Source organism: Tiliqua scincoides, chromosome 1 (assembly GCF_035046505.1).
Source record: "Tiliqua scincoides isolate rTilSci1 chromosome 1, rTilSci1.hap2, whole genome shotgun sequence".
NCBI classification, from domain to species: Eukaryota; Metazoa; Chordata; class Lepidosauria; order Squamata; family Scincidae; genus Tiliqua; species Tiliqua scincoides.
In genome coordinates, this window is record NC_089821.1 from 100,329,994 (window position 1) to 100,577,361 (window position 247,368).

The 247,368-nt window shown below is 43.8% G+C and overlaps 2 protein-coding genes across 4 annotated transcripts; one reads left to right on the plus strand and one right to left on the minus strand.

The window, feature by feature from the left end:
* The first annotated feature begins 7,649 nt into the window (after window positions 1-7,649).
* Window positions 7,650-147,485, plus strand: SLC4A10 (solute carrier family 4 member 10). 3 transcript variants are annotated; one of them, XM_066634347.1, is made up of 26 exons: window positions 7,650-7,721; window positions 29,134-29,215; window positions 40,878-41,024; window positions 56,363-56,501; window positions 65,902-66,062; window positions 75,582-75,770; window positions 80,246-80,337; window positions 81,943-82,041; window positions 86,198-86,355; window positions 88,780-88,867; window positions 89,204-89,350; window positions 91,164-91,264; window positions 92,443-92,617; window positions 92,833-92,966; window positions 94,451-94,696; window positions 113,629-113,734; window positions 121,839-122,000; window positions 123,597-123,710; window positions 124,420-124,581; window positions 129,060-129,311; window positions 130,337-130,405; window positions 131,871-132,044; window positions 132,680-132,802; window positions 136,917-136,984; window positions 137,824-137,940; window positions 147,419-147,485. In XM_066634347.1, the coding sequence occupies exons 1-26, from the start codon at window positions 7,677-7,679 to the stop codon at window positions 147,483-147,485; spliced, it is 3,417 nt and encodes a 1,138-aa protein (XP_066490444.1). In that variant the 5' UTR covers window positions 7,650-7,676. The 3 variants fall into 3 exon arrangements, with proteins under 3 accessions (XP_066490444.1, XP_066490460.1, XP_066490453.1); XM_066634363.1 differs by lacking the exon at window positions 81,943-82,041; XM_066634356.1 differs by lacking the exon at window positions 7,650-7,721 and having other exon boundaries at window positions 29,140-29,215; window positions 80,249-80,337.
* A 10,213-nt stretch (window positions 147,486-157,698) lies between these two features.
* Window positions 157,699-236,637, minus strand: DPP4 (dipeptidyl peptidase 4). The gene is made up of 26 exons (XM_066612093.1): window positions 236,455-236,637; window positions 234,253-234,340; window positions 224,731-224,820; window positions 222,647-222,738; window positions 222,459-222,533; window positions 217,688-217,740; window positions 217,523-217,595; window positions 216,343-216,463; window positions 214,996-215,156; window positions 212,712-212,815; window positions 212,024-212,159; window positions 211,849-211,893; window positions 208,003-208,107; window positions 207,846-207,913; window positions 206,310-206,363; window positions 205,279-205,400; window positions 202,137-202,184; window positions 199,385-199,483; window positions 195,310-195,379; window positions 182,222-182,416; window positions 180,752-180,806; window positions 178,403-178,502; window positions 176,126-176,190; window positions 163,992-164,064; window positions 163,014-163,087; window positions 157,699-161,491 (listed from the first exon to the last, which is right to left on the minus strand). Exons 1-26 carry the CDS (start codon window positions 236,569-236,571, stop codon window positions 161,393-161,395), a joined length of 2,382 nt encoding a protein of 793 aa, XP_066468190.1. The 5' UTR covers window positions 236,572-236,637; the 3' UTR covers window positions 157,699-161,392.
* Window positions 236,638-247,368: the final 10,731 nt, after the last annotated feature.

Here is a 247,368-nt window from a genome sequence, read left to right on the forward strand (position 1 = left end):
ATGTTGGGCCCAGTAGGCCATCTCTGAGTAAAACTCGAACTTCAGGACCTTCCACTTGTTCTGACTACTGGCCTACTGTGCAGTTGGCACCATACAGGCCCATGGCATGCCCAGTCTCCTGCCACACAGCTCTGTTGGGGACTGTGGTGCTGACCATCAGGGTAGGGAGATGGGGGCTCCTGGAGACAGTGTGGACAAGTACTCCAGCAGCCTCCGGGGGCCAGGCCCTGTGGTCTGTCAAGCACCCAGCCATTTTCTGCCAGGGTATCCCTTTGGCGTGCGATGACGACGTCATTGTGCACCAAGGGGCAAAGGGCGTGCCATGGTCACTCCATGGTCGCCCGTCATCGCTGGCACACCAGTGGAGTGTCGCAACCCAGCATGATGGGGCAGTGCAACAGCCCTTGCCCGGGCATGTGACTAGCGTTCCCAGCCCCCCCCCCCAGCCAGGGCACTTGATTGGTGGGTGGAGCTAGCCTCCCTTGACCTTAGGGGGCTCATATATGGCCAGGCCTTGCAGCTCCCATCCATGGCACCTCCTTGTGACCGGTGTTGGAGTGGGCAGACATGGGGCTGGGCTTGTGGGGCTGTGTTGTTCACTTTATTTCAAGTGGGACTGTGTGCTTCTGGAGACTGTGTGTGGTGTGCTTGTCCAAACTAGACTGGACCTGTGGCCACAGGGTTCAATGGGAACCTGGACCTGGAAGTCTCTGGCAACCTGGCAGCATCCTTCCCAGTGGGACAGCAGCCTGCAGGGAGAATGAGACAGAGACAGCAGGCAGCAACAGCAACAGAGGAGCCTGCAGCTGGGGCAGCCTGAGCAGCCACGGTAGCAGCCCCCTCCAGACCTGGAGGCCTCCAGCCTGGCAGCATCCTTCCTGGTGGGACAGCAGCCTGCAGGGAGACAGAGACAGCAGCAGCAGAGGAGCCTGCAGCCAGGGCAGCCAGCACTCTACTCTGTTAAGGTTATAAGTTTTGTATAAATTATGAGAGGATTGGTGTAGGTTGCCAGTCTTTTCCCAATGTGATCAGGTTGCAAGAAAACACATCAAATACAGCAGAGTACTTTCAGCAGTTGTATTGAGCAAGGGATATCACATTCAGAGTAGTCATTAAACAGTCCAAGAGTCAGCACGGAGAGCAGTCAGTTCCAATATAACAAGTCCAAATCAGTTTCCAATAATACACAGTCAAAGGTTCAGTCCATAAGTCAGTAATAACATATACATACAGTATCCAGCCTCCTTAGTCACTGGCAGTAGTTCAACAGTTATCTCCATCAACTCCCCTACTGCTGCACTGGAAGCTCCAGCAAGCTAACCTTACATAGTTAGCTCAGCCAATCAGTACTGGCTTGGTCACACCCAGGGTGTGTCTGTCCCAGGTGCTTGCTGATTCTGCTGAATCATCCCTCTACACCTGCTCCCCTGAACCAACTTGTAAGCTGTGGTTCTGCTTCACTCAGAATCAAGCTGACATACTCATCTGTCAGCCCCTGTAGACTGCCCTCCAGAGCAGGTCCCATCGGGCTTACTCTGGGGTAGGTGTGCAGCAGCAAGGCTCCCTTGGCTAGCCCTGATGGGGAATGGGAGGCAGCTGCTCACAGCCAGCAGTTGCTGGACTGGGTTTGGCACACTGTGGGGGTGGGGGATTGGAAATAGGGCCAGCTGCAAATCCACCTGCCTGCTGTCCATGGGGGACAGCAGCAGCCAGGCCTGGATCCCCCCCCCCATTGCTGCTGTGTGGCGCAGGGTTGCAGTACCCCCCACCCACCCCTCCGCTTACCTGGGCTGGAGGGTCTGTTGGAGCAAACCTGCTAAGAGAGAAGAACTAGACAGACATGGTGAGTAGCCTCAGTCAGCATCTGGTCAGTCAGCATCTGATGTGTTTGCAAGCCCAGTGCCTGGGTGATGTATTTGTGTGCAAGGAGTGCTCCTCACCACCTAAATCCCCCCCTGAGAGGAGAGAGTGACAAAGCCCCAGGCCATGCACCCTGTTCTCTGAAGGAGTGTAGGCCATGGTGTGGGGCTTTTATGGGGAGGCAGGTGCATTGGGATTGGTTGCTGTAGTTGGGCCGTATCCTAACCTTGGCTGGCTGGGGCAGTGACTGAGCTGGTCTGTGGCTGCTGAGTGTTTTCCCCACTGTAGGCCCTTGCATGGACCCCTATGGGTCTCCTCAAATCTGCGCCACCTCCTTCGTTGGCGCAGCGACCATTGGCATCTGGGGGGCATGTCTGCCTGAGGAACGGGGGGTTTGGATAAAGCTCTGCTGCTCTGTTCTGTGGCAAACCTGCAGCACGCCCCTGGCACACCCTTGGAATGGCCCTTGCGCCGGGCTTCCTGTGTCGGTGCAGTGCTTCTCCCAAGTTGCGTCGGCCCAGCGCCCAGGAGGGTGTTTGTGCCAGAGCCCGTGGTGTGCCAGGTGGTTATACTGCCGCTCCGCTGGCATACCTACAGTTGTGCCAGCGCTTCTGTTGTTCTGCCAGCGCAACTGCAGGTTAGGATTGCGCCCTTCATGTGTTGGGCTGCAGCTTGTTGAGGGGGAACTTTGCCTCCAGATGTTTCCATGTTTGATCCCTGGCATCTCCAGGTAGGACTAGGAAAGATCCCTGCGTCTGGAAACTGCTTCTAGTCACTGTAGACCAGTGGTTCCCAACCTTTTTTCACTTGGCATCTCATTTCCATAAGTTGTACGAGCAAAATATTATTATTTTCATATTATATTATGCAAAATATTTCTCATATTTCTCTCATATTAGCAAAATATTTGTAATTAATATTTTGAAAATATTCAAAAGAATATTCAAAATTCAAAAGAATATTCAAAAGAATATTCAAAAGAAAATATGAGAGAAAAAATTTCTCTCATATTAGCAAAATACTTGTAATTAATATTAATAATATAAGCCCTCATCACCTCTGTAAGTAAACTCATACTTCATGTATTCATCACAGAATTTTCTCTGTTCACCTGTTTGGAGAACTGAAAACTATGCCTTTTCACTGTTTTGCACCAGACGTGTCTCGGGAAATTCTTGGTGATTGACTGCTTTCCATATTATGTTTCAGCATTTTTACTGTGCTGGTTTTCAATCACTGATTCATACATAAATTGATGACCAGCTATTGGTGGGGCTTTTGTAGCCAGCCAACTACCTCCCTTCCTGCCTTACTGGCCTTGCAAGGCATTCTGGGGTACTACCTGCCTTTTCCTGCCATTATTCAATTTTTCAAGTACCCCTAAAGGTCCTGTTGAGTACCCCTGGGGGTACATGTACTTCAGGTTGGGGGTTGGGAACCACTGCTGTAGACAATACCGAGCTAAATGGTCTATCTTGGTATAAGGCAGCTTCATGTAGAGTTGCCACCTTTATTCCAGACTGAGGCTTTGCGCTCTTAGCAGTTGTGTGACAGAAATTTGAACTGATAGAGTGTTTCTGATTATTCCTGTGCTGCACCTGTTTCTTCATGTCATGCATGCTACATCAGGAGTCAAGCAACAAAATATTTAAAGCTTCAAGATCTAGTGAATAAATGACTTCAGTGTAACAGCTGTTTAACACATTGTGGGCTGTGGGAGTGAGCTTTGCACCTGTGTGCGTTTCCCTGTGTACAGTCTTCATTATGAGCCAGGGCCTATGCATCTGCCAAGAACAAAGCTTTAACAAGCTTGCAGTCACTACCACAGAATGGTACACAAGCAGTTTCTATTAGTTCAAAAAAAAAAAGCAGCAGCGAGTGGGGAGAGAGCAGAAGTAGGCATTTCATAGTGACCTCTAAGGACCATTTCCAGAATGTTTCAGGGTTGTCTCTGGATGATAATCATATTCACACATATAAGTAAAATGGAGGGGGTCACACTTCCTATACTCATGCATCTCATTAATGTTTGCAGTTGGTTCTTGCACCTTCTCAGTGGATCAGGGAGAATGTTTTCATAAGATGTAGATCTTGCGCCCGCCTATTGGTTCTGCTAGACCACTCAGTGCATAATCCAGAGTGCCCCTTGGGCCGACTTTTACAACATAAGGTTGTACCAGTTATACAAAGAAGCACCTCATACAAAGTATATTTATCCCCACTTTATGTTAATAGTGACAAACATGGATACTTACAATAAAACATAAGAGAAAGTTAGTTACTACGAAAGTGAGATGTTTGAGCAAAGCTGTTGGAGTAACCAGAAGGGATAAAATCAGGAACGAGATAATAAGGGAAAGAACTGGAAAAGAGCCAGTTCTATATTATATACAAAGACACACAAAAAGTGGTTTGCTCACCTAGAGAGAATGTCTTGGGATTCTATACTGTATAAGGCATGTATTAAGAGAGAAGAAGGGCAAAGAGCGTGAGGCAGACCCAGAGGAAGAGAAAACATCAAAGATATATTGCAACAACATCAAATAACATTGGAAGAGGATGCTAAAAGTGCAAGAATCAGAACTTTGTATCTCTCTCAACCCCCAAAATGGTAAAAGAGGAAGTAAAGAAAAAGAAGACGATAGCTTGCTGTTCTAACCTAGAATTTTGCAAACTGAAGCAAACCAAATTGGCATAAAATAATTTTAAATGCATTTGCTCTTCCCCCAACATTTTCCCCCAGTGCCTCAGTGTTAAAAGTAAATTACAGCACAATCCTATCTTGCGCTGGAACAGGCAGGTCAGGAGGCCTGCGCTGTATGTAGTGCATGATAGAGCCCCACAGTGGCTCAGCCAGAGGTAAGGGGAAACTCTGTGTAAACCACTGCAGCCCCAATGGTCTCCTTGTACTTGTGCCACCTATGGAGCTCTGCGCTGCTGAGGAACAGGGCCTAGGATCTGGCATATCTGCTGGGTCCCAGCTCCGCCTCCCGCTCCCTGCCAGAGAGTGAGGGAAGTTCAAAGAGGCATGAAAGAAACCAAGAGTAGATTTTTTTTTTGGTGGGGAAAAAAATTTATGGCCCTTCCAATATGCTGAAAAATCCTGCTTTAGTATGTGCTCAGAGGCTATGTGTGTGGAGAGCCAGGAGATTGCATTTGTTCAGTGGGCATAGAAAGGTTCCCTGTATTTGCTCGAAGGTACAGGTGGTGCCTCGGTATCCACTGGTATGGTATCCACTGATTGGACTCACCATTACTGATACGAGGGTTCACATTTAAATACCTTGCACCAAGGAAAAAAAGCACCAAAATCCAATTTTCTACCTTTGCACTCTTAAACCACACCGGTTACAAGCTTCTTGGGTTAATGATAACTTTAAAGACTCACTTCCAGGTTTCTTGCTCCTCCATTGTCACCACAGAATGTATTGGTATAGACCATTGGTTCTCACACATTTAGCACCGCAACGCACTTTTTAGAATGAGAATCTGTCAGGACCCACTGGAAGTGATGTCATGACCAGAAGTGACATCATCAAGCAGGACAATTTTTCAAAATCCTACACTGCAGTCCTACCCACGCTTACCCAGGAGTAAGTCCCATTGACCATCATTGTTAAAAGAATATACATAGTAGCTTGTTAAAAGTACAGATCTGTAACATTTCCCTAAATGCAGCCACATACCATGGTAGCATCTAGTCTAATATATTAAAAACACATAGAAATGAATGGGAACCCACCTGAAATTGGCTTGCAACCCACCTAGTGGGTGGGGGAACCCTGTTTTAGGAACAATTGCTGGAGGACAGAAAACAAGGAGTGGATTATATGGATGTGAGCACAATGTATGTGTTCTCTAGTTATAAACTGTTAGTAATAAAGTGCATCTGAGTATCTACCAAGGGAAAATAATTACAATTATTACTAAAATATTTATATACCACTTTTCCACAAAAGAGAAGTTCCCCAGGTGTTTACCTAGCAAAAATCAATGAGTCAATGGTCCTCTGTCCCATAAAGTCTCACATTCTAAACAGATGCAGAAGAAATACCAGAAACAACCACTGGAAGAGAAGCACTCTTATTCATTGGTGCTTAAGAATTCTGTGTTGACTGACTGACCCTGGTCTCGTTATGTATTGCTTTGCCTTGGCTGTAAATGATTGTCCTCTTTAAATTATATAATATAGTATAGCGCTTATACGTGTATTGTATCTGTTGAACTAGCAGTGTAATGTGCGACTTTGGCATTGTCACTTTCATGCAGTTTAGTTCAAAATGTGCTTGTGGCACATATGAATGCAAATTGTGTTGGCCCCATCATTGACCACCAGGCCACGCAGTAGGGCTGTCAGGCCCCACCATTAGGCATGGAAGTGCATCTGATTGCATGTGTGGAATGTTGGAAGGTACAAAGCCAATATCATGTACCCAGTTAATGCCCTTGTCTTTTTCAAAATTGGAGTGCCGATCTAACAGGATTTTTTCTCTTCCATTAAAATTATTATTTTCTGGAAATTGCTGATAGACAATTTTTTCGAGCAGCACCTGCTCTTTGGAATCCTGGAAAACAAACACCCCCCCCCAAAACAACAACAACAACAACAACTCACATTATTTTGGCTGTCTCCTCAGGCCATTGACTCAGTAAGCACATTGAAAACTGTGGGATCATTCTGAAGTTATTGCTCTGAGGATCAGAGCCTGTCCATGGAATATTATTCTTAGCCTTGAAATATATTTCTGTTTTAGCCTGAGAGCAATGGAATTACTTTCTGTTCATAATATTGAAAGTCATAGAGTGGTATTTATTAAAATATTACAATATATAACTGGGTTACTCTTGTGCATTGTTAATGAATTATTCACAGTTCTTTAAAAGAAAACTCCAGTTTAAATGGATGGAGTAAGGACGGGCTGCTAGATCTAGCAGGATGGGCTGCTAGAACAGAAATACAGATGTGGGGTTATTTTGTTTGCTACCCAGATATATTTGCCCTGTGATAATACTGACATATTCTGGGCTTTCCCAGGGAACAGTGCAAACAATGAAATGATGATATGGCTTCTTGAAAATGAGCACAGCACATCTATACCTGTGTTTATGTCTATACATTAAACAAAACCGTGTTTTCCATTGAATAGATTTGACTTGTAAAACAGTGATGATCACTATCCCAGGGTTTTGGAGACACTGAAATAATCTTCCTGCTTTTGAATTGCATGTGATTTCTTCCTGGTAATTGTCTTTGACATCACATTGTGAGGTCTTCGTACAGAATGGCAGCATTGCATGTTAAGTATTCATGCAAGCAAGATTTGATAGCCTGGATATGTCATTTTGCCTGCCGTTTCTCTCTCTCTCTCTCTCTCTCTCTCCAATGCATTCTGTGCTGCATAATGGCTATTTTCACTTTTCATTGTTTAGAGATTAAACCAAAAAAAAACCCATCACCATCATCTGCAATGGCAACCCAAGGGTTTATAGTAACGCAAGCGAGGAACTGAAGGATGTGGCTTGCTCTGTTTGGATGCTGCAGAATTGCTTTAAGCAGTAAGCTGAGTGTTTTCAGATAGCATTAGCAGCTTCACTGAGGTAGCTCTGCCAGCCTCTTTTGCTACTAGATGACTATATGACTGCACAGGGGGGGCAATATTTGAGATCGTGAGCAAAGTCCGCTCATCACTTACTGATGAAGAGACCTGATGTTTTCCTTGCCAGCCCAGAAGATGCCTGAGAGATAGATGGCTGAGTGATGCATTGTTATCAGGCAGGGTACACAAGCTGTGGGGCTTTCTGGAAATAGAAAGGTCATGCAGCTTGGAAGCGGCGAGCCTTTCCAGTCTCTAAGTCAGCAGGTATTGATTTATATTTCTATTAATATAATATTAATAGATTGATAAATTCTAATGCATATACTATTTATGTTAGTCTTTACAACACTGCCTTGTGGTTGTCATTCTTGATTCACTGAAAATGGGAACAAGTTAGTGGATGTCTGTTGCTGAATTTGAGACAAGCAGGACTGCTTGTCTCAAATGCAAGAAGAATGAATGAAAATTGTGTGTGTACGTGTTTGTGTGCATCGTGCATATGTACATGCACTAACAGCATGTGAAAAGCCTATTTTATTCATGAGAGCAAGTGTTTTGAGGTGCAGGCTGTTGTGTTTATGTCTGATAAACCATGTGTGTGCCAGTAACATGTTACAGAATATCAGAAACATGGATTCACCGGGACGGAAGTCATGGCATGGTGTACTGTCACAAGTTCATTTGACACAGTATCCTGTTAATTTGTACTGCACATCACTTCCATGAAAGCATGTTGCATGCCATCCATTTCACGCAGAAGGGCACATTGCTGACAACAGTCTATCATGCTAAATAACAGGGATATGTTATCACACAGAAGACAGACCTTTCTCTTAATTTACAATTGTAGATGAAGATTTTGTGTGTGTGTGTGTGTGTGTGTGTGTGTGTGTGTGCTGCCTTGCTCTACTCAAATGTAAAGATTTGGCATTTTGCCATCTGTCATAGTATTTATTAAAGCTAGTGATGAATGCTATGCAAACAGCCTTATGAGTGAGATTGGTGAAGGTTTTAAAATATTTAGCATGTTGCTGACTCAAAACTAGTTTTTACTGTCACATTAACTACTCTTTTACCCTGAACCTTTGCCGACCCCATTGCCCTCACTGCCTGTGGAATTGAAGCAAGTTTCTGAAATGGAAGGCCGTGGAGTCTGCATTTTACATAACCTTTCAACCAGAACAGTGTCAGTTGCAGCCTATTTTTGTGCACTGGGGTGGGGGGTGGGGGAAAGAAATTGCAAACCCTGTAATCAGCTTAACCATGTTCATTGCAAATGGCACTGAACAGCCCATGGAAAGGGCTGTTGTTTGTGCATCATGCGTTTGATGTAAGGAGATTATATCTCAAAGTAAACAGAAATGTGAATTTCTTTTGACCATTGTTTTGTCTGGCAGCTTCTCTCATTCTAACCTGTTTGTTGGTCATTTCCATGGTAACCTATTACCACTATTTAAAGACTGAACCTAATGTGGAGAGTAACCTCACCTTTATACATGCAGCATCTCAACCACAATCAGTGTTCCATTTGGTCCAGAAGATGGATATTTTATTACCCTTGAAACTAAAGGTTCAAGGATTTTGAAAGGCCACGTATATCTGAGAAGTGGGACCATGTCGTAAAAGAAGTGGCTGGGTTATTTCCTGAACTAAATTTTGGACATATATTCATTTGTTTCTCTAGGGGCTTATTTTCTATTAGAAATGCACATTGAAGACCCCAGCAGAGCTAGTCTAAAGCTATGGCTCACCTAGGAATCTGGTTCATTAAAGTGGCAATTTCAATCATTTTTAATTAAAAACATATATTAAAACAATATCTGACTTGTTGCTGGTAACTATAATTGATTTGTTTCCTAGCGTACTTATCCAGCTTATGTTTTGACTAACAGTAGGGGAGATGAACACATTCTTAAGCTTGATTAGTTTTGCAATGGTTTTAATGTTACTTTTTCAGTTGCTACAAACCTTGCTTAATCTCTTAGAATTGATATTTGGGGAGAATTTTAATGCATTAGCTACAAGGAGTACATTCTGTTTCTTGGCAGCTTACTGGAATTCCTGAGAGTTCAGGTTTTCTGGTGATTTTTCAGGCTGGTCTTGATTTACTCATAAGGACCAGTCATCTTATTCTTAGACTTGAGTAGAATTAAGCTGAAACTGTTCACTGATGTTGGGGAACGTTTTCAGAAATGTTGAAAAATTCACCCACTTTCAGCAATTTTGAAGTGCTTGTGAACATTTATTCACTTGCATTGTCTTATTTTGTTCTCTCCCTCTCTGTCTATATCAGATGACCTTATTTGCCTACAGTGACATCATCAAACATCATATCATTGGCTTTGAAGTGTAGCAACACCAATCCATTCACCACTTTATTACTGTTTGGCTGGGATTGCCTGGCTGATAGTTAGCCCAATCCTATCCTCAGTGGCTCCACTGGGTGCAGTGGCACTAAAATGTCATTCAGCTGCACCACTGGGGCTGGTGGAGGTCCTGGCTATTTTGCCAGTGCAGTCTCAAAAATCTCTGTGCCAGGCTTTGTAGCCCAATACGGAGGATAGGATCTGGTAGAGCAGGGCCCCACCAATCTCACCCCTCTCCCACTTTAGTTCCTCCCCCTGCCCTCCCCTCCCCTGAAACACCTCCCCCTGCCCCAAGACCCTCACCACTGTCTGGAGCTCTTACTGAGCTCTGCCCTGTGCCTGTGCTGGCCCATATTAGGATTGGGCCCCATAAAACATTTCCTGTGAAACTCTCCTTTAGATACCAAGAAACAAAATCAACATGTTACTTAAATGTGGGCAAAAGGAAATTTGTACCCATAGTAGCTTCTCTGAGTCTGACTGACTGAAGAGCAGAGATAGAACATGCTTGTGCAAAGTTCTTTCCACAATGGTTTCATTACAATCTCTTATTTTTGGCCTGATAATCAAAATTGAAGAATATTCGTTGCAAATCTAGAGCTCCTTCAGCTGTAATGTTTCTGACCATACAAACCATTTTTTGGATAATTCAATGCTCAGTATGCCTATTGTTTACCAACTTCAGATTTAACAACATGTTATGGATTGCCTGTAACCTGGTTTGAACTTAGTTTGCCTTTCTATGTTTGTGGGGGGGGGGGGGAATGTGTGGAGGGAAGGGAAGAAGAGATTGCTCATGCTTTAACGTTATGTCTTTACAGTTTGTGCCTCCAGTTCTCTCTATAGGCCAAGTCTGTGCTTGACTGTGCAGTGATGACATTGTATGGGTATGGAGCCCACTGTTGAAGTTCTTGGTGCAAGGAACTTTTATGAAGAACTTCATGGACAAGATCACAATTGGGGGAAATAAGGGGAAATGTCATGCCTATCCTTGGGAACTCATACATTATGTCATGAGGTGTTGGACTGGATGTTAGTGCCAGAGTACTGTCATCACACAACAGCTTTGGAAATCTCAGGAAAGACACTCGTAGTTGAATCTTTAGGACCTATTAGGAAGTAACAATAAACTGTAATGGTTTGTCTGTTTGGCATCATTTGAGAATGGGGTTGAAATAATCAAAACTGACCAGGGGAGAATGAGAATGAGAAGGAGAAAGAAAATGACCTGGATGGGATTAGCTGGACTTTAAAATGATCTGCATATAGAATTGACTTTTGCTTTTTTTTTAGTGTTTTCATGTCTTAGCTTTGCATCTCACACAAGTGAAGTACTCTGTTGATCTTTCATAGAACACAAAAACTGTATAACAAAATATGTGGTTAGTTTTGGAATTTGTTGAACATTTTTAGAAGCAGTTAAAGAAAGCTATAAAAGCATGAGATTTCTGTGAAGCAATTTGAAAATACAACTGTCAGTGTCAGTATTGTCTGTTATGATAAAGAATCATTACCCTTTGTGCCAGTTCAAATGTGAAAGAATTGAAAACCAGATTTAAATATTCCAGATCTTTTTGACTTGGAGAATTGTTCTCCATTCCATGTTGCCTGCCTTACTTTTAGCCTCCTGCTAGCCAATGGTAGAGCTGTTGTGATGTAATGGAAAGTGTGTGAACTTTCCAAATGACCAGAATGAAGTAGAATGTTGAAAAGCTGTACAATTTTTGTGAAGGAAATGGTTAGTTTGAAAGGGTTAAGAAAAAAAGTTAGTTTGTATATCTTTCTTGCTATAACTAGGAACATGAAATATAGGAGCAGGAGTGAACAAGAGGGAAAAGAATACGAAGTTCTTTTACAAAGAATATTGATCAAATAGGGAGGCTTAGGTTTAGGAAGCTGAATGGGAGCTGGGAGCACATGCTGAAGGAAAAGGGAAATTGAACTGTTAGCAAAGTCTTGAAGGAATAATGGGTAAAAGGAGTTCTGAGGGGGGAAAAAACAGAGAGAAGAGGAGTGTAAGATGATGGGAAGAATTCATGTAGGGCCTAAAGTTATGAATGTCATTGTGCTTTTGGCAGAAAGAAAGGTCTGGCAAACAGCTTGGTAGGCTGGAATAATAGATGGCAGAGGCAGGAAAGATGAATTTCAAATATTGATTTGCACTCACAAGGTCTTTAGCCTTCTCTAGTTATGTGTTAATGTTTCATTCTAAACAACAAGATGGCTCCAGTAATCAGTAACTGAAGGATGCTATTCAAAGGGGAACTCACCATGTCTTCCTGTAGATATTCTACAGTAATGGCAAACCATGTGTGAATATTCTTAAGCATTAATGAAGTTTGTGGCAGCTCTTTGAGCCATAAATGTTTTCCCACCTGCCCTGCAGAAATTATTTCTGCGCTTCTGGGGAGAACAAATCTTAGTAAGATGGCTCCATGCCATGTTGGTCTGTTTAAGGCAGTGTCTCGCAAACCAGGTTTTGCCTGGGGCTTCCCTTCCATTATTATGCCTTCTGGTTTAGTCACGGCTAGCCTTTTGCTTGTGGTCACTGACGCTGCAATTGTGCACATGCTTTCCTAGGTGTCAGGCCTATTCAACCACTGCTATGTACTTCTGAGTAAATACGCATTTGATTGTAGTGTAATCCCAATCTAATTGGTGGTGCTTTTAGACCAGGATTTGACCCTGGCGCATATCAGGTAATGATTAAAAGTAATGATTAAAAGCCCCGATACTGCTCTGGGCCAGGGTATCTTAGAGATCGCCTACTCCCATACAATCCGGCTCATTTTCTTAGGTTTTCAGAGAAGGCCTTTTTACAAGTGCCGCCGTCTAGGGAGGTACGTGGGGTGGCGGCAAGAAATAGGGCCTTTTCAGTAGTGGCACCAATGCTATGGAACTCCCTTCCCCTTGACTTAAGAATGGCTCCCTCTCTTGAGACCTTTCGGCGAGGCCTGAAGACCCTTCTGTTTAAACAAGCCCTCTGAGTTCTCGGCCTTTTTAACATCTTTTTACCATCTTTTAATATTTTTTACAGGCCTGATTCTTTTATGATTTGCTGCTGCTCTATGCACTTTTTACCTATTTTTTATCTGACTGCTGTTTTTATGACATGTATTAATATGTTTTTATTTGTTTTAAATTATGTTTTTTTAATCTGTTGTAAGCCGCCTTGAGTCCCTTCGGGGAGAAAGGCGGGGTAAAAATAAAGTTATTATTATTATTATTAAAAGTATACCTTTGAGCAACATGCAGAGTGTATCCCTCACCTCCCCCCTCCACACTTTGAGTAACCACAGCCCTCATCCTTTACTAGTACAAGGATTATGGAGTGGATTTCTTGAACAGAAGATGTAACTTGATCCCCAACTCTTCCCTGTTTTAAGAATCAACCTTGTGCACAGCTAACACAATAAAGCGTCTGATGGCACCTGAAAGACTAACATATATTGTAGCATAACTGAAGACTAGAGCTCACTCCTGAAATCTTTAGTTAGATTCAAGACTTTGTTGCTTCTGCTGCAGCACACCAACATGGCTATTGCTCTGGAAGTTGTGTAGAGGTCATTGTGTACAGGTCAAGCTTTCTACTCACTATGCCTCTGGACTGTGTCAAATGATCCTTATGCTTGGGCAGTAGTTCCCAAAGTCCTCCTTAGGAGAAGGGAACCACTTAAGTCTGTGCAGGGGTGGTGGGATTGCAGCAACATGATCCCCAAGATTGCACTGTTGCCGGCGGAAGGGGGAGGTTCTGGCTTACTGTAGCCAGCACCAGCCTCCAGGAGGTGCGGGGAGCCCCGCAGACACCTCCACAGGGTTCCCCAAGCCTTGAAAATATTAAAAGTTCAACTTCATGTATCTCACAAAGGCCAGCCAGATACTTCAGAGCACCTATGATTTTTCTTATGTATCTCAGGACCCACCTTTCCAGCATAGATGCTTCTATGCCAGTGGGTGCATGCTGCATCCTGTGGTGGGGGGCAGTCACAGGGGCCTCCTCAAGGTAAGGGAATAAGTGTGCCTTTACCTCAGGGCAGCATTGCAGCTGCATTGGAAATTTAGATAGGATTGGTCCCTCAGTGTCCCAACCCTGCATGCAGAAACAACTCTTGCCCTCTTCTTGGACCCAGAATGCCTGCATTATTTAAGAAACCCAATTTACTAATGGAGAAGTAATTCTTGTGTGCCCTGTTGTTGCCTGGGGGTCAGCTGGGTGAACCCTGTTTAGAAAATGTGCAGGCATTCTCATTTGAAGCTCAGAAAATCACAGTCACAAGTCACATTTTGGGCATCAGAAACATAAGCTGAGAGAGAGAACAACACACCTTTATGCTGTGTAAAACATATCTATTTATCATTGTGAGCAGAATCAGTAGTAAAACAAAACCTCAGAGAGTCAGAGGATAATGTATCACAAGGCATAAAACTCCAAGGCAGGAATAAAAGGCATTTAAAAAAGACCTTTGTGTAATTGTAAGGGCTCTTCCTTGTTTTATGGGGGCTAAGTTGTTCTGCTGCTGTTCTTCTGATCAGCTTCTGTCTTGATTCTCATAGCCACAGTTGAATGACTTGAAAAGGTTGGCAATATTTCCTGAGGTTACTTCATGCGTATTTGGACTTTTTTGCTCTGCTCTGCAGTGTCTACTCTGAATAGAGCTCCTGGATAGAATTTTTCCCAAAGCTCTGACTAAGAGACCCTTTTAAATGCAGCCACTCAGCCATTATACAATAATTTCTTCTCCTGCATTGAGTCCTGTACTTGGCAAACCAGGGTTATCCATAGGCTGAGGATGTATCCAGTATGGCTCGGCCTCTATGTGATGAATACAGCTACAATAAAAGGCTATAGTCACTCGTATTGGTGGGATTTTTTTAAAATGGCACAATGCCAGATTCAGTAAGGCAATGTGGAAAGCTGTTAGTACTTACCATTCTAATGCAGCTTGACAAGACATGATGATTTGTTATTTTATATATAGACTAGACTAGAGGGAGAACAAGATACTAGGGTATTTGTGTCCAGGACAATTGTTTTAGTCATATGTGTCCCAGTCATTGGCATTCCTGAGCATTCACATTTGGGTTCTTTTTGCATCCTGGTCATTTGCATGCAACTATATGTTGGCAACAAACCCCTTGTTATATATCTTAAGCCTCTTAGCCCAGTTTTAACCTGAACTCTACTTCTCCATTTTAAAAATAAAAAAGCATGTCTCATATAAACATACATATATTGGAACACAAATATCCAGGATGCAAAAAGAACGGACAGATATTGGTGAGATTGACTGGGACGCTGACTGGGAAAATTGGCAGGGACACTGTTGTTCAGGGTGCAGTGGTCCTGTCACTGGAGAACAGGAATTGATGGGCATTCTTTCTTTGGGGAGGTTTATGCTGTGAGGTTGTTAATGTATCTATAATTAAGATGAATATTGCCACATGGGTGTATAGAGCCATGTAGCTAGTATATATTTTTCAGCATTTGAAAATGTAGATTTATGGGCCAAGCCTTCACTAACAGCCCAGTCCTTACTAGCTCCCTGCACAGTGATGCAGCTGCACCACTGTATCCTGCAGGCGGATGAAGCAGCACTAGGCACCTTTATGATTGGGCCATACAGCTTCTGTGGATCTCAGTCATTGCCCCCAATACTTGGAAGCTGCATTTCATCTGGACATAGTGCTTGTGCTGGTTATGGACTTGTATGAATTATAAGAGGATGCATACCACTAGAGTAGAACACATGCTTTGCATGAAGAAGACTCCAAGTTCAATTCTTGGCATCTCCAGCAGGACTAGAAAAGTTTTCTGAAACGTGCCAGATAATACTGAGTTTAGGTGGCCCAATGACCTGATGCGGTAATAAGATTCCTGTGCACAGTACCCATGCACAGTTCATCACAGTTAACAAGCACACATGTGTCTGTAGTACCTAAAAATAAATGCAACAGGAAAACATCCCCAGTCTTGCCACATTTAGATGCAGCAGCACAAACTACCTATGTGCTTGTTGCCCATGGGATTGAGATTACCACATAGAAATAACTCCTATTTCAAAACAGAAGTCAGATACACAGCAGGCCTTAATCAATTAGCAAAAGTGCTATATCGTTGCAAGAATCTCTGAATCTGATCTGGTGAAATGCATTTTAATTCTCGTAATACGTGTACCTTTCCAAAATAAGACAGGTTAGACCAAAATCAAACTAGGAGTGATAAATGAGATTCCAAAAAGGTATGAGGCTAGGTTAGTCATAGTGGTGGTGGCGGCTTATTTATTTTATTTTCATTTATTTTTCATATTTTTATACTGCCCTTCCTCCTAGAAGTGCAGGGTGGTTTACAGGGTTTTTCCCTCCTTTTGTCCTCACAACAATCCTGTGCGGTAGGTGAGGCTTTGAGATAGCCCAAGGTCACCCAGGAAGCTTTGTGGCTGAGCGGGGATTTGCACTTGGATTTTCTTGGTCTAAGTCCAGAACACCAGAACCACTACACCATCCTGGCTCTTAGATATATAGTTGACTATCATGATGCCCATACTTCACTACATTGTTTAACTACTATAAGTCCATTTTGACTCCAATAAACTTTCCTTTGTTTGCAATGAACAATTGAAATTTAGCACAACTACCCTATGTTGGGCAACACCCTGTAATTATTAAAAACCATGGTTCCACCAAATTTTTTGTTTAATAAATTGTTATTTTTGTATCTTGAATTGGTTTTGTGCTATAATAGCATATAGTACCTGTGCTTCCCAAAAGTTAATGAAAACAAATTGAGGAAAAAAAAGTATACATAGTTTGAATAAAATGAAGCATGTTGATGCAGAAAAATGATGAAGTGAAATCTGAAATATAACATTTGATGAAGAAATAACAAAGAGTAGATTGTAGTGAAAAAAATATTGTGAAAATTACCTATGACCTTTGGTCTCTTACTTAAGGACTTCTTTGTAGACCACATTGATGGTTCTCCCAGAGGTGCTAGGATCACCAGGCTGCTGGGTGAGCTCACTCTGGAGCAGGCCACATGCTCATGTGAGAAGCAGTTCTCCCTCAAAGTCAATCCCTGTCACCTTCAGTGACTGCCCCTCGGGCTTGTTGACGGTCATAGCAAAGCAGACCTTGAGGAGGAACTGCGTTGAACTCTGATGGTATGAGTGGTATGAACACCAACTCCCCCCAAGCAAAGCCAGTGAACACTGTGGCATCAATGATGTTCCTGTAGAGGGCCTTCCCTCACAGCTTGGCGCCATTATAGAGTTTGGGTGGGTTGAGGTTGCAAAGCAACATTACTGGAGCCCCCACTTTGAGTTGAAATTTGTGGGCTGGAAAGCCAGGAGGCTTGAGGTTGTTGAGGAACTCCATGGGGTATTGGACCGCATCATCAGTTTGCACCACCTAGTCCACAGAGCTGTTCTCCATTTCTGCCCCTTCAAACGACTTAAGCAGAGTGTCATTAATGATGGCAGCCTTGTTGTTCTTGGAGTCAGAAAGGCATGGTTGCCAGTGCCCTTCCCTAATTCTCCTCTCACTGGAACACAGGGGGAAGCAGAGCAATGCCTCCTGTGGGGAAGGTTAAACTGCACCCCACATCTATTGAGCCAATGCTGGTCCCTGAGTGTCCTCTCACTGGAACACAGAAATGAGCAAAGTAATGCCTCCTGTGAGGGAAGCTAGACTACCCCACACACTCTTGAACCAGTGCTGCTCCCTCACACATACTCACTGGAACGCAAGGAGAAGCATAGCAAGGGCTGGCGATAGCACAAGTTCTCAGGAGAAAGGCTTGTCGAAATCTTGGGGTAGCCAAACTTTGCATCGAGCCAGAAATACACTTCATTTAACTTTTCAGAGTAAACACTAAAATAACTGTTATTTTTGTTATTTTACTGTTAATAAACAGTACCTTGCCATACCAACTTAAAAAGGGTTAAGTTAAAAGGGTCAGCTTGACCTTGGTTGCCATGTAGACTACAGGCCTCTCTCAGGCAATAGCACAGAGGAAAAAGCCAGCCAGGCCTAAGAAATAGGAAGGGTTCTATAATTCACCCCCGAATTTAGTTTCGCCCCTTTAGGGGTCGATTAGGGCAAAATCCAGAATTATTTTTTAAACATTTGTATGGGTATCCTTTGCAAGCAAAAACCAAACTGATATCTCATCAGACCTAAAAGATATTGAGAATCCGTGAAAACATATTTTACTCCTTTTTACCCCCTTAGGATTCTAAAACATTACTAAAAATTCCTGCTTAGTGGGTCCTTACATCATGGAAGGAATATACTCCCCGAATTTCATGTTTCTAGGTCCAGGGGCTTGGGCTGGGTATTGATGAGTCTGTCAGGACATTCCTTTTTTTTTAATATACTGTATAAAGATAGTTGGCACGTCGTCTTGTGTGTAAAAAGAATACATGCAAACAGTGAAATCTATATTATAATTCTTTGTGGTAAATTACCCAATGATTCCCTGTGCTCACAAATGTGAACAAATACAATTACGGCTGGGTTTTGCCTTTGGGATGATGGGTTTCAAATCCAAGCTCATAAGTAAGAGAGTAGTCCAGCTCTCATCCTCAGTTCCTCATTAGGAAAAGGAATGGTATGGATTCTTTTCCTAAGGGTGTTGTGATGAGCAGTTGACACCGTAACAGTGGTATACAGATGATCATGAAAAGTAAGGGAATGCCTGTATATTCTATAGTTGTGAATACAGAAGCAAATCACTATTTCTGAGCTAGCAAAAGCTACACCAAGTTGCATTCTCCTGTGCAGTCAGAGCACTTTAATTTGAAATTAAGATAGCCTGGAGTGCATGAGTCATACCAGTTTATTTTTAAACCTTAGCTAGTTCTACCAACACTGAGATTCCCCCCCTTCTAGTATATGAACTTGTGCATGCAAAAATCAGAGAAAGTATTGCCAAGAGCCCTTCCCCTCCAGAAATCAAAGCAATATAAATATATGCATATTGGTCATTATAATGGACACAGAGCTAAATGAAATAGCCATGGTTTCCTACAGCATAATATGAAATCAAATCTTTTGGGAAAGCCCATATACAGATTGTGGCTGGTCAAATTTCTCCCTAAGCAGAACAGATCTTCAGAATTTGAATCACACAAGCAATCTGGGTTGTAGTATTCTTTTTGTGTTCATGCACGCACACATGGATTTGTGTGTGCACTATATGAATTTCTTCTTACATGGGCAACTAGCTTATACTGAGGCATACCATTGGTCTACCCAGCTTAGTAGGTGTCAACATGGGCATGCAATCCTTTTTTTTCAGAATTTCAGATGAATCCTTTTCTAGCCTACTTAGAGATGCCAGGGAGTGAAACGGAACCCTCTTGCTTTCGAATAATGTGCTCTACCTCTGACTTACAGCCCTTCTGCTTCTTATTGCTGGGAGGACCGAACACTGAACCCCTGGTTTGAACGGATACATAAGTCTATAAGTGCAGAAACTCCTTAAATATATCAGGACCCAATCCTATCCAGTTTTCCAGTGCTGATGCAGCTATGCCAATGGGGCATGCACTGCATCTTGTGATGTAGGGGCAGTCACAGAGGCCTCCTCAAGGTAAGGGAGCATGTGTTCCCTTACCATGGGAATAAATGGGTGCTGCATTACGGCAGCACCCATGTAGCAAAGTTGGATAGGATTGGGTCCTCAGTGCCTGCGTGGGACTCTGATTGCAGGCCATTATGCAGAGAAGTCTGCATGTTAATTCAGATCTATTTAATTGGATAACATATTGCATATCTTCCAAGTGCACTGAACATCTTAGTGCAATAACCATTTTTAGTTCTCTGTACTGAGCTTTGTTGAAAACCCTTATGTCTTCTGCTTCGGTGGCAATAAAACGCTGCGAGACTCCCTCCCCCACCACTTCCTAGCAAGCAGTAGAAATCAGTGTTCTGGAGAAGGATAGAATGCAAGAATGACTGGTATTAGGTCATCTGAGAGGCTGCAGAGCTTGTTAACCTTTGTAACAATTTTTACCAATTCTTTAATTCAGATAATGGGAAATGTCGGTATAAATAGTGGCTTTTTCTTAGCCAGTGATAGCACTGGAAGGATGGGCAGCTGAAGATTGCTATTGTTGGTTAGGAAGAAGCAATAGGCAGGTCTTCCTGTTCAGTCTCAGTTGGAATCAGCGGCCTGAGATGAAACTTATTGTCCAGACTTGAAAAGGAAGGTTACCAGGACCTGGAAAATAGTTTTTATTTAGTATAAAACATTTATAGCACACTTTCCCCTTAATTTTAAGATGCCCAGGGTGGGTAACAACAACAAGAACATAATGATTAAAAATTTAATCAATATTAATATTACATTCTTATTATCAATATTAATAATTACATTCATCAGGTGTATCTCTAGCAAGTAATTGGGGAAGCATCATCTGTTGAATTTCTGCCTGGGCACTCCCCTCTCCAACTATAAGTTGGTTGGAAAGACCAAAGGAAAGTTTGGGAGCTAATGTAACGTCCGTGATTGAACAAAGTCTTTACTGTCAATTTCATGGAGATTAAAGTGGCACCCAGGAACCCGAGTAATTTCCAGGAATGCATGCTTTTTAGAGCACATGGGAAAATGGTAAGCACCTGAAGTCTTACTGATCTTAAGCCATTTCTACTGAATGCTGCATATATGCAACAGGGCTAAAATGTGTACACCTGTGAACTGGACAAAAATGGGTTAAATAGTAAAGCTTAAACCACAGGTTTTAACAATAGTTGAATATCTATCCACATGACTTCAGCATATTTCTTTTTTTCCTTTTGGAAGTTCAAGGATTCACTCTCCAGTAATGTCATGCATTTGGTAATTTAATGAAATTGTTTCTCCAGAAATGTTATGGAGAATTCATCGTGATGCAATCAGCTTATCATTCAATTTGCAAATGTAAGAGTCTTCTGGTCCTTCACCCAAAGACTTGGAATTTGACTTTCCAAACAATACTTCAAATGTGTTTCTAGTTCAGGAATATAACAAACAATTTTGCAACTTACAAAATCTGTTTCCTTTGCATGATACATACTTTAAGGTAGTCAACAGCCAATTTAAATCTTCACAGAAATGGTTGTCAACTTTGATCTTCAGACCATTTGCTTGAGAGTCTTTCCTCTAAAAGCTCAAGAAATATTCCTGAAAAAGTTGTTTTGGTACTTTAACCTCAATTGATATGGTTTTTTTCCATTAAGAGCAGCCTTGGAATATGATCTTTCAAATCCTATTCAGAAGTCAGCCTGTACGCATTCCTGTACGTGGCAGGGTTTCCTGGTTGTTCACCTGGCTTAACCCTCTCTGGTGACATGTTGATAAAGTCCTGCCCTCCACCATCCCAGTGATCAGCATCCAGGAGGAACCATTCCAATGCTCAGGGTTTGTTGCTGCAGACAAATGTTGATCATGGAGGGGGAGGTGATAAGGTGGAGCTTTGTCAGTGTATCACAAGCATGGATGGGACTAAGTTGGTCACATTACCATGAACAAGGTTTCAGATTCCATTGAGTTGTCTGATCCTGAGACAATTCTGTGCTAGGAAAGAATCTGACATTTCACCAGCATTGCAAGAGAAATATGGCCATTCTGGCCAAATTAGTGCCAGAGGCATCACTGGGGTTTGCATCACTTGGTGCAAGAGCTGGTTGCATCACCCCCATGATGGACCTCCTCCCATACCAGACAGTACAGAATAAATTACAATATCATACACACAACCTAAATGCAGTGGCATCACTAGGGTTGGTGTAACCTTCGTTACCTCTATTTAAATATATAACAGTACAGGTCACACAACAAATCAATAACCAACCAAAAACCAGTGCTCAACTTGATGACACTCACCCAACTGAATAATGTTCTAGTATTAGCTCTGATTCATGGAAATGAGAACTGACTTTACTACCACCTTATTGGTTCCCTGCTGTGTCATAATAACACCTCATTCCCTGCTGTGTCATAATAACACCTCATTGGGCAGGAGGTCTGGTCTAGAGGGTAGAGCCTCCATTAGCCTGAAGGTAACATCAGAAGGTCGCCAGTTCGAGAACACCGGTAGCTCCCTGAACGGCGAGACCTTGAAGCAGCTGACAAGCTGAGCCGCGTTATTCCATCTGCTCTGAGTGAAGAAGCGTCTTGGCTGCCCTCCATGTGGGAGCTGCTGTCAGCCTGCGTGGGAGGCACTGGAGGCCAAAAGTGAGATCAGACCTGGAAGATCCATCTGAAATGTTGTGTGGTTCTTGAAAGAGAGAACCGTTTATGATTGTAAAAATCCCCTTGAGGGATTTAGAAATGCCTTCTTATGTAAACCGCCTTGAATAAATTGAGAGTAATCCGATGACCAGAAAGGCAGTATATAAATACCGAGTTGTTGTTGTTGTTGTTGTTGTTGTTAGCTCTCAGAACAATCAGTCTGATTGATCAGTTTTGAGTTAAAGAAATCCACTTTTTGTTACATAAGGCAGTTGTGTTTTCTTTTTCTGGTTATTTATTCATAACGTTTGATAGAATACATACATTTCAACATGGTTTGTTTCACTGCATTATGTAGTAAATTACGCATTGAAATTAGCCCATACACCCAATATTATTACATTATGGTATTCGAAAATACGAAGATTTTCACCATTTTGGCCAGTAGTGGTGTCACCCCCACCAAGTGTGTCACTAGGTGCAGTCCACACACCCTGCACACCCTCTAGTGATGCCTCTGATTAGTGTCATTTGCCATCATGTAAGTTTAAAATTAAAACATCATAGGTGTGTACATTGGAAATTTATGATATTCTCATCCTTTAGTCTGGCTCCACAAAGCACTTACATGCATAACCGTACCATAATATCAACGCTGTCTTGAGAACTGTTTCATGTGACTAACAATTAACTCAGATCATATGGCATATTAGATGTGCATTAAATCTTGCCATTGGGCGCGGCCATAATTTGAGGGGCTACTCATGTCACCATTAGCTGAAAATTGTTGTAGTTGTATAATGAGTTGGTTACTATTATTATTAGAAAGTTATACCCAAAGGATAACCTTTTTCAAGCCACTTCTGAAAGGGTAGGCATGCTAATCACTTGCAGCAAAAGCAACAAAGAGTCATTGGATAAGTTGCTATTAATTAATTACCTGTGCATTCCTCCCCTTGAGACAGCTATATCAATAGTTTTAGCCAACTTGTCTATCTGAATAGCTTGCTTTTATCGTAGCATTCTTTTTATGTTATCATGAGGTGATATATGTTATACTTGTATATTAGGTGAAAAAAGAAGTAACACTAAATGCACGATCCATTTATGGATTTAATTCTCTGTTGCTGTAACTAGATAATGGTTCCCAAATTGTTGACAGTGATGCAGAAACATTAACAGCTCAGTCCTAACCCGTGTTGGAACAGGTCAACTGGCTGGCTTGCGCTGTACCCAGAGGAGTGTTGGAGGTGACTGTGGTGGAACTCAGGGCAAGGGGATAACTTTCCCCTTACCCGGAGCACTGCTCCAGCCACCACAGTGGGGCTACTCTGCGCCAGCTAGATTGCTGGTGCAGATCAAAGCCGCCTGGTGTTAGGCTGAGCTGCTTGGGAGGGGGGTTAGGATCCAGCCTAAGTGCTGGAGGCTGATCCCACCTCCTTCTTAGGCCTACCTACCAGACCACCCACTGCTCACTCCCCCTGCTCTGGAATGTTCTCCTCCTGCCCCCCAGCCCTCCCCAAAACCCTGCAGCAGTGTCCCGGTGCATATCCTTGCGCCAGCCTCCCCGACCCAAATGGAGGCAAGACGTGCCTTATGGCACGTTTGCGAGACTCCTGGGTCAGCGTAAGGGACTTATGCTGATCCAGCGCGATCTTTGGATTGTGCTCTAAAAATCCTTTTGTTTTCACTGTTGATTTTCTGTCAATCTGTATTGTATACTTTTTATTCTTAAAAATACAAGTGAGACTTAGAGAGGATATTCATATTGCTTTATAAAGTCTGAAAAATAAGGAGAAAGTGCAATGTGAATATTTAAATTCAGCATAAATTAGCAGCCAGAAAGACGATATAACTATCCATAGTTTCTGTTAAGAGCATGAGGACATTATTAAGATAATTCAGACAATCAGGGCATATTGATTTCTGTAAGGTTCAAGTAGTAGAATCACAGTGTTGGAAGGGGTCCAACCTGTGCTGCTCTGTTGGCTTTGTCTTCATCTCTGCAGCAGACTCCAGTGCTCCATTAGGTTTCTATAGCATTACAAATTGCAAACACCAGTTGAAAATTGAGTCCTCTGAGCCCAATTCCCTCTCTAACATATGTCAGCTGCTTAGTTTCCTGTGGTCTAACTCCTATAACTAGCTGCCTGAGAACCTATACACATATATTGCTCTGGCTGCAAAATGACAGTGTGCACCTCAGTCATCAATTTTGGAGGTTTGGGAGGAGTGGTGGTTGATAGTGTTTGACAGCTGATAGTTGTCTTTCAGGGGGTCTTTCAGAAGGTCTTTACTGTGGTTTCAGTCCTGCCCATATCCTCCTCCAAGGATATCTGCTTATTGGCACCAAAATTCTTGACAGAAGAAGTAGTTACTGAGTACAGTCAAGTGGCCGATAGATAGCAAAGCCCAGTAACCATGGAAACCAAATTGAATTGGAATGAGTTTTAAGAAAAAGCTGAGGCATATGAGTGAAAACTTTATTAGAACTCTAGACCCACAGTTAAGTTGAATCTCAACAAACCCAAATATCTCAGCATGCAGATTTTTCTGCACAGCATGGGTAATGAAGATCATGGGATTATATCTGTCTTCCAAAAAACGGAATACAAAACAACCAGGGCTGAAATGAATAGAAGAAACATTTGAATTCAATGCTCTAGGAAGAAACATCTGTGATGGCCCAACTCTCTATGGCAGTGGTTTTCAAACTCTTGGGGAGAGTTTGAGCTGCTCTAAATTCTTGCAGGGGCGGAGGGAGGTAGCGGGGGCGGGGGAAGGCAGTGGCGCGATCCCCAGGATCGCGCCATTCAGGGGGGCTGCAGCAGCTTGCGTCCAATTACCCAAGCCTCCTGCAGCGACCCAGGGGTGCAGGGAGCCCGGCGTGACCTTCTGCAGGGCTCCCCACAGCTTCAGAGGTGAAGGTGGAGCAATGGTGCTCCACTTCCGCTTTAGCGGAGGCAGTGCGCGATCGCTTCACTTTCGCTTTTAAAGCTGCAGAAGGTCGCGCAGGGCTTCCCGCACCCCCGGGAGGCTGCAGGAGGCTTGGGTAAGTGGACCCAAGCCCCTGCAGCCCCCCTGAGCAACACAATCCTGGGGATTGTGCCGCTGCCTCCTCCCGCTCCTGGCTGCCTCCTGGCTGCCCCCGCCCCTTAAGGGGGCAAAGGTCAGAGCACACAGGCTGGGGCATCATTATTTTATATTGGAACTATTTTATATTGGAACCCGGGATCATATATCAAAATTTTTGGGCTTCATTCTGCTGCTGTTTCACAGCCCAGTCCTAAAGCCGGCGGCTCCGCAGGCATTGCTGATGCCACTGGAGGTCTCCTCTGGAGAAGGGGACTTTTGTTCCCTTCCCCCAGGGAAATCCCCAAGCTATGGGGCTTCAAGTCTGCACCGGATATTTTGCCAGTGTAAGCTTAAGAGACTCTGTGTCGGGCTTTTCAGCCTGACATGGAGGATAGGATGTGGCAGAGCAAGGCTGCACTGGTCCCACCCCCCACCCGGGCTGGTTCCTCACCTTCTCTGTTTCACCCACTCCCTGCCTCTCCCTGGCCCTGAAACTACTCACCACTGGCCTGTGCTGCTAGAGAGCTGGCAAGCCCTCCATGTGGCGCTGAGACTCAGCGCTGGCTGGTGCTGGTCTAGCACCAATGGCCTCTGTTCTCCGGGTTCCACAGATGTGCCTTACGGCATGTTTGCGACACCCAGCGCTAGTGCTGGAGCTCAGCACCAGTGCTGAGGATGTTTAGGATTGGGCCCTTAATAAGTTACGATCTGCATTCTGGCTATTATATATTCCCAGAAGCAAGGAAATATGAAAAAATATTGTAAAAGAATGGAATATAAACATAGAATAAAATAACATATCTCCTGAGTATAACTGAATCCATGGATGGTTTGAAAAATAACCCTCCATGTCTTAGGAAAGAGAACCAGTGACAGCTTCATGCATGATACAATTGACTGAAACAGATTGATCTGTTTAATTGATAATGCATTTAACATGCCTCAATTCATGCAGTGCCCAAGATATTCACTGGAATTAAACCCATGCATACTCTATAGTAAAGCTCAACACAAACAAAATGTCATAAGCATCATTCATTGAAAGATTGCTTTGCGCCGGTGTAACCTAGTTTCTTTCTTTCCTTGATGCATTCAATGCCATCAAATTTAGAACACTGGTTTGCCATGTTAGATATAACAAGAGTGGTATCTCTCTTTACATGTTGCAAATGAATCCTGAGGCTACTGAATTAAATGTATGCTGAGTCAGAGTCCACTGGCCCATCAGGTTTGCAAAGCTAAAGTTGATTAGTACAAATTTTAGCATCCTTGCAGATGAGGGTATTTCTCTACTGAGTCATACCAAGTGTTCCGCCTTAGCTTTTGCTGTTGAGAGCAAATGAGAAAGGGAAGGAGGGAGGGCAGCCCTGGGGAAGATATAAATCTGGAATGAAAACTAATTGCTTTCTACTTTGTTGCACAGCCTGTCCTGTGTGGTAGAGGGCTGACCAAAAGGAGCACATTCATCCATTAACCTTAATGCAGAAAGCTGTCACTGTTGGATTCTAATTCAAAAAGAAGTGTAAAATAAATATTTTGGAGAATGTGGGTTTCAGTTGTCTTTTGGAAACAGAAATCCTTGACTACTGTTTGAAGAGTGAACGGTTTATTTTGCGTAGATAACATTCACAACACTTTCCTCCGCTGCCTTGTGTTTACTGCAATAATACATTCAAACGTATGATAATACAGTATTGAGGAAGCGAGGATAACAGTGGCTGACTTCAAAAGAGTAGATAAACGAGGCTCAGCAAATGAATTTTGGGTGACTGTGTCACCTCAAGGACCCGTCAATGAAAGGAGCTGAGCAGCACATCCATCAGAGGTTTCGTTGTCTCAACAACCCTGCATTCATTTCGTATAATCATCTTTGAAAACATATATGTTCTTAAGTCTTCTTAAGTTCAAATAGCATGGTCCTTTTTGTTTTGCTATTGTATAGTCTGTTCTTGTAAATGCCAAGGTGAATGTTTACCAAAGTGTATAGAACAAATGCCTTGGAAGCAGATATGTAACCAGATGTTTTCGGTTACCATTCGTTACCTGATAATAGAATAGAGATGGCGATTGGGCTAGAAGCATCAAATAAACAGTGAAATAGATGTCGGGTGAATTTTTCCTTTGTTAATGTTTTGAAAAACAGTACATTACTGTGAATGGAAAGATTGAGATTTTATGATAGAAAAAAAGGGGCAATTATTTATTCTATACATATGATTCTTAGGGGTAACTTATTAAATACTTGTTCGGAGTGCCCAACAGCATTTTGTGAAAATCTGTATGGCCTTACTAGATAAAAATGTCTCTTTACAAGCTGGGATGGAGTAGTAAGACCAAGCTGCCAGTTAGGACTTTTTTGGTTCACATCTTGCTTTGGCGTGAACTCCCTAGGGGGCCTTGGGCAGGTCACTCCCCAACTGCAATGTGGGAATGACACTTAACTTACAGAGGCTGTTGTGAGAACTACCTTTGCACACTCAAAAAGGGCTAGAAATATTATTGCTGCAACTTACCACTTTTGCCATTGTCAAAGGGAATCTTTCTTCTCTACTCCCCCCCCCCCACCACTCCCCTTCCAATATGCATGTGTCCTCCTTGTCTCTTTACTTTGTAAGCTTGAAGGCATGGTCTATGTCTCATTTTTATTTGTTTACAGTGCCTGTCACTGGCACTTAATTTTTGATGGATGACAGCTGATTTCTGGAGACAATCATAGTTTAAAAAGTGGGCTAAAATATAATAAATATTTAATGGTCACTATATGACTTGGGCACTGGGAGAGTTATTTCCATGTTTGTATTTTCCTCACAAGTTGTCTACAGTATTGTAAGTATAAATTTCCAAGGAAAATACATATCATGGATACATTCCCAGATTTTTGCATTGAGATATATTTAGTATAAGGGTGAAAAATCCATTCCCTTCTGTGTCTGTGCCTTTCTTCATCAAAGGCTTTCTCTGTAGAGAAGTCCTTTAACATCTCCTTCTACCATTGTCCTCAGATGGGAATGCATATGGTCAAATACACAACAATGTGCTCAGTCATTATGTGAAATAAGATACCTATGTGAATCCCCTCAACTGACCCAGACTATGTGCTACTTTGACTGAAGGCCTTTCTTTTACTGTTGTATAACAGCCCCAAAGATCAGATCAGAGGCATGGAGATAGAGCGTATCTCCAGTTTTTCCACAAAAATCATGCCCTTGGCCATCTAAATCTTAAAGTGCTATTGTAGAAAACAGGCATCCACCCTTTTGTTCTGTGACAATATCTATGATAGTAGAGCAGATCAACCACTCACTAATAGAGGGTTCAAGCACAATACCTATTCCTGCATAACAATATTAGTTATTTCTGATATTACTCGTGTGTTGAATCAAAAGGGCAGCCCAGCCATGAGGTGGACTGAAGCACCTGCTTTGAGTGATAGGAAAGCACTGAACCTGCAGGGGACACACCACACCCTGCCAGCCCCACACACTGCCCCAACCTCATCTCCTACATCTTTCTTGGGGAGTGAGTGAAAAGGGATGGGGTGTGACTTACTTCCTCCTCTCCCTTCTTCTCCAGTGTCCCTGCCAAATGGCCCAATCCTATAGGGCACTCATGGCAGCAGAACTCCCAGTTTGCCACTGTAAGTTCTGCTGTGGCATTGTAAAAGGCATGCCAATGTTGTACACTTTAGGGCCTCTGATTCACAGTGCTGGAGCAGGTAATGTGGCAGAGGAGACAGTTCATGGGTGGTTTGAGGAAGGTTTGGGGATGGTGGCAGCAGCTTTTTTCTCGTTTTCCTATCCTGATACACCCCCTGCCTCAGGCTTATGCCAGCAAAATAATTAGGCAGTTAACAGAAATGTTATACAAAGAAGTAGGATTAGTTACAATTCTTCACATTTTTTCTTCTGAAAAAGAAAGTGTTCTTCTTGACATCAGCCTTGTAGAAATGGTTTTGCCTTACATTGTTCAAGTTGGTGAAGCAGTGAAAGATCTGATACCTAAAACTACCTTTATTTTATAGAGAAATGATGAAGAGGCAGTGGTGGACAGGGGTGGAACGCGCTCCATTCTCAAAACACACTTCGAAAAGGAAGACTTGGAAGGTGAGAACTTATTATTTCTGGCGCATAATCTTACTACTTTGGATACCATTGTTTTAATTTCACAATCAATGCCACGTACACAAGGTCCCTTGTGAGGCTCACTTGGTGAAATTAATTTTCAAGTTATCAAAATTCCAGCCTTGATGTTGCATGTATGAATTTCCTTAACGAAAACATATTGATTGTCCTATTGAGGTGGAAGCTTAGATGTACACCATTTAGCAGCTGAATAAGAGCCCAGTCCTGAACTTGGTGCGTCGGCTTACCACCAGCTCGCACCTTTGCAAACATGCCATAAAGCATGTTTACGAGGGCTTGTGCTGGCTGAACACTGGAGCTGGCCCAGTGTGAGCCCGTGCTGGGACAGAGCCGGGTGACTGGCAGGCGGCAGATAGGTGAGTTGGGGCGTGGGGGGAGGTGGGGAGGAGGCATTCCAGGGCCAGGGAGGTGGGGGTAGGATGGGCAGAGGGCAGGGAGGAGGTGTGGTAGGGGAGGGAATGGGGAGGGAGGGGGCGGGATTGGCAGATTGCACTAAAAATGTCAGGTCTGGTGGAGACAATTTTTCTGATCTCTTAACCACGAGCAATCAAGCAGTGGATTTGTGCTCTTCCTTCTCTCAGCTGGGAATTCCTTCCTTTCCCTTGTCAGATTTAACCATGGTTTAGTGTTACAGCTGCACCAATGCTAACCATGCTACCCAGGGTTCCCATCTTAATCAGATAGTGAAACAAAGGTTTGAAGTAGGTAGCAGCACACTGTGACATGCAGTGAAGGATGATAGTCCCAGTCTCATGGTGCATGAGCAGGAATAAGGGCTGTGCGGCTTCATCCAGGGCCAGCCCAAGGCTTCCTGACAACTGAGGTGCCAAACCGAATGCTGCCTCCCACTTGGTAATGTGCCAGAATCTACTCCTCCCATTCTCCATTGTTCTAGCTCAGCATTCACCTTCTCTCCACATTTCTTCGTCTTCTCTGTCCCCCTCCTCCTTTTCCAATCCAGGGAGTGGAAGGAAGAGCAGTGGAGACAAATAGAAAAACAAAATTGGTGTTCCTCTCCCCACTAATCTGCTCTTGGAGATTACTACTTCAGTTGGTTTTAGGTGGGTCAGCCCTGGCCTCATCCCTTCCTGGAAACTCCGTGTGAAGTGAATGGATCATTGTTCTCCCTCTTCTCAGTTTTCTGTGTAATGGAAGGTATGAGGGAGAAAATCTAATGCTTTTGTGCTAAGCAGTGATTCCTGGAAGAGAGGGGTAATATTGTGTGAAGTGGTGTTACTTCTTTGGGATGCTTTGGCTTATCCCCTTCTTCATTGAAGGAGATGTTGAGTGAGGCACTTTCACATTAAGCAGTGTGAGAACTTGTGCTGCCCTTTGTGGACTGATGGAAGCTCTATTGTGTCCAGAGAAGGAGCCATTACCCCTCCTTATTTCCCCCACCCATTTTCTGTTTTGGCAGAGTTGTGCCATTAAGCTCATTTGAGTTAACAGTGAGTTGGGAGATCATAGAGGAAAATGAGGGAACAGACTCCTCTTTTGTCTTCCTTTGCCTTTCAGTGTTTTTTGAGCTATGGGACTTACAAACCTGTGTTACATGGTGGTGAGGCTTGCTAGACATTTTTGTACTTCAGACATAACAGTGCATGTTCTGTTTTTTGTAGCGTTCCAAGCAGATGAATAGAACTGCCCTGATTGAGAGACACATCCAAAAATAAACATATTGTTTCCATACTTATAGCTAGATGCTGATACATTATGGTTGCACATCTTGTTCTGTAAAAATCCTATATGGTTCTCTGTTTTCACTTTGCTTTCTATTTTGCTGTGGTAAAGGCCAGGTAAAATCAAGTTTTTAATCACTGATCCAGAACTGTTTTTTTCTGGACCATTTCCTTTTTATATTTCAATGGTCATATATGTATTAAATTGAGTAACAGCCCAATCCTGAGCTCCTGGGCCGCGCAACTGCAGCGGCACCGAAAATGGGGAGAATGCATTAGTGGCCGTTGGAGCATGGCAAACTGGAGAATCCTAACCAAATGAATTTCTGGAATTGGGATTGATTGATTGATTGATTGATTAATTATTTGGGAATTCAGTCCTCTGTGTAAATGATGCTTATTGTTTGCTCACTTTCCCAAAACCTTAAAATAATCAATATCTCTGGTAAGTCTGGTCTGGATGGCACCACTGTCTTTCATCCACATAGTGGTGTTTTATAGCCTTGTATTCCTCCTCTGGATATATGACTTGCAGCAGAGGTCAGGAGCCTTGAATGTCTAACCTGGGTCTCAGAGGGAACATTGTCCATTGCTGAAATCATTGATTAAACAGTAGTCCAGAATGCATTGCAACATTGGTGTAAGCAGGCAGGCTTCTCTTTGACAATGCTGCCTGACATCAGGGATATACAGTTCATGATCACAAGTAGAATTTATAAATATAGGTCTCTCTCTCTCTCTCTCTCTCTCTCTCTCTCTCTCTCTCGCTGATTGTGACTATAAAAGAAAATAACAGGAAATAATTCAATAAAAATCAGCACAGGTAAGATACGGAACCCTTATGCCGCAGAAGGGACTGAAACAAATCACAGGAGCATTCTCAGCAGCGTTTGGACAAAGCAGGATGCAGATGTCTGACTGCATAAAGCCACAGATGGGAGGGCAGGCAGGAGGTGCACATGGACTTGCCCTGCAAGGCACTCACCTTTGCATGTCTGGCCAGGAACACCCATGGCAGGGACCAAAATAAGTGGAGGAGGCAGGTCTAGAACCCACACCATATACTCCACAAACTGCACTCTAACCACCCTACCACAGCAAGAGACAATTCCATTGCATTCCCTACCAATTGCAGGGTGTCCTCATCTACAACATCCCTGATAGATGACTCTGCAGCCTCTCCTTAAAGACCTCCAACACTAGAGAGTCTATACCACCTTCTGAGGCAGACTGTTCCACGGCTGAATAGTTCGCACTATTAGGAAGTATTTCCTAACATTTAATCAAATTCTCTCTTGCTGTAATTTAAACCCATTTGTCCTGTGGAGTTACCCTGTGGAGTAACTGAAAACAAATCTGCTCCATCTTCCACATGACAGCCCCTCAGATATTTATAGTTACCATGTTCCCTCTTAAACATCTCTTCTCCAGACCAAACAAGCTCAACACCTTTAACCTGTGTACACTGGACATGGACTCCCACTCCCTCTCCATCCTAGTCACCAGTTCTTGGAGCACCCTGGGATGCATTTCATTTGGCATTACAGACTTGTAGCCCAATCCTATTTGCTGCATGAACTGGTGTAGGCTGTCGTCAGCACTTTCAACATCTGAACGAGTCCTAAGTTTAGAATTGTTTTACTTAGGGCCGCCTTTACTGGTGTTCAAATATATATAACTTATCTACTATGGTGGAAACCAGTAAGGCTTGTTGGACCCTATCTAACAAATGCTTTTGGCTTGGTTCCTCAGTTGGAATGACTTGTTACTAGGAGCTGTCACAGCAGATTTATTGCCCTGCTTTTGCCTCCCCTGCCCTTGCCTTCTTATATCAGTCTTTGGTCTTTCTCTGACTCATCTCTTGCCTTCTTGATCACTTTGGCCTTTTCTGGCCTGTTGTGACCACACCCTTGTCTCAGCAGCCAGCAAATGAGCAAGAATCCTCTCTGAGGCATGCCACAAGGCTTATTTCACTCTTCAAGTAAATTTAATTGCACTGAAAAAATTTTATCCTAAATTTTCGTAGAGGTGCTAGTATTTTTAGATTATTTATATTAGAATCTCAAATTTAAACCCAATGAATATTGAACACCCTTAAACTAATTAATGGCAAATTTGCTATTATGTTAGCAGATGCATGCTTTAACTATAACTGCTAATATACTGCATTTGCGTGCATTGCTAATTTAGAAATATGGGTCAGATTTTCCCCTCTGACGCACCCAGCGCTCATTTACATTTCATTTCCAGTTCAGGTTTTCCACGTGGTTAATTCACTGAGCCAGAAGGCAGAGCAACCTCAGCTAACATAAGTGTAACATTGGTGACGGTGCACCCTTTAACTACTTCCCATGGCTGCGTTTATTGGGTTGACAGTGCTAGACGTCTGTGGACCAACACCATCTTTTCTGTAGACTATTTATGGGCTAGTTCTGTTTCCTGGGCCTTTGCTTTGATGTCATTGACTAAGGGCCAGTTTTAACGATACGTACTCCTGAAGTGTAAGTTTTTTCGGGATTATTTGAACTGAACCAAATATAGGTAGTTATCACGTGGTACTGGGGTTTCATTTGAATTTCTTCATGAGTAAACTCAGAAAACAAGTACATAAGTAGAAGTATGATTTACACTAACTATTGCCTTGGGCTGAAATTGTGCTGAAGTGATGAACCTGTTTCTGGAGTGTGTCACTGGAAGTTATGGTTCACATGACTGAATGCTCTACTGTGCAAAAAATATCCCTGCTCATAGAAGACTAGCATGTTAGTGAAAAGGCTAGGCCAGTATTGTTTCCCTTGGCCTCTAGTTTTCTGTGTGATGGATTTGTTTGTTTTTGTACAGATGAACATTCAGACATGTGAACCTTACCTGTGGTCTGACATGGCATAGCCAGACACAGGTTTATCACCTCCCTGCAAACTAGGCTTCTTTCTTCCTGTTTATTTTATTCCTTAGTTCTCATTCTGTCTTCTCTTGAGTAGTCATTGGCCCTCACAATCCTGTAATTTCCCCTTTTATCCCAAATTATTGGTTTCTGGGCTGTAATTATCATTCAGGAATACAGAACTTGAATCTTTGTCCACAGATGTGATGCATTTTTTCCCTTTCTTCCTTCTTTTATTTTTCTGTAGTAAGTGGCTTTCTTTTCTTTTCTTTTTTTTGCCTGATAACCACAACCACCCCTTTGGAGTTTCCTCAATTCTTTATTTTTATTTCAAACCCTACCAAGGTTAAAGGCTCGATCCACTTGCTGTTCCTGCCAGTTGGCTGGGTAGTGGTAAGATGAAGTAGTGCCTGATGTGGCACCTGAAATTCCCACTCTCTCTTTGTGTGCATCCGCACCCGCATCCGCATGCCTTGCCCCATTCTGAAGAAGAAGCCAGGTGGGCAAGGAGGTGGCAATGGACCGATCTTGGTGTGCCTTTCCCTTGACCATTGCTGCTTTACCTTCTTTGTCTTTCCTGTGCAGCTGCATCTTTAAAACAGGCCAGCTTGTTTTGAGACAGTAGGTGGGGAGGGAATATACAAAGAGCCCCGCGGGTCTAATCCAGGTCTAATCCAACTTCCTGTATCCCACAGTGGCCCATTAGATACCTCAGGACAATAGGATACCTGTATCCTCTTGCCACACTCTTGCATCTGGCAAAGAAGCAGAGAAGTAACCCTGTTTTGATGGCTTATCTCCTGGAGGAACAACTGGAGCAAGTTTGCAACAGCCTCCTGCTTTTTCCTCCAGCCCAACCACTTAAGTTGCCCACTTGTGGCAGCAGTGATGGAAGACACTGCTGTAGTTCTCCTCTTACTCACTCTCAATGAGCAAGGCAAGATTCAGAGGGCACGGGGAAGCAGCTGGATAAAGGACTGCTGAGAGCTGGCATTGGGCCCAGGTCAAGATGCTTGGCTCCCCTTTCCCTAAGCACGCTCCTTCCTACTACCCTCTGACACCCTTATTTTGAGTACTTCTTCTGTGTTTCTTTTATTCTACCTCAGTGAAGCCCCTCCTCATTTGCCTTTTCCTCTTCTAATGATGTAGGGGCATCCAAGAACTGACTTTCACAATCACCTTCGTTACTATGTGATGATTTTGAAACAAAACCAAGGTGAAATAAACTTGCTTTCCCCCCCTTTTCTGTGCTGTAGACTTGTACATGTTACTTGTTACTTGTACATGTTACAATATGTACTTGTTACTTCCAAACAACACAGTCCTGGAACATGCTGGAATCCCTAGCATGTATACACTGCTGAAACAGAGACGCCTGCGTTGGCTCGGTCATGTTGTGAGAATGGATGATGGCCAGATCCCAAAGGATCTCCTCTATGGAGATCTCGTGCAAGGAAAGCACCCTACAGGTAGACCACAGCTGCGATACAAGGACATCTGCAAAAGGGATCTGAAGGCCTTAGGAGTGAACCTCAACAAGTGGGAAACCCTGGCCTCTGAGCGGCCCGCTTGGAGGCAGGCTGTGCAGCATGGCCTTTCCCAGTTTGAAGAGACACTTGGCCAACAGACTGAGGCAAAGAGACAAAGAAGGAAGGCCCATAGCCAGGGAGACAGACCAGGGACAGATTGCACTTGCTCCCAGTGTGGAAGGGATTGTCATTCCCGAATTGGCCTTTTCAGCCACACTAGACGCTGTTCCAGAACCGCCATTCAGAGCGCGATACCATAGTCTTTCGAGACTGAAGGCTGCCAACATACAGTCTTGTATTCCACACTGTTAACTTCACCTTCAAAAAATGCCAAAACACATGTAGACTTGATTCAAGTCTGTATTCTAGACACACCGTAAACTAGAAGAAAGGGTGGAGCTGACTATTCTCCGGGGTGAGTCTGGCAATTCTGTGACCGGAACCAGGTGACCCACTGCTGGAGCCTAGTAATTCTGAAGGTGTAAGTTTCACTTTCCCAGGTTTGAACAGTACATGTTGGTACTTTTGGAGAAGACCCGGGTTGCATTTTCATGCCAGCTTTAATCCACTTTCAATGCACTTCTGTCCCCTTAGTGCTTTCGAGGGGGACTGTAGTTAGTTAAAAATCTGAAAGCTGTTAGAGCTACCCTTAACAAACTACAGTCTCCAGAATGCATTGTGGGAATAGAAATGCATTGAAAGTGGATTAAAGCTGGCATGGAAACATAGCCCTGGATAGGCCAAGATTAAGGTATCCATATTTATTTTGTAATAAATTTTGTTTTTTACTGTATAGTTTGTTTTGTCCCAACCAGGCCCCAGGTTTAATGTTCTTTTATTAATTTTGGCAAAAATGGTTTGGGTTTTTAAAAAAAATATTCTGTGCACCAAGGATAATGGAATTGTTCACAAATGACCCAGCACCCAATCCTGTCCAGTTTTCCAGTGCCAGTGCAGCTGTGCCAATGGGACACGCACTGCATCCTTTTATGAGTCACAGAGGCTTCCTCAAGGTATGGGAACATTTGTTCCCTTACATCAGTGCTGCATTGCAGTTGCACCGATGCTGGAAATTCAGATGGGATTGGGTCCCCAATTGTCGATATTTACCCAGGTATTGTTCTAGTGCCTTTTTCAGATTTATTTATTTATTTATTAGATTTGTATTCCTCCTTTCTCCCCGAAGGGCGCCCAAGGCGGCTAACAATCAAGTTAAAATGCAAGGCAACAGATAAACATTAAAAATACAAAACACTTTAAAACAATTAAAACAAGATAAAATACATAGCAGCAGATTGAAAGCATGCAGTAAAAGACAATTTATAAATTTATAAAAACAGCCCTTATAGTGCCTCGAAGGCTTTCCTGAATAAAAAAGTCTTCAGGCCCTGCTGAAACGTTAATAATGAGGAAGCTGCTCTCAATTCAAAGGGGAGGGAATTCCATAGTGCAGGTGCCACCACCGAAAAGGCCCCGTTTCTGGCCGCTATTCCCTTCACCACTCTCAATGACGGCACAACCAACAGGGCCCCTTCTGATGACCTTAGAGAACAGACCGGATTATACGGAAGAAGGCGTCTCTCAAATATGCTGGTCCCAAGCCGTTTAGGGCTTTAAAGGTCATAACCAGCATCTTGAATTCAGCCCGGAAACGAATAGGCAGCCAGTGCAGCCACCGGAGTAGCGGCGTGACAGAGTCAAACAGCCGACCCCCAGCCGACCCCCAGCAACTACCCGAGCTGCCGCATTCTGCACTAGTTGTAGCTTCTGAACCATCTTCAGGGGCAGACCCATGTAGAGCGTGTTACAATAATCTAAACTTGATGTCACTATGGCATGGACCACCGCGGCCAGATCTGCCCGAGACAGGTACAGCCACAGCTGGTGCACCAGCCGAAGCTGGGCAAAGGCACCCCTGGCCACAGTCGACACCTGGACATCCAGGAAGAGCTGCGAGTCCAGGAGAACCCCCAAGCTGCGAACCTGCTCTGTCACTGTCCCTATTTTGTCCCGACTTTTGATATTGACACTTTTGCCTTGGTAATATTGTGTATGGGAGTTGCGAGAGTCTTTTTCTTCAGGGTTCATCTCTGACCCCAAGATAACCACAATCTAAATCCCTGAGTGGCCTGGAGTGGAGAAGATGCATCTTGTTTTTTGTGCACATGTGCATAAGTTCATGCTCATAAACATTTGGGCTATATTCCTGTCACGTCATGAACTGCAGATGCCAGGGTGTATTTGGGGCTGTTGATGACACATGGACAGTTAGTTATGTTTTTCTCCAATGCTTTCGGTCCTTATCTGGGGTTTTGAATCAGTGGAGGACGACAGCTAATGTGGAGTAAATGAATACAACGTACAGCAGGCAGAGTAGTGAACTGATGGGAATATAAGCATGCCCCCATTTTCACCTGTGAAATATTGGGGGTGTGTGTACTCATGCTCAGAGCTTTTGCATCCATAGAAGTAAAAGTAGGAACCTTGGTCATCAAGGGTTTTGTTTGTGCTTTGGAGAATAGACAGGGCTCTGGTTTGGGCCTATATGGCTAGATTTGAGAATAATATGGGGTAGCCTTCAAAATATTACCTCCCCCGCTCTGTGCAGTCCAAATTACTATAGTCTGAAATCCTTCCACCTTGTGCTGATTAATATGAAGGGCCCCACGATAAGACTGCCCGCCCCTTGCACAAAGGAGAGGGAATTGATTCAATTATTAAATTTAAAAAAGTGCATTTCTGCTTTCTGAAAGTAATTGGAAAAATTAACAAGATAGCCCCTTTCTTCAACATATGTTATTCCCACTCAGGAACACTAAATTACTGTTTCTGTGTCTTCATGTTAAAAATATCCTTTGGGATGGTTTCTCCTCCCCTTTTACACAGAATCTTTCTGTCTCTGTTTGTGTGTGTGCGCATGCATGTATGTGCATTGTACTTGAGATGCTTTAAAAGCCCAATTTTTCATTCTTTCTTATGAGCCGTGCAGGGCTGTAAGCAACCTGCAAAGGGAAAAAAAGCCCCAAGAAGTAATCTGATTGCAGTGGGATGGAAAGGGGAGGGGGGAAATCATATAGTTATTTTTGTTCTGTTTTGTAATTGTTTTTAGTCCAAATTCTAAAAGCACATTCTTAAATAAAAAAGAAAAGAGACAGTCCACATTGTGGTCAAATTGCATCAGAAACCCTAGAAGTTTGCAAGGACATTATTCAAAGTTAAAACAGTGACAGTGCCATCCAAACTCATCACTGTGTCGCCAACACTGTAAGAGGAAAGGTGACCAGCATTTTAACAGCATGCCAACCAGGAGCTTGTTTGTTTTTGCTTTTGCAGAGAATTTCTGTCATCAAAATGTCTTTGATGTTTTGTGACAAATGATGCCTTGATGTGTTTTCTGCCGCTGTTGGAGCCTTGATGGGATTAGAGGTCATGTGGTGTTTTGGCTTGCTGTCTGCAGACATTTGTTTATTTATTTATATTTACTTTTGCAAGATTGACCTGTCTGTTTCTGGTAAAACAGTCAATACTGTATTTGTTTGCTACATTGTGTCTGCTATGAGAACAAATACAGGTAGGGACCACAATTGAAGGAGTATGTTTGCTGTTTGTCCTTCACTGAAAAAATGTATTTTATAAGCCTTTCTTTCTAGCATAATGGCAGTGGACATAACACTGCTATATAAACTATGGAGGTGTCCACAGTTAGTGTTCAGGATATTAATGTAAATTCATTGCCTTATTTTAAAGCCCCTGCCTGCTTTATACTATGCCTTTTGTCATACATCTTAACCCAAATGGCGTTATGTCCCATTTTCTCATCTCCACCAGGACATTGACCTCAACCAGTGATGGGTGGGAGGGGAAACAGTAGCTAAATCACAATTGGTAATTATCTTAGGGTGCAGTCCTAACTCTGCGTTAAAGCACATTTGTGCCTCCTTGGGAGCAAGCCGCGCCAGTGCAGAGGTGTGCTGGAGCATGGAGGCTGCCTCCAGCCTGGGGAGGAGGCAGGAGGGAGGCATTCTGGGGTGGGCAGAGGGCGGTCCCGGGGAAGGGTGGGCAGGGAGCAGCAAGTGGGGCTGGGACTCAGCTGTTATGCCAGATCCCAACCCTGTTCCCTGAGCAGCGCAGAGTGGCTTGCAGCCACACCATTCTCCTTGGACTTATGCCACCTCTGGAGGTAGTGCAAATCTGAGGAGATCCATTGAGACCATGGTGGCTTACCCAGGGGTAAGGGGAAGAGTTTCCCCTTGCCTCTAGCTGAGCCACTTCTGGCCCCAATCTTGTGCTGGATGCAGGGCAGGCCTCCTGGCCTGACTGTTCCAGCACAAGATAGGAATGCGCTGTTACTCCCTATATCAGTTATTTTTAACCAGTGTGCTGTGGTACATTGGTGTGCTGCGTACGGTCCACAGGTGTGCCGTGGGAGTTTGAGAGAGGGTCATTTATTAGCGGAGCCATTGGGGGATGTGAGCCCCTGCCAGAAGCATGGAACGCCTTGTCAATTGTCAAAAAACTGATGGTGTGCCTTGACAATGTTAGTGCCTTGTCAGTGTGCCTTGAGATGAAAAAGATTGAAAATGGCGCCCCTATGTGATCCCATGTGTACTTGAGCTAATATCACTCCATCACATGATTGCATGCCCCAGGGCCTAGGAGAGGGGGGGTAAAGGGGGTAATTTGTACCCGGGCCGAGGATCAGAAAGGGGGCCCAGAAAGATCCCTCATGGCTGGGCTCTGCATCAAGAGGCCTGATAGACCTGGGCTTCAAAGACTACTGTGGCTGTCAGCGCCCTCCCCCTGCCTTATTTTTTGCTCACATTCAGCCTGCTCCCATTGCCCCCTCCCCCTTTGGGAAGGGGCCCAAAAGGAACTTTTTACCCCCTGATAAAATTCCTCTCAGAGGCCCTAGCAGGCCCTTTCCACACTATACCCACTCCTGTTGCTGCACCTCTGCCTCCATGCCCTGAGTTCAGCAAAATACTGTATCTATAAAAGGCTACTATGTCCTGCTCTACAAGTGATTGGGAAATTCTTATTGATATTTCTTCTAAGCGTGAAGAAATTGGGTGTAGAGCTGGTAGCCATGGCAACAATGGAGGTGGGGCCAGCAGGAACAATCCAGTCATTTTTTTGTTTGTTACCTTTATATCCCAACTTCATTTCATCGTTGAGCTCATAGACGAGGTTCCCCAAAGGTCACCCATTAATAGACCAACTTAGTTTCAGCAAGGTGGCTGTTTTGTACGCCCTTAGTCAGAACGTGCCTTGAACTCCAGTTGGAGGCCTTGTGTGAAGAGTTTGTCGTCTTGAAACTTCGCAGCCATTTTCAACCTTTAACTTGCAAAATAGTGTATACTTTTAATTTTTTTTTGCCATTTTTTTATCTTTCCTTTTTCTCTTTCGTTCTCTTACAGTTTTTTTAGGCGCTCCATTCACGCAGGTGTATTGCATCTATATCATTTCAGTATTAACAACTGAGCGTGAATCAAGTTTTCAAATGAACTTACAACCTATATTCTGCTCCGTAGGTCACAGAACTTTGTTCATTGGAGTTCATGTACCATTGGGTGGAAGGAAAAGTCATCGACGTCATAGACACCGGGGACACAAACACAGAAAGAGAGACAGAGAACGAGACTCAGGATTAGAAGATGGGAGAGAGTCGCCTTCTTTTGGTAAGGTTTATTTTAATCTTGCATATAATATTTTGTGTGTGTGTGTGCATAGAAACAAAATGTATACTGCATTCTGACCTAGCGGAATTTATACTCAAGGGCAAACCTATTCAGAATACATTGATTGTAATCAAGATAACAAAAATGCGTATGTCGGTGGTAAGATCCTTTTTCTCCAGAAAGGAGCACATCTAGTGGAACAGCCAAAGGTGGTAGAAGGTTGAATTGGATTGGATTGCAACCTTTATTGGCATTAAAAAAAACAGCATCAACAACCCACACAAAAATACAAACGTGGTTAAGACAAGTCCGCACTTTAGCAATTGTACAATAATAAGCAGTTAGAACAGATACATAAATAATCTCAGTATTCAACCACAGTGCAATCAGCATGGTTATGATTGAAACCTGCTTCTCTGGAGCTCAGAACAGCAAGGACAAAAGAGGCTACATTTACAAGTTTCTCTCTCTCCTCCATTGAAAAGAAGGTGCGGAGAATGCCCACATCAGCCCAACTGCTGAAGTTCACAAGCATCGAAGGGTGGTGGAAGGTGCTGCAGGCCACAGCTGATTTTTGGACATCCAGCAGTAGTGCCAGGTCCAGGAGAACTCCTGAGTTGCACACCTGATTCTTAAAGGTGTGTGAGCAGAGTAGATATGCTCTGCCTCTACTTGGGTTAACAGGGCTCCCTAGGATCAGCATCTCTATCTTGTCTGGATCACGTTGTTTTCTCCACTGATTTAGAACTTTGCCCTGTTATAAGAGACTGAAAAGGAGAAAGTTATTAATGTAGGTTGAAGAACAAGACAGACACAGACCTGAAATTTAAAGGCCTCAACTTCATTAAGGGATGTGGCAAAAATGCAAATTCTGACTGTATCTGAGGACATTGTGAAGGGGTTTCATAACTTCTGTTGGATTGGGGTAGGTCTCATATTATAATAGGGCCCACACTGCTAACGTTGCACTGTCACTTGGCCTTCTGGAGAGATGCTATTTCAGGTGCATTGTGGGAGAATTAAGATGTTGGCTTCAGCTACTAGCACTGGCTTCAGTGTGAGAAGAATACTGCTGCCCATCACCATCACCACGTGGTAAACTGAATACTCATCTTTGGTAATGAGGACTCTAGCCTTCCTCTCCTGCTTGTGGACTTGCAGAGGCAACTGTTAAACGAATGTGGGGAAACTAGATGCTGGAATAGAGTGACCTGTGGTCTCATCCAGCATAATGCTAAGAAGCAAACCATTCTTAGATTTGATGTTTAGAAGTAGAAGGTTCTAGTGGATTTTACTTTCTGAAAGCCATTTTCTGCTTGGGCAATAGTGTAACTTGCTGTTCTGAAGCGTAAAGTGCACACAGAATGAAAAATAGTCCCAAAATTATAATAAGCAGAGAGAGTATAATGAAAACACTGGTAGGAAGCCTTATCACACCACACTATAGTACAAAGGAATATTTTAGGTTCTTAGAGAAATGTAAATGTCACTATAATTTTAGGTTGTGGAGTAGTCATTACAAAGCTTTTTATTTTAAATTGGATTTTAAATTATATATTGTTGGAAAATGTGGTAGCACGGTGTTATGAAGGCCAAGGCTTTAAAAGGGACTAGAAATCCTCAAAATCAATCATGGGGGGTGGGGGGTGGGAGGAAGTATGGTAGATGAAATTCATAGAAGCACTTTTTAAAAAGTAAAATTTCTGTAAGAATTAAGAGGATTAACAATGGGTCACAAAGAATGAATACTGATGGGAAACCAAATGACTTTAGCAGAATCTATTTTAAACAAATTGCCATTATCCCAGTTCCTAAAGTAGAAACAAAAACACATTTGCTCACACAATTCAAGAACTGAAAAGCTGGTGCTGATAATCCATTGTGTATATTGCTTAATATTTTAAGATCTCTGTTTTGTTTTGTTTTTTACAAAAAAAGCGGAAAAAGAAAGAACCCAACACAAGCAAATATATAATATATACAGTGGCTTGACACATTTTATGACCAGGTTTTCGACATCAGAACCTGTCTTTAAGTAGGAGTCTGTTTTCATACTTTTTGTCATGAAGAACTCATTCTCACATTGACTTGTATGCTTTGAAACTCTCACATGTTGGCCAAGGCACCACCGCATGTTATAAGGCAGTGCTTCCCAAACTCCTACAAGGAAGTTGGGAGCACTGTAAGGGCCCAATCCTATCCAACTTTCCAGCTCTGGTATAACCACAATGCAGCCTTGTGGTAAGGGAACACATGTTCCCATACCTTAAGAAGGCCCCAGTGATTGCTCCTACACCACAGGATGCAGCGCACACCCCACTGGCACAACTGCACCAGCACTGGAAAATTGAATAGGATTGGTCTCTATCCTATTGTTGTTGTGGGGGAGGAGGGAAGGCAGCAGTGCTATCTCCAAGATTGCACAGCCGCCAGGGGTGGGAGGGGTTTTTTCTTACTTGCAACTAGTGTTGCATTCCTGGGGGGGGGGGTTGGGGGAGCCCTCTGCAGGGCTCCTCAAGAGCAGGGCCGGCCTTTGGGCAATTGGGCCGATTCAACCAAATTTCGCCCCACTGCTGCCTCAGCTTGGAATCGGCTATGCCAAAGTGAGTGGAGTGGCCACCCACCCTTAGTTCTGTACTTCCCAAAATCGGCCTCTGGAAGCAGGCGGCAGTGACATCGTCATGTTATAGCTAACTATTCCCAGTTGTCTTTCTTTGGACACAGCACCCTCAGTCCTTGCCTGGCTGTGGCTGGTGTCACTGTAGCTGCATGAGGGGGGGCCCTGCAGGGAGGATGGGGACCCTACATGAATGCCCTGTATTGGGCCCCACCATTCCTGGGGCTGGCGCTCCTGGGGAATGTTCTAGAATTTGGAAGAAACGGTGCTGTCCAGGCCTGTTGGGGATCCTGCATGTCACCCTGCATGAGCTTAGTACAAGTCCTAGAAGGAATCCAACATTCCTCAGATTTGGCTCCATGGGAGGTAAGAGAGTGTTCAGGAGCTATTGTTTCAAGAGCTCTGGGTATTTCTCCAGTCCAGAGATCAGCCACAGACTCAGCAGAATTTGCTGGCAGGTGGCAGGAAAATGCTTCAGAATAGTTAGAAATCCATCAGGATCCATAAGACTCTGGGGGCAGTTGATAATAGGTTCCCTACCCACTCCTATAATTGCACCTATGTTTTTGTATCTGATTCATAGCCCAAGTCTACTTAAACCCAGGTGTGGTAATGCAGGAGTTCTGGTGCAGCTTCCGCTATTGGGCTTATCTGTTCTGGCTTATAAAATTATTATTAATTATTATTATTAACAGTATTTATATACCGCTTTTCAACTAAAAGTTCACAAGGCGGTTTACAGAGAAAATCAAATAACTAAATGGCTCCCTGTCCCGAAAGGGCTCACAATCTAAAAAAAATGCAAATGAATACCAGCAGACAGCCACTAGAACAGACAGTGCTGGGGTGAGGTGGGCCTGTTTTTATCTGGGTTTACCTGTTCCTTGTTGCTCCACCAGCATTGCTCCTCACTGCATCCCACTGGCATGCCAGCTCCCAGCACTGCCGCAAAGCTTTTAACAGCACTTTTGTGTCATTCAGTGCTTACAGAGCACATGTTCTGCTGGCACTTTTGTTAGGATTGGGTTGTCACTAGACATGATCTGCTGAGAAAAGTGAGGTAGAAGTAGCTGTAATTTTAGCCTTTGCTAGCACAAGAAATTAGCAAGGTGTATCGATGAATGTGTAGATGCTATGGGATGAAATCACAATTCCTCTGTTTTGTATTAAAAAATTCAGAATAGCATTAAAAAATTTTTTTTAATTAGTTCAGATCTTAAAAAAGGTTTCAGATGTCCCTTTTTAAAAATAAACAGGTTTAGAATGAATCTGAACGTAATGCAAACAAATATGTTAAAGCCTACATTTATAATCCTTTGAAACTGAATCATGAGCATCTGTCAGCTACATTAAAGTCTGTGTAAAAAAAGATGGTGGGGAACAATATTGTGACTCTTAGGTTAAGTATTACAAATGACACAATAAATCATCATGCATCATATCCAGTGCTTTTTTTGAAAATAAAAAGGTGCAGGAACTCACAACTTGTTAATCTTTTATTTATTTATAAACCATTTTTTATTGGAGAAATAAAATATTTTTTATGTGCTTTCTCCCTAAAGATGAACTTACTTCTGAGTAGACATGCATAGGATTGGGCTGTCAATCTCCACATCCCCTTCCCCCTAGCTATTTTTTCTACACATGGGGAAAAATACTGTACAGGTGCACTTGTAGTGTGGCACTACTTCGAGGAGAGGACGCAGTGAATGGATTCTGAAAAATGGCTTACATGAGTTCCATGTAGTAAAATTACTCTTAGCAACTGTGGGAGTAAGAACAAAAAAGGAATTCTTACACGAGAGGGGTCCTTAGGTGCACATAGAAACAGCTATGTTTGCAAACAAGCGATTAAATATGGTTTAATTCAGGTATCAGAATACTCTGTGTCTTTGGGAAGGCGCTTGGCATGCAATTGTATGTCCTCTGCTGCCCTGAGCAGCTGCTGTGTATTGCTGGAGAGGAGCTGCAAATGCTGGCTGGCGGAGGGCATGCTTGTGGGGGAAGGATGAGGAGGATCTCTGGCAAGGCTGGCACATTGTACACACGTAGAATCCCTTTTCACCTGCCCTTAGCATGTGAAAACGGGTGCAGATATATCTCTCTGCCAGGATTAAGAGCCCAATCCTAGGTATGTCTACTCTGAAATAAGTCTTGTTCTAGTCAATGGAGCTTACTCCCAGGAAAGTGCCTAGGATTGCAGCCTAAGAGCCCAATCCTATGCATGTCTACTCAGAAGTCCACTTTAGTGAATGGGGCTTACTGTGGATAGGATGGCAGCCTCAGGGCCCAGTCCTGTGCCTGTCTACTCAGAAGTCAGTCCCATTAGAGGCAGTGGGGCTTCCTCCCAAGAAAGTGTGGAGAGGACTGCAGCCTCAGAGCCCCTCCTCTGCCTGTCTCCTCAGAAGTCAGTCCCACTAGAGGCAGTAGGGCTTCCTCCCAGGAAAGTGTGGAGAGGACTGCAGCCACAGAGCCCTTCCTCTGCCTGTCTACTCAGGCTGCAAGGCTATGACACTTTCCCGGGAGTAAGCCCCATTGAACACAGTGGAACTTACTTCTGAGTAGACATGCTTGGGCTCTCAGGAGCAAGCCCCATTGAGCACAATGAGACATACTTCTGAGTAGACACGCCTAGGCTCGTGCTGCAGATTGGCACGGGAGCTGCACCAGCCAGTTTCCTTCCCCTCCTCCTCCGTCAAGCCAGTACCTAGGCATTCTGTGGGTGCCGCAGCCCGTCTCCCTGGCTGGCTGGCTGTCCGTCCTCCTCCTCAGCGTCGGCGCGTGTCTCCCGTGCCCTCCACCGACTTGGAAGCTGTGCTGGGAAGCAGAGCGTGGGGGGAGGGGAGGCGGGCTGGGCTTAGGCGAGAGCTTGGAGATGGGGGCAGGAGGGGGTCATTGTGCGGTCAGGCAGGGGCCAGGCGCCCGCCCACCCTGCACCCACCAGCACCCACCCAGCGAATGCCTCTATTTTGCTCCCCCCCTTCCTGGAATGCCTCCAAAGGGGAGGGGCCCCTGCAAAAAGGTGCCGGAACTCCGTCTCCCTGCGTTCCATTAGAAAAAAAGCCCTGATCATATCTATTATTTTAGGCTTTCTAATGGATCTAGAGACTGGAAAGTCATCACTGTTGCTAGGATCTAGGAGATACTCTCCCGCCTCTCACCATAAGGATTATCTATAGAGACCATATGGGTGATTTTGTACTCCTGTTTCGGGCTGTCCTACTGCTTGAGCTGTGCAATATGTACAGTTTTCAAATTATGAATATTTATGACTCTACCAGCCAAACAACATGGACATTCACTTTGTGTCTTATTGACCAAATCAGATGATGATGCCTCCCAATCCAACCTCTGCCCTCCTTGCTTATCTGGCATATTGGCCATAGTACCAGAGACTCTTCATGTCCACACAGGGACGGATGGTCATATGGCCTTTGTGTATAGGTGAAAACCACAAGGTTAATCGTATAAGTTCTACTGAATGGGCAGCCTAATACTACTTAACTCCCTGCATGGCAATACAGCTGTGCCAATGTGGTGCGCAAAGTATCCCATGAGTGAGTTTTGGTGCCTGGAAGCCTCCTTGGGATAAGCTCACAGTGGCCAACTGGGGTCTACTCAGTCCTGTGCCAGCTATATCACTGGCACAAGTCTACATGGACGGGTAAGGTGACTGAGGCCAGGAAGGGGGATAGGATATCGGCATGCACTGCAGCAATCAAACCTGCTTCCTTTCTGCCCCCAATACACCCTTCTCCCTTCTTTTGAAAACTTCTGTTTCCTGTCATCTTTCATAACAAATACCTTGGGCAGAAAGACATGCATAAATATTCTCTTTGTAGTCTAACAAAAATAAGGTGTAAATATTTTAATAAGATAAATAACAAATTTATGGCAAATTGAAGCCTATCCTAACAGCATTTCCTTGAGTACTCACCTAGTTGTGAATCAGAACTTAACAGTACAATCCTATGCATACCTACAGAGAATAAGTTGCACTGTGTTCACCAGAGCTTATTCCCAGGTAAGTATGTCTAGGATAGCAGCCTTAAGGTCCAATCCTGTCCAACTTTTCAGTGCTGGTGCAGCCACAGTGCAGCCCAGAGGTAAGAGAACAAATGTTCCCATACCTTGTGGAGGCCTACAAGACGGCCACCTTATAACACAGGAAGCAGTGCATACCCCATAGGCATAGCAGCACTGGCTCTGAAAAATTGAATAGGATTGGGCCCTTAAATGGCAAATTTGGTCTCTTGATCTATGGCACAGAATAAAGGGATACAGAAAGATAGGCAGCCCAATCCTAAGCACTGTGCTGTTGCCAGGTGCAACAGTACCAAAAGGGCTTCTACTGCATTCAGCAGCTCTGCAGAGCTCTTGATTTACGACACGTTCATGGCACCTAGCGCCAGAGCTGAGTTCCAGTGCCAGCACTACTGGCCCATAGGATTGGGCCCTAAGGCAGCAAATTGTCAGCAGGCAAAATGCCTTACTAGTTTGTTAAATCATGGTGAATCCAATTTAGTCTTCTCTCTATGTGAACCTTTAGGCACATGCAACCTTTTTGCAAGGGCAGCTACTTACAGGGGTGAAACAGACAGTGTCAGAATGATGGATAAATATGTTGCAGAACTTGACTATCTTCTAAATCAGTGATCTTCAACCTTTTCTGTGTCACAACCCAAACAAACAAACAAAGCAGGGGGAGTGTAACTGGCCTTCCTCATCCAGTAGTGTCTTTTCTAGTGGCTGTCTGCTGGTGTTCTTTTGCATCTTTTTAGATTGTGAGCCCTTTTGGAACAGGGAACCATTTGTTTTTTCTCTGTAAACTGCTTTGTAAATTTCTTTTGTTGAAAAGTGGTATATAAATACTGTTAATAATAATAATAATAATAATAATAATAATAATAATAATAATAATAATAAAGAGACTGGGGACCCACCATCAATCCCTCCCCCTCCTGGGACCTGATCCACGCATGACCATCTCATTTCCTGCTACCTCGCTAAATATTATTAGATGAACTTCCCGCTAAATATTATTAGATCAACTTTTAAGCACATTTATTTATTGCCTTTTTTAAAATTGAAGAGTACTTGATCATAATTTGCACTCGGTATTCAGGAATTACACATACCCTCTTGAAAAACAGCTTGCTTCAAATCTCCTGTCTCCATAATCACGTTAAAATATATTCTTTTCTTTTGTAAACTTGAAAATAACTCATCTGACCACTCCCAAAGTAAAACAAATGTGTTGTATCACATTCTCAGATAACAAATCCTTTCCTGTATTCTTGGAGTAAATATATTTGTAAACATTGACCTTAAACATTGTCTAAATGCTGCTTAGTGAAAAAGTTGCTGTTTCTTCCCAAGTGACCTGGGAATATCTGGTGTTAGTTCATTGTTAAGGTTCAGCAGATGTGGGTCTGGTCAGTGCCTGGATGGCAGCTCCTTGCAAGTCACCCTGAGTTACCTGAAAGAAGAAAGTGATGTAAGTGTGATGAATCTGACATATATGGGTCAACTTGACATGACTAAGCCATTTTATGGTGTCTAACTCAATTTGGGGGGAAGCTGCAAAACAGTCTAACTTCGATGCCTGTTGCATTTCCTTTGTGTGGTCTGTCAGTCACCTAGGCAACAAAAAACCTGCTCTCCTGAAATTTCCAATGAAAATGCTAATATGTTTATAACAAGGTGGGCTGCCCAGCCTGAAGTTATTCATGCCTTCCCAGCTCTTAATTGGCTATTTGGAAGCCCCCCCCTCTTGCCAGCATAGAAGATACTGATTGGCTCACATGGTGTGTGCGTGTGCGTGTGCATATATAGGCATCCTGTTGGTTTGAGCTTTTTTTTTGTTTTGTTTAACAGATAGGCATTGACATTTTCAGCTTTGGTTCTAGTCCTTTCCTTTTGTCAATTTAGATTGCCCACAGCTGACCTGGAGTTGCTTCAGAGCCTGTGTAACCATAGCCATTTTGAAATGGCCTGAAAAAGAACTTTTGGAAACTGAGCAACTGAAGTCCAGCTAGGTTTCACACACATTTGCATGTAGTTAGGGCCCAATCCTAAACAGTGGTTTGTGTGTTGCAAACATGCTGTAAGGCACATTTGCAGGCCCTAGTGCCAGGCGAGCGCTGGTGGTAGTCCAGCACTGGCTGGTGCTGGGCTACTGCCGGATGGCTGCGCAGACCACTGAGCAGCAGAGAGGTAAGTGGAGGCATTCTGGGGAGGTGAGAGGGTGGGGAGGAGGTGTGTCAGGGGAGGGAGTGGGGAGGGGAGGGAGGTGGGACCAGTGGAGCAAAGCTCCACTGGATCCAAAGCCTCCGTGTCAGGCTCACCGCCCAACACGGAAGCTCTGGATTCACCGCTGACCTTTTGGTTGGAGGTGAATTGAGTAGCCCCATTGCAGGGCTACTTGCTTTACCTGGGGGAAGGGGTTGAAAGTCCCTTTCTCCTGAGGAGCCGCTGGCGGCTGCCTGGAGCACACAGGATGCAGTAGCAGCCATTTTCAGCACCGCTGCAACCCACGCTTCGGGCAGCTCAGGATTGGGCTGTTAGTTATTTACATTTTTTTCCAGCCTAAATAAATTTGCAAACCAAATAAGGCTATGCTTTGGCATTTATTCATTTTTTACTTCCATCCATGCTCTGGTCCCAAACCAGATGAAAGTGAAAGGTAGTTTCACTTTCTATGTAGTTTATCTCATTATACGACAAAGAAAATGTGTGAGTTTATTGCTAGGGTTAGCAATACAGCAACCTTTTATATTTTGAATACCAAATAATTTCATTACCTAATAATAAATCTGTTTTATCTGTTGCATTGCTTTGCTTGTAGATTTGAACGTCTGCATGTACATATACATTTAACAGCCCAATCCTAACTAGGATCAGGCTATCCTTTATGACAGTGGAACATGTCCCACTGTTGTAAATGGCCATACAGCAATGTATGCAGTATGCTGGAGGCAGACATTTTGGGAGTGCCACTACAAATGGCAGTCATTGTCACTACTGGCTACCTCTGGCAGTGGAGGTAAGCCTGCATCTGGGGTGGAGAGGAACTGGAGATGGACAGCATGGGTCAGGGTTCAGGAGGGGTGGGGGACTTTCTAGACAGGAAGAGGTGGGTGGGTGGAAGAACAGGAGAGGGTGTGGCAAAGCTCAGAAGTACTTGTGTGCGCCAAGTCATAACTCTATTCCTTATCCCCTTCCCTCTCCCTTACTTTCCTTGGATTGTGCCAACAAAATAGCTACCACAGATCCAAGGAGACCCATTGGGGCAGAAGATGCCATTTGTTCTCTTACCTTGAAGAGACTTCTGCGACTGCCCCCCCACCTGAGCACACACTCATTGGCGTGGTGGTGGGGGATTTTGTTAGGGTTGAGCCCTTAATTACACTGCTGTGCTGTGCGCACTTCTAGTAATTGAATATTTTGGTGTTATGTGAAAAATGAAGGCACTCCCAATTGTCAGTCAGAAAGTAATCAGTCCCATTTGGAGCTTTGGCAGTTTATGATAACTTTGTGGGGGGTGTTAAACATTTGAATGGAGAACAGGATGGAGGTTGCAAGGTTAGAAGGTTGGTTTTAAAAAAACCAAAAACTCTTTTGGCCCCCAGCTCTGTCATTGTCATTGCCTAAATGTCAGGGAAAGAAAAATCAGTCTATGTATTTAGAAGATAGAATGCACTTTATAAATCAAACAGCATTATGCTCCTCTCTTAAGAAACAAAGAAAAAGAAATTATTGTTATAGTGCATTCTTTTATAATAACATAATGAAATGTATTGAATTTATATGTTTCGTTGAAATGTATCATTTAAAAAATGTTCTTCAAGATTTCCAACATGAGATGTAGCTGTTCAGTGCAAAATAAACTAAAATAAAAGATTCTGGCATATCTGTGCCTTTGCCTTGTCACATAGTATCTCTGACACCAATGGGGTTTACTATGTTATTGCATAAATTAATGGGTTAAGGTTGCAATCGTATGTATGCTTTCCTGGGAGTAAGAACCATTAAATAAAATGGGACTTACTTCTGAATAAACATGCATAGGATTGCACCCTCAGTCCAACTATTTAGGTTGTTATCAAGTGAAGTGTTCTGTTTGTTCTTGCTGAGGTTTCCTGCCTCTTGAATTTTGTTCATGGGTTTTTTGTTTTTTCTCGTGCCTTCTCTTGACTTTTAGTTTGTGAAAATAGTTTCATGTGTACGTGTTTTGTCTTTGCTGAGCAAGTGCCTGACAGTTCTGAGAGCCCAATCCTAACCTCCCCTTCAGCAGGCAGGCGGGGTGGCCTGTGCTGCATCCAGAGCAGTGTTGGGGCTGCCTGCAGCTCAGCCATGGGCAAGGGGAATTCATTTCATTTACCCTGGGTAATGCTGCAGCAGCCCTGATGGATCTGCAGCTACTTGGATCTGCGCTACTTCAGGAGGTGGCACAGATTTGAGCAGTCCCAAGCGACTTAGGGACTGTCTGGGACTGGAGTTAGGATCTGGCACAGGCAGGGCCTCTGAGAGGAATTTTATCAGGGGGTACAAAGTTTATTTTGGGTTTCTTGCAAAGGGGAAGGGGTGAAACAGAGCGGGGGAGGATGGTGATGGGTGAGCAGAATGGGGGCAGGAAGGGGCAAAACAGGGTGGGGGGGAGGGTGGAGACAGCTGGAAAAGTCTTTGGAGCCCAGGTCTACTCACCCATGTGGCATCAGCAGTTAGATACAGTAATATGGAGAACCAAACACACTCCTAAGTCTCTCTAAAATCCTTTAAATATGGAAAATCATGCAGAAAATTAGCATTATTGTATTTAGGCTCACACTAGAATGGAAAGTGTCCTGTGTGTACCAACTTGCTTCTGCAGCAGCTGTAGTCCTGCAGCTGCGTCCCTGAGCTCCTATACACTCCTTCATGGTAAGCAGATCCACAAGCCAAAGAACTACTGTAGCAGTTCAGTTTCCTCCCAGATTTGATGCTGTGTTAAGGAGTGTCATGTATGCATTCCTCACCCCAGTATATATGGCTTGCCAGTAGCTGCAGCCACTCACTCATGATAGTGTCCCCAGCTAGCCGTGCAGGCAACAAGTCTGATTAGATAGGAAAATGTAAGATCCCAGGAAATTTCTAGGCCCCCTCCTTTGGCTACTGGGCCCCCTTTTTGACCCTGGGCCCGGGTACAAATTACCCCCCTCTCCTAGGCCCTGGGCACAAGTACTAGATCCTGGCCCCACCCGCCACTCAACTGCAGCCCACCCACAGGTCACCCACCACTCCCCCTGCCCTGGAACGCCTCCTTCCCACCCTCCCCCTCTCACCCTGGCCCCCACGCTGGCCTGATTTGACTGGCGCGGCCTTACCTTTCGCCCCAGCCCTGTGGGGCTTGGACCGGCCTCCTTCCTTATTCTGTGGCACCTTTTTGCAGGTTTGCAACACCACTGGGCTGGTGCAAGGGACTTTTTTTTTTTGGATTGCACTCTTAAGCAGTTAGTAGGGAAACTTGTTTGACAGTGGTGGTTGGACTCTATAATATGCTAAACCAGTAGCCTAAAACGTCCCTCACCAATGCAGCTGAACCTGCACAGGGGGAGTTTAATAGTGGAACATCTCCTTGGGGTAAGCCCCAGCCACCACTATGAGTCAACATGGACCCACACCAGTGATACTGCTGGAGCAAGTCTATATTGATCCATGTTGATGAATCACACCCATGAAGGGAGATAGGATATGTTGTATGCCAGTGCCTCTGATCCTGCGCCCCCCATTCATAAGAACATAAGAACAGCCCCACTGGATGAGGCCATAGGCCCATCTAGTCCAGCTTCCTGTATCTCACAGCGGCCCACCAAATGCCCCAGGCAGCACACCAGATAACAAGAGACCTCATCCTGGTGCCCTTCCTTGCATCTGGCATTCTGACATAACCCATTTCTAAAATCAGGAGGTTGCGCATACACATCATGGCTTGTACCCCATAATGGATTTTTCCTCCAGAAACTTGTCCAATCCCCTTTTAAAGGCGTCCAGGCTAGACGCCATCACCACATCCTGTGGCAAGGAGTTCCACAGACCGACCACACGCTGAGTAAAGAAATATTTTCTTTTGTCTGTTCTAACTCTCCCAACACTCAATTTTAGTGGATGTCCCCTGGTTCTGGTGTTATGTGAGAGTGTAAAGAGCATCTCCCTATCCACTCTGTCCATCCCCTGCATAATTTTGTATGTCTCAATCATGTCCCCTACTCTTTTCTAGGCTGAAGAGGCCCAAACGCCGTAGCCTTTCCTCATAAGGAAGGTGCCCCAGCCCAGTAATCATCTTAGTCGCTCTCTTTTGCACCTTTTCCATTTCCACTATGTCTTTTTTGAGATGCGGCGACCAGAACTGGACACAATACTCCAGGTGTGGCTTTACCATAGATTTGTACAACAGCATTATAATATTAGCCGTTTTGTTCTCAATACCCTTCCTAATGATCCCAAGCATAGAATTGGCCTTCTTCACTGCCGCCGCACATTGGGTCGACACTTTCATTGACCTGTCCACCACCACCCCAAGATCTCTCTCCTGATCTGTCACAGACAGCTCAGAACCCATCAGCCTATATCTAAAGTTTTGATTTTTTACCCCAATGTGCATGACTTTACACTTACTGACATTGAAGCGCATCTGCCATTTTGCTGCCCATTCTGCCAGTCTGGAGAGATCCTTCTGGAGCTCCTCACAATCACTTCTGGTCTTCACCACTCGGAAACGTTTGGTGTCGTCCGCAAACTTTGCAACCTCACTGCTCACCCCTGTCTCCAGGTCATTTATGAAGAGGTTGAAAAGCACCGGTCCCAGGACAGATCCTTGGGGCACACCGCTTTTCACCTCTCTCCATTGTGAAAATTTCCCATTGACACCCACTCTCTGCTTCCTGGCCTCCAACCAGTTCTCAATCCATGACAGGACCTCTCCTCTAATTCCCTGACTGTGGAGTTTTTTCAGTAGCCTTTGGTGAGGGACCTGTACATTTATGTACATTCAGGCCTGTACATAAAAGTAAGCTGCTTGGGAGGATGGGGGTCCATTTGATTGTGTGCTTTATTTCTGTGGTATGTGTTGGTGCTTGGAGAAATCCTGGAAATTTGACCGCATTCATTTATTCATTCATCTAATTTCCATCTCTAATGTATTTATTTAAATTCTATGTTAATTTTTTTTCCCCCAGCCCTTAACACTGTGCCTGATATTTGATGCAGCCCTCTGGCTGAAAAGTTTGGAGACCCCTGATCTAGGGCATAGAATAGTGACATGTCTGCTTATGAATGGCACTGTACCTAATTTTTTCAGTATGTTGTTGATGCTGCATTCAAGAACGGTCTTCATCAAGAAAGATGTCCATGAGTTGTTTTTTTGTTTTTCCTTTTGCTCCTCATTTTACTCTAATACCTACAGAAAGATTGGCAAAGCCTACTTATCAGTACAAAACTGCCCGACCTATCAGAAGCACCTTATTGCTAGCTTTGGCATGGTTAGCATTTGCTCTCAAACCCAGAATCAAGTGCTAAAACAGTATGTCAGTGAGATTCCACTACATGCACAGTTGAATGCTCCTCTCTACTCATTCCTCTACCCCTCCACCCCTTAAATTACAACACAGTCTCTACATCCGCTCAAGAAAGATCTCTGGGTATCCTCCCAGCTGTGGAACACAGTGGCAGCAACAGCAGCCATCAACCTATTTCTGGAAATGCAGATTCCATTCAAAGTGTAATAATGAGAGATTTGCCTTTTTGATGCAAAATCGGGTTAAGGGACTGACATGGCCTTGGAGGAATAATAATAATAATTTTTTTTTTAAACCCATTGCATTATACAAATAACTGTAAGCAGGAAGCACTATGATGATTGCTGGAATAATTCTGTTATTTAATACCAATAAGCACAATACAGCCATGATTTTTTCCTCATACAACGTATCATCTGAGTATAAAATACATATTGCACTAGAAGAGAATGTGTCGTAATGGTCTTACATGAAGCATAAGCAGCAACATCAGGAATGCCATGTATCCATTATTATTATTGAAACTTATTCCACGTATATAGTACCATCAATGTGTGTGCCACTTTTCAGAGTGTTAGTATCTGCCACAAAAAGCTTACAATCTAAAATTTGAGGCAGTAGAAGAAGGGAAGAAAGATGGAAGTGGATAAAACATATGTGATGAATTCAGTGACTCATATATATCTTTTGTTTTCGTAAGGAATGAGGACACACCTAAGGAGTAAATAGAATTCTAGGACATATTATTAAAGAGAGGCATTTACGTAATCTCCTTGATTTGCAACTCATTGATTTTTCTTTAAAACAATGAACTTGCCAGGCAACAGAGCTTCAGCTGTGACACTATGATGCATGCTGACTTTGAGAGCACGCATTAAAGCATGACTGAGTTGACAAGGTGAGATTGTTTGATCATGTCCAATAACTCCTGCTTGTAAAAGTTAACTATATGGATAACAGATAACTGAATCATCTTCCTACACTCTAGTCATTCGCTCGTTCAACTCATAAGAATGCCAGCTGCAGACAGTAACAGACAGGTGCTGGATTGTGTTTAAGATATTGATGCATGTAACACTCCCTCCAGTTGCCATACTGGCTGTTTTGTCTTTGGGGTAAATTCCCCTTTGCCTCCGTTTGACTTTCTTGATTTCTTTTTTCCCCAGATACCCCTTCACAGAGAGTACAGTTTATTCTTGGAACAGAAGATGATGACGAGGAGCACATCCCTCACGACCTGTTCACTGAGCTTGATGAATTGTGCTGGCGCGAAGGCGAGGACGCTGAGTGGAGGGAGACGGCCAGGTGAACATTGCCTTCAATGCATTTTGTTTAGTGTTTGGTGCTTATTGAAGAGACCTAGTGGTACCTGTCAAAGGTGAGACGGGAAGTCTAAAATGCCCATTTTTGGTTCACACAAAGCAGGGTGCATTTAAATAATCCAAATCTATTAATCCTAATCCAAATCTATCCAGTTAGCATTTCTGCTATGCACATCTCTCCTCATACAGTTGTCATCATCTGGATTTAATATGATATATAGCAGGATGAGGTGTTGTGTTTCTAAACTGCGTTTACGTGCACTGTTGAAAAGAACAGAAAAGTTAGAAAACTCCATTATAGCTATGGTATGTCTCTGTCTTTTTTTTACTGAGCTTATTTTTTCAGGTTAGATAACATAATATAGTGAATTATCACTGTTTACTACAATGAGGTGGAGGAGGGCATTGCATAATACTTTACAGTAGTAATCCTGAACTAATAACACAGCTTTTAGGGTAAATCCTTAAACACAGCTCTAGTGTAGTGGGCATTGATCTGGTGATCATTCTAGGACCTGTGGAAGAAGGCTTTCTTTATTCTTTACTGCTAAATGTGCTCTCACTATGCTGTTGTATTTGTTGGGTTTGTGCTATAGCAACCCCCATTCTATACAGGGAGATTCCAACCTGATATTTCATGGCGTGGAAAAGACATTGTCCAGATTGATCAACAGACTGCTTACTCGTAGGTTATAGTTATTGGGGTAAATCCATGTTGCTTTATATGATTGTGCTGAGCGAGGGCAGCATTTTGTAAGTTAAGTGGTTTTTAACCTTTATATCCCCAGAACCTAATCTGCTTTAATCCTAATTTGCAACACTGAATTTACTTCTTACTTTGAATCGGTGCATTATTTTTACACATAATTAATTATAATCTATTATCATCATCATCATCATCAGTGGTGTCACAGCCCACTGCAAGTTTGGACTAGGATTTTTGGGTGCTCACTAGTTCAAACACTACCCAAGAGTTTAAGATGTTTATTGAACAAAATTATTATTTTATCTATTTAGGGTGCAATCCTAACCCCTTATGCCAATGCTTTCCAGCACTGGCATAGTGGTACCAATGGTACATGTGCTGCATCCTGCGGTTGGGTGTCACTCATGGAGGCCTCCTCAAAGTCAGGGACTGTTTGTTCCCTTACCTCAGAGCTGCATTGCCCTTATGTCAGTGCTGGAAATCTCTGACATAAGGGGTTAGGATTGCGCCCTTAGATATATTTTTTATCTTCCCCCATCTCCTCCTTGAAAAGCTGCGGACAAATAAAGAACATAAGAAGAGCCTTCTTGGAACAGGCCAAAGGCCCACCTAGTCCAATATCCTGTTTTCCACAATGACCCATACCCCTCTCCAACTGTTACTATCCTGCAACTGGTATTCAGAGGCAGACACCTGAATAGATAAAGAGGCTAGGTAGACTTGGCTTTTACACTAGATGGACCAATGGCCTGACTCAGTATCATGCCAGATTTGTATGTGAGTATCATGGTGCCAGAGGTTAAAGACCTATGATTAACAGCCCTATACCTTCTCCTTTCCCAGTAAGACCTGTGTAGCTGGAGCCCATGCTGCATCCTACTGGGGGGGGAGGAGTCATGGAGGTCTCCTCTGAGTAAGGGAATGTAAGCCAGGGTGGATCTACTTGGACCTGCATCTGCAATATTGCTGGCACAAGTCCATGTAGACCAGGGTCAGGGGTTGGGTCCTGGAAGGGGGTTTGGATTCTACAGATGCCACTGCTGCCAAATCCACCCCTTCCTGGATTCACTCCTCTCCACCCCATCACCACTTCATTCTGCCTCTGCTGCTGGCCTATCTAAAGCAGTGGGCCTTCGCTGATCCAACATTGTGGGCAAGGCCACTCCTGCCTCTCTGGACACTGCCGGAGAGATTGTTATGACTGCCATAATAAGGTAGTATCCACTAGTGCAGGGGTCAGCAACCTTAAACACTCAAAGAGCCATTTGGACCCATTTTCCAGAGGAAAAAAAACCTCGGGAGCCACAAAACCCTTTTGACACCTAAAATGAAGATAACACTGCATATATAGTTGTTTTTTTTTTAAACCTTTATGCTCTTATAGGTCCCATTTTTATAAAGTAGCCCCCTCTTGTAGCTTTTAGTTAGTTTTGTCATGCATTCTTGTCCTGTGTTTTCAGACGCCTGGTCCTCTATGGTGTTTTGCCTGATTCCAAGGCCATTCTCTGCCTGGAGAATTATGCCCACTTTAAGCAAATTAGCTCCCCTTTCCTCCAACAAATGACCCTGGTTCTGCCCTGCAGTCCTGCTGGACCCCACCTCCAGGGTAGCTCCCCTGTTCAACCTGCAGAGGTCCTCTCTCTTGCCAGCAGCCTCCCACCACTACAGCAGACCCTGGATCATCAGCAGGTCTTGGGCACAGCAGCCACACTTCAAACTCCAGTGTCTCTAGCAGTCCCTTAGTCACAAAGTCAGTCAGAGTATCCAAGGCAGAATCCAAAGTCAATAAGCTAAGTCACAGTCCAAGGTCAGATTCCAAAGTCAGTCAAATCAGTCAGCATATCCAAGTCAAAGTCAATAAGCCAGGTCAGATTCCATAGTCAACCTGCACTCCTTCTACAACCCACAAACCCTTCCTGCCTCAGGTGCTCTTATATCCCTGAGGGCCCTATTGCCTTCAAGTGGCTGCAGCTGTGCAGCACACTCTGCTGGATGCCCAGGCTTACCCTTAAAGGGGCCACTGCTGACACCACATCTACCTCCTCACCAGATCTTCCTCGATTCCAATACAAGTGGGGGGGGGGGGAGCAGATCTCTATACAGACCAGTGCAAAAACAGGGAGAAGGTGCGGGGGAGGGAAGATCTCTATATAGATATCACAGCAAGACCATTGCAAAACCCCTTGCACACAGAACCAACAGATGGAAGTTGGGGGGGAGGGCAGATCTCCATACATACCAGTGCAAAAACAGGGGAAAGGTGTGAGGGAGGGAAGATCTCTATATAGACATCACAGCAAGACCAGTGCAAAACCCCTTGCACACAGAACCAACAGATGGAAGTTGGGGGGGGGGGAGCAGATCTCCATACATACCAGTGCAAAAACAGGGGGAAAGGTAAGTCAGCCCCAGTAGAGTCAACGGGGCTCACTCCCAGGGGAGTATATATACACTGCATATATAGTTTGCGCTCCCCTCTTATAGGTCACAGTTATATAATACACTTCCCTCTTCTAGGTTCCACTAAAAATCAGGTCCAGACCCACAGTTGGAGAACAACTGTTTTAGATTGTGCACAGGTGAACTGCTTGTGAAGGATACTGTCATTCTTTACTGTCATTTACTTCTGTACAAATGCCTTTCCACACAATACTACCTCTGAACAAGACCACTTAGTACTACTTAACACTGTTCACAAAGGTGCTCCTGAACAAACAAGCTAAGAGTTCAGAACTGCATAAAATAAAAGGTATACTAACAGTGATTACTTCCCAACCATGAAATATGCTTTGGTGCTACATATACAGTATGTTACACATACAGTATACAAACATATACAGAATACCATCTGGTGCAGGGGTCTCCAAACCCCTTTCAAGTTTCCAAGTGAAGGAAATGGCACAGTGAGAGGGTGAGTGAGCGATGGGGGGGAATGCTGAGTGGGGAGCTTGAAGGCTGTAATCCTGTGCACACTTTCCTGGGAGCAAGCACAATGGGACTTACTTCTGAGGAGACACGCACAGGATTGTGCTCTGAGCTTGGGAGGAGGACAGAGCAGCTGCACTCAATTGCTTGCTTTTGCCTTGGCTCCGTGGGGTCAGGTTCGTTTACTCACCCTTCCCTACACGGGCAGGCGGCTGGTGCTGCGGCTCGGGTGGGAGGGAACGTGCGGCGGCGGCGGCGGCGGCGGCGGCGGCGGCGGCTCTTTGGGCAGGAGCTCCCTCTCCAATGGTGCGCAGCCGCAGGAGGTGAGGAAGCTGCGCCCGTGTGCTCGGGCTGGTGAGCAGTGGCTGCTTCACGGGAGGGGTGAGCCCCTCCCCCCCATGGCTTGGCCCCGCAGGGAGCCACAGGAGAAGGCTGAAAGAGCCGCTTGCGGCTCCAGAATGGCAGGTTGCCGACCCCAGCACTATTGGAATGCAAGTTCTACTAGCAGATAAACCCAATAGAACTGGGTTGCTAGTGTAAAGTTTAAAAAAAGCCAAGAAAGTCTGTTGGAATATCCGTGGATTCCTTTTCCTTCTGATTGATTTGCTTCAGCCTTGGATTTACTTGTAGATCATTGAAGCAAATTCAAGACAGAAACATATTAATGGGCTTGTCAAGTTCCAATAGGTAATTAGAAAATTGTGCCGCCCAGAGTAGCAGGTGCTAATTAATCCAGTAGAAAAAGATTCCATGGGTGCCAGTGGGAGTTTTCCTTCTAGCAGCCACTGGGAGGATTCAGATCACGGCAATGGATTAAAGGGCAGATCAGATTGCCCAAATCAAGGCAATGGGGGAAACAAGTCATCCTCCCCACTATAGTCCAGATTCAGGAATGGGTACAGAAATGTTAAGCATGATGCACTTCACTTATAGTTTGATTGTAATACTTTGAAAAAGGTAATGGTATTTTCTTGCAATACTTGCATGCCATGTGTGCCCAAGATATTTAATTGGGTTTTCCATTTTGGTGTCTGATCATCATCTCTGAATATGTGTGCTGTTCACTATTGCATAGTTCTAGAATGATCAGTGGCATCCTTCAGTCAGGGAGACTATGGTATCGTGCTCTGAAAAGTGCTTCTGGAACAGCGTCTAGTGTGGCTGAAGAGGCCAATTTGGGAGTGACAATCCCTTCCACACTGGGAGCAAGTGCAGTCTGTCCCTGGTGTGTCTCCCTGGCTGTGGGCCTTCCTTCTTTGCCTCTTTGCCTCAGTCTGTTGGGCAAGTACCTCTTCAAACTGGGAAAGGCCATGCTGCACAGCCTGCTTCCAAACGGGACGCTCAGAGGCCAAGGTTTCCCATCTGTTGAGGTCCATTTCTAAGGCCTTCAGATCCCACTTGCAGATGTCCTTGTATCACAGCTGTGTTCTACCTGTAGATTGTCATTCTAAAAAGTGGGTCCCAGTGTTAAAAGTTTGAGAACTGCTGCATTAAGCTGCTAGTAAGTTGACACCCATGGGGGTGTGTGTGTGCACCACTAGTGACCAAAATTACTAAAATCACAGTTTGGAGGAATAATACCATCATGTTATATATCAATCAATGTGTCATTTCATGCAGAATGTGTTCTATCTTTGTTCTATCAAAAGGTACAGCCAAAAAACCAGTGGGGGTGGAGTGATGGTACATCACCACGCCCACCACCTGGGGTATTGACCTGCCCACTGCATGGGGGGTGACGCGCTGGCATCCCGCACTGGGTGACATGAACCCTAGTGATGCCACTGTTCGAGAAAGCCAACATGATGCAGTTATGGAGGCCTTGTATGTAGGATCTGTGTGTTTGGCATAATGCTCAACCAAGGTTGTTGTGTGGTTAAATCCTTCTCTGAGCTCCAAGAAGAGAGCTGAGATATGAATGTAATACACAAAGCAATTAAAAAAAATAAAATTACACAACTGTTAAATGGGAAAACAAACAAAATTGCAGATCCAACTCTTTTTCTATCAGGCTTCAGAAGAATCTTTAATTATATCAGTCTTCAGAACAATCTTTAATTACTAGTTCCAAAAGAGATAAACAGACAGATTCTCAGCAAATGTCTGAGCAATCTGGTGGGCCACTGTGGAAAACAGAATGCTGGACTAGACAGGCCTTAAGTTCTTATGTATATTGGTATCTGTACTGTAGAAGAGCTGAGTTGTACTTTATTCAGACCTGTGTTGCAACTTCCAGAAGTGCTTAGCAAATTCAGCATGATAGACATATTTTTTGAAGGCCGGTCTCTAAATGGAAGTGGTGTGCTATGCTGAACAAACATAAGAATAAGCCTGCTGGATTGGGCCAAATGCTCATCTTGCTCAGTAGCATCTCAACGCGGGTGCGAGCTGCACACCACGCCACCTGAGTCTCCGTTTGGCTATCTTTGGCCTGCTCCTGGCCCACTCACCTCATACTCTCACCCGTGACTGTGTTTTTGCTGCTTACCAGCGAGAGGATGAAGTGACTGGTCTGGAATTGGCAGAAGATTGCTAAATGGAGGCAGGCTTTTTGCATGTAAAGCAGTGCTCTGGAAGGTCAGGGACAATGTGATTATGTCACATTATGTCACCCCTGAATTTCCGGAATGCTGAGCTCATGCAGATAAGCAACACACTGAGTGGCACCCACCCCAGGGACACCCCTGATCTTGTTCAGCACATTTTTTTCCAGAGCAGCTAACCAGACACCTCTTAGAAGCCTAGAACCATGAGCTGAAGGCTCTCTCCTGACATTGCTCCTGTACCAGTACATGATGTCTGAATCTGGAGAGAACATGTAGCCAGCTTGCTTGGCAGTCATTGATAGACTTGTTCTCCATGAACTTCAGCTCACCAGATCCATACTATGATAAACTGACTTGGTACAGCAGAGTATAGGGCTTGCATGTGAAAAACCTAGATACGGGTAAATTTTGATGTGTCATGATATTGCCACATAGCCATACCTCATTAAGACCTCATTAATTATTGCCTCATTAACTGGCCCACCTCACCCCAGCACTGTCTGTTCTAGTGGCTGTCTGCTGGTATTCATTTGCATCTTTTTAGATTGTGAGCCCTTTTGGGACAGGGAGCCATTTAGTTATTTGATTTTTCTCTGTAAACCGCTTTGTGAACTTTTAGTTGAAAAGCGGTATATAAATACTGTTAATAATAATAATAATAATAATAATAATAATAATAATAATAAGAAGAAGAAGAAGAAGAAGAAGAAGAAGAAGACTGTACACCAAAATAAATCAATTTTAAATTTTTTTAATTAGAATGTTTAATTAGAATGTTTAATAAAACATACTGTACTTGTAATACTTCATATAAATATCTAGCTTGTTTTGCCCAAAATTCTTGGAGTACATTTTAAAACAAATGTTTAAAAATTAAAAAAATTTATAAAGTATTCAGAAATAACCCACATCAATATAAAACATGTATTTCAGCGCTAGCCTATATAAGCCCACTGTTTTTAGTAGAACTTACTCCCAGGTATTAAATATGCATAGGAAGTAGCTGGGCAGCACAATCCTAACTTACCAGAGTCAGGATGGTGTAGTGGTTTGGGAGGTGAACTTAGACCTGGAAGATCCAGGTTCAAATCCCGCCTCAGCCACAAAGCTTTCTGGGTGACCTTGGACCAGTCACTTTCTCTCAGCCTCACCTACCCCGAGGGTTGTTGTGAGGAAAAAAGGAGGGGATCAGCCGTGTACACTGCCCTGAGCTCTTTGGAGGAAGGTATAAAAATGTAATAAATAACTTATGCTGGAACAGATAGGCCGGCAGGCCTGTGCTGTATCCAGTGCAAGTTTCAGGCTGGCGGAGGCTCAGCTCCAGGCAAGGGGGGAAAAATTCCCCTCACCCTGGGGACAGCCGCAGTGGCCCCAATGGGTCTACTTGGATCTGCACTACCTAAAGATGTGGTGCAGATCCGAACAGAACGGAACAGCCTGGAGCCACTCCGTGCTGCCCAGAAACGGGGCTTGGATGTGGCATAAATACCAGATCCTGGCCTTGCCTCTCTCTCCCCGCCCGTCCACCCACAGGCCAGCCCGCTGCCCTCCCTCCCCCCTTCCCTGGAACATCGCCTCATACTAATAAATTGAATAGGGGCACAATCCTAACTATCAGTTAGGCTGGCGCTAGTCCCTTGCCCCAGTCCAGGAGGGTCACAAACGTGCTAAATGCTCCTTCTCATGAGTTGACTGGGCCGGTGCAGGGTTGCACGCTGACCCATGGAGGCCTCCGCACCAACGCAGGGAGGGAACATTGCGTTGGCCAAGCTCAGCCAATGAAGGGGTCTGGGAAGGGCAGAGAGGAGGTGGAAGGGAGGCATTCTGAGGTTGGGGAAGGGTGGATGGAGGGCATTCCAGGGGGCGGGCGAGCAGGGAATGGGAGGGGAGGTGGGACCTGGGATCCCAACCCTGTTCTCTGAGCAGCGTGGAGCGGCTCCAAGCCACTCAGTTCTCCTTGGACTTGCATCACCTCCTGAGGTGGCACAGGTCCGAGGAGACCCATTGGGGCTGTGGTGGCTTATCCAGGTGTAAGGGGAAGAATTTCCCTTGCCTCCAGCTGAGCCAATTCTGGCTTCAATCTAGCACTGGATATAGGGCAGGCCTCCTGGCCTGCCTGTTGCAGCGCAGGATAGGATTGCATTAAGGGGTGACATATTGGCTGGAGTTCAATACCTCTGGGAAGGCACCAGCTGTAATTTAAGGAAGAAAATATAGAATAGGGATCAACAGCCTTCTTCCTCATAAGGACCAGACATCAGATATGTTAAAGTAAGAAAGCTTGCGCGTTGAATAGGCATATGTGAACTTCCTGATTACGCCATAGAGCTAAGTAAAAAGAGCTGCAGTGAGACACATGCTCAGACAGAGAATGATGCTCAAAGGAAGCTTCTGCTGTTGGTCTGCTTCCACTGTAGGCCTTTTCAGAGATAGAATTACAAACTTGAATTCTTTTTTAGGATCACTGGAGGCTGGGTGGATATATATTTTTGGAATCATGGGCTGGATGATTTTGGGTGGTGGGCTGGATATGGCCTGTGGATTGTGTAGTGGTTGGCCAGGTTGTATAGCCAGGATGGTGTAGTGGTTTGAAAGTTGGACTTTTACCTGGAAGATCTAAGTTCAAAGCCCTGCTCAACCATGAAACTTCCTGTGTGACCTTGGTCCAGTTACAAGAGTGTAACATGCTGTTTAGATGTCATTACTTATTATATTTAGGCTGCAATCCTAACCACACTTTCCTGAGAGTAAGCCCCATTGAACAAAATAGGACTTACTTCTGAGTAGACCTGGTTAGGATTGTGCCCTTACTTTATTAGAGATGAATTGCTGCAGTGTCATTTGTTTAAGTATTGAATTTTTAATAGCTTTGAAAATTAATTTTTGTTTTATTTTGTAATGACATTGTGGCGTTTATCAGACTGTTTTTTTGTTGTTGAAATTAGCTTTATATGAACTGTACTGAGTTTATTTTTATGGATGTAATAGTTTTACAGTGTTCTGCTATGTGTTTGTGATTGAATTGTTTTTATGTGTTATTGCATTTTGATTATTTTGATTTAGTTCACTGCTTCCAGCCTCTCTTAAGAAAGAAAAATGGATTATGAATATCAAACCAAACAACATTTGTAGTGCCTATTTGAGTGTCTTCGCTATTGCACTTGGTCTTTTTAGTTCCCAGATGACTGATGTGTTTGCTTGCTTAGGTGGTTGAAATTTGAAGAAGATGTTGAAGATGGAGGAGAGAGGTGGAGTAAACCATATGTTGCCACTTTGTCCCTTCATAGCTTGTTTGAGGTGCGAAGTTGCATCCTCAATGGCACTGTGCTGCTAGACATGAGAGCCAATTCTTTAGAAGAAATTGCAGGTAAGTGTGTCTTTCACACAGTAACATGTGATGTGTTTTAGCCTGTATTTTAAAAAGCAAAACACCTTGTGTAAGGTGTGCTTGATTATATATAGCAGTGTTTCTCAAACTGTGTGTCGGGACCCACTAGGTGGGTTGTGAGCCAATTTCAGGTGGGCCCCATTCATTTCAATATTTTATTTTTGATATATTAGACTTGATGATACCATGCTACGTGACTGCATTTGGGGAAATGTGACAGACTTGTACTTTTAACAAGCTACTATGTACATTCTTTTAACAGTGATAGTAAATGGGTGTGTCTGGAGGGTGGACGCGCCCTGGAAGTGGCCTCAGGTTGCATCAATTTGGCTCCAATTTGGAACCAAACAGACACAGGGGTGGGTGGCTGGGCCCAACTGGCAACCCATCTAGGCATTGGGTCACGATCCACAGTTTGAGAAGCACTGTAGTAATCTGTTTTAAAAGCTAAATAAAAATGTCTCAGATTCTGATAAGCATCTTGGCTTTACTGGTTGTGAGTAGGCTAAGGGAGAACAAGTATCCAGTTTAGTGTGGCTATTTTTTTTGAAGAGAAGCATGAAGAGAGATTACATTCAGAGGAGTGTGTGTGTGTGTGTGTGTGTGTGTGTGCGTGCGCGTGTGTGTGTGTGTGTTCAAAAGCCACCAAAGTTATGGTGGAAATATATTGAATTAATGGAAGTTTAAATGTTCCAAACAAATTATGTATAGATCAATAAATCAGTGAAGAGTTAGGATGAGTTTGCCAAAATGTTTCCAGGAAGTAGGTTTAATCTCTGCCCCAATTTGGAGACTCTGTCATTTTGACATATGGAAGCAGTATGAGAGAGTATGTATCAGAGTGTGCTTCCCACATCTACTGTTCCAGTGATTCCCACTCTTCTCTTCTAACTGCTGTAGATAGAAGGCTTCTAATGAGTTAGAGCAGGGGTGCCCAAACCCTGGCCCTGGGGCCACTTGTGGCCCTCGAGTCCTCTCAATGTGGCCCTCAGGGAGCCCCCAGTCTCCAATGAGCCTCTGGCCCTCCAGAGATTTGTTGGAGCCCACACTGGCCAGATGCAACTGCTCTCAGTGTGAGGACGACTGTTTGACCTCTCATGTGAGCTGTGGGATGAGGGCTCCCTCCATTGCTTGCTGTTTCACGTCCATGGTGCAGTAGTGGCAGCAAAGGAAAGGTCAGCCTTGCTTTGTGCAAGGCCTTTTATAGGCCTTGAGCTATTGCAAGACCTTCATTCATTCATAAAAGTTCATCTTTAATAAATTTATTTCTGTAAACTTATGTAAATTTATTCAAATTTAAAATGTAAATTAATTATTTTTCCCTCCCGGCCCCTGACACAGTGTCAGAGAGATGATGTGGCCCTCCTGCCAAAAACTTTGGACACCCCTGAGTTAGAGAGTAAAGGGACCAGTGAACCAGAAGGTGCATGTTCTCTTACTGCTTCTGAAGGCTAGTTTAAATATTATGGAATGTAACTTGCCATGCGTAACACTTGAAAGCTCTTCACTATTTGCTTTGGGCAGCACTGCATGGAACTTTTTGCAAGTCTCTACCTGGGGCTGTCATCTTTGAATTAGTTCTGAGCTCTTAAAAGATAGTTTTTGTGTTTGAGTCTGGCTATGATGTAGTTCATTGGGAAAACATTGTATCTCATGCCAGAGAGAGAGAGAGAGAGAGAGAGAGAGAGAGAGAGAGAGAGAGAGAGAGAGAGAGACTCTTATGGCTAGATAGGTTTTATCCTTTTGAATAAAGTCTACCATAAAACAGTTGATTGTTTTGTGGAAGAATCAATTAAAAGACAGTGAGGTCAGGTGATTTTGGAGTTTGCGACAACAGCCTTTTGTTGCTTGGCTTCAATAGGATCTGTTAGGCATGCCCAGTGGGAATGTGTTCTTTGGATAGCAGACAATCCACCCACCCCCATGCCACATCACAGGCTGCTCTTGAACATCCCCCTGCTTTCAAAGTGGCATGCCATGTGGTGTGGAAGCTGTCTGAAAAACAGATGCCCCAAATTCCCTGGGGGGTGGTGGTACAGAAGTAATTACAAAGATGTTTGGATCTCACAGGAGAACATATTCTGTGTAGGCTCTGCTTTGGCGTGGTAGATCCTACTGCTCTCTGAATCATTCCATGTGATTTGATGGCTGAAGAATTTGCCCAATAATTAGAAGAAAAAAAAGTTACAAAGAGCCACTTGCTGATTCAAGTCAATCCAGCAGCTTTTGTTTACTGTTTCTTGTAGCTAGGCTGAGATGATCCATTTGATCACGTATTCAGAAATCTGTCACCTGCATCTTAGGTTCATTGGTATGACTGCCAGCATCGAGGAGGGAGTTTTTCCAACAGTAGGAGTGAGTCAGACTATATCAGGGTTCTGGCCTCTGTAGATGCTGCCATGCTCCTGTCACTCAAATCACAATGTCCGATTTCCACTAAATTTATTAAACATAAATAAATTTTCCATTCTGGATACCCTACTATCATTCTAAAGCTGGAGCAATTACAATAGCATAGTTTTTGTGATCTGTTCGTGCTCTCCTTGCCAGTTCAAAACACATATTTTGATATGTTTTGAGTTTTACAGGACCCAGTCCTATCCCCCACCAGTGATACAACAGTTTCAACAGAACATGCTGTATCCTATGGTGTGTGTGTGGGGGGGAGGGGGGGTGCAACGGGAAAGGTATATAAAAATATTTTTTACTTACCTGCTGGTAGGCTGCCTGGCTGCTAATGGTTCTTTTCATACCTACTCCAGCTATTTAACTGATGTAAGTTCAAGTAGTATCAAGGGGAAGGTCTAGGCTGGGAAAGGGAAAATCAAAGGGTAGGCCTGTGCACTGCTACTGCTGAGATCCAACCCTGAACTGTCCCCTGCCTGGCCTGCTCCTTGTCCTGCCCCCGCTGCCACCTTACATCCTCTGGTGTGGCTTGGGTGGAACACTGGTGTGCATGTGAGGCCTCTGGCCATCTGCTCAGGTGTTTCTACAGCTCACAACTGTGACACACATTTGAGGCACTGCACTGACACTTTGGCAGCAGACTGAGAGGTCTGCCATCATAGGCACCCAAGAGGATTGGGCTGTTAATTTTTGCTTTCAACTATAGCAAGTTTGCTGTTGGGGTTTAACTGCTCCTACTCTTGTCTGAATGTGTGCTGTTGATTCCAGTTCTGATTTGTTTTACTGTATTGGTTTTAATTTATTTTACTTCTTAAACTGCCATGCATAATTTTTAGTGAAATCAAATTATGTTTATTCAATCAATTAGTGACAAATTGTGAAGATATCATGCTAGATAATACTGGCTAGCAAGCATAGAAGGAATTTGCTTCTGTTTCCGAAATTATAATTTGTTCCTCAAGATAAGTTGTCTTTATTAGCAAACTACCCTCTGAGTGGTGGCAAAGGGATGTCCAAGATGAGCTGTATATGGTGGGTGAATGCCAGTTAGAATTCTCCACTGTATGTTGTCATTAATTCTTGACACTTTTCTTGTTGGCATGTTAAGCTTAGCACCCTTTGTTGCTCAGTGTGCAGCTACTGAGACAAGCGACTCAGTCCTATCCAATCTCCCCCTCACTGCTTCAGCAGCACAAGCACGGGCTCCGCCCCATCCTATGGTGGGTAGTTGGATTGCTGACAGGCTCCTCGAGGTAAGAGGGCATTTGTCCCCCTGCCTTGGGGTAAGCCCCAAATGCCACAGTGGGACTACTTGGACCTGCTGCTGCTAAATCGCAGATTCAGGTTCGTGTTGCCCACTGTTGGTGGATCTGACCACCGATCCTGCTCCCTACCAGTCCTGATCTGCCCAGGCCTGCTCCCATCACTTCCCTTTCCTGCCCCATTCCATCTCCTCCCCGCACTTTTCCCACCCTTCCCACATCCCTACACTGGATGTACCTGCTCCGGTAGATGTTGCTCCATCTAGCCTTCCTTCCAGCCCTCTTGGAAGGCGTACAGTCACAAAGTGGTTTACAGCATTTTTGTGACGGCCAGTGGCAATGGAGCACATGCTCCACCAGCAGAAGTTAAGAATAGAATTGGGCCATGAGAGAGTCTCTTTGATGGTGGTATGCTAGAGCCCCAAGACAACTTCTTAAAGTGGACTGCTGCCAGGTTCCACTGCCAGTCCATGCTCTCTTCATATAAATTTGTGTTTTGGACTGACAGCTGGTGAACAAGATAGTACCCCTCAGGGAGCTGGATTTGGTCCAAAGGCCACAAGGTGCTTAACCTTGCTGTCAGCATTGTAGAACTCAGCATGAATAATTTACAGGAATGGGTACCACCAGGCTACAACATCTAACTATCCAATTAGAAAATATGCCTTTTCTGCTCTTATGTAACAACTTCACCCCATATATTATGTCAATTATTTCAAATCAAATTGGCAGATGGAAATGTTCTTTCTCATATTTTCATCTAGTTCCTTTGGATATATTCGGATTCCCAAATTGCCATCTGGTTTGTTGACTGCAGCCATTCAGTGACTGTGTTCCTGGCACCCCACTTTACATCTAATGATAGATCAGGAGTAATTCCTTCAAACTGGACTAATGCAGCAATTGTGCCTGTCTGTAAAAAAGGAGATGGTAGATTGCCATCAAATGATAGACCTATCTACCCATTATTTGTCATTAATAAGGCATACTTGACTTACTTACAAAATAAACTTATATGATGGATTAGTGAGCAGGCAATCCTGGAGCTGAAGCAAATGGATTTTAGACAAGGCAATTCACCCATGATAATTGCCTAATATTCTCATACCTAATTCATAAGCAGGTATTGAAGGGGAATTCTAAACTTTATGTAACCTTTCTCAATCTAAAGAGTGCTTTTGACTCGGTTGATAGAGATATTTTGTGGGATAAACTCCTAAAATTAGGTATTGACAAACAACTCCTCTTCCTGATTAGGACTTTATACTTTAATACATCATGTCAGAGAAGAGTCTCTATGAAGGGAGAATTAACTGAGCAGATCACTACTAAGAGAGTAAACCAAGGCTGCTGCATTCTAGCTCCCTTATTATTTAACTTGTTCTTGAATGATCTAGCCCCTCATTTAGAGGGAGTGGAGGGGCATAGTTCAAAACTAGGGGCTTGCTGACCTCTATTGTTATGTCCCCCTATTGCTTTATGCTGACGACACTGTCATTCTTTTCCGGACTCTCATTGGCTTATTGGCTAAAAAACTCATTAAGAGATGAGCATTATATTTAAATAATAATAATCTCCAATTGAATTATAAAAAATCTAAAATTATCATATTTGGGAAAAAATGGAAATTATGAAGTGGGAAAATTAATGGGAATTATATAGAGCAAGTTAAACGAATTAAATATTTAGGCATTTACTTCCACTACAAGCATTTTTGGGCACCTCATTGGAAAATTATTGTTAACACAGCCAGGCATACAGCCCAAATGATTGCTCGCTTCTTTTATAATAGAAGTATTGAGTTTGTGCTGGCAGCTCTGAAGGTCTTTAATGCAAAAATTACTGCACATGTGTTATATGGTATCCCAATATGGATGAAAGTGTGGGATTATCCATTAGAACAGATCCAAACCAAATTAGGAAAATTTTAGGACTTCCAGGCTGTCTTCCATATCCCGTGCTGTGTTTAGTAACCAGTCAGCACTGACTAGGAACCATAGTATGGCTTAGGGCGCAATCCTAACTAACTTTCCAGCACTGACATAGCTGTGCCAATGTAGTGTGCACTGCATTCTGCAGTGGGGACACAGTCAAAGGGGCCTCTTCAAGGTAAGGGCATGTTTGTTACCTTACCTTGGGGGCTGCATTGTGGCTAAGTCAGTGCTGGAAAGTTGGTTAGGATTCCTCCCTCAGAGTGTTTAAATTCTGGCCAAGTGTTTAAATGGCTAACAGCCCAATTCTATCCACACTTTCCTGGGAGTAAGCCCCATTGACTCTAAAAGAACTTACTTCTGCATAGGATTGGACTGTTAAAGTGCTTAAATTCTGACCTTTATAAGTGTGATTATGATTGCTTTTTCCTCAACTTTTAATGGAAGTGGTGCCCTTGGTTGGGTTAGTGTATTGCACCAAGAAAATCAGATCAATAGACATAGAATTAGACTTAGGAGATTCGCTAAGCCCAGCAGAAACCTATCAGATGATAAAGTGCAGGCTCCTAGACATTGAATGGTGGGGTGATGTTACCATGAGGTGTTCCCTGTTATAGTTGTCTATTCCTGTACAATATGGGCAGCTAGCTCCCTTTTTTCTCTCTTACAGTGCCCACAGGACTGCAGAGCATTTACACTTGCAAGGTGCAATGTGATGCTGCCAGTTGTCTAATATGGAAGGTTTAAAGGAATTCCCTATTATCTGTTGCTGTTTTTTCCCCTGGTTTTTTGTCTCCTGTATGTTTGTTTGTCATATGCCAATAAAGGCTTTGAATTGAATTGACTCTGTTAGATTTTTGCACTTAACATATGCTTTCTAACTTGTTTCAAAAGTATTTTTCCCCAGTCTAGCTTATAGTGCTATACTGATATGTACTACATATGACCTGAGTCATTGGCCTTGCATTTTCTTTTTGCTGTGGGCAAATGTCCAATCCCATCACACAGCTGAATGTGTTCAGCTTTATATAGTTGCTGTAAGTGACCTACGGACAATCTATTATTACTTGCCTTTTCTGTGTACCATATTGGATTGGAACAACAGCACATAGCAGATCACTTCTAATCATTCAACAACTCGTATTTAGCTGTTTTTGCTTTTGCCTGTGTCATAAAGATTGTGGTTGAAGAAACTGTTGTTATGCCCTGTGCTCTGCTGCTGTTTTTCTATTGTGTTCTATCACTTTTACTATCTCTGCTGTGATGCATGTTCTATTTGCTGCTTGTTTTTCCATTGTGTATTAATATGCATTTTTTTTTTCATTGTTGTGAACAGCCTTGGACGCTCTATTTATTTGGGAGGAAAGGAAAGATATAATATACATGTTTGTTTATGACTTTCTGCAAAAGTCCAGAGCATAAACTGAGATTTGTTAAAGCAGAACAAGCACAACTTTCCAGTCTGTTGTTGCTACTTCATCTAGAGTAGACCTAGGACTGATCAGGCCTCAGAAATTATACAGACCCAACCACTCACATAGGCTTCTGCTGCAAAACTGAAACTGTTCCATTAGTTCTGTCACATGTCTTATCTCACCCTGGGGCCTTCTGGACTTGTCTGTTAAAGGTGATAGTACATAAAACTGTGTTGTAAAATGGGCAGCCCAATCCTATCCTGGGCTAGAACAGGCAAGCCATCTGACCTGGCCCATATCCAGTGCAGGGTTGTAGGTGCATGGTACTATTTTAACTTTCTTTTCCCATCCTTGATAGTTATCAAAATCTTAACTAATCCTGTCTGGTTTTAACGTCTCAGTAATAAATCGATTTCTCTGCTTGTGTGGTTTTCGTTTCAAGACTGAGCTTCCTGGGAGATGTGGAATTGCTTTGAAAAGAGGCTTTTGAGCCATAGAAATATTTCGTACAAAAGAGTTCGTGACTCATGTGCTCGTTGTGTCATAGGGTCTTCATGGCATAGCTTCTTCTAATGTATATGCATGAAACTTGCTGCTCAATTAGCATTGATTCATTTGCAAATAAAATTTCATTTTATTTTGAAGCCTTACTGGTATATCAGGAAAATCCCTCTCACTTCCTAAGGGTGCAATCCTATCTTGTGCTGGAACAGGCAATCCAAGAGGCTTGCGCTGTATCCCGCGCCGTATAGGTGCCCATAATGACTCAAAGAGGCTCGCCTTACTTCTGGGTAAGTCACCCTGGCCCCAATGGGCTTCCTTGGACTTGTGCCACCTCCTGAGGTGGCACAAGTCGAAGGAGAGTGGAGTGGCTTGGATCAGCTCTGCGCTCCTTGGGAATGGGTTTGAGATCCAGCATAATTGCCAGGCCCCAGCCCCGCCTCCTGCTCCCCATCTGCCCATCCCCAGAGCCGCCTAATCCTAAATTATCAGCCCAATCCTAAATTTCCTGGTGCCTGCTGGAGCAGTGGAGCCAAAGTGGCTACTGCTGTATCCAGCTGGCACCAGGAAGCTACTGGGAGTGTCCGCGGGAGAAGGAAATTTTCATCCCCTGGTGGAAGCTCCAAGCCCCACAATTTGGCTTCTCAAGTCTTCATGGGCTATTTTGCCAGTGCAGACTGGAGAGTCTCCATGTAGGGCTTTTCAGCCGGACACGGAGTTCAGGATATGACGGAGCTCTGCTCTGTGTGCCCCACCTCCTTCTGCCCTGGTTCCTCCGCTGCCCTGTCCTTATTCCACCCTCCCCCCGCCTCCCAGAGGCTGCAGCACTGCCCAGCAGTTTTACTTACGCTGGGCGGTAGCACGTCCTCCTGTCAACGCTGGGCCTGGCATCTGACTGGCTGTCTCTGCTCTCCCAGTGCTGTAAACACGCTTTACAGCACATTTACGGCACCCAGTGGTGGTGCTAGGGCTCAGCGCCAGCACTGGGAGGGTTCAGGATTGTGCCCTAAGTCACAGTGGTTCCCAAAGTTAACATGATCACAGGACTGTGCTGTCACAGAGCCCTGTTGCAGCAGCACCATTGCCCGGCTTTCCCAGGCGCTGGCATCTTATATCATGTAAGATCTTGAGAGACTGTGCACGATCTCACGCAATTCAAGATTGTGGTGCCCATCCTGAGGCTCCGATGTGAGTTTGCCACAGCCCCAAAGGGTGCCTTGGCACACAATTTGGGAACTACTGAATTAAGGGATTGGGTGTTCTTCCCAATCTTGAAGCATTTGGTGCGCAAGTATTTCCTCATTCAAGGGCCGAGCAGAACTTTCAGTTCTTTCAGCAGAACTTTTAGCAGAACTTGGATGCCTTCAAGATTGGCTCTGCACTTGCACAGAGCTCCACAGCACATGCCTGTGTAGATGACTACTCAGAGAATGACACTATGGTGAAGCATTCCTTTTAGCATTTCATCCTATATGCAGAATACAGTTCATCAATTGGCCAGGCAATATGGATATGATCACATTAAAAAGGTAACATGTGAGTTGGTCTGTAGGCTGTGCCCGTCGTCGTTACTTTCCTTTCAGTACTGAAGGACAGTTTTAATTTTCTTTTGAGCTGTGATACTTCTGGCTCTGGACTGAGATGATAAAGAATAATGGATACATATGCACTAGTTGGCAGTTAATTGCCAAAAACTAATTCATCGGATGTTGCCTGTGAAAGTTCATGTCACAATCAGCCTGCCTCTGTCTGTAGTTCTTATGCAGCAAGATGTCACTGCATAGTGGTTGCGATGTAATCCATAAATTGTTTTCACAGGAGGCTCACATGGCCCGAGAGTGGCTAACCCCCAAATGAATATGTCTTGTTAACTTTGAACTGGATATTCATCTGTAATGCTGGCTAGTTGTTGCTTTTGTAGCTGTTTCTCTGATTATGATCCTGCCTCTTACGGAGTTAGAGCATTACATTTTATCTTTTCAGACATGATTCTTGATCAACAAGTAGGCTCAGGACAGCTCAGTGAAGATGTGCGTCACAGAGTACATGAAGCACTGCTCAAACAGCATCATCATCAGAATCAGAAGAAGTTAAGCAATAGGATCCCAATAGTCAGGTCCTTTGCTGATATTGGCAAGAAACAGTCTGAACCTCATTCCATGGACAAGAATGGTAAAGTGTCCTATTTCATAATAATTATGGGCAGGTTTCATGAAGGATTTGTTAAATGTAACTCATGCCACTGTTTTCTGTATTGTGAAACCAAATCTTTAAACCCAAAAGTGATCATCATCACCCAGGTCTTAAAACTCTACATGCCCGTGCCCTCCCATGCCACTGGCATGATGACATCATAGCACATTCTTGCGTAATGGCACTATGGGGGCCCCCATATCCATAGATCCCGTGGATGTGGGTGCCCCTCCTATCCGTGCCACCACTCCAGAGAAGAAGGGAGCCCCTTTGGAGGGGCTTCTCCCACAGAGGCCACAGACATCCGCCCACAGCCTTGGTGGACCTCAGAATGGCCGTTTTCAGCTAAAAACTGGAAGTGACATTTTTTGACTGAAAACAGGCTTTCTGAGGCTCACTGAGACCACAGGCAGACATCCACGGCTTCTGCAGGACTCAGAAGCCCTTCAGGAGGTTAGGGGGGAAGAGCGCTTGCCCATACAGAGGCACGGGTGTTTGCCTGTGTCTGCAGTTTCAGCTATCTGCGGGAGGTTCCAGAACAAAACCCCCATGGATAAGGGGCACTACTGTACATATTATGCACATATTTCATCAACTTTGACTTATCTCAGTAAGATCTGTTGGGGCAGGAGGGGGACTGTGACTCTATCATATGGGAAAGTCAGGGTCAAATTGCGTGTGATGTTAAATGCATCATTAGCACTAACAGTTTAACTTTTTGAAAATAGCAACTGCAAGGGTTGGGGGGGGGAGATCCATTTTGGCACCAAAGAAGATTTAACCCTTTGCCTCTGCCATGTCAATGGGAATTCTTTTTTTCTCCCCAATAGCAGCCAAAGTAATTTAGACTGGAATCTGACTTTAGTAGGGAAAGTATTGGAGTCTCTCCTGTCATTGCCCCAATTCATATTAGGCCCTCCACAGGTCTGCTGCTTTTTAAAGGAAAGTCATAACTGTCGGTGGTAATGATGTGCTTAAACTTTGTGCCTAGTTTGACCCTTCAGGCAGGGGGGGACAGGAGTTTCTTGGCCCAGGAATTATGAAAGAAGGTTCCTGATTAAATGTGCATGCCAGTAAGCACCCCACAAGCATTCAGGTATATTCAGGCCTTCTTGCTTTGTTCAGGGATGTGCTCTAATTTAATCTGCTGCTCCATTTTTACTAATTTTTCTGGCAGTTTTGGATATGTGTTATGGTTGCACGTTTAGAATTTTGTGGATGGCTGTAAATCTTATGACCTTATTTATTTCATTTGAAAGCCGTTCTACATTTGAGATACAGCCAGGAAGGAACTTCTTTTTTTAAAGCAAAATCCATATTATGTGATGTTGTGTGGGTGGAGCTGTTGTTATATCACTTCTGAAGTCGTTAAAGGCAGGCCACAGCAAGTCTTTGGGATTGGGATGGAAAAAAGTGACATTTTCAAATCAGGACAAGCCTAATTATCCTGGCTTATCAGAAAGATTTTATACCTAAATTTGTTTATCCTTGCACCACATGGCTAAGTCCTCAGCAAAGCTGAAATCAGCAGTCGTGCACCAGGTATGAGATTGTAGGTTTAAAACCTGTGGTCTACAGGCTTTTTGAAACTGGTGTGGCTGCACCTCAATTCAGTGATCATAGTGCATCTAGGAAAGTCAAACTGATACATTGGTATTCTGTTAACATATAACAACCTTTTTAGCAACATAAAGTGTCTGAATTGGCTTTAATGCAATTGCAATTTGTCAGGCAAGTCAACAGATATCTCCTTTCGCGTTGCAGATCCTTACAGGTTGATAGGAAATATTTCTAGTTTTACAATGAGGCATTTATGTGCAGTTCCCAGGTAATTCTTTGGGAATTCACTGGTAAACCAACAAGGTGGAAGAAGTGTTAGACATTTGCGGGTAGGGCAATCATGCTAACAGTATGGGCTATACACAATGGACAGCACTATGGGCTATTCAGTTGACATAAGCGTAAGGAATGTTTTTCTTTGAGTTTTTTAAAAATACTCTCCAGCAATCTAAAGCAATCAGCACTGCCTCTTAAATTGCATCAAAAAGTAACAGGAGGCAGGGTGTTCTTACATGGTAAGCCTTCTTTAAGGTGAAAAGATTCTAGATTGAAATGGTTGCTTTTCTGAAAACTTCAACTCTGACCTTAAGGACCTGTCATTTTAGCATGCTTACCTTATATCTTACTACCTGATAATTTCCTTACTCTGATATAACTCAAAGACAGTATTAAACCTTGTCATTAACAAGAGGATGATACTGCATGATCTCAAGACTTTCTTTTAATCTCTCAATTTGAGAGAACAACCTTTTTCTCTTTGTCACTTTTCATTTCTTTTGTTTTCTTATATTTTTCCCATGTAATGAGCATAATTATTTAGCTACCTGATCCTCTTACTAGAATTATCTTGGAATTCACATTACTGATTTTGAAACGACTACCATGAAAGACGATCTTATAGCCTATGAAATGCTGAGAAATTTTCCTATTGAAAGTAATGGGATTATTGCTTGTAGGCCAAGTTTACCTGTATGTAAGATTTATCAAGGTTAATTCCCATAGCATTTTTCCCAGTAACAGTGCTTGGTCCTGGAATGTGTGAAGTGCTTTTTGAGCATGTGAAGAATGCTACCAGGCAACCACATGCATTTACTATCCAGGAGTCTTTTGGCACATGACTTGGAACTGAGCTCCAGCAACTTTCTTCTTAGAATGTATGCCCTGGGTTTGATGCTTTCAGTTGTGTGCTACTTAGGGTAAATGGCATTCTTTGCCTCTTAAAATTCCTATCCTGCATTTCTTGCATTTATAAGTTACCTCATCTTTGCAGCTTTGATCAAGGAGGGTCATTTTTTCCCTTCAGTGACTAATAAAGCAAGTCTTTACCTATTGATTTTTGTTTTATATTCATTTTTTTCCAACTGTACTTCATTTGCTCATGAATTGCTGTTGATCCACAATCTTGAGATAAGGATCATATAACCCTTGTTTTCACCTCACAGCAGACCTTTCCTTCTTCCTATGTCCTTATGCCCCTGAGTAACTGTATGTAATCTAAACTCTGCTGTTGTGTTGGTCATCTTCATATTTCTTTATTTTGCTCTGTCTTTGTTGTATCTGTCTCTAACAGGCTCATCTCATCTCTGTACCTCCCTCATCTCCTAACCCTTGGGTTCTGTAAGCTCCTTGAAGGTCCAGAGGTAGTATAAAAACCTATCTTGCATGAGCTTTAGGCAAATTTGAATTTTCATTCATGTTTTCATGTCAGTTTCTTCCAGCATGATGTTTTTCATTGTTAATCAATTCCTGTCAGTGATCCTGATCTATAGTGATCTACAGGATCGCTAATAAAATTTTTCCAAATTTTATTAATGATATTCCAAAATGGGCTCTTTTTTAAACAAAGCACTCAGATATAACATTTGCATCATGCAGCCTAAAATAAAAACACATATCTTTTCTAAATGTAGAAAACATAATTGTGTTTGATGAATTTCCTTCTGTTTGTGTTATACAACATATTTTTAATGAAATAAATCAAATCTCAGCTTAAATGAAAACCAGAAGGCTGGTTCAGAGCATGGTACCATCTAGCCTAACACTCTGGTTTTATCTGTGTTACAAACTCAACATATCAGTTTAACTATCATGGATGCCCATAAAGATTCCTGGAATTGTAGTTTGATGAGGACAGTCTATTATACATTCCTACATCCCTCTCCCAAACTACATTTCCCAAGATTCCCTGAGGAAAAGGAATGACTATTAAACTGTTTAAGGCTACAGTGTAGATACCCTGTGGTAGTGGCTCACTGGATGACTGGGAAGACATATTTTTATTGCAGTAGCACTCAACCAACTTTCCGTTGCTTTGTGATGGTGATGTAAACACAAGTGAAGTTAGAAAACTCTGGTAAAGAAGAAAACCATTGCTTCACCAATCATTGCTTCACCAATGGTGTATTGTAGTGCACCATTTCTTACACAGGCCCACTCAACTTACATTCTTAGCACCCCAGTTTGATTATTTGAATTGGCTCTAATTGCTTTCAAAAGGTTTGAGTAGGCAAAATGTATTCTTTTGTCCCTCCAAGCAATGAGCAAGTCATTTCCCTTCATGGAACATGATATAGAAAAGTCTTTGCTTTTGATTCCATGTTTCATAGAATATGCAGGTGCATGCAGTGCAGGGGTGGCAGGTGAAGCAGAACCACCCCTTTGTAGTCCATGGAAAAGCACCGTAGCTGCCTTGCCTGCTTACACCTGAGGAGGCTCTCCTTACACCAGCTTTCTCAGGTGTAAGGAGAGTGTTATGATTGGGTGGTTCTGCCTCACCCTACCACACCCCCACTGCACTTTCCTGAAAATATGTTATTTTCTAACTTCTGCTAACTGAATGTTTTAACTGTAATACAAATAACTGTTAGTATTCTGTAATAACGATTTTTTCCCAGCAGGTCAGCTTGTTTCCCCACAGTCTGCACCAGCCAGCATTGAAACAAAAAATGACGTGAGCAGAGAAAACAGCACAGTTGACTTTAGCAAGGTAAGACTTTACTACTGGTAACAATGACTCTTTTGATGCCATGAGTATCATTTGGGTTTGTGCAATAAAGCATGTTTCATTTCACTGTTATGAATTGTTGCCTCATGCTTCATATATTCTATTTACAATGACTGTGGGGAGCGGGTTTCTACAAATAGAATTTAAACTATTTTTTAAAAAACCATCAGGAAAATTTATTTGGGGACACTTCATTGCATCCCATTGTGAGAGTATCGTGGAACTTGAGAGGTTGCAGAAATGTTTTCTCTCTGAGCAGGAAGTGAGTTGAGAGCCATTGCCCATATGACAAGTCAGTGACATGGGAGTACTCTCAAAGCATTCCCACATTTGAAAATGGAACATGGGAAAGATGAGTGCTTGTATCCACGTTGAAGAAAGTCTTGGGTATCTTTCCACAACACAGTCCATACATGGGTTCACTCTTCCCATGCATAACTGAGGCCACTAGAGTAAAAGAGGGTTGAAGTAGCTCTCAGAGGATATCCTTTTCTAGTCTGGCTTATCTCAGCACTGTGCTTTGGGCAATGGATCCACAACTGAACTCTTTCCTTGCTGCCTGTTGACAGCACCATGACGTTCAAACACAGCCTCCTAAAGTGGTTTTTGCTAGTTCCCTCTACTGGTCCCTAATTGTGTAGGACTTGCTGGCCAATCAGAGAAAGTGGAGCCCAGCTCTTTTGGATTTCTTTCCCCATGTATTTAGAGAATCACATTCCCAGGCTTCTCATAGTAAACATAATTTATTCCTGGGATGCTGATATTCATTTTGTCTCAAATCAATTTCTCCTCCAGAGCTCTGGTCAGAAAGCCAAATCCAAGTTCCCATGTTGCATTTTCAGAGGCAGGGGAAGCTTGTGGAGGTAGTCCCACGTTGTTAAATCAGTACATGTGAAATAGCCTGCAGATTATCTGTTCTTCAGATTTATTATAGTCCTAATCTGTGATGTTTACTCTGGTGCAGTTCCATTGCCTTTCATCTGGCATCTCAGGAGTAAATGGATTGGGGATTGTATTTGGCTTTGTTTTTTGTTTCCCGATAGTGCTCTGCATCTAAGCCTAATCTGATTTCCTTATCATGCTTGTCTACATACTGATTGACTGCAAAATAACACTAAGTATAAATTTTAACCATGTACTTAATATTACCTTTTGTGTCATGCCACAATATTTCATTGCAAAGTATGCCTACAGCACGGCTGACAAACGTGTGTGAGGGGAAAAGGAAATCCACCATTTTGTTTATAGAAAATACAGTATCTGCAACATCTTTGGACTGTAAATCATGCTAACGGTGCCATTTCTTCAAAGCATGTTTGCATTTGATGTAGATTTGACAGCTGAAGCCATGGCAGTTGACCTCAGCTGAACCTTAGCTGGGGCCAACGAGGACTGAGCAAAATATCTTGAACCAAGATTCTCTTCTAAGGGAATTGATGCAAGCAGTGCTTTGAATCTGTTGTTGAATGTGACGTCCAATCAGTGTAACTGAGCCAGAACTAGTTGTGTGCTTGCTCCATCTGGTGCCAGACCGAATACGAGAAGCAGCATTTTGTACCAGCTGAAGTCTGTTAATTGTGCGTGCAGGGACTAGGAGACCAACAAAAAGGGCATAACAGTAGTCTATTTGGGATGAAACAAAGACATGAAAAAGGACACCTGCACCAGGAAGAGAGAGAGAGAGAGGTGAGGACATACTCTGGCTATCTTTCTATTGGGATTGCAAGCAGAGTTGATTTCGAAATGTTAGTATCAGTTTAAAGCATGTTTTGTCAGTTCAGTAGGCAAAAACTTAGATGAATGCTTATGAAAAACTGATGTCTTCCTTAACTGTAAAAAGCACTTTCCTCCTCCGAAGGCTGAGGGCAAGCTACCATACAGTTGAAACACCCATATAAAATTGAGTTAAAAATTGAAAACATGACATATAAAAATGCCACAAAATTTTCAATCCCTCCAAATATTATCTCTTCAGTAGTACTTAAGGGGCTCTCACAACCAGCAAATCCAACCAGAAAGGTCGCATGGCATCTCTGAAAGATTCTTAAGTTAGGGAACCTCCCAGACATGCAATGGGGCTGTTGCCTTCTCTTCAGGAATGAAGCAGAAACCCTCTCAGACTGGCAGGTCTTAGGTAGATGTGCATTATGTGCACATGTGCCTTATGAAATAGGGAGACACACAGGTCCTACCTTCCAGTTTGAGAAGTTAGTGTTAACAAACAGGCACAATGAGAAAACAGTTTGGAGAGCTTGCGTGGAGCAACCTCTTCATGCTTGTGTGTTAGCGCTTATTAACGCTTGCCCTCGAAGCACAAAGAGGAAGCAGTTTGGAGGACAAGCGCTAACAAGCAGGTGCAGAGAAGAAGCAGTTTGGAGGGCTTGCATGGAGCAACAGTAAGGGTTCACTGCTATCCATGGTTTCAGGTATCTGTGATAGCACCAGAAACGTGAATTCAGGAGGATGACTGTACTTCCTTTTACCAGGTGCTTAGTGCCCAGTCCTATCCAACTTCCCAGTGCTGATCCAGCTGCACTGCTGCTCCAAGACAAGTGAACAAACTTTCCCTTATTTTGAGGATGTCTTTGTGACTCCCCCCCCTCCCCGGATGCCATGCACAGCTGCATCAGTGCTGTAAAGTTGGATAGGATTGGACCCTGAACTTCCTGCACTTCTGGTTTACCCAAATTGAGACTTGGACTGGCCATTACATTGATCAATGGAGAGGAGTGGCAAATTGGTACAGAACAGCCTTCTTAGGCATGAAAATTCTCCACAAAAAGACACCAATATGGGTGTGTTTCCACCATAGTATATGAGGCCACGATTACACTATGTTTCAATCAAAAGTCACTCTAAATCCTTTCCAAACATGTACATATGCTTTACTCCATCTGTGGTGTATCCCTTCCTAAGAAATACTGTTATGTTTCAAGCTATCAGTGATAATTCCTTGGTACTGGATCAATATGTAAACTTAAATTATTTTTCCATAAGGAATATGTATGTAAGATGGCAAAACAGTGAAAAAAGGCTTTGTTGGGCTTAATTTTTGGAGACATTTAAATTTTGAGTTATATTTCCTGACACAGACAACTCCCATTATGCTTAAATTCTGTCTATGTGCCAGAGCCATTTGCAAAAAAACAACTTTGTAAACACTATCAAAGACACCAGCACACTGGTGCTGACAGATGGCTGTAAGATAGACATTAAAATGGTCACTAACAGTTTATATTGGATTTGGTCACTGTTTTTGTGTTTAGATTGGTAATAGGAAAGCAAATGGGGAAAAGTGCTGCAATTTGAAATTCTCAGAATAGGAAACTGTGATATCAATTTGAACATGTTGTTATTTGAATTGCTGTATTTTCCTCCATAACGTTTAGGACGGTAGTATGGAGAAAATGCAAATAAATTATGTTTACGAACACCAGACAATTAACTGTTGCCATTGTGTGATGAATGGCACAACTGAGAGGAAAAACATAAATAAATAAAATTATTTTAATATTTTTACCTCTTTTGCTACGACCTTGTTTTAAAGTCTCGACCAAAACAAAATGGGCAGAATGCGCTGACAAGAGGATTCCCCAAAAAATGCTGCAGTGTATACATCTCCCCTGGAGTAAATTTCAGGGGACTTCATTAGCCTTTCTTTAGAGCAGTGTTTCTCAAACTGTGGGTTGGGACCCACTAGGTGGGTCGCGAGCCAATTTCAGGTGGGTCCCCATTCATTTCAATATTTTATTTTTAATATATTAGACTTGATGCTACCATGGTATGTGACTGCATTTGGGAAAAAGTTACAGACCTGTACTTTTAACAGACTACTATGTATATGCTTTTAACAATGACAGTAAATAGGCTTACTCCTGGGTAAGTGTAGGTAGGATTGCAGCCTAGGATTGTTAAAAAATTCCCTGCTCGGTGATACCGCTTCTGGTCATGACATCACTTCAGGTGGGTCCCGACAAGATTCTTTTTCTAAAAAGTGGGTCCTGATGCTAAATGTGTATGAACCACTGCTTTAGAGTATACCTGCCCTGAATCACATTGCAGGAATCTTATGTCACTCACCTTCCCAGACTTCCCAACTTCTTTTCTACATCATCCTGAGAGTAAATCCCACTGGATTCCATGGAGTTTACTTCTTCGTATATACAGTATGTGATACAAATCAAACTATTAGTCTGCAGGAACTTGTTGGTTCCCTCTCTCCCTCCTCTCGGTTTTTCTCAAATTATTTTCCCTTTTCCACAGAGTAATTCCCATGGGACTCAGTGGGGCTTACTTCAGAGTAAGCATGTCTCAGATCACACTGTTAGGTTACAGTACCCATTACTTCCAAACTCTCCCACTACAGTTTTGTTCATTCCCACCCCCGCCCATCAGTTTTTCAGTGAATTTCAAATGCACTGTGCTACTCATTATAAAAATGAAAGTTCTTCTCTTGCTTGGCTCCTCCATATTACTGTTCCGAGTACTGCAATGCATCTCTAGGAATTCAAAACTTTTTTTCTTCAATTGTTAGACTACCAAAGAAGAAAAAGCTTTGGTGACTCTTTTTTTTGTGTACTTTCTTTGGGGATTTTGTTTTTGAAAGTTCCTTATTTCTGCAAATTAGAAACTTCTATCTTCTTTGTGGGTGGGCCTGTTTTGGGTCTAAGCTTTTCAGCACTTAAGACCTGAATTTGCTATTATAGGGAAACAAATATTATATTGGAGCCATTTCTTTTAATTTAGAATTTAAGGCTTCAATCCTACACACATATACCTGGGAGTAAGTCCCAATGAATTCATTGAGACTGACTTCTGTGTAGAGATGCATAGGCTTGTGCAGTAAGTTCAACTGAGGTTTTTTTTTTCCTGTTCAGAATGAGAAAGGAAGGATAACTGTTCTAGGAAAAAAAAGCTTTCCACAGAATGCTGTTTACTGTTATGCAGTTGGCCTGGAGATTATCGGCCAGTGGGTAGATAGCGGATCATCACCTTTACTAGCACATATTCCACTATAACTTTAAGATTGGTTCTAGAATACTGTCTTTACCATTTCACTGTGAACTACTCTGAAGCTGTAATATCAAGATAGTATTTAGACTGGGTATAGCCTACCATATCTGTGTAGTGAGGAGAGAGTCTGGGGAAGAAAGCTACGGCTATAATATAGCACCTACCTTCCTTTTGTGTCTGCCAATATAGAAATTCCTAGCTATGGGTGGATGGGTTTCAGTTATTGATTTTTCTAAGTAGGAAAGTCCAGCTTCTTCAGCTGCCATTTTGGATCTATGTTTAGGAAGTGATGGCGCCAGTTTTCTTGATAAGATAGCTTAATATCCAAATTAACTTTCTCTGAACTGGGACCCATGACTTTAAACACACTCCTTTAAACACACTCCTTTGTTAACATTGGCAGGCTCTAGAAACAGTCCAAGTATATTAACAATACAAGCAGGCTGAACAAGCCCTTTGTAAAGCACCAATGTGGCTGGGATACACAAAAGTGTTTTGTTGCTCCATATTTCTTGGCTTAAACGAAGATACTTTTCTGGAGCACAAAATGGAGTCTGTTTCAAAAACTAATGAATTGCTTGATTAACTGATGCCCTTTTTCAATCTGCAGTTAAAGTTTGCATTGATTAATCACCTCAATTAATTTATTAGAGCTTGCATCCATACTAATATATATTTGTGTAGTCCTGTGTTGGGTAATCTACGATGTAAAAATATGTTATCAATGACATGGAATGCAAAAAGTCTTCATGTGTATTAGGCTTTCATTCTTTTCCCTACATTTTTTCCCTGCCAAGTGATTTTATTTCCTTTTTTAAAAATTACACAGGTTGACTTACATTTCATGAAAAAGATCCCTCCTGGAGCTGAAGCCTCAAACATTTTGGTTGGAGAGCTTGAATTCTTGGATCGTGCTGTAGTTGCTTTTGTTAGATTGGCTCCTGCAGTTCTTCTCTCAGGACTAGCGGAAGTTCCACTCCCAACAAGGTATTTTCATAGCTGGGACTAAGGAAGGAATTAACAACACTGGTTGGGATTGTGCAACTCATTAAAAAAAAAAACAGAAAGAAATATGAGCCAGTATGTACATTACCAGTGCCACTAAGAAGCTTCTTTCTTGCCCTTTGCCCCTTCGAGACCTATCTATATGTCAACCCCAGGGATGGCCTAACAGATTGGTGACCCACTCACCTCTACAACAGTCCTGGTCTGGAAAGGGAAGAGGGAGCAGAGTGGGAAGAGAGGGGCATTCTCTTCTACTTCACACCTGCCTCTTCTCTTTCTTATCAGTCCAGGAAATGGGAGGGGCAATCACTGGATCAGGGGAGCAGCTTTTGGCACATTTCCTCAGGTGCCAAAAGGCCTTGGGCCACCACCCCAGACCAATTCACCACACAAAGTCCCAGCATAAAAGGTCCTGATTTGCATGGTGAGTTCAGCTGCTGCAAAGAGGTGGTGCTCCACGTGTGATTTAATTTGAAGCAGACTTCACTGTGTATACTGGACATCAGCTTTGAAGAATATGCTATCACCCATCTTACAGGAATGCTCAGACTTTACTCCTTCTCCCAAGTACTACATACAGTTAAATCAGGACCATCTCTCAGTCTTGCATGCTTCCATTCTCCTCCTCTGATTATGTGTAGAAATGTACAACCAAGCCAGGAGATTGCATGGTTATTTCTACATGGGATCACCTTTAGAGTGGGATGCTTCAGTATCTGTGATCAACAAGGCATCTGGCACTCGGATGATCTTCTGAACAAGACATTACTTTCTACACATGATGAGGGAAGCTAGCAGAGCTGCATAAACCAACTTCCATTCCCACTAGACATAGGGGTGTGTGGAGGACGTAGCTTCAGAATAAGCCCAATAAGCTTCAACAATAGGAAAAGCTTTGGGCAGCCCAATCCTAAACTGTACTGGCACAACTGGACCAAGTGGCCTACACCGTATCCAGCACAGGTTAGGAGCAGTCTGGAGATCTCCTTGGTGTAAGGGGATATTTTTCCGCTTACCCCATGTAATGCTGCAGTCTGCCCAATCAAGCTACTCAGATCTGTGCCGGCTAAATTGCTGGCACAAATCTGAGCAGCTCCATGTAAAGCTGCCATGCCTGGGAAGGGGGTTAAGTATAGCAGAGGCGTCTTCCACTGATTCTGCCCCTGTCCTGGGCTTGTGCTACCCTTGTTCCACCTTCCCCACTCCATTCCAGCCCCTTCTCGCTTCTGTACCACCTTTTCACCATCCTCCCCTTGCCCCAGGCGGGAGTCTCTTGAGGCTCCCGACTGGGTTAGAAACTGTGCTTCTGGTTTTCTGTAAGCACAGTTTATAGCATGGGTGTCCAAACATTTTGGCAGGAGGGCCATATCATCTTTCTGACACTGTGTTGGGGCAGGGGAAAAAAAGAATTAATTTACATTTCAAATTTGAATAAATTTACATAAATGAATTTATTAGAGATTGAACGTATATGAATGAATGAAGGTCTTGCAGTAGCTCAAGGCCTATAAAAGGCCTGGCACAAAGCAAGGGCAGCCTTTCTTTCTCTGCCACTGCTGCATCACAGATGTGAAACAGCAAGTTGTGGAGGGAGCTCTCATCCCACAGCTCAGGTGAGAGGTCGAACAGTTGTCCTCATGCTGACAGCAGTTGTGTCAGGCTAGCATGGGCTCCAGCAAGTCCCTAGAGGGCCAGAGGTTCATTGGAGACTGGGGGCTCCCCGAGGGCCTGATTGGGGACCCCTGAGGGCTGCAAGTGGCCCCCGGGCCGGGGTTTGGGCACCCCTGGTTTATAGTGTTGGGGAACCTCAGCGAGGCTTCCCCCATGCAGGTTCAGGTTGTGCGAGGCTCCGTGAGCCTCAGGTGAGTAGGGAGGGGTGGATTTTCATGCAGTGGGGCAGTGACAGCCCATGGGGAGGTGACATCGCAGATCTTTTCCCTAGGCGCAGGACTGGGGAGGTCCGCAACTGTGGAGTACTCACTTCTGCCAACAGCCATAGATTTGGATGCAGTGCCGTTGGGCTAGTACAGGCCTTTCCACTGACACTGCTTGCTCTAGAGTTTTGGCAAAGTGCTTTACTGCATGTTTGTGACATGCTAGGCTGATGCAGCAACTGCTTTGCCAGCAGAAGAGGAGATCAAGGTTACACTGTTACTTTTCTGTAAAAGCACATTTGGATCCCATTTTTTGTTTGATGCATACCTTTTTGCTTTGATAAATTTTCTAAGTATTTCTCTTACCAAAAAATTTTGTTTTCCTAATTTTTACACTTCTTTTTAAGATTCTATAATGTAGGTTTGGTCAAACACTGTAGAAGTTGGTTTTTCTGCCTTGCTTTTAACTAAAATGTTTATGCTCTATTGAATTAATACTCTCTGAAAAGTTTTGCTTTCCATTCCTTTGTAGATTTTTATTTATTCTTCTGGGACCACTAGGAAAAGGCCCACAATACCACGAGATTGGCAGGTCGATTGGAACATTGATGACAGATGAGGTATTTGTCTATTAACAGCAATTTATTAAAACATTATTTTAAAGGGTGTTAAGCTCTTATGTACTGAGATTTATTTTACTCCCAACTATACCTAAAATGCTTTGCTTAAATTTGAAATAACAGATGGCACATTCAGCTTAAATCAGACTTCAAAACAATTTTAAAAGAAAGAGAGAGGAATTTTTCATACTGAAGCGTATGTTCCAAGTAGGCTATATTGATAACTGGCAGGGAAATAAATTGTATGCCTTGTTGAGAAGCAACTGTGTATGTTTATGGAACGTGTTACATCCTCCTTATGAGCTAAATCTCCTGAGCTTATTGTCTTTCTGGTAGGTGTTTCATGATGTTGCATATAAAGCCAAAGATCGCAGTGACTTGGTTGCCGGGATTGATGAGTTTCTAGATCAGGTGACTGTTCTCCCTCCTGGAGAGTGGGACCCAACAATTCGTATAGAGCCTCCCAAAAATGTTCCATCTCAGGTATGCGTACATTTCACATTATTCAGTGTCATATTTTGAAATTTAAAAAGACAAAACAGTACAAATTTCTATTAATCTAAGACAAGTATGTCCTCATTCCCTACTGTATCCGACCTCCACTTATGTGCAACTAAAGTAATTGCTACACCTTCCCTGTTTATCTCTTTCTTCACCCACCCACTCCTTTCCCTTCCTCTTCCTCTTCCTCTGTAGTCTCTTTTGTATCAATAGCAGGATTGTAAGCCCCTCAGGACAGAGACCTGTTCTTTCACTTTATTAAATCACCACATGCATAGATAGAGCAGTAGTACTGCTCACAGCAAGAAGAATGTTATGCTGCAACCCTGCATACACAGCTACCTGGAATATGCTTAGTTAGGATTGTGCTTTTAATAGTCTGTTTTCATCTGCAGTTCAACATGTGCTTCTTCGTTGTCTGACTTTCTCAAAGGAGAGTCTTATCCAGCACAAAAAATTGTATTACTCCCTGTCAGATCCTAATCTGTGCAAAGAGTTGATTGGTATTTTAGGTTAGTTAGTGACAGCTCTGTAACCTTTCCTGCTCATCTATGGCAGCAATTAAAGTTATTAAATAGCACATCAAACTGAATTATTTGTATTTGTGGTATCTTATTGACCATATGCTAATAAATACTTTGAACTTCTCCTTCTCCAGTACTCCCACACACTGCAGTGCGTCTTATGTGTTACATGCTTCTTTCCGTATTTCCTAAATGAGGAATATGGTTTATAATTTTTGCCTATCTTTTTCTCTGTATAACTAATTGTTAGCTGCTGTCAATATATATAAGTTCTTAACATTTTTCTTAATCAAAGACGCCACAGTTGTCTAGAATGTGGAGTGTTTAAGAAACACTGCTCAGAGATTTGGAAATGATCTATAAAGTCCAGAGACAAGGGTGCAAAGAACTGCCTATGCCTAATTCCACATGTCCAAGGGGTCTTTGAACTTGAACATATAGAGCTGCCTTATACCGTCAGCCCACTGGTGCCTCGAGCTCTGTATTGTCTACACATTACCATAAACTAATGGCTGCTATCACTCTGCATTTCCCTGTCCACATTTACTTGGAGTGTGCAATGTGAAGTCATTGCACTCAGTGATTCTTTGCCCCAACTGCTTCATTGGCTGCTGATTATGGGGGAGGGGGGTGGATCTGAGAAATACTGAGCATGATGAGGTCAGGCCATAGTTCTTCTTTAATTTAATATCACTAGGGAGACGTGAAAGTTGGAGATGTGGGTATGTGGGCAGCCATGCAATGAGATTATGCCACTGGATCCCCAGTAGACAAATCAATGGTCAGAGATGCTGTTTCTAGCTCTGCTTCTACTTAGACTTCATTGCAATATTGCAGTCGCCCAAGCTGCTGCTCACACCTGAGCAGAGATGGTGCCTTGGGCAATGAAACCCATCGGCACCAGTGGGGTATGCTTGCTGACTGGAACTGTATTTTTTTTCTTCTGCCCATATTTTTGGTGAAGCTGCCAGGTCTACTATAAATTATGCTTTCCCTGTGGCAGGACTAGTGCTAAAGCTTAGAGAGCTGTAATTAATTGATAAGCAGGCTCCTGCCTTTGCTGTTTTCAAGCTGCTTCTGTCAGGTTTTGGCAGGCATATCTGGATACTAAAAGTCCTCATAGATTAGACACTATAATGCATGATTTCTGTCACTGGTGGAGTGACCCACAAAGGATACCGGAAGCCTGATCAAACGCCTATATCACCTGGCTTTCCCAGCCCGTGATCTGAGGTGGAAGGAAAAAAAGATTATGTCTTTCTTCCATATAGGAAAAGCGCAAGATTCCAGGTGTTCCAAATGGAACTGCAGCTCATGGAGACCCAGAGCCACTTGGAGGACACTCAGGACCAGAATTACAGCGTACTGGAAGGTTAGTTATTGTTATAAATTATAAAATTTATAAATTAGGAACATAATATAAACATACAGTTCATGCCTCATTATCCACTGGGGTTCCATTCCAAAACCCTCAGTGGATAAAAAAAAAAATCAGTGGATACCAAATTAGTGGAAAGATAGCTTTAAAGACCCACTTACAGGTTTCTAACTCCTCTGTTACCCCAAAATGCAGTAGTATAGATGCTATACCACATTTAGCCACTAGATGGGGGTGAATAATGGAATCTAATGCAGTCTTTTCTCAATGTCCTCTGATGTACCACATCACATGGTCCACCTATTCAAAGTACCACCGGAATATAACTGGTGGTCACATCATCACCAATTACTTCTGGGTTGGGAGGCCAGATGTGGTACAACAGACACAGTAAGAGGCTCAGTGTGGATGGGAGGGCTTTTTCAAGCACAGAAAAGCATGCTTTGTAGCTCTACCTACTGAGCTGAGCCTCCTACCACTGTTTGCTGTGGTGCATTCCTGGTCTCGCTTCTGGGTGGCAGGGGTCCAGCAAGTACCACCAGACACCACCTCAAGTACCACTGGTTGAGAAACACTGATCTAATGGAATGAAATTATGGCTGAATGTACTATAGTGCCTATACTTACGCATATTGGGGCAACAATGGAAGAGCAAGAAACTCAGCCTTTAAAGCTATCTTTAATCCCAAGAACACAGTATGGGAATCACTGCCTTAGGCACTAATACTCTACTAACTGGGCAAAGAGGCACTTTTTCAAGTCTTGTTCCTCTTATATTTAGCAAGGGGGAGTAACTGTTCTTATTAATCCCAGCATAGTCTCTTTTCTAGTGGCTGTTTGCTGGTGTTTCTTTTGCATCATTTGAGATTCTGAGCTCTCTTGGGACAGGGAACTATTGTGTTATTTAATTTTCTCTATAAACCACTTGTTTGAACTTCTTGTTGAAAAGCACAATATGATATTCATGATAATAATGTCTGAAGCTTTTTGTGTAGAAGGGTGTAGAGGTATTTTAGAGGTATCTCTTCTATTTCACATTTCATTTAAAAATGAATGAAAATGACACACTTTAATTTTGAAGTTTAATTTGGTGATAATAGTGGGTATTTTATTTAAACTTGAACAGAGCTCAAGGCCTCTTCTCTCTCCCTCCCTCTCTCAAATTTTTGTAGGCTTTTCGGAGGCTTGATTTTAGATATCAAGAGGAAAGTGCCATTCTTTCTGAGCGACTTCACAGATGCATTCAGCTTGCAATGTCTGGCATCGTTTCTCTTTCTCTACTGTGCTTGTATGTCTCCTGTTATCACATTTGGCGGTCTGCTGGGAGAAGCAACTGAAGGTCGTATAGTATGTGTTGTACTTTAATCTGAATCTTACCTTTCTACATTTTTTTTCTTAGATTATATGGTTGTTGTTTGCTGAGTATTGCATGAATGTCTCATTGAAACATAGTGTTTGGAATGTTCCATTGCTATGAAGAAACAACAACCCTGTTATGCATCCCTTGAACTGATACTGAAACAGAATCTATAACTTCCCTGTGTTTTTTTTTCCTGTTGCAGAGTGCAATAGAATCTTTGTTTGGTGCATCTATGACTGGAATAGCCTACTCACTCTTTGGTGGGCAACCTCTTACCATACTAGGTAGCACAGGGCCAGTTTTGGTGTTTGAAAAGATTTTATTCAAATTTTGCAAGTAAGTAACTAGTTTTCTCTGTTAAATGTTTCATGATGTTCCTCCAGCTTCTTTGACAATGACTGAAATTTAAATACAGTGATGAATCTTGCAGTAGCTTTATATAAAATGTTTGGCCTGAGTTCCTTTTATCCTCCAAAGATAACTTGGTTAATGTCAGCTATTGCTCCAGAACAATGCCTTTGTGTTCAAAGTGGCATACAAGTGCCATATAGTGGCAATGCAAATGGAAGTCAATTAGAGACAAGGAACAACAGACTCAGCAATTTCCCCAAAACATAACAATCTCAAAGCTATTAGATGACCCAGAAGCCCATTTATTTGTTTGTTTGGTTGCTTGTTTAATGCCATCAAGGTATATGGTACTTTTCAGAAAGTGAAAACAGAGGTTCTTGCCTCAAATGGGTTTACAATCTAGATATTGACTCAAATGAGACAATGGGGAAGGAAAGGGGTATGAAAGCAGGGATAAATGGGGGACATGTGTAATTGTTTAAGTTACTTCATTTAAGTTAAGTTACATTAGGAATGGGAACTGAGATGTGCAAAAACTTTTTTCTTTGCCAAGTATATGATTAATTATATAGTTCTTTGAGGTCCAGATCCTAACCAACTTTCCAGCACTAGCATAGCTGTGCCAGTGGGATATGTGCTGCATCCTGCAGTTGGGTGGTACTCATGGAGGCCTCTTCAAGGTAAGGGAATGTCTGTTCCCTTTCCTTGGAGCTGCACTGTCCTTATGTCGGTGCTGGAAAGTGGGTTAGGATTGCACCCTGAGGAATGTCTCGTCTCTGAGCCCTGGATCCAGAGTTCCACATGCCTTCTAATGCACACATTGGTATATCCCAAGTACCATGAGGGCAACTACATTTGCATACACAATCTTTTCCACCCCCTTTTTCGAGGGCAGCTCTCTCAGCCCCTATCGGAACTTACTCAAAGCTATTGAGGGATCCTCAGGAATTGTGTGGAATACAGTGGGAGACCGCAAGGGGAGGGTACCCAGAAACCGAACAGAGGCACTTTTTTCAGCATGACTTAGAAAACAACCCATTAAGCTTTGTTAAGAGAGGTTCCCCATTTACTTCAGTGAGGGGATGGTTTGTGTCCATGTCCTCTGCATGCAGCCACATGACATTGAACAGAGAAAACCTTGTAGCCAGGGGATTACATTAGAGTTTCTGTATTCACAAGCCGTTCCAGGAGCAGGTTGCTTATATTTGCTTTCAAGGCAATTTACTAACAGTATGAGAAGCAACTGAACCCATTTCCTAAATAACAGAGGTTACCCCCATGCTTTTTTAACAGTAGCACTGAAGCACACTTTATTGTATGGTAAATTATCCTTAGTAGCTCGCTTCTTTGCTTCATTGTCCAGAAAGAGCATTTTGGGGATCGGTTTATTTTCTTGGGATACCAGTGAACTTAATGTGTTTGTGTCTGTGTACTTGACTGCTAACAATACTATTTTCATGTTTTTATAGGGAATATGAATTGTCTTACCTTTCTTTGAGAGCTAGCATTGGTTTATGGACTGCAACTCTGTGTCTCATTCTTGTTGCGACTGATGCAAGTTCCCTCGTGTGTTATATTACTCGGTTTACAGAAGAAGCGTTTGCGTCCCTTATCTGCATCATTTTCATTTATGAGGCCTTAGAGAAGCTCTTTCATCTCAGCGAGACATATCCAATCAACATGCATAATAGCTTGGAACTACTGACACAATATTCGTAAGTGTGATTCCCTCAGTAACCGTGGGGATTTTCTTTGTCATGGGCAGTGTTTTCACTGTGAGGAATAGGAGGTGGCACATGGGAGTATGTTGTTTACACACTTAGATGGTGATCTTTAATAGCTTGTACAAATTCAAGGAGGAGCAACCTGATGTCCTGCCAAACAGATTTTCATGGCATTCCTGTAGTTTTAATGAGAGCTACTTGTACACAGTGGGTTTGAAGAAATAATCAGAGCAGTTCTGGTATTTGCTTCAAAATTTTAATCCTGTTTTCAAACACAGTAATTTAAAAGTGAAACCTACACTGCACTTAGCTGGTCTGCACAGGTAATAGAGAAAAGGATAAGCCAGTGGTCTTTTTCATGCCTTTTTCATGCCACGATCCCAATATATTTATTTAAAAAATTTCTACCCTGCCTTTCCTCTACCAGAGCAGATGCCCAAGTCAGTTAAATAAATAAGACTGGGGACCTACTGTTGGTTTCACATTCCTCCCTGGACCCTGTCTGCCTACCCTTGCCCCTATCAATACCCACTCTTCATCCCCATTCAGCACCTCCCAGCACCGTTCATGGTAACCAAATATTCTTATTAGAGAGAGAAAAAGTTATCATAAAGCCTGACACTAGTGAAAGCTATTTTAGTACAATTGTAAAGAACCTGAACAGGACTGGTAATCTCCTGGTACCTGAAAGGATATACCAGATGTAACCCTCTTCATCTGGTGGTGCTCTGGTTCAGTGGTCTACAATCTTTTTCATTCCATTAAGTTGCCATGACCCCACAACTGAGGCTTCCTGACCCTATTGGGCTCCCAATCCCAAAGCTGAAGAACACTGGGATAAGCTATAATAGTCACATGGCTCACTTCCCCTGGGACATAAGAATTGCTTTCCCTCAAAAGTAACAGATTAAGAGCACAATCCTAACCGGCAGTTATGCCAGTATAGGTGGCCCTGGAGGGTCGCAAATGTGCCATAAAGCACGTTTGTGCCTTCTTAAGCGGGAGCTGCATCAGCGCATTCAGATGCGCCAACATGCGGACGGAGGCAGAAGCCTCTGCCATGGCTCCCACGCCACCGCTTGTGTTGGCGCGAGTGCACCGACAAGCAGCAAAGGTAGGCACGGGGGGGCGTGGGGAGGGGGCAGGAGGGGGCATTACAGGGCCAGGGGAGGGTGGGCCCGGGGGCAGGCATGCGGGGAGCCGGGGGCAGGGCTGGGACCCGGCGGTTATGCCAGATCTCAACCCCCGTCCCTGGGGCGAGCGGAACGGCTTCAAGCCGCTCTGCTCTCCTTGGACTCGCGCCACCTCTGGAGATGGCACAGGTCCAAGGAGACCAATAGGGGCACGCAGCCCTTACCCACGGGTAAGGGGAAGAGCTTCCCCTTGCCCGTGGCTGAGCCGCTGCTCGCTGCAATCCCGCGTTGGATGCAGTGCAAGCCTCCTGGCTTGCCTTCTCCAGCGCGGGTTAAGATTACGCCCTAAATTCCATTAATAATTTATTTGACTCTTCTATAAAGACACTTTTAAGAAAAAGAAGTAAAGACACTTCCACTTGTAATTTTCTCTGAGTGTCCTATTGGAAGCCACAATTGTATCATTTGAATTCAAAGTATCTCATAGTTTTTAAGTATAATGATTTCATGCAGTTAGAAGGTGGTTGCATATGCTGTTGGGAGATAATTTGGGTTGAATTTCTCAGGCTGCTTTAGGGCCCAATCCTAATCTCACCCAACGCAGGCATTGAGATCTAGTGCTGGATGCCGTAAATGTGCCATAAAGCATGTTTATGGCACCCAATGAGTAGGGAGCACTGGTGCTGGGCCTGCTTCAGTCACCTGAGCACTGGTGCTGGGCCCAGTGCTGACTGGAGAACACATTGCCACTAGGGGTAAGTGAAACTGCTGGGCAGCAGTGCAGCCTCTGGGAGGGGGGAGGGAGGGTGGAAGGAAGGTCCGACACCGAGTCTCTCAAGTCTTTTTTTTAATATTTATTTTTTACAGATTCAGGACAGGGAAATGGAATGGACTTAGTGATAGGACTACACAGGTTACACCTCAGGATAATGGCCTTGGTTACGACATGCATTTTTTAAAAAAATATTTTTTTTTTAAAAAAAAAACGTCTAGAGAAAAAAGGAATTATCCATGCAGATGTTACTTCATTTGTCATTATAATATTTACTAATCAATCTAAACAATCAATATTATTTATCTAAAACTATCCAGTCATAAAAAGGCTTTCAATATGTTCTTATTTTACCTAAATCTCTCTTTCATTCTTTCTGTTAAGACATCCATTTCTGCGATTTCATAAATCTTATCTATTAATTTTTCTCTATTTGGAACGTCTATAGATTTCCACATTTGCACATATAATATTCTTGCTGCTGTACTAATATGTAGAATAAGGTGTTTCTTGTATTGATCTTTAATTTCTGATATCAAATTTAGGAGGAATATTTCCGGTTTGAATGGTATTATACAGTTCAATATCTCTTGTAACATTTTATTTTCCAGTATTTCTTTGCTTTCTCACATGTCCACCGCATATGGTAAAAAGTCCCTTCCATCTCTTTACACTTGGAGTCTCTCAAGTCTTTATTGGCAAAAAAGCCAGCACAGACTTGAGAAGCCCATTGCAGGGCTTGGGGCTTTCCCCAGCAAAAGGGGATGCCAAGAAGGGGCTGCTTCCTGGCGGCCGCTAGATACAGTGAAAAGCCACTTTGGCACCGCTGCTGCAGCGGGCACCAGAAAGCACAGGATTTGGCTGCCTTTCTTTTGTTCCTTTGGAATCAGTACAATGGGATGCTATAACACTACTCTGCAGTAAGAGGATTATTTGATATTTAAAATATTAGAATATGGTGAATGAGATATTCTATACCAGGGGTGTCCAAAGTTTTCGGCAGGAGGGCCACATCATCTCTCTGACACTGTGTCGGGGGCCAGGGAAAGAAAGAATTAATTTACATTTAAAATTTGAATAAATTTACATAAGTTTACATAAATTAATATACTAGAGGTGGAATTTATATGAATGAATGAAGGTCTTGCAATAGCTCAAGGCCTATAAAAAGCCTTGCACAGAGCAAGGCTGGCCTTTGCTGCTGCTACTGCATCACAGACGTGAAACAACAAGCAGTGGAGGGAGCCCTCACCCCACAGCTAATGCGAGAGGTCAAACAGTCGCCCTCACGCTGAGAGCAGTTGCGTTGGGTCAGTGCAGGCTCCAGCAACTTTCCGGAGGGCCAGAGGCTCATTGGAGGCTGGGGTCTCCCTGAGGGCCGCATTGGAAGTCCTCGAGGGCCGCAAGTGGCCCCAGGGCTGGGGTTTGGGCACCCCTGTTCTATACCATTACTGCAGCCTTCATACACTTTTGGTTGAACTTGCCAAACTCTTGACCCATATTGTTTTCTGTTTCCAAATCCCCTTTTTGCTTCTATGTTGAGAAGTTTATGAGAGCAGGGATCAAGGGGTAACTGTAGTGATCACATGAAAAATATTCACTATATTATCAATTGATTTGCAACCTCACAGGGCAAACTGATAGGCAATATAGACTCTCAGATGGGTTATGCTTTACAGTTAAATTCAGGAAGTCACAGCTGGCTGAAGTGAGCTGAGCAATCAAAAAAATAAGCTCTTGCAGAGTCATTTGTGTTATGCAAAAACCAAAACATTCTCCTGGGCAAAGACAAGATTCAGTTCCAGCCTGAGGCATATGATTGCCAGCATCTCCTCAGAAATGGGGAGGCAGGTCAGAGAAGCATTCATGGTTTAGAAAGCCCCTCCAGATATGTTTTGTAATGGCTGTATTCAACTCACATGAACTTCTGACTTAGTTAGAGTTGAGTCTTTAAACAGCAGCAGAAGGATAAAGCCGCTACCACTTGCTCCCTGAGTGGGTAACATTGAGTCAGCCAAACAAACTGCTTACTTTGCAACCAGGGCCTCTGAGAGAAATTTTATCAGAGGCTAAGAAGTTTATTTTGGGCCCCTTTGCAAAGGGGGTGGAGAGGGGCAAAACAGGGTGAGAGGAGGGTGAGAGGAGAGTGAGAGGAGGGTGGCGCTCAGTGAGGAGAGGAGGGTGGAGCTCAGAACTCAATGTCTGTGTGGCATCTGCAGCTAGATACAGTAAAAACAAAATTCTTCCCCCAGTTTGCAGATTATTGTGCGAGACACATACACATGTGTCTTGTCCAATGTCCAAAGTTATGCTCTTGACTGCCTCTGCAAATCCTCCTTCTCTCAAACTGTGGCCTGCCAAAGTGGCAATTTGCACCTCCCATTGTTTATCAGTGATTTGACTTGTTCTGTGCTGTTTCCTGTTATGAGACCATCTTCTGTTCAGAGCCTTAACGGACAGGGGTTAAAATGTTCATTTTCAAGCATTTCCGTCTGAGAATCAGGCTCCAAAGATCTACATTAGGCTTACGCATGCCCAGTGGAATTTTTTGACTCTGTTTTGTGAAGAGCTGACCTCTATGTATATCACAAACTATTTTTGAAATTACACATAGTTTGACAAGTGATTTTCCATGTGCAATGGAGGGCAAGAAAATGAAGTCTAAAATCTGCTTGGATGCATGTAATTGTGCAGTTCTTTGGCGTCTGGCCAGGATGTCTTGGACTACATATGTTTTTTTTGTTTGTTATTGAAGTAATATGCTAACATTTTTAATACCCTATCTCTAAGTATAAATGAGTCAATGAACACCCCTCCCCAATCTTTACATTTACATATAGATAACACAGGCCAACACACATTTTGCTTTCTTAAACGTTACACCAATTCCTGGCTATATTTGGGGTGCCGATTCCAAAAATGGCATCCGTTTTGCCCTATCACGTCTAGTTTTGGAGACACAGCACAGCCTCTTTAGTGAATGCTTCAAGCAGCTTCTTCATGAGGAAGCCTACACCATGGCTTCCTCATGAGGAAGCTGCTTGAACCATTCACTAATAGGGCTATACTATATCTCTAAAACTAGATGTGATAGGACAAAATGGATGCCATTTTTGGAATCGGCACCCCAAATTCATATCAAACCACCATAAAGTTTGGGAAAAACTTTTCTGACCTTCAATTTTTTAGGCCCTAATAATCATTTTAGATCATAATCGATGAACTAACTTTATTTTTAATGATTACCCAGTTTGGAATAATCATCTTTACATTAGGAACGAGTCTCATCAATAAGAGATGTGCCCGCTTACATTTTTTCCATTCCCCTCACTTCCTGGCTAATTTCTCTAATTGCATGGGGGACCCACTACATGGAAGTGTTAAACCTACTCTAAAAGTAGGTTCATATGAACCACCACACACTGTGAGTATGAGGAATAACTGGGAAGCAAGGGGAGGGAGAGGGTGTACCAGCAGCATGGGTGCACACTTCTGTTATTGTATTGTATGGGGCTGGTTCCAAGTTTAAAAGATCAAGGCCATTCCAAGAACAGACACAGATGTAAAAAGCAGACACTGAAGCAAGGCTGGCAGACTTTTTAGTGTACCTCTGCAGTGTATACACCTTTTGCTTTGAAATTGTATGCTGTTGCTCTGCTTATACAGCTTTTAGAAAATTTGACAGTGGAGGCTCTTTAAAAATTGAGGTAATCCTAAACTAGTTATAGCAGTATTATTTTGTATACAACACTGAAAGTGCATGAGCATAACTGACAAGCTGAACAAGTTGTCATTAGCGTTCCTGATATTTCTTTAGGTCAGAGTTTTGCCACACATTTTGCAAAATGGAACGTTAAATTCTGCCTATATAAATACCACGTTTCTGTATACAGCAGTACCTTATACTTTCATCTGGTTAGGGACCAGAGCATGAATTAAAATCCAAAAAATGGATGAATGTCAAAGTATAGCCTTATGTAGCATGCAAATTTATTTGGGCTGGCAAAAAATGTAAAAACTAACTGTAACACATGCAAATGCATACAAAACCCAAATAAACAGAAATAAAAGAAAAATAAGCATACAAACATTGATGAACATTGTGAATGAAAGCAGATGAAGGAGGAAACCATGTAGAGGAAATATGAAATGTGGTTATATTTTAAAACGGTTGAAAAAACATAATGATGAAACTTAAGTGGATGAAAGTCAAGGTTTTGCAATCAAATGCTCTATTTCAAAATGTTGTTACATGTAATCCAGTGTCTGTGTTATCACTGTTCTCATCTATCCACACACACACACACACACACTTTTATATTTATATATGAGATATATAAAGTTGGATCTAAAGAGCTGTGAGATGAAGGAAGGTAGTGCTGCTATGCAAATATGCAAGAACCTTTGTGGGACTGCATACCATAGAGCAAGAAAAAGCATAACTGTAGCAGTTCTCATTTTGTGCATAGGGTAGCTCTCACAGAAGCAGAATAACATATTTTGGGTTATTTTAATGTTTCTTGGCACTAGGTATAAAACAGCCCTTCAGACAGTACCTTCCACGTGTGGAAGGGAACCTTTGGAGCCAATTCATAGTGAATTTTTGAGATGAACCATAAGGCGGACCATTGATCTTGTATGCAGAAGTCTTCTGGACAGAATTTAAGGAAGTTTTAATGGAAGTGACATTTTGTCATTCAAATAATAGAAGTTTGGTCCATGGCACTAATTAGTTTTTCAAATATTGCAAGACATTTTGCCAAAACTCAAAATGACTGCAGATGCATAATTTTTCTCCAAAGGCCGCTGTACAGATATTTTCCAATATTCTTCTGTGCTGTAATTGTAAATGTTATTTTTTAAAAGTACAATGAATGCAATGTTAGTTTCCTAGGCCACTGTGTTACACAAACATTTATTCTGTTTGACAAGTAAGGAAAACCTGTTTTTTGACTTACTGTCTCTTGACAGTGACCTTTTCCCTTCCTGACTTGTCAGTTAACAGGTTGCTATGGCAACCCTGCTCCTCCTCCCTGTTCTTTTTCTTCTTTGTTCATTGTATTTTTTTATACTAATTCTGAAATTAGTTTCAAAATGCAGTATATTCCAGTGAGGCTTTGCGTTGTAGATATTGAACTGTCCAATATTTTTTTCCTGGCCGAAGCTCAGTGTCCATCTTCTGTTGTGTTATGTGTATTCATACTGTCTGGAGGGCAAATGTAAACATCAGTGAAGCTGTATGAAGTGTGACCATTTGCTATTTAAAATCTGGGTTCTGCAATGATTTTTACTGCTGCCAATTTCATAGGAACATAACCAAACAGTCTCTGTTTTTGTTACTTAAAATTCAGAGAAGTCAGCCACCTGCCCTCTTTGTTTTTCCTTTGTCTTGCCTAATTTTCTACTCCCAAAATGGTGAATTTGTGTTCTTTAACAAAACAGGAAAAAAAAAAATCTTTACCAGAAGTCATGCAATTATTAACAGATTATAGTGAATAATTTCAAGCACTTTTGGCATTGTAATATGCATATTGCAATCTGTCCATGACATGTATTTAAGAATTAGGAATTTAGCACCCCGCTCTTGGAGGTATTTCAGGTGCCAAGTTCATGTCATTCTGACATGTCATTCAGGCTAAACATGGCAATCGATTCAGACAGGCAAGTGATGCTGTTGCTCACCCACCATGTTTTCCCCCCAGTTGAGCTTTTGTGAAGGTCTGCCTACAGGCCCATCAAAATGAATGGATGGTATGCAGAAGCAGGGTTGGGTAGACAGTGCCCACTGACTTTTTCTCATACAGCATTTCAAACCTGTGAATTCCAAATGTCGCTCTGGCCTTAGTTTTGTATTAATTGTATGTGCTAAGGCCAAACATTTCTCTGCATTTTCCATTTCAAATCATAATTGGGTACCATCTGTACTTCATTGAAAATTGCCAAGGTCATGCCAGCACAGGGCTGTCTGAAGATGGTTAGGATCATTTATGTAGCAAAATGTGTTTGGGAATTGATCCATAAATTGTCCAGCCATCTATGTTATCTTTCCATGTATTTGCTACATATCACTAGATGCATATTACAATCATTTTCCTCTCCTAATTGGGCAAAGAAGCAGCTTTTGAATGGTTGACTTTCTTATGCAGTACTAGAAGGGGGAGGGAGTAATAGTTCCTATATTTTTTTTTAGATATTGAGCCTTTTGGGGGCAGAGAACTTTTTTTTAAAGTGATGTAAAGCACTTTGTGAACTTGTTTGTTACAAAGTGATATATAAACATTCTTAATAATAATCTCTATAAGTCTGGAGAGTCTTGATAGACAGGAAACTTTTAAATGAAGTCAACAGAATTGCAGACAACATATATCAGAAAAGAAATTTGTGTCTGTCATGAAGCTATTCCTTTTCTTTCAAGAGTCTTTATTATGGTAGCTCCACTCCTGTTATCTTCATGAGAATGCTGAATTGTGTGAGCTAATGTGCTAAGGGTATTTGAGAACAGGAGATCCATCCTCACTGTCAGAAGTTGGCTTTATATCATGTGAGAACCTTACCAATTTCCAATTCTATGAATAGTCCTTCCCAGGGGAGCCTTTGCTCAGCTTTGGCTGATTCGCCAGCTGCGAACATATCTGGGTCGTTCAGACCTGGCAACGGTGACCCATGCCCTAGTGACATCTAGATTAGATTACTGCAACGCGCTCTACGTGGGGCTGCCTCTGACGACAGTCTGGAAACTGCAACTAGTGCAGAATATGGCGGCCTGTGGTTGCTGGAGCTTGTCGGTTTGACTCAGTCAGGCCGCTGCTTCGGCGGCTACACTGGCTGCCAGTTTGTTTCTGGGCTGAATTCAAAGTGCTAGTTTTGACTTTTAAAGCCCTATATGGCTCAGGTCTAGGGTATTTGAGGGATTACCTCCTTCCATATAATCCAACCCGTCCTCTCAGGTCATCAGAGGGGGCCTTTCTGACTGTGCTGCCACTAGTGGAGGTGAGGGGGGATGGCGGCAAGAAAGAGGGCCTTCTCGGTGGTGGCTCCCCATTTATGGAACTCTCTCCCCCTGGAATTGAGAACAGCTCCCTCTTTAGAGTCCTTTTGGCGGGAGCTTAAGACTTTTTTATTTAGGGAGGCCTTTTTATGCTGATACTAGGGGGATACTAGTACTATGCTGGTACTTTTTGAATGGATTTTAATTTGGAATCCAGGCTTTTATTGTGTTTTATTTTTTTAAATGTTTTTATATGTATATTATGTTTTTCATTGTGAGCCACCTTGAATATTCTCATGGGATTGAAAGGCGGGGTATAAATCTCTTAAATAAAATAAATAAATTAGCACCTCAGGGGAAGATATTTAGGAGAAGAATTTATTTACTTCTGACCCTCAGTAGCTGCTTCATCTTATTTCAAGCTACATAGATCATATTTTTCATTCTTCCCTTCTTCCAAGGAACTCAGATTGGTGTACATGATCCCACCTGTCATTTCACCCTCACAGTAACTCTGTGAGATAGGAGATAATGATTGGCCCATAGTAAACCAGTATGCTTCAAAAGTGTGGGTTGGAATACATCGCTCTTTTAACCATTGTATAGACACACACACACACACACACAAAGAATACACATCATTGGGTATTGTGCTGCCCCTCATGCTGATGATGGGTCTGTTTCCAGCAGCATAGTGCTGTGAATCTGCTTGAAGCACACAAACAACATCAAGCATTGGGCCATTACTGTAATTGAAAGCAAGCTGTTCAGACTCTGAATTTACATTGTGGCAGGATGAATCAGACATTCACAATGAATGAAAAATGAAATCTGCCTTTTGGATTACATATGTTTATAAATGTTTCTCATCCAATAAGAATCTTCCAATAAGTACACATTGCCACATAGAGAATTCTATTGTCCTTTTGTCATAATGCAAATTATAAACTGTGCATTTTATTGACTTAATTTTTCTTTGAACATGTTGGCAGTGATCCAGTCTTTCTCACTCTTGTAAGCAATAGGAACTGCCAACCCGGATGTCTTTTTAGTACTTTTTTGGCCCAATCCTATTCCCCTCCCCTGCCGATGTAACTAGCATTGTGTCAATGTAGGCTGCTTTACCACAGTCACAAAGCAGCCAATGTGCCCAGCAGGCCCACTGTTGGGGCTGCTGGAGTGGCCTCTTGTGTGCCAGTGGATCCACAAAGACCCGCTGGTGCCAGTAAGCCTGTGCATGGGGTTGGAGAGAAGACAGGGAGGGGGTTGAACAGGGTGGGGGTGGGCAGAAGGGGTAATGATGGGGTAGGGAGGAGGGGCAGATTACGTTCTGGAGGGGGGCAGGATTAGTGGCGGTGCATGCCCAATCCAGACCTCTTTCCCGCCCCTGAACTGCTTTCCCTGCTCAACATGGACTTGCCCCGGCAGTAGAGTTAGCGCAGCTCCTAGTTGACCCTTAGTGGTGAGGATTTAGGTTGGATTGGGCTGTTATCTGGTTGCCCTTTTTGTTGAAAAAGTTTCACTCTTTGTGCTTTTCTTTTGTTTCATGATATAGTAGCTTTCTGAGAGGCATTCAGCTTGTTTCTGGCCAACATGCCAAATAATAGGCCCCTTTCTTAGGACTCAGAAATAATAAATCTCCAACAGTTGCTTCTGAAGCATTAATTTTTATTTTTAAATTGCCTGTTTGGAACTTCATACACCCACATAGCCTCTTCTAGAGTTCCTAATTTAGCTTTGCAGTTTAAAATGAGCTTTAAAAAGCTCATGCCTCAGAGCTTTAAAAGCAGCTCTGAAGCACGAAAAGAAAATAGCTTTGTCACGCAGGATTTAAGGGCCTAAAGTGGTGAGATTTTCATGCGGCAGTATACTGTCTTATACTGCAGACGGAACTGGCTGCCTCAGGAGGTGGATTCTGGGTGTCATAGGTTGGTGGTGATTGTCAGTTTTTGTTGTAATTTGTGGGAGGGCACCATTTTGATTTTCTGCCTTATGAGCAAAAATGTATTTGACTGGCCCTGGTTGTACAGTTTTACATTTTATATTTTGTAGTCTAGATGCTTACCCTCTGGTATTTTTCTTCTGATCCCCATGTGCAACGTGGTCATATATGCCCTTGATGATGACAGCCCTGATTTGGGGAGGGAGTATTGCTCATTGGTACAGCACGTGCTCATTATACAGAAGGCCCCAGGATTTGTTTCTTGACATTTCAAGTTAAGAGGCTCTGAAGTGAACTTCTAGAGAGACCCCTTTATGGCAAAAATGTACACTGGATCTTGTCCCTGATTTTCCATCCCGTCCCGCCCCATTCTTCTTCTCAGACTCATGCCAGCAAAGTAGCTGGTGTGGATCGGAGGGGACCCATAAATTATCTGGCACCCTAAAAGGAGTTAAGGGATTTTTACTTATCTCTTGCTGGCCATCTGGTCATCCTCCCACCAAAGCATGCAGTGCATAATCTAGCTGCATCGCGTAGAATGGTGGGGGATAGGATTGATCTCTGAATGCTGAAACCTTACAGTGCGATTGGGGTGTGGCTTCTCTTATGAAAACTCCATAAAGTCCTGTGGCCTTGGTCCCAGGAAGATATGAACTAATGCACAATGGTTAGAGACTTGCAGTCCTGCAGTGTAGTGTGCTGTATAGAGGCTGCAAAAAGTAATGGCCTATTCAGCACAACTGGGCCTCTGCCACCAGTGGTGCGTGGCCTTGGCTGCATACCAGCAGCCTACTTAAGGGACCCTGGTGCCAATAAGTTGCTGCAAGGGACTGGCAAGGGTCGAAGGGTGGGTGGAATGGGTCTAGGAGGAAGCTGATCAAGCTTGGGAAGGAGGCAATAGTGGTGGCAGCAGTGCAGCTAATATCCTATCCGCCTTCCTGGTCTCAAGCCACTTTCCTGGGTCCACTTGGACTTGCACCTGCAAAAGTGCTGGCACATTTCTGAGTAAATTCTGTTGGGCAGCATGGTGTGCTGTGTGGCAATTGCAAAAGGTAATGGCCCATTTATTATTACTATTATCAGCAGCAGCAGCATTTATATACCACTTTTCAACAAAAAGTTCACAAAGCGGTATACAGAGAATCAAATAACTAATGGCTCCCTGTCCAAAAGGGCTCACAACCAGATACAAAAGAACAGACAGTCGCTAGAAAAGGCACTGCTGGGTTGAGGAGGGCCAGTTACTCTCCCCCTGCTAAATAAAAGAGGAGTCAGCGCCCCCGGGCCTCTGCCACCAGCGGTGTATGGCCAAAGCCTCCGGGACTGCCTTTCCCATGGTGCAGCTGCAGCGGCAGAAGTGGTTTAGTTAGGATTGGGTTGTCTCAGAAGAATGTGAAAAGAAACTGGAACCCTCAAGAGAGACAGGGAAGAAAAGCTCTCTTGTCAGACCCTGTATTGTTTTGATTTTTATTTTGGGCATGTTTTATCTGAAAAGTTTGAAACAATAAAGGAACGACTGGAGAAGCCAGTGGCGGATCTCCTGCGCCCTGGGGCAAAGGTCCTCAGTGGCATCCCCGTGGACTGTTGCCACCCCCGCTCCACTCAGCTGAGGCTCACCGAGCCTCGCACAACCATAGGCTGTGTCAGGGAAGTTTCCCGAGGCTTCTCCAATTCTATAAACTTTACTTTATGAGGAAGCACAGTTTCTGACCCCGTCTGGATCCTCAGAGAGGCTTCTGCACAGTCCTTTAGGCTTGCATCTGGGGCATTTGCCCCATCAAACATAATGGGAGGTCCACCACTGGGAGAAGCAGAGAGAGGGAGAAAGAATTAATGTTCAGGAAAATCCTGAAAACAGAGAGGGAAAGATACAAATTGCAAAAGAAAGCCGGAAAAAGACACAGAGGAAGAAAATAATAGGTGGGGAAAAGAGGGGAAAAGGTTGAACAGAGAGAAAATAATTGGAGAACTACATGAAACAATACAGAAAGGTAGGGCATTACTCTGGCTTATCCAGATAATAAAAGCAAACCGAGAGATCATTTTAGGGCCTGATTACTTACTGCAACATTTTGTTGCAGGCATAAGAACATAAGAACATAAGAACAGCCCCACTGGATCAGGCCATAGGCCCATCTAGTCCAGCTTCCTGTATCTCACAGCGGCCCACCAAATGCCCCAGGGAGCACACCAGATAACAAGAGACCTCATCCTGGTGCTCTCCCCTACATCTGGCATTCTGACTTAACCCATTCCTAAAATCAGGAGGTTGCGCATACACATCATGGCTTGTACCCCATAATGGATTTTTCCTCCAGAAACTCGTCCAATCCCCTTTTAAAGGCGTCTAGGCTAGACGCCAGCACCACATCCTGTGGCAAGGAGTTCCACAGACCGACCACGCGCTGAGTAAAGAAATATTTTCTTTTGTCTGTCCTAACCCGCCCAACACTCAATTTTAGTGGATGTCCCCTGGTTCTGGTATTATGTGAGAGTGTAAAGAGCATCTCCCTATCCACTCTGTCCATCCCCTGCATAATTTTGTATGTCTCAATCATGTCCCCCCTCAAGCGTCTCTTTTCTAGGCTGAAGAGGCCCAAACGCCGTAGCCTTTCCTCATAAGGAAGGTGCCCCAGCCCCGTAATCATCTTAGTCGCTCTCTTTTGCACCTTTTCCATTTCCACTATGTCTTTTTTGAGATGCGGCGACCAGAACTGGACACAATACTCCAGGTGTGGCCTTACCATAGATTTGTACAACGGCATTATAATACTAACCGTTTTGTTCTCAATACCCTTCCTAATGATCCCAAGCATAGAATTGGCCTTCTTCACTGCCGCCGCACATTGGGTCGACACTTTCATCGACCTGTCCACCACCACCCCAAGATCTCTCTCCTGATCTGTCACAGACAGCTCAGAACCCATCAGCCTATATCTCAAGTTTTGATTTTTTGCCCCAATGTGCATGACTTTACACTTACTGACATTGAAGCGCATCTGCCATTTTGCTGCCCATTCTGCCAGTCTGGAGAGATCCTTCTGGAGCTCCTCACAATCACTTCTGATCTTTACCACTCGGAAAAGTTTGGTGTCATCTGCAAACTTAGCCACTTCACTGCTCAACCCTGTCTCCAGGTCATTTATGAAGAGGTTGAAAAGCACCGGTCCCAGGACAGATCCTTGGGGCACACCGCTTTTCACCTCTCTCCACTGTGAAAATTGCCCATTGACACCCACTCTCTGCTTCCTGGCCTCCAACCAGTTCTCAATCCACGAGAGGACCTGTCCTCTAATTCCCTGACTGTGGAGTTTTTTCAGTAGCCTTTGGTGAGGGACCGTGTCAAACGCCTTCTGAAAGTCCAGATATATAATGTCCACAGGTTCTCCCGCATCCACATGCCTGTTGACCTTTTCAAAGAATTCTATAAGGTTTGTGAGGCAAGACTTACCCTTACAGAAGCCATGCTGACTCTCCCTCAGCAAGGCCTGTTCGTCTATGTGTTTTGAGATCCTATCTTTGATGAGGCATTCCACCATCTTACCCGGTATGGATGTTAGGCTGACCGGCCTATAGTTTCCCGGGTCCCCCCTCTTTCCCTTTTTAAAAATAGGCGTGACATTTGCTATCCTCCAATCTTCTGGCACCGTGGCCGTTTTGAGGGACAAGTTGCATACCTTAGTCAAGAGATCTGCAACTTCATTCTTCAATTCCTTAATAACCCTTGGGTGTATGCCATCAGGGCCCGGTGACTTATTGATCTTTAATTTATCAATGAGGTCTGAAACATCTTCTCTTTTAACCTCTATCTGACTTAACTCCTCGGTTAGGAGGGGCTGTTCGGGCAGCGGTATCTGCCCGAGGTCTTCTGCCGTGAAGACAGATGCAAAGAACTCATTTAATTTCTCTGCCATCTCTAAGTCTCCTTTTATCTCCCCTTTCCCTCCCTCACCATCCAGAGGGCCAACCGCTTCTCTGGCGGGTTTCCTGCTTCTAACATATTTGAAGAAGCTTTTATTATTCCCCTTAATGTTGCTGGCCATGCGTTCCTCATAGTCTCGCTTGGCCTCCCCTATCACCTTCTTACATTTCTTTTGCCACAGTTTATGTTCCTTTTTATTCTCTTCATTAGGGCAAGACTTCCATTTACGGAAGGAAGCTTCCTTGCCCTTCACAGCCTCTCTAACTTGGCTGGTTAGCCATGCGGGCACTCTCCTGGATTTAGTGGAACCCTTCTTTCTTTGCGGTATACACCTCTGCTGGGCCTCTATTACTGTTGTTTTAAGCAGCCTCCATGCACTCTGGAGAGACTGGACTCTTTTTACCCTCCCTTTCAACCTCCTTCTAACCAGCCTCCTCATTTGAGGGAAGTCCGCCCGTCGGAAGTCAAGGGTTTTTGTTAGAGATTTGCCTGGTATTCTTCCCCCAACGTGCACGTCAAAACGGATCGCAGCATGATCACTGTTCCCCAATGGCTCAGTAACGTTTACATCTCTAACCAGGTCCTGCGTACCGCACAAAATTAAATCCAGAGTCACCTGTCCTCTGGTGGGCTCTGTGACTAGCTGATCTAAGCCACAGTCATTTAGCACGTCAAGAAATCCAGTTTCCTTATCGTGACCAGAACACAAATTGACCCAGTCAATATGAGGATAATTGAAGTCCCCCATGATTACAACCCTGTCCTTCCTTGTCACCTCCCTGATCTGTTTCCTCATTTCAAGGTCCCCATCAGATTTCTGGTCTGGAGGACGATAGCACACCCCCAGTATTACATCGCTGCTCAAGCCTGGTAATTTAACCCACAGAGATTCTACGGTGGAGTCGGACCCACCTTCAATCTCTACTTTGCTGGATTCTATCCCTTCCTTAACATAAAGGGCCACCCCACCTCCAACACGCCCCTGCCTGTCCCTCCTGTAGAGTTTATAGCCCGGGATTGCGGTATCCCACTGATTCTCCGCATTCCACCAGGTTTCCGTTATGCCCACTATGTCAATATTTTCCCTTGTCACCAGACATTCCAGTTCTCCCACCTTTGCTCGTAGACTTCGGGCATTCGCATAAAAGCATTTATACACGGAATGCCCCAGGATGGGCTGCTTATTCGCTCCTTTGTCCCCGCATCCTCTCATTGTGCCAAACTGTCTATCACATCCCATCTCCCTACCTTTCCCAATTTCTTCTCCTACCCTGCCTTTGTCTTGTTGTTCTCTAACCTCCCCATCCTCATCCCATAGGGATGAGGAGTCCCGAACCGGATGCCCCTCGGCTCCTGTCGGCCTTCCCCCAGGGATCAGTTTAAAAGCTGCTCTGCCACCTTTTTAATGTTATGCGCCAGCAGTCTGGTTCCATTCTGGTTCAAATGGAGCCCGTCCCTCTTGTACAGGCCCCGCTTGTCCCAAAACGTTCCCCAGTGCCTAACGAATCGAAACCCCTCCTCCCTACACCACCGTCTCATCCACGCATTGAGACCCCTGATCTCCGCCTGCCTAGCTGGCCCTGCGCGTGGAACAGGTAGCACTTCAGAGAACGCTACCTTTGAGGTCCTGGCTTTCAGCTTCCTGCCTAAAAGCCTAAATTTGGCCTCCAGGACCTCCCAGCTACACTTGCCCACGTCGTTGGTGCCGACATGCACCACAGCCGCTACCTCTCCCCCAGCACTGTCTACCAGCCTGTCTAGACGAGAAGTGATGTCCGCAACCTTCGCACCAGGCAGGCAAGTCACCATGCGGTCCTCACATCCGTCGCAAACCCCCCTCTCTATGTTTCTAATAATCGAATCCCCCACTACAAGAAGCCCCCGACCCCCCTCCCGCCGAGGAGTATCCCGAGTGCGCTCGGATACGGGCCCATCCCCTGGAGAAGGGGTCCCCCCTAGGGGATTGTTTCCCTCCTCTCCAGGATGACGTCCTCCAGTCCCGAGACTTCCCACCCGGGCAGCCGAGGAGCTGCATGCCTGAGGTTGGGACGAAGCCTGATCATCCCCGGAAGTCTCCCCACGTTCCTCCTCTGGCTGCCTGCGCTTCTCCAGGTCGGCCACCAAGGCTTCAAGGGAGCGGACGCGTTCCCTGAGAGCCTGGAGCTCCTTGCACCGAGGACACACCCATGACTTATGCCCCAGAGGCATATAATCATACATGTGGCACTCGATGCAGAACACTGGATAGCCCCCACCCTGCTGCTGGCTGTCTGACTGCATAGCTTTTTTGTTGTTGTTGTTTTTAGGGGTCCTTTTAAAAACCGTACACTGGATAGCAGCCCTCTTCTCAAGGGAAGAGGAAGGGCAGCGTATGGGGCCCTGGCCTCCTCGCCCTGCTGCTGAACTCGCCCAGATGCTAAACTCTTGTGCCTTACCTGGCACTTAGTTCCCGAGGCACTTGGTGTCCCAGAGGCCACACGCGTCTGCAGAGAGCCTCACGCGATGGCCCGCCTAGCTTTATACTCCTGGCTGGCTCCTCCCCCCTCCTTCCTTCCTGATTGAAAGGGGGCTGGCCTTCCCAGGTGAGTTTACAAAAGCTCAGGAAGGCAAATGGCTGCTGATGGCATATGGCATATCTCATAGAGACCAACTAACAGGCCAGTCCTATCCTTCCCCCCACCATAGTGTGCAACTGTGCCAAAACAGGCTGCGCTGCATGCAGTGCACCGCAATAGTGGGGGGAAGGCAATTGAGAGTCTTAGTAGTCTTCCTTTTTCCTTAGCAGAGGAAAATAGTTTCCTTTACCTCCCGCTAAGCCTCCCATTTACCAACAGGTCTCCTTGAACCTGTAGCAGCTCTTTAGCTGGCACAAGTCTAAGGAGAGAAAAAGGCCATACCAGCTGCTAACAGAGGGGAAAGCATTCTGCACAAGTTGTCCATGCTGAATGCCACCCTTCCCATCTCTGTCATACCCTGAGCCCATACCTGAGCCCTCCCCTGTTCTGTCCCAGTTCACCTTCCCTGTGAACCTACCTTTATTGGTTGGTGGTCTGTTTCCTGCCATCATGCGTGGGGCTGCTTCAGGCTCTCTGGTGGTGTTTTGGAAGCATGCAACTCCAAAGGTGCTTCAGGCTCTCTGATGGTGCTTTTGGAAGGCTGCTTACAACAACCATAAAGTGCACCCTGCTGCACCCTGCTGCCGGAATGCGATATCTGGCAGTGGGGGGAGAGGATAGGATTGGGCTGTCAGAAGAGGGAAAGCATGGTGCATAAACAGCATTACAAAATGTAATACGTGGTAATGAAGAATGTAACAGATGCTGCTTCTGCATCTTTGTCCCAGACTGTAAGATTGTGAACCCTTTTGGGACAGGGAACCATTCATTCATTGAAAAGCAGTATACAAATATTCAGAGGAGGAGGAGGAGCATTAAATATTCTGTGGCTAGTCCACATATTGGTGTGGGAGGAGGCTAGCTGGCATGTTTTTCCACCACATTTGCTGCCCTCAGTTCATAACTACAGCTTTGTTCAGATGTCATCAGCCCACTGATGTAAACGTCATGTGAGAATATTTATTGTTGTGTTAAATGATGATTCACTGCAAATTATTCCGTGCACATATTATGTGTATATAACAAGCTGTACTTTTTTTTTGTCTTGCCAGAGAAATCTCTATGACTCTTCTTCCCATAGTTTGAAATGTACATTGCTTCAATATTATGTTTGAAATGACTGTATCCTGAGAAGGTCAGAGCATTTTTCCCTTTTTGAATGTGAGGAAGACAGATGTTCCATAGGTGTAGCTTCTTCCTTCACAGTATGGCAGTGATTTGAAAAATGCTCTTTTCCAAGAGTCCTTTTGGGAATAATTTAAATTAGGAATCCAATTTTAAGTCCATGAGTTCTAGGTTAGGGCCCTTGGAAAGGTTCTTCTACCAATGAGAATTTTTCGTAAATGAGAAATTCCACATATTGTGGCTTCTCCTAGGCTGCATTGCTATGATGGGGGGGGGGGAGTTGCCAGGATGGTGTCATTCTGGGTTTTGTGCAATTCTTAAAGGTATCAGGGCAGTTGCAAGGATTGGTATTTTGCCAACTAAAATATACTGATTATGTAACGTCCATTTTCAAAGTACAAAAGCAAGCATTTATTTGCCTTTCAGGTGCAGTTGTATGGAGCCAGACAACCCCAGCAATAACACTTTGCAATACTGGCAGTCACAAAACATCACCTCTTCTGAGATACCTTGGAGAAACCTAACCTGGACAGTAAGTGTACCATGGAAACTCATCATAGGCAAATACTAAAAGGTTTTTCAGATGTTTAATGTCTGTTCATTGAACACACATGGGTGAAGATCTCAGTGGCAGGACTTATCTTTTGCTTTACGTAATTCCTTTGACAGTCTAAAGAAAGTTATATGCACATAATTGTAAGCATCCATGCAATCAGTAAGCTGAAAAATGGTGCTGAAAAACATGCATTCCCAAAGTGCATGTTGGGAATTCCCACACACGTACAGTTGTATAAAGGTTGACTTTTAGATCTTCCACTGAATGCACATGGGTCAGAAATGGGAATAGTGGCCATGATCCTGCTATTCCCTCAGAAGAGCTTGCAGTTCATGAAAATCAGCAGTAACTCATCTGTATGAATTACCGTCAGAAAAAGGGAGCATTTCAACCATGGCCAATAAGGAGCATATTACTGGCTAAAAAGTCACTTGCCTTTTGACTTAATGAAACATTTTGGTAGTTCTTTCTTATTGCTGTTAATGCCTGTTAAGACAAACTCCTATAACCAGTGTACACTGCTGTGGAAACTTCTTTGTACTCCCTATCTGACAGGGAGCATTACCGAGATTAAGCCTACATTCATCAAATAGCAGCAGATTTGACCTAAATTCTGCCAGATGGTGAATGTGAAACTGCCTTGTGCTAAAAGGAACATGTAAGCTCCATAATTTTCCTAAAATACTCCTCCAGATGTTCAGTCTATAGTCAAGAGTTAAATGGAAGGTTTGCAAGCATTCTTCTGTGCATTCCCCCAGTACAAGAAGGGCTGTCCTTCAGAAGCAGGAGAACCTCCTTAGCATCCAGCAGAACGGAGGTTCAACCAGTGCTAGTATCATCAAATAGGGCTGGGAACAGCCTCTTTCTGAAACCCTAGAGAGCAAATGCCAATCTTTTTAGACAGTACCAAGTTAGGCAGACCAAGGTCTGGCTCTGTAGAAGGAACTTCCTTTATTGTCAGCAATGTAAGAACATAAGAACGTAAGAACAGCCCCACTGGATCAGGCCATAGGCCCATCTAGTCCAGCTTCCTGTATCTCACAGCGGCCCACCAAATGCCCCAGGGAGCACACCAGATAACAAGAGACCTCATCCTGGTGCCCTCCCATACATCTGGCATTCTGACTTAACCCATTCCTAAAATCAGGAGGTTGCGCATACACATCATGGCTTGTACCCCATAATGGATTTTTCCTCCAGAAACTCGTCCAATCCCCTTTTAAAGGCATCTAGGCTAGACGCCAGCACCACATCCTGTGGCAAGGAGTTCCACAGACCAACCACACGCTGAGTAAAGAAATATTTTCTTTTGTCTGTCCTAACCCGCCCAACACTCAATTTTAGTGGATGTCCCCTGGTTCTGGTATTATGTGAGAGTGTAAAGAGCATCTCCCTATCCACTCTGTCCATCCCCTGCATAATTTTGTATGTCTCAATCATGTCCCCCCTCAAGCGTCTCTTTTCTAGGCTGAAGAGGCCCAAACGCCGTAGCCTTTCCTCATAAGGAAGGTGCCCCAGCCCCGTAATTATCTTAGTCGCTCTCTTTTGCACCTTTTCCATTTCCACTATGTCTTTTTTGAGATGCGGCGACCAGAACTGGACACAATACTCCAGGTGTGGCCTTACCATAGATTTGTACAACGGCATTATAATACTAACCGTTTTGTTCTCAATACCCTTCCTAATGATCCCAAGCATAGAATTGGCCTTCTTCACTGCCGCCGCACATTGGGTCGACACTTTCATCGACCTGTCCACCACCACCCCAAGATCTCTCTCCTGATCTGTCACAGACAGCTCAGAACCCATCAGCCTATATCTCAAGTTTTGATTTTTTGCCCCAATGTGCATGACTTTACACTTACTGACATTGAAGCGCATCTGCCATTTTGCTGCCCATTCTGCCAGTCTGGAGAGATCCTTCTGGAGCTCCTCACAATCACTTCTGGTCTTTACCACTCGGAAAAGTTTGGTGTCGTCTGCAAACTTAGCCACTTCACTGCTCAACCCTGTCTCCAGGTCATTTATGAAGAGGTTGAAAAGCACCGGTCCCAGGACAGATCCTTGGGGCACACCGCTTTTCACCTCTCTCCATTGTGAAAATTGCCCATTGACACCCACTCTCTGCTTCCTGGCCTCCAACCAATTCTCAATCCACGAGAGGACCTGTCCTCTAATTCCCTGACTGTGGAGTTTTTTCAGTAGCCTTTGGTGAGGGACCGTGTCAAACGCCTTCTGAAAGTCCAGATATATAATGTCCACGGGTTCTCCCGCATCCACATGCCTGTTGACCTTTTCAAAGAATTCTATAAGGTTTGTGAGGCAAGACTTACCCTTACAGAAGCCATGCTGACTCTCCCTCAGCAAGGCCTGTTCGTCTATGTGATTTGAGATCCTATCTTTGATGAGGCATTCCACCATCTTACCCGGTATGGATGTTAGGCTGACCGGCCTATAGTTTCCCGGGTCCCCCCTCTTTCCCTTTTTAAAAATAGGCGTGACATTTGCTATCCTCCAATCTTCTGGTACCGTGGCTGTTTTGAGGGACAAGTTGCATACCTTAGTCAAGAGATCTGCAACTTCATTCTTCAATTCCTTAATAACCCTTGGGTGGATGCCATCAGGGCCCAGTGACTTATTGATCTTTAATTTATCAATGAGGTCTGAAACATCTTCTCTTTTAACCTCTATCTGACTTAACTCCTCGGTTAGGAGGGGCCGTTCGGGCAGCGGTATCTGCCCGAGGTCTTCTGCCGTGAAGACAGATGCAAAGAACTCATTTAATTTCTCTGCCATCTCTAAGTCTCCTTTTATCTCCCCTTTCCCTCCCTCACCATCCAGAGGGCCAACCGCTTCTCTGGCGGGTTTCCTGCTTCTAACATATTTGAAGAAGCTTTTATTATTCCCCTTAATGTTGCTGGCCATGCGTTCCTCATAGTCTCGCTTGGCCTTCCATATCACCTTCTTACATTTCTTTTGCCACAGTTTATGTTCCTTTTTATTCTCTTCATTAGGGCAAGACTTCCATTTATGGAAGGAAGCTTCCTTGCCCTTCACAGCCTCTCTAACTTGGCTGGTTAGCCATGCGGGCACCCGCCTGGATTTAGTGGAACCCTTCTTTCTTTGCGGTATACACCTCTGCTGGGCCTCTATTACTGTTGTTTTAAGCAGCCTCCATGCACTCTGGAGAGACTGGACTCTTTTTACCCTCCCTTTCAACCTCCTTCTAACCAGCCTCCTCATTTGAGGGAAGTCCGCCCGTCGGAAGTCAAGGGTTTTTGTTAGAGATTTGCCTGTAAATTGCAAATGTAAATTGCAGTGGAGTGGGCCGAAAATATGGAGTAGAGCAAGAGCAAACAGACTTACATGGTATCCTTTTCCACTGTGTGTGTGTGTATTTGCATGTTTCCATCAAGAGTTTTCACTTTACAGAGCAAATGTGTATACACATTTTAACAAGATATGCACTGAAGTGATCCTGAGTAGCCGAACACATTTACGACCATAATAACCTCTTTGCTGGACCAGACCAATGGCCATCTGCTCCAGCATTCTATGCTAGAGTCCTAGCAACTAGCAACTTAGGTCCTAGGACCTAAGTTAGTCCTAGCAACTAACTTCAGTTGTTCACTGAAAAATGGCCAGAGGTCCACTCATGGGTTTGCCGTGATTTTAAAGCAGGGTCCTTCCTTTGACACCTCTACAAAGGTTCTAGCTTCTTGGTCATCTGGGGGATTTAGAGAGAGCCTGAAACTTCTGTGCTGTGCAGGAGACTGTGACTGTCACAGTGGAATAATCATGGGAACATTCAGTGAGAATCTAGCCTTATAGTGTGTGCAAATGCAGCACCTTGTAGGAAGTGCTGGCAGATCTCAAACAACTGCAAGAGCTTATCCATTTTCAATACAGCAGCACCTAAACCTGGCAACACATCAGTCCAGTGTTCCTACAGTGTTGGCTGGTGGTACTCCACAGAGGATGCCACTTTTACGACGCTGTAGTCCTCTGAGATTGAGTTGCTCATAATTGGTTTTTTTCTGACTAGAAATTGTACATATAATTATGTACAAATGGTTGGGCCAATCTTTTCAGTCATCAAAGTTACGTGTTCTCTGAGGAATGTATTGTGCATCAGATGAAACTTAGCTGCAGCAACTTCCAACACTTTAAAATGTGCCTTGGAGACCACGGAAATTGCCGAAGCGAAGGAAGGAAGGAAGGAAGGAAGGAAGGAAGGAAGGAAGGAAGGAAGGAAGGAAGGAAGGAAGGAAGGAAGGAAGGAAGGAAGGAAGGAAGGAAGGAAGGAAGGAAGGAAGGAAGGAAGGAAGGAAGGAAGGAAGGAAGGAAGGAAGGAAGGAAGGAAGGAAGGAAGGAAGGAAGGAAGGAAGGAAGGAAGGAAGGAAGGAAGGAAGGAAGGAAGGAAGGAAGGAAGGAAGGAAGGAAGGAAGGAAGGAAGGAAGGAAGGAAGGAAGGAAGGAAGGAAGGAAGGAAGGAAGGAAGGAAGGAAGGAAGGAAGGAAGGAAGGAAGGAAGGAAGGAAGGAAGGAAGGAAGGAAGGAAGGAAGGAAGGAAGGAAGGAAGGAAGGAAGGAAGGAAGGAAGGAAGGAAGGAAGGAAGGAAGGAAGGAAGGAAGGAAGGAAGGAAGGAAGGAAGGAAGGAAGGAAGGAAGGAAGGAAGGAAGGAAGGAAGGAAGGAAGGAAGGAAGGAAGGAAGGAAGGAAGGAAGGAAGGAAGGAAGGAAGGAAGGAAGGAAGGAAGGAAGGAAGGAAGGAAGGAAGGAAGGAAGGAAGGAAGGAAGGAAGGAAGGAAGGAAGGAAGGAAGGAAGGAAGGAAGGAAGGAAGGAAGGAAGGAAGGAAGGAAGGAAGGAAGGAAGGAAGGAAGGAAGGAAGGAAGGAAGGAAGGAAGGAAGGAAGGAAGGAAGGAAGGAAGGAAGGAAGGAAGGAAGGAAGGAAGGAAGGAAGGAAGGAAGGAAGGAAGGAAGGAAGGAAGGAAGGAAGGAGTCAGTCAGTCAGTCAGTCAGTCAGTCAGTCAGTCAGTCAGTCAGTCAGTCATGTCTAACGGAAACTCTTCTCACGTACCTTGAATGTTAACCATCAGATTTAACGTTTAACAATGTCAGTCTTCTGTTACCTGAAGAGGTTTCTACATTACTCCTAGATTACTCCTAGATTATCTAACACCCCAGTACATCTTCACTAACAACCTCCATTGAATGTACCTGAGAATCCAAAGTGGAGAAGTGCAAAACCCCTCTGAGAAATGTTTCTAGCCTCACTGGAAATCTTTTGGCAACCCTGAAAATTCCTCAGATGTTTCAGCCAAGCAGGCACCTCCTCCAAATCTCCCTTTTGGATGGCAGCAATCACTAGGATACAACACTGACAATTTTGCCAATTTAAAAATGCATTTTGAAGCTGGTAGTAGCTGTAGACTTTATTAAAAATACAAAATTTAAAAATAAATAGGGGTGTGGCAATCCCAAATCTCTCAGAAATGTGTTTTGTTTGTTTTAGGATTGAATTGCTCAAACTGCTGGCCTCCTGGCTTTTATGTCATGCGTGAGACCTGGGCAAACAATATGTGAGACACAGGAGAGCTTCACATTGTTGGGACTGGCCAAGCACAGTGTAGGTTGACATGGCAAGGCAGGAATAAACATACAGGAATACCTCACTCATGAATTGGGAACCATCCCCATCATTTCCGAACAAAGGTCTTTATTTGCTTGACAATTATGTTATTGCTTAGGATTTCATATTCTTGATAGATCCGCCTGTTTATATGTGCTTAATGTGAGTAAATATTACTCTCTTGGCACCCAAATTCTGATACACTCTGTTACATTTGCCAATAGGTTTATGCAGTAGGATTTAGAAAGAACTGCCCAATCAACACGCACTGTAAGGTGCTCCTCCCCCTCACCTTCAGGGCTATTCCGGAAAGTGAAAGCAATGCAGAGGTGTCCAATCCACATTACTGTCCCGCTCAGAATGTCTCCAACTGCAAGGGGGAGAGGCAGCTTAAAGAACATGTTGCAGCATCTTGCAAAGCTTAGTGCTTTGTCCCGTCCCCCCCCGGGAATGCTACTGCACTAATACACTCTGCTACCATGTCTAGGGACTGCAGGAGGCTTCTCAATCCTGCCAGAGCACCAAAGGAGTTTCCCACTCAGGAGGTGGTGCTGCTCTGGATGCCAATCTTGGTGACAGCCGTCCTGTGTTCAGTTGGATTCAGACATTTGCTGAATTCCAAATTCCCTGCTTCTTGGGTTCCTTTATAATCAGTCTCAGAGTGAGCAGTTTGTGGTCCTGACCACCTTCCAGTCTCTGGAACAGGACAGTATATTAAAAATAAACTTCTGTGGTGTCCACGAATGAGTCGGTTGCTTGGTGTTAAAAGTCTGTGTTTATTAACACTGGCCCAGTTCAGTAAGGGACAGTTCCTACACACAGAAACAGGCATCTATGTATGGATGATACCTCAGAAGGTAACAAGGGTCCCACTAGATCAAAGTCCTTTTTCCCCACAGTGGCCAACAGGTGCTTCTGGGAAACTTCAGGGTCTATTTCAGAGAATCAAAATCCTCTGCATCCCAATGCCCAGCCTACACATATAGAGGAGGAACCAATGTAGAGATACTCATGGAGCATATAAATATCCCACTGTCTTATCTTGTGAATGAAAGGAAATGCAGTCCAGACACCTTCCCACCAATTAACTGTTGAGCTGGAGGAAGGGGAAGAGAGCTTCAAGATATCCATACATCTGTGCAGTGGGTTACAGTCACATAGGTTCCTGGAAAATCCATTTTTCCAGAATTTTCACGTTATATCTTTTGAAATGATCGTTTTGAGCATTTTTTTGAGATAAACACAGTGTCAAAATAAACTTTGATGTGGAGGTAAGTATTATGATTGATTCAAAGTGGCTTGCAAGTGTGAAGTGTTTCTGTGCCTTTAAGGGGAGGCCAGTCATTCTCAACTTCAACTCCTTCAACTCCTTCTTTGCAGAATATCCTAAACTTCAGAAGTGCAGTAGAAAGAGGGAGCCCAGAAGTTCCTTGTCATATGTGGATTACATTGCTTAGCTCTTTGGATCCTGGATGTGCTAAATTCTCTCATTACTGTTAATCTTGTTTTAGCCTAAATACCAATTATTTTGTGGAATATATTGCCACCTTGTGGCCAAGGATGCTATTTCTCCACGCTGGAGAATGAGAAGGGATTATTTCGATTCCTTTCTCTGGCATTTTACATAACACCGGATTTAGAGTATGATCTTCTAAACTACTTTCTTGGCCGCAATCCAGAGAAAATAGCTTCAGGATTTTAGCTGTGAATTTCACATTCTGGATACCTTTTTACTTTTGCTGAACTGGATTGGTCATCCTTGTATGTTGTATTAAGGATCAAGATTACCTGTGTACCACTAGAATGCCATTGAAGAAATCTGTGTGAAATCTTCCTCCATTGCATACTGACATTCAAGAGTTCTGAGTTTGTGGCCTTTCATTGATTTTGTCAGCATGCCTGCTTGGAATGAAATGACCCAGTGGCTATTATAAGGGAGCCAGAATGAGTAGAGGCAGGAGATGCTAGACACTCCTTTCTGAAAACAATGGCTGGGAGTACCATCACAAGAGGAAAGAGGGCCAAGTCCCCTCTGGCTCCCTGTAATTCAACCACTAGGTAGATGTTAGTTTTATTTTTCTTCAGCACTTCCAGATTTGATGACCAGGAGGGCACAGTGGTTAATGTAATAGATTTGAAGCTCTTTTGTTGATTACGTGGCTAAGAAATTTGGGTGTTCCATTAAATATACAGGTAAAAGAGAGCAGCAGCTCGTCCTAAATCCCTGAGAAGTGTACCCATATATGGTACAACTGTTTGAAGATGTGTCACACTGGTATGCTACATTTTTTGGACACATTATCCATCTATATGTGTGCTTAAAAAAGTGTCAACGTTTAGATGTTTAGCATGCAGATCAATGAGCTCATTTATGTATGATCCAGTTTTCTGTTTATATATAAATATGGTCAGTTGCAAGAATATAAAATGTGACTTTACTTTCCATGTTAGGATTGTAAGACGTTTAAAGGGAAATTTGTAGGACCAGCCTGTGGACATCATGGTCCTTACGTCCCAGATGTTCTCTTCTGGTCAGTCATCTTATTCTTTTCTACAGTTACACTGTCATCCACACTGAAGCAATTCAAGACCAGTCGATATTTCCCAACCAAGGTAACCTGAATATCCGTTTAAAAAATTTAATGTACACTTATTTATAAAAAAACAGGATGCAAGTCTATCTCTATGAAAGTCAACACCTAATTATCATTGGCCTCCATAGAAACAGGATTGTACCCATACTGTTTTACTGCATTTTTTTTTGAAGTGTGAGGCTGTTTTTGCAGATTATGTCATCCGCTTTTCCTGTTAATAGCTGGCTGAACTTTCTTGCTTTACCGTGGTGCTCATTTCTCAATCAAAGATTCTGTTTTCAATACTTAGGAATGAATAGTATAGCCTAATGAACTTCACAGACATGCTACAACAGTGAGGTGTCACTATGCAATGTTAGTTCCTTTGGTTGAAATAACTTGGCAAATGACATCTTTAAAACATATAGTTAAAAGCTTTAATTAATCACAGTGACTATTTGGTTGCAGCTCTAACTAGTTTTCATTTTTAAATTCTTGGTGAAAAGTCATACCAGCCATAATCGTGAAGCATTCATTACGTATGGCTCAATAAATGGAGTGAGATTTGTAGCTGTCTTCTGCCCATGGTGGGTGATCAAACCCTTAACCTTCATGGGATGGAGCCATGCCTCAGTGGCAACACAAATACTTTCAATGCAGAAACTCCCGGGTCTGATATCTGACACCTTCAGGGAGGGCTGAGAAAGACCCCTGCTTGAAATCTTGGAGAGCCATGTAATAGCCATAACTGAGCTAGATGGACCAGTGTTTGACAGCTTCATATGACTATTCCCTTAAGTCTTGGTTTTCGTGTAAAATAAATGTGCAACTTTAAGCCATTCAAAATACAGTTGCAGATTTCTCTCCTTTCCATTCAAAACAGATAACCAGCAAAAGGGGATAGGAACAGCTTTCTTCTGCCACAGTGGGAATCATATAAGGCTCTGTGAGGTTCCTGGATCAGGTCATAGCAGCATTCCCATGATAGGGAGTGCAGTCCTGTTCCTGGCAACCTCACCGGGTACAATGGCGCCAAAATGGCTACTGCTGCATCCAGCAGCACTGCCGAGGATTTCAGGAGCCTCCTCAGGGGAAGGAGACTTTCGTCCCCAAATAAGGGCAAAGGGGCCTAAATGGGTCTCCTCCAATCTGCGCCAGCTATTTTGCCAGTATAGACTGGAGGAGCTCCGTGTCAGGCTTTTCATCCTAACACAGAGCACAGGATCCAATGGAGCTCCGCTGGCCCCACTCCCCTCCTGCCCCAGTTCCTCCCTGCCCCGCCTTCCTCCCACCTGGGAATGCCTCCCCCCTACCTCTCAACCCTCACTGCCTGCCAGAGTTCCTACCATAATCCAGGCAGCATCCATTCAGTGCTGAGCTCAACGATGACTCCTTGCAGGGTGTTGCAGATATGCCTTACAGCACTTCTGCAACACTCAGCGCCCACGCTGGAGCTCAGCACTATCACTGAGGTACCTTAGGATTGGGCCCTAAATGCAGTGATTTTGCCTATGTGCAGTAGTCCTTTGACCTCATGGAAAGGGTAATTCACATGCAGCCTCTCTTCACTAATCACACTGATATCTACATGTAAATGTCACGTTGCTGTCACTGACAATAAGCTTCATATTTCCAGGTGCGGTCTGTGGTGAGTGACTTTGCTGTCTTTCTCACCATCCTTTCCATGGTTTTAATTGACTATGCCCTAGGGATTCCTTCACCAAAGCTTCAAGTTCCAAATGCTTTTAAGGTAATTCCTTATATCTATTCATCTAAGACTTAATATAGTTGGCTGAGAAAAATATATTTTAAATACCAGTAGATCAGGATATTTGGAGTTGTTGGTTATATGGATTTCATTTACTTTCAAAGAACCAGAGAAGTCAGAAATGTTAAGCTGGCAGTCATGTCACAAGATGTTGCTTACATGCTTTATAGACTGATCTAATGAGAATATCTTAGGCCACAATCCTATCCACACTTACCCAGGAGTGAGCTCCATTGACTGTAATGGAACTTACTTCTGAGTAGAAATGCATAGGATTGGACTAGGATAGTGCATTTCTCCCCATTCCCAGTCCCTGTCTCCCTCCTGCCCCCGCCTGCCCCTGGTTAGGCCTTTAAGAATCTTATGCACATGTATTTGAAATTAAGTCCCCCTGAGCTCAGAGGAGCTTACTTCTAAGTAGACACCTTTAGGATTGTGCTGTATGCTTCCATTTGGCAAGATTTGATATCTGCATCCTTATGCTGAAAAATCTGCAGTGTAACTGATATCAGTATACAGTGATGTGTGGTCAGATATATAACGTTTTGTGTTTGTCTTTATCTTGTGCTTCTACTTTTTACAACTGGAGAGGGAGTGTGTTCTATGATATTGTCCCATAGGCTTCTGCTGATGCTCCATTAAGCTATGATTGAAGGATTTCTAAAATTCTGAATTGTTCTCATTTCCTTAGCCCACCAGAGATGATCGTGGTTGGTTTATCACACCCTTGGGTCCCAATCCTTGGTGGACAGTGCTAGCTGCTGTAATTCCAGCTTTACTTTGTACAATCCTGATATTTATGGATCAGCAGATTACAGCTGTTATTATAAACAGAAAAGAACATAAACTAAAGGTAGGCCAATAAAACTGCTATCATGATTTTGTTGTCTATTGTTCAAGTGCTTTCTTCAGTACATGTTTCTAAAAATGCAAGCATCTGTTCCAAAGGCACTTGGTATACACATGTTTACATGTTTCCCCAATCTGATGTGGACAGGTAGCAGTTCCACTGTGTCTGGAAGGGATTTGAATGATGCAAGGAACTGACTCTTCATTGACATGAATGGGAAATGTGTGTTTGCTGTATGTACTTCAGTGCCAAACACGGGCTGCAACTAAGGCAATGAAATGGATCTGAATATTAATATTAACTGCGTACCCAGTTGCAGAAATTAATTTGCATTGTATGACTTTAAAAAAAAAAAAGTCAGCCAGTGTTGTTTAATGATTCATAACATATTTCAGCATTGTGAATAGTCACAGCCATTACTAGCATTCACTTACCAGTATTAGCAAAGAGGGGCAAAAGTTTCAAGAGATTAAACATTAGTCTGAGTGAGGCTTGGCTTCTCACATACTTATTGTCCCACTGTCACTGTTAGTCAAGCACAATGTTGAAATGATGCCAAACCTGCTTACCAGAAGGAAAAGTTGAATGAATGAATGAATGAATGAATGGTCACAACCGCAGGCAGCAATTTATCTTTCAGAGAGTGAAAGGCTGCAATCTATATCCAGCCCCCATGTTGGCCCCCTAGAGCAAAAGAGAAGTGAATGTTATTTCCTGTTTACAAAAACTTTTTTGCCTCATCGCACATTTACTTGCCATAAAATGATTGGCTAATTTATATGCACACTCTCATTGTAGAGTCTAAAATCAGCCTTTTGTCTGACAAATGAGATACACCTGAAGAGGTAAACAGCTCATGCTACAGTTATAGCCCAATCCTAACTAAATCCCAGGGCGGCAATGCAGTAGTTCCAGCATGGGTTCCACTGTATACCACAGAGGATTTTTGGCTGCTGGAGGTTTCCTCTGAGAAATTTACCCTGGGGTAAGCTCCAGCAGCTGGTATGGGTCAACTCAAACCTGTGCCAGCTCAATGACTGGTGCAAGTTCGAGTTGATCTGTGAAGGTGGATGAGGCCCAGAAAGGGGGTCTGGATTTGGTAGGCACCACTGCCAAACCTGGCCCTTCCCGTGGCTGATCTGCCCTCTTCCCCATCCCTATCACCTCCCCGCTCCACCGACCCCTTCCCCATTGCACCCTGCACAGCATCAATGGAGCTGCTCTGTGACTGCTGTAAAGCAATCACAGCTGATGTAATGTGCAGTACACATGCACCTAGCCAGCATAGGATTCAGCCACAATGTGTTAACCTTTTTTTAAGGTGTCTTTTAAGACTCTTGGTTGCTTTTATGGCCATCTTCCTGTCTGCCTCTGCATGGTGACCGAAGTTTTCTAGAGGTCCCAGCTGACTTGGTTTCAAATGTTTCAAATGCTCTTCCATCCTGTGGTCCTCCTACAACTGAATGGAAAACTGTCGAATCAGGGTAACGGATGAAATTGTTTGGTCCAACAATGACACATTTTCATTGTAACAACCTCAGATGGAAAATAAGATGCAGCTTTTTTGACAACATGTGGGGCTATCTGCCAGGTATGTGTGCATACCTGTATGTATACACACACAGATTTTTAAGCTTCTTTGATTCTTCAGGAAGCAATAATGCAGTCTTAAAAGAACACTAAGATTCATTCACAGCCTTTGCTTCACACTGTAACTTCTGGGTAGTTTTGAATGTTTTTTTTTCTGTGTGATGTCTTTTTTTTTTTTTTTTTTTTTTGCCCTCTTTATCAGTCTGGCTCCTTGTGTCAATCCATAGCATTTCATGTGGTTTAACTTGACAGATGCAGGGAGTTACTGCCAAGCTTTGGAGTATGTGTGTGTTTCAGCAGTGGCATGTGGGAGTCAGATGGTCTTCCTGGCTGCCCTCTTGCCTTCCTGCATATTTATTTTTGCTGGGGTCTGGTGTAGCATCATCACCTGTTGCCATACTTCCTTTCCTCCCCATATGTCATTTTCCTCAGGCTTCTGTGCAAATGCAAGGAAAGCTCCCTGTCTCCCTATAGATACATATATTCATGAATTGACTTCTCCAAAATGTGCCAAGAGGTAAAAAGGTGTCTCTGGCTTAAATCCATTCAACACTTCAAGTGCCATGCATGCACTTTGAGCAATGTCATCCCTTTTGACTTCGGAGAACTGCGCAGGCTTAAGGGAGATGTTTATAAGAAGCATGGATTGCACTTTTTGTTTGACATCAGAACTTCAGAAAGTCTATGAGCACAAGCTCCGTCCCTTTGTTCTCGTCTCTTGTTGTAAGGCACATCTCATACTCCATTCTTCCTTCTTGTCCTTTGTTATACTGCTGAGGTATATGGATCTCTTGAGATGATCATAGGAAATACTGTTAATAATAATAGGAAGAAAATGAGGGAAGAAAAAGGGAACTTCAGCAGATGCAGCCATCTGATTCCTGGCTGGCAAGTTGCACTTGCCAAAATTCCCTCTTGTAAACAGTTCTTAAACATATAGGAGTCCTGTGCTCCCAAGCATGTGGTCAGCCTGGGATTTTTCTGTCACTGCACCGTATTGTACTGGAGGAAGCATCTGCCCTCCATCAGTGTTTGTGGAGTGGCAGTCATTGTTGCAGTGGCTCTGAGTTGCAAGTCGCAATATTCCATGGACCAGTCTGTAGCAAAAAAAAACAATAGCAACAAAGAGTTTTATGGCATCTTAAAAACTAACAGATATATTTCTGCATGAGCTTTTGTGGACCATAATATACTTCCCCAGATGCATGAAGCAAAATCATACCAGTGATTAGGACCATAGGAAGCTGCTTTATGCTGTCAGACCATCAGTTCTTCTCCAAGTCAATAGATGCTAATACAGACTAGCAGCAGCATTCTAGGATTTCAGATGGGAATTTTTGTGGTGGCTTCTGTGCAGGTGTCAGGGATTGAACCTGGAACCTTCTGCATACAAAGAGGTGCTCTCCTATGGACCCATGGCTGGGCTGCCCCCATACCGATAGAACAAGTAAGAGAAATAGCAGATAAAACTGCAAGAGGGTATCAATAATTTCTGTATTTCTGTGCTATTTCACTTTATGCATCTGATGAAGTGGAGTACAGTCCGCAAGATTTATGCTGAAACAAATTTGTTAGTCTTTAAGGTGCCACAAAGGCTGTTATATTCAAAAAGTCTTGCTCCACATACCACATTACTGTGTATTTTACATCTCTTCCATGCATCTCCAGCCTCAAAAATGGTTGTACGATGGAGCTTGCCTTTGAATTTCAGTAAATGCATCATAAAGTGAGTCCTGCTCTTAACTTCCAAATGAAGGTGGCACTGAGAAGTGCCGCTTTCAGATACACGCACATGTGCAGTTCATGTTCTAAGTATTACAGGCTACTCTAGGAGCCGTAGAAATGAACTTTAAGAGGTATTTATAAGATTTTTATTCCACCTTTCTCTCATCATGTTGCTCAAGAATGAGTGGCCCATCCGTCAGGCTGGGTTGCACCAGCAGTGGATTGCAGAATGAAGGTGAGAGGGTGGCAAATTTGTGCTGCCCTTCACTTCCAGTTTGCCACCACTACTGCCTCCCTCCAACCTGCCACAGATTCAATCCATGTTGATCAGCTAAAAGTGAGCAGGAAGCAGATCATCTGTCTCCTTACTTGCTTTGGTGTGGGTTCTTCAAATGCAGGGATTTTCAGTTTGCTTTACAGGGACCCTGCAGATGAAGCAGGGGGACCTTCATTCCATAGTCCCTTTAAGTCAAACTAGAAGTCCTGCAACTCTGTGTTTGAAAAATGGGCACCAGGAGCAAGGTAAGGACTTTGTGTGTGTGTGGGGCAGACCTGGGCGCCATCTGGAGGCATTCCGTGCTGTGCTGCCCCTGTACTCAAGCCAACATACACAAGGCTTCCAGTGATCCCCTATGCAGTCAACGACCACACTTGTTTAGCTTCATCACTGTGCCTGTATCATTTGCCTTCAGGCCATGCCTTGCTGCGTGACTCCTTTATAAAGAGTAGGAGTAAGAGGATGTCCCATCTAGCTGGAACGTCCTACCTCTAAGGCCAGAAACCCTTCAAGATTCATCATGGGTATGGAAAGATTTGTGCAAGGCCTCCAAGTGAATGAGAATGGCTTTATCATGCAGGGGATCTCTGCCTGCCCACTGGAGCTGGACAGCTACAAGAAATTGGCAGGCTGACGAAAGGATTTTTTCAGACATGAGCCCTGCAAGGATCAAATCCAAACCCATAAATTATGCCACAAGAAAGATAAGAGCCAAGGTAACCTGCTGTGCAGGCAATACCTAACAGGTCCTTTAGTTTTCGCTTATCACATTCATTGTTAAATGAGCAGCTAATTAGGGGTGCCTGCTGCTCAAATGCATATGCAAGCCAAAGGCAGGTGTCACTTTCTGTCCCTATAAAGTTGTTTGTTGTCGTCTTTGTTTTCACAGAAAGGCTGTGGATATCACCTGGACTTGCTGATGGTGGCTCTCATGCTTGGAGTGTGTTCTATCATGGGACTGCCATGGTTTGTTGCTGCCACTGTCCTCTCCATTTCTCACGTGAACAGCTTAAAGTTGGAATCGGAATGTTCTGCTCCAGGGGAGCAGCCCAAATTTCTTGGCATCCGGGAGCAGAGAGTCACAGGACTCATGATCTTCGTACTTATGGGCTCATCTGTCTTTTTGACCAGTGTTCTTAAGGTAGGCTACACTGGAAAACCTACAGGGCAAAATGAATGGTATTGTTAGGTAGATTTTATTTTTAACATTAGTTTAGTGGTGAATATAGCAGGGTGATAGAACACATGGTTTGCATGCTAAAGATCCCAGATCCCAGCATCTAAAGTTAAAAGAGGGGGGCAGGGAACTCTGCATGAGCTCTCCAGTCATAGGAAGTAGTCTTAGAGCCAGAAAGGAGATGGAGCTTAGTGATAGAGAACCTACTTTGCTCACAGAAAGTTAATTCCCTGGTATCTTCAGGAAGGGTTGGGAAAGATTCCTGTAGGAAATGCTGATGAGGTAGCTCTAGGCATGTAAGCAGTACTAAGCTAGCAGAAGAACAGTGCTGATTCACTTGGACGACCTAGTGACAGCATAAGTTTCTCAATGTCTATCCCCTCCCCGCAACAAGTGTGGAGTGGGAAGTGTAGGAATTTCTAGATTGCATTGCCATCTTCAAGCTACAAAGCCCTTAGGGCTAACTCTGCCAATCATTGCTCAAAGGAATCTCATCCAGTGTCTTGAAGACCTCTGGGATTGGTCTTGGGCTCCTTGAACCAATCTGGTAATCTCAAAATGGGCATACCAACCTCAGCTCTTAAGCTCCGTGTGACCTGTACAACACCTTCCAGCTGATGTTGGCAAACACTTGCAAGGTCAAGCTGGATGCCCATGTCACTTCCACTCATTCTCTTGTGGGCTGAGAAGGCAATGGATTGCCCATAAATCATGATACATGTCTTCTGAACATGTATCCAGGCAACATCCTCCTGGCAACCTAGTAAAAAAAAATAGTTGGTAAAACGTAGCAGCAGCTGCACTAGTTTTAACAGGCTTCTTCAAAGGCAGGTATCTGCAGCCTTGTGCCAAACAGGAAATTAAAAACAATATATTTGATATATTCTTGTGACCGGGGGGGGGGGGGGGTCAATAACATTTACCATTTTTTCCTGCCTCTTATCAATAAACCGAGACTGAGTTCTACCTTTCCCTTCTCCTCTCTATAGTTTATTCCCATGCCAGTGCTTTATGGTGTGTTTCTTTATATGGGTGCCTCTTCTCTCAAAGGAATTCAGGTAAAGTGGAATATGCAAGAACTTTTCTTTCGCTGTGTCTGTTTTAACCCTTGCACTTTATTCTTACTAGCCTTGTGTATTTTTAAAAGTTACATATATTTGAAAAGGCACAATAATCATACTAGGGACAGTTTGTTTACTGCAAGGACCAACCAACCTGTAGGAATTTGTAGCAAATCTTGACAGGACAAGCAGTAGCGGAGCCAGAGGGGAGGGTGAAACTAAATCCTGCATGACTCCAAAACTCTCTATGTAAGCTGCCCCTTGCTCTCAGAGCCTTCTGGAGGTGAAGGTAACATGAAGGAGATGCCTCCACGTTGCTTTTGCTTCTTGGAATGGCCCCAAGAGCAAGGGGGATGGGCAGCTTACATGGCAAGTTTCAGAGCCATGCAGAACTTACAGCTCTGCCCCCCCCACCTCTGGCTCCACTGCTAAGGAGAAGGAGGACCCATGAGCTGCCTCTGGAACAGAGCCAGGCCTACAATCCTGCTTGCTTCTTCATCACTTTAAGCCACTTACTTCCCAGCCCTGTAGACAAGAGACCAAAAGCCTAGTTCTATCCCCTTCCATCTTCCTCCATGCAGCTGCACTGATAGAGTCTGTGCTGCATGCAGTAGGGGTAGGATGTGACCAGACAACCAAGGAGAGGTAAGTAAAATATTTTTTACTTACCTTTCTGTAGGCCACCTTGCTGTCAGTGAGTATCCTTGGACCCACAACAGCCATTTTTCAGGAATAGGTCCAAGGAGACAGAGAGGGTATGTTAGGCCAGGAAAATGGGGATGGCATCCCAGCATGTCCTGCTTCTGGGATCCACTCTCTCCCACCCTCTGCCAGCTCCCCACCCTGCACATACCCTGAACTGTCTACAGGCCACTCTCACCAGCACCTTGTGGCTTGCATAGCCGCCTTCCATTGCAATGGTATCTCCAATTTGCATGACAGCAGTGTGCCATTTATAGAGGCATTTATGACAGCAGGTCATAAGATCCACCATTGTACAGGTCCAATAGGATTGGGTTGTAAGTACTGTAAAGCATGTTAAAGCTATGCCTTTAGCTCAAAGTTGCACCATCTTTTACTTCAGTTGTGGCACGCTTGCCTGAAAGATGGAGTGCTATAAGAACTGTAATGCATTGGGTTGGCTTAATTGCTTATCATTTTACATACATAAGTGTTCTCTCTGGATCTGACAGTAGCGTTCTCAAACCTGCTGCCTATTCTGGATGCTTATTTACTACAGAGAACATGTAGTTTTTGCACTGGGAATGGGAAATCATGGATATTCACCAACTCCCTAGATAAGAGGGTGATAGGGCTTGTGGTTGAATTTTATCCTTTGAATTTCCATTTTTAGGCCCAACCTCCTTACTATTTGAGGGACTTTGCTTAGCAATTGGTATAGCAATGGTCATATAAACAGTTTAGTGCTAAAAATGAACTGTTCCTTCTTTTCGTTTGGCAGCTTTTTGACAGAATCAAGTTATTCTGCATGCCTGCCAAACATCAGCCAGATTTCATCTATCTGCGACACGTTCCTCTTCGAAAAGTTCATCTCTTCACAGTAATCCAGCTGAGCTGTCTTGTGCTGCTTTGGGTTATCAAGGCTTCAAGGGCTGCCATTGTGTTTCCTATGATGGTATGGACCTACTCTCTGTAGCTTAAAAGACTGTAATTGTTATAAATAAGCAAAATTATAAAATGGTTATCAACTAACATTAGACTGGAATAAGAATCAGGAGACTTTTCAAGGGAAGGAAAATCATACATATGACTGAAAACACTACTTCTTGTCTCTGGTTTTCTATTGAGATAAACCACCAATCTACTCTCAGTCAGGGCTGTTTCTTATATGTTTGCTGTTTACCTATTCATAGGATCATGGCAACTCCATGGCAGTGGTTCTAAATTGTGACTTATCATGTTATCACAATGAGAGTTTCCATGTGGTGCCAGTACCACCTCCCTCCCGGGAGACTTCCATGTACCAGCCATAAAACTGACAACCATGTACATGTTAACATTGCTGGAAAGTGACCTTAATTTTTATTTCATTCCTAAGTTTTATGTATCATGTCAAACTCATTTTTGTTTTACGCACACACGCACACACTTCAGTGATACCTGATTTACCAAGGGTAGTACCCATGAATTCTGCAAAACTCACTAAGAGCCAGGATTATACCTGCGTACTTTGAATTTGCCCTTTTAAGGGCAAATATATGATTTACATCTGCCAACAGTAACTTACCACCTTCTCAATGTTTTGACTAGGTCTTAGCCCTGGTGTTTGTCAGAAAACTCATGGATTTATTTTTCACCAAACGTGAACTAAGCTGGCTGGATGATTTGATGCCAGAGAGCAAGAAGAAGAAGCTAGAAGATGCTGAAAAAGAGGTAATCCTGGGTCTTGGCTCTCTCTAACTGTATATTTGGTTTTATTGCGCACCGCAAAATTGGCAGCCAAGCCTTTTCTGTGCAAAATAATTTTCAACAATGATCTGAATTTTTTGTTGTTGTTCTTAAGTAATAACTAATTCTTAAGTAATAAATCAACGTGTTTTGTAAAGACATGTGCCTGGTCCAGCAAGGATGGCATCTGGGTACAGAAGCAGGGTTTGCACACTCTCCTGGGATGCTCCTGGGACACCTTTAAATCAATGGAATGCATCTTTTGATGATCTTTTCATGTGAATGGGATGTGTTTCTCCACCTGGGCCCACTGTAGTTATTGCATATAACAATATTGCATATAACTAGAGCTGGATCATGTTGTGATCTGAATAAATTTAGTCAGGGCTTTTCAAACTGGGGCATCGCGACGCCCCAGCCTGAAGGCCCTGGCCTCTGCCCCCTTAAGGGGTGGGGGCTGCAAGGACGCAGGCGGGAGGCAGCGATGCAATCCCCAGGATCGCATTGCTAAAGGGGCTGCAGGGGCTTGGCTGGACTCACCAGAGCCTCCTGCAGCCTCCCGGGGGTGTGGGGAGCCCTGAGTGACCCTCTGCAGGGCTCCCCACGTCTTGAAAAGTGAAAGTGGAACAATCACATTCCACTTCCGGTTTTGCTGAGGTGGGGTGTAATCACTCTGCTTTTGCTTTCTAAGCTTCGGGAGCCCTGCAGAGGGTTGCACAAGGCTCCGCGCACCCCCTGGGAGGCTCCGGGAGGCTCTGGTGAGTCCAGCCAAGCCCCTGCAGCCCCCTTCGCGATGTGATCCTGGAGATCACGTTGCTGCCTCCCCCCAGTCCCTCAAGGACTTACTGCGGGGCTCGAACTCCCTTGGAGTTTGAGAACCGCTGGATTAAGTCATGGGTCTTACCAACTCATAAAGGGTATAATGCAACCAGGAGTTAATAACCCCCATATTAACTTTAATATGTTACTGACTCTAGTAATCTCCTATGCAAACTAGAGTAGAGTCCTGAGTATTGGAACTGTCGCCCCCCCCCCCCCATTAAGGCAAATGTAGTGCAAACTGAGCGTAAGTGCTTACCAGCGGTTGTGTGATTTGTCTGCCTTCTTCTCTTTCCACTTTTCTTTGAAAGTGGTGTGAATAGAAAACTTTAGGGAAACTAGCATACATTGAGCACATATGCACACCTGAGTTAGGTGGGACCTCCTCAGCAGTGCATCATAATGCACTGTGGCCAAAGTGATTCAGAAGCCACTTACTGTACAAGAAAGGTACCCAGGTGCTCCAGCTAGCCACACTCCCTGTGTGGACATGTTCCTTTGATTTCTCAGGTTCAGCTTTTCTCTGAGGTGAACAGTACAGTCAAGGTTCTATATGGGGAGGGAGCTGTCTCAGTGCTGCCATCCTCAGACAGATGCTGAACTAGTGGAGAGCAGTGGGGGCATAACCAGGGTGAGGATTGCTGAAGGGGCTAGTTGGTGTGCTAGCTGCTGTTACCTCTTCACCTGGGTCAAGCATGCCCAGTTTTAGAATGGCTGAAGAGGGTGAGATGTTATTCAAGACTGCTACAGGGGCTCCTTTTGGTTTTTAACTCCCTCTCCCCTTATACGTCACTTGGTTTTCCTTTCTAGGCCTGACATAAAGCAAAACTAGGAATCTGCACGTTTTTGCATTTTACTTTTATTTTTGGTTGTTGTCTTTTTGAGGGGCTATTTTTACATGTTGTGGCATTGCTAAATATTTGAGGCTATTATTAAACCTGCTCAACTGTCAAGATCCTGGGAAGCTGTGAAGCCTGGAAATGACAAAATTAACTGTGAAATAAAAAATTCTGACATGGAGCCACTGGAATTTAATTGGAAAGGCACTATTATGCTGACTTTAAAAATAGAAATAGGCTCTGCATACGAAAAACATGAAGTTGGGAAGACATTTTAAAAATACTTTTTTGATTGGATCAAGGTTTTCATTTTCCAAGTTGTTCTTCTGCATAAGGATAAGTTCTCCCTTTGGGGTGAGCATTAAATGTCAAGGAAACCATGTTAATTCCCAGGTCTGTCATTAGTTCATAATGTAATTGTCATTAGCAAATTAGAGCTGCTGCACCCTTACCACAGGGGTGCTGTTGAAAATTACAGTGACGATTTCCCCGGCTGTCACTCACCTTAATGTTTTGAGGCTGATCATATTGTAAGTAGTCTTTATCTACTGGTGACATGTAGACTGTGGAGTAAGGACACAGCTTCATTGCTATGAGCCTCTAGGGGTGCAATCCTAACCCCTTATGTCAGTTGGCATAGCGGTGCCAATGGGACATGTGCTGCATTCTGCAGTTGGGTGTCACTCACGGAGGCCTCCTCAAAGTGAGGGAATGTTTGTTCCCTTCCCTCAGAGCTGCATTGCCCTTGTGTCTGTGCCGGAAAGCACAGACATAAGGAGTTTGGATTGCACCCTAAGGCTACTCTCTCTCTCCCCCCCCCCTCTCTCAGCCATGTGGCTCTTTTCAACATGGTCCCTGGGGGATGGGTCAGTGGTAGAGCATACAGAGTGCATGCAGAAGGTCTCAGGTTCAGTCACTGGCATCCCCAGCCTCAAAAGGATCAGGGAGCAGCTGATGGGAAGGACCTCTACCCCACAACCCAGCGAGCCTCTGAAAGCTAGAGAAGACAGCATTGGCCATCTAATACAGTCTCATGTGATACTTGTTTAAAGGCTTAAATTATTATTATCAAGAATATTTCTATACTGCTTTTCTACAGGAGTCATTCACAAAGTGGTTTACATAGTAAAATAAATCAATAAATGGTTCCATGTCCCCAAGGGGCTCACAGTCTAAAAAATACAGAAGAGACTAGGGGCTCACTAGCAACTGCCACTGGAAAAGACGCCATGCTGGGGTGAAGAGTGACAGTTGTTCTCCCCCCACTAAGTATAAGAGAACACAACTTTGAAAGGTGTCTCTGATCAGTTAGCAAGGGTTAAATGCAGTTTTTGTTAAAATAAATAAACAAAAAGAAGCAGACAGCCTGCCTAATGCAAGAGGTAGACAGAGAACTGGCCTGTATAGCACCCATGCCAGTTGCAAAACTAAGTGCGCACTTTGTGTGCAGCACCTGCTGCGGCTGCTAATGTCCTGTGCCTACCTTCCCTTTAAGCAGTCCCGTAGTCTGTGGGATGGCCTGCATTACACTGTCCTCAGCCCTTTCTGTGCATTTCATCTTGAAGGAGCATCAGCTTTACCACTTACAAAAACCACTTAAGTATAACCACTTACGAAAACCTTCTCGCCTATGCTGCAGGAATTCAATCTACCAGGAAGCTTTCCTCCTGGGCAAGCTCCACTGACATGTTCGGAAGCTGTACAAGAGCACAACTCTCCAGCTGATGGTCGAGCTTATTTTACACCAAGAAAATTAGCTTTTACTGGAGAATTGCCCTTTAAATAGAGCTCCCTAATTTTTGGCACCTGTTTCATTTTCAAAGGAGCTGTTAACAGGAAGGGCCACTGTGATGTAATGTTATTAAAAACTGCCACAAGCCATTTTGGAAAAGAAGTAATACAATGGTGCTAATTTTTTCCTCCTGTTTGTTGACAAAGAGCCCAATCCTAAGCTCTTTAGCATTGACGGTATGAGTGTACCACCGGTGCTGTGCCAGCTCCAGTTGGTACTGAGTCTCAGCACTGCTCAGAGGGCCACCTGGCGCTCCAACAGGGCTGACTAGTGATAAGTAGTATCACGGTAGGGGAAAGACAGCGAATGAGTGGAATGGAATAAGGGGAGGAACTGGAGCAGGAGAGTTCTGCCGGATCCTGCCTCTGTGTTGTGCCCAACACTGGGTCTCTCAACTCTGCACTGACAAAATAGCCAGAGCAGACTTGAGAAGCCCCATTGTGGGGTTTGGGGCTTTCCCTGCAAGTAGGGGATGAAAGACCCCTTCCCCCAAGGAGACCTCCAGCAGCTGCTGTGGGACTGCAGGTTGCAGTGGTGGATGCTTTGGTGCCACTGCACCCGGCGGTGGTGCCTCCTTTAGGATTGGGCTGTGAATCTGAAAGTTGACGGCCAGAACTTGTTGCTCATATCTGCACTCTTTTCGTCCTAGGAAGAGCAAAGTATGTTAGCGATGGAAGAGGAAGGTACTGTCCAGTTACCACTCGAGGGTCACTACAGGTAAACTCCTGAGCTCTAGCATCGAAACTCAAGGGACAAGCATGCATGTATCTTTGGTTAATTAGGACTATGGCTTAAAGGCAGTAAGCTTAAAGGCAGTGCAGATTTTTTGTATGCTGGAAATCTCAGGTTCATAGTCCCTGGTTTGTCCAGTTGAAAAGGATCAGGTAGTGGGTGATGGGCAAGACCTCTAATGAAGAGCTGCTGTCAGTCAGAGCAAGCTCAATATAAGGCAGTTTCAGGTGTTCCAATCAGGTGTGGTGCCGGAGATCTGTGGTCATATTTCTTGAGTCGTTTTTTGAAATGTATAAGTATCAATGACATGATGGACAGTGGAGGAATTGGATAGGACAGTGTGCTTGGGGATGGGTGTTTAGGCCTTCTCCCTATGCCATTTTCTCAGTTGAAAGCATGAGTGCGTGCACATGAGTTCACACTTGCATTTAGCCCTCTGGGGGGGGGGGGGGAAAGCAGGTACTTTTTCTCCCCAGCAGAGCTGAAAGTTGCTTCCAGGGGGTTTGAGAAAAGCTCAGGGCAAATGGCTGGGGAAAAGAGTTAAACCATTCTCCTTGGGTTATTGGTGTTTTGAAAAAGGCTGTGTTACATCTCTGTTACAGTGGTGGCAGCACTAGTAATGCCATAGTGTTATTATGAGGGCAATCCTGGAGAAAAAATGGCAATTGCCTATAGACTGAGAAATTTTAGTCTTTCAAGCCCACCCAAAGAATTGTAAAAATTCTCCCTCCCCCATTTTTACTACCTGAGGTTATGGCAGATAAAAACAGGAGAGGCATTTCATATCATCACTCTTACTGTGTACTCATTTTTTTTCTCTCTAGAGATGACCCATCTGTAATAAATATCTCTGATGAAATGGCAAAAACAGCTGTCTGGAAGACACTATTGATAGGATCAGAAAATACCAAGGATAAGGAGTCCAGCTTTCCTTCTAAAAGGTTTTAATTTTTTTTAAAATCCCATATATTTTACTAATTAATGCAGAAGAAACTATTGCTTTACTATGTGAAAAAACCCAAACAGATATTTTAATTCTTAGAACTCAGCTATAGGTAACTGGAGATGTATCAACACTCCAAGTTGATTCTGAAAGTAGCGGGAAACCATGGCGGTGCCACTGGAAAGCTATATAAAAGTATAGGCACACAGAGGGATCCTCATATCTGTGGAGGTGTGGCACACACCTACCTGTGCAGATGTGAGAGCCTGACTCTTTGCATTCATGCAGTTCAAAATTCCTCTGGAAGGCTGAGGGGGCAGGAAGCAAGAACTTTGCGGGAGGAGCTGGTGCTGGGTAAAGGCCCAGCTTGCTTCCAGGCCAGCTTGCTTCCAGGCAAGCTGTGACATTTCTAAAGAGCAAGCAGAGAGTTCTTCCTAGAAGGGGCCGTATGTGGGGCTGATGTTTCTGCCTTTTATACCAGTTGCTGTGCCACCCACGTTGCTGGTGGTAATCTGTTTGAACCATTAGGAATGATTGTGGGGATATGTGGGGATCCCTGGGTGGATCTTCTTGCCTGTCACTTACAAAAGGCTCCATATGGAAACAATTTTACTAGCTTTATCTAGGTTTTTGTCTTTTTAAAACAAAGCAAAATAAAAAAATAACAACAGCCAGCATCTCTGACATACTTTTCAAATGCATTCTCCTTTGTCTTTCCTAGATCATAAGCCTACAGGCAAAGGGCTTGTTCTTTTTAATTTAGTTTCACAGTCTCATAGCATTTGCAGTGCTTTTATATTATTATTATTAATAATATTGCTATTATATTCTACATTAGTGTTCTTAGTATCATTATTGCTAATACATAGACTCTTGCATTAGCCAATATATAGGAGTGGCCTGCAATAGGTGCATGTATCTTAAGGTTGTCAGACAGTATTACACCCCTGTCTCCCCATTACCACACCAGCTCCCTCCAATTCAATACTGTGGATGTGTTGTGTTGTTGCTGTCACCACAGAAGGTTATGAGGCTACTGAAACAGGAAGGGGAAAAGTCACAGGGATGCAGATTGGTATATTCTTGTCTTTAAATTGTCTATTCTGCTCCTATTTGATGGGTAAGATAGTATGAGAGCACAATCCGATCCTTTCCCTCCCCCTGCTGGTGCAGCTGCACCAAAAAGGAGTGCATGAATACATTTGGGGGGGGGTGGCAGATCAGGAGGCTTTGGAGTGGAAAAGAGATTTAAATCCCCTTACCCCTCTGTAAGCCTTCTGCTCCGCAGTGGATCTTCTTGGACGTTTGTCATCTCTGTAGCTGGCACAAGTCCAAGGAGAGAAAGGGGGCAGGGAGGCTTGCAAAATGGGAGGTAGGATCAGGAGCGGGCTTTTGCCGCTGGATTTACTCCCTTGTGCAGCCTGCGTGCCCTGTTATTCCCCTTCCGCCTAGTTTTTCCCCTCTCCAGCCCTGCTGCCGCCTTGCCTACTCCAGCGGGCACAGCAAGATCCAGCAACAGCTGGGGAGCACTACCATCTCTTGCAGCAGTGCTCTGAAAATGGCCGTTGACTGAGTGCTGCGCTCTCCATCAGCAGCCATTTTAAGACTGCGGAAGGCTCTTCAGCTGTTGTAATGCCCTGCCCTGACAGCTCAATCTGGGATAGGATTGGGCTGCAAGTTAATTATTCAGCTCACATCAGGTAAAAGGTAAATCATCACCTTTACATTTCTGTCATAGTCACACATCCTTCAAAACTAAGGCTTTATAAATGTTTGGCTGCTTGGAGGTAATATTTAGAAGAACCAAACAAACATTAAGGGTATGTTCCATCCCTATGCAGGTATACCTGCCTGCACACAGAGGGCTGGCCCTTCTTGTGATAATATGGTTCCAAGAGAGTCTGGGTGGGAAGGAAGAATGCCAGATGCATTCTGGGATGTCAGAATGCCAGATGCAAGGGAGGGCACCGGGATGCAGGTCTCTTGTTATCTGGTGTGCTCCCTGGGGCATTTGGTGGGCCGCTGTGAGATACAGGAAGCTGGACTAGATGGGCCTATGGCCTGATCCAGTGGGGCTGTTCTTATGTTCTTATGAAGGCTGGATGGGAACATATTCTGGATTCTCCTGTCTCCAGTAATTTGGACATACTGCAGTGCACACCAAGGTGACCTACTGAGCCCTATGCCAGACCTTCCATGTGCAGGCAGTGGTATCCATGTGGAGAAGGATCATGCATTCAGTTATGGAACTGTAAAAATGGAGGACCAGTATTTTATTGGGATATTGCTGTTGATTTCATTGAGTAAATATGCAATATTGTGTTTAACAGCTACTTTCCCCAATTGCCATTCATTCTGAATTAACATTATTTTCTACTTAATTATTCTATTATCATATTTCTACCATAAGCTCCCCTTCCTAATTTCTCTAGAAGCTGATTTCCCAAAGGTAAGACCCTGCCCCCAAACCTTTGCCTTGATTGCTGTCCCCAATACTAAATGGTGTCTTTTGGAAACCCAGCTAACTTCTTATGTGTACATTTTGGGGAGACAAAATTGTAATAGAATGGTATGAAAAATGCATTGGAGGGGGCTGCTTGAATACGTACAGACTGGTTCTCCTGAGAGCTTATGAAACAAATGAACACAATCATTTTCTAAACATTGAAAATTGTAATTCAGCCAAAATTTAAAACAAAGCAATAACAGAGAGATGTCAAATGCACCAGGAAAATATGGTAGCTTTAGTCACAGTATTTATTGTCAATACATGAACTGAAATGAAGTCACTCTGCTTAGCTCTTGGCATTTTGTCACCCCAAAATAGCATGTTGCTTCTGCAGTGTTCTTCCTCTCCTTAAGCAGCATAAACAAGATCATCAGTCTGTGATCAGCAAGAGATTAGACTAGTTCATACATTCAGCTGGAGTGATTCTGAAATAGATTCTGTAATGAAAGAGGAGCTCTTACCCAGTGGTGGAGCATTTGTTACCAAAAGGTCTGTTTTGTTTAGGGAAATTATTACTCTGCCCTTATCAAAACCTTAGGATCGTAGGCTGGATAACAAGACGGCGTAATGCAGAGAAATTCCCTTTTGCTTAAAGAGGAGACTGAGAGAAAGATAACTTTTAATAAAAGATTAGTTTTATTACAAAAGCACAAAAGTAAACATGCACATGGAGAAATGATAAGTGTATGTTTCTTGGTCCTAGTACTTGAATCCAGTGTACCTAGCTTTCATGGTGGTTGCATGTAAAGAGTATTTGGTGCATCCAAGGAAATTAGAAAAAGGAAAGGTTGTAGGGAAGGATATTAGGGGTCCCTGGTCTGCCAAACCCCGGCTGCTAACTAAAGATGGAGAGAGAAGGGGAAAAGAGGGGGTAGGAGAGAAGGGAAAGGGTTCCATGTGCAAGATAGTTACCTGTCCTGTAGAGCAGTTGGGGGGGGAGAGTCCCCCCACAGATGTGTTGGTCCTTGGAGAGAGAGCCAGCATGTGTGAGAGGAAGCCCTCACTTAAAAGGGGTTGAGCTGGATGGTAGCTTGATTACTACCACACAGCAGGGTGCTTGGAGTGTGTAAAAAATTGAAAGGATCAGTTATCAGCAAAATTCAATGGGGTCAATGGCTGGTTTCCTAGATGGGGGAACTTAAACAATACAATGAATCAGCAACACAAGAAGGCAGTTCAAGTTTGTATACAGTACTTAAACAGTGATTGGGTTAAAACAATACAATGAATACAGTAATGTAGGAGACACTTAAACAGTGATTTAAGATGCCAGACTTCCTCCCATAATGTGTGACCATGGGGAGGTGGTGGTTGTGTAACCATGAGCTTGTGACTTGACCAGAGTTTTGGAAATGTGGCCTGTGTGAGAAGTTTAGCCTGCATGATATTTTAGTAACATAACCAGATATAGAGAGAAAATTACAACTAAAAGGAAAAAAGGGGATTTTCACATAACACATTGGCCTTACTTGCAGAAGGTCCCAGGTTCAACTCTTGGCACCTCCAGGTAGGGCTGGGAAAGACCCCCTCTGAAAACCCACTACCCAGTCTGTTTAGAGTCAGTATTGAGCTGGATGGACCAATAACTTGACTCCATATAAGACAACTTTAAATGAGAAATAGCATGAATGTCTCCTCTTTACTAGTGAGAAGTACAGATGAAGAATCTCTGTCTGTATGGCAGAGAGGAAGGAGGTTTGCCACTCTTCTATCCCACTATGTCAGCACTGCTCTAAGCCAAATATAGACATGAACACAACATTCTGAAGATCTGTTAGGTAGCTTCCTTCCTAAGTGCTCCCATATTAAATAATAAAGTGCTGTCAAAACTGAATTATGTGTTTGACAAAATTATTTACTTTGTCTTCTTGTATTTTCAAAGAGTGCAGCATGCCCTTTTTTAAATTCATGAGGGAGTTCATGCATGGGCCTGCACAACGGACTTTCACCAGCCCAGAGCAATCCTAAGATTGCGCACATAAGCCCTTGTGGTTGCAAGCTTGATTTATTCCTCATTTAAATTACCTAAAGGATGGGACCTCCAGCCCCTTTTCACTTGCATCCTCCCGAGTGGTGTGGGTCTCTTCTATGTGAAGCTCACTCCATGAGTTTTGGGCAGCTGGAACAATGAGACCCTCTTTCCTTCCAATTTGTAAGTTTTATCACTTGGTTGTAATGATGTCATCGCCTCATTTGATTGGAGGAGTGGAACCTATATGGTCACTCCATCCCATCTCTTGGAATGAGATAGATAGGTTTTGTACACTTAACCTATCTATCTGTTTCCGGAACCTGACTCTGCAGATTCCGGTTGCTAGACATCATAGCTGTTTCAGACAGGGTCCAGAATCCACATTCCCCATGTGGCTGTCTGGCAATGGTGGTTTTTTTTTTTTTTTTCAACAAACACAGGACAAAGGCTGCTGTAAGGGCAGCCCAGCAGCTGAAGGCATAGAAGCTGCTGATGAGTTAAAACTGTCCAAAATGCAGAAAAATAGCCACCCCTCCCCAAAAAATCCAAAACATATAAAAACAGCAGAGAACACAGGAAAATACACAATCCTAAACACATTTTTTTTTTCTCAGTGAGGCAGCCCATGGAGTTGGTACATGTTAATAATAACTGTTATAAACTTAAATACACCCTGGAGCACTTGGTGAATACATCACTGTCATCACTGTGCTCCAGAACACTGAAAGGGAAGCTGTGGGGAGCCCCACAGCTTTCAGGGAACACTGCTTCCCATGCCTCTCAGGAACATTCACATAACCCTCATTTTGTCACAGCCCCTGGCTTGGGAACAACTGTATAGGTAAACCTTGTTGGAACCAAAGAGGCTCCTGTTGGTAGACATTACTGCTGAGCACTGAAATTGCCTGTCCTCTCTCTTGGTTTGGGGAGCAAAAACTGTCTCATTTATTCATTGGGAATCATTCCCAAACTAGTGGTTGAAAAATAAATCTGTAGTTCTTGAAAACCATAGCCCCTGTGACACTTGACACAACAACCTTTGTGTAATTGCTTCTGTTGGGAGTAATTAAGAACTGGTAATACTAGTACTCATTGCAGTTACAAGAAGGGACCCTCTCAGTATGAGTATTTTACCTGAATTTCTAGAGCAGAATTTAGCTCCTAACTACTAACAACAACAACAACAACAACAACAGTATTTATATACCGCTTTTCAACAAAAAGTTCACAAAGCGGTTTACAGAGAAAATCAAATATCTAATGGCTCCCTGTCCCAAAAGGGCTCACAATCTAAAAAGATGCAACACCAGCAGACAGCCACTAGAAAAGACACTGCTGGGGTGAGGTGGGCCAGTTACTCTCCCCCTGCTAAATAAAAGAGGAGCACCCACTTGAAAAAGTGCCTCTTAACCAGTTAGCAGGGGTTCTAACTGTACAGTGTGTGCTCATCAAGAACCACAGATTCTCTCTAAAGATAATCAAAGTGGATAAAGAATAATCCCTGAAGTACTTGGGTAGAAAAGCATATTAAGGATATTTATTATTACTTTTCTCTATAGCATTTGGGGGTTTGCACATGTACAGATACACTTTGCTTTGTACACAGTTGTCAGGAACTTTCAGATCATGGATATACAGTGCCTTTTGTGGTATAAGCAAAGAAAGGTTTCTGTACTTAAGATATCATATAACGAAGGTTCCTCATTTAAGACATCATGTCACAATGTGTGTGGGGCAGGGGAAGTAGGAAAAGTGATGGATCAGTGAGGGGGAAAATAGATTGTTCTGTCTGTGGAAAGTACCCACATGGGAACTACTCTGCAATTTTTTAAAAAATGTGACTATCGTGCATGGCATTCTGAGAAGCCAGGGTATCTGTAGTGCAACCTGCTATAAAATAGAGTTACCAATATGGTACCATGCAGTACTGTATAGCATCTGCTTCCTTATTATTGTGTGTTTGCAGCTTTAGGGTAGAGTGAGCCGTCACTCTGGCATGAGAATAGCACTACTGCATAGTAGAAAGCCTTACTGTGAATAAACATGGGGCTCTAGTTTCTCACCTAGAGTTTAGTTCTACTAAAACTTCAGTTTCCTGAATCAGATCATAAAAACTATTCAGAGATGGCCCAATAGGATCTTCTGTCTGATGCCACTCTGACCCGCCACCATGCACCCTCCCCCCCAAACAATGAGAAAGAAAAATGTAAACATTTCCTGTCCTCCTTCCTGTATGATCCTTTTCAACAAACTGAAAGTGAAGAAACTTCCAGCATGTTCTGCACTTCCTGTTTTATTTAAAGGGACAGCAAGGAAGGAGCAAGAAAAGGGGGGTAGGGAGGGGGGAGAGAAGTGGATAATCACTGCCCATATCTGAAAAGAAACTTTGAAGGCATTGGCAATCTGCTTCCCTATCCTCTTCATCTCACTCCTTCCCTGCGTGGCCCCTTTAAGTCAGGGGTGCCCAAACCCCGGCTCTGGGGCCACTTGCGGCCCTCGAGGCCTCTCAATGCGGCCCTCAGGGAGCCCCCAGTCTCCAATGAGCCTCTGGCCCTCCTGAGATTTGTTGGAGCCCACACTGGCCCAATGCAACTGCTCTCAGCATGACGGCCAACTGTTCAACCTTTCGCATGAGCTGTGGGACGAGGGCTCCCTCCATTGCTTGCTGTTTTACATCTGTGATGCAGCAGTGGCACCAAAGGAAAGGCCAGCCTTGCTTTGTGCAAGGCCTTTTATAGGGCCTTCATTCATTCATATAAGTTCATCTTTAATATATTCATTTATGTAAACTTATGTAAATGTATTCAAATTTTAAATGTAAATTAATTCTTTTTTTTTTCCCCGGCCTCTGACACAGTGTCAGAGAGACGATGCGGCCCTCCTGCCAAAAACTTTGGACACCCCTACTTTAAGTTTAAAGGGACTGCATGAGGAAGGAAGTGAATGGTTAGGGAAGCGGATTGATGTGGCTTTGTCCATGGCAGGCTGGCAGGTGGGTGACGGGACACCCTGAGTCTGCCGCTCTTCCTGCTACTCTACACAAGATGTATTGTTCACACCGGGTTGGGGGGGGGAACGGACAGCCCTGAACTATTAGTATAAAGCCTTTAACTCAAATTAAAAAAGAGACAAGAAAAAATATATTTCTTTCTGGGTATTCTGCCTGGGCATCTTTTGGGGGGACGTATACTTTTACCTATGTATGTTGCAATCCAGTCTTTGAGAGCAGCATTGACTTATTTATCTTGAAAAACTGCATTCCACTTTAAAATGTGAAAATACAATTCCAAAGCAGCTAACAATAAACATGAAGACCGAAATGACATTAAGAAAAAAAAAACACACACGCACACAATTAAAATCAAATTTGTGTCGCAGCAGGGCAGAAATAACAGCAGTAATAAAAATAATGAAATGCCAGATGGGACAATAAAACTAGTCAGATAAAAGAATTGTTCATACACCAAAGAAATCACTGGAAGCTCAAAGAGAAAAACGCAAAGATCTTCTTAAGTTCTTAGTTCTTAACAAAGAAGGCACTATACAGATATATCTACGAGGTACTGCTCAATAATAGATATTTTGTCCTCACCATCCTTATCCCATCGTGTACAATGATTAATGTATATGATGCTCAGGATTTTTCTGCACCAGTTGGCATTTCCAGGGTCCTAGGAACAGGGGGTACAGGCCCTGCTTCATCTTGATAGAGAAGCCCACTGCAGTTCTGACTTTTCCCTTCCAGTAGGGGGAGCTGTCTCAGAAAAGGTTCTTGTGTCCCTCGAAATACACACCACTCAGGGGAACAATTGTGGGAAAGGAGCAGGATCATTTCATGCTTGTGGGCTTTCCAGAGGCACCTGGTTTATCACTGACAGGATGCTGCACTGGATTGGCATTTGGCCTGATCCAGCAGGGTGGTTCTTATGTACACACAGGTGCCTACGTTGGAATTGCTTCCATATCATGTGATTCCATGCGATGGGATCTTGTATGTGACTGAAGCAACCATCTAGCAGGAGTAAAAATGTAGGCGCTCGCCCTCTTTCCTCCCAGTAATATTGGTCCTACCCATGTGGTTCTTTGATTCACACTCATGTGCATAATACACACTCGCACACAGACCTCAACAGCAAGGAGTTACATGCCAGGAAGTGACTTCTGTGTGACTGGGTATGCGCATGTGTGGGAAGAGGTCCTGTTTGCCAGGAAGGGTTCCAACCTGGCACATCCAATGACATGGCTGAGCTTTTCTGAACAGCTATTTATACAGCTAAGTGTGGAATATGGACTAGTAATTCCCTTCTGCACTGTGGTGATGGGGACTGAAAACCGTGAAGAGTAGTAGAGAGACAGTATGGAGACAGTGGGATGATGTGGATCTAGCTTAAGCTTTGCTAGGAGTGCTTATGGAAACCAAAGCAAAATATCTGCATTCTTGTGGACTACCTTAGCTACCATAGCTATCTAGGATCCACGCTATGGGGTAAAAAGCATGTCTTTAAAACAGCATGTGCAGTTCAGTTCAATCAAATTATGCAAGTTTGCCAGTGACTTTGATGCGAAGGGGCAAACATGCATAATGTAACCCCTCAATTGTCCAGCTTCTTGTTTGTGCAACTTAAAATGCCAGTCTTAAACAACATGGCTGGTTGTTATTTGCAAAGGGCTTGTTTGCCATTGAAACCCATGCAGTGATCGCTCTTGGCTTGCATGCTTGCAGATTCATCTGTCAGTCAGTTTTACATTGAATGTTCTTTTCAGTGTTCTTCTTTGCTCACCTCGTCCTCTGCAGTGTTGGCTGGTGTTTTTCATGACCGTATGTCCAACCTGGCAGTGGCATTTTCGCTCTTGCTTTCCAGACTGTACACTGCAGCATGAAAAGCTGATGCAAATTGTGTTGCTTGGTAGATGGACCCACCTTTTTTTGTTTACAGATCTGCTGGGATATTGTGTAATTAAGGTTTTTCTTCTTTCCTCCCAACCCCAACCTAGCACTGAAAGCCGAAGAGAGAAGAAAGCTGACTCAGGGAAAGGTGTGGACCGTGAGACTTGTCTATGACTTGCTCTGCAGTTTATTTTTACAAGCCAATGTGAGGAGTGCCACAATCATAACAATGCCCATTTGATCATTCCATTGTACAACCTGTCCTCCATACCTAAGTAGCACTGGTAACGTAAGTAGTGCAATCTGTGCTTCAGTTCACTGTCTGTTTTTCCGCTCTGGCCATAATCCATCTCAAAATCGACTCTAGCCAATGAAAGCGTCTTGCACTTTCCTGGCTGGGTTCCTGCTGTTGGGACCCGTGTCGTCCATTCAAGAAGTGAACAAAGTTTTCTTTCAGACTTTGCTCTGTAGGTTTGGACAGTATTTTTCCTACTTTGCCTGTGCAATTTATTTTTCATGGTGTCTCCATCTCAGCAAACAAAAAGCAAACTTGAAACAGCCCCCAGTTCTTTTTATAGTTGAGGCTTTCAGCCTGCTATTTCAGAAGACCGTCAGTCACCAAGATGATGGGAGTTTTAGAGCTATTTTTAAATGTGGAGCAGCTCAATTCTGAAAACTCTGAACCACATGAGAATGAGTTTTAAAATCATGGCTTTTATGTCTGTGTGTATGAGTGTGTGATTTACAGGATCAGACCCTATATTTGTGCAATTTTTCCTTGATTTAATACTGGATATTTAATATTTAAATTTATATGTAACTGGAAAATAAAGTACTATAATATATAAAGATATATAGGATATAGTTAACATTCTCTCATCTTGTTTGGAAAAAAAGTCACATCCATTGATGTGCAATATTCATACAGTACTTGTTGTGAATGCAAGCTGTTATTACAATATCTTATACTGTACTGTACTCAGTGTTGCAGTGGTGAGTCCAACAGCTGCATTGTGGTGGTAAATAATCCACATTTTTCTCTAGCTTTCGGGATTATAACCCTTGACAGACATGTGCAGTAAGATGTTTACACCCCAAAACAAAGGTAATCAGTGGGGCCACTGCTGGAAAGTCGGACTGCTGTCCAGTGCCACTGCTGGGGTGCCTGGGGCAAAACTTTGCACTGGGCGCCCCATGGCGAATCGCGCACTACCACTGCCACTGGAGCTGAGGGTTCAGGGGTCAGCCTGGCCGATTAGGCACTCTGATTGGCATGGAACCTGGGCCAGTGCCCAGTCTAGCTAACCCCCGGTGCCATCCCTGTGACTGTCTATAAATTCCTACTTGATGATACACACTTGTCCAGTTGCAGACAAGGAGTGATTTTATCCAGATCGAAATCCTACATATATTTTTTCTAGAGGCTCTTTTCATAATTTCATGAAATACCTGCTGGTTTAAAAGCAATGCATTTGCAACTTGCTAGTGAACTCTGGGCACTCTCCTGCCAAACTTAAGCACTTTTAAATCATATGGATTGAGTGGGGAAAAAGTTGAGCATGTGCTTATTTCTCCCACTGATAGAAATGGCAATGAAATGTGCTTAACTCAGGCTTGATTTACCCCACCTTTCAAATTGTGGGCTTGAACCCCCTGATCGGAATGGGAGTTTCAGCACTGATTTTGGAGAACCCGAGTTTTGCATGAATCCCTTGTTTTGCAAAAAATCATGCTTGTCCTTTGTTTTAACTCAGTTTCTATGTCAAAGGCAAGCATTTCCATATATTTGGAATTCAGACTCTTTCTGTGTGTGCCATATAGGTTACTATTATGAAATCTAAATTACTTAGTCAACCTACAGTTTATAATGAATGAGACTAGACAGATCAGTCTTTGGGCAGGATCCATCCTTTCCTGCACATGGAGTTGCCCATACAGGAAGATTTTCATTCCCTTTGCTGGGGATATATAGTGCCAGGTGTGCAGCATGGAACTGTTACCTTTAAAACCACCTTCCCTACATATATCCAGTCACACTGCTTCTCCCCATTGTAATGTGAACAGTTTTCCCTGCCCTGGAGAGGGACAGAATGACTGGATCTTCATAGGGTAGTTGAGGATTCACTGTAATTGAAGGTAGTGATTGCTGTTTGTTCAGCATCATGCATCCCTAGCTAGGGAGGAAGGAGGGGAAAGTACTTTGTGACGTATGCAAGATGGTGGATTGTATTCCTCATGATTAAAATAGAAGTGGGACAATATCAAACATTTTACAGATTTCTTGGAATATGTTTATTTTTTTAACTTTTATGGAGAACCTTCTTCTAGCAATATATTACCCAAAATCCTATGTTTGAAGTGTGCCAGTGCTTTTGACTACCAGGAACAAACATCTGCACCATTTCAAATTTCAGGGCTTTACAACCATTCTCGGAAAACCAGCTATTTACTTTCAAAATTGCCTGATGTAGTATAATACTCTTTCCCTCAGTTTCACAGCCATGCATGTTGCAGTACTCACAGCAACAGAGTGATAGGGAAAGTCAGTGCACTGTCAGTGGCAAATGAGAGTCAACCAGCTGACTGTCCTGTATATGTCTGTGTGCACATGAAGTTCTTCCACATGTGGGTGTCTGAGCTCTCAGTTGATGTGAATGAGGCAGCCCCTGTGCCCTGGAGCTTTGTGTGTTCACTTGTTTTTAGAGTAGTTTTTGGTGAAGTTCCTAGCCTGATGCATGTATGTGTTATACAGGAACATATGACAAAGAGGAGGGATTGCCCAGGACAGGAAAAACTTTGGTTTCTTGATGGCAGCTTTGAAAAAGGCCCCCATTTGAACCATTTTGATCAGTGCAGTTTGGCCTCTAGGATAGTTCAGCCCAGTTTGGACCATGCAGATTTGATGACAGACTGAGTATGGGCACCTGACCTTTCACTTAGATGCTCTCTTATTTCTCTTCTTACCAATACTTTTCCCATTCACCTGCAAAATGTGAATGAATAAGAACATCTGCAGAGAGTATTGCATGTAGTGTGTAGTCCAACACTGCAGAAGCAAAACTAAGGTAAAGGAGACAGTAGTTTTCCCAAGGGTGCATATCCAACAAACAATTGCAGCCTTTATACAAACATTCAGTGCACATCCTGGCTGCCATCAGAGTGAATGGGCTCAGCTCATACAGGGTTGCAGCTTCACAGTGGCTTGAGAGGATCACATCTGTGGGGCCACCATAGGTGGCTCACAATCACAGTGCCAGTAGTAGTTATGGAGGGCTGTCTTCAGGATGGAGACTGAGAAATTCACTGGATACAGCTGCTCGGGCTGCAGCTGCTCAAAGACTAGCAGGTTGTGTGTCCAGGCAGTCGCACTCCTCCTTCCTTGTACTTCACACAGGAGAGCCTACCAGCTACTCTGGTGCCAAAATGAGGCTGTCAGCAGTCTGATGCACACTCACTCAGGAGCAGGCCTCACTGAACTCTGCATGACGTGCTTCTGAGTAAACCTACCTAGGATTGCATTATGCATCAGATGGACAAAAGTACACAGCATTCAATCTTCTCTTAGGAGAATCTTCTTAGCCTCATCCAAATCTTAAGATTCCCATTATGCAGACTTTACAAAAATAGATATAGAAAAGCTTTATATTTACTTTTTTAAGATTATACATTTAGATTTAAAAAATACTACTGCGTTAAGATTACACTGTTTATCATGGTGTAGGTCAGCATTTCTCAAGACCACCAACGCAACACACACTCAGTGGTAGGAGGTTCAGTGGGAAGAGCTCTGAGTGCACTTTTTGCACACTTGGAAAAAAAAACCCTCCCATCCTCTCTGAGCCTCTTACCAGTGTTTGCTGTGTTTCGTCTAGCCTCCCAATCCGAAAGTAACTGGAAAAGACATCATCACCAGTGACTTCCAGTGGTACTTATAAGTAGAACCATGCAAAGTGATATGGCAGGGGACAAATGTTTAGAAATGCTGGTGTAAGTGATGATCAATTGTAATGCACCAGTTTGAAGATGAAGCTGGCTTAGCAATGCAGGGTACATTTGTTCCTGGAGAAAAACTGCTGGTGTTTTTAATAAGTTGCTGATATTTTTGTCTTTAGATGATGAAAGAGAATTAGAGCTCTTACCTATCTAGCTTTCTGGACACGATGGAAACAGTGTATTCAGTTATAATCTACATTTCTGTTCAGTATTTTTTTTAACAATTATTCTGTTTTTGTGTGAATTTCAGTGCTACGCCAGTGTTAATCCCAACATTTTGAAATCACAGAAAAAGAGAGTAAAATGCAAATGGTAGTGTTATATTTACTTTTAATTTCATATTTCCTGGTCACAATTGCTGAATTTCTTGGATGTAATTTATTACAACAGATTAAGTAATGTGTACATGTGAATAGAATATTGTGTTTTTCACCTCTTAAAAGATGTTAAGTGGAAATAAAATATTTATCCTAACAGTGCTTGATTTTCTTTCTTTCTTTCTTTCTTTCTTTCTTTCTTTCTTTCTTTCTTTCTTTCTTTCTTTCTTTCTTTCTTTCTTTCTTTCTTTCTTTCTTTCTTTCTTTCTTTCTTTCTTTCTTTCGAACAAGCTTCTATTCATGGATATGTCCTCTGCCTGCATATAAGGTCCAATAACCGCTACTGGGTTGAGCATGTGGGGCTTCTGCATATATACCCACTACACTAGTACTTCTCAAACTGTGGGTTGGGACCCTGTAGGTGAGTCACAAGCCAATTTTAGGTGGGTGATGTAGCACCTATCTCAGCTGACGCTGAAAATACAGGAGACGGCTGGTGGGCTTCTTGTAGGAGACAGGCATGGTAAGATGGTAAGGCCACACCTGGAGTACTGTGTCCATTTCTGGTAGCCACATCTCAAAAAGGACATAGTGGAAATGGAAAAGGTGCAAAAGAGGGCAACTAAGATGATTGCTGGGCTGGGGCACCTTCCTTATGAGGAAAGGCTACGGTGTTTGGGCCTCTTCAGCCTAGAAAAGAGACGCCTGAGGGGGGACATGATTGAGACATACAAAATTATGCATGGGAAGGGTAAAGTGGATAGAGAGATGCTCGTTACACTCTCACATAGCACCAGAACCAGGGGACATCCACTAAAATTGAGTGTTGGGAAGGTTAGGACAGACAAAAGAAAATATTTCTTTACTCAGCGTGTGGTTGGTCTGTGGAACTCCTTGCCACAGGATGTGGTGATGGCGTCTGACCTGGATGCCTTCAAAAGGGGATTGGACAAGTTTCTGGAGGAAAAATCCATTACGGGTTACAAGCCATGATGTGTATGTGCAACCTCCTGATTTTAGAAATGGGCTATGTCAGAATGCCAGATGCAAGGGAGGGCACCAGAATGAAGTTTCTTGTTATCTGGTGTGCTCCCCTGGGGCATTTGGTGGGCCGCTGTGAGATACAGGAAGCTGGACTAGATGGGCCTATGGCCTGATCCAGTGGGGCTGTTCTTATGTTCTTAAGATGAGACGCTGAAAAGGGAAGGGCTATATGATTGGAGAAGGATCCAAGTCTGCATTCTGCTTTGACTTCTGAGCTGGAATGTTTGAATGTAATGGGACTTTTGGCTGATCGCAGCTTAGGTTTGAAGCCTAAATTGATGACGTCACTTCTGGATGGTCCTAACAGCTTGTCATTCTAAAAAAAGTGGGTCCTGGTGATAAAATGTTTGAGAACCACTGCCCTACACCTTGCACATGAGTGCTGTTTTTTTCAGCTCTGAACACTGAAGAACTTTGGGTGGGTGGAGCAGGTGCCAGTCTACGTTCACCTTGTTCTGTGTCCTTGGTTACCCAACAAGGTAATGCAAGCCATCTTGTAAAAGGGGCTGCAGCTCAGTGCGGAACACATTTTCCATGTCTATGGCCCCGAGTTCAATGTTTGAACTCCTGTAGAACTGCTGCCAGGCAGTGTAGATAATTCTGGGCTAGACAGACAGTAGGAGGCAGTTTCCTATGTTCATCTTGGTGAGGATGGCGAGCAGGTAATGCAACTACTGCAACAAATGCACACCTTCTGCTATTCTCCTTGTTCCCTGCATCAGGACTTAAGGAAAACAAAAGAAAGCAACTTGTGCTCTACTTGTTGCCCTCAGCCTGCATGCTTCATTTGCAGGCAGGTATTTTCATGGCTTGTGATATGCCTCATTAAAACTTTTGACTTGTAATGATTCAAGGCCAAGTCATAAAATACTGTTTATAGACCTATTCACTGCAATTTAATAGCAGAAAATGTGACCATAAATGGATTCGCATGCTTTGCTAACAAAACACCCGGACTCAAATCCAATGGCCATCTTGATCTCCAAGTTTAGGATTATCAGTAGTAGCCATTACAATCTGTCTGCTTTGGGCTTTCCAGTCCTGGTCAATGCCCCATTTATTTGGATGTGACCTCCTGTTGGATTGCTAGGACAAAAAGTAATGCAAGCAGAGGCTAACTTAGGAAAAGAATGCAGAGGAAATAACAGAAAGGCTAACCATTCAGGGGCTTTGTTGATCCTCTCCTACCAATGGTATCCAGTGCAATGGAGGAGTTTGTGTCTTTTGTAGGTCTTCACTGCTCTCTATGGGTTGATTAGCCTGAAATTAGTCACTTTTTAAATTAGGATGGAGCTAATTTAGAAAATGATATTAAAGGAGTGGTAGGCAACAGAGCCATAAGAACAGCCCCACTGGATCAGGCCATAGGCCCATCTAGTCCAGCTTCCTGTATCTCACAGCGGCCCACCAAATGCCCCAGGGAGCACACCAGATAACAAGAGACCTGCATCCTGGTACCCTCCCATGCATCTGGCATTCTGACATAGCCCATTTCTAAAATCAGGAGGTTGCACATACACATCAATGGCTAGTAACCTGTAATGGATTTTTCCTTCAGAAACTTGTCCAATCACCTTTTAAAGGAATCCAGGCCAGAGGCCGTCACCGCATCCTAAGGCAAGGAGTTCCACAGACCGATCACACGCTGAGTAAATAAATATTTTCTTTTGTCTGTTCTAACCTTCCCAACACTCAATTTTAGTGGATGTCCCCTGATTCTGGTGTTATGTGAGAGTGTAACGAGCATCTCTCTATCCACTTTATCCTTCCCATGCATAATTTTGTATGTCTCAATCATGTCCCCCCTCAGGCGTCTCTTTTCTAGGCTGAAGAGGCCCAAACGCCATAGCCTTTCCTCATAAGGAAGGTGCCTCAGCCTTCCTTATGAGCAATCATCCTAGTCGCTCTCTTTTGCACCTTTTCAATTTCCACTATGTCCTTTTTGAGATGTGGCGACCAGAACTGGACACAATACTCCAGGTGTGGCCTTACCATCAATTTGTACAACGGCATTATAATATTTGCTGTTTTGTTCTCAATACCTTTTCTAATGATCCCAAGCATAGAATTGGCCTTCTTCACTGCCGCTGCACATTGGGTCGACACTTTCATCAACTTGTCCACTACCACCCCAAGATCTCTCTCCTGATCTGTCACAGACAGCTCAGACCCCATTAGCCTTCACCCATGTGAAGTTTTGATTTTTTGCCCCAATGTGCATGACTTTACACTTACTTACATTGAAACACATCTGCCATTTTGCTGCCCATTCTGCCAGTTTGAAGAGATCCTTCTGGAGCTCCTCACAATCATGTCTGGTCTTCACCACTCAGAAGTTTGGAATCGTCTGAAAACTTAGCCACCTCACTGCTCACCCGTCTCCAGGTCATTTATGAAGAGGTTGAAAAGAACTGGTCCCACAACAGATCCTTGGGGCACACTGCTTTTCACCTCTTTCCATTGTGAAAATTGCCCATTGACACCAACTCTCTGTTTCCTGGTCTTCAACCAGGTCCCAATCCAGGAGAGGACCTGCCCTCTAATTCCCTGACTGTGGAGTTTTTTCAGTAGCCTTTGATGAGGGACCGTGCTGAACGCCTTCTGAAAGTCCAGATATATAATGTCCATGGGTTCGCCCATATCCACATGCCTGTTGACCTTTACAAAAAATTCTAAAAGGTTTGTGAGGTAAGACTTACCCTTACAGAAGCCATGCTGATTCTCTCTCAGCAAGGCCTGTTCATCTATGTGTTTTGAGATTCTATCTTTGATGAGGCATTCCACCATCTTACCCTGTATAGATGTTAGGCTGACCGGCCTATAGTTTCCCAGGTCCCCCCTCTTTCCCTTTTTAAAGATTGGTATGACATTTGCTACCCTCCAATCCTCTGGCACCATGGCCGTTTAGAGGGACAAGTTGCATATTTTAGTCAAGAGATCAGCAACTTCATTCTTTAATTCCTTAATCACTCTTGGGTGGATGCCATCCGGGCCTGGTGACTTTGGAACACAAAATGAAGAGACCTTTGCTGATTGAAGACTGCAATTCTCAACCATTTCCTAGGAGCTAGGTCCTATTGAATAGTATGGAACCTATTTCAGAGTACACCTACTCAGGATCTCAGCCCTGTGGATATCTAGTGCAGAATGGTCATTGTAAGGAATACGGTGCATCAGAGTCATAATTCAACTTCCACTACCTGACAAGCAGGAATAAGCAATGGACAAGATGGAAGCCCAGGCAATACTGAGAAAGTGGTTTGTAGCTTGGAATGTTCTGGCACCACAAGCACCACCAAATGTAGCAAGCTCTGGTTAAGGAAAAGTATATCATGCTATTCTCAGAAGAACATAAGAGCCCTGCTGGATCAGGCCAAAGGCCCATTTAATCCAGCTTCCTGTATCTCACAGTGGCCCACCAATGCTTCAAGGAGCACACAAGACAACAGACACAACCTGGTGCCTGCAAATCAGAGGCAGCCTAGCTCTACCTTGCATATACCTACCATGACTTGTAACCCATGATGAATTTTTTCCTCCAGAAATTTGTCCAATCCCCTCTTAAAAGTATCTACGCAAGATGCCATCACTACTTCCTGTGGCAAAGAGTTCCACAGACTAATTACATGCTGGGTAAGGAAATATTTTCTTTTGTCTGTCTTGACTTGCCCAACACTCAACTTTATTGGATGTCCCCTGGTTCTGGTGTTATGTGAAAGGGAAAAGAATGTCTCTATATCTGCTCTATCCATCCCCTGCATAATTTTGTATGTCTCAATCATGTCTCCCTTCAGGCGCCTCTTTTCTAGGCTGAAGAGGCCCAAATTAAACAGCCTGAAGAGGCTCATTTTAACCTGAAATTGATTAAAAGACAACATACCTGTTCTCATTTGCCACAGGACAATCCATTGTTGTCATATCTTTGATGAGAAGCTGAACATGCCATAATTTAAAGTTCTTCATAGATTGCACACCTGGCCCAAGCAATGCAGGCCTTATAACAGATTCTTTTTCAATAACCCTGAATAAAAAATGAACACCAGTGGCCTGGATACTGATGTCAGAAAGATATTGGACCAAGCATTTGAGTTTAAAGTACTTCTCTAAAGCTGCAGTTTTTAAGGCTGAAGTCCCATGCAATCTCAATTTAAATAGTGGTAAACCCCAGTGAACATGATAGTCCTTCCTTCAGAGTAAATATGTATATGTTTGGGTTGCATGGATTAGTCTCTTTTTGACAAACTTGCCTGAGCTTTAGAAAATGGACAGGTATCTGACTTCCTTATGGGAGGAAAACAAGTAACAACGGGCATCTGAAAAATTCTAGAACTGAGCTATTTCCTGAACACCACCTATTCAGTAGGGGGGATTTTAAATCCACATTTTGGCATTGTTCAGTTTTATGAACCTTTCTACATAAGTGTTGTCTGTGAAAGCAGGACACATTTCTTCCACCACCAAAGCCTGCTCCATGTCTGTGATGTGCACCATTAGAACTTTGATGCATTTATTCCCTTTGCCAGCCCTCCTTTCTTTCTTGTCATTTAAAAAAAAAATTCACTCCTAATATCAATGACAGCTCACCATGCCAGAGAAACAGCCACAGGTAGCAAGTAGATTTGATGATGTCTGAATGTAAATCAATCATGTTTGTGTCAAACATTGCTACAAGATATTATTAGCAATTGACCATTATGAAAAGATATCAGTATTTCACTAGATTAACTTTTCACCCATCACAAAGATTAATTTCTTTGTAACAATCTCCAGTTGCTCAAGAGATTGCTAACAAGTGGTGAGTCCTATATCCTGGTGCCCTCCCTTGCATCTGGCATTCTGACATAGCCCATTTCTAAGAACAGCCCCGCTGGATCAGGGAATAGGCCCCATCTAATCCAGCTTCCTGTATATCACAGTGGCCCACCAAATGCCCCAGGGAGCACACAGAGAGACCTAAGGTAGATGATGAGTAAAGGTAGATGATGACCCATTTTTAATAAAAAACACCCCACAAGCAGTCCTTTCTGGTACCACAAAGAGGGCTTTATTACATTACATTCAAGACAGCAACATTTGTAGAAAATATACTGCTATTTCCATAGAGGTGCTATCCTATGCACACTTACAAATAAACGTGCATAGAATTGTGCTGACAGCCATTGTCTTGAAGGAAAAACTTGACTCTTAAGAAAATATTAAATATATTCTAAGGAATCTTTGGTTGCTAGGGCATGGAATTTCATGCTGACCCTTCAAAACAACCACATCATTTGTGGATAGGTGAGAACTGAAGCCATAACCTGCAGCACATTCACATAAATTCTGTTACAACAGCTGAAGTATGTTTTATTTTTCTGCTGTTGATTTGTGATGCATCAGTTGTGTACATCTGTTGAATGCTGTATGGAAGAATAAGCAATCCATGTGCAGTGTGCCACAAGGATATTGGGATATTAAGTTAAAAAAAAGTGGGCCTCTGGGTGGCTTCCTGTTGGTCTCATATTATATTGGTAATGCCTGGAAAGGTCAGTGATCTGCAGGAAATGGTTACATATCTCATATGCTCACCCCATTCCATAGCATTACCACTCACATCCATAAAGGAACATATAAACAAAGAGCATATGACTGTCTTAACAAAGCATATGACTATTCTTAACAAAGAGCATATGACTGTCTGACAGATGAATACTCAAAAAATTCCTGTCCTAGTCATCCAGTGATATCTAAAATTGAACTACCCAGAATTTTTCTCGTAGTAATTTTTCTGGCAAGTAAAAGGACTTCCAGCATTAATTTTTTTTAAGTCTTAAGGCACATGGGTGTAAATCACATTTCAGTTGCAGTGGCTTGGTCCTTTGTGAAATGCTTGATATTAATTTTGAAACCAAACCAGAAATATAGTTTCACCACCAGTTCTTGGTGCTCGAAATACTCAGCCTCGCCAAGCTCAGGATCTGTCTTTGTTCACTGAAATAATGATGTGCAGGAAACAGATGAGCTGTCAACATAATCTGGCTGTAGGCTGGAAAGCCTACTCCCAACTCCATTTTTGAGAGAACTGTTTCCAAAGAGTTGTCAGTTCTGGACACATGTATTGCTGGTTCTAGATTTTATTTCAGAGTGCTGCTAGATTCCTCCCCCCCCCCACATCTACTGGTGTTTGAAAAAGAAACACATAGAGATGAATTCTATTATATGCCCAAAATACTTCAGCCCCTCCTGAAACTACTAACTCAAGGAACCTGTTCTGTCAATTTTCTGAACATAACTTCAGAATTGCCACCTTGAGTTAACTTTTTTAAAAATGTATTTCCACATACTCAGGGCAAGCCTCCTGACTTCCAGTATTACAGACAGAGATTTTACATCACTGCTTGGAATAATTTAGGACCAAGTTAGATGGAAGCAGAATCATGCTTAGCCTTTGGATCAGGCACCTGGGCGCAAATGACTATATATTCTTTCAAGTAGAAATAACTTGGGGTGGGGATTTACGACCCGATCCTATACAGTGCACGCCAACTCCACACCAGTGTTGTTGGCATCCTTCAGTCTTGGAAGACTATGGTGTCACGCTCTGAATGGTGGTTCTGGAACAGAGTGTCCTCTCCAGTGCGCGAAGCCTGGGTAAAGTAGGTATGGAGGATAGGCTGTTACCCATGCAGCAAAACCCCCCTCTCCACGTCGCTGAAATGGTCCAATGGAAAGGTAGAGGCCAATACGGTTGGCTCCAGCGGCGTCGCAGGAGTTGCCAGAACGTGACTGTGTTCAGCCATGAACTGCCTCAGGGACTCCGGTTCCGGATTTTGCCTCGAAGTTGACTCCTGAAGCCTTTTCCATAACTGGATGTAGCCACAAGGCAGTGGAGGTTTGGGATCAGAGTTTTCCTTCTCTCAGATGAGCTGCCTTCCCAGGCTGACGAGTCCCATCTACCCATCTAAGTGTGCACTGTTGCAAACCTGCCATAAGGCACGTTTGCGGGCCCTAGTGCTGGTGCAGCACCAGTGTTAGACCAGCTGGGCTAGGACTGGGTGAACACCAGAGCTCTGCTGTTTGGCAGTCACACGGACCACCAGGCAGCGCAGAAGTGGGTGTGGGGGTAGGCAGGGAGGAGGCATTCCAGAGCTGGTGGAGGTGGGAGGGCAAGGAAGAGGGACAGGGCAGAGCAGGTATGCCACTGGCCCAGTATGGAGGCTCAAAATGCTATGCTGACCCTTGAGTTGACAAAGAATTGAGTAGCCTCATTGTGGGGCTACTTGGCTTACCCGGGGGAAGGGGAAGAAAGTCCCCTTCTCCTGAGGAGCCACCAGCTCTGCCTGCGGAGTGTGCAGGATGCCATGGCAGCCATTTTTGGCACCACTGCAGCCCTGGGCACTGGAAACACAGGATTGGGCTGCCCGACTGGGAAAACACAGTGGACAACAAAAAGCTAACTCCCTTCCTTTTCTCAGCACTTTGCTCCTGATTTGGTTCCCTTCCCCATGGTATTCCCTTTTTAAAAAATTGGAGATATCCTGATTACAGATGTATTGTGTCTAGTTGTACCCTAACAGCGCACTCCTAAGCACATTTTTGAGAACGCAAGAATCTCACTGTGCAGAGTCTTAAGATGCACTATTACTTGCTCAGATTGCTATTGTCCATTTTGGCTACAGTCCACAAAACAGTTATGGAGGATTCCTGTTCAGGGCTCAGATTCAGACAGGCTCAGATTCAGACAGATACACACGTGCTAAACTTTTTGTTTTTATGCCAAAATCACTGCATACAAACCAAGTGGCAATTCAACATCTTTTACAAACTTGGAACAGAGAAAATGCAAACCTGATTAAGAGCCCAATCCTGTGGTCGGTGGCATATCTGCGGGGCTCACCACCAGGCTCCTGACGGTACTAGTCCAGTGCCGGCTGGTGCTGGGCTAGCACCAGGCGGTAGCCTAAGTTCCGTGGCTCAGCGGTTTCCTGGACTGCCGGGCTGCTGAACGGGAGGTGGGGGCATGGATGGGGGCTTGGGGGAGGTGTGCCGGGGTGGGCGGGAGGAGGATCCGCAGAGCTGAGCTGAGCTCCGCAGGATCCAGGGCGCTCGTGCAGGGTTGTGCGCCCTACATGAGCGCTTTTACTCTACCACCGACCTTTTGGTTGGTGGTAAAGTGAGTAGCCCCACTGTGGGGCTGCTTACCTTACTCGGGGGAAGGGGACGAATGTCCCCTTCTCCCAAGGAGCCCCCCGCGGTAGTGCAAGAGGTGCAGGATTCGGCGGCAGCCCTTTTTGGTGCTGCCAAGCCTGGGCACTACAGATTGGGCTGCCCGGCTTTGTTTCAAAAGAGCAATGATAATGCTGTTTTGTTTATTTGGGGGGGGGGGCTTGCACTCTGTTGTCCCTTTCATATATGCTTGTGCTCCACTGCATGTCTACAGCTTTCGATGTAGGACATTGTGGAAGAATGTCGTGGAAGAGCTGCATGAATACGCCCATGCAGAGAAGAGAATGGAGCAGCTCTTGAATGTATGATGGATTTCTGCAGATCTTTGGTTTGTGCTCAGTGGATCATTGAGGAATTACAGAGATAACAAACACATTTTTTCCCTTCATTCAAGTGTCCACAGAAAATCAATTTTACTGTCTCAGTGCAATGTAAGATGAGATGATTAACTAGAAAAGAGCTTTCTTTTCAAACCTTCCCAATACCAATTACCAGCGTGAGATGCACAATTTCTTCTCAGTGTTATGACAATGCAAAACATTGCTTGATAAAATGGCTCATATGAGTGTAGATGTGGTTGTGCGCAAGGCCTCCAATTCCGTGATCTTTATCTGTATACCACTGGAAGTTAAACAAAGAGAGGGTTTCATGAAATGCTGTTTTGTGGTTCGTTCAGTTTAAACAAACCCACAAACATGAACACTGTACAAGATTTAAAAAAAACAACAACTTTTCCAACTGTGCTGTGCACAGTGGAAATATATTTTAAAATATCAAAATATGTTGCCAGTTTATACTTCTGAAAAGGATAAACAGAAGTGATACTTGTAGTCTACTGAAGCAAAGTTGTAACGAAAATACCCAGTTAAATGGAACTACAGTCTCCCGTATCCACAGGGGATATATTCTTGTTAGTACTGTACGTACCCAAAACCGTGGATAGCAGTGAATCCTATACTTACTGATGCTCCACACAAGCTGTCCAAACTGCTTCCTCTTCGCACTTCACTCCAACAGAGACCAAGCGCAAGCAAGCAGGTGAGAAGAGAAAGCTGTTTGAAGGGCTGCAAATGCTATCCCCTCCAGCAGCAGTGACTGCAGAAGCAACTGACAGCCCGATCCTATGCATGTCTACTCAGAAGTAAGTCTCATTAGAGTCAATGGGGCTTACTCCCAGGAAAATGTGGACAGAATTGGGCCATGAGGCAGACAGCACAAGAAACAGTGACAGGAGGGTGACCAAAACAAAAACACGAGTTGTGAGTGCGACGGGGGTGGGTGGGGAATTGGTGATCTGCAGATAACTAAAACCACAAATTCCAAGTTCGCAGATACGGGGGGACACACAACTGTACTTCGGTTTGAGAACTGGTTTAATATCTGTAATATCTCTAGGCTAAACATGTTTTAAGCTAGTCCTAGCTAGCTAAAAAAACATACTTAGTCTTAGCTACAGCTAGTCTGACTGAACTGACTTGTGAAATTGTCCCCTAAAGGACACAGTGATCACCTATTAAAATCTGTGGGCACCTTGACTTCCATGGATGCAGACTGCATTATATAACTGAAAAGTTTATGTCCCAACTGCTCACATCTTGAGGGAAATAAATGAGTGGAGATTAAAATTCTCTCTCAAGAAGCACAAGGACTAAAAAGTGATACTATAGGGCTTTCCTTTCGCACTAACAGAAGTCAAGATCAATAACTAAAGAACAGCCTCTGTCCAAGGTATAGTTATGCCTAATTGGACTGACACATATTTAGCTAAGGTTTCAGAATCACCCTGTGTGCAGATTGTATGTTCTCAGGCTGTGATTTTTACAAGGCTGCAATAAAAAAGAACATTGATAATGAGTGATGAAAACTTTCCGGGAGAGAGAGAAAAAAGGCACACAGGCACCTTGGTCCCATAAGAGAAAACTTCCACAAAGGCAAATGCTCTGTACATGCAATAGCTTATGCTGAAAAATCAGATCAAATAGTATATACAGAGCTATGGCTGCATCACAACAATGCAGATTCAGTTTGGAGGACACGTGTGTTAAGCACCCGTTTGCACATCTGCATCTTTTTTCCTCCTGATTTGAGTATGTGCTCTTTTTGTCTGCACATATTGTCTGCTTCTGAGATTCTTATGACTCACCATTGCCTGAAAATCCACCTCTGCATCAACTAGAGCTTTTGAGATTTGGGCTGCTTGCTGAAAGTGAACATTATCTGCAAATCAAACACAAGGGTAAAACCCCACAGCAATAAATACCAGATGTTAAGAGAGAAGGGGAAAAAAAAGATCTGGATCACAGATCTGCAGTTTTACTTGTAAGACAGCAGACAGGGCCTCCAAGAGGAATTTTATCAAGGGGTACGACGTTTCTTTTGGGCCCCTTCCCAAAGGGGAATGGGAGGGGGATAAAATAGTGGGGAAGGGTGGTGATAAAGGTGGGCTGAACAAGGGGGGGGGGCAAACAGGGCAGGGGGAGAGTGGTGAAGAGTCTTTGGACCAAGGTCTACTGGGCTTTCCAATGCGGAGCCACGGTCTGTCAGCCCATGCAGCACTGGCAGCCAGATACAGAATGCGGAAAAATAAACACACTCCTCAGACTCTCTAAAATCTTTTAAATATAGAAAATCATTGCAGAAAATTAGCACCATCATATTTAGGCTCACGCTAGAATAGAAAGTGACCTGTGCACACCAAAACTTACTTCTGCAGCAGCTGTACCCCCACAGCTATGACCCTGAGCTCCTACACACTCCTTCATGGCAAGCTACTGTAGCGGGCCAGTTTCCTCCCAGATTTGACACTGTGTCAGGTATGCATTTCTCAGCCTGGTGCATACGGCTTTCAATAGCAGCAGCAGCCACGGCACCCTGCATCACATGCAGGCAGCAAGTCCAGGTGAGATAGGGAAATATAAGATCCCAGAAAATTTCCTGGCCCCCTTCTTTGGCTCCTGGGCCCCCTCTATGACCCTGGGCCTGGAGACAATTTACTTCCTTTACCCTCCTCTGATAGCAGAAATTTTCTCAAGATTGTGAAAGCTGTCTTGCTTCTGTTTTGTCAGTAGCAGAACTACAACAACATATTATATGTGATCATGTCCAGTTAAGAAGAACTTACCGTCTGCTGTTCCATGGATCAGGAGATACTCAACTTCTTGGAAGTTTTTAGCTCTGGCCATAACTGTGGAATTCTAAAATGTATATATGTTTAAAAAAAACAAAAAACCATCATTCTGGTTGTCATCAGGTGACTTTAACATACTAGCCAAGACAATAAATTGTTCCTTAATTCTTAAAAAATGTCACCTATGTGACCATGTTATTCCTATAAAGCAGTGGTTCTCACAAATTTAGCACTGGGACCCACTTTTTAGAATGAGAATCTGTCAGGACCCACTGGAAGTGATGTCATGAGCGGAAATGACATCATCAAGCAGGAAACTTTTTAGCAATCCTCGGCTGCAATCCTATCCACACTTACCCAGGAATAAGTCCCATTGACTAGCATTGTTAAAAGAATATACATAGTAGCTTGTTAAAAGTACAGGTCTGTAACATTTCCCCAAATGCAATCACATACCATGGTAGCATATATTAAAAATAAAATATTGAAATAAATGGGGACCCACTTGAAATTGGCTTGCGACCCACCTAGTGGGTCCTGACTCACAGTTTGAGAAACACTGCTATAACGAACATGGAAATGAACCTGCAATTCCTCTCTACAGGGACAAAAAAATTCAGCAAATTGAAAACTGGTATGTCTGGGAGATTAATATAATTAGCAGATCAGAGTAGATCCTGATCTGATATCAGGAAGGATATCTTCCCAACGGCTTTATAACCAGGACCTTGAACTGAGTTCAGAAAGCAATGGGGTGGGAGTATAGACAATGTATGTACAGACTGATGCAATGTCCTTCTGATGGTCCACTGCCATCTAAAGACAGATCAGGCATTCTGCACCAGCACAGTAATCACTCAGCACCCATCATGAACATGTTCAATGTAAACTGGTATATCATTTTACTTTTGGAGCAACTTCAGTCATGGGGCTGATCATATGAGGCATTTTGAAGCTGAGAAGGAACACCTCCACTTTGAAACCAAACACCCTGATTAATACACCATACTGGTTTGAATGGTAGGTATGCCACTAACTTACTCTGCCCATCTTGTTTTATGTCTAGGAGGGCGAAAACCTGAGAAAGTACAACTTCATTTATCTGATGAAGTTGAACATACATGCACTGCATTCAAATGATGGAACATACAGCACTGCATTAATGCCCTGCTACTTGAGTATATGTAGAACAGACTATAGATCAGAGACCAAATCATGAATGCAGAATGGTTGTGACTGTAAACATTTCAGTACTCTCCCCAGCCCAAAGTAATGCAGCTACTATCACACTGAACGCTATGTAAATAGTGCCCCTTTATCTGTACAAGTAATGAGGCAGTTGTTTTACATGCTTCCTAAGGGCACAATCCTAACCCCTTATGCCAGTGCTTTCCAGTGCAGGCATAGAGGTGCCAATGGGACATGTGCTGCATCCTGCAGTTGGGTGTCACTCACGGAGGCCTCCTCAAAGTGAGGGAATGTTTGTTCCCTAACCTCGGAGCTTCATTGCCCTTATGTCAGTGCTGGAAAGACTCTTGTTCCAGTGAAGGAAATTCTCTGGAATTCTCTGATGGATTGGATATCAACATTATGCACACAAATGCATAATACGTGCATGGATCTGGCATTCAGTTCTCAGGTGCTGGTCCTGTTGTGGGAACGATGCAAACTCTATACTAAAGAGATGGTCACATTGTCTACTTTGGCAGTGCTGGGTTCCAGTGGAGGAAATAAAGGGAATTATTCCATGTTTGCACTTTAAAACTTGTGATTGTGCTATTCAGTCAATAGGGCAACCAATTGTTCAGTGGATGGAGCACTGCAGATTCTCAGATGAAGCAATGAGAATCTGTACAACAAAGATGTACCACCTGGCACAAGATTGTGCACTGCTTTCCTCTAGGTTCTCTGGTCGCAGAGATGGCACGACCAGGTCCGCTGCCCAATGCTGTGCCATCTCAGATCTACCTCTGCTGCGACATGCTAAAAAAGGCCCACTTACTTATGTTCTGTCATGTAGTTTTTGCAAACCAGGAAGTGCAGGATTTACAGTTTTATTTAAAAGTTTTATTTATTTAAACTAACATAGGAGCTCCTTCATTTGCACTGTCCCTTTACATAAAACCAGAAGTCCCTGGTTTGCAAAAAACCATGTGACAGAGAATGGTAAAAGAAGTGGATGATCTGCTTTTCACTCATGTTTAGTCAGTAGGAAGTGGATCTATGCAGCTCTTGTCTGCAGCAGGTTGGAGGAAGGTGGTGGCAGACTAGGGATGAAGGGCACCCTGAATCTGCTGTCCCTGCACCCGCCCACTATCTGCTGCTACCTGATTGGGCCAGCTCTCTCTTGTCACTTATGTGGACTACTGAAGATCAAGTTGAAGTTCAGTGTACTTGTACTGTGACTTAAATGGGACCCAAACACATTAATTTAGAGCACTTAATTCTGGCAAAAATCATGCACAGGCAAGCGTATTAGACCACTTTAATCCCAATTTTAATTCCAACAATAGCAATACCAGCACAAAAGTTTTTAGATTGTATAGCTTTCAGTCTCTTTGCATAAAGTACTTCATTTTCCGCCCAGTTCTTTCACAGTCGACAAACTTGCATATAAACAACTCCCATGAATTAGGGAACAGCCAAACACAGAATTACTGTCCCCATGTGTTGTACATTAAGAAAAAATGCACTGAGTTTAGCACTGTGCTTATGGCAAAAACTTACAGGGGAGGAACTGAACTCCCTGTTTCCACCCAAGAGTTACAAACGATATACCCAAATCCACCTTTGGAATCTTTTTGCAGGAAACAGAAACTCCCACCAGGATGACAAAGCTTTCAAGAGTCCAACTGTAATTTCCTCAGCTGCCCTCTGCTACTCTTGAGCTCTAGGGCCAGGGCAAGGAGAACTGGCTTTGTGAAAAGATCACACAGCAGTCAACATGTTATCAGCACTCAACAAACAAGTTGAAGTTTGGCTGGAATCTGAAGGTCTCTCCCCCCTCAGCATATTTCTTGGATAATAGAACAAATGTCATATCAGTACAAGATGGCATATTTACAAAATTGTACCCTGTTTTGCATAACCTAATGATGCAGCAGTTCTTGAGGACTGAACATTTCAAATCTGCTAGCAGAAGATTGCCAAATCTATGACTGCTTCAAAGACTTGCCAACAACATATCAAATTCAGAGAGAGATGCAAAACAACCTCTTTCACAAGTTTAACAGTCCCCCCTAGAGCACGCTCTCCTGGCAGCTCACAGTGATGGGGATCTGCACCGCCATTCCTTTCCTTCTCCAGAAGCCATCAGCTCAGTCTTTTTTTCCCTCTCTTACCCGTGTCAATCCAGATACCCCCAGGCTCTCTATGGGTGATACAATGTTTCCTTCTCACCTACTGGGTTTTCCTTCTGATCTGCCATCCTAGAGATGCACATGGTGAGGTCTACACCAAAGTACTGGCCTTCTAAACTGTGCAGCAAGTGGCTTTTTCATCTTCCTCTTTTACAAAGCTTCTTACAACACTGTGGGAGAAGCTGCTGTCTAGGAACAGCCTTGCTGTGCATGCATCAGCCTCTGCATACATTCAAAAGATGCTCTCTCATGATCAGGCTACAACCTAATAGCACACATGTTCTCACCTTACAAAAATCCATCACCTAGACTTGGTTCACGCACGTTCGTCATCAATAACTGCCAGATTTAATGATGACCTGCATGTGCGAATGGGCCAGCACAGGCAGGACTCATCAAGTGTGGAGAAAGCAAGTGAAGTATACATGTGACCCAAACCCTTACATACCCAGTGTGTCTCATTTTTTTTTTCCAGATTGTCAGACATACATGTTGAAGTTCCTCCAATTGCCATGACAAGCCATTGAACATAAAATGCTTGCCATGCGGAGACAGCCATCATGTGGGTTGATTTAAAGAGGCCTCTACATGGAGCAATAACATTACACCTCACATTTTCGAATTGGCTCACTACTTATTATTATGAAACACATATGGTCTTAATCTGCTTAAAATAAATAGAGCATTCGTTCTAGCAGAAAATGCATTCAACAGCACGCTAGCTTGTTTGTCCCAACTTCTTACAGGGTGAGCATTATGAAAAGGAATTCCGCTGATCAGTGGCGGAACCGGCACTTTTCCTGCCAGGGGCTGCCACTCCCAATAGCCACCCCCCCAGGCCCAGAAGTAACTGTGGTGACGTCATTGCCACCACAATTATTTCTGTGCCAACATCTCCTTTCCCCCTTTGAAAAAAAGGGGGGAGGAAGGAGGCAGCCCAGGCTCCAATGAAGCCTTTTGTGCCACTGCTAAGTGGTACAAAAGGCACCACTGGAGTTTTTTTGTACTGCTAGAAATGACTCCCAGAAGCCAAGCGCCCCTTCTAGGGGCGCAGATGGAGCACTCGCCTCCTAAGCACTGATGCTTCTAGCATCGCCAAAAAGTTCAGGTGAAGCCTTTCACACCACAGTGGCAGTGCTAGAGCTAGAAGCAATGTGTGCCACCTCTGAAGTCAGAGGAGGTGAGTTCCGCTTTGGACTGGTTATCCAGCTGTTCTGACGGCTACCCTCTTCCCCACCCCTTTCTTTAAATGGGAGGAGAGGGGGTGGCCCTCAAACGTGGTTGAGGACTGCAGCCACTGTCTGCATGGGTCCCCACCGATCTGAGGACTGCTCTCCTCCCCTTTAAAAAAAGGGGAGGGCGGTCCAATAGATCAGTGTGAAACCATGCCAACAGTGGCTGCAGGAGCGTAGCCACTGTTGGCATGTTTCCAGACTGCGCAAAAAAACCAGTGTTGGGGTGGAGCAGGTCATGGCAGCACCCTCCCCATTCCCCCCAGGTATGCCACTGCTGCTGATAAAACTTTTTAGATTAGAAGAGCCATTGTGTTACATCAACTGAAATTTTATGATGGACCTCTTAATCGGTATTCATTTACAGTAATCCAGCCAAATCCAGCAACCTCCAAGATTGGATATATGTGGTGTCTATATATCAGAGCAAATACACCCATAAGAAACTGGCAGAACCCATTGCCTGGCTGGTGCCTTATCAGTACCTGCTGAAATGGTGCTCAGTGCAGCTTGTGAACAGAAGAAAGACTAGGCAACGTGGAATGGAGGAAGTAAAGGGATACAAGACAAGTCACACACTTTTATTTTTCTATGTACAGTGACTGAATTGTCATCATTAGCCTGAGGAACTGTAGTTGATGTGTTTAGTTTTATGCTGCAGTGTGCATTTTTGCACACATGGTACTAAGCACTGGCCAATGCACTGGTGTGGAACCCTCACCTGACAGCACATTTGTTCATTTAGATCCCAAGGGAACTGGTACCATCATCATTCTAGAACTTTCAGAAAATTTCAAATGTTCACTTTGCTGGCACCCTGTCCTCTGACTAGTGTCCCAATTCTGGGCCTTGGCACTTTGCAACCAGATCACATTAAGAGCCTCAACTATGAATCAGCTCCTATTTTCATCCCCAGTATCTTGGCATTGCCACAGTGCTATTTGCCCCTTGACTTACTTTGTCCCTTTGAAAAGATAGGACCAAGGAGGAAACTGTTTACCAGACAAGATAGTTTTTTTTAATTTTTGCTTGCCTTGCATAGGATCCTAGTTATCTATAGTGGCAAGCATTACGCAATGCTACCATTAAGGTGAGTTTACAGGACTGGATCACTGAGCTGATCTTTAATACAGGAATTTTGCCTTGCAAAAACAAGAGGGATGTTGATGTTTGACTTTTGATGATGTACTCCAGAGAAGAGGAGGACTTCCTGTTTCCTTGGGAGGTGGGCGGAAACAGAGAGAATCATGATATTGGGAACATGGAGGGGAAAGAAATCCATCCTGATTAAACTTCTTCTGATATGTGACATGCTGGAAAGGGTCTTCCCCCCCCCTCCTCTTTATTCTCACAACACAAACTGAACATGGTGTTCACTTTTCCACCTTTAGGGGATGTCATGCACTGTCAACAGTCAGATCAGACTCTCTATCCCCTCCTCCTCCTAGCTTGCAACCTCTCCAATTTAATCCTCTGAGTAACACATTGGAAACCTTTAGCTCTTTGGTACTGGCAGTTTCAACGTGGACACTGCCAGCAAAGGAGGCTGCGCCAAGAAAATTCGACTCCTGGCACAAAAAGATTACACAGTCCTCTGGTGCCATCTGTGCTGTGAAGCTGCAGAGTGACTTTGTGCACCCAGAGCACTAACATTTAAATCTGTAGCATGTTAAGAGACTTCCATTTACATAAGTGCCTTGCTGATCTGCCACCTCAGTAGAACCCCAAATTATTTAGCAAATGAAAAACCCAGTTGAAAGTAATAACTAAGGTGGGGTTGGGAATAAAATCTGGTCAGATCATTTATGTTTAAGGGGAACTGGAAATTGCCGAGGCATTTGTCAGAAGGGGAAGAAAGAAAGCAAAGAGGCCAAACACTCATTTTCCCGGTACGAAGGGTTTTCCCAAGAGATTGTCACCACTTTCATCAAGTTATCTTCTGAGAAGGACAACAGGAAAACCACAGAGATCTCTATGCCTAGAAAAACTGAGATCTCAAGTGCACAAGAGTGCGTGCATGTGCCTATATATGTACATACAGAAGAAGAGCCCTGCTGGATCAGGCCAAAGGCCCATCTAGTCTACCTTCCTGTATCTCACAGTGGCCCACCAGATGCTTCAGGGAGCACAAAAGACAACAGAAGACCTGCATCCTGGTGGTCTTGCATCAGGCATTCAGAGACAGCCTAAAATCAGGAGGTTGCACATATCCACCCTGGCTTATAACCTGTGATGGACTTTTCCTCCAGAAATCTGTCCAATTTGCTTTTAAAGGCATTTAGGCCAGATTCCATTACCACATTCCGTGGCAAGAGGTTCCACAGACTCATTACATGCTGGGTAAAGAAATATTTTCTTTTGTCTTCCAATACTTATTCTCATAAGTTTGGAGAGATCCTTCTGGAGTGCTTCACAATCCCTTCTGCTCTTCACCACCCAGAAAAGTTTAGTGCCATCTGCAAACCTGGCCACCTCGCTGCTTATAACTGACTCCTGGTCATTAATGGACAAGTTAAACAGCACCAGTCCCAGGACAGGTCCTTGGAGCACCCAGCTTTTCACCACAGTCCACTGTGAAAATTGCCCATTGACATCCACTCTCTGTTTTCTAGTCCTCAAACAATTCTTAATCCATAAGAGGACCTGCCCTCTTATTCCCTGACTGCAGTGGCATTCCTGGCCACTGCGCTGCCCAGGGCACACCCCCAGGACACAGGGCACACCCCTACTCATGCCCACTGCCTCCCCTCCCAGGCATTCTGAGAGCCAGGAAGGCCGCATGCAACCTCTCTGGCCCTCAGCAGGCCTTGTAAGGCCTTCTGGAGGTCAAAAAGCAATACTTCCGGTTTTCAGCTGATATTGGTGTGCTGATTGGGGGCCCAATCCTATTCAATTTTCCAGTGCTGGTGCAACTTTGCCAATGGGGCATGCACTGCATCATGTGGTAGGGAGGCAGTCACAGAGGCCTCCTTAAGGATGGGAAGATTTGTTCCCTTACCTTGGGGCTGCACTGGTGCTGGAAAATTGAATAGGATTGGACCCTTAGTGTTGCAGAGGGACACTGCCAGGGGGAGTGAATGGCAGTGCAGCATTGCCCCTCCAACCCTGGTGCCAGGGGTATTTGCACCCCTTGCCCCCCCAGGTATGCCACAGCCTGACTGTGGAGTTCTCTCAGCAGCCTTTGGTGAGGGACCATGTCAAACGCCATCTGAAAATTCAGATACATAATATCCACAGGTTCTCCTGCATCCACATGCCTGTTGAGCTTTTCAAAGCATTCTAAAAGGTTTGTGAGACACCACTTGCCCTTATAGAAGTCATGCTGATTCTCCCTCAGCAAAGCTTCTTTGCCTATGTGTTTTAAGATTTTATCTTTGATGAGGCATTCCATCATCTTACCTGGAACAGATGTCAGGCTGACCGGCATGTAATTTTCTGGGTCCCCTCTGTGTGTGTGTGAGATTTTTTTTTTTTTTATAGTGGGTGCTATTATACAAACACCTATTAACCACAATTATGCCCCCTTCCTCATATGAGATTAGGTCAGCATTCTTGGATTGTGACATTTTATTTTAACTACCCTGAGAGGTAGATTGGGATGAAAGAGTGTGACTTGCCCATTATGCTCTACACTCTGTTTTTAGTACCAAAATCAAGCCCTTCCCCCCAGCAAAACAGGAATTAATTTTGCCATGATGCTGCTCAGTGCTAGCAAAAGTCTTTTGGACAAACATTTTTTCATAACACCCATGCTTTGCGTCACCTGCCTTCCTTCACTTTTGCCTTAGGGCAGAATTAAGTGTTCCATGCAAGTGTGCACAGCAAAAATCCCAATAACTGTATATGTTAGAGAAAAGCTGGTTTAGGAAAGGGAAACTTGGAATGGCAAAGCAGGAGGAGGAGAAAAAGGTGCTTAACCCCTTTTCCCCACCTGACATTATTCTGCTGCAATTAATTCCCTCATCCACTTGCCCCATGTGAAGTTCCAGATGTGTATTTTCAAGGGTCAACAACATGTGTTTAGAACCCCACGTGGAAAAACCAGCTGATGCAAGGAAGTTACAGTAGAAAATTCTAGGTGCCAAACTAATTCCTCCCAAAGTGATTTTTCATTTACAAAACTAGTTGGTGGGATTTGATTACATATGCTTGAATGTAAATGTTTAGTTCTGCCTTTCTTTTTGTTTTAAATGAGTTGCACACTTATTCAGAGCCCAGTCCTATCCTTCCCCTCCAATGGTGCAGCTCAGGCAAAAACATGCTGTATCCAGTGCGAGCGCATGCTGAGGGGGGTATTGAGAAGCTTCAGCAAAGAAAGGGGATTTAAGTCCCTTTACCCCGTGTAAGCCTCCTGATTAACAATGGGTCCTCTTGGACCTGGGCTAGACATTTTGCTAGCACAAGTCTGAGAAGAGAAAGGGGGCAGGGAGGCAGCTACTAGAGGGGATAGGATCCGGTCTGCACCTTCAGCATTGGATCCACCCCTCCTGCAACCTTTCCGCTACGACCCCTCCCCACCCCGCCAGTGCTTTACCTTCTCCAGCAGGTGTAGACAGTTCAATCAATGGTGCTGCAGCAGCGCCGTCTCATGCGGCAACTCTCCTAAAACAGCCACCAACAAGCACTGTGTACTCCTTTGGCAGCTATTTGCTACAGTGGAAGTTCCACTGTTGCAAAGGGCCTCTGTGCACCGGCCCAGTCTCAACAGGAACCCTCAATCTTCTTCATCCATATTTAGAATTATTAACAACAAATCTCTCTTGACAAACACACACGCGAAAAAATCTTTTGCATGCATCTTTTGCAATATTTTACAGTTGCTTACTGAGACACCAAGGACCTTGTCTCTTTGTTCCAGATTTTGCAGACCTCAATGCTAGACTGTACAAACGGGAACTGCCTCTTGCTATGCCCCCAAAACAAACAAATGCAAAAAAAAAAAAAAAGCCCAGATCATGGAAAGATAGCATGTTTTAGATACATTAGTTTTAGATACATAAACAAAAAGTAACAATGAACACACACACCTTACTAGCTTTCACAAAGCCTACACAAGGCTTAAGTAAAGAAGCATGCCTGTACTGGCACTTGCCAAGAATCATGCACTGATAAGCACAGGAGATAGTCTTCTTCAATTAGTAATAATATTTTGGCTTAAAATTCATTTAACCCCGTCCCCTGACTCTCTTATCTCGGTTTTATTAAATGATTCCTATGTTTCCTCCTGGTTTCGATCAGTGGAAGCAAAACTCTCTTCCATTAACCTCTCCATCGAAGTATTAGCAGATCTAAGCTTAAACCCCTGCTAACTGGTTTAACCCCTGCTAACTGGTTAAGAGGCGCTTTTTCAAGTGGGTGCTCCTCTTTAATTTAGCAGGGGGAGAGTAACTGGCCCTCCTCACCCCAGCAGAGTCTTTTCTAGTGGCTGTCTGCTGGTGTAGCATCTTTTTAGATTGTGAGCCCTTTTGGGACAGGGAGCCATTAGATATTTGATATTCTCTGTAAACCGCTTTGTGAACTTTTTGTTGAAAAGCGGTATATAAATACTGTTGTTGTTGTTGTTGTTACAACAAGCCTACAGCATTATTAGGGAGAATCTTTTCTTGGCTGAATTCAGCTTTCTCAAAAGTACCCTTAACCCTACTTGTTCCCGTCTTTTCTTTGGTCTATCCCCTCAACATGCTCTTACTTCAAATTATTTTTTCACTCTCACCAATCCACAGCTGAAAAGAGCCTTTTTGTTAGCCCAGTTTAACATATTCCCTTCCGCAGTACATTATGGTCGTTTTTTGTGTAACCTTCGTGACAAACGCCTCTGTTTATTTTGCAAGGAAGTTCCAGACACCCTGTCCCATATATTATTTTTCTGCCCTTTTCATTCTTCCTTACGCAAATCATATTTAGCCACCTGGCTTTCCTATTATCCTCCTACATGTGAATCTTCTCTTTCACGGTTTATGGAAGATGCTATAGGACCCTTGACATATGCTGTTGCCAGATACCTGGCTCTCATTCTATCAAAAACTCCTGCTTTCAGACAAGTCAATCTGTCCTCGCAAGAAGTGTGAACCGTCCAACTTTTCTAACCAGCATCGGGCATTTCTAGAATGCACCTATAGTTGGACCTAAGCCGTGAATCCCCAGTCATACTGCTAGTTGGACGAACAGTTTCTCCCCCTGTAAATTTTTCTTTTTTCTACATATGTCGTTTATGCTACATATTTTCTAGTATCATTGTCCTGTTAAATTTACTTCGTCGATGTATTTATGCCATTAAAGGTTTATTTACTACTACTACTACTAGTAATAATATTGTATAAATAATCCCATGCCAATCGTTAAGGTTTCAAAGTTACGGGATGTTTTCAATTGGTTCAAGAATGCCTGAGCCTGCTGGAGCAGTTCCAGCAGAGGATGTATTTATCCCGCTGTCTCCATGCAGGACTGGCTTGACCTGCTCACATTGGTGAGCCTCCTTCTTGCTTATTCTAATTTTTTAAAAATGAACTTTTGCCTTGAACAGTTTGCTGCATTTTCCCGGAAAAAGTCTTATACCAGCACTGCTTCAGTCAGCTGGCAGAGCGTGCCACTGCCTCAGCTATGGGGATCTGGAAGGGCAGACCGCGAGGAGTAAAATGCACATTTGCTTCCTGAATTTTTGCTAATGAAAAAGTGCTCTAAATGTATCCTGGACAAGAAAGAAAGAAAAATGCTCTTAACTAGTTAAGATGGGTCCTTCACCTGCACATATCTCAAGATGGTCACTTGATAGCTGAAAAAGTCTAGTAATCTGTAGCGACCTTTTATATATTTACCATCTTGCTAGTGAACACATACTACACTGACCTGATATGATACCAGCCCTGTGCTGGACTGACTCCCTGTGGAGTTTTGCCACAGGTCACTTGGCTCTTACCAGCCTTCATGCTATTCCAAGGTCCAATACACATGCAGATAGTTTCAAGGTTAATCCTCAAAACAACGTTTTAGAGATCATTTCAGATGGTAAATGATTCACATAAAACCACTTCATGTTTCTAGCTGCTTTTACCATACCAGCAGAAGATCTGTCAATACTCTTGCATTTCAAATGTAGCCTGAGACCCTGCTCACATGTGTGACTTGAGCCAAGCCTAGCTCACACGTGTGAACTGAGTTTATTTATTTGATTTTAGCATTCTCCGGGACCTCCAGTTAAGTAGATACATTTGAACAACATGGATTCATTCTCCGCTTCAAAGGTTACACTGCAAAATGTATTATACAAATACACCACAGATCCCAAACAAAGGTTTCTATCATACATGATACAATCCAAACGCCAAACTCCTGCAAAAACATCAATTCAGTAGCACTTCTGAGCAGGAGACAAAAACATGAGCAATTTATTTAGACGTCATCTGGAATATATCAACAATGTTTGTTAGGCTGAATTGAACATGCATTCTCTATATAATGGGATATCATAAAGTGTTTCAAAAAGTACGGCCTAGCGGCATTGTGCCCAGAAGACTGGGTTTTAAAGATACTTTCTTACCTGATAGTTGTGCAGGTTATCACCTTCCTGAGGTAAACACATGTAGCGTTCGGTGTATATAGAATCTGTGAAATTGAAAAAGGACAAAGCGTGACTGAAAATGCTTTTGTCTGAAGGGCAAGCCAGATAAGAATGAGAAAGGCCACATAGTCTGTTCTTCGCCCATGTAACGAATTCATTACCATACTAGGAAAAACAAGAGACAATTTTCCTGCAGATAAGCATTGTAGGTAACTGCATTTGTTTATTAATATTCAGCATGCAGTCGTCCATGGCAACAGCATTGTTAAATATGCCTTCCCAGCTACCTTATGCCAAAGTTACAATATTGTTATTCCCCCAGTTACTGTAAGGAAACGGGTAGATTTCCTATGCCACTGGTTAATGACTGTGATGGTGACTGAATTATAATAATGCAATCCAATAATGAAAGGACACTGTAGTGTTATTCCAGAACGGCACTTTAAATGCAATTTAGGGCACAATCCTAACCAAGTCTACTCAGAAGTAAGACCTATTTTGTTCAATGGGGCTTACTCTCAGGAAAGTGTGGTGAGGATTGCAGCCTTAGTATCACTGATTGTCTCCAACGTATCATGTGTGTTTCATTTGGGGCAAGGCTGGCAATCTTCTCATAATGCTAAATTCCACAATCATATTCCTGATAGAGAGAGCTTTTCAATGAACTTTAAAAAAAATAAGCTGCATTTACAGATGGATGCCATTTATCTGTCGGATCCTAGTTCATGCTCTGCTCCCATTACCACTACAAAGTCCAGGTACTTTGGAGGCTACCCTGAATCCAAGGTTCCCCTGTACCTGACATCTCCTGTAGGGTGGACACAGACTCCAAGCAATGTAGCCAGTCACTTGCTACCTTCCCACAGCTACATTTCTGGGATGCTCTTTATTGACACCTGAGTGCGGCATACCTTTTGTTTTACTGTATTCAAATATCCAGTGGCCAAAGAGCTGTAGTCTATTTCTCTATATTAACATAATGTCATCTTTGCTCCTTGTACACAGGTTTTTGTACTGTTTTGAAAAGCCAACAAAATCCTTTTCGACCAGAGGTGACAGTGGAGCACATGAAGAGTACATACACTGTAGAATGGGAAGCTTTTCTCAGCCAGTTTCAACTTTCTTAAAAACTACTGCCTGATATCAGCCTAACATTCCACACAGAGGTGTCCCGAGGGCAGGTTTCACCTGGTGCAGCGCTCACCTCCAGCAGCTTGGGGTTCCAGAAGTGTGGGGGTGACATAATCACATCACCCCTAACATTGCAGGCATTGCCTTAAATGAAGAAAGCCCACCTCCAGACCGCCTCCATTTAGGAATCTTAAGCCATTTCTGGGCCAAGTTGCTTCGTGTTCTTGCCAGCAAGTGGCGAAAACATGATCGTCAGCAAGCATGCAAGGTGCTGGGCCCAGAGTAGGCCAAAGACAGATAAACAGAGGCTTGGGCGGGGCAGTGTCACTCTCCTCTTAAATGTCACCCACTGTGGCTACACTGGCTGTACCCCCTTGTAATGCCACTGATTCCACACATTTTTTGCCACAGTTCTTGGCAGCATTTGGTTTAGGAATGTACACTGCTATTCAATAGTACTGTATGGCATTCTATAAAAATTTGTGTAACCCTAGTTTTTCATAGTAGTAAAGCATTCCTATAGTGTTGGCAGAGGGATAATTAAAGACAATAAAAGATGTTAATAAACTTACTCAATAAACATTGAGTAACTTAGTATTTAAATTCTAATACCCAAGTTAATTAAGGGGACATAACCAGCAATGTGATTTAAATGACAAAATATTCCAGCAAAGGATGAAATATGTGACCCACCTTTTCTGAGCTCATTGTATGGGAAGAAAGTCAGTAGCAGAATTAATGAATTTTATGGCATTCAGAAATGATGATCCCTCAGCACTGTGGAACACATGGCACTCTTGAGGAATGCAAATGCAGACATTTGCATTATAGTAAATTTTCAAATATTAAGTAATTTTGTGCCTTTTAAAGGTTAAGCAGATTATTTTGCTTTGCACATCCAAGTTTTTCATTGGAAAAAAATATGATCCAGGGACATTGTGTAATACCTCCCATGAGTTCACAAAGGCAGACCAAATGGCACTTTATGTGGGAGGAGTGTGCAGTCAATACAAAAATCCGGCATATATCAGACAAATACATACACCCTGCAAATGTATGCATTTGCAACTATGCTTTTTTAATGATATAAAGAGGAATCCAATTTATTTAGAAACAATCACATACCATAATAGTGCCAGCTTGACACGGGAGCAACAGCTATTCCGCACTTGAACACGCCACTTCCTGATCCCAGCACCATAGAGGTCACATAACCACCATATGACTAGCAAGAAAGAAAACCTGCTATTTAAAACAAGTTGAGAATCTTCTGCTAAAAGTTTGCACTCTGAAGGGAGGGGAAGAAGAGAGAGGTTCTAAACAGCCTTTTGCCTCAGCTTGCTTGGGATGGAGTCTGTCTGGTGCTACCTTGATGGTAAAGGACCCACTGCACATTCTCATGCAAACACAGATGGATAAACACATGATGTTGCTTTCTGCTGAATCAGATCATTGGGTCAATCTAGGTCAGTACTGTTTTCATTGACTGAGTGGCTGTTGTGGGGCCTGAGGCCATGGGCCAAGAGCTCTCACTAGACTATGGCCAAAGTAACGCCATTTTAACATCAGTTCTGACTCTGGTCCTAAAATGCTTGTGAGCCTAAAATGCTTGTTAGCAAGAAACTGTGAGCCACCCCTGACCCAGTGCCTGGCTCTCTAGTGCCCTAGTCCTTGAAGACTAGACAGAGCTGGTCTGCGTTATCTTGCCAAAGCAACAACCAATAGGAGGGGTAAAGTGTGGCAGGGACAAAATTTTACAAGACCCTTTGCCTATGCTTGTTTATGTTTGAAATAAGTATAAAAAGCTAGCTGCGTCTAGCTACACTTGCGCATGATCTGAGGCAACTGGCCTCCTTGCTGCCTTGCTTTGGTACCAGCAATAAACAAGCTGTTTTCTGCTATACCTTCCCTCCGAGTGTTAAATTGGGATGTAGCACTCTTTGTAATGAATCTCACGCTGCCTTTAGGTGAGTTAAAGGCAACAGGCCTTTCCCAGCCTTAAGTAGAGAAGCCACAGATTGACCTTGGCTGAATGCAGGCTGGTGCTTTACTGAGCCATGGCCCATCCCACACTACTGTTCCTCCACATGTCTGAGTTTCCCCGCTTTCCGGGAGGAGTAGCATAGGAATGGGGGAAGAAGCTGCCATCTGGGCTTTTCCCATGTGGCGTGGGGCCACTGCTGTGCATGATGCAAGGAATTGTCCTATTACTGTTTGAAGTTCATGAAAGTAACAGCAAAAATGGACCCTCAGTGGAGAGAGGCAATCTTGTGGAACCTTCAGCCTTTGCTCAATTCAAAGTATACTCCTGCTACAAGTTATTTAGTAGGCAGGATCATATAAGGCTGAATGAACTGGCTTGGTTTGAGGACATGTGACATCGCCATTTTGCTGAAGGTAAGCAAATCTAGGCCTGATCAGTGCCTGGATGGGTGACTGCTTGGGAAGCTTGCATATACTACCTTTCTGCAAGGTGGGTAGAAGACAAATGTATGCCTAAGTCCCATCCTTGCATTATTTCTCAATTTTTCCCCACAGGTATCAATTTGGAAGGATTATCTACCACCCCATTCTTCCCTGTTCCTCCCAATGCTTACAGGTCATATGTTTAAATTAATATACATACATACATATATATATATATATATATATATATATATATATATATATATATATATATATATATATATACACATACATATATATATATATATATATATATACATATACATACATATATATATACATACATACATATATATATATATATATATATATATATATATATATATATATATATATATATATATATATATATATATATATATAAAATCTTCCACAAATAGCTCCTTAGTTCCCAGTTAAGTTCCCAGCCGGTTAAGTGCTGGTGTAACAGGCATTATGCTTGCAGAAGCTGCTTTATGGCAGTCATCAAGCAGCCTCAGAGCCGAGCAGCCTCTGACAGTGTGTACTACCAGGCCACTGGCAGGGAGGCTGGAGTGGCTTCTCACATGCCAGCAGATGGCTGAAGAGCCACCGGAACAGATAAGGCCATGCAGGAGGTGAAACGGGGAAATGGTGGTGGAACAGGGCAGTAACTGAGAGGAGGGCAGATCGGGACTAGGAGGGAGAAGGTTTGGAAATGGCTGCACACACTGATTCCTGACCCCCTTCCCTGGCCTGATCCACCTTCCTGGGTCAAAACAAACGTGCACCAGATATACAGCTGGCACAGGTCTGAGTTGACCTACCAGGCCTGCAGGGGCTTAACAAAGGACAAGGGAACAAACCCCTAGCCCTTACCCCTAGGAGGCTTCCTAAGATTGAAATTCCCCCAAGGGATTCAGCGGAGCTGGTGCTGGAGCTGCCACAACACTGTATGGGAAATTGCAGTGGTTTGGGATGTTCATGACAGTAGCTTTTCTTTAATCATTTATCTTTGCAATTCCCAAGATGATTAACTTTAATACTTACCCAGCCCCAAATAGCCATTCTTTTCTTGTCAACAAAGCTCATTTCAGAAAATTGCCTAAGGAGAAAAAATCCACCATAAAATAGACAAAGAACACATGGTCAAGAGAAAACAAATTTCAAGTACTTATTAGTGGTGGACGTTGCATGGATTACTCTCATTTTTCTCTTCATAAAGTCATGATTTACTTGAAAATGCATGGGCTAGAAACAGAAGTTTAGAAGATAGCTGAAAAATCCAAGAACAAAATTTTGAAACCTCAAAACAGCCTTCTTTAGATGACTGTGATCTGTTCTCATGTGACAATGGTTGATGGGCTAAAATGGGCTGAAGGCATAAGGCATAATTCTGCTGCTGCAGCCGCTTAGGTCTAGTCATGTATGGCAGGGAATAATGTGTGCACTCTGAGCTCCTTGGAGGAAGGGTGAGAGAAACACGTAATAAGTAATAATAATAATAATAATACAGGTATTTATATACCGCCTTTCATGGTCGTCAGATTTCTCCTCGGACTTTATTTCAAGGCGGTTACACGCACTTATTTGGAAGTAAATTCCTTTAAACTCAATGGGACTTGCTTCTGAGTAGACATATATAGGATTGTAGTCTTTAATTTTTTGGCATACATATTTCTATGAAACAGTAGTATTGAGAGGCTGGCAAGCGCCCAGGGTGGGGTGACATGATGATGCAGTCACATCACCCCCTATGTCATCACGCCACTCCCCTGCTCCCGGAATGGCTCCACTGGAGCCAAACAGAGCCAGGGGCAGGCTGGAGGGCCCTTCAGCACTCACATGTAGCTCAGAGTGCTTAGGTGGTGAGGCTTTCTAGGAAAACCTCAGGAGCACCTCAGGCCACAGCCTACTCCAGCCACCTCACCCACACTATGCTACTGCTGTAAAATATGACCTTTCATGTAATACATCTTCATGTCTTGTGTGCTAAAAAGGAAGGAAATATTTTTGTCTATCTCATTGAAATGCTGGCAGTCAGGGAGGTTAGCAGAAGAGTGAGAATTACTAAGACAGTTATGGCCCAATCCCACCTACTGGCAGAAGCGGGAGGATGTCAGTAGAAGTGACATTCCACTAACAAGAACAATTAGACCAGCAGTGCAATGGCTGGAATCTATGTGCACAGACTGGCAGAGAGGCCACAAGCTGATGGCACTTGCGAGTTAGCAGTGGGAACAGATGATGGGTGGAACTGAACAGGGAGGGGGCAGAACAGGGGAATTTCTGGGTGGGGAGGGGAGGGAAGTACTGGAGGGCAGGGAGGAGATGAGAGGGGGTGGATCTGGCAGCAGTGGCACATGTGGATCTCATCCCCTCTTTAGGAAATCTCGCTGCTCCTTTTCCCTCCTCGGACACACGCCACCAAAATAGGTGAATGCAAAATGGGTCTTTTTGGCCTGACTGCATCAGCACTGGTGGCAGGGGATAGGATTGAACTATTAAGCATGAACTTACCTAGCTGCCGCGATCTGATCTTCAACTTCATAAGTCCCCAGCCTTCGATATATTGCATGCATGATTTTGTCGCCCTGATAGCCACTTCCTCTGCCATCAAAACTAGCCACAATGATCTCCTCTGCACTTGCAAGATATGTAGCCCAGTTGATTCGGAAGGCAGAATCAACTTTCTGGCTACAAGGCCCTGCATACCTGTGAAAAGAGCCTCAAGTCACTTTATGCATGTTATTTCATTAAGTATTAGTTTTATAATTACCAAGTTTCTCAGTAATCAAAGAATACAAATCAGCAAATTTAATTCTGAGTAATCAAAAATACAACACAAATGAATGTGTCCAGGTGTACTCATTATACACCTGAGCCTTCCAGAACCATTATAAGACATTTTTCTTTCCATTTGCTTTTGAGAGACATGGCTGACCCAGCCATGAAGCAATCCAATATGGCTTATATCAGAATAGAGAGGTGCAAGAAACTGTGGATTTGGGGTGCCCTGCACTCCGTCTGCTGCCACCTCCCTCCAGCCCACTGCAAGTTGAATTGATCTGCTCCCTGCTCACCAAACATGAGTGGGAATTGGATCACTCCTTCCCTCCCCTTACTTAAGGATCATATGCCACACATTAATTCATTCTTGGTTTATTGCAAATAGTAAATTACCTTCATTATGGAAAAACCAAAGGGGATGTAGTCTAGTTTCAATCTATGCAAAAGGAAGGAACTTCCATGTTTGCAGAATGGGGGGGGGGGTTTGCCAATTCCCTGCAAGAAGCTTCTTGTTCTGCAATGGAGGCAGATTACTCCAGAGTGTCCCCCAACTGGATTTTTTTAGGTCAGAAGGGGTCGATAGCTTCCAAAGCAGGAACTTCCTTTCTCGCATGCATGATACCACTAGAATGCAACCCCCCCCCCCCAAAAAAAAAGTACCTTACTAACTTTCATCTAACTTTCATCCTGGTGGAATGTGGAAAATCAGTGGGATACCACAATCCCGGGCTATAAACTCTACAGGAGGGACAGGGAGGGGCGTGTAGGAGGTGGGGTGGCCATTTATGTTAAGGAAGGGATAGAATCCAGCAAAGTAGAGACTGAAGGCGGGTCCGACTCCACCACAGAATCTATGTAGGTTAAATTATCAGGCCTGAGGAGCGATATAATAATGGGGGCATACTATCATCCTCCAGAAACCGGAAGGGATCTTGAAATGAGGAAACAGATCAGGGAGGTGTCAAGGAGGGACAGGGTTGTAATCATGGGGGACTTCAATTATCCTCACATTGACTGGGTCAATTTGTGTTCTGGTCACAAAAAGGAGACCAGATTTCTTGACATGTTAAATGACTGTGCCTTAGAGCAGCTAGTCATGGAGCCCACCAGAGGACAGGTGACTCTGGATTTAATATTGTGCAGTACTCAGGACCTGGTTAGAGATGTCAATGTTACTGAGCCATTGGGGAACAGTGATCATGCTGTGATCTGTTTCGACATGCACGTTGGGGGAAGAATACCAGGCAAATCTCTCACAAAAACCCTTGACTTCCGACGAGTGAACGTCCCTCAAATGAGGAGGCTGGTTAGAAGGAGGTTGAAAGGGAAGGTAAAAAGAGTCCAATCTCACCAGAGTGCATGGAGGCTGCTTAAAACAACAGTAATAGAGGCCCAGCAGAAGTGTATACCACAAGGGAAGAAGGGCTCAACTAAGTCCAGGAGGGTGTCCGCATGGCTAACGAGCCAAGTTAGAGAGGCCGTAAAGAGCAAGGAAGCTTCCTTCCGTAAATGGAAGTCTTGCCCTAATTAGGAGAATAAAAAGGAACATAAACTGTGGCAAAAGAAATGTAAGAAGGTGGTATGGGAGGCCAAGAGAGACTATGAGGAACACATGGCCAGCAACGTTAAGAGGAATAATAAAAGCTTCTTCAAATATGTTAGAAGCAGGAAACTTGCCAGAGAAGCGGTTGGCCCTCTGGATGGTGAGGGAGGGAAAAAGGAGATAAAAGGAGACTTAGAGATGGCAGAGAAATTAAATGAGTTATTTGCATCTGTCTTCATGGCAGAAGACCTTGGGCAGATACCGCTGACTGAACGGCCCCTCCTGTTCAAGGAATTAAGGTTTAACCAAGAGGTTAAAAGAGAAAATGTTTCAGACCTCATTGATAAATTAAAGATCAATAAGTCACCGGGCCCTGATGGCATCCACCCAAGAGTTATTAAGGAATTGAAGAATGAAGTTGCTGATCTCTTGACTAAAATATGCAACTTGTCCCTCAAAACAGCCACGGTGCCAGAGGATTGGAGGATAGCAAATGTCACACCGATTTTTAAAAAGGGAAAGAGGGGGGACCCGGGAAACTATAGACCAGTCAGCCTAACATCTATACTGGGTAAGATGGTGGAATGCCTCATCAAAGATAGAATCTCAAAACACATAGACGAACAAGCCTCACTGAAGGAGAATCAGCATGGCTTCTGTAGAGGTAAGTCACGCCCCACAAACCTTTTAGAATTCTTTGAAAAGGTCAAAAGGCATGTGGATGTGGGAGAACCCATAGACATTATATATCTGGACTTCCAGAGGCGTTCGACACGGTCCCTCACCAAAGGCTACTGAAAAAATCTCCACAGTCAGGGAATGAGAGGACAGGTCCTCTCCTGGACTGAGAATTGGTTGAAGACCAGGAAAAGAGAGTGGGTGTCAATGGACAATTTTCACAATTTAGAGAGGTAAAAAGCGGTGTGCCCCAAGATCTGTCCTGGGACCGGGTCTTTTCAACCTCTTCATAAATGACCTGGAGACAGGGGTGAGCAGTGAGGTGGCCAAGTTTTCAGACGACACCAAACTCTTCCGAGTGGTGAAGACTAGACATGATTGTGAGGAGCTCCAGAAGGATCTCTCCAAACTGGCAAAATGGCAGATGCGTTCCAATGCAAGTAAGTGTAAAGTCATGCACACTGGGGCAAAAAATCAAAACTTCACATATAGGCTGATGGGTTCTGAGCTGTCTGTGATCAGGAGAGAGATCTTGGGGTGGTGGTGGACAGGTCGATGAAAGTGTCGACCCAATGTGCGGTGGCAGTGAAGAAGGCCAATTCTATGCTTGGCATCATTTGGAAGGGTATTGAGAACAAAACGGCTAATATTATAATGCCATTGTACAAATCGATGGTAAGGCCACACCTGGAGTATTGTGTCCAGTTCTGGTCGCCGCATCTCAAAAAAGACATAGTGGAAATGGAAAAGGTGCAAAAGAGAGTGACTAAGATGATTACGGGGCTGGGGCACCTTCCTTATGAGGAAAGGCTACGGCGTTTGGGCCTCTTCAGCCTAGAAAAGAAACGCCTGAGGGGGGACATGATTGAGACATACAAAATTATGCATGGGAAGGATAAAGTGGATAGAGAGATGCTCGTTACACTCTCACATAACACCAAAACCAGGGGACATCCACTAAAATCGACTGTTGAGTGAGTTAGGACAGACAAACAAAAATATTTGTGTGTGGTTGGTCTGTGGAACTCCTTGCCGCAGGATGTGGTGACGGCATCTGGCCTGGATGCCTTTAAAAGGGGATTGGACAAGTTTCTGAAGGAAAAATTCATTACGGGTTACAGGCCATGATGTGTATGTGCAACCTCCTGATTTTAGAAATGGGCTATGTCAGAATGCCAGATGCAAGGGAGGGCACCAGGATGAGGTCTCTTGTTATCAGGTGTGCTCCCTGGGGCATTTGGTGGGCCGCTGTGAGATACAGGAAGCTGGACTAGATGGGCCTATGGCCTGATCCAGTGGAGCTGTTCTTATGTTCTTATCTAACTTTTTCCACACTGAAATTAAACCCAGAGATATTATAGGCAGCCCTTGGTATCCATTGATTCTGTAACTGCAGATTTGAAGATCTGCGGGTTCAGAACCTACAGGATGGGCCACCTGCTGTCCTCTGAACCAGTGGCGTAGCTAACGATCCTGCTGCCCGGTGCAGAGCTCAAGATGTTGCCCCAACTTGTGACATCGCTTCCGGGTTTTGATTTCACACCCACTTTTTTTAAACGTGAAAAATAAAAAATCTGCCACATCCCCCAAGCTGCCTCCCCCCAGCACCAGCTCCCTCCTACTCACCTCCATTCCCTCTGAGGTCTTACACTGGGCTGCTCCTGCAGCCCCATCAAGCTCATGGGGGGGGGAGAGAAGCAGTCGCCACCACTGGCATGCGCCCCACCAGCCAGGCACATTAGGGAGCAATGGGCTACACTGAGGAGAGCTGTGCACATGTGAGGGGAGGTAGGGCATGCCCCCCCACTGCCACCGCCGTTTTGTTTGGTGGCACAGCTCGGGTCCAGCCACTGTGGGAGGGGGCAAGAGGAGGCTATGGAAAAGCCGCTGTTCACATTGATTGTGGGGGAAGGAGAACTCAGGGCAGGGAGGGGGGAGGAAGTTGCACCTGACTGACTGAGGCTCCAATCCTATCTGCGCTTAACTTGGAGTAAGCCCCATTGGGTATAATGGGACTTACTTCTGAGTAGACCTGCCTGGGCTGGACTGCGCTCTCAGGCTCCTGTCCCAGTCCCACTTTCCTGGGAGTAAGTCCGATTGGCTATAATGGAAATTCCTTCTGAATAGACCAGCACAGGCTTGGGCTCTGAGTTGCAATCCTCTCCACACCTTCCTGGGAGTAAGCCCCATTGGCTACACTGGAACTTACCTGAGAGTAGACATGCCAAGGATTGGCTCTGAGTGGGTGAGTGAAAGGAAGGCTTTCCTGCTGCGGCTGGGGGGAGGAGGACCTGGGTCTTGGGGCAGGCAGGCGGGAGGGAGGAAGTTGTGCCTGTTGACTGAGGCTCCAATCCTGTCCACGCTTTCCTGGGAGTAAGTCCCATTGGACACAATGGGACTTACTTCTAAGTAGACATGCATAGGATTGTGCTCTGAGGCCATGCAGGAGGTGGTGGTGGTGGTGGTGGAGGTGGAGGCAGCGGCGACGCGCCTCATTCTTTCTCCCTCCCGCTGCTGGCTGTGGTGGGATAGGGGCAAACGAAGCCTTCAGCGCCTCCTCCTCCTGCACATCCTCTCCCCGCGCTGAAGTGTCCTACAAAAGCCTTCCAAAGCCCCGCCGAGGTCTCAGGCACAGCGGAGCAGAGCTGCAAACTTTCTCTTCTCAGTGCCTGCTGCCACCACCTCGACACCTGTCCAGGCTCCGCCAGCAGCAGACATGCAGCATGTCTCCTTGCCTCCTTCTTTCCCAAACGCAGAGCGAGGGCACCTGGCGGGGCTGCAGCAGCCCAAGGCAACTCGCATGCGGGCAGAGTTGCCCCGATGTTGCCCCCCAGCCCCTGATGTTGCCCCTCTCAGCAGCTGCAGCCCGGTGCATTTGCTACCCCCTGCACTTATATAGTGACGCTACCACTCTGAACATAACCGTAGCTGTACTCTGGTCCTGTTCAGAGGGACATAAGAACATAAGAACATCCCCACTGGATCAGGCCATAGGCCCATCTAGTCCAGCTTCCTGTATCTCACAGCGGCCCACCATGCCCCAGGGAGCACACCTGATAACAAGAGACCTCATCCTGGTGCCCTCCCTTGCATCTGGCCTTCTGACATAGCCCATTTCTAAAATCAGGAGGTTGCGCATACACATCATGGCTTGTACCCCGTAATGGATTTTTCCTCCAGAAACTTGTCCAATCCCTTTTTAAAGGCGTCCATGCCAGATGCCAGAGGCGTCCTCTGCAGACGCGTGTGGCCTCTGGGAACCCAGTGCCTCTGGGAACTAAGTGCCAGGTAAGGCACAAGAGTTTAGCATCTGGGCGAGTTCAGCAGCAGGGCGAGGAGGCCAGGGCCCCATACACTGCCCTTCCTCTTCCCTTGAGAAGAGGGCTGCTATCCAGTGTACGGTTTTTAAAAGGACCCCTAAATAAAACAACAACAACAACAACAAAAAAGCTATGCAGCCAGACAGCCAGCAGCAGAGTGGGGGCTATCCAGTGTTCTGCATGGAGTGCCACATGTATGATTATATGCCTCTGGGGCATAAGTCATGGGTGTGTCCTCGGTGCAAGGAGCTCCAGGCTCTCAGGGAACGCGTCCGCTCCCTTGAAGCCTTGGTGGCCGACCTGGAGAAGCGCAGGCAGCCAGAGGAGGACCGTGGGGAGACTTCTGGGGACGATCAGGCTTCGTCCCAACCTCAGGCGTGCAGCTCCTCGGCTGCCCGGGTGGGAAGTCTCGGGACTGGAGGACGTCATCCTGGAGAGGAGGGAAACAGTCCTCTAGGGGGGATCCCTTCTCCAGGGGATGGGCCCGTATCCAAGCGCACTCGGGATACTCCTCGGCAGGAGGGGGGTCGGGGGCTTCTTGTAGTGGGGGATTCAATTATTAGAAACATAGAGAGGGGGGTTTGCGACGGATGTGAGGACCGCATGGTGACTTGCCTGCCTGGTGCGAAGGTTGCGGACATCACTTCTCGTCTAGACAGGCTAGTAGACAGTGCTGGGGGAGAGGTAGCGGCTGTGGTGCATGTCGGCACCAACGATGTGGGCAAGTGTAGCTAGGAGGTCCTGGAGGCCAAATTTAGGCTTTTAGGCAGGAAGCTGAAAGCCAGGACCTCAAAGGTAGCGTTCTCTGAAGTGCTACCTGTTCCACGCGCAGGGCCAGCTAGGCAGGCGGAGATCAGGGGTCTCAATGCGTGGATGAGACGGTGGTGTAGGGAGGAGGGGTTTAGATTCGTTAGGCACTGGGGAACGTTTTGGGACAAGCGGGCCCTGTACAAGAGGGACGGGCTCCATTTGAACCAGAATGGAACCAGACTGCTGGCGCATAACATTAAAAAGGTGGCAGAGCAGCTTTTAAACTGATCCCTGGGGGAAGGCCGACAGGAGCCGAGGGGCATCCGGTTCGGGACTCCTCATCCCTATGGGATGAGGATGGGGAGGTTAGAGAACAACAAGACAAAGGCAGGGTAGGAGAAGAAATTGGGAAAGGTAGGGAGATGGGATGTGATAGACAGTTTGGCACAGTGAGAGGATGCGGGGACAAAGGAGCGAATAAGCAGCCCATCCTGGGGCATTCCGTGTATAAATGCTTTTATGCGAATGCCCGAAGTCTACGAGCAAAGGTGGGAGAACTGGAATGTCTGGTGACAAGGGAAAATATTGACATAGTGGGCATAACGGAAACCTGGTGGAATGCGGAGAATCAGTGGGATACCGCAATCCCGGGCTATAAACTCTACAGGAGGGACAGGCAGGGGCGTGTTGGAGGTGGGGTGGCCCTTTATGTTAAGGAAGGGATAGAATCCAGCAAAGTAGAGATTGAAGGTGGGTCCGACTCCACCGTAGAATCTCTGTGGGTTAAATTACCAGGCTTGAGCAGCGATGTAATACTGGGGGTGTGCTATCGTCCTCCAGACCAGAAATCTGATGGGGACCTTGAAATGAGGAAACAGATCAGGGAGGTGACAAGGAAGGACAGGGTTGTAATCATGGGGGACTTCAATTATCCTCATATTGACTGGGTCAATTTGTGTTCTGGTCACGATAAGGAAACCGGATTTCTTGACGTGCTAAATGACTGTGGCTTAGATCAGCTAGTCACAGAGCCCACCAGAGGACAGGTGACTCTGGATTTAATTTTGTGCGGTACGCAGGACCTGGTTAGAGATGTAAACGTTACTGAGCCATTGGGGAACAGTGATCATGCTGCGATCCGTTTTGACGTGCACGTTGGGGGAAGAATACCAGGCAAATCTCTAACAAAAACCCTTGACTTCCGACGGGCGGACTTCCCTCAAATGAGGAGGCTGGTTAGAAGGAGGTTGAAAGGGAGGGTAAAAAGAGTCCAGTCTCTCCAGAGTGCATGGAGGCTGCTTAAAACAACAGTAATAGAGGCCCAGCAGAAGTGTATACCGCAAATAAAGAAGGGTTCCACTAAATCCAGGAGAGTGCCTGCATGGCTAACCAGCCAAGTTAGAGAGGCTGTGAAGGGCAAGGAAGCTTCCTTCCGTAAATGGAAGTCTTGCCCTAATGAAGAGAATAAAAAGGAACATAAACTGTGGCAAAAGAAATGTAAGAAGGTGATAGGGGAGGCCAAGCGAGACTATGAGGAACGCATGGCCAGCAACATTAAGGGGAATAATAAAAGCTTCTTCAAATATGTTAGAAGCAGGAAACCCGCCAGAGAAGCGGTTGGCCCTCTGGATGGTGAGGGAGGGAAAGGGGAGATAAAAGGAGACTTAGAGATGGCAGAGAAATTAAATGAGTTCTTTGCATCTGTCTTCACGGCAGAAGACCTCGGGCAGATACCGCTGCCCGAACGGCCCCTCCTGACCGAGGAGTTAAGTCAGATAGAGGTTAAAAGAGAAGATGTTTCAGACTTCATTGATAAATTAAAGATCAATAAGTCACCGGGCCCTGATGGCATACACCCAAGGGTTATTAAGGAATTGAAGAATGAAGTTGCAGATCTCTTGACTAAGGTATGCAACTTGTCCCTCAAAACGGCCACGGTACCAGAAGATTGGAGGATAGCAAATGTCACGCCTATTTTTAAAAAGGGAAAGAGGGGGGACCCGGGAAACTATAGGCCGGTCAGCCTAACATCTATACCGGGTAAGATGGTGGAATGCCTCATCAAAGATAGGATCTCAAAACACATAGACAAACAGGCCTTGCTGAGGGAGAGTCAGCATGGCTTCTGTAAGGGTAAGTCTTGCCTCACAAACCTTATAGAATTCTTTGAAAAGGTCAACAGGCATGTGGATGCGGGAGAACCCGTGGACATTATATATCTGGACTTTCAGAAGGCGTTTAACACGGTCCCTCACCAAAGGCTACTGAAAAAACTCCACAGTCAGGGAATTAGAGGACAGGTCCTCTCATGGATTGAGAACTGGTTGGAGGCCAGGAAGCAGAGAGTGGGTGTCAATGGGCAATTTTCACAATGGAGAGAGGTGAAAAGCGGTGTGCCCCAAGGATCTGTCCTGGGACCGGTGCTTTTCAACCTCTTCATAAATGACCTGGAGACAGGGTTGAGCAGTGAAGTGGCTAAGTTTGCAGATGACACCAAACTTTTCCGAGTGGTAAAGACCAGAAGTGATTGTGAGGAGCTCCAGAAGGATCTCTCCAGACTGGCAGAATGGGCAGCAAAATGGCAGATGCGCTTCAATGTCAGTAAGTGTAAAGTCATGCACATTGGGGCAAAAAATCAAAACTTTAGATATAGGCTGATGGGTTCTGAGCTGTCTGTGACAGATCAGGAGAGAGATCTTGGGGTGGTGGTGGACAGGTCGATGAAAGTGTCGACCCAATGTGCGGCAGCAGTGAAGAAGGCCAATTCTATGCTTGGGATCATTAGGAAGGGTATTGAGAACAAAACGGTTAGTATTATAATGCCGTTGTACAAATCGATGGTAAGGCCACACCTGGAGTATTGTGTCCAGTTCTGGTCGCCGCATCTCAAAAAAGACATAGTGGAAATGGAAAAGGTGCAAAAGAGAGCGACTAAGATGATTACGGGGCTGGGGCACCTTCCTTATGAGGAAAGGCTACGGCGTTTGGGCCTCTTCAGCCTAGAAAAGAGACGCTTGAGGGGGGACATGATTGAGACATACAAAATTATGCAGGGGATGGACAGAGTGGATAGGGAGATGCTCTTTACACTCTCACATAATACCAGAACCAGGGGACATCCACTCAAATTGAGTGTTGGGCGGGTTAGGACAGACAAAAGAAAATATTTCTTTACTCAGCGCGTGGTTGGTCTGTGGAACTCCTTGCCACAGGATGTGGTGCTGGCGTCTAGCCTAGACGCCTTTAAAAGGGGATTGGACAAGTTTCTGGAGGAAAAATCCATTATGGGGTACAAGCCATGATGTGTATGCGCAACCTCCTGATTTTAGGAATGGGTTAAGTCAGAATGCCAGATGTAGGGGAGGGCACCAGGATGAGGTCTCTTGTTATCTGGTGTGCTCCCTGGGGCATTTGGTGGGCCGCTGTGAGATACAGGAAGCTGGACTAGATGGGCCTATGGCCTGATCCAGTGGGGCTGTTCTTATGTTCTTATGTTCTTATGATGCCGTCACCACATCCTGTGGCAAGGATTTCCACAGACCAACCACACGCTGTGTAAAGAAATATTTTCTCTTGTCTCTTCTAACTCTCCCAACACTCAATTTTAGTGGATGCCCCCTGGTTCTGGTGTTATGTGACATCTGAGGGCCGAAAAGCACAACTTCTGGGTTTCGGCCAAAAATGGGAAGACATGCTTTTCAGACCTCAGAAAGCCTTCTAGATGCAACTGGAGCACAGCTCCAGAGGGCAACAGGGTGCCTGACCTGCAGATTTGAACATCCACAGGTTTTGGTATCCGTGAGCAGGGGGTGGCGTTTGGGAACAAATCCCCTGTGGATACTGAGGGCCGCCCTGAATTTGTTTTTCCAAAATCCTAAATGTTCTAATGGCTTGGCAAACAAAACTCTACCTACTTAGTTATAGGTCTATTTTTCTCAGACCTCAAGGTGGACCTATGCCACAAGATCAATGATTGTGGTTACCTGGGTTCCATCATCTCATCAGCCCATGTCAAATCTAGCACCAAAATGGCAATTCCCAAGGCCAGTGGATATAGTTCCCTAACAGTTGTGAAATCTAATAAGATTGCCAGTTCTCAAAGGAATAACTAATCATGCTAAGATTGGAGTAGTACTAGAATATTTCTGAATTTACTATTATGCACTATTCCTAAATTTGTGTCACTGTAATATACTTGCCACATAAAAACCATAGCCACTGTCAATCTTTTCACATATTATCTGAAATGAAACTCACCAAAGATCAGGTGATTTAACAAGAAATGACCTGCGTTGTTTAGAATGATAATAAGCAAAATCCTAGTTCATTACTGCTCAGTGAAATCTAAGTAGGCAAATAATTAATAATTCAAGAAATAATAAGCTTAAAAAAATACAAATTAATAGGATTACAGAAAACCCAAACAGTTGCAACTAACATATGATATATTCCTTAGAGACCTAATTTTCAGCAAATATAGAATATTTGCTCTCTATTTATTGTGAACAGAAATTTTCTGGTAATTTGCAATTAGAAGAAGAAAGGTAATTAATGCAGATACATTAATATGTGCAGAGTCGTGTGAGGAAGGAAAGGAATCAAGAGCATATGTTCAGGGTCCAGTAAATGTGACTTCTTTGTTATGTTTCTGAATTGTCTTTGCAGGTGCAAGACAGGTATAGTTGGTTTTTAGCTAATAGTTCAAAACATACAGTAGAATGTGCCTAGTACATAATACTTTTTATAATACATACCAGTTGGATACTGTTTTCTAATGAGTTGTTTCCACAGTGTGCTGTGGGCTTGATCTAGAGATCATATATCCATGTCAGTGGGAGTCTTTCAACTGATTTTCATAGTCTCTGGACTTCATCACAGGGGAATTAACCAACCAGCTGTTTTCAACAGAATTCTGATTCTTTGCCCTCCAAGTTAATGAGCACCTCCTGTTTCCTAATGGAAATCCATTTGCCCTTCAAGCTAATAAGCACTCCGTTTTTCTAATGACACCAGTGAGTGTAACTAGAAAATCAACACCTTCTAGGAAGTCACATTGAAGAACTTACTTGAGGCTGTTTTCCTTTGCTATTTATGGATTCTAGATCATTAACAAAAGCAAATATAGAAGACAAACAACGAAAAAACAAACAAAACACTCCTTCAATCCTTACAGTATTTTTCCACATAGGAAGCTAGGGTTTTGCAATGCAAATATAAGACCTACATTAGCAAAAAAATGCTCATTCACATTACAAATGCCCTCCAACTTCTTCTGCATCATCTGATGTTAATGTAAACAGCACAACTGAAGCTAAAAACCAACTGAAAACTCACATGTGAAAATGGTTTTGTCTTCACTCTTTGCACCAGGCTTGTAGAATAATAGCCCATGAATCTTACAGCCCAATCCTAACCTACACTGATGCAGCTAAGCCACATGGCCTGCGCAGTATCCAGCACTGGTTAGAGCAGTGGTTCTCACACATTTAGCACCAGGACCCACTTTGTAGAATGAGAATCTGTCCGGACCCACTGGAAGTGACGTCTTGACCAGAAGTGTATCATCAGCAGGAAAAATTTTAACAATCCTAGGCTGCAACCTAACCCACACTTACCCAGGAGTAAGTCCCATTGACTAGCATTGTTAAAAGAATATACATAGTAGCTTATTAAATGTATAGGTCTGTAACATTTCCCCAGATGCAGTCACATACCATGGTAGCATCAAGTCTAATATATTAAAAATAAAATATAAAAGTGGGGACCCACCTGAAATTGGCTCACAACCCACCTAGTGGGTCCTGACCCACAATTTGAGAAACACTGGGTTAGAAGACACTATAGGTCTACTCAAGATAAGGAGATATTTTCCCCATTATGCTGGATAAAGCCCCAGCCTGCCCTATGGAGCTCCTTGGGCAAGCTATTTAGCTGGTGCAAATCCAGGAAGCTCAGTGTAACACCAGAAGGTTCAGAAAAGGGGTTAAGAAATGGCAGAGGCCTCCTTCACTAAACCCAACCCCTCATAGGCCTGCCCCTGTCCCACCCTCTTCCACCCCAAAACGCTCCTTTCCATTTCCCTGCCTACCTCCACCACTTGGCAGCGTATTTACCTCCAGTAGTGGCCAGGCCTGTGGATACAGTGCCGGCAGGCCAGCACCATCCACTCACACCATGTCATGAACGTGCTTTCAACTGGTTTTCGAGAATGAATGATTTGCCTGGTGACCCCCTTTTTAATTACTATGCACAGATTACTGTGTGCTGCTTTTATGGTTTTATTCTTGTTGTATTAGATGCTTCTTATCTGCTCCTTGTACTTTTGTCAATTGTTTTTATTTTATTATTTGTTTCATATTAACTGTTTACTGTTTTGAGCTTTGGAAAAGCAGTTTATAAATCTTTTTTATTTACCACTGTTGTTACAAACAACCTACATGAAAAGACAAATCATCTGATGGCTTTGAAACTATCAGAACTCTTTCAAATGAAATAAGAATAACATGATTATTTGTAGTTTGACTTACACATCAATGAGTAGAGGGTACTTCTTTGAGGAATCAAAGTGAGGAGGTAAGATCATCTGATACCAAAATGCTGAAAACAAAAATGAAACCGTCTCATTGATGCAACCAAATAACTAATACATGAAAGATATTCTCACATGAGAAGCTGCATTTGGAGTTAACTAGAATTTCAAGCTTGAAGCAAAAACCTGCTAAGTTTTTAGATTAAAAAATGCCAGCCTCAATAGGACAAAATCTGGTTTTATCAAAATGCTTCAGATTCAACAGACTGTACATTTGGCTACAAAATCCCAATTTCTTTTTATTAACAGAAAATACACTGAAAGTGTTGTTTAAAATGAGGAAGGATAATCAGAAACTTCAGTATTACTGCAGTGCATTTAGACTTTTTCATATATTCCCTTTTCATGGAGATGTAATGCACAGTTGGGGGGGGGACAATGTCAGTACACTGTGAGTGCTGTCACCATGCTCTGTAGCTCTTCCCATACTCTTTGTCAACTAGGGGTTGACAATTTGGAGACAAAGGGACAGAGCAACAGTGTGGTGGTAGGGGCAGGGCTTGCCCGCACATTATTTGGAGTTCTTAAACCATGGAGACCTGAACAGGGCTTTTGTGATCTTGATTACACATGCAGAATTCCATGTGGTAATGCACATTTTCCACAAAATAAGTGCACCTTAGAAAGCAATACTCACATGGGTTTCCTTATCCTATGGATTCCATGCCATGGAATATCCAAGTACCAGTTTGCCATTCATTTCTACTCTGGACCAAACAGTTGCCAACATTAGTCACAGCAGGAATCAGGGAGCTGTAGGGAGCTGTATGAAACTGTCTCTCCTAATATTAGGGCACTTTAACATTAGTTTTAGCGTTAGGACACTTTAGTCAATCTCAAACAATATTTTCTCAGCAAAAAAACAGCTACAGTGCTGATTGGGGCATTTGTAGACTATATAAAAAAAAGGCTCTGAATATTAATGCTAAAAAAATGATTACCGATTTAAATGAAAATGAAAAGTTATGAGTGGGTTTAGTAAAAAGATCTCATGTATAGACTAGCAAAATGAAAGTACCTTGGATTTGAAGTGCCTTTCAAATGTGGGTGGAATGAAAAGTATTATTCAAACACAAAGAACAAACATAATAATGACAGGCTGATCTGGGACTGTTACTTGAGAAAGGCTCTGCATTAGCTAAAAATGAAAATGTCTTCTTAACAAGATTGCTACGAAGATACAGTTTCAGATTTCAGTGAGGAAGCATGGAAGATTATTAGTAAGAAGGTATTCTTAGATATATTCAAGACAAGAGTGATTCCTGTGTATTTGCAAAGTGATTGTTTTCACACCTCATAATAACTTTAGCTATGAAAATCTACACTGATCAAAGAACAACCTTTTATTGAAAAGCAAAGGAAATAAAAATAGCCATTCATTATGTTGGTAGGAAATACAAGTGGCCCTGAGGGGAGAGCCAATGTGATGCAGTAGGCAAGCTCCAACAGGGTACATTTGGATTCAAATACCTGCTCAGCCACAGCATGTGTTGGATAACACAGGCCTACAAAATTGAGGGTCAGAAAAGTTTTTCCCAAACTTTATGGTGATTTGATACGAATTTGGGTTGCTGATTCCAAAAATGGCATCCGTTTTGCCCTATCACGTCTAGTTTTGGAGATATAGTATAGCCTCATTAGTGAATGGTTCAAGCAGGGTGCCTGTGAGGATAAATGGGAAGGGAAAGATCTTGAGCTCCCTGGAAGACTGTGATCTTTTTGTGATCTGAAACTCAGCAGAGGAGGGCAACATTCTTTCTGTGAACAGGATTCCTGCTTTGCAGATAATAAAAATGATAGTATCAGGAGGTTAACTGTGCTTAGAAAATATACCAAGTCTAAATGTGCAACCCTGTTCAACAAAACAAAAGAATTCATCTTACCCAGTAATTCCTAACCCGGAAAGGTGAAGCAGCAAGAAAGAGAAGGAAGCGATAAAGATGCACATAGAAGGAACAAGCAGTTCATTTCAATTTTTCCTCTTACACCACATCTTTAGACCTAGTAAAAATGCTGCTAACGAGAGAAGAAAGAGGCGCAAAGGTCAAGCAACTCTATAATATACAAAGGAATAGTGGGAGGTTGTACATGAACTGGAAACTGGAACTGCAGGAAAGGAAGGCTGAGTACACAAAAATAGTTTCCCTTCAGGATTTTGCTGAGCAGTGACCCTGAATGCAGATTCTGTGCACATTTTGGGGGAATTACAGCAGAGTTCAATGGAACACTCCCATGGGAGTATATTCTCGTATTATTACCCTACCACAGAAACCACCTGACATAACTGAATACTTCTATGGAATTATAGCCCAGGGGCAGAAGAATTTCCACAACAGAGTGGCAGCTAAATGGGGAAGAGAACAGGTACATTTTTTTTTCCATCTGGAAACAGCTGTTTGTCACTTGAGTTGATCAGGGAAGTGGCAAACTGCTTTTTCATGCCAAAAACAAAAAACAAAAAAAAAATAACTACCCACAACTTCCTGAAGGACATTGAATAAAATATTCCTAAGGGACATAAGAATAGTTTCATGTAAATTTAAGTGACAGCTTCTGCCTCAGCTGGTTTAACGGTGGAGTGCAGACAGGAAATCTGTTTGAGTGGGTAAGTACTAAAGCAAAGAGATACCAATTTAGCATAAGGATTTCAAAGTAATGATGGTTCTTTTGCACTGTGCCAACCACAATGACTTTGTTAGTCCAAGCAGAAGACTGGAAACTAACAGGAAAAAGTAAGATGATCAACACAGTCTCTGTGTGGCCTACAGGTGTCAAATATGCTGAAAGACCACACCTGGCACCTGAAAAAGCTTCCAGCTGGGATCGGCCCACACTGTAGGTGTCTCTGGCTACAGGAAAGTATCACTTCACCTTCTCTTAAGAAGCAGTGTTAAAAGATAGTCATTGTCAATCAAAGTGACTGAAAAGTCTGCCCTTCCTTGTCATTTCAGGCAACTGATTGGTGGCAGTTGCTTCCACCTTGGTCTCAATCAGCCTCCAGCTGACTGGCTGCCAACACCCATCTACATGCTTGTATACTCACCTCCTCCTGCTTGTCATTGTCCTCCTCCATCTCTTCTTGAATTTAAAAAGGAAATGCGGACCAGAGAGGAAGAGGAAGAGTTGAGAAGAGGAAAGTGGGGACAATCTAGCCCACTCTTTCCTCTTACCCTTTGTTTCCCATTCCCTTTTTAAAGGAGTGCAGGAACAGTGGCAGAATTGCCATTAAATGAATGGGGCAAATGTCCCGGCGTGGAGCCTTGCGCACCTCTGGGACCAAACAGAAGACTCCTTGACGTTCCCAATGTGGTCGGAAACTGCTTCTGGCTTCTCAGAAGCACAGTTTAAAACAGCAATTTTTATCCTTTTTCATCTTGTGGCACACTGACAAGGCACTAAAATTGTCAAGGCACACCATCAGGTTTTTGACAGTTGACAAGGCACACCATGCTGCCAGTGGGGGGCTCACATCCCCATTGGTCCTACTAATAAATGATCTTCCCCCAAATTCCTGTGGCACACCTGTGCACCACTCGCGGCACACTAGTGTGCCACGGCACAGTGGTTGAAAATGGATGGTTTAAAACATTGGGGAAGCAACAGGAGGCTTCCCCAATGTATCCTGGAGTCACACGAGGTTCCATGCACTTCAGCTAAGTGGGTGGGGGATTTTTCTGTGGAGGGGGAGTGGCAGCCCGCAAGGGGGTGCAATTGCAGACCTTTGCCCTGGGGTGTGGGGTTGAGGAGGTCCGCTACTACGCAGGAAGGAGAAAGAGGATGGCAAGTGATTGTGGCAGCAATGGGGACAGCAGCTGAAGTGGGTGTTCTTGCCTTCCCGCTAGGTAAGCATGCAGTGGCATTTGGCAGTCCACCTTGGATGCAGCCAGGAATTGGGGGAACAGGGGGATGGGGAACGTTTCAACATGAGGGCTTCCCAAGGGTCTGAAATGAAGATTGTGCGGAGTTATTTCCTGGAAATAAATTTTAAAATTGCAGTCTGTTTGCTAACTTACTTTCTCCATTCAGCGAAAGGCTTTTGACTGTTTTGGAAGGCATCTGGACATCCTTCAACAAGTTACCAAAATCTGTATTATCTTCCAGTATTTTAATAACTATAAAACAAAACATAGACACAAATGGTACTTGAGTTACTTATAGTCAAATACTCCTTTGCAGTGTGCAGTTTGAAACCCAAAGGTCTACAATTTGGAGAGTGTACTGTCTATGCAAAAGTTTGCCACAAGCAGAGTAGGCCCACCTATAGAAATAGTAACATTTTGTCTACTATAGCAGGGGTTCTCAAACTTCTCAGGAGTAATACTCCCGAGGTAAATCTTGGCAGGGGAAATGTAATGACACGATCCCCCAGGATCAGGCCGCTTTTGGGGGGGGGGGGCTAGAAGCTTCAGCAGCCTCCCGGTGGTGTGGAGAATGTAAAACCACAGAGAATGTAAAAATAACTATTGTGATCCACTTTGGGCTTCACAATCACAAACCATAAGTGGGTCACCATTGTTATTTTTCATTCTCTGTGGCTTGGGGAGCCCTGCTTGGTTTGGGGAGGCTTCCACGGGGCTCCCTGCACTCTTGGGAGGCTGCTGCAGAATCTTGTAAGTAAAAGAAAGCCCCAGGCTCCTTCAACAGTAGTGCAATCCTGGGGATCATGTCACTGCATTCCCCCTCCCCGCCCCTTAAAGAGGTCCACAGGCTGGGGCATTGCGACAACCCAGTTTGAGAACATCTGTACTTCAGCATTGCTCACAGTAAGTAAGCTATCCTGTCCTAAATGAGAAAAAAAATAATCAAGCAATTGAAGAGAAAAATATGGTCTAATTTACAGGCACCCACTCTGGTATGGAAATTACTTTTCCTTCACACAAGTCTTTCCCACCCTATCTGGAAGGGAAAGAGGGCAACCATGGGTGAAAAAGACCAAGGCAATTACATAATTCACAAGCATTCTCAAGTGAAATAGGATCACAGGTGAAGAAGCAGCTGCCATGACAGTACTACAGGTGACTATACAGTCATATAATTAAGGAAGTTGGTACTCTGGGTGCACAATTTAAAAAGGAAGATGTGCAGGGACATGGCATGCTTGAAGACTTTACCAGTTCTTCATTACACTCCAATAAAGGAATTTCTTACCATTGGGCATGCAGAACAATATCTGTCCCTCTGGCTGCAACTCCACGCACTCTTACTTGGAAGTAACTCCCATTAAACTCAATGGGGCTTACTTCTAAGCAGATATGCATTGAATTGAACAGTCAGAATGAAAAAAAAAATCCTTTTGAGTTCTGAGTGCCAAATGCTATCAGAACAAAGCAATTAAAAATCCTTCCCTCGGCCACTGTAGCTTCCTCTTCTGACATTCTGTTCCGTTTCACAGCCTCTAAGCAATACCTCTGAACTTTTGAAAGTATATCTCTGCAGACATGAGGGATAGAAAGACGTTTTCCTGAAAACTAATTCCTGATTTTTCAGAAAAATTATAGTTTTGCTTTAAGTCTTGCTGAAAACAAATTTCTGCAACTCTTAATACGGTCACTACCATGTCATCATGTTAATAACAAAAGCAACACTACAAAGTATTTTCCCCCTGGTATTCGGATAGTTCTCCAGGAACTTCTCCGTCAACCAACAACCCTGAAGCTCTCAGAACTCTAGCAACAGAAATGGCAAACAAGGGACAGTCTTTGATACAATATCAGATGTGTGCTATCTTGAGAGTGAATCCCATTGAACAGAGCGCACAGGATCATGTACCAGGAATTATCAGCAAGAGACTCCATAAAGCTGTTACAACTAAGAGCTCCTGATAAATCATTCCTCCATAATTTGTCATATTCTCTTTTTAAACCAACCCACATGATATACAGTTTCTATGCCTAGACCTGCTTGTTGTTGCCTTTTAAAAAGATGCATATTGCAGCTACACTGGATCAGGACTGGGGAATAATCCCTTGCCATCATCACTGTCCCAATCTAGGTCAGGGGCCTTGATCTAGGTCAAGGGCCTATTTGCTCTTTCCTCTCAGGGCAAGTTACAGCCATGGGGGTGCAATACAGATAAGCTTCCTCTCCTGCAATGGTCCTAGTCTGAACTGGGAACAAGTACAGCTGCAATTTACATTTAAAAACAAACATTTTTCAAACAATTTACAACAAAGACAAACAACTAGTTTGATATAAGCTAGTGGTGATCACCATTCAAGATCTAAGTAGTAGCTCACAAATATAAGCCCAACTGGCATTCCTCCCAGCTTATCAAACTTGCTTCATATATATATTGGAATTTTTGCAGGCTCTTCTCCCAGGTCTGAACCCTCTTTGCCATCAGTGGCTGAGTCTGAGTCTTTTCATAGCTAAGAGAGATGTATTGTTTATACTGTCCTTTTCAACAACCATGCAGTTGGGAGCCCCTGTCTTGTTTTTCTTTCCCAGCAGTTTTGTGAGAGAGCCAAGCTCATGATTTCGAGCCACTCTGCCTAGACATCATTCCCCCCAAAAGCTGAAAAATTGAATACTATTTGTTTTCTCTCAAGTAAAATTGCATCAAATAGATCAGACAGGAAGATTTACATTTCTTACAGCACACTCTTAAGCATTACTGAAAAAGAAGACTCACTCCTCAATAGTAATTACCCCCAGGTTGACATGCATAGGAATACAACCTGAATCTATTGGCAGAGGATTTAGATTTCATAAATGATAAACACCCACAAACTCTCTTTCTGGAATAAGAAAATGAGATAGAAGTACCTTTATCCGTACTGCTGTTCTGTAAGGTGAAATAAGGCAGGCCAGGACCTGTAATTAACAGAGCGTTAATAATTTAGGCGATTTTTGTTCCTTTTTAATTCATTTCTAAAACTTAGGGCCCAGTTCAACATCTGATGCAGCTGTGCCAACCAGATGCACGTAACATCCTGCAGTGGGGAGAGGGAGCACAGTCACAGGACCCTCCTTAAAGTAAGGAAATGTGTTCCCTTACCTGATGCATTATGACTGCATCAGTGCTGGAAGGTTGGATAGGATTGGAGCCCTTAATTTGTAGTAATTGAGTACAGACATCATCATTTAAAATGTAAGGAACAGGGCATGAATTTTAAACTTTAATGTCTAAAACACACCTTTCAGACACAGGACATAATAACTTACACTAAATACGAGTCAATTGATATGATGATAATGCACAATTATATCAAAACACACATGTGAGTAGTACTTTACAGGGAGAGAAGAGAACACATGACTATAGTATTCATATACCCCTAGGGACAGGGGACAGAGGATAGAGTCAAGGTAGGAATTGAAGTAAATTTTACCCTTGTCAGCCCAGTGAGTTTAGATGGCTTTTAGGAGGACGCAGGGCCAATTCAAATGTTCAACCACTGAGGTAGTCCTCCCCAGACTGCTGTACCCTCCAATTTTCAGTCAAAGGAGTTGCTTGTTTGAAAGTCTATGACTATGAGCTGGAGTTAGTTCGAGAGGCAAAAAGAGAAACCCTCTGACTATCACCTTCCTTTACCTGAGCCCACTGCCAAGGGGCCCAATGTGAGGGAAAGAGATGAGTGAGTACCCAGGCAATGGGGTTTATGTAGGGAGCCCAATATGAGAGGCAGAAGGAAAATTGACTTGAGGCTTTATCCAGGAAGCACTGCCTAGAGTTTCAATGTAATAGTTTCCCTCCAGTCCTTTCCTGCTTCTCAGCATCCCCAGTTCATGGATGCTGCAATGACTGACTGCATTATCCTTGTAGCACTTCTCCAAACAGCCCTTCTCTCAGTGCTCACTACCACTTATACCACAAACTATAACTAAAATATGTCTAGGATTAGGTCCTGCATTAGGTCCAGCAACAGGAACAATAATGATTAAACCAATGAGATACATTATAATTTGGTATTGGAAAAATGAAATGATGCTACAGAAGAAGCACAAGAAAGCTGTGGGAGCTGCACATTGTAAATCTGCATTTATTCCACACACAAAAGTGCACACCACACACAAAAGTGCAACGTTTCAAGCAGAAACGTTACAGGACACATTGTAGCCACTTTAAATAAATTAGCATTAACCTTGTCAGCAGATTGATTGGAAAATGGGACTGTATGTTTGGATTAGTGCCTTTCCTCCAGCTGTTCAGGGCAAACAATTTTAAATTATGTTTGTTCTAATTTGTTGCTTGAGTTCCTAGAGCAGTGAAGAGCAAATGTTTATTACTGTTTAAGTACAAGAGATACTCTAGAAATATAATTAGTAACATGCCCAAATATTAATTTAATGCCCAAATTAAGGCAACACTACTCAAGTCTTTGTTAATTATGGCCATGAACCAGACACACTTTAATTAAGGACATGTAAAGATTTGTGCAGACACCCAGGGCCCTCATTCAATAAACAGTAGCTTTTCATGATGACACTGGTCATGGACCTAGTAAACTTTCTAGGGCTGTGTGCACCAGACAGCCCTTTCTAGGCACAGAAGGAACTAGAAATCATGCAACATCAGCAGTGGTGTAGCTAATGAACGTGTAGCCCGGGGCAGAACTCAAAATGATGCCCGGAAGTGGTGTCACAACCGGAAGTGATGTCATGCCTGGGCTTTTTCAAAAGTGCAAATTGGAAGGAAACCTGCCTCCTCCCCCCAGCAGTTCACTATCCACTTGATCTGCCACTTCCCCCCAGCCAGTGACATAGCTAAGGCATCTATCTGCTACCTGGGATAAAAGAATACTTTGTAGCCCTCCTCATGACAAAATCAAATTTAATTACGTAAATAAATAAAAAGCGTGCCCCTGATTGGTTTGAGACACTGTGCTGGGGTGAAGAGGGATGGTTATTCTCCCCCTGCTATATATAAGAGGTGCACCACTTGAAAAAGTGCCTCTTTACCAGTTAGTAGGTGTAGCTGTATTATGACACATGGAAATGAGAGCTGACTCATATTAACATCTTATTGGTTCCATGCTGTTTAACAGGGGTGCCCAAACCCCAGCCCTGGGGCCACTTGTGGCCCTCAAAGCCTCTCAATGCGGCCCTCAGGTAGCCCCCAGTCTCCAATGAGCTTCTGGCCCTCCAGAGATTTGGTGGAGCCCACACTGGCCCAATGCAACTGCTCTCAGTGTGAGGGCGACTGTTTGACCTCTCGCATGAGCTGTGGGATGAGGGCTTCCTCCGCTGCTTTCTTTTTCACGTGTGTGACACAGTAGCGGCAGCAAAGGAAAGGCCAGCCTTACTTTGTGCAAGGCCTTTTGTAGTCCTTGAGCTATTGCAAGACCTTCATTCATTCATATAAGTTCATCTTTAATATATTCATTTATGTAAACTTATGTAAATTTATTCAAATTTTAAATGTAAATTAATTCTTTTTTCCCCTGGCCCCCAACACAGTGTCAGAGAGATGATGTGGCCCTCCTGCCGAAAACTTTGGACACCTCTGCTGTATAATAGCAACATCTCACTGGCTCTCAGAACAATCAGTCTCACAGGTCAGTTTTGAGTTTTAAAAATCTACTTTTTGTTCTATAAGGCAGTTGTGTTTTGTTTTCTGGTTAATTGATCATAACTTTTGTTAGAATACAGATAGTCCAATGGGGTTTGTTTCATTGCATTCTGCATTAAATTACCTTTCCAAGGATATATAACATGATGGTATTACTTGTACATACCAAATTTTTTCACAATTTTGGCCACTGGTGTCAAGCTCCGCTTGTGGCCCCCCTAAAGCTTGTTGCCCGGTGTGACAGCTATCCCCTGCACCCCCTTAGCTACGCCACTGATTACATCAGCCTTGTGATTGGAAGGTAGTATGAAACCTCTGGATTGGCCAAGCTAGGCATAAGTATCAGGGGCATAAATATCAAGGTATATTTCTATAAAATGCTTTGGCTGTACTCACCATAACAATTCAGCTTATAATATTTTGCATCTGTGCTGAAGGAGGCAGAATAATATTGGCATCTTTCTTTGTCTAAAGTACAACTAATGCATGTTTTTGTGAAGTTATTTCTTAGATTCAGTCTGCAAAATGATAAAATGATTCATTTGGAAGTCAAAAGAAGCTTTACAACTTGATTAAAACACAGCTTTATCAAGCATTCAAATGTTCTCTTGTACTGTTTCTAGATCAATACTCGTAATTTTTGAAAAAAATACTTTTCAAATTCAAAGTCTATCCTCCATAGTATGTGAAATTCTCTCATATCTTGTATAATCTCTACTCTTGCAACATGATAAAGCATTAGAGAACAATACTTCAATGTATCTTTCTGTTGAACGTCATTCAATTATTACTTTGAGTATATAGCTTTTTAAAATAGTTATGCACTTTTGCAGCAGCTGTTCATTTTACAGTACAGTTCTGTGTACATAGCATATTATTCTCATTTTAGGGTACATTCATCATTTTAGGATATATATCTGTAGCAAAACTCAGACATGCACTGCCCAGTTCCATCAAATGTGGGAAATGTGGCCATTCAATTTCCCATTAAGCAAAGTTCTTCAAAACCTGGCACCATATATTGTCCCATTTATACAAAACAAATTCCAGCAATAATCCCTGTTCAGTTTATGCAATCATATACTGACCACATCAAAGGGCGATGCCATACTCATCTCCCCAGACAAATACCCAGTTTACCCAGCCTAAGTCATAATAGCATAATAGTCATAACAGTGTACATCTTATGCCCTGCCACCTGCTTTGTTCTGTGGAACAGATGAAGAACAAGTTCAAAGCATTCTTCAATCTCATGGTTACCAAAGTATCATTTTGATTTAATGCTAAACACACACACACACACACACACACACACACACACACACACACACACACACACACACACACTACTTTAACTGGTCACAGTTTTTCTTATCTTGTGGACACCTTGTACAAAGCCCATCTATGCTTAAAAAAATGTATCTTACTTATAAAGATTTCTTGATCCTGGTTTACTCTCAAATTCATTACTGATAAAATATCTGTGAAGCAAACAAACAAGTTATTTATTTATAATAAATAAATAAATTCATTATCTATTAGTCATTTTTCTGACTAAAAACTGCAAAAGGCAACATATAATAGAATTATTCAGATGCAGAAGAAGTAGTAGGGGGAAACGGCTATGAAACAAACTACTGTAACTACTATAAATACTATATCATGGCAAATATGAAAACAGGGGTGCTAGCCTACTAAAATCAGGAGCTTGCAAGAGATGGTGCTTCTAGTTGGAAACTCATGTAGTTTGGGTGTAAGTTGCTATCTCAGAATGCCATATGCAGGGGAGGGGACTGGAATTCAGGTTGTGTCTTGTTGTCACTAACTGCTGTTAGTGTCACTAACTTGTTGTTGCTAACTGGGTAAGAGGCACTTTTTCAAGTGGGTGCTCCTTGTTTATTTAGCAGGGGAAGAGTAACTGGCCCTCCTCACCCCAGCAGTGTCTTTTCTAGTGGCTGTCTGCTGGTGTTCCTTTGAATTTTTTTAGACTGTGAGCCTTTTTGGGACAGAAAGCCATTTAGTTATTTGATTTTCTCTGTAAACTGCTTTGTGAACTTTTCGTTGGAAAGTGGTATATAAATACTGTTGTTGTTGTTGTCTTGTGTGCTCACGGTCAGCATGCACAACTATTCAGTCAGCAATCACATAACTTGCAAGGTGTTGAACTGTGGCATCCCCCCCATCTCCCCTGCCTCCCTTCTGAGCCCACTAGCTTTAACAATAAATGCAGTTTAACCATTAGAGGATTTCTTTGACTTGTAGCAGCCACACATGGCCATGATTTGGATCAGGATCACAATGTAGCTGTATGGGGGTATATAATCCTTTACCACAGGGTTATTTTCCCCCACAAGAAATCATGTCCTGAAATGGCTATTTAAACCTGAAATTGCCATTGTGGGAAACGGCACTTTCAGGGTTAAAAAGCCTCTTTTGAAGAGCAGTTTTCAGAAGGAAAACAGCATGAAGGTAAAGGGTTAAATTACCTCTACAGCAGGGTCTGAGTACAAACCACAGCACCATGAGGCTGCTACATGGAAGTTAAAGTAAGCCCCTAACTACACAGTGTTGAGTTTAATGGTACATATAGTTTGGCCCTTAGCTCCTTCACTATGCCAGCCCTTCTATAAAACTAAAAGCCAAATCCTATCCAACTTTCTAGTGCTGATGCAGCCACAGTGCACCCCTGAGGTAAGACAACAAACATTCCCCTACCTTGAGGAGGACTTTGTGACACCCCCCCCCCAACTGCAGGACACCCAATTGGCACAGCTGCATTGGTGCTGGAAAGTTGGATAGGACTGGGCCCTTAAAGGAGTACAAATACAAAGGCAGTTTCTGCTTCTGAATGGAGCGATCACTGCAATGAATGACAACAAATAAGAAAGGAATTTATATTTTATTGCCCCTCACTCTACCCTAATAGGATATATAAATATTTAAATTGTTCAGAGGACACTCACAGAAAGTCATTTGTTAGAGCATCTATGCTGATTACTTCCCATTTTCCACTTGTAATAGGCTTTGGTGCCTAAAATGCAAAGTCAGAACAGATAAAAGTTATTATGTAATCTGTACGACCTAAGAACATATATGTGCAATGGTTTATTTATTACTTACTTGTGTGCCATTAATATAGTGGATGTGCTTATAGCCCTCTGAGTCACTGATGATTTTGTAATAGCTAATTTTGTCAGATGCAAAATAAGGATCAGAAGGTTGGAACTGGAAAAAATAAACCAACAAAAATGTTTACAGTAGAAAATGATGACTTTAAGATTTGGCAACTGGCTGAACGTTCAACCTTGAAAGAAAGAAAGAAAGAAAGAAAGAAAGAAAGAAAGAAAGAAAGAAAGAAAGAAAGAAAGAAAGAAAGAAAGAAAGAAAGAAAGAAAGAAAGAAAGAAAGAAAGAAAGAAAGAAAGAAAGAAAGAAAGAAAGAAAGAAAGAAAGAAAGAAAGAAAGAAAGAAAGAAAGAAAGAAAGAAAGAAAGAAAGAAAGAAAGAAAGAAAGAAAGAAAGAAAGAAAGGCTTGTGCCAAGAATCGCACAAAAATGCAGACTTTTGTAGATTTTTTCAGAATGGAAAAATCAGCTTCAATTTCCTGAAGAGGCATCTTATAATTTTTAATAAATGGAACAAACACAGCTTTTATATATGCAGGTCTAACATTTCAAATTATCAGCCTGACATTCATAATCCGATCACTCCTTTTTGACTGAAACTCTCTGCTAAGTTTAGCCTCATAATGAGGCTAAAACACTTATTTGCTTGCAGGAAACTCTGCTCTTAATTGAGTAGTCTGATTTGAGGGAGGGGAGCTGGTGGGTAAACAGTATTGTCTTTCAACAGGCCATTTGTTCCCAACTATGTATATTACTTCTATGCTTATTTATTTTAAGGTCCAAAACTGGTTAATTCACTGCATTCAATTTGTGAAGAAGCCCTCTGAAAAACTGCCAGAGAAATCTGTGTTACAGTGCATGATTACTCAGAAGGAAGCCCCACTGTATGCAAGTGTGTACAAGATTGCAGCCCAAGTGGGAATAGGATTGTAACCTTAGGGCCCAATCCTATCCAATTTTCCAGTGCCTGTGCTGCTGTGCCTATGGGGCATACACTGCTTCCTGTGTTGAGGAGGCAATCTTGGAGGCCTCCCCAGGGTATGGGAACATTTGTTCCCTTACCTCGGGGCTGCACTGTGGCTGCCCTGGTCCTGGAAAGTTGGATAGGATTGGGCCCTCAGTCTTGCTCTTGCAAAAGACAACTATACTAAGGGAAGTACATCTGTGTCACGTCTTTTACTGGTAGAGAGCCTTTTTAGTTCTACAATTATCTATGACCTCACACCACAATATTTTGTCTACACAGACATTGCACAGAAGGCAGATACAAAAAATGTTAAACAATAACCATATATAGCAAGTTATATGATTTGTTCAATAATGCTGTTGTACAGTACTGGAAACTTCCAACTTCTATTTCTAACACCAGATCAAAAGAGCCACAGTTCATAAATTAGGACAATCACAAGTTGTCCTTTGCATTTATATTTTATTGAAACAAATATAATATTTCAACAAAAACCACTCAGTCCTCAGAAGCCTGACAGGAATATGTCCAGGCTGTGAAAATCAGATCCATAAAACTGCAGAAAAAAAATTCAAGAACATTTATAATAATAATCCAACCCTTCACTCTGTAGAAAGTCTTTGCTGCCTGAAATTTTCACCTTACTTGAACACATTACACAACCCCTTCAGCATTCCTGTGGGAAGTTTTGTTATTGTGCACAGCCATCAGTTTAACAGCTGTTCTTGCCAGGTGGTGGAGAATGCATCAGAGTGACTGAAATTTTCTAAAATGCAGTCTGACTTTTTAAAAGATGAAGTCAACTTTTAGACCTCTTGGTTGACAACAAAAACTAAGGAATTGCATGCATCCAGAGATGGGACTCAGAGCTCAATCCTGAGCTCCTGTGGCGCGTGGCTGCAGCGGCACCGAAAACGACTGCCGCTGCATCCTACATTTCTACAGCAGCTGCGGGCCGCACCTCTGGAGGAGGGGACTTTCATCTCCGTCCCCCGGAAAAAGGGAGTAGCCCCACAATGAAGTAAGAGCCTTCAAAGTCAGGCACCAAGCCTAACAAGAAGGCTCAGGATCCAGTGGAGCAACGCCTCCCTCCCTCCCCCCGCCCTCTTCCCACTTCTCTATCAAACCTCCCCCCTGCCCTCCACCACCTCCCTGGAACGCCTCCTCCCCACCTCCCCCCATGCTCCTGCTTTCCTCTCAACTGCTCAGTGATCCATGCAACTGCTGAGCGGTGGAGGCTGGGTGCCCACCTAGCGCTAGCCTAGCACCGGCCAGCGCTGGGCTAGCATGGGCGCTTGCCTGGCATTAGGATTTATGGTACGTTTGCGACAGTGTGCACTGGCAGTAAGCCGGCATGTCGAGCTCAGGACTGGGCTCTAAAGTAGCCTTCCATGTACCAAGATGGCTTATATGACCTATAAGATCACCTCTCCCGACATGATTCTAAATGAGCATGCCATATCCCCTACTGTTCTACACCATTTCTCTAAATATTCCCTGCTGGAGTGCAATAGAAGAGATTATCCATCAATGGGAGAAAAAAGAATCATTTTATCTCCCTCTTTGCTTTCTTATAGCACACACACTCATACAAACACACTCCCATTTTGTTCAGTAGATTTTTGCATAACTTTTCACAACATACACAGCCTGCTTATCACATTGCTTAACTGATACTTTATGGTACAGAAACAAAATGTGTTAGCAGAAAGGTCTACCCTTCCTTATCAAGTTTGACAGCAGGTGGGATTAACTCCCATTTTGAGGGATAGATTTCTATCCTTGCTACTTTCTTCTTCACTTTGTTCCTTAAAAGTACTTAAAGGAAACATTTTAAACAGACATTGAATGTGTTCTGAAGTTGCAAGTTTGGTTGCCTTACTAATTGTGAATGGGTTTATCACTATGGTTTTGCCTAGCCTTATCCCTGGTTAGGTAATCAGGGGCTTAATAAAAATGTTCAGTAGCTTCCACTGGTTGGAAATCTTCAACTTGCTAATGCTTGGTGAACTGTGGCATGAGCCACCCTTTTTGTTCAAAACAGATAGAGAGCGGAGTCTGAAAATATACTGTCGGGAAATGTGTAAACTGCTACACTAAAATGTTAAAAGTCATAGCAACAATATCTGAGGGATAAATATCAAGGTGTCTAAAAGCACAATCCTATGAATGTTTACATAGCAGTAAATCCCACTGAGTCCAAAGGGACTATGTCCCAAGCATGTATAGAATCATAGCAGGACAGCCCAATCCTACTTAATCAACATGGCACTTGCTGAATACTGCAGGGGACTTTCAGCACTGGAGGTCTCCTTCGGGTAAACCCGTGCAGGGCTGCTGGGTCTACTTGGTCTACTATGCCAGCTCTATAGCTGGCAGAAGTCTGTGTGCCAGGGACACTGAACCTGGGACAGGCATTTGGATATTGGTGTAAGTCACTGCCACGGATACCACCCTCATCCCAGCCCTGATCCACCACCCTCCCCACCCCTATCCCCAACCCATTCTGGCTCCTCCCTACATCAAGATATACAACAGTTTCTTTTTTTCTCCAAAGTGTCTCTGAAAAATGACAATGGAGAACAGGAAGTGCTTTCCTTTTTCCCCACTAGCTTCTGTGTGTGTGTGAGAGAGAGAGAGAGAAAGAGAGAGCACTGCTGGTACCTCCTACCAGCATTTAACACCAGTGCTTACCTTATAAACCCAAGTCAGAATTCCATAAGAGCAGCTGAATGCAGTTTCAAGGGAAAAGCAGCCTACAGGAAAAACATCAAGCCCTCTGATGATGACTTGCAATGCAGAAGGGACTGTGAGGCTAACATTACACAGAGCTGATGTACAACATGAAGCCTGGCTCTAAGAAATGCAATACTTACTCTGCCAATCCATCCAGTGCTACTTTGCTGAACATGCTCTTTTTCCTGAAGAGAGGGAGAGAAGATTCCCCAGTGTTATTACAGGCTTCTTTCAATAATTTCCCTCTCCTGCAAATATTTGCAGAAAGTTCTTTGTCAAGATCTTCCTAGTTAAACCTGAGGCTCTTTTCAATACCTGGGGACACTGCCATTTTCGGTTTTCTCTTGTATAATCACAGATTGCAAGAACGGAAACATTCTGAATCCTTTTGAGCCACTGAAGACAGATTCTCTCATCGGTCACCCATGTAACAACACTCAAATAATGGTCCCTGGAAATAAAAAGGGAGTGCTAGGTGTTCATCTTCTACATAGTTAAGTTTGATTTCTAAAACTTCAGAATAATCTGTAGTTTACTGAACGTTCCAAAGAATTGGAAAACCTGCCACAATACACTTGGTTTTCTGAAAATGCTGTGAGTGGACAGAAGTAAATGGACAGACAGAAGTCAATCCAGATCTACTGACAGATCGCTGGTCAAACTGCAGTAGATCAACAGAAGCTTTTGACTCCCAATTGTTAACAAATTTCTCTCCTAAATAAGGCCATTAGGAATCCTTGATTTATAGTAACTCAGATGTAGATTTATATGTACATAGTAAGGCCACCAGGGAGGGCAGCTCATGGAATGTACTAGGTTATTGGCTTCATTCCTGGAGCCACCTTTTTAAATCCGGCTCCATCTATGGACACAAGTTTGCACCTAGTTCAAGATGGTGAATCTTGGGATTGTACTAAGGAGCCAAAATGGAACCCATAAACCTTAAATCTCCCCAAGCTTGATCAGAACATTTCTGAAACAAAATATAATTATTTGCACTTACCCTGATATGATGTTAGATGGTGCAACAATTTCAGTGGAATTGATACTGGAAAGAGATTGGGTATCCACAACAAATAGTCTTATCGTTGGATTTGTAACCCCCGCCTAAAGTAGATTAAGTTATTTTATAGCATGCTGAAGTCTCTACATACTGTGCCACACATTATTGCACCATAACACGCTTTAACATAAGAGCTGTTCTTCAAAACTGAATACAAATTATAAAAAAGTAAATAATGTACATGTAATACTGACTGTGTATTTAAAAAAAAAAAAGTACAAACCCTTTGGCAACAATTTATGGAGTGTCAGCAATAGACATTTATTTAGCTGTATCCAGAAATGAAAACTGTGGGTGAAGGCAATTGGTTCAGAGCATGATACAATTTTTAAACTGCAAAGGTTTGCAGAAAAATAATGTTTGCAGATTGCTTTTCCAAAGAAAAAAAATCACCAAGAAGCATTCCAAAATGATTTCCAGTGCTTTATGGGCAAATCTGACCACATCTGGAAAGAAAGGGAAAAGGAAAATGCCAGGCAGTTTGAACAAGGAGAGAGTCAAGAAGCAATCACATTCCACAGATTAGCTTCTCTGCCTTTTTCCCTTTCCCTCAATGGGTTTTTCCAGCAAGACTGGAGAGAAGTGATGTAGTTTGCCATTGTGCATGTATGCATGCAAGCGTGGATGCTCATGGCATTTCCAGCAATAATCTACATATCACATAAGCAAAAGCTGCTTGACATTTCTAGTAGAGGTACAGGTCGGGGAATGACATGATGATGACCTCATTCCACTGAATACGGAACTGACTATGCAACATTCAGCCAGCTGAATGGCACTGTCCTGTCCTGAAGCTGCTCACACATCAACTGAGTGAAGATTGAATGAACATTCCAGTGGGCATAAGCTGGAAGAAAGGAAGGGATCTCACCACCACACCCTTCCATGCCCTTAAGCACTCTGAACAAAGAGGCATTTAACAACCCCTGTTTAATTAATCCCAGAATATAAATCATCCTTTTGTGGATGTTCCTGAAGCTTTCACATTTTCTTTACACTCTCCAGCTCAGTTCAGAAGTGACTTTAGTGCTCCTCCACAGCACAATTTGGGGCTATGATTTTCAACCACTGGTCATTCTCAAAATGTTGAGTTGTACTTGGCTATGTCTGAAACAAGCAATTGCAAGCAAATCAAACATTACAGCCCCAATCCTATGGGGGCCTTGGGCTACTAGAACAGGTGTATTGGCAATGCAAGGTCTTTTACAGTTGTTGCAAACAGCAGCATGCCATTTTGCTCAGCCAGGCCAACACTACAAGCAGCTGCCTCATGACAGAAGCCTCATCATGGCCCCAGGGTAAGGTCGCATGGGGAGACAGGGAGTGGGCAGAACAGGGTGGGAGGGGGAGGAACAGGATGGAGACTCAGACAGGGTGTGGATCGAGGTCAGGAAGGGGGTATTGGTGGCAGTGGTGCTGCCAGTGTCCTCTTCCCTTTCAAACCTTGATCTGCCTTTCCAGGTCCACTCAGACTTGTGCCAGCTAAATCACTGGTGAAAGTCCAAGTAGATCCACTTGGGGGCCAGTGGCTAACCCTGGGCAAGGGAACAAATGTTCCTTATCCAAAGAAGACCAGCGAATGGATGGGGATTTGGTTAGGATTGGGGCGCCAACTGAAGTTGTGCATATTGACACAACCGTAACTGACAATTTTCAACCTCAGAAAGTGACTCAGAACTGCTTTTCTGTAACAGTTGATTTTGGTGGATCACCTAAGGACCCAAAATAACCTTGTGTTGCGTCAAGCATTTTCAGTTATCCCACCCCGGGCAATACAATACGGAACCACATTCACATGCACCTCTGCAATTGCACACTTCATTATCCAATAACTATCAACAATAAGATGAATGGGTGGCACTGGACTCCAAGAGGGAAGAGGACCTTTTCCTTATTGCAGTTATCACAGAAATGCATTTGCCAAAGTCAGGCAACCTAATACCAGTGAAGTGCTGATCCAAACACAATTATTTTTCCCTTATTTCCTTGCAGACACACCATTTCAGATACTTAAAATCCCAAAGCCTTAAACTGCACTCATTTTCTGTTTCCCTAGAGATAATAGAATACTTGAATGCTGCCAGATGCTATTGACTTAAGTCACAGTAATCACAGCAAGCTGTTGAGGAGAGACAGACAATATTTTCGTTAGCAACAACTGATTAAATGTGACTATTCTCTTAATCAAACTGCTCAACAACTATGTTTAATAAATAGCACAGACCTTAGGATATGGGATTTTAATGGTCTTTGGATACTGCTGTGTATCTTCCGAATAGAATGAATACTCAATAAGAGGGACTTCGGTATCATTAATTTCTGCATATGCTAAAAAACTGCCATTTGGAGACCACCACAGAGCAGCAGGGGTGCCAAACATTTCCTCTGAAAGAGATGCAAATGTGTTCTTTTGAAGCAATAGTTGCTAAATTGGCTTCTGCATCTGAAACATTGTTCTTATTAATTTCTATACGGTACCAGATTGGAGTTTAACTACGAGCATTCAGACGACTTCCCCATCCTTCGGACCAATACTGATTATTTTATAGAAAACAGTATATCAATATTTGCAATAATAACAACAATACAATAACAGAAATCTAAAAACAAATGATTTTAAAAAAAAAATTATATCAAAAATCTGGTTTCAATAAAGAATGCAAATTCTAAATTAATTTATCACACATTTCAAACTAAAAATCCAGGCAGTATACAAGTACTGTAATGACAAATTGTTATTTCCTTCTGCACCACTATCGTGCGCTTCAGAGCTGCCAGCACGAGTGATACAAATGCCAGGGCCCTTTAATTCTCTGTCTCTCTATTTCAGTGCCCCACTCCTGCCTGAAAAGCATCCACCTATGGTATTTTGGGAAGGGGGAAATGCAGGGCCTGGACATTCTCCACACAGCTTGCTGCCTGCTTGTTGTTGATCAGTTCCCCACCATCACACACATATAGACAGAGGATGAAAGGTGCACCTGCTTGCTTTCAATACCAAAAATCTAGTAGAAACTAATTCTGCAATTTGAAAGTTTGATGAGGGTACACACTGCAACCTTGTGTCTCATGTACTTGGGAAGGAGTGGGAATGCAAAAAGGTAATTCATATAAGTAAAATCATAACAAATTATGGGCATGGATGTTCTACTATATTATTGGAGGAGATTCCACCTTTTTGTCTTATATTTTCAAAACCGAAACACTTTGGGTGCAATCCAGAGCTTTGTACATGCTGGGGTTCCCAATCTCTTTGTCTGCATAGGAACTCCCCATTTTCAATCTTGCATGGACACACTTGTCGGAGAACCATTCCTGGGCCACTCACCTTTAGAGGGAATGGCCTAGTTTTAGTTCCCAATGGTGGGTTGCAACCCACACTTTGGGAACCACTGCTTTAACCCATTTCTGCCCGGCCCACACGTGAACGCATTTGGTCCCTGTTGCGTATATGCAAAGTTGGACAGAAATGGCTTAAGAAGGCTATAGGAAATAGCCAAACTCTATACTGGGTGGTAATAGTATTTAAGCATATTTAAATAAATGTGATTTATTTTTTGTTGACCATTACCTTCATAAACCCAGTCTGCCAATCCATTAAAAACTTTGTTCTCTTCTCCATTTTGGGTGATCGCTACAATGGGATCATACGGAGTTTGTTTCACATAAACGTTGTTGCCCCAAACATAGGCCTGCCATAAACAAAGTATTATTAATATATGTATCATCAGATAAGGCAAGTTATATAGCCTTTTGCTTTTTATTTTCCAAGTGACTTTTTTCTTTCAAATTTCTGGACAAATTTCTGGACACAGTGACGAGATTTTTGGTGTGCTGGCGATTTCACACAAAATTATTTCCAACCCACAGTCTACCCTCTGCCTCCTGAACAGCTACTCAGAATGATTAATTTTGATAACCTGGTTGCAGCAGAGTAGGAATGGGATCCCTGAATACAGGCCTCTCTCACTTAGTCATAGGTTTGGCAGTACACATGAAATGCAGAATTACTAAGTTACTGCATGTGATACTGCATATTGCATATATTACAAATCGACGTATTGCATGTGAGGTTTTTATTTCCTTGCAGAATTGTGATCTGTATGCAGAAGCCTGTTTCTGGGCACAGAATGCCTTTTGCGCATGGGCAGTTGTTGGAGTTTGTTGGTAATAATTCATATAATTTGCAATCCAGCATCCGGTTACACATATTGCAGGGAGTGGGAGAATGCAAAGGAATCACAAAAGATCAGAGTTTTCTAATTTTGCAAGTCTGACGCAATTTTTTTTAAAAAAGGAACTTCTAGGAAAGAGGAAGCTCTCCCATGGGCAGGGAGGGGAAGGAATGGCAGGTGGAGATGTGGAAGGAGGGGGTGGATCCAGTAGCAATGGCATGTGCCAGATCCTATCCACTCCTTTTTGAGCCTCACTATCCCTTTCTTGTCCTCGCCAGCTACAGAGCTGGTGCAGTTCTGAGAAGACCCACTGAGAAGTAGGAAGCAGAAATAATTCCCTTTATCCTTTGAAGCCTCTGGACCCATCTCCATCCCCACTGGATATAGAGTGCTCATTTTTGGTGTGGCTGCATTGGCCAAGGGGAGGGGAAGGACAAGACTGAGCTCTTTAAAAAAATCTTACTGCAAACATATAAGGGTCTACAGCTGCAATCCAGAGGCATTTAAAAAATAGGACTTTTGCAATAGGAATAACAATAGGAATAATGTCAATAGGCTTCAGGTCTTTTTACTAACCAGTTTATGACCAACAGGTGACCAGGATATGTACTGGATATCATCAGGAAGTTTGTTGACATTTACTAAAGAACTAGAAAGGAAACACAAAGAAAAAATGTCAGCATGATGTGATTTATGTTGTCATTTTAATATTTAATATCATCATAATATAATTCTACTGACCTATTCTCCAGATCATATATCTCATACGATGCAATGTATGAATGCCTCCACACCTGCAAGAGAAATATTTCCATATAAGAGAAACATCTCACCAAGGAATTTGCATCTTTCTTGGTCAACCAGAAAGCTGCAATCTGGATGATATTCTGAAATAATTTTCTAACCACATTCTTTTTATCTCACATGATATACTGAGAAGTATCAGACACAGGCATTGACTAAAGAGTGAGACAAAAGACAGTCAGTATCTGTATTCTTGGGGTCCATTCTCTTATCATGGCCACACAACCCAAACTATTCACAGGATAATCAGATCACTCTTGAATCGTAAGTAATGGAACACGTTTGGGCTTAGCCAGGAAACCACACACAGCATTCAGGGAAACTCTGTGTAGAACAACTTTTTCTTCACACATTTAAGCAAAATTCTTTTCTTCTGAGTGAAATTGTTGGTGAAGTTTTCATCACACCTTCAGTAAATACAGTATATTAGGTCTGTTGGAAGGCAGTTAAAATTGCCTTATCCTACAGGCTGCTAGTTGGCTATCCCTGAGTCATGCATTTCCAGAGAGCGGGGGGTGGGGGGTGGGAGGGAACCAGGGGTGAAAGTATGTTCCTTAGCTTCAAGCTTCATAGTACAGAATACAAATTACAAAATGTTTTGGTATACAATTTCTAATGTTTCAAATATACCAGTTTTTTCCAGAGATTGGCAAGGCTTAAGGCATATGCCAGCCCCCACTGGTGGAATGTGCACATGCAGCATGGAGACACGTGGCACCAGTACAAAGGCCTGCACCAGCCTACTGGTGCCAGTTGAAGGTCTGAGCCCACAGGAGAAGGTAAGGTCTCCACAGGTTACTGGGGGGGGGGCAGGGAGTGGAACAGAGGCAGGTAGGAGGTCAAACAGCATAGGGGAGGGCAGGGTAAGGCAGGGAAGGGTGGACCAGTCCTGGAAGGGGGTGCAGGAATGGTAGCAGAGGCCTCTGCGATACCCTATGCCTCTTCCCGGGCTTGATTTCCTGACACAGGGTTGCTCTGATTTGCTGGCACTATTTTATTGGCACAAGGCCAAGTAGTCCCATTGCAGGTGCTGGAACTTACCCAGGGCAAGGGAACTAATGTTCCCTTACTCCAAGGTGCCTGCAGACAGCCTCCTTTCCTGCATAAGATGCAGCAGAGACTATTCCAGCACCACTGCATCCTTCTGCAGAGAGGAGGATTGGATTGTGCTGCCCAGATTTATTTCCATAAGAATGGTTTTTCCTTCACCAAAATGTTTTAAATCTTGTGAGTTTATGGTTTCTCCTCCAAGGTGTCCAGAGGAACTCATCCCTGAGAGAAGCTGATTTAATTATTACAGATTTTATCCTGGGAAGTAAGATAGCACCTCAGAAACCTGTTCTGGCCCAAATACATCTGCCATAAGGAAGGTCAGACAGAAGCATGAAGAAGTGTCGTGATGGGATATGATCTGGCACTGTGACAATTCATCACTCTAGATGTTCTTTGCAAAGACTAGAGAATTCTTATGCAAAATTGGTTACAGGCTTCAAGGGGGCAGATGGATGTGGGAGGATAGCCAGAAAGGAAGGAGGAAAGAGCAAAAACTGGGTCCCTGGAATTTGCCCCCCCCATCTCTTGCCTAACCCTTTCTTTGAATTCAGTGGAGAGTTGTCAGGTGCTGGAACAGGTAAGCCCTTTTCCAGAAACTGGGCTCTGGCTGGCAAGCTTCCCTCATTTATTTACCTGAAGTACTGTTCACAGCCGTCTTATTGTTTAACTCAAATCTCCTGCTTCTTGGCCAAGTTCCATCATTTCTTCTTCCAAATGCCTTTATCTCAATTCTTCTGACTGTACTACACACCTTAGAACAGTGTTATGCAAACTGTGGGTCGGGACTCACCAGTGGGCCATGAGTTGAAAATTTTTGAAACATTATATATTTAAAAAAAAAAATCTTTGCAAGCACCCTTGCACAGTTTGCAAAAGAAAACTGAAATGCTAACCTTGTGGTGAGGTAATCTTCATACCTCCAAATTAAAATATCACATTTTCTGATTTTCTCTAGTAACTAATGTGCTATAAATCACACGTGAACTCAGCCTTTTGTCTGGCTTCAAAATTCCTAGCTGCACATCTTGCTCTCCAGTTCAGCCTTCTGGGTACCCTGGAATGACTATAAAGGTTTGGGAACAGTCCTTGAACTCAATTTCGAGGGGAAAGTCTAGCAACTGTCTACACACATACTATATATAAGGTCTACACACATACTATACATAAGGTCTCTAGCAGCCTTGGGAGCACAGGACTCCAATAATTATTGATTAATAATGTATTAATTATAATCAATAAATTCTCTCTCTCCCTCAGTCTTGTGGGTCATGATAGATAGTAGTTTTAAAAAGTAGGTCCCAGTGCTAAAACATTTGGGAAGCACTGCCTTAGAAAAAAGGAAAGAGTCCCTATTGCTCATACTCAGACTGGTAGAAAGAGATGACCCAAAACAGAGCTCCATCTCAACTTGTCCATGCAAGTCATTTTCTTAACCAGTATTTTCTTAACCAGTATTCTGAATTTTTGATGTAATTAAATAATACAATTTACTATGTAGTCTGCTTACATTTTGTGACACCTTTGTACCACAATCCTTATTCTGGAACAGTTCTGCTAACTTCCATAGATTTACTCTGCAGCAAATTATTTGAGGAGCGCAGCCTATTTTTACATAAATTTTGCAAACTGCAGTATTATGTGCTTTGTGCTGTCTACATTCACATTCCATTGGAACATTTTTTGTTCTCCCAGTGTGCCTATTCACCTGCTCCGCAGCTTCAGAGCCAACACATGGGGCTGCTGCTACTGTGCTTATAAATTTAAAGATTTGCTTTCCTGTCATTAAGTTTATTTTCCACATTCTAGAAGCAATCCTTTTTTTTTAAGCACTGCACAATCCAGTAGCCGAAAACTGTGCATATGAGCTCTTGCCATGCCAAGATGAATTAGCCTTTGCAAAACAGAACTCACAGAGGTGTACTTAAAATAATTTCAATCATAGTGACACAAGAAAAAAAATGGCCAGAGAATCCAGATATTCTCTTTCTGCAATTGCAATGATAACTAACCTTCCCCATCTTTGAGAGTCTGAAGCTGACCATGATAGGGACATTTCTCTTCCTTCCTTCTCTTTAGCCCAAGTCAGAGCTAGGAAGGGAGGTGAGAGTAGCAGATGTAAAATTTCTGGAAATTTTGAAACCATGGTAAATGCAGTATCTTTCTGGGTTATTTTTTTTTGGGGGGGGGGGGAATGGAAATTTGGGGGAAAACTGAATTGTAAGCAAAAGATATTTTCCTAAAATATAAAAGCAGAGATCCAGTCAGACACCAACCCTGTAGCAACTCTGCCTATGTGGCACAGTGGGTGATGTTTTGTGTGCTACTTTGCAAATCACATGGCATACCAGAATAAAAATATTTTCCCCACTCCAATCTATCCAAAGGTCACACTGAGTCAATTCTGTAGAGCAGTTGTTCACAAACATTCTGGGCTCTGGAGTCCTTGATACTCCTAAGCAGACTCTCGAGAAGCCCTGCCAACACATACCCTGAGTCTCAGAGAGCCCCAGAGCACCAGCACATGTGCAGAAGGGCACAGAAGCAAGCAGACAGTGGCCACTTTGCTTCAGGCTTGCTCATGGAGCCCCTGAAGGAGTCTAACACCCAATCCTGAGTTGCCCAGATTGTGGGGCTGCCACAGTGCCAAAAATTGCTGCTGTGGTATCCTGTATGCCCCAGGCAGCTGCTGGTGGCTCCTTGGGAGAAGGTGACATTTATTCCTTTCCCCCAAGTAAGGGACGTAGCCCTGCAATGGGGCTATCTGACTCTGCTGTGGCTCTTTAGCCGTTGCCGAATCAAGACTTGTGTCAGGCCCAGTGGCATCACTAGGCTTTGCGTCACCTGGTGCGGGAGGCCAGCGCGTCACCCCCATGATGTGCAGTGCACCCCCTTCTGTGCAGTGGGCAGTGCCTCTAGCGTCGTGCGCATGCGCGAGGCTCGCGCACGCACACGACGTTAGATCTAACTGCAGCCGAGTTCGGAAGGGTAGCAACTCGGCTGCAGGTTTGAGGCTGTGGCGTCGCGTGCATAGTAAGCATGCAGGAGGCAGGGGCATGTCACCCCCCACAGCGGGTCACCTGATGCGGCCCGCACCCCTCGCACCTCCCTAGCAATGCCAGTGATCAGGCCATGAGGCCCGCCATGGTGCTCAGGATCTGGCAGAGCGGAGCTCCGCCGATTCCGCCCTCTCCTGCCTCACTCCCTTCCGCACAATGCCTTCCCCCCACCCTCTGCCTGTCCTGGAACGATTCATCCCTACCCTTCCTCCACACCCCACCTTACGTCTCCACTGCCAGGTGCTTTGCATGGAGTGCCTAGTGGCAGACCACCAGCCTCTGACTGCTGCTGTCCCAGCATGGACTTGATCTGGGCATCCGCTGGGCCAGCGGTAACGCGCACAAACATGCCTTATGACATGTTTGCACACTGTGCGCTGGCAGTGAACCAGTGCACACTGCTCTGGATCGGGTCCTGAGCCTGAAATCCTAATCACACACACTTACCTGGGAGTAAGCCCAATTGACTATAAAGGAACTTACTTTTAAATAGACACGCATAGGATTGGGGAGCGTTAAGAAATACTGCTCTAGAAAACTTTTACAATGGATACAAAAGAATGTTACAGTAACTGGAGGAGAAAGAATCTCACTGTTACCTTTTCATAACTGTGTTGCAGAAGAGCAAATTTTTGGTCAGCTGACAGTATTGCTTCAGAAGTATTAGTACTTGCCTGTTGACAGGAAGAAAAGAAAGAAAAAGATTAATATGGATTAACATGTGTGGGCATATGCATCCTCCAGCTCTCTTGATAGGGTGAAACATGCAGCATTTATGGAAACTTACTAGAGTGTCATTTGAGAAGATTTCAGACTCTGTTCCATCATCAACATTGACAAGAAAGATATTGCTCTGTCTTGTTTGGAGATACTGATTTCCTAAGGGAAAAAGAGGGAAGTTGTTCATTAGCAAGAGCCAGCAAAAAATGTCCTGTAATTATTCTTCTGTTTCATAACATACAGCAGATAACAAGTTAGTGATCCAACAGGGTTAAATATTCCTACATTGTCCATCCTTCCACTATTCCATGGAATAACCCGCAGAGTAAGATGTACAGTGTTATTGCTGCATGTGGAATTCAGAATATCCAAATTGCAAAGCAAAAAAGAGGGAACTGGCAGGAGGTGTGGTTTGTAGGTTGAGCTGTTGTCTGAAAAAGCTAAGCAAGACTGTTTGCCTGGATGGGAGACCAGGAGACTGAGAGACTGCTGGCATATCTGTGTGGAGGAGTGTGGAGGACTCAGCTGGCAAAAAAAGGATAACATCTTTGAGAAGCCAGTCTGAAGCATGGTTACAGCTGCCTGCGAGAGGCTTGGAAAGTGCAAGAGCCGGCAGCCAGGACAATGACTGAAGAAATGGAGGTTTCTATGCAATGACTCATGGAATAATGTTTGTAAAAATCTCCTTGGAAAAAAATAGATTTATGTTCAGCCTGCCTATATAAACCACCTCAAGTCTATTGAGAAAGGTGCTATATAAATATTCTAAGATATAAATGATAAATAAGTCACATTGGTAGAACACGTGATTTCCTTTCACACGTGCAGCAGGAGACATGCACATGCTCATGCACAGAAAGGGAAAACAGCTGGCTGAGAGTCAGGCTGCAATCCTACACATACTTACCTGGGAGCAAGTACCATGGAAATCTATTAGACTTACTTCTGAGTAAACATGTGTAAGATTGTGCTCTCAGGGCCCAATCCTATTCAATTCTCCAGCACTGCTACAGCCACTATGCAGCCCTGAGGTAAGGGAACAAATGTTTCCACACCTTGAGGAGGCTTCTGTGACTGCCTTCCCACCACACGATGCAGCACATGCTTCATTAACACAGCTGCACTGGCACTGGAAATTTGGATAGGATTGGGCCCTCAGTGTCCTATTGTACTGTTTGCCATCATTACAAAGCTTTTGTGAAAATGAGAGACAAGGACAAGTTAGCCTGAAAAATCTTAATTCAGATTAATCTTTTGTTTACCTAGCAATGCCAGTACTGGGCAGCCCAATCCTGAGCTACCCAGGCCACGCAGCTACCGCTGCAGCCTGCGCACCTCAGTCTGCCAAGGGTGGCGCCTCCAGAGAAGGGGACTTTCATTCCTTCTCCTGGGTAAGGGAAGCAGCCCCACAATGGGGCTACTCACTTTACTGCCGACCAAAAGGTTGGCGGTAAGGTAAAGATGTTCATGTAGGGCGCTGAGTCCTACTCCACCAGACCTGCCTCGCTGCCTCCTCACTCCCTCCCCCCGGCACGCCTCTGCCCCCTCCCCCCTCCCTGGAATGCCTCCTCCCTGCCCTCGCTTACCGTGCTGCAGCTCAGCTGTCTTGAGACCATCGAGCAGCAGAGGCCAGGCACCCACCCGGCACTAGCCCAGCACAGGCCAGCGCTGGGTTAGGACGAGCAGTAGCTGGTGGTAGGACTCGGAGACGTGCCTTATGGCATGTTGGCGACAGTGTGCGGCGGCACAAAGCCTCTGTGCCAAGCTCAGGATTGCGCTCTGACTTGGCTCCTGTATCTACCACATATCTCTATGATGGACAATGTAATGCTTGGAGGAGGAGTGTGGGTGCTCAATCCTGTCCAACTTTCCAGCACCGGTGCAGCCACAATGCAGCCCTGAGGTAAGGGAACAAATATTCCCATACCTTGAGGAGACCTCTATGACTGCCTCCCCAACACAGGAAGCAGTGCCTACTCCATTGGAACAGTAGCACCAGCACTGGAAAAATGGATAGGATTGGGCCCTGAGTCTCTGAACACAGGATAAACTCATATCTGGGAGCTGGAATTCAGCAAGGCACATGCTTCCCATGCACTTGCAAACATGCTACATACAGTTTTTGTTTGTATCACATAGTGTATTGATTACCTGAAATCCACTGCAAATTGTATGATTTGTATTGAAAATCACCAGTCAAATAATCCTGGAGAGTAAATTTCCGGCGGGGGTCTGGACTACCTGTTAGAACAAAGAAAATGGTAAGATTGCTAGTGATGGATGTCATTTCAGAAACGGTTCTGCCTTATGCCCCAATACTGAATACACAGTTTGCAATTTAAAAATAAATAAATAAAAACTAGATTACCGTTAAGCTTGCTGCAGTTAACCTGTTTAGACTCAGGGAATCTGTACATAATATCACTATGTTCATGAACATTTTTCTTAAGCACTCAGGAAGAAAGAAAAGATGGTGTCATATCTTGATAACAAGGCAAAAAGGTGATGACCAGGCTCGTGAATACAAAGGTTATTTCTACTTTAGAGTAAGAACAAAAGAACAACACAAGAACACACACATTCATGGACAACACTTTTGTCATTCACCCCCTTCCCACTCTACTTTACAGTTTATTTCAAAATCTACTTCAAAATAAAGAGAGAAATTCAATGCAGTTTTGAAATAACTTACTACTGAGTTTTCATGCATACTATATAGTCTGCCATTTTAATAAAATAAGATTTTTTGGAGTGAGTGAATAATTGGGGGTAGGGAACACATTTAATATATTGCAATATATTGCTTAACAGCAATGACCAAATTACAAAATTTTGCATGCTATGCAGGTACAAACGGCAAAAAAAGGTAAGCATAATTCATATTGAAATATATTCAAACAGATCTGTCCTTTATTCCTTCTTGTTATCGGTAGCATTTTATTCGAGATTCCCTGAGAGATTTAGGAGAAAGCTGGCCTGGAGCAATTCAAAAAGAAATTATGCTGCCAACATTGTAATTCAAATTGTGGAACTGAACAACATGCAATTCTTATTCAAGTTCTGACATTCTAATTACCCTGAACAGCAGCCATCCGAATAGAGACCCAGTATAGAGATAGGGACCCAGTATAGGGACTGAGACCCAGTCCCCAATATAGTAGTGCCACACCAAACTGCCAGGTGCGAGACAGGCAGGAGAAAGCATTGCAGAGAACCCCTTAGTGCAAATCCTAGAGCAATAATTTTTATTAAACAAAAAACAAAAAAAGAGTAACCTTGCAATTCTATATCATCCTTAAAATTGAGGATGATGTCATTGATCAGTAGCAGAGCCCATGATTTGCATGCCAAATATCCTAGGTTCAATCCTTGGCATCTCCAGGTGGAGCTAGGCGATACCCCTGTCTGAAACCCCGGAGAACTATTCCCAGTCAGTGTCAACAGTACTGCGCTAGATGAAGCAATGGACTAATTCAGTAGAGGGCAACTATATGTTTCTCCTTGTATATCCGCATCACTATTTCATTAAGATAAACAATGTAAGGGTCAGACTAAATGTTATTTTAAAAACTGTTTTTAATGTGTTTATTCAGTAAATTAGCAGCAGATTAGGGTCATGATATGCATGTAGTAGAAAGTTAAACTCCTGACTTCATCATAGTCCTGACCTGGTCTGTGGCCCTCTGTAGCTGATAGCTGCCCTGTGGAGGGTGGTGAGTGGGGGAGCTTCCACTGGCATCAGTGGAAGCTTTTTCCCCAGGCCAAACAGCAGCCATGGAGGAGGTGATCCTGACCAGGGTCCAGATTTGTAGAGTGTCCTGACTGCTGAATCCTGAGCTGCCCGGGGTCCATGGCTGTGGTGGTGAAAAAAATGGCTGCCGCTGCATCCTCCACACTTCAGGCAGCTGTCACCGGCTCCTCAGGACAAAAGGACTTTCGTCCCCTGCCCTGGGTAAAGAGAGCAGCCCTGCAATGGGGCTACTCGATTCAATGCCAACCAAAAGGCTGGCGGTGAATCAAGAGCCTCCATGTAAGGCAGCGAGCCCAACACAGAGGCTCTGGATTCATTGGAGCATCGCTCCATGGGTCCCACATCTTCTCTCCCCCGGCACACCCCTTCCCACCACCCACCTCCCCGTAACGCCTCCTCACCGTCCTCTTCTCACCTCCACCCGCTTCCCCCTTCCCCAGAACACCTTTGCTCGGTGGTAGGGCCGGCAAATGTGCCTTACGGCACGTTTGCGATAGTGTGTGCCAGCAGTGAGCTGGTGCGCCAAGCTCAAGATTGGGCTTTAAGAGTCCAATCCTGAGCTCCTGGGATGTGCAGCTGCAGTGGCACCATAAATGGCTGCTAACACATCCTGCATTCCCAAGGTAGCTGCGGGCGGCACCTCAGAAGAAGAGGACTTTCATTCCCTTCCCCCGGATAAAAGGAGTAGCCTCTCAACGAGGCTACTCAATTCACCATTGACCAAAATGTCAGCGGTGAGGAAAAAGCCTTCACGTTGGGCAGTGAGCCCGATGCGGAGACTTTGGATCCAGTGGAGAGTCACTCCACCAGTCCCACCTCCCTCCCTCCTCCCCACTACCCCCCAGCACACCTCTTCCTGCATCCCATCTCCCCCTCACACCTCCTCCCCACCCGCTCCCCGCCCTCCACCCTCCCTGGAACGCCTCCTCCCTGTCTCTCCCCCCACATGCAACTGCCAAGCGGAGGAGGCCAGGCACCCAGCCAGCACTGGGCTAGCATGGGCACTTGCCTGGCATTAGGGCTCGTAAATGTGCCTTATGGCATGTTTGCGACAGTGCACGCCAGCAGAAAGCCAGTGCGCTGAGCTCAGGATTGGGCTCGGGCAACCCAATCCTGCGTTCCCGTGGCACGTGGCTGCAGTGACACCAAAAACGGCTGCTGCCGCATCCAACGCACCCACGGCAGCCATGGGCGGCACCTTGGGAGAAGGAGACTTTTGTCCTCTTCCCCCAGGTAAGGGAAGTAGCACTGCAATGGGGCTACTCAATGCACTGCCGACCTTTTGGTCAAGGGAAGAGTGTTCATGTAGGGTGCCAATCCCCACACAAACGCTCTGGATCCGGTGGAGCAGTGGACCTGCCTCCCTCCCTCTCCCTCCCCTCTCCATGCCTCCTCCTCACCCTCTCCCTACCTCTCTCCTCCCCGGAACAACTCCCCCCGCCTCCCCCCCATCCCTGCTTATCTTACTGCGGCTCGGCGGTTCATGCCACCACCGAGCAGCAAAGGCCGGGTGCCTGCCTGGCGCTAGCCCAGCACTGGCCAGTGCTGGGCTAGCATGGGTGCTTGCCTGGTGGTAAGCCTCACAAACGTGCCTTACAGCACGTTTGTGACAGTGCATGCCAATGGTAAGCCAGTATGTTGAGCCCAGGATTCGGCTCCAACAGCCCAATCCTATCCACACTTTCCTGGGAGTAAGCCCCATTGACTCTAATGGGACTTACTTCTAAGTAGACATGCACAGGATCGGGCTCTAAGTTGGCTTACTGAACAAAAGTTTGTTTACTGAACAAAAAGCAAGCATTCTGTAATGTCTAATTTAGCCCTTAAAGGTAAGCCTTTTAAACTGTAGAAGTATGTCCTCGGTGTTCATTTTTAAAAATTAGCGCACATCAGTTGTAAGTCTGTAGCACAGCATTTTAAACTGTAAGCATTTTAGAGGCAAAAAACAGGACTTCATTCTTATCATTCTTCATTCTTACCATTCCTGGTACACACATGAAATGGCATCCCTTCACTGATGTGAACAAGTAGGACTGGTTACAGAGAAGCTGCTCCACTTGTTTACTGAGCTACCTGCTTAACTCTAAGCAAGGCATAATGCGCTTTATGCTGCTTCTGCAGTATACTAAGGTTCTTCATAACATGTGGGTATAGTGGAAACACGCATGATCCCTCAAGAAGATAGGGTGTGGTATCAGCAGTGGCCCCTTGCTCTGACAGGTCTAGGAAGCAGCTGCAGCCACTTAGAGGCAATAAGGCCTTCAGGGATAAAAGAAGCTCCTGGAGGAGGGTAAGTTTGTGGACAGCAGAGGGAAAGGTTGGAGGATGGCTGAGAACCAATTGAATGGAACCTGAGATATGGCTGCTCAAAGCTAAGGTGCTGCTGTGGTGGGAGAGGCTGCTGACTGGAGCAGGGAGGAAGAAGGACCTGTGCAGCCCCAGAGGCAAGCTACCTACTTGTTACCTTCATGCTGGGGATCAGTAGTAGTTTTGTACACTGTGAGCGTAAGCTGGGTTTGAGCCAAGAGAACTAATTAGCTTAAAGTGGGCATAAGTTCTCTAGGTAAAGCTTGAAATGAGAATTTGGCAAAACAGTAGGGTTGTTAAGCACCATTAAAAAAACCGTAAGGAGCAAGAAGGCAATTTAAAGGAAAAAATAATCCCTTGGGGGGAAAAAATTGTTAGAGATAACATAGGCAACTAGGGCTGCAAGCCTATTCACACTTACCTGGGAGTAAGTCCCACTGAAAAGTGTGATTTACTTCTAAGTGGACTGCACTGTAAGAGCAATCCAGAAATTTTGTTGCCCAGATTATTCTGAACAATTTTTGCCTTAAGGCTGTGGTTTTCAAACTCTCCGGGAGTTTGAAACCCACAGTAAGTCTTTGTGGGGGTGGGGGGGAGGCAGCAGCACGATCCCCAGGGTTGCATAGCTCAGAGGGCTGCAGGGACTGGGATGTACTCACCAGTCCCTGTAGCAGCCATCCCTGTGTGCGGGGAGCCCTGCGCAAGCGCCTGCAGGGCGCCCCAGGTCAGGAAAGGGAGAGTGGAGTGATCTGCTCTGCCTTTGCGGAAGCGGAGTGCGATTGCCCTACTCTCCCTTTCCCTGACTGGGGAGCCCTGCAGGTGCTCGCGCAGGGCTCCCCGCACATAGGAATGGCTGCTGCAGGGACTGGAGGGTGCACCCCAGTCCCTGCAGCCCCGTCAGAAGGGAAAGCAGAGCGATTGTGCTCCGCTTCCGGTTTTGCGGAGTAGGGAGCGATCGCTCTGCTTTCACTTTTCCTGACCTGGGGAGCCCTGCCGAAGGTTGCACAGGGCTCCCCACACCCCCGGGAGGTTGCAGGAGGCAAGTGCACCCAAGCCCCTGCAGCCCCCCTGAGTGCTGCCTTCCTCCTATCTCCTGACTGCCCCCACCCCTTAAGGGGGCAGAGGCCTGGACCCACAGGCTGGGGCATCACAACGCCCCAATTTGAATACCACTGCCTTAAGGTGATCAGAGTAAACATTTTTCCCACTTCCTGAACATTGATCCAATATTCCTGAACAAGGAAAGGTTAAAGAATGTAGTCATAATCTCAAATGTGCGTGTTATCAAAGAGGACTTTGATCCTACTTAGTCATGTGTTTGCTACAGCATTTCAGCCTTTATTTACCATAGTGCCCAAAGATTTTACTCATGTCAGTCAGAAATTAAAATACTGAGTGTAAATATTGAAAAGGAGAGTACAGCATATGAGCCCATTTCCAAGGCCTTTCAAGAGCCCATTACACACCTGTGTGATCTGTTTGACTCTAAGAGTCTTGCACTTCCTCTTCTACATGTGTTGATAAGAAGTATCCTGCATTTTTCTTTGCAGCAGTGCTCAATAGATAAAATTCCTCACAGAACAGCTTTAGGCTACAATCCTGTGCACTCTTTCCTGGAAGTAAATCCCACTGAACACAAGGGACTGAGGGCCCAATCCTATGGGCCATTAGCATCAGCACTGAGCTCCAGCACTGGTAGAAAGTGTCATAAGTGGCTGGCACAGACATGAGAAGTACCATCGGGGGCCTGCACCTAAAGGCCTCATGTCTGTGCCAGCCAGCCCTCTGGGGGGTGTGGGGAGCTGCAGACCTCTCTGAAGAGTTCCCCAAGCCTCAGAACAGCATTTAAAAAAAGCAATCGCAACCCAGTTGCATGATTGCAAACTGGAAGTGGGTCACGATTGTTTTTTAGAAGCTGTTCTAAGACTTGGGGAACCCTGCAGAGAGGTCTGCAGGCTCCCCACACCTACCGGACAGCTGGCGCTGCCAGGGATAACTTTTAAAAAGCCCTTTTCTCCCCATCAGCAAACAGTGTTGACTTTGCCATCATCCCACCCCTTAAGGGGGGAAGAGTCAGGGCTTCCCTAGCTGCAGTGTTGCAAAGCCCCAGTTTGGGAAGCCTTGGTGTATAGGATTGTGCTCTTAATGTTCTTATGGTAGGACACAGGGTACTGTTTAATACTGCACACAAAGACCCCCTTCAAACACAGAGTGTGGACAAGCATTATATTTTCTGGCTGCATGCCAAAAGATACCCATTCATATAACACAAGTACAAGTTATACATGAAGACACAGATTCCTGTGTACACTTTATAATAATTTCAAGGCTTGCTCAAGTTTATGCTTGTATATGGAAAGTATTTGTCCCACTTCATCGAAAAGCTGACTCAAGTAATTGCTCCTAAAAACATGGTTCAGCTGTTGTCTGTAAAAACTATGTATGTATATAACTCTCTCTACTCAGTGAAAACTCCCTCAGACTGAATCTGCCTCAAGTTCATTCTGTATTCTGCTCTGAAATCTTTGTTGAAAGATATTTACTGTGATCAGCACAAAAGCAAAGAAACTCTTTAAAAGCATAAAAACAGAAAATACAAAAATTAATCTGCAGCAAACACCTCTTCTGCTGCTTAAGCTCCATGTGTTTTGATATATTTATCGCTTCCTTCATTCTTTACCACATAAATACTATTAAGAACTTACTAGCACTATTCTAAGTATTCCACATGGTGCCTCCTATGTCTTGTGCCCAATCATCTCTTTTCACTTTGCTTTTAATACTGATAAGGTCAACGTAAGTGCTGTATTCTAAGGCGGCAATGCTGAATTGATGGACTGATGAATTGATTAATTTTAAACACCTTTGATCAACTAAAAAGAGGCCCTGATTAGCTCAGGGCACAATCCTAACCAGGTCTACTCAGAAGTAAATCCTAATTTGTTAAATTGGGTTTACTCTCAGGAAAGTGTGGTTAGGATTGCAGCCTCAATGTATTATTTTAATATAAGTACTGTACTTATAAAAACTTCAGACAGCAAGCATATCCTGCTTAAAAGAAGCATATCGTTTTCATCTTCAGACAGAAGGGAATGCTTTTTCAAAGATACATCTTCTACTATAACACTACTATTTACACAGTGTGTTGTGGTGTCTGCAGTACTTACCATTTTGCTCCTCTCTAGCTATGCTACTGAATGGGAAGAAACAAGTTTTTCTTTTCCAAACATACTAGACCAGGGAAAGCAACAAAAGACCTGTGGGCACACCAGCCTATCTAGGTTATTTATTTATCTGAAAAATGTATATCCCACCTTTCCCAAGCAAATGCCCAAGGTGGCTTAAGTCTATGCAGTTCTACTTTGAAACTTCATAGCTGCTCAACTTTTATCAGTTGAGGAATGGGGATGAGATAAGGCCAGGTAATCCTTTAAAGAAAAACTCTGGCAGACCAAATGCAGCCTATGCTCAAGTTCAGCAGTTATTTCATACTCCACAAAAAAGGGAATTAGAAATAGATTAGCAGTTGCATGAACAGTATTAGAGGCCTGCTGTGTTTCACCCTTTCCCACCCATCAAATAGGGCCACATTTGATGTAGTCTGGATTTGTTTTAATCTAACTGAATAATTTAACATTTTTACTGTATTTTTCCCCCTCAACTTTATGAGTTTATTTGAGGACCAAGATTGAAAAGGGAAATAGAAATCTATAAATAAGTCTGCATTGTATTTCCACAGCACAACGACATGCTCAAGGAACCACAAGTAAAATAATGCAATTAGATAAGAGTGTAATTTGTGTACAATAAATTTTACTTTGTACTACTGCATATGTAATCTTTTGTGCAGCTTCCAGAGAAACCTACTCAGCCTACTGCAAGAAAAAAAAAGGCAAAGTACAGGTGGTGCCTTAGTATACGCAAGGGATCCATTCCTGGACCCCCACAGATACTGAAAATTGAGATAATGAAATCCAAGGTTTCAGCACCATTTTCTGAAGGTAACCAGAACTGCAGCTCTCGGAGGCCGCACACATCCGCCCACAGCCTCTGCAGGCTTCAGAACGGCATTGGAGATTTTTTGTGCTCTGTGGCCATTCTGAAGTCTTCAGCAGATGTGCACGACCTCTGCGGGCTTCAGAAAACCTTCCAGAGACAACCAGAGCACAGCTCTAGTTGCCTTCAGAGGGTTCAGATTAGGCCAAGTCTGGGTCAACACAGGTCCAGGAGACCTGTGTTGAGCCAGATTCATGGATGGAAAATCCATGGATAAGTAGGCTCAACCTGTACTGTTTTTTATTTTACTGCAGCATCAGCTTTCTTAGGTAAGAGCCTCCTTGCATCTGATGTAGACTGCTGCCTATGAAAGGTCTTGCTACTAGAAATGAGTTGATCCTTAGGATGCAACAGGCTTCTTTGTTATCTCTGCATACTGTCATCCATAATATGAGCTTCAGTCTCTGAATAACAGAGCTTACCTAAATTGTTCCTCTAAAGTTTAAGAACACATTGAGTACGTACTTTAGGGCCAAACTAGATGTGATGGATATCTGTGTGTGTTTAAACATGGATCTGCCCCAATCGCACAGAAAGACAGGAATGGTTGATTCTATTCTAGCATACAAATGCGTAGTGCACAACCCTTCTCCACTCACTGCTTTCATCCCTTTGGTCCCTCTGTAAGCTTTCCTTCCAACTGAGCAAGGCAGTAGCTCAGCTGAAGAGAAAAGTACCTGGAGCAATAGATTGCTGGAAAGTTTATGCATGCTTCTTTTGCAACCCTGTTTGCAATCAAAAATGGATCTCACACCTTTTGTCTGTGACTGAGGTAGATTTGCATATATGCAAAAGAAGTGCCACTATCATGTCTAGTTTGATAATAATAAAGAATGTTTTTTTCTGAATTAATGGTACTATTAACTTTCTAGCTCTACATTAATATTGCACCATAATAAATACAGTCTATTCCAGGTATCTCAAGCACCCACAGGCTAGTTATGGTCCACAGAAGCTATTTAAACAACCCATGTGATAACTGGACTCTGTCAGTGCTGCACTTTCAGCAGTGCTCCTTCTGCTGAAGCTCTAGGTAGGAGAGACCTCTGAAGCCCCTGGGTGAAGGGGCTGACCAAGAGGGGTAAGCTGACGAGGTGCACGGAGAGTCCAGTTATCACACAGATGGCCCTTTCAGCTGGGCCACTTCTGCAAAGGTGTAACTTTGTAGAGCACATGAGCTACAAGTGATACCTCAGCAGAAGCAGCACTGCTGAAAGAGCAACTCATGTGATAATTAGGCTCTCCCATATCTTGAAAATTTGCACACTTTCTTTGATGTTATTTGCAGTCAGTAAGTTTCTAAGCGAAAAAGTGCTTATTTCTGATCATCATCTGCTTAATGACATTCCTTTTTGCTGAATGATGTCACTTCAGACCCCCAGCAGGTGCTATGAATGCTATCCAGCCCTATATATGGAACACGTTTCACACCCCGGTCTAGTTATCTCTTAGCTAACACTAAGGATTTTACACAACTTGGGGTGGGCATTGGGGGAGCCATAGTTTTTCATACTACTGCCTGGGAAGCCAATTTATTAACATTAATACAATCAACTTACTTTGATTTGTCAATAAAGCTACAGGAACAGCTATAACTGTGATAAGAACTGCAACTCCAAGAAGCCCCAAAAGCCATTTCACTACAGTCTGGAAAGAAACAAAGGAACAAGTTAAAAGCATGTGGACTGCCTACACATCCCACCTATTTCCATATGTCAGTGGTTCTCCCAAACTGTGGACCATGGCTGCCCAGGGAGCTACAGAATTATCAGTGAAAAACCCACCACCCTATACAATGTATAGGATTGTAGCCCTAATGGAGAGCCACAGCCAATGACTCAATAGGTCAAGGGAGCCACCAGCTGAAAAAGTTTGGGAACCACTGCCATAGGCATACAACACTGATACGTATATGACTTCACATGACTTGTCATAAGTGGTAGCCTATGGGTTAAATCCTGCCCACAGTGAGCATTCCTGCCACTCTTGTGGAGCATTTCTAAAAATCTTAGGCCCAAATCCTAACCCACTTTCCAGCACTGGCATAGCTATGCCAATGGGCAGTTGGGTGGCACTCACGGAGGCCTCCTCAAGGCAAGGGAATATTTGTTCCCTTATCTCGGAGATGCATTGCCCTTATGTTGGTGCTGAAAAGTGGGTTAGGCTTGCGTCCTTAGTCAATCTTCTAGGCTGTTCATGCAGGATAGGCAATGAACCAATCTGAGACAGAACAACTTTCAGCCTGCTGCAAGTCTCAAGATGATGATGTAATATTCTCAGTGTGGCTGCACTGGAGACACCCTCATTGCATTAAATCCAAACCTACTTTTCCTTTCTCTTTTCTTCTAGTACTGCAGTAGCGGGCTGTGTGCAGCCTGTGAGGCAGCCAGAAAAGCATTCCCACCCAGTCTCCAGATCAAATTTTCACTTTTAAACAAATGTTTCCTGTTTTTAATTAACAAGATGATAAATGAACAGCTCAATACATAAAGAAAATAAAAATTGGACTGTCTTTTGAAGAGGAAGTAAATCCTAATTTGTTACATCGGGTTTACTCTCAGGAAAGTGTGGTTAGGATTGCAGCCTCAATTTATTATTTTAATATAAGTACTTATAAAAACGTCAGACAGCAAGTATATCATGCTTAAAAGAAGCATATCGTTTTTCTCTTCAGACAAAAGAAGAGAGACGGGGAGAGAGACTAACCATACATACATCTGTCTTTCAAATTGCAATGGTTGGGGAAGCCAGTCTTGCCCCACAATTGAAGAATGTGCAGCCCTTTTTTGTACTAATGGCATAATCCTATTGTAGCCTAATGGTGGCACAGTGACTGCAACACCTAGCAAATGAACAGCGTAGACAGGAAGACCTGTGCGGTCTAGCTGGTGTTGGAGCAGGTAAGTTCCCACCAGGCAGCACAGGGGCAGGGTGAGGGTGAGGAGGGGTGTAAAAGGGCAGGGGAGAGCAGAGAAGGGGAGTTTGGGCCCAGGAGTGGGCAGCATTGGTGGCACTGCTACATATCAAATCCTATCCCCTTTTCCGGGCCTGAAATCTGGATACGGGCCACTTGGACTTGCTCCGGCCATTTGGCAGGTGCAGATCTGAGTAGTCCCATTGCACCTTCACATATGGCACAAACTGCACAAGAAAGACTCTAAAGACATTTGCAGTGGCTTGCCTGAAAATGATCTGAGTGCGCAAGGTAACCAATTTTTATGAAGAAAAAACAACACATAAGGGAGTTGATCTTTGCAATGCCTGGCTGATTGTTAAGGAATGAACTGGGGCTCAAGCTGCACAGATGTAGCCACTCAAAGCTCAGAGACTGCGCATGCTCAGAAGCGTTGGACATGCCCAGAAGCACATGCTCATTATTCTGGTGCATGGGGCAGGACTGACGCCTGTCGTGCAAGATGCAGGATTTCACTGGCACCAAGTAAGGTGACGGTGCCTCTGTCAGCATGCCAGGAAACAGGTAGGAGGTGCATGGAAGAGAGGCAGCCTCCAACCCTGTGAAAGTGACCAGACTAGTACAGGGTTTGCAAGCCACCCTGAGAATGGTGTGCAAGGAATGTGGCGTGCAAGCCTAGCCTCACTGTCCTGGGAGTCAGTCCCACTGGCTATTATGGGACTGACTTCTGAGTAGGAGCGGGCTCTCTGCCTTGCAGGTGAGCGGGAAAGCCCTCGCAGCAGCAGCAGCCGCCCCGGGGATGCCCTTCCCCGCAGCCCTCCCGCAGGCACTGACTGCAAGTACTCACCCTCATCGCGGGGAGCTCCAGGCGGCCGGTGGCTTCCAGAGAGCGGGAGAGGAGCGGCAGGCGCGCTGGGGAACGAGGCGCTCCGAAGTTCTCCGTCGCCTGCTCCCAGTTAAACATTAGCGACGCTGGGAGGCAGGAGCGGGGCAAACTCCGCGGGGCTGGCCTGGCCTGGCCCCCCTCTTGCACTCGGGGAACCACGGAGTGACGCGCCACTGGCTCGCGGGAGGGGGGAGGAGTCAGGCTGGGCGAGGGCGCCGGGAAGCAGCAGGAGGAGTCCGGGACCGGGGCACAGCCGCGTCTCTCCGATAGGCGGTCGAGGGGCAGTTCGCGCCACTGTCCCTCCAGCAAAGGGCGCCCGCAGCACCCTCAAGTCCTTCCAAGAGCGCGGGCAGGCGCTGCTGGACCCAGTGCAGAGCCAAGCCTACTCAGAAGTAAGTCCCACTGTAGTCAGTGGGGCTGACTCCCAGGAAAGTGTGTCTAGGATCGCAGCCTTAGGGCACAATCCTAGGCATGTCTACTCAGAAGTCAGTCCCGCTATAGTCAATGGGGCTGACTCCCAGGAAAGTGTGTCTAGGATCGCAGCCTTAGGGCCCAATCCTAGGCATGTCTACTCAGAAGTCAGTCCCGCTATAGTCAATGGGGCTGACTCCCAGGAAAGCATGGATAGGATTGTAGCCTTACTCCCATATCATGAAGGTGAGGTGGTTTGGGAGTTGGTCTTGGAGCTGGAAGATCCAGGTTCAAATCCCCACTCAGCCCTGGTACTTCTAGGTGACCTTGGGCCAGTCCATATCAGCCTTACCTACCTCTTAGGGTTGTTGTGAGGACAAAAGGAGGGAAGGAACACCAATGTACACCACCCTGATCTTGTACACCACCCTGAGCTTCTTTAGAGGTGGGATAAAAATGTGAAAAATAAAAACATATAAAATAGAGTCACCAATGCTGTTTGGATTATTTTTGTTTTAGTCCCCCCCCCTTTTACCCTACCCTGATCTGAACATTTGGAACAGCTACACAGCTGTCTAGCTGGAACAGCTGGACAGCTAGAAGTTGAAGGCTGCAATCCTATACTGTGCACACTTTTCTCAGAGTTAGCCCAATTGGAATTTACTTCTGAGCAGACTTGCCCAGGATTGTGTTTCAAATGAATACAACAGCTCTGAAAACTGTGCTCAGAACATGGGGGTAAATTTCAAGCTTCACAAGATCTACATTTTTAGTTGTGGCTAGAGTCCCAAGGTTCAGTTGTTGGAGCCAAGAGCAAAATAGTGGTCAGAAGCAGAGCCAGATGGAAAGGGGAGAATCAGGAGGTAGAGCCAAGTACAGGTCAGTGGTCATAGTACTGTATTCCACGCACCCCCTTGGGACATCTGTGCATATAAGTTCAAGTCTACTTCTGAGTTAGTCTAACCCACCACTCTTAATCATGAAGTTCTGTTTACAACTGAGCAACTCTCCTGTCTTGTCAGTGGATCTGCACACCTTTTTGTTGTTGTCAAACAAGTGGGGATCAGAAACACTTGCCAATATACTGCAAATCACTCAGGGATCAGTTCCAATATCTGCCCACCCCAGTTTAGATATAGGGATAGGTGTGGTTTAGTGGTAAACTCAACACACTCTGCACGTACTCTAACCCCTTTTCTTTAATATTTCTTTGCATGATTCAGCCATTCCAACAGGCACAAGAAGGACTCACCACTCTTAATTTCTCTACTTTTTAGCACTGCCCCATCAAGGACCTAGACATTGGGTCTAAATATGCATGTAGAAGGTTTGTAGAAGAATGTGGTTTGTTTTCTGAGAACAGGAGACAATGCCATTATGACTCACCAGGAAGGTGATTTTAAGTGGATGGGAATGTTAATCTCACTGAAGTGAAAGCACTGGCTCTGTTTTTACCTTGGTAATTATATGTTAAGAGAAAGTAGCCCAAGGAGAGAAAATAAAACAACAGGGATCATAATGCCATTATATAAATAAATCCTAAGTGAAGTTCAATTCACAATAATAGTAGCCAGGTTCAGATAATCCACAGACCATGATGGATTGGACCATGAATGTACTATATAAGGAAGGAACATTGTGCCCAACCAATCCTTCACCCCTTTTTTCCCCTCTCCTTATTGCCTTACCAAACGGAAACTTCCTGGTTTTGTTCTACCACAGTTTTCAGACTGAGAAATTAAGTGCTCCCTGTAAACCAGAATATTAGTCCATGGTTCACAGGCAACTTATGTCTGAATATTGGATGATGAGTTCAGACAGTGGGGAAAAATATATTGCCTTCATGCTTTTTGCTTGACAGATTTCCAGCAGCTGATCACTGCTGGCATTTGAATCCTTGACTAGATAAACCCTAGCACAGTGTCTTTTTCTAGTGGCTGTTTTCTGATGTTCTGCATTTTTTTATGATGTTGCAAGGACTGTAAACAAATGCCCAATAGTGAGAGACTGCTCACTATTATACATCATTGTTTTGCACACTTTATGAGATTCTTGGGCAACACATCATGCAGAGATGATAGATGAATAGTCTGAGGTGACACCTTTTTTCTTACTCCTGTTTGACAGTAACCTGTTTGATGGTTAACTCTCAGGTAACTCTTACCTGTTTGACAGTCACCCACTGCAACCAACTGCAAAGTGTTGGAGCTACTTTTTGGTTCAGTGCTGTATATCCATCTTATGTAATTATAAACACCAATAGGAACCTTAGTTGACTGCTTCAGCCACAGGAAGTATTTCAGCAAGTTCAGGATGTCTTCTTTTAACTCCAAGCTGTTTTCAAATTCAAGTCTGATGCAGAGCTGAGTATTTCTCCTGTGCCCCAAGATTACCGGTATGTGCCCATTAGAAGAAAAGGCATGTGCAAACCCTTTGAGGGTGCAATCCAGAAAGCACCCTCGGCCAGCGCAAGTCTCTGTAAAGCACTTTCATGCCACCCTTGGAGGAGGGAGGCCAACCCAAGCTCTGTTGGGCCAGTGGAAATGGTAAGCCCATGCTGGCCAAGTCAGGCAAGCGTAGGGATCTGGGGGAGTGGGTGGAGGGCGGGCTCATGGGCAGGTGGCAGATGAGTGGGGGCAGAGCCAGGATCTTATGCTGGATCCTATACTCAGTCCTGGGCAACCCAGAGGAGCTCTGGGCTGCTTGGATCTGCGCCACCTCTTGAGGTGGCGCAGATCCAAGTAGCCCCATTGGGGCTGCTGAGGCTTTATTCAGAGTAAGGGGAAGCTATTCCCCTTGCCCCAGGCTGAACCACTTTTGGCCCCAAACCTGCTCTGGATGCAGGGCAGGCCTGCAGCCTGCCTACTCCAGGGCAGTTTAGGATTGGGCTGCCTGAAGCTCTCCTAAGAGTAAAAAAAAAAGTGAACAAACATGATTTAATGCACATTTAAAACTTACCAAGTCAAGGACCCAAACTTTCAGAGGTGTGGGCACAAATGTTAATTAATTTCTCTGCTAATAAGTATGCATGCTCCAAAGATCTTTGCAAAATCAGTATCTAATGATGAAAAGATAAAGAATCACAGCAGACTGTGATGATGGAGGCTAATATCTATCACAGATTTATGGAGAGGCTGTAAAGAGTATGCTTCATTTCATTTAATGTGGAGAATTGCATTTCCAGAATCCTCAGGCCAATTTCCCAATTTCCCAGGCCTTTCTCCTGCAGATCTTAAAGTAATAATCCTCCATCAAACATACTTCAAAGGGAGACTAGATTGAGAAAAAAACTGAGTTAGACTTTTGAATGAAATTGCCATCCTATATATCTGCGGTTTTCAAACTCGCAGAGACGGCTTTTTCATGTGTGCGAAAACCACACGCTGGAGTTCTGCCCACCTGGCCTCCTACCATTATTTTTGCTGCATCATATCCTGGTCTTGCTGCTGGGCAGTGGGAGTCCAGGGATGCCAAGCAAACCGCTGGAAACCACCTCATGTATCACTGGTAATAGAAGTATTTATTATCAGTTGACAAATGCTGTTCTAGTAGAAGCAGCATGGTGTGTGGGATTGTCACACGATCTGTCATCCTTGCACACTGCAGAGCACTGGAATAACCTTAAGGAAGACTACCAGTCCTAGGGTGACCGCCTTATCCCATTATGCTCTATAAGCTATGAGGGTGCACAATAGAAACCTGTGCAGTTGATCTGAAGAAGTTGCAGCGAACTTATGACTTTCCTGAGTTCTCTTATCTCCTTTCCCTCTCTCTGGCTTCTATCTCTTCTCTTTGTTCTATTATCGATTTCTCCCTGTGGGCCTGCTGAAAGAGAACCAGGCATTGTGTGCTGATTTCTGAAAGAATGCTTGGAACAGCCAGACCTGAGATCATTGATAAAGGGCACAATCCTAACCCACTTGGTGTACTCCCAAAGTGATCAGGGACTTTTTGATTTGGAAGGAAAAAGATGGAGCAGGATTGATTTATATAAACATTTATATCTAGAGGTGTTTGTTTTCAGTGAGTAAGATTTGGGGGGGGGCATATTCACAGATCCCATATCTGTGGTTTCAGGTATACGTGGATTGGATCTGTGGGGGGCCCCTACACACACTCCCTGTGTCCCCTCTGGAGGCAAGGTATCTGGTCTACCCTCATTTCTGAAGGGTCGCAGAATGGCCAAAAAGGCAAAAAAAAAAAAAAAAAAAAAAGCGACTTCCAGGTTTTCACCAAACCTTCCAATGCTTTATAAGGCATTAAAAATGTCAGTTCCAGTTTTTGATTGAAAACCAGGTAGCTTTTTTTTTTTTTGCCTTTTTGGCCATTCTGAGGTCCTCAGCGGCTACAGATGGTCTTGTGTGACTTCTGCGGGCCTCAGAAAACCCTTGCTTCTGGAGGGTGGGGCGTCCCCTTGTATCCGTGGTTTCACTTAACTGTGGGGGTTCCCCACTGATGGGGGCACACCTGTATTGAGACCTCCAGCCTGCTCCTTGCCAGCACTGGATACAGCATGGACTGTGTGGCCCTGCTGTGCCAGTATACTGGTTAGGACTGGGCTGTAAATTTTTTGTTTGTGCTTTTAGAGAGTCTGTTACCTAGCATTCACTGGATGAGGGATCTTTTTATTCAGTTTGTATCACTCACTCATTCTCACAGATGTAGATCAAAAGAGATAAGTCTTGTATGTCATGATGGCAGTTCTATGTAAAAGTTAAATGTATATAAGATAAGCATGGTGTCATGTGACAACAGCAATAATTGCTGGTAATAAAATCCTCCTATAGATAGTACATTTTATTAACCTTGTAATGTCACAGGGTTAGGGTATGATATGAAAAATAGGAACTGAAAGCCATAAAGTGGGTGATGCTGGTTCACAGTGAAAATATTGTTTTGATATATGAAAATTTAACTACTATTGATGGGGTAGGAAAAATTGCCTTAAAATGTCAACATTACTGTTAATTTCTACCTAGTAAAATTTTAAAACTCAGCTGTTAACTTTCTTTACGAAGTGCCAAGACTATTTGTTTACTTTAGTATGACAATAGTTGGCAAAGGCACATTCACTAGACATTTTACACATTTTCTGTGTCTCCCTAGATTACATCACACTAAGATTCATTTTGCAAGTGTGGATATTATTGGGTCACATTCAGTGTAACGCTTCCATGAACAGAAGCACACTCTGTGAACAGAAGCTCCCTCTGAGAAAGAAAGAAGCGTTTTGCTTACACAAAGGGCTCTGGCGCAAGTGAAAGAAAGCCTTTGTGCAATAGTAATGCTTCTTCCATTCTTGGAAGGAGCTTATGTTCATGGAGTGCACCTCCATTCATAGAAGCATTATTCTGAACGCGACTCGGATGTTTGCATGCTTTAAATTAGTAACTACTCACATTGCCCACTCTTTAGCCATATCATGTTTACATTTCATATCATGAAAGTGCTGGTCGTGTTGTTGCTCTGTGAAAAATGTAGCTGTTGGTCATGACTGGTACACATCTTTAAGGCTGATTCTGTTCACAGAATCAAGAAAATGTGCAAGCTGGATTTTAATTACTAGTCCATTTTGAATTTACTACCTTTTCTAGGAACAATTATTTTCATTAAAAATGATTGATTACCATATTATATGTCATTACCAACTCTAAGGGCGCAATCCTAACCCCTTATGCCAGTGCTTTCCAGCACTGGCATAGTGGTGCCAATGGGACATGTGCTGCATCCTGCAGTTGGGTGTCACTCACAGAGGCCTCCTCAAAGTAAGGGAATGTTTGTTCCCTTAACTTGGAGCTGCATTGCCCTTATGTCAGTGGTGGAAAGCACTGACATAAGGGGTTAGGATTGCACCCTAAATTGGTGAATTTAAAAAAAAAAAAGGTTTAATTGTGTTTTTGTTAATTAGTTGTTTTTTTTTTTCACCTTTCCAGTTTGGTTCAAACATATTTGACAACAAAGTGGACAAAATGAATTTCAGTTCTTTATTATTCTTTCAATATAATTAGCATAGTAGGAACAAAAAGCACAGGTCATCATATGTTAAGGCCCTCTAAGCCAAGAGGAACATGTTAGGTAGCATGACCTCACTCCATACCAATGTGCTTCACGGCCATGCACCCAGCTCTCCTCATATCCTTGAACCCCGAAAAAACTTCAGAAATAAAATAATGGGCTGGCTCACATAGAAGAAGTCCAACCAGGAATAACTGTCAGCAGCCTGCAAAGACCACTTGGCTCACACTAGTCTTTGTCCTGTGTGAGCTAAGTGGTCTGTGCAGGCTGGGTTGAGGCAGTGTAAACTGTGGCTTTCACTATGAAAGCACAGCAGATGCCATAAACATGTTTTTGGTGCTCTAAGCAAATTTGTTTCCCACTAGTTATTCAATCCAGATCAGTTAGTTTCCAGAAGGCCCACAACTTTGGTAACGAACAAATTAATGTCTTTTTTGCTTGTTCTCTCTGACATGCAGTACAGGCTGAATGCCATTCCCAGTACTCATGTGGATGGCAAAAAACACACCAAAGCAGTGGTTCTCACACTTTTAGCACCGGAACCCACTCTTTAGAATGAGAATCTGTCAGGACCCAGTGGAAGTGATGTCATGACAGGAAGTGACATCATCAAGCAGGAAAATTTTTAACCATCCTAGGCTGAAATCCTACCCACATTTACCCAGGAGTAAGTCCCATTGACTGTCATTGGTAAAAGAATATACATAGTAGCTTGTTAAAAGCACAGGTCTGTAACATTTCTCCAAATGCAGTCACATACCATAGTAGCATCAAGTCTAATATATTAAAAATATTGAAATGAATGGGGACCCACCTGAAATCAGCTCACAACCCACAGTTTGAGAAACACTGCACTAAAGCAAATCAATTTAAAGAACAAAGTCGCTTTGCTCCAGTGATTTTAAAACAGCATTGCTGACCTTTTGTAATGCACACAGAAGCAATCCGTCTCTCTCCAGGTGCTTAGGTTTCACTAGGAAGCAGCAATCCCTCCCTTCACCAGGAGCTGCAGTGAGGGGGAAAGAATAGAGGAGGTGATAATCACTGCCATTTAGCCTTCTTTCACGTGCTCAGGGGGAAGGGAGGAGTGAAGCCTAGAGAGAAAATGATTAATGGATTGTCAGCTGGCTGCCCTCTCTTGCACTGTTAAATGACTATTTTCCTTTAATTTAAAGGGTACTTCTTATCAGCACTGAGATAGAAAAATCTGTAGATTCCCTCCCCCCTTGAAAAATCCATGGATAATTAGGTTATACCTGTAATCATTTGCATGAATGTCTCTCTACAACAGTAAAAAGCAGTTTTTTAAAGTGTGATTTTAAAGGGATGCGTTTTAACCCTTCTCCAGTGATCGGCATACTTCTCATTTGCAATGGCATTTGTGTTGAGTCAAATCCATGTGTAACAAGATTGGACCTATACTCTGTTTTTGAGAGTTACATTGTCTCTTTCAATCTCAGGAGGGGCTGCTCTTTACCCGCTTTCTTCTCAGCTACAGTTAATGTATGGTTTGTTGGTGGTGGTGGTGGGGTGTGTGTGTGTGTGTGTTTTGAAGTTAGTGATGACATTTGTATGGGAACCCATTGCAATTAGATAATGGCCCAATTCTATCAGGTTTTATACTGATGTCGCAATCCGTCAGCATACATCTGGGCTGATGGTGGGAAAACGGCTTCACCATTCATTGAACCACGGTGACTATGGCAAATGGCCAAAGACTGCACACATGTAAAAGCAGCTTTCTGAGTCTCCTCTGCCCTCACCACTGCTGGTAAGTCAGTGGTAGGGAAGGATCATGGGTGGTTGGGGGCAGGGAGTGGGCCAGGTTGGAGATAGCACAGTGGGGGATAGCACAGATGGTCAAGATCCTACACCCCCCCCCCTTACCAGCATCTTTCCTTCCCCCTTTCTCCATTTGCTCTTAACTGTCTCTCTCTGCCTGCATTTGTATACGCGCACTTTGCTCCCTCACCTGGTGTTTCTGTTTTGGTTTCTTTTTCCAAGAGATCCACCCTGATCTGTTTCACATGCCATGAACTCGGGAGCATGTGTATGCGCACATGCACATGTGATGCATGTATATGCACTTTGCTTTCAGCTTTCCAGAGCAGAGCAGTGAGCTTTCTCCTCAGGCAGGAAAAGGGACTTTCTGATACAATTCTATGCATGGCTACTCGTAGTGCCTACTCAGAAGAAAGCACGTAAAACAAGCAGCACGTGGACCCTGCAGGCATTGACAAGACCAAGATGTTTGCTGCCTTCCCAAGGGCAAACCCTCAGGGAGTTAACTTTCAGCTAGCAAGTGCTGCAGGGATACGTGCAGGCATAGGAAATCTGCCAAAGGAAGATTGATAGTGCTGGAGGAGGGACTAGAATAGTTTCTTTTCACAAATATACATTCTGATTGCAGTGGCTGTGTGGCTGCAGTTCCCATGTGAGTGGAAACCACAGCTGTGTCTCACGGATGTGTTTCCTCATGGAAGTTGTGAATGTGGCCTGGGCCTTGCTGGAAGGGTCTTTTTCGCTGCACATCTTGTCATGGCCAAGGCAGCAAAAGCCTGGTTCTCTAACTGGAAATGTTTGGGAGAACAAACAGAGTTCAAGGGGAAAGTGTGAGACCATATTCTGAAGGCAGTCATGTGTCCTACAGGAAGGGGAAACCATTAACATGTTACAAGCTGCTATTTAGAGATTGAGCCAATGAGATAAGAGCTATACTCTGTGATGAGAATGGTGGGGAATACTCACCATGGTAGGGTGGGGAATGTGACAAAAAGTAGTCATGGAGACTGCAACTTGCTTGGCAAGACCTTTCTGCATAGGGCAGATCTTTCTAAGCTTTTTCTTTTCTGGAGGTTTTTCAGCTGAAAGTATCTTCCCCCCCCCCCCCCCCAAAAAAACTGCTTTTTGCTGCATTGGAGACAAGAGTTGTGTACATCAGCGGTTGATTATACAAGCTATTGGCAGTCCTAATTTCAGGGTCCCACTGGATAGGGCTGAACCCTGAACTTTCAGTGCTGGCGGTGGTGGTGATGGTGGCAGCAGCAGCAATGTCCAGTGCACCATCAAGGGGTGAATGGCAGATGCCCCCAGTAAGCTGGCACTGGCATGACATTTTCCTTCATGATGTATAAAAGAAGCACTGTAGTAGTCAATTACTGGCAAACTTATTAGATTGTTTGAGGTTTGCTTGACTGAAATGAACATTAGGAGGTAATAAGAAAGCACTAGAGCTCTCTTTTCATTGCTACTGGACTTAAATATTTCTTTGGCTTATTAAGAAATATTTAAGAAATATTAAATATTAATATTAAGAAATATTTCTTTCATTGCTACTGGACTTAAATATTTCTTTGGCTTATTTTAATGAATCATTCATTTTTGCTGTGAAAGGCATTCACATTTTACTGTGAAAAATTGTTACTGTATATACTGACTTTCCTCTCTAAACCCTATTCCTATAGGATAAAAATGTGATTGATTATATATATATATATATATATATATATATATATATATATATATATATATATATATATATATATATATATATAAATCCCATATATATTCTCTAAACCCTATTCCTATAGGATAAAAATGTGATTGATTATATATATATATATATATATATATATATATATATATATATATATATATATATATATATAAATCCCATATATATTCTCTCATAATGTGGATTCTTGTGGTTTTGGGGTCTGCACAGTATATATGGGGTTCATATCACTATAATGTACTGTATTTGCAAGGTGTAGACAGTAGCAGCTGAACACTGAACATTTTACTTGCTATTAATGTTAGATGTCTTATTTTAAAGCTCAAGACTTGGGGCCCAATCCTATCCAACTTTTGAGTTCCTTTGTAGCCACAATGCAGCCTTGTAGTAAGGGAACACATGTTCCCATACCTTGAGAAGGCCCCAATGACTGCCCCTCCACCACAGGATTCAGTGCCCACCCCACTGGCACAACTGCACCAGCACTGGAAAATTGGATAGGATTGGGCCCATAATTCTTAATTTATGTGTAAATTTCCCATGTATATCCCTGCTTTATTGTTTAGCCTTCTAAATTAGATTTTCTTAAATTCCCATCTTTATTTTAGAATCTAGCACAACCAGCTGTACAGTTTTACATTTCACACTGTAATGTGTAGGATGACACTTGGGGATGATTCATGTCGGTTGAATTGCTCACGTCAGACCTACTGAATAGGCCTCCTTAGATTATGTAGAACAGAGATGGTCAATTGGCAGATGGGCAATTGCAAGTGAGCATTGTATGCATATGGAAGTTTGCGAATCAGCTGTGAGACATGCTTTCGCAGTTGACCAGAAGGAGCGTGTGGGACACTTTCCAAACATTCCCAGAAGGCTAGTGCAGAAGTCTCCAAGGAAGCCATAGAGCTGAAACATTGCTATGCAGGACACAA

What these genes read in the sequence shown, in the direction of transcription:
- SLC4A10 (XM_066634347.1), top strand. Translation starts at nt 7,677, where the DNA reads ATGCAGCTTGGAAGCGGCGAGCCTTTCCAGTCTCTAAGTCAGCAG. An exon ending in TCCAGTCTCTAAGTCAGCAG is followed by an intron (nt 7,722 to 29,133) that starts GTATTGATTTAT and finishes TTTATTTTATAG; the next exon opens with AGAAATGATGAAGAGGCAGT. An exon ending in GAATTACAGCGTACTGGAAG is followed by an intron (nt 91,265 to 92,442) that starts GTTAGTTATTGT and finishes AAATTTTTGTAG; the next exon opens with GCTTTTCGGAGGCTTGATTT.
- DPP4 (XM_066612093.1), bottom strand. Translation starts at nt 236,571, where the DNA reads ATGTTTAACTGGGAGCAGGCGACGGAGAACTTCGGAGCGCCTCGTTCC. An exon ending in ATATATGATCTGGAGAATAG is followed by an intron (nt 217,596 to 217,687) that starts GTCAGTAGAATT and finishes TTTCCTTTCTAG; the next exon opens with TTCTTTAGTAAATGTCAACA. An exon ending in GATCCATGGAACAGCAGACG is followed by an intron (nt 163,088 to 163,991) that starts GTAAGTTCTTCT and finishes TTTGATTTGCAG; the next exon opens with ATAATGTTCACTTTCAGCAA.